We start from the raw sequence: 243,793 nt of genomic DNA, 5'->3' as shown, positions 1-243,793 counted from the left end.
TGCCGGGAGACGGACGCACCGCGAGCCGGAGGCGGAGCGGGGAGGGGCGGCCCCGCCCCCCACGGGGCGCCACGGCTCCTTTCTTCGCCCCGACCCCGCACCCGCCAATCGCGCCGTCTCTCCGAGACGGGAGGCGGCAGCGGTGGCGCATCTTCCCTCGCTGACTGGTCGCCAGATGCGGCGCGTCACCAGGAGGCGGGGAGCGCCCGGATTGGCTGGCAGGGAGTGGGAAGCCTGACGCTGATTGGCCCGCGCCGGTCACGTGGGTCTGGTGGGGCTGTGACGCCCGCGGCGCTGGAGGGGTCGGCTTGTCAGGTAGGTGGGTGCTGTGTGCGGCGCGGCGGAGCAGCCGCTGGTACCCGCGCCCCGGCAGCGGCGCCCGGGCCAAGGGGCGGCCGCCCCCGCCCCTTGCCGTGAGCTGCCCGCCGGCCCGGCAGGCAGCCGGTGCAGGGGGCGGGTAGGCCCCGCGCGGGGTTTTACCTGCAGGCGGGCGGGGCGGGCACCGACGCCGCTCGCGCTTTCCTCTGAGGGGGCGGTGACGGCGGCGGCATCCGGTCGCTTCCCGCGGCGCTGGCGCCAGGAGACGTCAGGGGCATCTCTCGCCCGGCGGCGGCTCCGCCCCGGCGGGGCAGGCAGCGCGGTGGGTGCGGATCCCCGCCCCCGAGGCTGCTGTCGGGCCGGGGGCGCGTGGCCCTGCGCCGGGTCGGGGCGGGCCCCCGGGCCGGCGGGGTCCGCGCTAGGGGGCGAAGGGAGGAAAAGGGCAGACTTGGGCCGGTTCCTGCCGCGCCTGTCGCCGCCGGTGCCCGGCACGTCTGCTCCCCGCCTGTGTCCCGGCTGCGCCACGGCACGGTGACCGCTGCGGAGTGCGGGACGGCGCGCCGGCTGCCGCGTGGAACTTTGTGATGTGTGCCCCCCCCCCCCCCTCCGCCCAATAATTATAGCGCCCCTGGCTTTGTTTTTTTTTCCTCCTCTCCCCCCACGCCGTGACAATGATGCACAACTTAGCATTAGATTTAGAGCCTGCATAGGTAGGGCCTTATCAGCGCTTTCATGTGCGTTTTTATGCTTTGTGTGTTTGTGGGTTTGGTAACTGCAGGCGTCCTAAGTGCTCACGTTTGGTATTTGAGAACGAAATATATAGAAGGGCATTAAACATCCCTTTTCATGTTGGAGTATGTTTCTATCTTGTTTGAGTTTACATGAGCATACACCCTTGGAAGTGACACTTCCTATGTGAACACCTAGGGCTTTGTTAATGCCAGCTTGTCTTCTGTTTGTGGGAAAGCAGCAGTGCTTTCCAAGTAGCTGACATAACAATCCTGCACAAAGTGGCTTTGATACTCTGCTGTATTTTAACGCAGCTTTTTTTAGCAAGTTGCAACTTAAGAAGAACCTGGGCAACATCTGAAACTTTTTGACTGAAAGAATTTACTGGGTATTTTCAGTTAATTGTACTGACTAAATAATATATAATAAAGAGATGACTGATACAGTTTACTACATGTATGTGCTAGTCTTTGGAAGACCTGAGGAGGTGGGACATTCATACTTCTAATCTGCTCACAGTCAAAGCAAATCTTGGACATGTTATAGGTTGAGTTACAGTAGTGATTATTGTTGGTGAGACAAATGTGTGTTCTCGTCTTTTAAAAATTCCTTTTTATGTGTTGAAGCAAATTGTCAGTACTGTTACAACTTTAAAATACACACGTGTGGAACGTTAGCCTCAGAAGAGTTGAGCTTTGGCGATATTTCTTGGAAGGAGAGTCTTGTATGTGCAACATTACATTTTAACTGAGCAAAACCTCTGTTAATTGTCACCGAGATCTTTTACTGCTTTCCTACAACTGTAACTTTGTGTCACGATTGAAGCTTTCAAAGGAAGGTGGTTCTTCAGTTGGTATTTGAATTACCAGTGTATAAAGTGATCATGTAGAAATAATTCTGAGGAGACACTTGAAAGCAAAGACAGGCTGAAGAAGGGGTGGGAGGATTTTAAAGTCAGGATTTTAAAGTCGAGTGATGCAAAGGAAGATAAGACGGGTCTTCATTAAGAGAGGGAGAGAAGTAACATTTACTTCACCAGAAGAAAGAAATTTAACACGGGGAAGCAAGATTCATCTATGTGGGGTTGCACTGCAGTTAGGTCATGTAGGATGTGTTTCCATACTTTTCGGAGTTCAGTTTAGTTCCTCGTGCAATAGAGAGGAGAAGTGCTTTGCTGATACGAAGTAGGTTTATGCTAGACGCGAGTCTGAGGCAGGTGTCTGTCAGTCCGTTCTTTGTCCATGCGGAGACCCCTCTCGTCCTGCCCGGCTTGCCCCCTCCGCTTCAGCTGGGAAGCAGCAGGGTGAAGGAAGGTATGTTGCCGTGTCAGCCTGAAGGCAGAGAAAGCTGGCAGCAAGCCCGGCGTTGCTCCATACAAGGAGATGGGCTAGCAGCATGAGGTCATCACTTCACAGGGAGGAGTTTTTTTGCAGCGTGTGGGAAGTGGGTCTAGGAAAAGGAAGGGGGATTCTTTTGCCCGGGGGAAGAGGAGCAGCAAGAGAAGAGAACAAAACCTAGGTTCATTCCGGCAGGAAGTAAACTGTGTATATGCTCCTATCTTAAGATAAAACTCTCCACTTGGTACTGTCTTTATTATAATGTTGAGGTATTTGCCTTGTAAAAATGGGTTTTGAAAACTTAGTGGAGAGTTTTATTATACAGGAGAGATAGTCTTGCAGTTGTTGAGTATTCACGATCTTCTTAGGAGTTAAAGGATTTAAAATACTGTGCACGTAAATACAGAGCAAGTTTTTGCTGTGTGACATCTGTGTTAGGTAACTGTAGCATTTCTTTGGAAAGACTTATTTTTGAAACTTTTTTTAATAGTGAATCAGTGGAATTCGTAGCTTTGTTTCCAGGGTTGGAGAGAAGATGTGTGTGGTTGCATACGGTGCACAGGCAGTTTTGGAAACGGCTCTTAAAAAGCAGCAAGGGTGCTTCTAAAATGGCTTTTTTTTGGTGTGTTTTTTTTTCCTTTTTTTTTTTTTATTTATGACAATTTCATGCCGTGGAAGATTTTAATTCCTGTCATCTCGTAGCATGAAAACATACTTGAGAGCATGACTCTAATGTTTTCTAATTGCTCCTGCAAGTCTAAATGCAGAGTTCAGGTTGATTTTGAGTATAATGAGTCTGATAGGGATTTTTTCCGTTCTGTGAGTTTCCCTGATGATGATAAAAATGAATTCCCAATAAATTAAGACTTAATGCTGTTATTAATATAAATGGGTGAATTGTGCTTTGTAACATCGTTCTACTTTGGATCTCAAATTAGCATTTGCTCTAGTCACCAGCTTCTTTTGCATTGCTGTCTTTCTACACTAGAGGGAAAATGCCAAACAGCTTTAACCCCATACAATTTTAAACTTTCTTTGCCACATTTGAGCTTGTTACTAACCAGCTCACGACACACAGATGAGTGTCACAGCAGTGTGTAGGGACAGCTCTCCGTGCTCATAACTGTACTGTGGATCAGTAACTGTTTTCTGGCCAGTTGTACAGGTTTGTCACAGTTCCTGATCTTTGAAATGTATTAGCCGGCTTGTTAGAACACAGCTCTGACTGCTTACTCTTGTCTGTATTGTGAACTTGCACCTTCAGCAGCAGGGATATTTTGTTAGGCTTTCTGATACGGTTGCTTTTATTTTCTGCTGAGTGGAGAGTTACTACGTGGGCCAGATCTTGCCCTTATGTTGTTGATAGGGTGAACACGCAGTACAGCAGTAGTTGCGTACTGTGAGATGTTTCTGTGGTGTTAAGAGGATCACATGAAACTTTAAACTGTTAAGGGAGAAATAAAAACATTGCATGTGTACTCTTAATGTGTCCTTTAGGTATGCTTTACAGTACTGCTTGCACAATACTGTAGTCCATTTGGAATGCTGCCTTATTAACTGCTAGTAATGAAAATACTTAGCTAATAACTACTTAATAGTTTATCACGTATTAGGCATTTTTCTATATGGTATTCAAATCTTGGTCTGAAGACAGACCTTTTGCAAGGTCTCTTGTAATTGTGATCATTTGATCTTAGAGTCTCAGAACCTTTGGTTTTGAAAGCAATTTATTTTAACATGAGGAGCTGAGACATTCAGAAGTTATGCTTAAGCAGCAAAATAAATTACCATAATTAAGACCTAATGAAAAATCAATTACGTTTTAAGCAGGGACAGCCTGTGAAAAGTTTGTGAATTGTTGCATATTATGTAAGTGCTCTTTGCCAGAAGCAGAAATAGAATCCGGAACAGTGTTAAAGTGCATTAATCATGAGCCCTTTGTTCCCTGAAATTGCCTGTTTAGAAACTGGTAGACATGCAATTATAGCAATGAGCGTGATAGAGTCGTGAAGATTAGCCCCTCTGACAGAATGCTGAATCATCCCCAGAGCACTCCGTCCTCTGTAATAAACGAGTCAGGCATTTATGGAGAAAAGCACTGTGGAAGTAATTACAACATCACATAATGCATATTCTGAAGACGGTAGCATTTAGGTTTTTATCCTCAGTGTGTGAATCTCTTAATTTCAGTACTTGATTTGTCAGCTTTGCTGCTTTTCTCCAGCTCTGTTTATGCCTTTTTGCTTTAGAAAAATTGGAAAATCTTATTCCGTACATTGACAGTGTGTTGTAATTTACATGGTTCATCATCACCTATGTAATGTTTGCAGTTTGAACTGAGTTGTTTTTCTCAGTACAAAAGAGACCAGAGTGGGAAAGGGCATAGGTTTAATGGTTATTTAATAAAGGCAAGAATAATTTTATTGAATATTTGGTGCTATAGTGCTCAAACAAATAACATTAATAATGGCTCAGCTGGTGGAGGTTTTTAGCTGCTGGGCTAGTAAATCACAAAATTTAGCCTTGGTGAACCTGTAAACAAGTGAGAGAAGGGTCTTGGGATAAACCTTCTTAATCTTTGAATACCTAAAGCTTCTTGTGTCTGCTGCTAAATTGTGTTAAGTTTGTTAAAATCTGTTCAGTGTCACGTACTGTCACTGTGTCTGTTAAAAATACAGCTTTTGTGAATTATGCAAAAGCTTTCTTTAATGTTTTGGGTTTCTTTCAGATAGCATCTGACTTCCTAGTTGCCGCTTCTGCTTTGAAATGTTCATGAATGTAAATAGTACCCCACAGTATTTGTATCCCAAGTAAGTTAAGGAATTCCAGATAAGGGGTGCAGTCAAGTGAAGTGGCTAAGTTTCAAAAATGTGACAGCTTAAACACGATAAATAATGGTACTTTAAAACAATTGTGCTATCCCTTCAGCAAAATGTTGTAAGAAATGCTTTTGTAGGCAATCTTAAGGAAAATCATACAACTTTGGAGCACCTTTTTACTGCTTAAAAGAGATAAAGCATGGAAAAACACACACTTGCTTATTGCTGGTATGAGTATATTTGTTGTATGTTGATGCTGTGAAGGGTGTGTTTTCTCCCAAGGAGAATATATTTTCTATAATTTCCATAATATGGTTGTTTACCAGTTCAGCAGATGTAGTAACTGAAGTTCACCAGATAAAAGGAAATGCCTGATGTGCCAAATACAGAAATATGTTAGCAGTTGAAGTGCACAGCCAAAAAAGCAAAGAATTGTAAAGAGTTCAAGGTCTGTAACAAAGATAGAGGAAGGCCTTTTAATATCCAGTTCTGCCTTTTGGATTAGGTGAATGTTGAAATTGGAGTGGGAAATCTGTCATTAGTGAATATGTTAAGTAAATCTGAAGCTACTATTTTGACAAATTTAATTTGCATCTAGATCATGTAATTTATCTAAATGATTATTTTTTTATATGAGGAGGTAATTACACACATCCTTATTGAGGTCAAAATCTGAGTTTAATTCAATCCCTTGTCTTCCTTCATGGCCTCTTAGTTTTCCATGCTGCATGCTTGCTAGCCCTGCTTTCTGGAGCCAGCTGGTACCCTCTGAAAGGAAACCTGCCCACAGCTGACGGAATTGTTTTCTTCAGGCTCTGTTCCAGCCACAGTATGGATGCATACTGCAGCAGATTTATGTCCTGTAAAGTACAGTCTTCCAGAGGTATCCTATCCCTGTATGCCTTGTGTCCTCAAACCTAAGGCTTCATGTTTCCACAAAGCGTGCTGTGCCTACCCTGCGTATTACGCTGCTAAAACATCATTGTGATGGGCTGTGACACCGGTGATCTCCCGTGCTGTAGAATGTCATCACCAAAGTCCCCCTAGCCAGACTTGGAGAGCCTAGTGGAGATGTCAGGATTTGCAGTGTGGATATGATTAGTCTGCTTTCAGCAGGTGGGAGCTGCCATTTCCAAAGCAGTGATTAAGCAAATGTTTGTTAACATTTGACTGTTACAATAGGATGACTTGTGTCCCTCTACAGAATTTTTCTCGGATTAATTTGGGATTTCAGGTTTAAAAATGCAGTCAGACAAATTCTCTTCAGCTGTCTCAGAGTACAGGAAGGCAAGAATTCTGAGGGACCTAAATAACCCTTGCCTGTAATACAAACCTTATCATCCCTACGTTTTTTTTTTCCCGAGAATATCCATGAATGGTACTACGTGCTGAAGAACATTGGCCTTGTAAAGGAAAAGTTATCTTCTTAGTATCATTTCTGGAAAGAACACTTTTGATGTGCAGAATGAAAGACTGGGGATAGAAAAAAATCTGTTGTAATAAAAGTCAGTTAGGCTGAATCCTATGTATGCAAATAAATTTCTGTGTGAAAGTTCAAGCATACTTTTTTTGTTCATGTGCAGTTTGGTACCATTTTTCCAGAGACCTGGGAGGTTAAGCATCCAAACTTTTAACTGTTTGTTGTAGCATCCATTACTTAAAGCTTGATCAATTTACACATTTTCAAATGAGAATAATACTCGTCAGAAGGAGTGTTTTTTATAAGTGGAAAGGCTGGTGATACCCAAACAAAACTGACTGGATCTAAAACGATAGATTTCTTCATGTATGTTGAAAAGTTAGCCCTGGTATGTATTTGATACATGTATGTATTAAAAATTGTTATGCACTTTAAGTGTTTAAGAAGGTGGAAACGCATAGTTCAGTAATCTGTCTTTCTGGTGACTCTACCTTTATAGATGAGAGTAACTGTATCCCATTTAACACAGAGTTATCACAGTGAGTATCTTCTAGGATAAGGAGCGCGTGAAGGAAAAGTTATTCAGCTCAGGGACAGCAAACAAAGACTTGAACACCCTTCAATGAACCACATATGTTGTGTTTCCTGCAGTGTGGAATATCAGCTGTTGGGAAGGGACAGGATTCTCTTCCTCATGGACCTGTCTTCCTTGTGTGCTGGTTTTCTGTACAGGATACTGTGTAATCGAAGTACATCAAATGTGATACAATGGTGTCAAGGAGGTAAGTGACCTCAAGAAGACTGAATGAACAGGGAGTTAACTAAGTAGAGGGTTTAATGAACCAGAAGGATGTAATTAGCTTAATGAAGGAGGAAAGAAGAAGCAACACCCTGATTGCTCTTTGTATTTCTTTTCAAAGAGTGATAAATACTTGGAGCTAGATTATGTTTCTCCTGAGGAGACCAGTGTTGTCATATATTACAGAGTAATGGCAGATTTTTAGTCTAATTGTTTTGGCTGCAGCAAGAAATTCTGGCTGATGTTGGGCCATAGGAAGGAATTAAACTGCCTCTAGACTTTTAAAAGTATTTCACGTCTTGTAGATTTCTGTTTCTCTATGGCAGTCCTTAACCCTCAAGAGGTAATACAGTGCTTCTGGAAGAAGCTCCTAGCAGTATTCTGGATTTCTAAGTTAAAACATGCAATGGCAGCAGCTAGAAGAGTTTTGGGACCTGAAATCTTTCCAAGGAGTAGACTTACTGGTGTTTTATGATGATGAGAGACCCTCAGTACTGTGTCAGTGTTCTTCCCTCCTCTGTCTTTCCTGAAGAGATACTTCACTAGGTGGCCTCAGGATTGAGGGTTTGTGCTTGGATTTTTCTTGCGTGTGTTCATTCTGACTTCCCATGGATTTATCTCAAGGCAGATGGTTATCAAGATATGAAACGTAACCTTCAGAGGTTTGGGATTTTTTCCAAATAAGGAAGACTGCTTTCTAGCTTCAAACTGGAGAAGTCAGCATCTAATTGAATGAAAGAAACAGGCAAAGAAATAAGTTAACTGTGCACAGACTATCTCATTAGTCACCAAGGTTACTACAGCTGCTTTTTAATTTCAATGTTGGCTTGCTGCCACTTTTCCTAGCAGTTGTTTCTGTGTTCACTGTTCATCTAAGACAAGAAATCTCTTGAAAATGCAATACTTTAGTTGTCTTTTGTTGCTCTTGTTTGTTCAGAATTTTCTTTAATACACTGTATAATATACACTTTAAAACGTGCCTGAGTTACTGATGTATATATTTAACTTTTTTCAATTTGTGGCCAGCTTTCAGTCATTTTAGTGTTGTATGTTTCTTTGTAATTCTAGAACAGTCCCGTCCTTTAGCCAGTAGAGCTTATAGCAGGGTTGGAGATAACGGAGAGCAGTGCCTGCCACATGAGAATAATTTTTATCAGCCTCATGCTGCTCAGTAGGTTTTTCTGTTAAGATCTAGTGTGGAGATAAATGTTGCAACACTGCAGAACTGAGAGTTCAGTGAAAATTCGTTGGTCAGGTGCTCTGTATTGAGGCCATGCATTTCTTTGGCTTTCCTTGCAGCCTGGAACTTAATTTAAGGACAGTTTAATTCCTGGAAAAATACAGGAAGGAAAGCTTTCTTTACTTGTAAGCACATGGAAGGTAACAAGAAAATAGGTGCATTTACCCTCTGAAAGCAAGATGTGTGTGTGGTGTGGAAAGCAAGATCACAGAATCAACCAGGTTGGAAGAGACCTCAGGGATCATCGAGTCCAACCGTTGCCCTGACACCACCCTGTCAACTAGACCATGGCACTAAGTGCCATGTCCAGTCTTTTCTTAAACACATCCAGAGATGGTGACTCCACCACCTCCCTGGGCAGCCCATTCCAATGTCTAATAACCCTTTCTGAAAAGAAATTCTTCCTAATGTCCAACCTGAACCTCCCCTGGCGAAGCTTGAGGCTGTGTCCTCTTGTCCTATCGCTAGTTGCCCGGGAGAAGAGGCCAACTCCCACTTCACTATAACCTCCCTTCAGGTAGTTGCAGACTGCAATAAGGTCACCTCTGAGCCTCCTCTTCTCCAGGCTAAACAACCCCAGCTCCCTCAGCCGTTCCTCGTAGGTCAGACCCTTCACCAGCTTGGTCACCCTCCTCTGGACTCTCTCCAACACCTCAACATCTTTCTTGAAGTGCGGGGCCCAGAACTGAACACAGTACTCAAGATGCGGCCTCACCAGTGCCGAGTAGAGAGGGACGATCACTTCCCTAGACTGGCTGGCTACACTATTCCTAATAGAGGCCAGGATGCCATTGGCCTTCTTGGCCACCTGGGCACACTGCTGGCTCATGTTTAGCCGGCTGTCGATCAGCACCCCCAGGTCTCTTTCCGCCGGGCCACTTTCTAACTACTCTTCCCCCAGCCTGTAGCGCTGCATGGGGTTGTTGTGGCCAAAGTGTAAGACCCGGCACTTGTTCTTGTTGAACCTCATGCCATTGGTCTCGGCCCATCTATCTAACCTGTCCAGATCCCTCTGTAGGGCCTTCCTACCCTCCAGCAGATCGACACTCCCACCCAGCTTGGTGTCATCTGCAAATTTGCTGAGGGTGCACTGAATCCCTATGTCTAGATCATCTATAAAGATATTGAACAGCACCGGCCCCAGAACTGAGCCCTGGGGAACACCGCTAGTGACCGGCCACCAGTTGGACTTTGCCCCATTCACCACCCGTCTCTGGGCTCGGCCATCCAGCCAGTTTTTAACCCATTGAAGAGTCCACCCATGCAAGCCCCGGGCAGCCAGTTTGTCTAGGAGGATGCTGTGGGAGACAGTGTCGAATGCCTTACTGAAGTCTAGATAGACTATATCCACAGCCCTGCCCTCATCTACTAAGCGGGTCACTTTGTCATAGAAAGAGACCAGGTTGGTCGAGCAGGACCTGCCTTTCATGAATCCATGTTGGCTGGCCCCGATGCCCCGATTGTCCTGCATGTGCCATGTAATGGTACTCAGGATGATCTGTTCCATCACCTTGCCTGGCACCGAGGTCAGGCTGACAGGCCTATAGTTCCCTGGATCATCCTTCCGACCCTTCTTGTAGATGGGCGTTACATCTGCTAATTTCCAGTCAGCTGGAACTTCACCAGTTAACCAGGACTGCCAGTAGATAATAGAGAGTGGTATGGCAAGTTCGTTTGCCAGTTCCTTCATTACTCTGGGGTGAATCCCATCTGGGCCCATAGCCTTGTGGGTGTCCAACTGGCACAGCAGGTCACTAACCATCTCCTCCTGGATCATGGGAGGTTCACACAGCCCCCCATCCCTAACTTCAGGCTCTGGGGGCCGAGTCTCCTGAGGACAACCGATCTTGACATTAAAGACCGAGGCAAAGAAGGCATTGAGCACCTCTGCCTTTTCCTCATCCCCTGACACTACACTACCCTCCTCATTCAGCAAGTGGTGGAGGCTCTCCTTGACCCTCCTTTTGCTGTTGATGTATTTGTAAAAGCTTTTTTTGTTATCTTTGACTGTAGCAGCCAAATCGAGCTCTAATTGAGCTTTGGCCCTTCTAATCTTCTCCCTACACGACCTGGCCACGTCCCTATAGACCTCCCAAGTTACCCGACCCTTCTTCCAGAGCAAGTAGGCTCTCTTTTTTTCCTTAAGTTCTAGCCTAAGTTCTCTGTTTAACCAGGCCGGTCTTTTTCCCCGACGGCTTGCCTTCCTACACACTGGGACAGCCTGCTCCTGAATATTTAACAATTCCCTTTTGAAGCACGTCCAGCCTTCCTGGACTCCTTTGCCCTCCAGGACCGATTCCCAAGGGACTCGGTCCACCAGCCTCTTAAACAGGCTAAAGTCAGCCTGCCAGAAATCTAAGGCAGAAGTTCTGCTCTTGCCCCTCCTTACTTCCCCCACTATCGAAAACTCTAACATTTCATGGTCGCTACTCCCAAGACGGCCACCGACCCTCACATCTCCCACTAGTCCTTCTCTGTTCACAAACAACAGGTCAAGCAGGGCCCCTCCTCTAGTGGGCTCATTTACCACTTGCATGAGGAAGTTGTCCTCCACACATTCGAGGAACCTCCTAGATTGCTTCCTTTCTGCCATGTTGTATTTCCAGCAGACATCCGGCAAGTTGAAGTCGCCCACGAGTACAAGGGCCGGCGACCAGGCGGCTTCTGACAGCCGCTTGTAAAATGCCTCGTCCGCCTGCTCATCCTGGTTGGGTGGTCTATAACAGACTCCCACCGTAATGTCCGCCCTGCCGACCTTCCCCCTGATCTTCACCCATAAACATTCAACCTTGTCATCTTCACCATCTTCCTCAATTTCAACACAGTCCAAGCACTCCCTAACATATAGCGCTGCCCCACCACCTCTCCTGCTTCGCCTGTCCCTCTTAAAGAGCCTGTAGCCATCCATAGTTGCACTCCAGTCATGAGAGTCATCCCACTACGTTTCTGTGATGGCAACCATATCATAACCTTCCTGCTGTACAGTGGCCTCTAGCTCTTCCTGTTTGTTGCCCATACTGCGTGCATTGGTGTAAACACACTTCAGCTGGGCTAGCAGCCTTGCCCCCGATGCAGGCCTGTCACCCCTAGGTTTATTTGTGGCTGCCCTGGTCTTATCCCCCTCCCCCATCAAACCTAGTTTAAAGACCTCTTAACTAGCCCTGCCAGCTTCTGGGCCATAACCCTTTTCCCCTTCTGATTCAGCTGTTCCCCATCCGGCATAAGCAGGCCCAGTGGAATGAAAGCCGCCCCGTGGTCAACAAACCCAAAATCCCACCTACGGCACCAGTCTCTTAGCCACATATTAATCTGTTGTACTTTCATAGTCTTTTCCCTATTTTCACCAAATACCAAAGGAATTGAAGAGAATATCAGCTGCGCACCTACCCCCTTTACCAAACGCCCCAGGGCCCTGAAGTCCCTTTTGATTGCCCTGGGACTTCTCTCTTCAATCTCATCCCTACCCACCTGGAATACTAATAGTGGGTAGTAGTCAGAGGGCCTCACCAGTTGAGGAATCCTCCTGGCAACATCCCTTACCCGAGCCCCAGGGAGGCAGCAGACTTCCCTGTGAGTCGGGTCTGGCCTGCATATGGGGCCCTCCGTTCTCCTTAGCAGGGAGTCGCCTATAACAATTACTTTTCTTTTCTCCTTTTTGGAGCTGGTTGCAACCCTCTTACTTGGTTGCTTCTGTTCACGTAGTCCCGTAGAGGGTCTACCATCCCGTAGATGGTTGGACTCGATCCCAGAGGTCTCTTCCAACCTGATTCTGTGATTCTGTGTGTGTGTGTGTGTCGGTTGTTTTGTATGCAGCACTGCCTTTTTCAGAGTTAGCAAGAGCCCAGCACCAAGTCCTGAGGCACGGTGGCTGTGTGTGACTTGTGGCAGCCAGCCTAGCTCTGCTCTTCCTAACCTGTAGCTGGCTTTACCTTCTTGTACTCTTCTGCCTGGTGACATTCAGTCTCCAGCATCTGCCTTGTTATTTACCTGTGCCTGTGAGGTAGAAACTCCTACAGGATTAAAGCAAAACTGGTTTAGTAACCGCATCTAAAGAGCACTTACCTCATGGTTCACTACCAAATGGCATCTCTTCCTGTTGCACATTTTTCACAGGAGCCTGAGATGGTAATGTAAAGGGCACACTGAGGAAGTTTTCAGGCCATGGGGAGCTGGGAACAACTGCAGGTGTGGTGGAGAATGAGATTACTATTCAGAATAATCTTGGCAAATGGGAGACATGATCTGGAACAAAGCAGGGTGTCAGTGAGCACAAAAGCAACATACTGTCTGTAGGCTGGAGTGCATGGGTACATGGTAGGGGAAGAAACAGGGTAAGGTGAAGTTCTGTGGAAAAGGACCTGGAATTTTTGGAATACAAAATAAGGAGGACACAGTTTCATGCTGTTGGGAAAAGGTTAAAGCAATTGGACAGGAGCTAAAAAGTAATATTGGTTCCCAAGTTATCTTCTCCTCCATTTTACCCGTCAGAGGAAAGGGGGCAACCATAAATAGACGTATAATGGAAATCAACACTTGGCTTCGTGGTTGGTGCTATCGTGAGGGTTTTGGCTTTTATGACAAAGGGACACTCCTTGACAACTATAACCTGTTAGGGAGGGACGGGATCCACCTGTCTAAAAGAGACAAGGGAATCTTTGGCAGCAGGCTGGCCAACTTGGTGAGGCAGGCTTTAAACTGAAGGACTCAGGGGAAGGGGTCCAGAGCGGTAATGCTCATGCCATTGCCTCTATTGGGAGAATAAGCCAGGCCAATCACAGCAGGGAGAAGGGTTCCTTAGCTGCCTCCCAAGATAGGAACAAGAAGGCCAACTGCCTCAAGGGTATGTATGGATATTGCGGATCCTCTTGCGCCTCTCCTGGGAAACCTGCATGCTTGGCTACCTCTCTGAAATGCTTGTATACCAAGGCATGCAGCAGGGGGAATAAGCAGGAAGAACTGGAGATCTATGTGAGGTCGCAGGGCCACGATCTCATTGCAATTACAGAGACATCGTGGGATAACTCTCGTGACTGGAATGCTGTCATGGATAGCTACGTGCCTTTTAGGAAGGACAGGTCAGCAAGGCGAGGAGGTGGAGTTGCCCTTTATGTGAGAGAGCAAAAGGAATGTATTGAGCTGAGCCTAGGGATGGACGAAGAATGAGTAGAGAGCCTATGGGTAAGAATTAAGGGGCAGGCTAACAGGGGTGACACTGTTGTGGGGGTTTACTACAGGCCACCTGATCAGGAAGAGGAAGTAGATGAGGCCTTCTGCAGACAGCTGGAAGTAGCCTCACGATCGCAGGCCCTAGTTCTCATGGGGGACTTCAATCACCCCGATATCTGCTGGAAAGACAACATAGCTAGGCACCCACAGTCCAGGAGGTTCCTACAGAGTGTTGACGATAACTTTTTGACACAGGTGGCGGAGGAGCCAATGCGTAGAGGTGCGCCGTTAGACCTTGTGTTAACAAATAACGAAGGTCTGGTTGAAGATGTGGAAGTTGGGGGTAGCCTGGGTTGTAGCGACCATGAGCTGGTGGAGTTCAGGATCCTGCGTGGAGGAAGCAGGGCAATAAGTAGGACCACAACCCTGGACTTTAGGAGAGCTGACTTTGGCCTCTTCAAGGACCTCCTTGAGGGTATACCATGGGTTAGGGCTCTAGAGGGCAGGGGGGTCCATGAGAGCTGGTCAATATTCAAACATTACTTCCTCCAACCTCAAGATCGGTGCATCCCTATGAGTAAGAAATCAAGCAAAGGAGGCAGGAGACCTGTATGGATGAGCAAGGAGCTTCTGACAAAACTGAAATGGAAGAAGGAAGTCTACGGAATGTGGAAAAAGGGACAGGTCACTTGGGAGGAATACAGGAAGGTTGTCAGAGTATGCAGGGAGGCGACAAGGAAGGCCAAGGCCTGCCTGGAATTAAATCTGTCAAGGGACATCAAAGACAACAAGAGCTTCTTCAAGTACATCAGCAGCAAAAGGAAGACTAGGGAAAACATGGGCCCACTGCTGAACGAGGAGGGTGCCGTGGTGACGGAGGACGCAGAGAAGGTGGAGTTACTGAATGCCTTCTTTGCCACAGTCTTTACCACCAAGGCCAGCCCTCAAGAATCGCAGACCCTGGACGTAACAAGAGAAAGTCTGGAGAAAGGAAGACTTTCCCTTGGTTGAGGAGGATCAAGTTAGAGATCATTTAGACAAACTGGACACCCACAAATCTATGGGTCCCGACGGGATGCACCCACGAGTGTTGAGTGAACTGGCAGATGTTATTGCCCAGCCACTCTCTATCATCTTTGAAAGGTCATGGAGAACAGGAGAGGTGCCTGAGGACTGGAGGAAGGCCAGTGTCACTCCAGTCTTTAAAAAGGGCAAGAAGGAGGACCCAGGCAACTACAGGCCAGTCAGCCTCACCTCCATCCCTGGAAAGGTGATGGAACAGCTCATTCTGGATGCCATCTCTAAGCATGTGGAGAAGGTCATCAGAAGTAGTCAACATGTATTCACCAAGGGGAAATCATGCTTGACCAATCTGATGGGCTTCTATGACGACACGACTGGCTGGGTTGATGAGGGGAGAGCAGTGGATGTTATCTACCTTGACTTCAGCAAGGCTTTTGACACTGTCTCCCATAATATCCTCATAGGAAAGCTCAGGAAGTGTGGGTTAGATGAGTGGACAGTGAGGTGGATCGAGAACTGGCTGAATGACAGAGCCCAGAGGGTTGTGATCAGCGGTGCTCAGTCCAGTTGGAGGCCTGTGGCTAGTGGTGTTCCCCAGGGGTCAGTACTGGGTCCGGTCCTGTTCAACTTATTCATCAGTGACCGGGGTGAAGGAACAGAGTGTACACTCAGCAGATTTGCTGATGACACAAAACTGGGAGGAGTGGCCGATACACCAGAAGGCTGTGCTGCCATTCAGCGAGACCTGGACAGGCTAGAGAGCTGGGCGGAGAGGAACCTGATGAAGTTCAACAAAGGCAAGTGTAGAGTCCTGCACCTTGGGAGGAATAACCCCATGCACCGGTACAGGTTGGGGGCTGATCTGCTGGAGAGCAGCTCTGCAGAGAAGGACCTGAGTGTTCTGGTAGACAACAAATTCACCATGAGCCAGCAGTGTGCCCTTGTGGCCAGGAAGTCCAATGGTATCCTGCGGTGCATTAGGAAGAGTGTGGCCAACAGGTCAAGGGAGGTTATCCTGCCCCTCTACATGGCCCTGGTGAGGCCACATCTGGAGTACTGTGTCCAGTTCTGGCCTCCCCCAGTTCAAGAAAAATCACAGAATCACAGAATCAGCCAGGTTGGAAGAGACCTCAGGGATCATCGAGTCCAACTGTTGCCCTGACACCACCCTGTCAATTAGACCATGGCACTAAGTGCCATGTCCAGTCTTTTCTTAAGCACATCTAGAGATGGTGACTCCACCACCTCCCTGGGCAGCCCATTCCAATGTCTAATAACCCTTTCTGAAAAGAAATTCTTCCTAATGTCCAACCTGAACCTCCCCTGGCGAAGCTTGAGGCTGTGTCCTCTTGTCCTATCGCTAGTTGCCCGGGAGAAGAGGCCAACTCCCACTTCATTACAACCTCCCTTCAGGTAGTTGTAGACTGCACTAAGGTCACCTCTGAGCCTCCTCTTCTCCAGGCTAAACAACCCCAGCTCCCTCAGCCGTTTCTTGTAGGTCAGACCCTCCAGACCGTTCACCAGCTTGGTAAGGAATTACTGGAGAGAGTCCAGCGAAGGGCTACAAAGGTGATCAAAGGACTGGATCATCTCTCTTATGAGAGAGGCTGCGGTAGCTGGGTCTGTTCAGCTTGGAGAAGAAAAGACTGAGAGGCGATCTTATCAACACTTACAGATACCTTAGGGGTGGGTGTCAAGAGGAGGTACCAGACTCTTCTCAGTGGTGCCCAGTGACAGGACAAGGGGCAATGGGCACAAGCTGAAACATGGGAAGTTCCATCTAAATATGAGGAGGAACTTCTTTACTTTGAGGGTGGCAGAGCACTGGAACAGGCTGCCCAGGGAGGTTGTGGAGTCTCCTTCTCTGGAGATATTCAAAGCCCACCTGGACGCAACCCTGTGCAACATGCTCTAGGGGAACCTGCTTTGGCAGGGGGTTGGACTAGATGATCTCCAGAGGTCCCTTCCAACCCTAACCATTCTGTGAAGTAATCTCTCTGCTCTTCTCAGAGTTGGTGGATCCTACAGTACCTCACTGTTGTAGGTTCTGAATTCTAAATGAGATCAGGACCAACTGGAGGGTGTTCAGAGGACAGCAATGGTCTGGAAAAAGATTTGAAATGAAAGATTGAAAGAGTTAGAATTGCTTAGACAAAAAAGGAAGACATTCCAGTTGCGAAGAAGTGGCTAGGCTGTTCTCTCTGTTCCTCAGTCACGATGTGGGGAAGGTGAGATTTGGTCATTGAGAAACTTTCCTCGTGCTGAGGGTGGGGGAATACTAAATCAGGCTGAGAAGACTGGGTCTTGACAAAAATTGTTTTGCCATAGGTAAGTATATGTGGTTCTTTGGTGGCAGGGGAAAGAATAAGATGGTGTCTTTATATTATAAGCTTTACACAGACATGATTGTTAGTGACTTACTTCGTCACTTCTGTCACTACCATTTGCATGTGTGAAAAGAATTCCAACAGGTAAATTAAGACTTTCTATATCCAAAAAAGGAAATAGGTCTTGTAATTCTAGTAATTCTAGGCAGAGGGTCTGAGAGTTGTTTTCTGGGGCTTTTATCTGGTTTATTTTTTGTTTGTGTGTTTTTTTTTTTGTTTTTTTTTTTTGTGCTACTGAGAAGTGTAAATCCTGTTCTTTGATGGAGCTCACTGCTTCTTATTTGCATGTAGTTTTAATAAGATCACAGCTGCAAGAGCTACTAGGGAAAACTGTGGTCTTCAAACAGCTGCAGCTGTAGGAGAGTGAGAGTGCGCTGTGTGAGGATGTTTGTATGCGATCAAGTGAAGTCCGTCTAGCTCAGCACTTGCTGCTGTCAGATAAGAAGGAGCTGTTGGCCCAAATCTAGAATAATAGTTCCTCTCCTGCTTTTGTAGTTTAGAGATGTCTTGAGAGGGAAGTTCCGCTGTTTTAACAGATCTGGGTTTTTTGTGAATTTTTATAATAATTTTTGAACCTCTTTGTTTCTTGGTCCTGAAAATGTCTTTAGGCATTGAATTAACATTTAATTATTTACTAGGCAAAGAAGAACTTAAGAACAACTCTTAAAAATTTCATTTGATGTTCCCATGTTCTTCTGGGAAACACTTCAGGCATCTGACATACCATGTCACTTTGTGCTATTGTGATGATTTTTTTTTGTACTTGGATCTGACACCCTGTCATACTTATTGATTTTCTGAACTAAAATATTCTTTTACTTTCTTTGTGCAGAAGCTGCTCCGTACTCAGATCAATATTAGTCTACTTTTTTGGTGCTCTATGTTCTTCATCAGATAAAATAATTTGAAGGTATAGGAATATTACTGATGGATTAGCAGCATAAGAATATGTTATGTTATCTCTTCCCTTCATTAAAAAAAAATCTGATATTCTGAATGGTTCCTAACCTGACCACTTCAAAGCACTGAACAAATGTTTTTGAACATGTATGTTCAGAGACTACGAGACCTTTTTCTGCTAGTGGCATTGAATAACCTATAGTTCTCTCTTCCAGTGTGTTGCATTGCATTTTCTGACATGTGACTTCATCTGCTGTTTTGTATGCTTGTTGCTCAATATGCTGGGGTTCTTCTGCAAATTTTTTAGTGACATGTCAGTTTTGATTGCTCGTAATAATTCTGTATAATTTGCAAACTTAAGCAAAGGTGATACGTGAAATGACAGATACGCAGGTGACCATTATGAACAGCAGCCCAAGTCCTGGCACAGATTCTGGTGAGGCTTCTGACTCTCTCCCCTGTGAATCTTTGTCTCTTAAATCTCACCCTGCAAGGTCTTAACTTCTGTAACAGCTTGCTATGAGAGACAGAAACTTTTTAGAAGTATTTTTTTCATTACCACTTCCAACACCTTTATCCACAGGATCCTTGATTCCATCAGAGAACTCTTCCAAGTTGCAAACCATTACTTTCCTCTACAAAAGATGTGTTGTTTTTTTTTCTCCATATTATTCCGATCTACAAATTCTTCAGTATGGTTTTAACTACCTTGCCTGGTATGAAGTCAGACTGTCTTTGTCGTGCTTCTCCTGATTGCCTTGTCAAGCTCTGAAAAAATTTGATATATTTTTCACTCTCCATTCTTCTTTACTTAGGTCATCTTAAGCCTAAGTTTTTGCGGAATTAATAGTTTGTCAATTTCATATTTGATGCTTTAACACTCAGCTGAATATTGTCTGGCTCTGGTGAATTCTTACGATTAATTTGATATTTTTAAATGCTTCACTGATGCTTCATTTTGAGAGAATGCCTTATATATCCCCAGTCTAAAGAGGACGTGTTGTGGGATTGGCATTGACTGTCTCAGCAGTAATTTCAGAAAACATCGCATCACCTAGTTTTTCTACTCTATCCTTATCTTCTTTTAATTCTTTCTTGTATATCTTCATTATGTAGTGGTTTATTGCATTGAGGTAGCAAGCTGTCTGTAACTATCAGATTCTACTGTGTTTGAGCTCACAAATAGCAATAGGACTTTTGTAACATTTTATTGCTCTCTTACAGATGGCTGTGTAGTTCAATGGCAGGCTTTTATTGTACTTCCGTGTACTACCTAGTACCCGCCTATCAATTAGACCAGTATTGGACTTGCATTACCAGTTTTGAATTCTACTAACAACCTATATGCAGATGAAGATATGCATGTAGATAAAAAGTTTGGTTTGCATTTTATTTTTATATTGACAAATAAAATTTTCCATTCTAACATACGTGGTAAAGTAGTTCTTTTTTAAAAAAAAAAAGGTATGCTTATTGTCTGTGTGCAGAGAGCAGAAGATAAGCTTGTCTGTGTTCAAGTGGCTTGTGATTTTTTTGCTAGTGAAGACTTTCTCCAGGGCTTTGCAACTCTGCAACATGTATTTTTGTATCTGTTGTTAAAGAAGTGGTGAATTTTGTAATGCTTCTAGCCAGCTGCATTTTTTTCTGTGTTTGTATCTGCTTGCGTAGCTGCTGTTTCTTTGCAGTGACTGAGTATAAGCATTACTTACAGTCTTTTCTATTTTTGGTCTTGGAGAATGGAAGTTTTGTATTTATATTAGGCAGCATTTTGTTTCTAGAATGTCACTAAGTAACCAGAAAGGAATACTAAATAATGTCTGCTTGAATATGTACTGTAACTACCCCTTTGTAAGATTTTATAAATGTGTCCGTGATTAGTGCTTTGTTTTAAATAGCGGAGATCTGCAAAATAGTTCTCTTTTCTTTACACACTGTGTGTGTCTTTCAGTTTTGCTTAATGCGTCTTTCTTACAAGGGCATTGCTAAACCAATATTGGATGTCTCATCTAAAGTTAAATCTTTAGATAAGACATTCTGGTATGAGATTGTCAGTGAACACTTCACACTGGTCCAGATGTAGCTTATGCAGTATACCTTGCACTTGTAAGCTATATGCAAAGCCTGTTTCTTATTTTTTTTTTATACTTTATATACTTTTTCTTAATATAAAACATCAAAGATCCAGCCTTCTGTTGCAGTTTGCTTCACCTACATTGAAGTCCAGAGTTACAGCTTGAAATTTTAGTGCTGCAGTTGTCTTAACTTTCTGACCTCTTACTATTCTAAATGTTGGAGTAATTAGAGCTATATAAGAAATTCCTGTGTCTTGATTGGTCCCTTTCTCATGTTGCCACTATTTTTCTTAACAGTCCAGTGAAAATACCGCTACTAAGTTTGTCTTCCATATAACAAATTCTGGTGCTTTCATTTTCCTTTTTAATGGGCTTCCTTTTTGTTTTGTCAAGGGCAAAGTTCAGAAATAGATGAAATGATCTGATTTTCTGGCTACAATATGCTGTGTCATAAGAAATTCCAGGAATTTAAAATAAAAAGTCTTTGGTTACATGTGTAGAGATGAAATTATTTCTTCCCTCAAAGTTGTGTGTATAAAGTGATAGCATACTACTACTTGCAGTCATTTGAGAAGTCCGCTCTTTTGTTTTTCTTGAACTCTGTCTCTTTTTAAAAAAATATGTCTTCTGGTAATAATCTGAAAATGCAAAGCAATTTACGTAAGTTAAGTTTTGCAATGTATTTTAAAATGCTGAAATAATAGTAAAAAAAGTTTGATCTGTTTTTTTTTTTCCAGAGAGTCCCCAGAAAATAAAATTATATTTCAGAAAGTGAAAAGCAGAAGAAGTAGTTGTGACATAGAGAAGTGTACTAAGGATCATTTCTTGAGGAAGATTTTTTAAGGTATGTGAGCTATGCTTTGCAGAAGAGCCTTCCTGAAAATAAACTGATTGTTTTGCCTTGAATGGACTAATATTTCAGACCAATTTTTAAACAATCAGGCTAGCTTTAGATTACCACTTTGGATGTTTATTGATGGCAAAAGCTCTATGGAAGCATTTATTCAGCTGGTTCCTGTTCCATACATTTTTCGTCAAATGCATATATAGATAATATTCTGAATATCATAGAATGGTTTCGGTTGGAAGGGACCTTAAAGGTCATCTGGTTCCAACCCCGCTGCCATGGGCAGGGACACCTTTCCACTAGACCAGGTTGCTCAAAGCCTCATCCAATCTGGCTTTAAACAGTGCCAGGGAGGGGGCATCCACAGCTTCTCTGGGTAACCTGTTCTAGTGTCTCACTACCCTCACAGTGAAGAATTTCTTCCTAATATCTAATCTAAATCTATCCTCTTTCAGTTTAAAGCCATTCCCTCTCATCCTATCACTACTTGCCCATGTAATATGTGGTTAGTGTAAATAAATGGTAGGTAAAGCATGCATTTTATGTAGCCTGGTCTTCTGCATTCCAGGAGTAGATCCTACAGTAACAGAAATGTCAATTGTTTAACAGTGTAATTTTTTTTCAAGGTGTGAGTGGAGGGCTAAGAATAACTTATTTCACACTTTTAATGGAATGTAACTACTCTAAGCCTCACGTTGAGAAATTGAGATGGACTGTAACAAATTGATCACCTGTTACAAAATTGCTTTTAAATCAGTACAGAAGCTGTGAATTTGAGGATTTGTCTCCTGAATCTAAGTCCTCTTCCTTTTCTGATTTTGCAATATTCTTAATGTTTCTAGAAAGGGTCTGCAAAATATGAGTCATGCTAACTGATTTGGAGCTCATGCAGGTTTAGGAGTTGAAAGTAGATCAAGAGTGAGTGTGATGCTCTCTGCATACCATGCCCGTTCCATATTCCTCCTTCTGGAGGGGCCAGATACATGCTGTGCTGTCCTGTTCTGAATTTAACTGGAGGACAGGTGTGCTTCTGGTTTGTGGTTTGTCGGTTGCCTACCTGGTCATTGATAAACGACAAGTTCCAACTGATGCATGTGGATCCATCATTATGTTAAGATTAGCAGTTACAGTGTTGGATATATGAAGGCACTAGCTGTTATAAGGGTAGGAGAGCAATCTGGGAAAGTATTGCTATACATGTGCTCTGTTCTTCCCTGCTCATTTGATGTCGGTCATTGTCAGACACACGGGACCTTTGATCTGACACACTATGGCCACTCGTGTCAGGGACAGATTGCAATCTTTAAATTAAATGTAGATTGGCTATGAAAACTACATTCTTCTGAGTTATTGGTGGAATCAAGACGGACTACTAATGCTGGAATACTGGCTTTCTTTTCTTAGGGGAGTATTATGGTATTGAAGGATTGTGACTGTCATTGAAGTTTCTCGCTGCCATGCTGACAAAATTTACCATTGCTTCATTTGGAATCTGACTGCACCACTGTGGTGGTGGTGGTTGAGACAAGGCGTAAACTGTCTTCAGTAACTATGCTTAAATTTAGAACTGTTCAAGGTCTGGTTGCTCATTCACAGTATATTATTAAACGTACATTGAGTGTTTACTTCCTGTCAGTGATTAGTTAGTTATTTTGAGAGTGACTGTAAAAAGAAAGTATGTCTTACTTTCTTGGAATTGGCTTAACTGTTAAGGCTTACCAAATACTGATTGGCTAATTTGCATATCCAGTGATTTTTACAGTAACATATCTATATCTCACATTTCAAAATAAACTAGCTGAAACTCTTTGATGCCACTGGGATTTTATTAGTTTTACAAAACATGCTAGAATTCAGCTTGAGACTTCACTGGCATGTCAAATTATGCAAGTGTTGTTTGTGTGTGGAAAAAGAGATGAAACCTCATGGGTATCTGCCAGAAGTAGGAAAAATCTCTTCACAGTAAAACTTAGCAATTACTGAAGATTTTTTTTCTGTATGAATTTAGCATATCATGTGTTCATTGACATCAATTCTCCGTCTAGCTGCTTTAAAACATGATGCCATCTCTCTTTTTTTCCTTTAAGATAAAATATTCTCCCGTGTTCTTTTGAGAAAGATTTCCCCCCCCCCGCTGCCCCCAGACTATCTTTCACACTATATTTTCATCTTTTCAACATTTCAGTAGAAAGTACGTTTGTGTCTCAAACTTTGCATGTCTCCTACTGGTTCCACAGTAAATCTTTTCTAGGTTCAAATTTTGTTGCGCTACTCAATTTTCCCTGTAGTCTGTGATTGCAAAATCTGGGTGGGAATCTTTGTCTTACATGTTCAGTGTGAACATTGTAATGTTGTATGGTAAAGCCAAAAAATGGGGCTATTAGTATTTATTCTGTAATCCAGTAGCTGTGAACGTGGGGAAGCACAAGGAGGATCATGCCACAGATAGCAGCCCAACTTGTTCGCTGTCCTTAAACAGCATCTCCTGGTGCCGTGTTTGGAGACAGAGTGCAGATCTAAATGGATCACTGTGCCCAGAGAGTTGTTGTAGGTCCTTTCCAGCTGAAATATTCTGTTCTATTGGTCTGACCCTGTAGGGCAGCTGTCGACTCACCTGTGCAGAGAGATATCAAACTTGGAAAAATACCTGTCTGTGTTGGTGACAGGTTTTGTCTGTTTGAACATTGGCCTTTGTTCTTTTTAAGGGTATTTGAAATGCGCTTGTTCTTTTTAAGCATATTTGAAATACAGATTGCATAGAACATGTCTATTCATGTGTTTGGTAACTCTTACATTTTTGACTTAAAGTAAGTGACTGTGTCTTCTGTACTGTTTTCAGTTTAAAAGTGTTCAAAATATTAAAAAATTAAAAGTGATTTTAATTAAAAGTGTTAGATTTTAGGTTATCGACAGTCAGGTGGCTTAGATCTTGGATGCTTGTTCACCACTTCTTTGCCTCCACAATATTGGAGCATTTGAGTTTTGCTGAATGTCTTGATTGAGCATTTTCTTAATTTACAAGGAAGGCTTATGGAGTCTGGCTTTACCCAGCTGGGAATCATCAGCTCTGAGACTTCATACTTGTTAGTCTTACAGAATCAGAATTTTATCACTTTTGCAAAATGAATTTTTACTGTCGTGCTTCCATCCCGGTGAATGGAATAATGTAAAACAAAGACCAGGGTCCGGTTATGTTGTACAATTTTTGTCTATGTACCCAGGCATCTAATAGTGTAAATGGAAAAAATCTAACTACTGATTAGTGAAGGGAGGCTTAGCAGGCTGGACTGAGATGTTGTTGGATCTTCTGTCACACAGAATCACAGAATGCTTAAGGGTTAGAAGGGAGCTCTGGAGCCCTGTTGATTTTTGTGATCTTATGGCTCCACAGTGAGTCAGTAGAAGCAGACTGAAATATCGTATACTGAGAATATTTCCTCCCTCCATTGCCCTCCTGCCTCTCGGCAAAAGACAGAGGTTAGAGTAAAAGCAAGCAAGCCAGCATTTTACTCATAACACAAGGCCAGACTTCATCCTGAGATTCAGTTCCTATCTCTTCTGAATCTGGAATGTAAGAAAATAATGATACTAGCTTTTCTCATAGCTAATGTGCTAGGATATTTAGGTAACGTGCTAAAATGTGCTAGGAGAGAAATGAGCTTGGTCACAAAAGTGGTTATAGGTCTAAAGGGTGTTGAAAAATCACAGGTGCAGCTCCAGTGATGTTAATAAGTAGGTGCTTTAAGATTTTTTCTTTCGCTCGTCTTACTAAAATATTTGTGGTTTTGCAAGACTGTTCTTTAACTGTGAAAATATTATGATTAATACAACCAATAGCGACATAGTCCATCTTTTATAAATACAGCCAGCGTGAATTATTTACTGTTGTCTGTATGACTGTGCTACTAAGTGTCAGCCAAGGATTCAGAGTGAAATATACAGCTTCAAATTAAATAGCATATGAAAGCTTGCAATAGATTTCAGGTTACTCATACGACCTTGACTTGTCTCTGTTGTGTAGCTAGATGCATAGTAACATGGCACTATTCTTACTTTCTTTATGGGATCTTTGTTTCTTTGATTACGTAGCATGGTTTGTGTTCTGACAATAAACACACAGTGAATGAGGCTTATTTCCTTAACTTACTGGAAGAGCTGGAGGAGGCAGGGAACTGCAGGAAGAGAGGATTGGTCCTGGGAGTCAGGCTACGCTGGAGATCACTCTAGGTTCTGATTTGCAAAATCTGCTGAAATTTTGTGTGGTAACTGAAGCCAATAATGTTTTTTTTCCTCTGGATACTCATATGTGTGGGTTCAGGTCTTCCATGATGTGTCTGCACGTTTATCAGTATCAGATGGAGGTGTTTTAGAGCTAGCTCAAACACATGTCTTTGACCTGCTGTTGTGTTACAGGATTTCATAAAGCAGCGTTTCCTGCCTATTTATCAAATGATGTCCATTTGGTGCAGTGAGACTGGACTGCCTCCGGGGAAAGTTGTGTGAACTTAAGGACACTGCCCTAATGTGTGTCCCAGGGGAGCAATGGATGGTTGCTGTCCTGGTTTGGCCTAAACCAGGCCAATTTTCCTTTCAGTGATTTTTACTTTCAGCTAAGTCTCTTCTAAGTAACTGCACTTTCTGCAACTAACTGCATGTTTTGCAGACAGCGTCTGCTTCCAGGGCTGATAATGCTCGAAGTTTGTAGTTATCACTGAGGCACCGGTAGGGATGTTATGCAGAAAGGCTCCTACTGTACTTATTCTTAGAGAAACCAAGGTCACTGCTAAATTCTTCACTGCTTACGAGTGAAGAGCCGAAGAGGGGTCGCACCTGCAGGGAGGAGCAGACAGGGCAGGTGACCCAAAACTGACCAACGAAGGTATTCCATCCCATACACTTCATTCTCTCAGTAAAAAGCGGGGGGATCACGAGGGTCTTGGAGCCTTCTTCCCGTTCTTCTTGCCTTCTCACCCTCTTTACGCTATGGCCGGTGTCCGAAGAGGACTCTGTCTGTTTTCCTGCTGCCCCCGATCCGTGCATCCCTGAATCCAGCTCTCAACTGTCACTGGGCCCAGCCTGGGCCTTCCCGGAGCCTGCCCTGCAGTGCTGGTGGTGACGTGGCCGACATCGGGGGAGCTCGATCTTGGTTTTGTATATATTTGTATATATTTTTTGATTCCAATATTATTATTTTTTTCATTATTATAGTTTATTAAAACTGTTTTAACTTTCCAACCCATAAATCTCCCTCCATTTTCCCTTTCCCTTTCCCTTCTGGGGCAGGGGGGAGGGTTAGTAGAGAGCATCTGCCACTGGTTTAATAGCTGGCCCATCTTTAAACCGTGACAGTTGCATGCAGAACCTGGTTTGGGATATTTTAGTATTTTTGGGAGGTTGAATCTGCAAGTTTAATGGCCTGCTAACACAGTGTTTAGGAGCAAACAAGCTTCTAACTAGTTATCCTTTTTCCACAGGTGCAGTGTCTGAGAGCCTGTGTTTTATTTGGATTTTTCTGTGCTCTTACAACAGTAAACATCAGAAACAAATGTTTTGGTTCACCAGGAGTGGAACAGTATAGGTGGCAGTTCTTGTCAGAAGATACTGTCAGCTATACTTACTTGATTAAGTGAATTGGTCTTCAGTATCTGTCTTAGATGCTTTTATGTGTTCCTTCATAACTTAAGTTAGGGAGGTAGATTTTGCAGATGGAAACTGGAGGACAGTTCTGGGCCTGAGATCTCTTCCAGTCATAGATCGGTGTTTGAAACAGTGCTCTGACCCTCCTTTCGTTTTATTTTGAGGGGGTATATGTATGTGGTTAATCTTACAGTTAAGTTATTTCAGGGTTTAGACATTAATAGTTGCTTTTTGTCACACTAGAAGTTTTTCTTTTGATACACGTATAATGAATCTTGTTCTGCTTTCAGATGTGGTGAAGAGCCTGTGTTTTCCCCTGTGCGGTATATAGTGCCTTTAAAAAATGGGGTTTGGAGGTGACCTGAAGTATTCTCACGATGCTTTATTAAAACTGCAAGACTGGGAACTACGACTTCTGGAAATGGTGAAGAAATTTATGGTCATGCGAGTAAAAAGTGATAAAGACTATGCCTCCACTTTACAAAATCTTTGTAATCAAGTAGATAAAGAGAGCACTTGCCAATTGGATTATATCAGCAATGTGTCCAAGGTAAGACTAAAGTATTTTGAATTTGGAATATCCTTGGAAATAACAGTGCTGGATTTATTTTTGTTTGTTTTAGTTTGACTTGGATTCCTGTTCTTTCAGCTTCTTGAGAGTTAATGTTGCTACAGTGTTTAAAATGGGGTCCTCTTAGTTCCTCAGCGGAACATGCAGAAGTTGAGCTGCAGTTTTGCTTTGAAAATAATAACTGAACTAGAATCAATCCTGAATTCTGAAATGCAGTATTTTAGATTCCTGTGTTGAGCCTGCTACTTTGTTCAGTGTTTTGAGTATGCTATAGTAAGCTTTTCTTTTAAGACAGTTAAATGGGAACTATTGTTTATGTTATATAGAATTTGTGACAGAAATAGAAAAATGCCAGGAAACCCAGGCAGAGCCTAGCATTCCAGCTGTTATTCACGCCACAAAGTGTGTTGTAAAAACAAAACATTAATTCAGGATGTTTCTCATAATTGTGAAGTTACTTTGTATCCAATTTAAAATAACTGTGTTGAATTTTTATAAAGGTAGGACTGTCCTTTCCCCAAATGATTAATTTTAAGATTTAGAGCAAGTCCAGTAAAGGGACTGATGAAGCAAACTTCCCTATTTCACCTGTTTGTACGCTTCACTCCTGAATTGGATTCCTTCCTGACTAGAGAAAACTATTCTGTTTTAATGACTTATGCAATTCTTGGTCCTTCTGCTGTAGCAGTGATTACTCAGTCCCTTCAGTCTGAGATGAATCTTGATCTCCTCTCTGCAGGAAAACACCCTTTTAGGGCCAAGTTAAATTTTAGACAAAGCAGCTTTTATGTAGTGGGCTTATGGGGTGGCAGCTTGCATACTAGGTATGGCATAGCATTAGGAATGTGACTGCTCCTTGTGCAGCAGTCTAGGTTTATACTGGATTAAAGTGGTGGTGTGTGTGACTTGAAAGCTGTGCTGCTATAGCTAGCCTGCTTCAGCTGCCCCAAAAGTAGCACTCCGCAGTGTTTATCTGTAAAGAATTCTGTTGTTGCTTCCCTCCCCTGCAATAATTCTTGTCTTGTAAATTGACATACTACCTTTTTTTTTTTCATCTGTGTTTTGGTGGTGTATCTGAAATGCTTTTCACCCAATTACGTTTCTTATACACAGTTTGTTATAGAATTTGCTGTTTAAGTTGTGATGATTTTGGGAAATAAACATTAAAACATTGTCGTTAGCCTAAGACTGGCAGAAGTCAGGTATTCAAGCTTTCTACTGTTTCCCAAAGTTTTGTATAGAATTATTGGTGATATGTCTAATTATTCTTGCTATTGGTGCCCTGCTAGTATTACTCTTACGTGCTAGGTAAACTGTCTTGCAGTTCTTCTAGGTGATGAAACAGTGTGGATTAGGGCTAGAAAAGTAAAGGATCATTGGCATCAGAACATTTAGCATCATAAAGTATAAGCAACCCTTATCCTTCATGTGGCCAGCTATGTCTAGGATGGTTCATGCCCAGCGATGTGGGCACTTCCTGTGAGCAAATACATTTTGAAAAGCTGAAGATCTGACTTAAGCCATTTTCTTTTTGTGTTGAAGAGAGGCACATGTGTCACATTTTGAAGTCTTGTTTTAGACGTAGGCACTCAAGTTCTTTCAGGATTATTTTTGTTCCTTTTGTCTTTTTTTTTTTTTTTTTTCTCTTAAGGAGATGCCATTTTCCTCTCAAGCCCCATCCCTGATCTCTACATCTTTATATAACGGCAAAAATATTCGTGTGCTACTGACAGATCTTTTGTATGGGTTTGCCTTGAAATTTCACTGTCACCTTGGATTTTAAAGTTGTGTAGTGACACATTGTTGTATTGGTTTTGGCAGTTAAACTGCCTGAATTATTGTATGATTACTTTACTCACATCATGCTAATGTACTTTACTATTTCATGATACTTTTTCTCTCTCCCTGACATTTTACAGAATCAAAGTATAACCCAAATATTATGGGGCATAAATCTAGTGTCTTACATCTCCTAAGATTTAAAATACCTGTGTATTAAATTATTGGTATTACGTGGCTTCAAAACCAAATACCAAGCTGTCTAATTTTTTTTTTTTTTTTTTTTTTTTTTAAAATGTACAGCAAGAGTGAGCACTTTGAGAGAAATGGTGTTTGGGAAAATCTGTCCTATTTTTTTTTTTATGCAGAGACAGCAAACTTGCTGGGAGGCATAGTGGCAGCAACCACTAATGCTAGAAAAGCGGTACTTTTAAGTGCTTCCCAACAGCTCTTTTGTGTGTGTGTAAGTCTGAAAAATACTGTTAAACCAAATAATATTATATTTTGTTGCTTTTGATGGATTGTGGTTATTTTCTGTGGAAAGAAATGCTTTGTGTTTTCTGCTGTCCCCACCCAGCTGCTTTTCTGTCCCGTATAAATCTCAGTTTTTGAAGCCTTTCCACAATGTCCAAGTGGACACCACTGATGAGTGGCGTTCCTCAGGGGTTGGTATTGGGACTGATCCTGTTTAACATCTTTGTCAGCGACATGGACAGTGGGATTGAGTGCGCCCTCAGCAAGTTTGCCGATGACACCAAATTGTGTGGTGAGGTCAACACGATGAAGGGAAGGGATGCCATCCGGAGGGACCTTGACAGGCTTGAGAGCTGGGCCTCTGCAAACCGCATGAAGTTCAACAAGGCCAAGTGCAAGGTCCTGCATGTGGGTCGGGGCAATGCCAAACACAAATACAGGCGGGGCGGAGAATGGATTGAGAGCAGCCCTGAGGAGAAGGACTTGGGGGTAATGGTTGATGAGAAGCTCAACATGAGCTGGCAATGTGCGCTTGCAGCCCAGAAGGCCGACCGCATCCTGGGCTGCATCAAAAGAAGCGTGGCCAGCAGTTTGAGGAAGGTGATTCTCCCCCTTTACTCCGCTCTCGTGAGACCCCACCTGGAGTACTGCGTTCAGCTCTGGGGCCCCCAACATAAGAAGGACATGGAGCTGTTGGAGCGAGTCCAGAGGAGGGCCACAAAGATGATCAGAGGACTGGAACGCCTCTCCTATGGCGAGAGGCTGAGCGAGTTGGGTTTGTTCATCCTGGAGAAGAGAAGGCTCTGGGGAGACCTTCTAGCAGCCTTCCAGTACCTGGGGGTGGCCTAGAGGAAAGCTGGAGAGGGGCTTTTTACAAGGGCAAGTAGTGATAGGACGAGGGGGAACGGTTTTAAACTGAAAGAGGGTATGTGGGGTTCCCATGGGACAACGGTCAAGTACTGAACGAACTATGTCCAAGCATGTCCAGGGGGTGGTAATGAGGTGGTGATGAACTAGCCAATCGTAATACAGAACAAGGGCCTTGGCTATGAGACCAACAGGATATGGGGGAAGTTGAAAAATAAGAAAGAATGCTGCACCTGCAAGATATAACTTTTTAGCATAAGCCAATCAGAACTAATATAGAGGAGTGTGAACAAAGCATACTAACCAATCAGAATAGAAATGACACATACACGGAGTGTGCACAAAAATAGAATAGTATAAATGTACCCTCAATACCCTTATTTTGTTGCCCACATTCATAGTCATCAATTTGATCAAGGTTTGAGCATTGGAAATAATAAAGCAGACACACTTGTGTCCTATACGCAAATATCACCAAATTTATTTGAACAAGTGCGCCTATCCCATCAATTCTTTCATCAATCAGCGAAAATGCTAGCGAAACAATTTCACCTCACCGTGGCACAAGCATGTGAATTAGTTAGTGCTTGTCCTAGCTGTCAGAAAATTGGCATGGGAATTGGAATAGGGGTAAATCCTCGAGGACTGAGTGCGTTGCAACTGTGGCAAATGGATGTTACTCACATTGCAGAATTTGGAAGGCTCAAATATGTTCATGTATCTGTTGATACGTTTTCACATGTAATACGGGCTACAGCACAAACTGGGGAGACAGGTCGTCATTTACTTGCTTGCTTTGCAAGTCCTGGGGTTCCACAGCAACTGAAGACTGATAATGGACCAGCATAGTGTTCACAGATTTTTCGTCAATTTTGTCAACTGTGGGGTATTACACATATCACTGGGATTCCTCATTCACCTACGGGTCAGGCGATTGTGGAACGAGCTCATAGTACATTGAAACAGCTTCTGCAAAAACAAAAAGGGGGAGAGGAGACTGAACCTTCTGAGAGACTTGCAAAAGCTGTTTATGTACTTAACCATTTAACTTTAGCAGGAGATAAGGAGCGACCCCCAATTGTAATACATTGGGAGGCAGTTCGACAGGGAGCAAGCTATGTGAAAAACAAAGGCAAAGTGTGGTATAGGGAACCAAGTACTAACGAGTGGTTGGGACCAGGGGAACTATTACTAATGGGTTGAGGTTATGCTTCTGTCTCTACAGACACAGGAGTACGATGGTTTCCGATCAAATGTATTAAACCATATGTGGAGACAGAATCCAGATCCGGAGATCCGACAGAGAGTAGCAGAAGACAGCAGGGCAATCAGGGATGCAGCAGGAAATAGTTGGCTCAACAAAATCCTGCAAGAATTAGGTGGATTGTCTCTAAAAGGATGGTTAGCCACATTGTTAGAGGGAATAGTTTATGTAGTTGTGATTATAGTTATCATAGGGATCTGCGTGGGTTGTGTTAAGACAATCATTGAGAAAAGTATATGGAGGTAGTGAGATAATAAATCTAACTACTTAAAAAGGGGGAAATTGATACCGGATGGTTTAGCAACGGTTTAGCAAGAGTAGGCCTCAGAGTAGGCTCTAAAAGGCCTGCTCTGTGTTACCTTTACACAGAATCAGCTTTCCTGTCAGTAATTTTCCTTTCAGCTAGAATAACAGAGAATAACGGTGTGTTCTGAAGCAAACTGCATGTTTTGTAGATAGAGTTTACTTATGGGAATGTTTATAATAGGCATTATCCTATTTGTGTTACCCTGTTTGTTTACATGTTTGCAGAGAACTGTGCAACGAATGGTCAATACAGCCTTTTTGGCACAACAACAGAGAGCAGGATTTATGGGTAACCAAGGCTGGGATTCTCTGACCCAACTCTGCGAGACACAGGGAACCAGGTTTAAGTAAGAAACAAAGACAAAAAGGACAGGACAGGACATAGCTCGTTCAAAACCAAAAAGGGGGATTTGTGGGGTTCCCACGGGACAACGGTCAAGTACTGAACGAGCTATGTCCAGGCATGTCCAGGGGGTGGTAATGGGGTGGTGATGAACTAGCCAATCATAATACAGAACAAGGGCCTTGGCTATGAGACCAACAAGATATGGGGGAAGTTGAGGACCTTGGCTATGAGACCAACAGGATATGGGGGAAGTTGAAAAATAAGAAAGAATGCTGCACCTGCAAGATATAACTTTTTAGCATAAGCCAATCAGAACTAATATAGAGGCGTGTGAACAAAGCATACTAACCAATCAGAATAGAAATGACACATACACGGAGTGTGCACAAAAATAGAATAGTATAAATGTACCCTCAATAGAATAGTATAAATGTACCCTCAGATACGAAAATAAACGAGATCTGCTTAACAATCATATTGGTCTGCGTGCATTTATTCCGTGCCCTCTCGCGAACACTGACAAGGGTAGATTTAGATTAGATGTTAGGAAGAAATTCTTTCCTGTGAGGGTGGTGAGACACTGGAAGAGGTTGCCCAGAGAAGTTGTGGATGCCCCCTCCCTGGCAGTGTGGAAGGCCAGGTTGGATGAGGCTTTGAGCAACCTTGTCTAGAGGAAAGGTGTCGCCTGTGGCAGGGGGGTTGGAACTAGATTATCTTTAAGGTCCCTTCCAACCCAAACCGTTCTATGATTCTAAGTATAGCTTTTCACTTTAGCTTTTCCTATTTTAAAATAATAAAATATAGTCACACAAAACACAGAAATCCTGTTTAACCAATGTTTTCTCAGTATGGAAAGAGGGTTGTAAAGAACAGGAAAGTGTGCAAATGATTTTTTTTTTAAATGGAAAGGGAAGTTTTCACTATATTTCTGTCTTATTTAGGTTCATTTGGTGAATTGTAAGCTAAGTATTTTTTTTAGAGTACTTGTCCTGTTGAAGAATGCTTTAGCTGTGATTTTCAGGGTTGATTGAAACAGTACTTGTCTCATCAGTAATAAATCAACCTTAAAGAAAATGGAGATCTCTGACTACATTTTCACCTCTGAGGGCACTCTTACGAACTCTTCTATAACCACAAGACCCACTCCTCTCAGGCAAATGTTTAATGATGCTTTTATCCTGTGCGGCTTTGGAACATGGCTTCTCATGTCATTTGGAAAGTGTTCTGTAATGAAGAGGTGAAAGGTTTCAGCCATAGCTGGGAAGCTTTAGACTGACCTTTTACAACAGCATGCTAAGCAGTCTGAGATAGCTCTGTGCCAGTCTGTGGGATGTTTACAAGCTAAAGGAAATGTTAAAGATGGTTTGATATATACAGGAGTTAACTGTCTTTTGTTTCTTTCTGTAGAATCTGGTTTGTGTTGCAGAATTGTCGTGCAGAGATGGAAATATTAAGTGTATATGTTTATATATGAGATGTAAAGAAACCCCAAAGTTACCAAACCAATTAATGTTCTAAGTTTTCATCATCTAATGTGGATTTTAGTCTTTAATAAAAGTAAGATAAATGCTAGTAAAACTAGCATACTGGCTGCCTTCAAAACCTGATAATTGTATGGCATGTAGCCTTTCTGAAATTTTAGGTATAGCATATCACTGAATGTCAGGGAGGGATCCAATATTGTTCCCATCAACAAAGTGTGACAGGGATCTTTAGGGTAAAAAATGCTTTTGTTTGAGCTGAACTTTAATTTTGTGTTTGTACCTGTGGTACAATGGAAGTCTCTGTGTTAACCTTAACAGTTCTTAATTAAAATTCAAAGCCCTAGCACATTAAGTTGCCCTGAAAACTGACAGAATAGCCAAGGAAATTATTAAAGTAAGAATACAGAAAGATGTCAAGTTACTATGACAAATGAGTAACTGCTTGTGTCTCTTAACCTGTTAGCACCTTATGGTTTGGTACTGGTGGCTTCTCTGTGATGCTGTCAGTTATGCGAAGCAGCTGATGAATGGTATCCTCTTGAACAGTAACCACTCAAATGCGTAATACTGTGAGGTACTTAGAGAAGGGCAGTCAGCTTGAACAAAGTAACTGTGGCTGGGACACAAGAGAACAAAGGACATGGGAACGGGCTTGTCAGGGGTGTCAGGGGCAAAAAAGAGGCTGTAAAGCTTTCATCGGTGTCCGGAAGTACTAGGACAGTGCCGAAGGGTGACCATACAACATTGTATTTTTGACTCTGGTGCTTTTTTTATGATTTTATGAATAAGTTTGAGGCATCATTTTGCTGTAGCAGGAAGAACTTTATTTTAGAAGATCTCAAGTGCATTTGGGTAAGTTTAAAATTCTTTTTTAAATGAATTGTTTTAAACAGTGATGCATCTTTTCCCACAGTTCGTGTTTGTTGTTTGGTTATTTGTAAGCCAGAATAAACAAGTGCTTTTCTGTTCTGTTTTTTTTTTATAGTCTTGGTTGCTCGTGGTACAGCAAACAGAACAGCTGAGCAAAATAATGAAGACACATGCAGAGGATCTTAATTCTGGGCCTTTGCATAGACTTACAATGATGATCAAAGATAAGCAGCAAGTTAAGAAGAGTTACATAGGTGTTCATCAACAAATTGAAGCAGACATGTATAAGGTATTTTATTCAACTGTGCTTTATAAATTTATTATAGTTTTGTATGTTTAAAAAGTAATATATTGAGAGTGGATTTTTTTAGTTCCTCTGATATTTTGCTATGGTAAAAGTAGTGATTTGTGATATGTAGAATGCCTAGTTTAAATTTTAGTTATTTCCTCCGCATTTTCTCTCCCCTGCTAGCTGACAAGGCAGAGATGAAAAACTTTCTTCTATATGGATTTGTTTGGACAGATAGCATTGGAAATGCTCTTGTTCTAGTAGAGGATGATTATGCGTGACGCTTCTCTGTGCCATCTCTCTTCCTGTTCTCATTTCACTCTAGACATCCCTGGGACCAGGGCACTGAAAACTTTTGTTAATACATGCTCTTGACAGTCCAGACTGTTTTGGGTGGGGACACTAAAATATAAATCCAGTGTAAACCAAACATTAAGGCTGCAGATGGAGCTCTTCAAGGCCTTTTCCATTACATGTCGGTTGCCCTGCTTATGTTGAAAGCACTGTGTCTAGTCAGAAAAGCTGACAGAAATCTCAGTTTCATTCAGGTGTTCTGGGGGAAGTTTAACTGCAAATGCCAAAGATCAGATTTATAGTCTGAAAGGTCTACTGAGAGAAGGAAAAGCACTGTTTCTTCTTTCTCCCATCAGAGAATTTGAGATTTGGAGTTGTGTAATTAAAATGTAACATCTGAGTAGTACAGTACAAATGTCATGGACTGATGAGTAGAAGATTCTTAGGCTGGTTATGAGAAGCACTTTAAACTAGTACTAAATATATATTAAATATGTTGGCTGTAATAGGACTGCTTCTATAATATGCTGGGATCTTGGCATCTTCTCCAGGTATTGGCTATGGGGAATACATCCTCTTTGATGCATGGTCAGTAGGCTGTCTTATCTGGTAAAATATCCAAGCCAAATAATCACTCACAGCCACTTATGGATTGGTGCATCTGAAAATAGAGGAAGAAGAAGGAAACAGGAAGAAGAGGAAAAGCTGGTAGGATATGTTAGAAATAATAGGTGTTAAATATATAGAGAATTGGAGAAATAAAAAAAGAAAGAAATGTAAGAAAGAAAGGCTAGATGAAACAAGACTGCTGGAAGTTCAGGTATACTTTTAAAAGAGACTATGCAAAACATGTTTTTCCTGTTAATAAGTTAAATCTAATAAAATCTGTAATAAAACTGTCTTTTAATATATGGCTTTTTCAACAAAATATAGTGCACATAGAGCACTCCCCAAATTACTAATTACAAACCATATTGATCTTGATTAATTATGGACTGCATGGCCATACAAATATTTTGCATCCTCATGAATAAACTTGCATTGTTGTTTTGTTTTTCCCACTTCCTGATTTTCCTAAGAAGCAGTTGAATAGCATTCTGGTTAGATATGATATGCTCTTTCGTGGTTAGCTGACATTGTTTGTTCAAAGGTTTTGTGTCACTGGGGCACTTATAGAATGGTTCCCAGAAATTCAAAATACTTCTCATGTTCTGTGGTATTATTTCTGCTTTTGTTACATGCAGAAGCAAAATACTTATTATTTCCCAGGACATTAGCCAAACCTTGTGAAGACCATAGTCTGTGCAGTTCATAATCTTTAGGATACGCTGTCAAAAAAAAGTGTTTTGCTTTAGGTGAGATGCATATGTATCATTCTTTCTTATTCTAGATACCTCTATGATGAGGAATCGTTTTGATAAAATTCTTAAGGACTGTGAAATACCGTGTCTTTCACACAAATATAGTAAAACTTCTATCTTGTGGATTTATTCCAATTCCCATTAAGATATCGGATATTTTTTCTTTCTTCATGAAATTTGAGGAAAAAAAGTAGAGTACTATGGTAGTTAGGTGGGCAAGACTTTTTTAATCTAAAAACTGGGTTTAAGGTAATCCTTGACCATCTTAGTTCCTTAAGTGTTATTTGGGGATGGAGTTTCTCTTGGTTTTGTTTTTTGTCTGTTGGAAGAACGCAGCCTAAGAATCAGTACAATATATTTTGCAATTATTGCAAAGGTTTCTTAATACTTGTGGCCTATCTTTTATTTTCCAGTTTTCTGTAAGAGAAGCAGTTCTGTGTTATGTCTTAATTGTGTTCACTACTTCCTCATTGCATCTTTTTCTCCATTTCTTGAGATGTCTTTATAATGCAAGTGGGTCATAAAGTTATTTTTCCCTGTACCACCTCTGTTAGTCTATAATGAAACAGTTGTGAGTGTAATTTACAGTGTGTAGAAATACAAGATGAGAATATGGGATTGATGTGGAGGAACATTCCTGCCTTTAAATTAAATCTTTGCACAGTTGGCCCAGAAATAGAAACTGTAGATGGCACCTTGTTAGCTCTTTGAGGATTTCCATTAAGTTTCCAGATGTTGTTCTTGAAGGTGAAAGTAGTGATATCTGGGCCTCACCTCATGAAAAAAAGGGAGAACTGTGAACTCCAGCCTTCTTTATGCCAGGTGCAAGTAGAGCAGTTTTTCTGTAGACTGAACTTCCTTTTTTGCACATTCAGTGAGGGGAGCACTTCCATTAGATTAAGTTCCTCTTCCATGATTTCCCATTGTGAGTGTATTCTTCTTTTTGTCAGAGTTTTTACTTCTCTTTACTATATATGCCACCTTTTTGATATTATAGTGGCTGGTTTGTTTGTTTAGCTTTTGTTTGCAAGTTTGTGATTTGTGATTGTTTCTGAACAGTGCACTAATTTTGTCACATAGAGAATGAAAGTCGGGGACAGAAGAGACAACTTATTTTTTTTGACCAAAAATGTCATGTTCAGTGGAGCTGCTTCCACTGCAAAAAGATTCTTCGGTGCTGTCTTCTACTGTAGTTTGTTTTTTTGGTGTGTTTTTCCTTTTTTTTTTGGTTTCGTTTCTTTTCCTTTTTAGGGTTTTAAGTTTTACAACAGATAGAATAATTCTTAGATATCACAGTTCATACAAATGGCTTAGAAACAGCAACCGTGGATTAACCATTCTATCTTGCTTTTTTTTTTTTTTAGATGCTAAAGGAATTCCTTCTTATGCGTGGAAGTTTTTCATCTAGTATGATTTACTAAGCATCTTTTTGGTGCTTTTTTTTTCCCTTGTCATTGAGGTGGAATAGTGTTTATGATGAGCTGGATTTCCTAAACATATTTTTCATTACATTGATGTGGATGGGGATCTCTGTTTCAGGCCTCTTCATTCTATGCATTTATTGATTTTGATTTTGTTACACCATGCAATATCCTACTAAGATTGTCTCAAGCCAATGGGAAGTGGTAACACCCTTATTTTGGAAAATAAATCCTGTTAATTCTCTTTCACTAATGCTATGAATTTTTTTTATATGTTGAGCATAAGTATTTTTAATACTTTTTATATTTCTGTTTTCTTAAAGGTCACAAAGACAGAACTAGAAAAACTAAAATCTAGCTATAGACAGCTAATAAAAGAAGTAAATTCTGCCAAAGAAAAGTATAAAGAAGCTGTGGCTAAAGGTATGACTGACTTGTGTTAATTTCATCTGTTTATTAGTGCCATTTTCAAAAGTGCTAAAACTCTTACAATGAAATGGGGTAATGTTTTTATTTTGAGCAACTTGATTACAATGTAGAAACTCATTTAGTATTTTACGTAAGACAGGCTAATTGTTATGTGTGTTTGGTGGTACTCTTTTTAAAAACCATAGAATAAAGGATAGCCCTTCTTTTAATATAAATGGTAATCCTTTTAAGTTCTTCTGTTATTCCTTCAGTGGATGTATTTGGAATGTAAAATTGCTCAAATGAACTGTTAATAGTGTTAAGTGGGTTACAACTTCATCTCATCTACATTGTAGCTGCAGCCTACTTGCATCCTGTGACCTATTATGGTTGCTGCAGTGGCACCAACATCAGTTCCTGACAGTTAGTATAGCGAATCTGAGCTTTGTCAACCTTAAGCAAAAGGGGAGAAGAATTCATTTGCACACTTGAGGTATTTTAAAGGTTTTTAGGGAATGATGTGTCCAAACTGCATGGATTTTGATTCCTGTTGAATTATGCTAATAATTAGATAAATGAGAACCTTTGTTCTATGATGTATTGAAATATCTTGTTAATAATTATGTGCCTTTCTAAGATTTTTTTTTTTCTTTAGAGAAAATGAATTGGATGGCAGTATATAAATATAATTTCAAGATCCATCTTTAAGTTTTTGTATAACTGTCTACAAAGACAGTTATTGTCCTTGGTTCTGTTGTACAGTAATTCACAGTGCAATATGGTAGCTATCAGTGCTGAGAGAAAGATTGTTTCTTTCCAGATTTGTCTAAAATTTGGAGTGGTAGCTGGTATGTGAATGTAACAACAAAATAGCATGGGATAAGTTATACTTAGCACTGTTTAGCTTTTTTTTTTCTTTTACTGATATTACATTCACTTAAAAAATGTAAGCACGTACTCAGTTGTTCATTTCGTCCAGTTCCCTAGCTGTTTCCTACATATAACTTTTTAATTTGCTTATTTGGTTTATCCTTAAGTAACTACTTAACATGGGAACATATAGTATGTAACACGGAAAATATAATAGGATGCTGTGATGTTAGTATGCTCTTTTTATCCCATCTTCCTGTTATAGCTCTGATCATTCTCTATTCCTGAAGCACCAAACTTTCCCACTGAAATCAAAGAGTGTTTTGGCTGTCAGCAGCACTGATGTTTTCATGTGGTTCTGATTAACTGAATTAATATTTCTTTTGATAGACAGCAAATACAAGCTCTTTCTAAGACACTTATTTCTCCTGTTGTTTTTCTTGACCTTCTCTTTCAGGCTTCCATTTAGTATTTGTCATCTTATAATACATACTTTCACTTTCCTTGACATCTTCGTGTAAATCTGTTTGAGAAACACTAACCTCCAGAAAAATATTGCAGGTTTTTCTCCCAAAAATTGCAGAATTGCTTCTCCCCTGTTGCACCCCAGGCCGTGTTCTTGTTGACAAATATTTGTGTGGATGGTGAACTACTACAGTTGTATATCATATATTTATGTAGTAGTTGTTTTTATGTTTTTGTGCCATCACAAAATATTCTCAGGTAAGCTTGAATTATTGTGTGTCATATTTTCCACCAGCTAACAGGGCAGTCACTTTGAATCAACATGTGGATGCTCTAATGCAGGGTTATGGCTGTTTTCACTTTTTGCTGAAAATGCTAAGAGGACTTGTGTAAAGAGTAATAAGAATAAGGGTTAAGCACTGAATGATACTAGTTAATGACAGGTTTTGTTTGTGTTAGGACAATGGGAAGGCAGCTGGTGGGAGTTTTTGAATAGTTTCATAGGGAGGAAAAGCTAACTGCTTTCTCAAGGATGCAAGACCTTCATTGTGGAAAGCTTTGTGCTCTCCAGATCTGGAGGAAGGTGAAAGTGTCTGAGATGCTGTCTAAGGAGCTGTTCCAGGGAACCCTTCAATAGCACTGCTTCTGCTTGGGCATCAGGGAAGCAGTGGGATAGTTGTGTTGCAGAGGGTGTACCACTGAACCTTGGCTGCCACTTGGTCTTTAGGCTGGATTGCACTGCTGTGTTGTGGCCACCAGTGTCTGCATGCTGTTTCAATCAGAAGTGACTGATTTATTGTTTGTTCTGGCCCTTACCCCATTTAGTCCTGTTTAACTGCTCCTTTCTGGACCAGCGATTACCATGGGAATCACAAATGCAGGCTGGTTGGTTGTTCTTGGGCATGGGATCCGAGGTGTCAGGCAGTCTGGTTGGTTTTACTCACTTGGTTGGTATTTTTTTGCCTTTTTTTCAGTCCTTAATTCCTACTTTTTTTTTTAATGTATGGTGAGAGAAAGCAAGCTGGGAGGGGATAAAATCAGTAAGCTGAACTAATCCAGTACCTCTCTAATGAGGCATGCTTCAGCAACTGGGACTACGGACAGATTGATTCCAAGAGTTTCTTACAGATTGGAAAGTTTTGTGAGGCGAAAGAAAAAAGGATGTACTGGGAATGCACAACATGTTCCTTTGCAGAATTGGGGCATTAGGACATGCTGGGGTCTTAGGTCATGTGCTGGAATCATTGGAGCAAAATATAAGATAAAACCTTATGAGATTGCTTTTTCATAATGAAATGGACAGCGCATTTGGATGTGTGATACTGAGGAAAAAATGGTGTAAACTTCTTACAACAATGGTCCAAAATAACACAGATTGTGTACAACTCTGAGCCTACAATGCTGTGCTGACATCAGTGATGCTGAGTCACAAGGTAAACGGTGTGGCATGTTGATGTTGGTGCTGCAGGAAAACACATCACAACAAAATGTATGCCAAATGATAAAGACATTATTTGGCTAAAGAAGTAGTCACAAATCTCTCTAAAAAAGTTTCATAAATAATGGGTAAAGAACACAAAATGGAAACTGTGGAACAGTTGTAGATGTCAAGTGTGATATCTCATTACAGTTTGAATCTTATTTGATTGGATCAGTAACTACTTCTGCTTAAGTTTGCTATTTACACAATTATTTTTGTTTCTGCAGAATTGTGCAGCTTTATTAAGTGTAGTTCAGAGTGTGCCTGTGAGGGTTTCTAATGTCTTTATCATTGAATTTTTTGATTAAACACTGCTTAGTGGTATATAGAAGAACAAGCTTAAATAAGGAAATGTTGAGTACATGAAATCATAAACAATGATTTGATCTTTTCCTTACATTTTGAAAAAATGAAAAGCATTAATTCTTAACACTTTAGCATCTATTTTTGTAGCTGATTTTGGTGTTAGATATTTAAATGTGAAATAGTTGCTCTTATATCAGTTAATATTGCAAGTTGGAACAGAGCCAGTGTAGCTTTGGGACGTTCATTCTGGATTTTTATACAATATAAACTTGAGCAGAATTTACAGTTTTCATGTGAATACATCCATTATAGGTGTTTATTGTATTCTTGTTACTAGTTAATTACTGGTTGAATGTAGAAGCTATGTTGCAACATTCTTATGTGACAGAATGGATCTGAAGTAAATAATAAAGGAAAAATATATTGATTTTAAGTATTAATTTCTTCATTTGATTTTATGCTGCTACAGCAGCATAAAATAATATTGTACCAGATTTCCCTAGTTTGGCTTGTGTCTCTGACAACATTCTGGTTTAGAGAAGAAATATTGACAGTACACCTAGAACATTATACAGCATTGCATCTGCTGGAAGAATGTTTTCCAACGCCTCCAACTCTTGTGATTTAATATTTCAAATTGATGTGACTTCTGTGGTACATACCGAAGTCGCACGACAGCATAAGCTGTGTGTATGATCAATAAGGAAGCTGTTGAAAAAGCTTTCATTAAATCAAATTATTGTCCTACTATTCTTTGTGATAGCTGAGTGGCCAGAAAATACTTCTATTAGGTCGCTGGTGCATTAAATCTGAGATGCCTGTTAAAATTGTGATTATACTAGTACATTTCCTGGTGGCATGTGTTGCCTTTAGTTGTTGCTGAGATCAGGGAAACTCAAGGTAGGGTATTTTTTGAGTTTGTTTTTGACTGAAACTCACATTGTTAAGACAGAACAAGTAACACTGGCTGAACTGGTCTGTCTTATTCACAGACATCAGCAGGCTGGATGGATTTCAAATTAATACCCTATTGTATGCGTTTCAACTCATAGACGCCAGCAGTGCTTGCAAGGGCTGGGGTTGTTTCTTGTGTGTAAAATAAAGCCTCTAGAGCGGGAAACCCTGGGGAGTGCAGAGCCAAGAGATCTTGGTGACTTCTTGTTCAGTGTGGGACCAACTTGAGCATATTGTTTCCGCTCAACATGGGTGTGCAGCCCCAGGATGTGCTCTCCTCAGTCCTCACAGACCAGCAGAATTTACTGGTGGTGCTTGTTAGCTCAGACATCTGACAGCAGTTCAAAAGATTGCAGTTTAATATATGCTATTTTTATACTGTGTTATTTGTTTATCTTAACATAAGCAGTAACTTTTTTGAACTAACTCTTAACTCAGAAGTTTTGATCTTTAGCGTTCTGTAAATTTGAAATCTGTAAGTATATACAAATAGTTTTTTCCCTTCAGAAAACTATTTGTTATTTGCAGTCATTAATTTGTTATATAAGGTTGGGGAAAAACTTTTTATCCTCTTCTCAGAAATAAGTTGAGTGGAGGAGGGAGGGAGTGAGTTTATTTGTTGAAGAAACACATTCATGTAAGCCTCTTGCAAGACATAAAGGGAAAAAAGACCTTAGGGATTAAAAGCCAAGATCCTGTCTTCTTCCTGTCTATCTTTGTGATTTTGGTCTTCTGAAACCCATTAATTAAGAGCACTGTATTTGCATCTCTTTATTTGGAGAGTGATGATAAGGCTGGTCACTCATTAAAGAGTTTTCTTCCTGAGACAGAACTAACAGTCAAAGACGCCCTAGTTTAGTTGCAGCAGTTTGCATAAAAAGTACTTTGTAGGTCAGTATAAATTATTTTTTAAGTCTCCTGACTTCTGGGCACAAGTATAAATTGGGAGAGGGGTGGCTGGAGAGCAGCCCTGCAGAAAGGGATCTGGGGGTGCTGGTTGACAGCAGGCTCAGTATGAGCCGGCACTGTGCCCTGGCAGCCAAGGGGGCAAACAGCATCCTGGGCTGAATCAAACACAGCATAGCCAGCCGGTCAAGAGAGGTGACTATCCTGCTGTGATCAGCGTTGGTGAAGCCTGACCTTGAGTGCTGTGTGCAGTTCTGGGCCCCACAGTTTAAGCAGGATGTGAAGGCACTTGAATGCATCCAGAGGAGGGCAACAGAGCTGGTGGCAGGGCTGGAAGGCATGTCCCGTAAGGAGCAGCTGAGGACTCTGGGTTTGTCTCATTTGGAGAAAAGGAGGCTGAGGGGTGACCTCACTGCTCTCTGCAGCTTCCTGAGGAGGGGAAGTGGAGAAGGGAGGTGCTGATCTCTTCTCCCTGGGATCCAGTGACAGGATGCCTGGGAATGGTTCAAAGCTGAGTCAGGGAAGGTTCAGACTTGACATTATGAGCCATTTCTTTACCAAGAGGGTGGTCAAACACTGGACCTGGCTTCCTAGAGAGGTGGTTGATGCCCCATGCATGTCAGTGTTTAAGAGGCATTTGGACAATGCCCTTCATAACATGCTTTAACTTTTGGTCAGCCCTGAAGTGGTCAGGCAGTTGGACTAGATGATCTTTGTAGGTCCTTGTCTATAGGTCCCTTCCAAATGAAATATTCTAGTCTAGTCTGGTCTGGTCTTAGGGAAGTGAAGCCAGGTTCAGCACAGGAAACAGAATGCTTCAAAAGTTGTGTCAGTGGTGGTTTTCGTGGGATCAATAAGAACTATCATATGAGGAAATAATTTTCATAATCACCTATGTTGTTTAGATGTGCCTAGCATGATATGAAATACTGAGTTTAATAGATAGCTTGGCTCAGGGAGATCCCAAAATCAGTTAAATGGGTAATATAGAGTAATCAATTATAAAGAAGTTCTATAAGCTATGTCTCTCCTATTTAGTGATGAAAACTTGGGAAATTGAGCAAACTATGAGGAAATGCTTAACAGAAGAAATGAAGAGATTAGAGGGTTGCCTCCAAAAGCAGGGGGCAACAATTTTTTCTCAAGAATTCACTGTAAATAGTGTAACATATCCTTCAGTATCGGGAATCAATTGCCCTGAATATACCTAGTTAAATTGGCTTGATATATGACTGTAAGGCTAGTCTTTTTTTTTTCTGTCGTATCTAGGTTTTAAAATTATTTGCTTTAAGAAGTGCTTAGTCCTTACCAAAATTCACGTAAGAGAAAGGTCATGCTGGGGTTCCATTAATGTTCCTGCCACTTATTAGTCTGTGGAAGCAGATTTAAGTCAAGCTTTAGGTCTCCTTCTCTGGAGACATTCAAAACCCTCCTGGACGCGTTCCTGTGTGATACGGTCTAGGTAATCCTGCTCCGGCAGGGGGATTGGACTAGATGATCTTTCGAGGTCCCTTCCAATCCCTAACATTCTCTGATTCTGTGATTCTGTAATGTAAAAATCATAGAATCATAGAATAGTTTCGGTTGGAAGGGACCTTAAAGATAATCTAGTTCCAATCCCCCTGCCATAGGCAGAGACACCTTTCCAGTAGACCAGGTTGTTCAATGCCCCATCCAACCTGGCCTTCCACACTGCCAGGGAGGGGGCATCCACAACTTCTCTGGGCAACCTGTTCCAGTGTCTCACCACCCTCACAGGAAACAATTTCTTCCTAATATCTAATCTAAATCTACTCTCTTTCAGTTTAAAACCGTTACCCCTCGTCCTGTCACTACTTGTCCTAGTAAAAAGCCCCTCTTCCACTTTCCTGCAGGCCCCCTCCAGGTACTGGAAGGCTGCTCTAAGGTCTCCCTGGAGCCTTCTCTTCTCCAGGCTGAACAGCCCCAACTCTCTCAGCCTCTCTTCATAGGAGAGGTGTTCCAGCCCTCTGATCATCTTTGTGGCCCTCCTCTGGACTCACTCCAACAGCTCCATGTCCTTCTTATGTTGGGGGTCCCAGAGCTGAACGCAGTACTCCAGGTGAGGTCTCACGAGAGCAGAGTAAAGGGGCAGAATCACCTTCCTCGACCTGCTGGCCACGCTGCTTTTGATGCAGCCCAGGATGTGGTTGGCCTTCTGGTCTGCAAGCGCACAGTTTTAAAAAAAATGTTGTTAGAAGAAGACTTATGAGTATAAACGAAGTCTTCAGTATAATAATGCAAAATAATAATATGAAGGAATATTCTAGGCACAATGAAATAATGCTCTGTGAAAATGTATGTCTCCGGAATCAAATAAGGAAGTGACTATATGGGAGGTTTGTTATTGATAAACAAATGTGGAGACAGAAAAATATTCAGAAATTATCTCTGTTATTGTAAATGCTGAAAAATATGTAGATGGAAAGATAAATGCAGTTCTGCTAAGTTATTTGAAAAATAGTATAAACATTGGGAAATGTGTAACAGATCACTATATGCATTGACAGCTTTAGACTTTAGTGCTGATATTTAAAAAAATAAAAGGTTCTAACGCAAACCAAGGAAGAAATGTTTTTTCTGTCTGAAGCATGACTATAGGCTGAAGTTTTACATATTTTCTCAGAGGAGGATTGTTGCTTCATTCAAGAAAAAGAAAAGGAAAAAAAAAAAAGTAAAAGCCCCGATACTCCCCTCTTTTTTTTTTTTCCATTTAAAAATTTTCTGAAATCAAATGCTGTGATACCCTAGTGAGGTTATAATACAGTAAATTACAACAACTATGAAGCCAAGCTTCTTGGCTTTTCCTGGGACCTTGCCTGTCCTCTGCTTAATCCTAACCTGTAAGCTCTCTGTCGGCTCCCCTTCCATCCCCAGGCAGAGCTCCATGAGCTCCAACTATTCTCTCACATAAAGGGAAGCTCCCTCTCCTTTCTTTCCTGGCCTGTCTGTCCCCAAGAGCCTGTATCTCTCTGTTGCAACACTCCAGTCGTTGAAGCCATCCCACCATGCCTCCATGATCCCAACAAGATCATAGCCCTATGACTGCACACAGATCTCTAACTCATTGTGTTTATTCCCTGTGCTGCATGCAGTAGTATACAGGCACTTAAGTATGGCACCCCAGCATGTTGAGTTCCTGGAGAGGATTTGGGGGGATTTTTCCACAGTGGTGCCTTGTAGGAACCTTCTTGCCCACATGCAGGTGCTGGAGGTGACCCCACCCAAGCACCCTTTTGTTGACTTTGTGATCCCTTCCCATCACACACCTCCCATGCCCTTTGCTCAGCAGTCTTATCCATTGCTCCCTCAGGACTGCAGGTCACCCTCTTCCTCCCCTGTCTTTCCTAGTTTAAAGCCCTCCTAATGAGGTCAGCCATCATATTGGCAAAAATAGTTTTACCCTGCTTGGCAAGGTGCTTCCCATCTCCTAAGCAGATAGTGGTCTGCAAACAGGGTTCCATGGTTGTAGAATGCAGAACCCTGTCAGCAACACCAGCTCTGCAGCTACTTACCAACCTGTATTGTCAGTGCCTGCCTCGCACCCTTTTCCGGCATTGGTATGATTGAGGAGGATACCACCTGGGCACCCGTGCCCTTGACAGCTGCCCCCAGAGCTCTGTAGTCACTTTTGATACTGTCCACATTTCACCTTGCAGTATCATTGGTGCCAACATGTATTATAACATTGCCTCTGCTGTTTTTCCCTATATTTACCAATACCCAGAAATTTAGGTGGATTTGCTTTTTCCACTTCTGAACTTCAGAGGTGGTTATGTGAATTCCTGACATATATTCTTGTCCTCCAAGTTTCTCTGGGATTGTTAGTCATAGTTTTCTTTATGTATAAAGGTTTTCTTCTCATGTGTTACTCATGTGTAGATCTTCAGATTGCCCTTCTAATTTTCATTTTGTTTATCCTGTAATTCTGGTGCTTTTCTGTGTCCATTTTTCTAGCATATTTAAGGCTTCTCACTGTGTTTCTGTTGGGCATATATATCCCTCTATTGTTGTGTCAGGTCTGTCTCTGCCTGCTTTTGAGACGAAATTAAATTCATTTTCAAAAACTGGACTTGTCTAATAAAATTATATTCTCCTTTGTCATATGGACGTTATCTTCATTAGTGTTTCTTCATGGCACAATATTCGCTGTTTGCTGAAGCCAAAGGTCATGTTTTGATGCAGGAGCTATAAATCCAGAATGTTAATTCATGTGTTTTGAGCTAAGCCTTTACAATGATCTCCATTGCCTCTTTTATGAACACTTTGTCACCACTTCTGAATGGCTTAAGGTCATACCTATTGGTATCACTAAAGTTCCCAAGAGCGAGAGGTAAGGGGTAGTCCTTCTTGAAATGCCATAACAATGGACTGCAGACAGACTTCTTCTGAGATTTATGAAAACTGGACAAGAAACTCTTTCTAATTGTAGACATTCCAAAATGTGCCTAACTGTGACAGATTTATGTTGTTTTCACAAACTATTTAGTATTTCACTTATGCCTCCTCAAAAAGCAATTATGATATTTATTGTCTTTTAAGAGCAAACACGTAAAGATACATGTGAGTGTCTCAAGCATGAATATGAATACATGCTTAGACAGTGACAAGTTTTTAGCTTTCTGTGTCTTTTCAACTTTTTATTCTTTCAAATTTTTTTTCTCCTTTCCTGTCCTCAAAAGTCCCAAAGAAACAAATCAAATAAAAACGAAGCAAACATAAGAACAAAGAGCTTCATAACTGACACTTCCAGGAGGCCTTCTAGACAGTTTTTCTAACCATTATTGCAAAACAACACTGAGAGGAAAAAATAAAATCTTTCTGTAGAGTGGGATGTCATTGGCAGAGGGTTTTGTCTGAGCTGAAAGACTGTTTTGTTACATTTGCAATGAAACAGAAGTTCAGGGGTTATGGTAACGTGTATCCATTGCAGTATAGAGCTGAGCTTTTTTGCTAGCAGCTGATCTACAATGTACACATAAAGAAATAGTTTTGTACAGCATTGGATTTTGGAATTCTTCATGACATCTTTTCTAGAGTAAACAATCGAAAATGTTTCTGTTTGAGCTTTTGATTTTGAGGGGAAAGCTTTCTATTTCATGTTACTCAAACCTGAGATTTTCACTGTATGCTGTTTCTCTTTGAAAAGAATAGATATTTAAGAAAATAATTTTGTCTTTTGAGCATTTACTTGCCCATAAGATTTAGCTGAAGGGCTGTAACTAAAGCAGCTTAACTGGAATTCTCTATTGCAGAAACAACAGTAGGTGTAAGCCTCAGTCATTAGTTTAACCTGTGCTATCATGAAGCTGGATTTGAAATCTGAACAGCTAAGGTTGTACCAAGCCTTGACGTGAGTCTTAAATGTTGCACTACAGGTAATCTTCAGGAGGTGGATCCTTGTCCTACATGATTTAGTGGGTGCTTTACGCTGTGTTCCCCAGAGTCAGAATTTTGCTCTTTGAATAAAACACCAAAATCTACAATGCAGATTTGAGGACCTCACGAGTATTAAATTTTATTGAAATCAGTAACAACTAAATGTAGTGAACATATAAGGGAATACGAGCCTTTACTTACAATTTTTGACCAACCAGAAAAAGATGTAAGAGGGTGAAAACCTGAGCTCTTCAGTGTAATTATTTCTTTTTAATCCAAAGTATGTATGGAAATTTTCTGTATTTGCACTGACTGAAAGTCAGTTTCTTTGAGGCATTTGCACTGTACATGGTACTTATTTAGAAAAAGATGAAGTGAACATTATGAGCTGAAATTTTTCTCAGTTGGTTGTTCTATCCAGTTTCTGTTCTTCCATTCAAGGTGAGTATTAGGCTACAAAAGATTAATACTTACCATTATAAGAACTTCGAAATAGCAAATCTGCCTTCTTAATAGAAAATACTCTAAACCATTTTTTTTCTGGATGGCTCTGTTGTACTGTATGTAGCAAAATTTTAAAAGAGTTTTAATAGAAATTTAAATACTCGACTGTCTAGAATGTTTTAAAAAGAATGCCAGCTTTTTTCTTTTCAAATGTCAAGCCTTCATAATTGAATTTTGCAAGCTTCATAATACTGTTTATGGCATGACATACTGTACACATAGTTGCTATAAACACTAAACAGTTTTGTCAGCAACTGATGGCAGTAGAATTATAATTAGATCTATTTATGAAGTTTGTTATGCAGATAAAGAAAATTGGATGTTTTCCTCTGTGCTAACTGACATATAGAAGAACTGTGTACTCTGCCTCACTGCATTTTGCTGCTTTAAAAAACAAACTACAATATGGAAATAATACTGTAGCTGTGTTTCTTGTAGGTCCAAAGGCTGTATTTAAAAGTTGAGTGTATATGATAATTTGATTTATTTTGCAATTAGTTGAGATGTTGTGCTGAGGAATAATGTATAGCAAAGGAATTTAGTCCTTCAGGAGATGGGAAAATGGGATAGTTTAGCCATTAGCAAGGTTTCTGAAAGAGAGATAGTATTACTAAGTCTCTAGTTATGTGGTTGTGATCATTTTTAGTGTAAATTTTCAGTTTAGTTTAACTGTTGAAGAGTGTTTGTTGTGGTTCATAGGTCAGAAACCTGTAGTGATGGTTGTCATGGTTTGGACTAGAACAGAACCAATCTTCCTTCCAGTGGTTTTTCCTTTCAGTTAAGTGTCATCTGAATAATTGCACTTTCTGAAGCTGGCTACATGTTTTTCAGACATTGTGTGCTTCTAGGATTGATAACGCAGAAGTTTATAGTTATTACTAAGGTAAAGGTAAGAATGGTATGTAGAAAGGCTGTTGCTTGTACTTATTCCTGTAGAAACCAAGGTCACTGCTAAATTCCTCATGGTCCACAAGTGAAGGGTCATAAAAGAATTGCACTTGCAGGGAGGAGAGGACAGGGCAGGTGACCCAAAACTGACCAACAACGTATTCTATCCCATACACGTCATTCTCAGTTTAAAGCTAAGGCATCATGAGGGTCTTGCTCTCTTCGTCTATGGCCGGTGTCCAAAGAGGACTCTGTTCATTTTTCTCCTGCCTTCAATCCCAGTCTTCAGGTTCCTGAATCCAGTTCCCATCTGCCACTGAGTCCAGTCTGGGACTTCCCAGAGCCTGCCCTGCAATGCCAGTGGTGACCAGGGGAGTTTGATCTTGGTTTTGTATATGTTTGTATATATTTAATTATTTCAATTTCTATTATTATACTCTTTTTCATTGTTATTGTTTATTAAAACGGTTTTAACTTTCCAACCTGTAAGTCTCTCTCCCTTTTCTCTTTTCCTTCCCCTTCTGGGGGGAAGGAAAGGGTTAATAGAAAGCATCTGCCATCTGTTTAACAGCCAGCCCAGCTTTAAACCTTTACAATGTACACAGTATAATTTGTCATACGCTGATTTTTGGTAAGCTGAAAGCTGGTAGGGGATGTATTTTAAAGATATGCATTAACAAGTTGTAGGTTTTAAGCTCTTAAACAATGACATATGGAAATAATTTCAGATTATGTAATCTAGGGCATGCTTGAGTAGGAGTGGCTGAACATACAATAAACTCAAGAGAGAATCCATCATTTCTCCCTCTGCTACCACCTTGTCCCCCTCGTCCTGTTTCCCTGGCCAGTGCATCTCCCAAGGGAATGGGGCAGGGCAAGCAAAATATGGTGCCTTAGGCTTTGACTTCCAGCTGTCTCGTCCTCCTCATTAATCCAGTCCCTATATTGTAGCTGCTACTTCACCTCTTCCCCTCCAAACCCTCTTCAGTAACCTTCCATTATTCCCTCGTGTTCACATGCGTCTCATTCTCACGAAAGACCTTATAGTGCTTATTTCTTGGTCTGCAGACAACCAGCTTGACACTGTAGTCTACTGTATTTAGAAATTGTGTATGATACTTCAGTTTATTCTGAAATTAGTTGAGGTGTTCTGCTGAGGAATAATGTATATAGAGAAGGAATTTAGTCCTCAAGGCAGATGCGAAAATGGGATTGTATACCGTTCATTATATTGGTACACTGGTGTCAGACTTGCGTGTATTTGGTGGTATCTAACTTCTGGGATGTCATTTTGTGATGTGCTGGTTTGTTTTTTTTTTCCTCCAAATGATCTATATTTAATTTCGAGATAAATAGTGCAATGTTTTTATGTTTTGGGGAAATAAAAATATTACAGTCTTCCCATGAAACATGAGTTTTGATTGTTTGCCAAAGACAAAGCCTGTTATCTCTGGCAAAAGTTTTAGGGAAGGCTGAGATTGTTGTCTGTCCAAAACAGTTTTATAGAAATTTTTAAAGTGTATTGTTTCATTCATACAGCAGTTAGATTGTTTTCGGTTAAACAACAGACATGATATCCCTTTAAAGTAATTTGTATTACTCTGTGTTTAAAATGTAGCTGACAGTGGCAAGGTAGCAAATGTCTAGAGAGCCATATGAGGGGACAAACAGATAGACAGCTATCCTGACTTCATGGCAATGTGTTACCTAGGGAGTTCCTGGGTCAGAAGTGTTGTCTCTCTTAGTAGCTCTTCAAGACTTTTTTTTTTGCGTACACATGTCCATTCACTATTACACTGCCTAAGGTTTTCATGCTCACAATAACTTTGACCAAAAGATTGCATAGATTAGCTCCATGCTAGGTGAAGAAGAATGTACTTTGTATTTAACAAAGTACATGCTATTTCCATAAAATGCCTTCCAGTGGTTAGTTGAAAGAGGCTGGGAAGGTCTGTTAACTGTGTCCCCCCTCTCACATGTTGTCTCCTGGTGCTTCAAGGAGTCCTCATTTTAGTCATTACTTCTGGATTCCTTGTGTTTCCTGCCTTTCTGATGCTTAATGCCCTTCTCTAAACCTTTTTCATTTCAAATACGTCCTCCCTCAGGTGAAAGAACTGCATAGTGTGTTGTGTGGATTTAATCAGTGGCGTAATAACGTTGTCTAGTCCTTTGCTAAATAACATCTTGTCCGACGGCTGCCGAACACTGAGTTAACATCTCCATCGATCTTTCTGTGCTAACCCCAAGATCTCATTCCTGAGTGCTTTCAATAAGCTTACAACAGGTTACTAAGCTTGAATAGTTTTTTCCCCATATGCATCTCTACAAATATTCACACTAACTTTAGTTTACCATTTTGTAATTTAATCAGTACATCTTAAGGTTTATTCCCAGTTCTTCATTTGGTTCCCCTGTTTGCTTCCTTCAGACAGCATCTTCATGATCATCTTTATCACCTTATGTATCAGGACCCAACTGATAGTCCTAGGGCACTCCATTGAGTGCCTAGTTCCTCCTATAAAAACTAATCATAATATTTCAGCTAAAACTTTCTCAAGTTCCTCGAAAGTTCTAAAGCTAAACACCATCCAGTCCTCATAATTTCTTCTTATTTCATTTATTCTCTAACCTCTTCTTCTGACACCTCAGAAGAGAGAAATTCATTGACTCTTTCATAAAGAGAGATTTCAGCCTGGAAGTCTCTGAAGGTCTTTCATAGTGGACACAGATGCAAAAAAAATATTTTTTTTTCCTACCAGCTCGTTTCATATAGTGACTGTCCTTTACATTTTCTGACAAGCTTGCTGACTCCAGTGTGTATGAAAGAGGATTTGTTACTGTTCTACAAGTTTTTCCGTCAACTTTTTTTGACGTACCTTAATATGTTCCTGTATTTTAATTTACTGGAGTTCACAGTCCTTTGTGTATTCCTCATATGACACAATTTCAGTTTTTCAAGGTCTGCCCTCAAGCTTGTGTTCTACCACTTAGCTATGAAAGCTTCCTTTTTATTTTTTTCTCAGCTACTTTATGATAAGTGGTAGAAATGTTAAAATACAATCTTTTCTATTACTTAAATTATTTTAAGATTAGAAGAAATGTAGCAGTCTGAATGAGATTGATTTAGTTAGTGTATGTTTATCTGTGCAGATAATTATGAATCTGCACTTGGTAATTGCAGATACAGGATTCCTTTAAAATGCCTTTAGTTTCTGAAAAATTAATGAGGCAATTCATAAATATCAAGAAAATAACAAGGATATGTGTAAGAGCCTAGCTATCTCAGTAAGGAATCATGTCAAAGTAATCTCATATCCTTTTATGACAAGCACAATGCATAATCAAGTTGAAAATATTCTAGTAGAGGTGCAAAACTGTTTGCATAAAGCTGCTTGGAGAATGGTTATTAATGAAGTCCTGTCAGAATAACGTACCTTATGGGACATTGCAGGATATATGTTGAGACTAGGTTTGGGTGGTCTTTCAGTGTTTTGTTACTTTGATTCAGAGTTTGTTTATTAAATTCCCAGGCATCATTGTGCCTTGAAGGGATTGAAAGTGCCCTGGAGGGCAGCTGTAGAGTTAACAATAATTTGATAAACTGAGAGATGAGTCTCAAAAAATAGCATTACTTGGCAGGATCAGATGCCAAAGCAAAAGTAATCAGTGATGCCATGTTTGTATGGTATTAAAAAAAGACACACTTTCTTCTTTTTTTCTTAATTTTAATTTTTTTTTTTATATGAGCTAAAAGTATCTAGAATGTAATGTTATTCTTTGGCTGTGAGCCTTGACTGAAGTTTCAGTTGTGTAAGGTTTTGAACCAGTCACCGGCAAAAAGAAAACAGGATTTAGAGGGGAAGACCTGTAGGTCAGTTAGCATGAAGTTTAGAAGATTGGGCAGAAGAGGAGAGTAAGTAATCTAGAATATAAAAGATGGTTTGCAGAGGATGGTAGAATCTATTTTTCATACCTATGGCACATATGAAGTAAGGGTTTAAATTAAAGCAAGAAAGATTTACATTGGAGAGTGAAGGGGCAGGGAGCTGGGGGAATGCTTTCAGCAAGCACAGCGGTAGACCTGAGTGGTACTAGGAAGTTGCAGTTATCTGTCATTGGAGATCTCAGGAAAATCATAAAAACATATGCCACATAGTTGTGCAATTACTGTGGCAAAGAATAGAATAGGTGACGTCTTGAAGTACCTTGTAGCTCTAGGTTCAGCACTGAACTGGACTTGTCAGCACAAACTTCTGTTCTCTAATAGTGTAGAGCTGAGATTGTAGAGCCAGCCTCCTGATCAGGATACTGACAGCGATAAGGAAATGTTAAGCTGTGGTAGAGAAGCTGTGCATTTTGGACAGGAGTAGTAGTGTGCGTTCAGCTGCTCATATGTAGACTGCACCATTACTTTATTGAGATGATATGTAGCAATAGAATTTTTGCTCACAAAAAAAGACAGATTTTTAGTTAATCATGGATCTGACCTAGTAGGACATCTGTTATTTTCTTCATTTAAAAAAATGTTTATTTGCTTTGAGGCAAGTAAAAGATTAGCTTTGTGATAGTCACGTGTATGAGTTTTGTTCTTTATTCTTCTTAGTATTATTATTTTAATACCTGTGTAGATAGTGGTTTTCATATACTTTTAGATAAAGCATTCTCACATTTCTGCTCAAAGGAAATACAGCAATTTTTTCTTACTTAGGGTTTTAATTAGAAAGCCAAGACATTTGGTCTTACAAATGACCTGAAAACAGATTTTACCTTTTTCAGACAAGTACCTTGAAAAGACTACTGTAGAAAAAGGTGCAAACTGTATCATAAATGTACTAGATTTATGTCATCTACAAGTTTGTATACTTTTTAATCACCACGTGCATTTTTCTTTTTTTTTCCTTTCTCAGGAAAGGAGACTGAGAAAGCCAAAGATCGGTGTGATAAAGCCACTATGAAGCTTCATATATTGCATAATCAGTATGTGTTGGCACTGAAAGGCGCACAGTTACATCAGCACCAGTATTATGATACTACCCTTCCTCTGTTACTTGATTCACTACAGAAGATGCAAGAAGAAATGATCAAAGCCCTGTAAGATGTATTCTTATTTGTTTTTAATTTGTGGAATTCTATATGTGTAGTATTCTAATTAATTTGTAGGATTATTTGAAAATAATAAACTGTGATTAATTAATTATATTTCAAGGGATAATGAAAAAATGTATTTTCATCTTTAAACTGACAGTAATTCTGTATAGAAAAGTCTATCCAAATAATGCAGACTAGTTTTGAGTGGTTACTTAAACATTCTAGCGAGACACTGTCTTCTCATAAAAGTTTAAAATCTTACAGATTAACTGCAGTGTTTATAGCTGAGCTCATGCATTGTCCTTTGGTGGTATACTACAGCAAGTTTGTTGCCTCTCTTGTGTTCTTATTTTTATGAAATTCCAGCAGCAACAAATTTGGTTTAAACTGGCCAACTGTTTTGAAAGTCATTGGCCTGTGGAGGAGGGCCACGCAGATGCATGGTTAATCATATATGTGGGAGAAGTAACAGGATCATACAAACCTGATCACACTGTAAGGAATCCAACCTTAAAAAACAATTACCTTTCTCCTGAAAGATCATTTTTTACATCATTACAGAGGATGTGCAAACTGATTATCTCTGAGAACAGACAGCGAGGACTTTAAGCCCTCTTTTGTGGTTTGTAACCACCATGCTGCCTCTTTGTCTTTCCTGAAGCAGCGAGTTGGTTAGGGAGTCTGTTCTGTAGGTCTTTTGTTGGGGTGTAATTTAAATCACTTAGTCTAAAAGAAAGGGCGGTTACTTTTGTTTGTAGGTAGTGTTCATTTAGATGTGAGGCACTCTTCTTTAACTTGTTTTCTTACCTTCTCTGAAGTCTATGTTCATCACACAGCACACAGGAAGTGAGGGAGAGTTGGGGATTTCATGCTTTTCATGATTATGTAGTGCAGACATCATTAACTGCCCTATGCAGTATCGTATTAATTCATTTGATTCTGGTGCAGGTATCAAAATGAAATAGACCTTTGTAGTAGTCTTTGTCCAGTCCTTTTAATCTTAATTTTGTATGTAAAACCACAGCAAAAGGCTACAGTTAAATTTGAGTGAAGTAATTAAAGCGATTTTTTCAGAATTGTGAGATAGGATAATTCATTGAAGAGTTTTTATGATGGAACAAGAACCTATCGAACTCCAGACAAGCTTTTGCTATGTCTGGAGTAAAAACCTGTAAGAAAATCTTTTTGTCACTACACAGACATTTTTTGAGATGTGAATGTACTGGAAAATTACTCCTTTCTAGTATCTTTGGTGTACACAAAGAGGTGATGATTTCAGGTGTAGAGCTTGGTGTGGCCATCTGTGTGAAACATACTTCCTTAATAATCCTGATTTTGCAGATGAATTAGTTTGGTAGGCTTGAAGTTTGGTAAACTTGAATTGCTAATGATTTTTTTTTTTTTCTTTGTAATTGACATAGATTCCCTTTCTCTTCGACGTGGCATTGCTGTAGTTGACATTCATCTATCTTTTTGTCACACTTTTTGAACTATTTTCTGGAACCTTTTCACACATGTTGTTCACAGGCAAGGCAAGATTAAATGCCTTCTCTGGTCTGTTTTCACCTCAGAAAAAGTTTTGAAAAAATCCAATCACATAACTTTTTTTACAGAGTAAACGTAACTTGAGATCTTATCCAGGAAGAAAGTATTGATACTTTTTTATCTGGGCTGGCCAGAATTCATCAGTATTTTAAGAAAGCTCACTGTGCTTCAGCACCTGGCAAGCCAGCAAGTTTGTCAAAGATAAAAATGAAATAGGAAATGATTATGAGGGTTTATTTATGGAAAACTAAAAGAGAACAGAAGGGTGTTCTGAGGATGTGTCACTGGATGCTATTAAGAGTAGTGGCACAATATCACCTATTCTTTTACCGTTCCCTATTCACTTGGTTTTGCCTGCTCTTGGAAGAAGATAAAAACAAGGCTGTGTGGCTTGTACTTTCTCATAGGAACGTCTTGCTTGATTTTGTTTCTTCTTGTAAATATATGCTGACTTCTGATTTATGCTTATTTTTGTCCGAATGACCAAATCATAAAATAAATGTATGAAAGAAGACAGTTAAAATGATAAAGACAACCAGTTTTTAAAGGAAATGCACCCTATTTTGTGACTTGTTTTGCCTTATGCCAGAATATATTTATCAGTCAGAACATGAAAAACTTTTGTGTAGGTTATAATAAGCATAACAAGTCCTTTGTGAAGAAAAGTGTTATCAGTGAGCCGTATACATTCCTTTTCCTTGTAATCACTGATTTTTTGATTTAGCTACCCTGTATGTAGATGCACTGAAATCAATACAAGGAACATGGTCTTAGAGAATTTTTACTCATAGCCAGTCTGTAAAGAAAAGGCCACAGTTGATCTGTTATTTCTTTGAGTAATATATTGTCTTATTTTTTCCCTTTTTAGCCAGTTGCAACAAGAGTTTGTAGAAACAGCAAATTGAAAGTTTGAAGCATCTTCAATGCCATCTATGCCTTCAGGGCCATGTTATACACTAGAATTTTTTTTCCTCTCTAGAAAAGGAATCTTGGATGAATATAGCCAGATCACCAGTCTTGTAACAGAAGAGATTGTGAATGTCCATAAAGAGATCCAGACCTCAGTCGAACAGATAGACCCTAAATCTGAGTATAATGACTTCATAGATACTCACAGGTATACATTTTAATCTTGGTGTACATGTTCATGTTTCTTCTTGAGAAAACCATGCATTAAACTGCAACACTGCTTAAATGATCAGAGTTGAATTTCTTCATGTTTGGTTCCTTTTACATTGTTAACTTGTAAAACTTTACTCTAGTTTGAAATTTGTTCTACTTGCACGTGCAGAAAGCAAACTATACAGAATCACAGGATCACAGAATCAGCCAGGTTGGAAGAGACCTCAGGATCATTGAGTCCAACCATTGCCCTGACACCACCATGTCAACTAGACCATGGCACTAAGTGCCATGTCCAGTCTTTTCTTAAACACATCCAGAGATGGTGACTCCACCACCTCCCTGGGCAGCCCATTCCAATGTCTAATAACCCTTTCTGAAAAGAAATTCTTCCTAATGTCCAACCTGAACCTCCCCCTGGCGAAGCTTGAGGCTGTGTCCTCTTGTCCTATCGCTAGTTGCCTGGGAGAAGAGGCCGACTCCCACTGTGCTACAACCTCCCTTCAGGTAGTTGTAGACTGCACTAACGTCACCTCTGAGCCTCCTCTTCTCCAGGCTAAACAACCCCAGCTCCCTCAGCCGTTCCTCGTAGGTCACACCCTCCAGACCCTTCACCAGCTTGGTCGCCCTCCTCTGGACTCTCTCCAACACCTCAACATCTTTCTTGAAGTGCGGGGCCCAGAACTGAACACAGTACTCAAGGTGGGGCCTCACCAGTGCCGAGTAGAGAGGGACGATCACTTCCCTAGACCGGCTGGCTACACTATTCCTAAGAGAGGCCAGGATGCCATTGGCCTTCTTGGCCACCTGGGCACACTGCTGGCTCATGTTTAGCCGGCTGCCGATCAGCACCCCCAGGTCTCTTTCCGCCGGGCCACTTTCTAACCACTCTTCCCCCAGCCTGTAGCGCTGCATGGGGTTGTTGTGGCCGAAGTGTAAGACCCGGCACTTGTTCTTGTTGAACCTCATGCCGTTGGTCTCGGCCCATCTATCTAACCTGTCCAAATCCCTCTGTAGGGCCTTCCTACCCTCCAGCAGATCGACACTGCCACCCAGCTTGGTGTCATCTGCAAATTTGCTGAGGGTGCACTCAATCCCTACGTCTAGATCATCTATAAAGATATTGAACAGCACCAGCCCCAGAACTGAGCCCTGGGGAACACCGCTAGTGACTGGCCGCCAGTTGGACTTTGCCCCATTCACCAGCACTCTCTGGGCTCGGCCATCCAGCCAGTTTTTAACCCATCGAAGAGTCCACCCATCGAAGCCCCGGGCAGCTAGTTTGTCTAGGAGGATGCTGTATACATGGAGGATACAGGACAGTCCAGATTCAGTGTAAGCTAATTTACTCTGTATTTGGATGCAGTTTGCGTTCTGAGCTGAACTAAATTTCTCTGCTTTATTTCTCTTATTGTCCAAATTCTATTTTAAAGTGAACTCTAGGTACCTGTGTGTACTCTGCAGTTATTGCAGGTTCAGCAGTGCCTGAGGCTACAGAGTATGCAGGTAGTGCAATTAAGATTTTCATTTTAAAAATAAACTCTATTTGCCATTTATTGAACTGTTACTCAGTATTAATATATGCAGAAGTTGTACTAAGAATTCTTGCATTATCTTTTTTGTTGTTATATGTGAGTTGGTAATTGTCACATGCAGGTTTATAGCAGGATTGGCTAAGAGTGCACCCATTCACACTGATACCCCTTGAGAACCTTGGTTATGCTGTGATCTTGATTCAAAGAATTGTATGCCATTTTGTTATCTGTTATAAAAATGTTACATAATGTTATAAAAAACATTATTTTAAGACAATGTTCTTCATTCAAAGGAAAAAGAATATGTATTCAATGGCTACCTTTTATTTCATATGTAATTTTAACTATATTCTAGTTATTAAAATAATTCAAAAGATGATGATTTTCTTTATGATCTACTCAAAGATACGTGTTAATTTTGAAAATATTTATTTACTGAATTAGGTCATCAGAAGTTGTTGAACAAGAAATAGAGTTTGATATGTCTTTGTTAGAAGAAAATGAAAACCTTCAAGCTAATGAGATCATGTGGAATAATCTAACAGCAGAAAGTTTACAAGTCACGTAAGTCTTTCTTTACAAACGTTTCATCCTTTGGAAATGCTGTTATACATTATATCTAGTCTCATTCATGTCGTCGCATAAGTGTGTCTTCATTTTTAAGGTAGAGTTTCTAAAAATATTATTTTCACACTATAGACTCTTTCCCATGCTGGTTTTAGTGTCCCTTTGCACAAAATACTCCTCCCCAGTCCCCCCAAAAACTTGCCAGCATTTTCAATATGTATTCCTCTCCTTGCCAGTTAATTTGTACAATGCTCCAAATCTGTCATGAGTCCTTCTTGGGAACATACTGGTTCATCTTCCCAAAAGTGGTACCACATTCAGTACTCTAGGAAAAATACTGAAATCTTTTGGTGAAACCACTGAGTACAGTGATGTCATCAGTGATTTAAATAGCCATGCAGAAAATTTTCATAATATATTAATTTCACTTGTTTTGTAAGTATTTGCTTTTGTTTTGCAAAGGAAAATCTTATTCATTATTATAACCTTTAAAGTACATTAACTTACTAACACAGATGTAGCTGTTGTATTGCATTTCATGGAGCTTTTAGCTATTCAGGGTGATCAACTACCTCTTTATGTATTTTGTTAATATATTGCCTATTTAAATCTTTTCATTACTTTCACCAGCTTCACCTTTAATAATTTGTTACTGGGGAACAAATCTTCTGCTGAGGTTATTGTGTTTCTATTATATTGTCAGCCTCAACTTTTCACATAAAATGATCTGATGCAGTCACTTATAAGATTGCAACTATTAATTGTACATTTAATTTTTTTATATTGATCATAGCAATTTAAAATGGAAAATTCAGAATTTCATTGGTGGATGATGTTTTTATTGTCTCTACTGTATTTCAGTCCATGTTTGACTTATTTGAAGTTTTCTTCCTTTAGAAAGCTAACTGATCCAAGTAAGATGTCAGTGGGGTGTTGTGGTTTTTTTTTTTATTTTTTAAAAAATTTTCATCTGCTGAATCAAACGATGAGCCTTATTTCTTGTAGGTTTTTATGAAAACCAAAATCATAGCGAGTCCTAATAGTAGTGAGGTATTTCAGACATAAACACATTGCAGTGTCGTCTGCAGATTATTCTAGTCCCTGTGTTTTCTCAACATCACAGAATCTCTGGATTTTATTAATTCCTTTTCAAGGTCATTAATCATCCTCTCTTTTTTTCCCATGCAATTTGATTACATTCCATAAATTTGTTCCTTAATAGGTATTGAAATAGCCTTTTTCATATGAAGTTTCAGCCTCCTTTGTCAGACTCCTCCTTAGCTCCAAAGCAGCTTCATCTTTCTTATGAAAGGATCCCTTGATAATTAAAGCCCCTCCCTTTCCTTTAAACATGTTGTTTATAATATGTTCTGCGTTATTACTAAATAGAGATTATGTGTGTTTAAACTATGTAAATGTTGTACATCTAGAGGTACTTCAGCTCAGTAACAGGAAAAATATATATACCAACCGTATCCTGGGTTGCATCAAAAGAAGCGTGGCCAGCAGGTTGAGGGAGGTAGTTCTCCCTCTCTACTCTGCTTTTGTGAGACCCCACCTGGAGTATTGCATCCAGCTCTGGAGTCCTCAGTACAGGAAAGATGTGGACCTGTTGGAGCGGGTCCAGAGGAGGGCTATGAAAATGATCAGAGGGCTGGAGCACCGCTCCTATGGAGACAGGCTGAGAGAGCTGGGGCTCTTCAGCCTGGAGAAGGCTCCAGGTAGACCTTATTGCAGCCTTCTAGTATCTGAAGGGGGCCTACAAGAAAGCTGGAGAGGGACTTTTTATAAGGGCATGTAGTGATAGGACGAGGAGGAATGGTTTTAAACTGAGAGAGGGTACATTTAGATGAGATATTAGGAAGCAATTCTTTCGTGTGAGGTTAGTGAGACACTGGACCAGGTTGCCCAGAGAAGTTGTGGCTGCTCCCTCCCTGGTAGTGTTTAAGGCCAGGTTGGATGGGACTTTCAGCAACCTGGTCTAGTGGAAAGGTGTCCCTGACTGTGGCAGGGGGATTGGAACTAGATGATCTTTAAGGTCCCTTTCAACCAAAACCATTCTGTGATTCTATGAAGTCTCCCTTTTCAATAAAGTATTACAGGTTTTCAAAGATCCTGCCTTCCATAGCTCAAGAAGAGAAGTAACTTCTTGTTTGGCTTGTCTTCTGTATCCCATTTTTTAGAAATAAGACATCAGTATGTCTAAGTGAAAGAGATGAAATGCTCCTTTTCTAGTAAATTATTCTGATTAAATGCATATTTGTGTTTATAGATGTGTGTCTGCATATTTGCCTACATATATACATTTTCAATACAATTTCCAGTGCTTCCTGCTACAAATCTTATATTCATCCACTTTAAATTATTTTGTGAATTTGACAGGAATTTTATGGTGTGATACTATTTTTTGGAAAAGGAATCAAATAGCTCTTTCAGGTGTTGCTGTCTCTAAGGTGTTCACTTTCTGGTATAGATGATACTAGGACTCTGAGCAAAATGTTTAACTGTATTAGGTGAGACCAAGAGTTGACCTAACCAACTTTCTTCTCTCTTACATTAGCCAACAGGGAAAAGACTAGGGAGGAGAACAAGAACAAGATGATGGTGCAATGCTATTTCCTCAGAATGATGTGTCAGCCTCCCATAATTTTCAGCTCAGAAATGTTTCAAGACAGAAGGAGTGTTTGTTTGTAGTAACCGTAGGGGTAGCTTTATAATAGCCTTAGCTGTATTTTTCTTTCATGGCTTTGTCCAGACAGTTTCAGTATGTAGAAGTATCTGTTGTCCACAGAATTTTTGGTCAAGGAATTTCAGAGATTAATTTTGTAGTATGTGAACCTGCTACTTCTTAGTTTTGTTTTATGACTCTTAAGCTCTTGTTTTGGAAGAGAATAGGAACAATCTATTCCTTTCTGTTCATGATATTTTAAACTTCTGTCATACTCATACTCGGTGATATCTTTTTCAGAGCCATCTTTAGTTTGTCCTTTCACAAAACTTACATATCCCTTATCAAGCTTGTCATCTTTATTTGAATGTTTTCAAGGTTACTGTATTGTTTTTGAGATGAATGACCAGAACTGTGCAAGTAATTCAGATGCATAGTTTAGAGAGAGGCATAATGAGGTTTCCTGTGTTCTTGTTCTGCTTTGTTTTTAACAAATCCCAGAGAATCATTCTTTTTGATTTTCTGACCACTGCAGTGTATCAAGCCAGTGTTTTCATGGAATAATCTGCTGTAATTCCAAGATCTCATTTCTGAGTGGTAACAGCTTAGAACCATTCACTGCATAAATAAAGCTTTGGGTTGTTTTTCTCCCTGTATATTTGCATATTTCAATATGCCTTGAAATTAAGCTTCTAAATAGCAGTCCAGTTATTGAGTATCATAAGATCCAGAATAATCCTTCTGTATTCTTCATGTTCAGCCTCTTCCTTCTACCTCAAATGACACTGTACGGTCAGCATTCTTTGCCAATTTTTAAACTGTCCTTTTATTTGGATTATTATGAACATGTTAAGCAGCGCAGATTTTTGTGACGCCCCACTAGCTCCTGACACTATAAAAGCTGTTTATTCTTACTGTCTTCATCCTGTTTTTTAATTGCTTTTTAGTGCAGGTGGGAATCCTTTCTTTTATAACTGCTTAGTTCTCTCTAATTGCCTTTGCTTATATACTTTAACTGTGTTTTAGATATGTTTTGTTACAGTCTTGCTTTAAAACCACTACAGCCAAAAAAAACCCACGTGTATTTGCATCATCTTACTGTGTTTACTAGAAATTCACTGGTAAGATAAGTATATTACATCCTTCATCCATAGATTATGACTTATAAAAAAATCTTACTGTATGTGCTGAAACAATAGAAATTTGTTGATCTTTAGTATTGAGGTCATAGCCTTGGATCTTCAAAATACTACATCGTTATGTTTCTGCAGAGGAACTACCTTTAGTATCTACCAAATATAATATATCCGGTACACATAGTGGATTTATTTCACAGACTTGTGATAGATTCAAAGATGTATGTTCATTTCTGGTTGAATCAGGTTTTTTATTGAGTATGTAAAGGAAAAATGACAGCTTTACATACATTACCCTTTAAAGGTTTTCATAAAATGTATTTTAAGGAAAAACGATGAGAAAACTGGCTCACTTTTACATTTTTATGTAGGTTTTGTATTTATGAATAAAGTTTTGACAAAGGGAGGTAGTTAAAAGTCAGTGTTGACTAGCCAACCTTTCTAAGTAATGAGAGAGGTATGGTGTCTCCTAATAAATGTTGATGACTGTCACTGATATTGAGATATTCTGAAAAGTGTAACAGAATAAAAGTTTATGCTTTGAAGATGCTTGCATTAAAAACTGAGAGGAGGCAACCGTAATGGAATAAGTGCTGATCAGTGGGCATATGAACTAATACCCAAATTAATTTAAAAACATCTTCTGAAGTATTAGTTCTGTAAGCACAAGCATTTATTTGTATTGATGTTTGAGGCAGAACGGTGCTAATGACTAAAGAAATCTGAAAGGCGGCTTTCCAGGTAGCCAGAACCCAGTTCGAAGACGTATGCTTTCTATATTTTTTTTAGTCTCATTTTATGTGTTCTCATGACATTGAAACCTGCCAATTTGGGATTGTGTGGTTGTTAAAGCTAATAAGGATTATAATGACTAACTGGTTAGTAATAAAAACTCTTTTGTAAACTGGTTTGATCCAGGAGGCAAATACAAGACCACAAGAAACTTCCTTTGACAAACCACAAGCAAGCCAATACACAAGCAAGGCAGATGCAGAGATGTCAGTTCTGTCCAGTTTGAGTAAAAATTACTGTTTAAAACAAAAAATAGAGGTTGAATACAAGGAGACAAGTTAGTTTAGTGTGTATATGGTTCCTTTCTTTTGTTTTCTCTAAGATAAAATCAAACATCCTAAAGTACCTCAGAAGTTTTAGAGAGAACTACATCAATTTTCTATTTGAATCTGATGCTGCAATATAAAGTCTGATATTTTTGAAATGGTAAAATATTTTAATGTGTTGTTTCTGTATGTATATGCTCATACCTTCCAGTGATGAGTAATCTTATTAATTTGATTTTAGTTTCTTGAATATTGGTGCTTGATCATTAGATTAAACATCTTCTTCCTGTAAATCTATTGTTAAGCCATTACAATGTTGATTAAAATTTTGCTTAGAAAGCTGATCAAAAAGCAGTATCTGCAGTTACCAAATCGGTAATTACCTTTTTAGCAAGGTATTAAAAGAAAAAAGTTAGCTGATATTAAATTGGAGACCCAGTGTAAGAAAGTTGTCGTTTCTGAGAAGTTCAGCATGTGGATTGTGACAGCCTAAAAACAATAAAAATGTTTATTAAAACGGGAGCTGTGGGGATATTACTTTGAGAGAATGTTTTAGGTGTTTCCCGTATCTCAAAATAAACACATGCAGATGCTTGTTCATTTGGGAAATAAAATTCTATTGTTCAGTTTATTCCTTTTTTATATTAATTTAAGTCTTCCAAGATAAGATCCAGGACTGTCTAAATAAAGAATATGTTTAATCAACATTGTGTAAAATATACTGGGAGGAGAGAGAACTAATTCCATGTTTAGAATCTAATCATTCAGTTTGGTATATAAGGACGTGGAACGTGGCTCCTAGATATCTAGAGTCCATGTAAGTTACTCTCACTTGTCGTTCTGTGCCACTCCCCAAACTGGAATGGTATCGGGCAATAGATCTGTACAGCAGTAAGTACTCCATGTATTTTGCCTTTGTTCCACTCTTTACATCGATAACTTTTTTATTGAAATTAGGCTTGACAATACAGGGGAAGCAGAGTAGAATAGTTAAAGATAGATAGATTGAATGCCAAGAAGGAAATGAGCTGTACATGTTTATTTATTTATTTATTAAAAAAAAAAAATGTTCTCCTGGCTTAACAGTTGCTTGAAGTCAATGTATATATTTTGATATGCATTTTAGAAGTCATCATTATGTAAGCCATTTATCTGCGTTGTTCACAGTGCAAATGTTATTGTACGTTTGTTGTCTTTTTGGTTATTGGAGTGTTTGCCAGCATAATTGCAAAGTGTCAGTAATGGTTTTAATGTGCAATAACCCCTTCTCTCTTCGTATTGAGTGTTCTTGTAAAAGTTTTATCTTTCCTTTGGGTTAACCATTGCCAAAGATTGTGTGGCTTTAAAAAAGTTAATTGTAGAGAAAAAGATATAGATCACTCTGGTAAGAGAAAGTGTCCATTTGTATTTTTGTTATTTCTAGGGGTGAATATAGCCCAACTACTGATTATGTGTGTTTATTTAACATGTGCCTCAAGATTTGGAACGCTTTCATCTTTCATAAAGCATCTCATAAATTAGTAATATATTAGGAAGGTATTAATATATTAGGAAGGTATTAATTCACAGAACTCATCACACATTCTGGAAAAAAATTTCTTGATAGGAGAGACTGCAAGCAGCAGATCATTCTGTAACCTTGTATGTATACAGAGGCTAGTATGGAATCTGTAATAATATGGGTTAATAGCATAACATAACGGTATATCCACAAAAAAAGAAGACAAAGCACTGAGTAAGATAATTTAGAGAGTAGTGCTCCTTTTCATTTTCAGGAAAAAAAATTACAACGTTCCCAAATATATACAGTTTGTGTGTTCACAATGTGGGTTTCTGAAATCTATGTCTTACAGGTTAAAAACAGTAATAGAAGAACTCATTCAGACACAACAAACCCTTTTGAGCAAAGAGGAACTTGTCTTGGAACTAGAGAAAAAAATAGAAGAGTCCTCCAAGACTTGTGAAAAGAAGTCTGAGTAAGTTGAAATGAAATTTTAAAATACAATAATTTGAGGGAAAAGCATCTATAATGCAATTCCTGTGACTTAAATAAGAAATAACCTCCACTAATCTTGTTTTGCTTTTGTGAGAGGTGATTATGGTGAAAAATAGCAATAAGTTAGTTTTCCATCTTTAAAATAACCCTTACTCTTTGCAGATCCTAATTCAGTATCCTCCTGGGCAAAATGTCCAGCATACAGCTGGATAAACACATAATGCAATGGGTGAACAATTGGCTGACGGGTAGGGCTCAAAGAGTTATAGTAAATGGAGTTACGTCGGGCTGGTGACCAGTGGGTTTCCTCAGGGATCCATCTTGGGGCCAGTGCTCTTCGATATCTTCATTAATGATTTGGGTGCAGGATTTGAAGGACTACTATCCAAGTTTGCTGATGACACAAAATTGGGAGGAGCTGTTACAGAATCACAGAATCACAGAATCAACCAGGTTGGAAGAGACCTCAGGGATCATCGAGTCCAACTGTTGCCCTGACACCACCCTGTCAATTAGACCATGGCACTAAGTGCCATGTCCAGTCTTTTCTTAAACACATCTAGAGATGGTGACTCCACCACCTCCCTGGGCAGCCCATTCCAATGTCTAATAACCCTTTCTGAAAAGAAATTCTTCCTAATGTCCAACCTGAACCTCCACTGGTGAAGCTTGAGGCTGTGTCCTCTTGTCCTATCACTAGTTGCCCGGGAGAAGAGGCCAACTCCCACTTCACTACAACCTCCCTTCAGGTAGTTGTAGACTGCACTAAGGTCACCTCTGAGCCTCCTCTTCTCCAGGCTAAACAACCCCAGCTCCCTCAGCTGTTCCTCGTAGGTCAGACCCTCCAGACCCTTCACCAGCTTGGTCGCCCTCCTCTGGACTCGCTCCAACACCTCAACATCTTTCTTGAAGTGCGGGGCCCAGAACTGGACACAGTACTCAAGGTGGGGCCTCACCAGTGCCGAGTAGAGAGGGACGATCACTTCCCTAGACCGGCTGGCTACACTATTCCTAAGAGAGGCCAGGATGCCATTGGCCTTCTTGGCCACCTGGGCACACTGCTGGCTCATGTTTAGCCGGCTGCCGATCAGCACCCCCAGGTCTCTTTCCGCCGGGCCACTTTCTAACCACTCTTCCCCCAGCCTGTAGCGCTGCATGGGGTTGTTGTGGCCGAAGTGTAAGACCCGGCACTTGTTCTTGTTGAACCTCATGCCGTTGGTCTTGGTCCATCTATCTAACCTGTCCAAATCCCTCTGTAGGGCGTTCCTACCCTCCAGCAGATCGACGCTGCCACCCAGCTTGGTGTCATCTGCAAATTTGCTGAGGGTGCACTCAATCCCTACGTCTAGATCATCTATAAAGATACTGAACAGCACCAGCCCCAGAACTGAGCCCTGGGGAACACCGCTAGTGACTGGCCGCCGGTTGGACTTTGCCCCATTCACCAGCACTCTCTGGGCTCGGCCATCCAGCCAGTTTTTAACCCATCGAAGAGTCCACCCATCGAAGCCCCGGGCAGCCAGTTTGTCTAGGAGGATGCTGTGGGAGACAGTGTCGAATGCCTTACTGAAGTCTAGATAGACTACATCCACAGCCCTGCCCTCATCTACTAAGCGGGTCACTTGGTCATAGAAGGAGACCAGGTTGGTCAAGCAGGACCTGCCTTTCATGAATCCATGTTGGCTGGCCCCGATGCCCCGATTGTCCTGCATGTGCCGTGTAATGGCACTCAGGATGATCTGTTCCATCACCTTGCCTGGCACCGAGGTCAGGCTGACAAGCCTATAGTTCCCTGGATCATCCTTCCGGCCCTTCTTGTAGATGGGCATTACATTTGGTAATTTCCAGTCAGCTGGAACTTCTCCAGTTAACCAGGACTGTACATCCCAGATGTACATACAGACTGGGAAACGAGAGGCTAGAGGGCAGCCCTGCTGAAAGGGATCTGGGGGTTCTGGTTGATGGCAAGTTGAACATGAGCCAACAGTGTGCCCTGGCAGCCAAGAGGCACAACTGTGTCCTGGGGTGCATCAAGCATAGCTGGTCAAGGGAGGTGATTGTCCCGCTCTACTCTGCACTGGTGCAGCCTCACCTTGAGTACTGTGTGCAGTTTTGGGCACCACAGTATAAAAAGGATATGAAGATACTAGAGAGTGTCCAGAAGAGAGCCACAAAGATGGTGAATGGTTTAGAGGGGAAGCCGCATGAGGAGTGGCTGAAGTCACTACGTCTGTTCAGCTTGGAGAAGAGAAAACTGAGGGGAGACCTCATTGCGGTCTATAACTTCCTCACAAGGGGAAGTGGAGGGGAGTAGGCATTGACCTGTTCACTCTGGTGACCAGTGACAGAACTCGAGGGAATAGCAGGAAGATATGCCAGGGGAGGTTTAGGTTGGGTATTAGGAAAAGGTTGTTCACCCTGACGGTGGTGGAACACTGGAACAGGCTCCCCAGGGAAGCAGTCATGGCGCCAAGCCTGACAGCATTGAAGAAGCATTTGGACAATGCCCTCAGACACATTGTGTGAATTCTGGGGTTGTCCTATGCTGGGACAGGAGTTGGACTCGGTGATCCTTGTGGGTCCCTTCCAAGTGAGGACATTCTATGATTCTATGATTCGAGAACTGAGCAGCTCCATTAGTTTAATATAATTGTCATAGTGTTGGGATGGTTCAAGAACTGGACCTTTGATTAGCATTATAACTTCATCTTGATGGAAGAAGAGGAGTCAGTTCAGATTGCCTCTCTGATGAAGTACATTGTGTAGATATAATTTTGTGAAAGTCTTTGTCGGAGTCATGCACAACACGTACTCTTTCTTATGCAATAGCATGTTTGGAACTCATCAGGTTAAGTTCATTCTTTGTTGCATTTACTTTATAAAACTGAATGTAGATCTGATACCCGGTAGTACTGTGTAGTAAATAATGAAGGCTAGGGATTAATGAGTATTGTAGTTTCATTAATAAAACATTATTATAAAGAATCATTCTTGGGCAAGATCGTTAGGTTTGTTCTACCACTGGTTAGAAAAAATACTCATATCCCAGTCTGAACTGAAGTTAATACAACAGATAAAGAAACCTTCTGTCTGTAGTGATGTTTTTCTGATTCTTGTTGCAATCAGTCATAACCTTACGAACTTGGTCATAAATATTAGTTTACAATACCAGTGAATTGGAATGCAAGCCCTTGGGTAATCCTGTCTTCATTCACTGAAGAAGTCTTGAAGCTCTTCGTTGAAGGCATCTTGTCACTTGGTACATTGGATAGTATTTCATTCATATCCAAAACTTTATGTATGTATATGATATCAATGTTTTGATTAGATACTTTCCTGTTCTTTCTTTGGTGAAGTTCACATGTACTTACAGCATATTTTCCAGTTTTTTGGATCTTGACCTACTTTCCTTGCTGTATGCTACTTAAAGGATAAACTCTATTTGAACTAGATGAATTTTGTGGTGGTTTGTGGCGATTTCTTTGTTTTTCCACTGTATTGTTTTGTTATCAGTTATCTCTCTCTGAAAATAGTTCAGGCCATGCCTGTGTTTCTTGCTGTGGGTAGGCTCCTTTGACTGATCCTGTGGCAGATGTTTGTGGTGTTGAGGAGATTATTTCAGTTCAGACTCTACCAGTACCTGTAGATCTTATTAAAAGGCATGAAATCTGGCTTAGATTTCTAGTTGTAAGATAAACATTTCCATGAAATCACTTCAGTTCTGGTTTGTCCTTGGTCATGCCTTCCTCCGACAGACTCCATTTTCACCTTTTAACTGCAGTGCAGAGTGATTAGGATGTTTTTGCATGTACTCATGGTCCCTAGAAGATCTCATCCAACTGTTGCATGTTCTTAACTGCTGTCATAGCATGTTGCACTGGCCTCAGTGCTGCAAGACAAGGTGAAAGGTAAAGGTAGTTGAGCAATAAATGAAAGCTTGCCTCTTTGAGCCAGAGGTCATTCTGTTGGTGCAATGCAAGTCTATCATCAGGAAAGGAAGTGAGAAGGTCCCCTCCAAATGCAAGAGCTCTAGAATCTATGTTATTGTTGAGCCTCACCCAAGGTGCTGAGCTTCACCCTTCAGTGCTGAGGAAATCTCCTTGTCTGCTTTATGTGGGCAAAATGATGGTAAAAGTCTGCAAAATCATGTTTTCTGTCTCTTCACTTGAAACAGTTTGGACTTCTTTCTGACACAGCTTCAGTACCGCAAGTTCTGAGTTGTTCACAGACTTTGCAACGGCAGTCTGAGTTGGGGCTTGATAGTATTTCTTGGTGTCTAATTCTGGCAAGACCTCAAATTGATCTTTGCACGTACTGCACTTTTCATTAAGGCATGTACAGAAGTGTATCTTGAGGCCTCTGATTTTGTGTTCTTCCTCAATATTTAGCTGTATTGGTAATATTATCCTGGCACCAATATCCCTTTCCGCCTTCAAATGACAATATCACCTGCAACACAGAGTGTTTTAATTAAATTTTATTTATATATGTGTATGTCAAGCATTCCATCTGCCCTCCCAACATGATAGCATGTTGAATATTTGGGTTTTGGTTCGTTTCACCTTTTTACCACTTCCCAACTTACTGCTCTCTTCTGTTCTTGCAAGAATTCTTCACACCAGATCTCATTCTGTGAGGCTGCTAGTAGCTCTGGCTGGCCACAAAGACTATAAAATTTGCACTCATGCAAGCAATAGGCAAGTAATTTTATAGATTCTAATTCCTCATGCATAGATGGAATGGAGAGTATTCTATGTCGGATTTGAGTAAACCAAGTAGACAATAATCCATCTTGCCACAGTTCAGGAAAGAGAATAGCGTGTGACTTTTAACTTGCAGGGTATGTCTTGTTGTCTCAGGATCATGATGACTTGAAACCATTCAGTGTTTGGGATGTTGTAATTCTAGCCAATGTGTATTCACCAAAGCCCCACTGATGGTGTAAGGCCATCCTTTTCACAGGGTGGTCTCTTTTTTTCTTTCATAATGAGGACCAAATGAAAGAATATTATCTTGTGTATAATGGCAGGATAATTGTTCAGTTCTCTGTATGATGGTGTTAAATGTGTGCAGTCTCATGCCAAACTGCAGTTTCAGGTCCTTTACTTGTGTCTACATACATCATACTTATCCTTTTTACATGAATGATAATTCTGCTGGTTGTAAAGAGTTCTGTTCTTTGGTGACTTCGTACAATGCTCATCTATAGGGATATGGTTTTTATCTTTTTCTGCCAATGAGGATTTTATGACAGATGGTTCCTTTATCACTTTGGAACCTGTTTGAATAGTCATTTAGCTCAGTATCAGTTTGTGAAGGAACAATCTCAATATTAATGACTTTTAAATTTCTTTTTTTTCTCCGAGGGTAGGGCTTGCAGGAAGGTCTGTCTTCCAGGGATTATCCTGAAGATATAGAGTGACAGAATACTGTGATTTTTCTTTACACTGTTTTCATTCTTCATAGTTCTTGTCCTTCTACCTCCTTCATCTGTTCTTGCCGACTCTGAGAACTCTGCATCTCTTTATAGGCCACATGTTGCTGGGCTCCAGCTGAGTGCTTTTAAGGGCATCTGTGTTGTACTGTGGATCATTCTGTCTGTTAGGCAGCTTCTGTCCATCTTTGCTTTTGACAGTTCTTAGGGATAATAGTCATCTAGGTACCTGTAGATGTTCTAAGTGGTCTGCTTGTCATAATCTAAAAATGTATTTCATCTCTAAAGGATGAGGAACCCTAGTGTTTATAAATTCAATCAAAAGTGTACAAAACCAGTCGTTTCATCTATTTTTATTACAACATTATTTTTGTGATAGATTGAGAGAAGAGAATGGCAAATTAGGTATTTGCTTGCATTGTCCTGTAGCTTTGAAAATTTTCTAGACTCACTTCATGTGTTTATGCCTTTGAACAAATAATTCCATAGAGGAATTTTCATGCTGTCGCTTATAAAAGTTTAGTAAAATTCATTGAATTAATGGATAAAGTGAAAAAAAGAAAATAGGTTCCAATATTGAAAATGTTGGGTTTGTTTTTTATCTTTCATAGACAAAGTATGTATTTTAAATCCTGTATAGTTTTAAATTGTTTGTTATTTTTCTCTGCAGTATTGTACTCTTGCTGAGCCAAAAGCAAGCACTGGAAGAACTTAAGCAAACAGTTCAGCAATTAAGATGCTCTGAGGCAAAATTTGCAGCCCAGAAAGAGCTACTGGAACAAAAGGTTCAAGACAATGATGGGAAAGAGCCACCACCTGTTGTGAATTATGAAGAAGATGCCAGATCAGTCACTTCTATCGTAAGTTTTACATCTGTTTTACTCCATTGTGCAGCCTTCTTATTGTACTTTAGTCATGCGATCCGAGTCTCAAGATATTCACAGGGATGACTGAAGTGTATAAACTTCACTTTGTACTTGTGGAGACTTGTTTAGGAAAACAGTTCTGTTGTGTGATTTTTTTTTTTTTTTAAGTTACAATAACTTGTAACACCCTCTGTATGTCTGTGGACTTGGTTTGGTCTTCTGCACGCTTGATGCTTAGATTCTTATTAGATTGTTTTATAATCACAAGTGTAAATCCTTAAATAGATTAAGTAAACATGATTGAGTAGCTATAGGTAATTTCATTGGCTGTTTTGAAGAAATATGTTCACAGCTGTAGATAGAAAACTAACAGTAAAAGCTATTGGAATCACTGCACACATTGTGTAATTGAGAAATGATTTTTTTTGTACTGTAATTACTCTTTAAACAGAAACAAACACTGGTTTCTTTGCAACTTATTTTTAAATGTTTACATGCTCTTAATAATCAAAAGAAACTTTTTGTGGTATTGATGAGACCCCATGTAATTTAAATAAGTACTTTGCTAATATTTTATGTGACTTCCTTTTCTCAATTGTATGCAGCTATGTGTAGAGATAGGCCAGATAAAAAAAGTGAACAAACAGTCCCTGTTTACTAGAGGGACAAGCAGTAGTGTTTTCTTTTATGGATTAGGTTTGACACATAGGAGATGCTTGTGGCTTGTTTTCTTTAGAGGTTTAGCTTGCCATTTCTTGTGGCCCACGGAGCAGTAGCTCAGTGAAATGATGATGAAATGGTTGTATCTGACAGGAATGCTTTTGTTTTGTCTCTCTATTTGTGGAACCAAGTTTGTTTTTTTCTTCCATTTCCATTCTACAATTGTACTTAATAGTCAGTATTCTCTTGCTTCCACTACTACTGTTTAATATTTACAAGGCACTAGCAGGTGGTTGCCCTTTTCACTGGTACAAAACATTATTTTACAAAGCTTGTATGCTTGTCATGATCTAGGAGGAGTTGATAAAGCACAAAAAAAATGGAGAAGGAGAAAGGAAGGATCAGGGTAATGATTGTGAAAGTTTAGGAAGCTTGGAATCTCTTTGGTGTAGGCTATCTTATTAGTTCATGTAATATCCTGTAGTAGTGCTAGTGAATATTGTCTGTAAGGGTTAGTTGAGATGATGAATCTAATCAAGAGAATAGTATTCTTTTACCTCAGTTCAAGATTACTAAAGTCTCTCTTCTGGTGTCCAAATCTCTTTTTCAATGGGTGGCAGAAAATAATCCTTGCATATATGTACAACACACAGTGAAGAATTCTGATCTCTTAATTTTTTTGGAATAAAAGTTATCTATGATAATTTATCTTTTTTTTTTTTTTTTTCTGGAGGAGGTACATACTGAGGTTTCTAGAATGATGCAAGAAATACATTTTTGCATATATTAAGTGTACCAAGAGTAAGAAAAATATCGCTATTTTGTCTTCATAGGATTTAGTCTTATAGTTTGTATGCACCATGAACAATAATGGAATATGTCTTAAGTGCTGGGTGGTTTCCCTTGAGTAAGTTATTTAAGACAGGCAAATACCACTTAAGTTTTGTTTAACTATTAAATTGATAACCTGTGCTAGTAAAATTGACTAAAAAGTGGTAGATACAGCTGCAGTCTAGATTAAACTTTTCAAATAGCAGTACCTTGAGAGAGCAGTCTTGACTGTATTGCAAGATGAAAAAATAGTACATTGAAGGGCTCTTTCTATAAATAAGCAACCTGATGATTTTTATGATGGGATTTTTTTTTAGTGAAACTCCTTAAAATTATACAGATGCTAAATGATCAGAAATGAAATGGTCCTGCTGGTGATGCTCATCCTGCTGTCATTCAGGAGGATCGTTGTTTCTTCAGCTATAAATCCACTTAGGTTTCTCCTCTTTATCTAAAAGCAGTTCACCTAAATGTTTTCTGATACTACATTTGAATGTGGTTATTTATTCCTTTTCAGAAATTCATCATAAACACTTGTTTTACAAATTTTTTTCCTAGGAATGACAAAATAATAATTGGCTTGTGTTGTCTGTATGCATATGAAGTAGATTTTTGTGTATTTGGTCACAAGTGGATTTTTTTTTGGTAATTGAAAATTAAAAATATGATATACAAAACAACTTTATAAAGTTTCATGCCTCTTAAGTATTTATGTGGCATCATATAAATACAGCCAATATATGGTATCATATAAATACAGCCAATTTCACAGTGGAATGGTGTGCAGATTGTTTTGTTTTCCATCTCTTACATTAGGTAACAGTACAATATAATACTAACAAGGAATGAAATTCTGAAATGCTGTTTCATGTGGTTTTATAGACAGTGTTATGTTATATATGTGTTATAACTTCCGTTATTTCCTTGTTCTTTTTTTGCTTCTGTTCAACTGTAGGAAGTTTCATATTTTGTTAGTATCTTCAAGATAGTTTGGTTTGGTCAATATATTTTATTGTTTGTAGAATGTTACCTGTGTATTGGTGTTCATGTACACATTTTAACAAAAAAAGGAAATTGCTGGATGATTCTGTTTTGTTCAAGCATAATAGCATAGTAAGGAGTTAAAACAATTCTATTTTTGGCCATTCCTGAACATTGCATTTAACAATTTTGGAATCATAAGTGGAAAAGCAAAACATATTTTCTTGTTTCTAGCATTTATACCTTTCTACTGAGATAACCATGCAAGTCAGAGGTAATTTTAATGCTGAAGGTGCTACAAGTTTAAAATAATATCTTTGAGCCCCTTAGAGTTAGGCAGTTATGTAACTATGCACTATGTAATTGGGAGAATCATAGTTAACTTTTTCTTCTATACTTATATTGACGTAAGGAGATAGATACTAAGAAAAAACTGTTTATTCCTTGACAGATGGTTTTTTGCTAAAATGTTGTAGTATCCAAATTGTTATATAGTAGGTTGCTTTACAAAAATTAACTAGTAACTGGAAACTTGAACTAACTTTTCAGTGTTTAGATGTTCAGTCAATGGATGTGTGGCCTGTCATTTGTCTTAAGATGCATATGCTATTCTTGCTATTAATATGATCAGCAGAGCATGGCAGTAGTCCACCATAATTAAAACAAAGAAAACAACAACAACAAAACTTTTATATGTCTAATATAAAAACAAAAACATCAGGAATATTTGGAATATTGCAGTGCCAGTTAAACATTTACTCAGATAATTAAGTACAGTGATGGTAGTTTGCATTTCGTAGTCAGACTTTAAAATTACAGCATCAGTATTGACTTGGAAATTGTTACAGAATAGGAAACCTTAAGCCTGGCAATAGATTTAGTAAATATAAAATAGTAATTCCTTTTGTTTAGCAATAATACAATGAAATCTGTATGCAACAATAATATGTCATCTCCTTTTTCCTTACATGGTAAAACCAAGCATTATAAAAATGCAAACCCATTATTTGAAAGAATATTTATTTAAAACTATATGGTTTTCTCACTATAGAAATGTTTCATATAGATTTATTTTGCTTACTGCAGCATTATACTGTAACCACTGCTAAAACTGAGATGTGGTGTGCAGGCTCTGCAATACTTGAAAGACTTGTCAGCAGGTGGAGCTCAGTACCAGAAGACTAGTTACGACTGAATAATCAAAATTTTTCATCATTACATATGTTTAAAAAATGCATGAGACATAGAAATGTGGAGCAAAAAATTTGTGTTCTCTTCTGTCTAACATCTAAATAATCTGAAGTGATGATTTGGTTTTGTTTTGTTCTGATTTTTTTGAGGTTTTTTACAAATAATAAAATACAACAGTAATGTAGAAAGACCCTAATGCATGGTCTTCAACAGCAGGTAAGCCAACAAGAAGAGCTGCGCAGCTATACCGCCCATGGAGCAACAGCACAAAGTCACTGTTCTTTCCCCATATGTTCCTTAAAGGACTTCCAGTCCAGCTTGGTAGTCAGGATGGAAGGCTCTGGAATACAGATGAGTCAGGAATGAGACAGTAATGTCTCTGGTAACATGAACTCATGAAAGGTACACAGGGCAAAAGGAAGGTGAAGCATCATATTATGGTACAGCCACTGGGATGGATCTAGCTATTAATGCATCATTCCAGGAGAGTGCCATGCTTAAAACTGTACACAGTGGGGTAACAGAAAATAGGTATTAGTAAGAGATTTTACATTTCTGAATTCTGGTTTTATCTATTGTAGCAGGATTATCCAAAAGGAAAAAAATAGAAAAGTTCACTGCATATCTAATTGGTTTTACTATTTGTCATTCTTTTTTAAAGGGCTTCAGAGATGCTATTCTCAGTGATTGCTGTAAAAGTAAGATAAGCCAGTTTTTGGTGAAGATTGTGGTAAATAAAAAGTTCTCAGTGGTTATGGAAGAAAAAATACTAGATGCATGAAACAGTGCTAAAGTGGTAGTTTCATTATTTGTGAATTATTCTAAAAGTACTTTTTTATTTTCCTAATGTGAATACTTTATATTTCCATCCCTGCTTTTGACTCAGTGCTCCTTCTAATAGTGTAATCAACAAACCAGTAGTCCTAGAGCCTTCCCCTGCAGGTTTGGGTTTAAAGCAAATGTTTTCAGGATTCTCACTAAAATAATAATTGACAAATTTAATAAATTTGTACATTTTTAATTTTTTAAAGTCAGTTACTGTGCTGGTTTTGGCTGGGATAGAGTTAATTTTCTTCATAGTAGCTAGTATGGACTTTGATTTGGATTTTTACTGGAAACTGTTGATAATGCGGGGATGTTTTCGTTACTGTTGAGCAGTGCTGACACAGAGCCAAGGCGTTTTCTGCCCCTCACACCACCCCACCAGCGAGCAGGCTGGGGATGCACAAGAAGCTGGGAGAGGACACAGCCAGGACAGCTGACCCCAACTGACCAAAGGGATATTCCACACCATATGGCATCATGCTCAGCATATAAAGCTGGGGGAAGAAGAAGGAAGGGGAACATTCAGAGTGATGGCGTTTGTCTTCCTAAGTAACTGTTAATGTGTGGTGGAGCCCTGCCTTCCTGGAGATGGCTGGACACCTGCTTGCTGATGGGAAGGAGTGAATGAATTCCTTGTTTCGCTTTGCTTGTGCACACTTTTGCTTTACCTATTAAACTGTCTTTATCTTAACCTATGAGTTCTCTCACTGTTACCCTTCCGATTCTCTCCCACATTCCACCGGGGGAGAGTGAGCAAGTGGCTGTGTGAGGCTTGGTAGCAGACTTGGGTTAAACCATAGCAGTTACATGTATATGAAACAGCATTTCCAGGAGTTGGTTATGTCATTAAAGATGCTTCATTAAATGCATTTAGGTAAGGTATCAGAAGGCCCTGAAACATAACCCACTGAGAGATGTACCCACACTCTAGGGGGTCTGCCTTTCCCATACTGTCTCAGGCTATATAGGATCTTTATTTTCAGACAGATGCATGGAAATGGTTAGCTTCTGTGACAGCCCATTGCAGCAGTGGCAGAGAGCTTGATGGTAGAGATAAAAGGTTTGGGTTTTTTTTACTGGCTCAGAGGAAATGAGGCATTCCTATGCTTTGTAATGCATCACCAAACAGCTCCCTTGTTTATCTGTCTATGTAAGTAATTCTCTACTAGTTTGTGGCTCATGACACATACGTAAAACTAAGATTATATGAGGGCATGTATTAGGAAGTGGTAGGGGAGCCCTTCACAGTTACTTGATTTATATGGTTATAAACCTTGTAGACTTCCACTGTGCTATTCCAAGATTTTAAGTTTCTCATCAGTAGAAACAGGGCAGGGTAAGTCTGTGCAGCATTGGTACCCTTATCCTTTCCCTCATTTTTGTCTCAGCAGAGGAAACACTGCCAGTGCAGTCATGTTGTAGAAATTGTGCCTATTAATTCATAAAAGACTTGGAAATAAACAGTTGTATTTAATGGATTCCTGGACAGCTGAAGTTCAACTAAGGGATCTTTGCTTTGGGCCACTTTCCAAGCTTGCTGGCTGGGACCTGTGTTTCTGGCTTACAGCCAGAACTTAACATGGAGCAAAAATGCTCCAAATGTCAGATGCTTCTAGAAGTGTGGAGGATGAACTCTGTTCCTCTTGCTCTCAGAGTGAGTATGTTCCAGCTTCTGTTTCTCCTCTTTGTAAATACTGCTTGCCTGACAGACGTACATCAGAGGAAGAACAATCCAAAAGGAGATACTAAGGTAACAGACAGATAAACTCAGTCGTATTTTGTCTCACATAGGTATTACTGACTGGTCCAGAATTTACAAGATGGAAAGTCAATGGAGCTGTCAAGTCTCTTTCCAGTGAAAGTGCCTGGAAACTTTTGAAGTAGATTAACCTGACAGTAATCTTTTCATAGACTATGGCTCGAATTATATATTTCTTAAGGTTAGCATATTATGTAACAAAAAGTGTTGAGCAATAACCTAGTCTTGGGCAAAGGCAAAATTAGAAGTGTTAGCAAACTTTGTGAGGAATGGAGGGAGGTAGCTTGTTCAGAGTAAACAAAACTCTCAGAATATTTTAAGTGCACAATTAGTTTACCCTCTCTGTATGAAGGAGAGTATATGTACTTGAGATAAGTACATATACTTGTCTTGAACTGCTAAAAATATTTCAAGAGCTTTCAATTTTCCTTGAGAAGAAGCTTCATCATAATAGTGTTGCAGCATTGCATACCCACTGGGGATTTGTTATTTCGGTCAAAATCTTCTCTGTGAAAGCTTCACTCAGAAGTTTCCTTTTGAACAGAGATCACATACTGGTGTCCAGTGTTTGTTTCAGTGTGTGGTGGAATGTTTCTCTGTGTTCTGGGAGGAAAGTAGTAATTCTCTGCCAGAATTTTCAGCACTGGCCTCTTGCATCTTTTTCATAGTGATGGGACTCAATTAGTGTGATTATTAACTTCTCATAGCCTCTAGGCAACACACAGGAAATAATGTGATAGAATTTGGCTGCTTTAAATCATCTCTCTCCTTTTCTTTTTTTCTAAGTAGCTGGTTAAAAATAGCCGTGTTCTTAAAGGCAATTATTATGCTTCTAAAAGTCTTAAAATCTACTATAAAATATTTATTGGAATTAGAATTTATGGTTTTAGTCTAGTGCCACTGGTAGTTTATTGCCAGATTTGAAGCCTGTGATTTTATGGTTTGTTTTGTGGCTTCTGCTCTTTTCTGCCATGTAGGGAAGCTCTTACCTGCTACAGACTGAGAAACCAGAATGGCAATCTAATCTATTTTTCAGAGCACTACCCTTAAGATATATACCAGATCAGTTTTTGTTCTCATTTTTTACTGTTGGTGATCTTTAACAGTGGGATAAATAAAATAGCATGTTTGAGATATCACTGACTTTTTTTTCTTTGTGTCATCCTACAGTAAGACAGCTGCAAAACATTTCTGGTCAGCTTGGAATCCAGGTGCCTGAACATAAATATTAATGCCATTTTTAGATTGCTTAAGGTATCCTGCCTGACATCAAGCTGTGACTCATGTCTGCCAGTCCCATGTAGATGTCTTGAATGACCTAAGCCATAAAGAATACTAGATACTAATATCCAAAGAGGTGAAGCCGATTTTCAACAGACACTTTGAAGTTCTTGGCTCAAAAAAAGTCTTTAATGGTAGGAAAAGTGAAAATCTCCTGTGAGATGTGATAGTCACTGTAATCCAGTAAAAAAATTCCCGGATTACGTATCTCAGCTTCTTTTTAGGGAGGTACAGAAACAGGCCACAAGGAACTTACATTTATTTGACTGTTGTGTAAGAGTAGTGTGAGAAAGGCAATGACATTTGCATGAAGGTAATAATAGATATCCAGGAGTTTCTGAAGCTAATGTCCTCATCCTAAGAAGAAAGCAAGCTTTGGAGTATCAGAGCCAAGATGCATGGAAATGTGTCATTCTTGAAAACGATTTAAGTCCTTTACTTTTGGAGCACTATTGGAACTCTGATAAATTACTTCTGTTTTTAGTCAAACAACGTTCCTGATTTGTAAGCAGGTTTGTTTTCTGGAAGTTACTGCAGAATTTTTCTGCAAGCAAATCTTTTTTTTTCCCCCCAGGCTGCTTAATTGCAGAAAGCAAGAGTTTGTTGTCTGGAAACTAGGCTATAGATCTGTACAACTTAAAAAAAGAAAGAAAAAAAAACAAATTAAGGATAGAGTACCTGAGAATGGTTTGCCTGCCTCAAAGTTTTCCTTAGTCTTACTCAGTGCCTTTAATAAAAGACATTTGCTTAAAAAAAAATATATATCCTCTTCCAGAATGTATGATGATTCTCTCAGCTGGGGAGAAAGCAGAGGAGGTTGTTCTGGGGAAAAAAAGTTCAAATCTAACATCTGTGAGATGCTGAATTTAGATCACCTCTTTACCAGGTGCTCCTAACTGGTCCTCTCATTCCTAATCAGCGCTTACTTGAGCAAATAAAGTTTTTAGTCAAATAATTTCTATTAACCCTTTCAGGGAGTTATTAAAACTGGTTGGAACAGGTATTTCATTTGACTTCTTATTAACCTTTGGCAGCTTTATTAATTTTCATAAACATGACATTTTGAGAGAAAAGAGATTTTAGATATTTCCTGCCTCAGTATATCACAGGAACTTGGGATATATGTGTGTGGTGGGTTCACCCTACCTGCTGGATGTCAGCTGCCCACCAAAGCTACTCTATCACTCCCCTCCTCAGCTGGGCAGATGAGAGAAAATGTAACGAAAGGCTTATGGGTTGAGGTAAGGGCAGGGAGAGATCACTCACTAGTTACTGCCAGGGGCAAAACAGACTCAACTTGGGGAAATTAGTTTAATTTATTACCAGTCAAATCAGAGTAGGATAATGAGAACTAAAAACCAAATCTTAAAACACCTTCCTCCCACCCCTCCTTTCTACCCAGGCTCAACTTCACTCCCGAATTCTCTACCTCCTCACCCCAAGAGGCACAGGGGGACAGGGAATGGGTGTTGTGGTCAGTTCATTGCACGTTGTCTCTGCTGGTCGTTCCTCCTCAGGGTGAGGACTCCTCACACTCTTCTCCTGCTCCAGCGTGGGGTCCCTTCCACAGGAGACAGTCCTCCATGAACTTCTCTGATGTGCATCCTTCCCACAGGCTGCATCTCTTCACAAACTGCTCCAGCAGGTCCCTTCCATGGGGTGCGGTCCTTCAGGAACAGACTGCTCCAGCAGTCCATATAAACACTGTTTATATGGATCATTGTATCTACAATTTGGTCATGACATTGAAGTGTCTCAGGAACAGTGCAATAATGTAGCTTTTTAATATGTGATGAAAATTAGTGAGGAAATAAGGATTTTCAACCAAGATGACTGAAACGTCATCTCAGTTACTTTCTTCAACATAGTTATTAAGAAGTTGATGCATTGAGTCATGTGTAACTATACCCGTAATCTGTAGAAATTATTGATTCTTTTTTGGAGGGAAGGGAAAGACGTTTCTTCTGTAACAGAAGACTGGATTTTGATTTGACAAGCAGCTCGAGGACGCTTAATAGGTACTACTGATGAACTTTGAGGAGAGACCCCTTGGTTGAACAGTCCCCTTTTAATGGCTAATAACTGAAACATGTGACAGACTCTGTCTGTTGACCACTGAGCAAAACAACCCAAAGTCTTTTTTGTAATTCTGCAGGAGAAATGTTGCCTAATTCATTTTGGCTCATTGTGCTAGATACAATTTATGAACTTCACCTTCATTAGGATCGAAATGTGTTGCTCTCTGATACTATTACTGAGACTTGCACACTGAGTCTTTCCTCCTTGGTGTCTGTATTTTCAGAATAATCTTGTTCGTGTTTATGATTTATAGAGCTGTGATGTATAACGTGAGTTCAGTGGACCATAGGCTTTACTCAGAGTGGAATTTGAATGCTGTCCGTTTATTGGGTTTGCATTTTTGTTTTTCTGTTGTTTAAATTGGCAGATATTTGTGGTGGTGTTTACTTAATGTGTAAAAACGTCTAATACTATGTTGCTTTGCTGTTTCTCTTATTTGAAAAAGTAGTAGGCATTTGTGTGTTATACATGTCTGTTCTGAACAACAATACTATTATATTTCCAGTAGTTATGCCAGTATATATTATTTCTAGAAATAAAAGCTTAATTTTAAACTGACACCCTGCAAAGGTTACTCATTAAGCCTACCTCAGATATTCTGCTAAAGTTGTGTGTTGCAGCTGTCACAAAGTTGCTCTATCACTTTATTAATATGCAAGCTGATTTTGTTAATAAACTGATGCAGGGATCTGTGAAAACCAAAAGCAAAAATCACATTCTGACTGTGCTAGCTGTCAAACAGAAATGCCTGATCAAATTTGAATCTAGTCATACTACAAAATCTTTCTGGTTGTACAAGGATCACTTTTATTCTTTAATACAGCTAACATTAAATGTAGATTGGCTAAGAACCTGTTGTGTCCCATCTGACTGAAGCTGTTCTGGGTTAACTCCGTGATAAAACAAAGGCATCCTCTCACAATACAATTTTCATCACAGGATACAATTGCCAGTCTATATTTAATAATGGTATTTATTGGGGGAAGAAAAAGTCTTTACATCCTGCCAGATCACATAACACATGTAATGCTGTTTCGTGTCGCTTGATGTAGCATTTGCCAGGGTGGATTCATTAGAGCCAGTCAACGAGTCACAAGAGGGATCTTCATTGGTATGTGCCAGTTTTTGGGTGGCAGTGTGGAGAGGGCAGAATCCAACAAATATTACCTTAAACTGGTCAGAACAGTACGGTAATAAACTTATAGAAAATGAACCTCTGGTGAGTTCACGTAGTGGGTGGCTGGGGAGATCAGATTCTGCACAGGCCTCTAGGAACTTCCTTGGAGGTTAGGGGAAAACTTGGGGGTCCCCCCTCCGGTGGAGTACTGTCTTCTGTGAATTGGCATTGAGCTCTGCTGAAGCTGGGTTGCAAGTCCCTGCCTATGGCCCGGGAGTCTGCAGCTATCGGGTGTTTAGTTCTTGGTGTCTTGTGAACCCAGGAAGAACTTATGGTTACTTGTGGATTTCAAGGTCATTCAATATAGAGAGGATGTTCTTGTTCTCTATTCCTTCCTTACATGTTGACTTCTGGCCACTGTTCCCCTAGCAGCTGTTGGCACTTCAGGGTATAGCTGCTTCAATGCCTCTAATTGTTTTCCAGGGACCAGACTTTCTTGGGCTTAAATGCCTAAAATCTGGACTCCACCACTAGATTTGTCAGACACATTTCTTTAGCAGGCATTACTGTGTGTATCTGTGACTAAAATGCAGCCAAATCCAAACTACAGCTTTTTGAATATATATTTAATGAGATCTGGAAAGATTATGTCATTCCTTCTGTTACTGAGTAATGTATTCTCATTAAAGTAATTGACCTGTATACTAAGCGCAGTCACTAACAGCATGCTGTATTCAATTCATGCTGTGTATCAATACTGTATTTGGATGTCTTTTGGGCTGCATAACCCCCAGTTGGCACAGTGCTCTGCTTTGTTGCTGAAGCACAGACTGCTTGCTCCCATAGCTTCAGTTTTCACTTTAGCTGGTACAGCATCCAGTTAGTTGCTTCCGTTGTCTGTTGATGTCTTCCCCTTTGGATTCAAAATGCTGAACTCTAAAGAGATGCAGTCCTCCTTAGAAAGTCTCCTTTTAGAGGGAACCTTTGCTTGAGTTGAGGACAGGTGAAACTGTTTTCAGGTTCTCTAGGAAGAAACCCCTAAACTGTCCTCATTGACCCCTCACCTTTGCTCCATATTCCCTGTATTTTTCGGGAACATCTTTTGACTCACCTGCATAGCAACAATAATTTACCTGCTTGTAGCTCATAGCTGTAATTTTTCTCTTTGGTGCCTTGTGAACCCCTTCATAAAAACTGCCAGACAGATTTGCTGTATGAGATCGTGTTTCATCAGGATACTGATGCCATTGTAGTCAGTGGGACTGGAGGAGCTTTGCCTGTGCAGACCAGGAATAAAAGATTGAAAACAGTTAATGCTTTGTGCCTTGCTGAAATGTGGTTTGGCTTCCTATCTGCAGTTTTGGAGGTTTAAAATAACCAGAACACAGGTTTTTGCTAGTAGTGAGAAAAGGAGAATGGTTTGTGTTTCTCAGTCTGCAGGGTATGTGGGTATACACAGACTGCTGGCAAACCTGTTACTGTTATGTTAAGTTTGTGGTTAGTAAAAATAACTTCCAGTTCCAGGTGGCATTCTTTGGCATGTACACTGCTCTCCAGGGATTCACCAACATGTTTGTTGTAGCTGTGACTGATCTTCATCATTTCCTTACTCCAGTAACTGACCGTTGCAGAGACCATTAGGAATTCAGGGGTTTTGGCCATTTTGTGCAACACTTCTCATGGTCAGCAATGTGGATCCTCACATAAAAATGCCTGGAAGTTGTATTTAAATATCTGCTTATCTGCTGAGTTCATTGTGTCGCGCACTGTGTGAGTAGTTTGGTCCTTCAGCCACCTGCACTGTAAAATTGTTCATGCATCATGCAAAATGTAGCCTAGAGGTTCTTTACCTGTGGCTTTGTATTATTAGCCCATATAGCTGTCTTTCACCAATTTTTTTCTTGTATTAAAATTGTCCTGTTTTGATGGCTCTCTTGAACATAGGTCAGCAGGGATGACTCTACCTCTTTTTATTAGGTCAGTGATTGTAATGAAGTTCTATTAGTCCTTAAGAAATATTTATCAGTTTGAAGAGTTAGATGTTAACTTTTTTAAAAGTTAAGCTATCTACTCTCCACTTAAAACTTCACCATTCAGTTGAGGAAGTGCTATTACGGAATATTGTCATTTGTTAACAAGTGCCAAAACCACTGTCTGCCTTTATACTTTTTGTGGAAAATTGAGTATACGAAAACTTCAGGACATAGAATTTATTTTCTACGCTAGTGTCCATCTTTGGTGGAGGAAAACTGATCAGTTGATGTTTTATCACAATTTAGTCGAATAGAGGTGAAGTTTTCCAAATACTAGTAATGCAGCATAACACGTGTGTGTTTAAAAGAAATCCGTTTCTTCCATTACCTTATCAAGAACTTTCTTTCCAGCTCAGGTTTTGGTTTTTGTTTTTTAACTTGAAACAGGGATGGCAAGATCAGTCTGTGTGTGTGTGTATGCATGTATATAACCAGTTTTAAGACATATTTCACATTGCTTCAAATGGCAGCTACAGTGTTGATCTTGATTACAACTCTGGGACAGTAGTTCTAGCATTACTGTATTTCTCTGTTCTTCTGTAGAATTTGAGTCATACATGCCTGAAACTATTTCAGCTGGATGTATGCAGTAGTAAAGTACAGAATAAAACTAGCCTTTTTGCATCAAAAATGGTTCTAAGAATTGTTAGCTTTAAATGATTACTGGATGCACATGTATTTCGAGGTAATAAAACGTGCTTTTCATAGCCATCTGACAAACTGTAATGTTTACATGATGGAAATATAAAATTGCCTCACAGTTGATTTGCTTTGCATGTTATATGATCTCTTAACATTTTTTCTCTAACATATTTTGAGCTTTACGTTGATTTTAAATATATGGTTATATTCTTGAAAATTCAAGTCAAGTTCATGAAATCTCGCTGATTCACTGATTGCTTATTCTGATGGTGTTAGTATATGTAACTGCCAAGCCAGAAACTGTGGTTTCTAGGCTAAAAATTATATCTGGCTTAGGAAGATGAAAATGATTGGAAACAGGGAGAGTATTTTAAGAAAAGTAATACATTCCCAGTCCATTTTTATACTCTTACATCACATCCATTCTTGACTGTGGTTCAGGTTGTTTTGGTCACTTCTTGCATGGAACAGTGGCAGTAGTTGATTCACTGCTCTTTGGTTTCTTGTGATTTGTGCTGGTTTTGGCTGGGATAGAGTTAATTTTCTTTGTAGTAGCTAGTGTGAGGCTATTTTTTGGATTCATGCTGAAAACAGTGTTGGTAATACAGAGATGTTTTAGTTACTGCTGAGCAATGCTTACAGAGAGCCAAAGACTTTTCTCCTTCGCACATCACCCCACCAGCGAGCAGGCTGGGGATGCATGAGAAGCTGGGAGAGGACACAGCCAGGACAGCTGACCCCAACTGATCAAAGGGATATTCCACACCATATGGCATCACGCTCAGCATATAAAGCTGGGGGAAGAAGAAGGAAGGGGGGAGGACGTTCGGAGTGATGGCGTTTGTCTCCCCAAGTAACCATTACGTGTGGTGGAGCCCTGCTTTCCTGGAGATGGCTGAACATCTGCCTGCCGATGGGAAGCAGTGAATGAATTCCTTGTTTTGCCTTCCTTGCATCCATGCGGCTTTTGCTTTACCTATTAAACTGTCTTTATCTCAACCCACAAGTTTTCTCACTTTGACTCTTCTGATTCTCTCCCCCACCTCCCTGCAGGGGCGAGTGAGCGAGCAGCTGGGTGGTGTTTAGATGCCGGCTGGGGTTAAACCGCGACATGGTTCTTGGTTTTCTTGGGTGGCAGCACAGCTTGAATGTTGAGCAAGATGTTGTACTGGTAGATGGTGACTTTGACCAGCAGCTAGTTCATTGTCTTGGTTTTTTGGATGGTGAGCTGCCAGAGGATGTGAGAAGCTCTAGGTTTTCTTGCTTTTGTGAACATCGGGTACTGCAGTACAAGAAGGAGCACTCAGTGTAGTCTGTTTTATGTTATCCCGTTGCAACTTCATGAGCTTACACAGAATTATAGCAAGAGAGGCCTTGTGTGTATATTCAGGATCTCTTACTGTGATATGGCAATGTCAACCAAGGAGGAAAAGGATCATGTTATGACCAGGTACTTCTCTTTCAGCTATAGCAAGTTCTGTAGAGACTGAAATTTGATAATTTTTGATTACTTGAAACTAGTAAAGTGATAGTGTAAGAATTAGTAAAATATTTGTGCATTCAGTTAATGATAGCATTATTGATTAATAACAGTGCTTTTGAAATCAGTGAGACAATTCATATCTATACATTTACATACCATCCTGAGATTTTTGTAGGACGGAAGCCTACAATTTCCCTGTTACATGTTTCCCCAGTTACATAAGGTAATGGCATTTAAACTTAATTTTTCAAAAATATGTGTTAATTCTAAATTTGGCTCTAAGCTTTCAGAAGTCTGAATTGGTTTGTTAAATTGCTTTATTGAAATAAAGTCTCCTTTATTTGGCATCATTATGCAGTCAGTGGATGGAGGTGTATTAGGATTTAGCGGTGTACAGATATATTAATTAAGCAAAGCAGGAATTCCTTACTGAATTTCAGGGGCCTCTCTATCTGCCTTGCAAAAGCTTTTGTCTATCTGCTTTTTCCTTCCATAAAAATAGCTACTGGACAGGATCTCATTGCCTCAGCTTAGGTGCAGAATCACAGAATGTTAGGGATTGGAAGGGACCTCGAAAGATCATCTAGTCCAATCCCCCTGCCGGAGCAGGACTACCTAGACCATATCACACAGGAACGCATCCAGGCGGGTTTTGAATGTCTCCAGAGAAGGAGACTCCACAACCTCTCTGGGCAGCCTGTTCCAGTGTTCAGTCACCCTCACCGTAAAGAAGTTTTTCCTCATATTTATGCGGAACCTCCTGTGTTCCAGCTTGCACCCATTGCCCCTTGTCCTGTCAAGGGATGTCACTGAGAAGAGCCTGGCTCCATCCTCGTGACACTTGCCCTTTACATATTTATAAACATTAATGAGGTCACCCCTCAGTCTCCTCTTCTCTAAGCTAAAGAGACCAGCTCCCTCAGCCTCTCCTCATAAGGGAGATGTTCCACCCCCTTAATCATCTTCGTGGCTCTGCGCTGGACTCTCTCTAGCAGTTCCCTGTCCTTCTTGAACTGAGGGGCCCAGAACTGGACACAATATTCCAGATGCGGCCTCAGCAGGGCAGAGTAGAGGGGGAGGAGAACCTCTCCTGACCTGCTAACCACACCCCTTCTAATACACCCCAGGATGCCATTGGCCTTCTTGGCCACAAGGGCACACTGCTGGCTGATGGTCATCCTGCTGTCCACTAGGACCCCCAGGTCCCTTTCCCCTACGCTGCTCTCCAACAGGTCTGTCCCCAACTTGTACTGGTACGTGGGGTTGTTCCTACCCAGATGCAGGACTCTACACTTGCCCTTGTTATATTTCATTAAGTTTCTCCCCACCCAACTCTCCAGCCTGTCTAGGTCTCTCTGAATGGCTGCTCAGCCTTCCGGTGCGTCAGCCACTCCTCCCAGTTTTGTGTCATCAGCGAACTTGCTGACAGTGCACTCTATTCCCTCATCCAAGTCATTAATAAATATATTGAATAGTACTGGTCCCAGTACCAACCCTTGAGGGACTCCGCTAGACACAGGCCTCCAACTGGACTCTGTCCCATTGACCACCACTCTCTGGTTTCTTTCCTTCAGCCAGTTCACAATCCACCTCACTACCCGATCATCCAGACCACACTTCCTCAGTTTAGCTGCGAGGATGCTGTGGGAGACCGTGTCAAACGCTTTAGTGAAATCGCGATAGACCACATCCACAGCTTTACCATCATCTATCCACCGGGTTATGTCCTCATAAAAGGCTATCAAGTTGGTTAAGCATGACTTCCCGTTGGTGAAGCCATGCTGAGTGCCCCTAATGATCCCCCTGTCCTTGATGTGCCTAGAGACAGCACCAAGAAGAAGCTGCTCCATCACCTTTCCGGGGATGGAGGTGAGGCTGACTGGTCTATAGTTACCCGGGTCCTCCTTCTTGCCCTTTTTGAAGACTGGAGTGACATTCGCTTTCCTCCAGTCCTCAGGCACCTCTCCCATTGCCCACAACTTAGCAAAGATGATGGAGAGTGGCCTAGCAATGACTTCTGCCAGCTCCCTCAGCACCCATGGATGCGTCTCATCAGGGCCCATGGATTTATGGACGTCCAGGTTGCTTAATTGGTCCCTGACCCAGCCCTCATCAACCAAGACAGATTCCTCCTCTACCCTGACTTCTTCTGGGGCCTCAGGGGTGCGGGGCTCCTCAGGACAGCCTCCAACAGTATAGACAGAGGCAAAGAAGGCATTCAGTAACTCCGCCTTCTTTTAATCCTCTGTCTCCAGGGCCCCCCACCTCATTCATCAGTGGGCCTACATTGCCTCTAGTGTTGGCTTTACCTGCAATGTATTTGAAGAAGCCCTTTGTGTTGTCCTTGACCTCTCTTGCAAGGTTTAATTCCAAGGAGGCCTTAGTTTTCCTAGTTGCCTCCCTACATCCTCTGACAACAGACTTATATTCCTCCCAAGTGGCCAGCCCCTCCTTCCATGATCTGTACACCCTCTTCTTCCACTTGAGTTTGCCCAGCAGTTCCCTGTTTAAGCATGCAGGTCTCCTGGTACCCTTTCTTGACTTTCTACCTGCTGGGATGCTCTGATCTTGAGCTCGGAAGAAGCAGTCCTTGAATGCTAACCAACTATCTTGAGCCCCCTTACCTTCTAATACCCTGTCCCATGGGATTTCCCCTAGCAATTGCTTGAAAAGGCCAAAGTTGGCCCTCCTGAAGTTCAGGGTTGTGATTCTGCTAGCTATTCTGTTCCTGCCACATGACATCCTGAACTCTACCATCTCATGGTCACTACAACCAAGGCTGCCCTCAACCTTCACTGCTCCAACCAGACCCTCCCTGTTAGTGAGGATAAGATCCAGCAGCGCTCCTCTCCTAGTTGGCTCATCCACCATTTGCATCAGAAAGTTATCATCAATGCACTGGAGGAACCTCCTGGACTGAGGATGGCTGGCTGAGTAGGCCTCCCAGCAAATACCAGGGTAGTTGAAATCCCCCACAACAACCAGACCCTGTAATTGAGAGACTGCTCTCAGCTGCCTGTAGAAGGCCTCATCACCCTCCTCATCCTGATCCGGTGGCCTGTAATAGACACCCACAACAGTATCACCCCTGCCAGCCTGCCCCTTAATTCGCACCCACAAACTCTCAACTCGCTCCTGATCCGCCCCTGGACAGAACTCAGTACATTCTAGCTGCTCACTCACATAAAGAGCAACTCCACCACCTCTCCTTAGTGGCCTGTCTTTCCTGAACAGGACATAGCCATCCATGACCACATTCCAGTCATGCGAGGCATCCCACCAAGTCTCTGTAATTGCCACTAGATCATAGCCCCCCGACCGAACACCGATTTCCAGCTCCTCCTGCTTATTCCCCATGCTGCGCGCATTGGTGTACAGGCATTTCAGGGAGCGAGCTGAGCACACCGATTTCACCCCAGGGGGATGAGAGGCCTCCTGGTCTGCCTCAACACTAGAGCGTTGCCCCAGTGGTGCAAGCCCAGCTACTACCCCATTCCCCTTCGAATCTAGTTTAAAGCTCTCCCAATGAGCCCTGCAGAACATTTAGTCATCTTCTTCCCTAGAGCACAGTTGACATTCTTGATGATAATTAAGTGCAATCAAAATCCTATCCTACATTTTTTAAAAATAAATAGGCTCTTTAGTATATAATAATTAAAATGTTCCTTGTCTCTGGAAGCATTATTGCTAGCCCCCATTAAGAGGTATCGTACTTCCCTAAAGACTTGTAAAACATATTTGTGTGTTTGGAAGATTTACTATTCATTTCAACAATGAAGGTGACATTTCCCTGACATTTCATATGTAGCTTGAAAAACTGTTCCTCTGAAACTCTAATTAAAATAGAAAACATAGTGCAGACAACTTAACTCTGCGTTCTGTTAGTCACTCAAAAAGAAAGCAAACAGTTGATCATAGTATTCCTGCTCCTTTTTTAAGAATTCGTTTATTTACACAGTGTTAGCTGAAATCTAAGCTTTCCTAAGTAAAATCTGCCAAAGGCTTTCAGGTTTTTATCTCTAAATGGTTCACCAATCTCTTGTTTAATGCTCTTTCTTATTACTGTTTCCCTGAACAACAAAAAAATTATTTTCTAACCTCTGTTGCGCAATCAAGGTTCTGGTATATAAGTAATTATATGCATATAAGTAATTACAAGAGCAGAAAACTGTATTTGGAATAAAGCAAATATTTTTTGATAGTAAGTTGAGTGAATTCCTTGACTTGCTATAAATTATATATATTATTTCTAACAGTCTTTTTTTTTTTTTTTTTAATATTACCATCATATTGTGTATTTACATTCCTACAGACCAGATTGTAGTAACAGTGTTTGATTTCACATATACCAGTAAGGAACTCTGAGTTAACACTCAAAATAAGGTCCAAATGTTCCTGAAGATATAAGGTCTCTGTTTACTTACTGATCAAAACCAAAAAGTATGCTAGAAATTTTCAGAAAAGAAACACAGACTAGGGAAGAAAACATTACATCACTGTATAAATTGGTTTGCACCTGCTTCCCAAATGCTGTAGAACTGCAGAATAATTTAAACTGGAAGAGGTCACAGGGAGGCCATCTGGTCCAGCCTTTTGCTCAGAGCTCAGGTCATCTTTGATGTTATCTCAGGCTGTACAATGCCTTGTTGCAGTTGAGGTTCTAGCAGCTCCCGTGATGGAAGTCTCTCTGGGCAACCTGTCCTCATCATGAATTTTTTTTTCAGTATCTCACTGGAATTTTTCTCAAAGTAAATTTTCTGTTGCTGTTTGTCCTTTTGCTGTGTACCACCTAGAAGAGTCTGGTTCCATGTATCCACTTTTATTTTCAGCTCCCTAAATTGCAAAATTGATGTAGGAGAATTCAGAAAGGCAAAATAATGCTCAGATGCGTGGAGGAGCTTCTGTAGAATTAGTGAATAAGTAGATTGGGCTTTTCAGACTTGAAAAAGCAGACTGAAGGGAAATCTGCCACAGGTTTAATAGCCAGCCCAGCTTTAAACCGTGACAGTGATAAAGATGTATACAATGTGTTGGGTGACATGGAGAAAGTGCATAGGGAATAGTGGTTGTTCACTGTTTCTTCAGAAGCAAGAAGGAGGGACCATCAAATAACCACAGCAGGCAGATGATTCAAAGCAGGCAGACAAACGTGTTCTTCAAAAACATACTAATTAAGTTATGCAACTGATTGCTACCGCAATGGGTTGTAATAGTTTATATAGATTCAGAAAGCAGCTGAAAAAATTTATGGAAGGAAAATTCTTCCATGACTGTTACATGTAGAAACATCACGTCTTACTCTATTAAGGCAAATCTTATACCACAGATCTTCAGAGGACCAGAATATGCTCTGAGGAATTACCATTCTTCTTTTCTTACAGGCCGTTAGGCCGCTGGCATGACCTGGGATGTATCTTTGGTCTGAGAAAATGTAGTGCTGTTCTTAAATTTCACACCAGTAAGTCTTGTTTTTCAGGCTACCCCTTGCAATTCAGAAGGTGGAACGCTAATTTACATCCAGTGCAGTGTTTTACAATATGTGCACGTCAATTATGCACCACTTCTGCTGCTTTCAAGGCGTTACTTGTGTTTAAAACAAAAAATGTTACCTTATCAAAAACTGATTTTTAAATAGCTGTGTTGTTTAATTGGTTTCCCTGTATTCTTGAGATATTTTTAATTAGCTTTGAATGTTTTAATTTTTAATAACTCTTGTGTTACATCTTCATGGCTCTGCACAGTACTGCTCCCAGTTACACAGAATGTTAGGGATTGGAAGGGACCTCGAAAGATCATCTAGTCCAGTCCCCCTGCCGGAGGAGGACTACCTAGACTATATCACAAAGGAACGCGTCCAGGCGGGTTTTGAATGTCTCCAGAGAAGGAGACTCCACAACCTCTCTGGGCAGCCTGTTCCAGTGTTCAGTCACCCTCACCGTAAAGAAGTTTTTCCTCATATTTATGTGGGACATTGCCTCTGTCTATACTGTTGGAGGCTGTCCTGAGGAGCCCCGGACCCCTGTGGCCCCAGAAGAAGTCAGGATAGAGGAGGAATCTGTCTTGGTTGATGAGGGCTGGGTCAGAGACCAATTAAGCAACCTGGACGTCCATAAATCCATGGGCCCTGATGGGATGCACCCGCGGGTGCTGAGGGAGCTGGCGGAAGTCATTGCTAGGCCACTCTCCATCATCTTTGCTAAGTCGTGGGCAACGGGAGAGGTGCCTGAGGACTGGAGGAAAGCGAATGTCACTCCAGTCTTCAAAAAGGGCAAGAAGGAGGACCCGGGTAACTATAGACCGGTCAGCCTCACCTCCATCCCCGGAAAGGTGATGGAGCAACTTCTTCTTGGTGCTGTCTCTAGGCACATCAAGGACAGGGGGATCATTAGGGGCACTCAGCATGGCTTCACCAAGGGGAAGTCATGCTTAACCAACTTGATAGCCTTTTATGAGGATGTTACCCGGTGGATAGATGATGGTAAAGCTGTGGATGTGGTCTATCTCGATTTCAGTAAAGCGTTTGACACGGTCTCCCACAGCATCCTCGCAGCTAAACTGAAGAAGTGTGGTCTGGATGATCGGGTAGTGAGGTGGATTGTGAACTGGCTGAAGGAAAGAAACCAGAAAGTGGTGGTCAGTGGGACAGAGTCCAGTTGGAGGTCTGTGTCTAGCGGAGTCCCTCAAGGATCGGTTCTGGGACCAGTACTATTCAATATATTCATTAATGACTTGGATGAGGGATTAGAGTGCACTGTCAGCAAGTTCGCTGATGACACAAAACTGGGAGGAGTGGCTGATGCGCCGGAAGGCTGTGCAGCCATTCAGAGGGACCTAGACAGGCTGGAGAGTTGGGCGGGGAGAAATTTAATGAAATATAACAAGGGCAAGAGTAGAGTCCTGCATCTGGGCAAGAACAACCCCATGTACCAGTACAAGTTGGGGACAGACCTGTTGGAGAGCAGCGTAGGGGAAAGGAAGCTGGGGGTCCTAGTGGACAACAGGATGACCATGAGCCAGCAGTGTGCCCTTGTGGCCAAGAAGGCCAATGGCATCCTGGGGTGTATTAGAAGGGGTGTGGTTAGCAGGTCGAGAGAGGTTCTCCTCCCCCTCTACTATGCCCTGGTGAGGCCGCATCTGGAATATTGTGTCCAGTTGTGGGCCCCTCAGTTCAAGAAGGCCAGGGAACTGCTAGAGAGAGTCCAGCGCAGAGCCACGAAGATGATTAAGGGAGTGGAACATCTCCCTTATGAGGAGAGGCTGAGGGAGCTGGGTCTCTTTAGCTTAGAGAAGAGGAGACTGAGGGGTGACCTCATGAATGTTTATAAATATGTAAAGGGCAAGTGTCACGAGGATGGAGCCAGGCTCTTCTCAGTGACATCCCTTGACAGGACAAGGGGCAATGGGTGCAAGCTGGAACACAGGAGGTTCCACTTAAATTTGAGGAAAAACTTCTTTACGGTGAGGGTGACTGAACACTGGAACAGGCTGCCCAGAGAGGTTGTGGAGTCTCCTTCTCTGGAGACATTCAAAACCCGCCTGGACGCGTTCCTGTGTGATATGGTCTAGGCAATCCTGCCCCGGCAGGGGGGTTGGACTAGATGATCTTTCGAGGTCCCTTCCAATCCCTAACATTTTGTGATTCTCTGATTCTGTGGGACCTCCTGTGTTCCAGCTTGCACCTGTTTCCCCTTGTCATGTCAATGGATGTCACTGAGAAGAGCCTGGCTCCATCCTCGTGACACTTGCCCTTTACATATTTATAAACATTAATGAGGTCACCCCTCAGTCTCCTCTTCCCTGAGCTAAAGAGACCCAGCTCCCTCAGCCTCTCCTCATAAGGGAGATGTTCCACTCCCTTAATCATCTTCGTGGCTCTGCGCTGGACTCTCTCTAGCAGTTCCCTGTCCTTCTTGAACTGAGGGGCCCAGAACTGGACACAATATTCCAGATGCGGCCTCAGCAGGGCAGAGTAGAGGGGGAGGAGAACCTCTCTTGACCTGCTAACCACACCCCTTCTAATACAGCCCAGGATGCCATTGGCCTTCTTGGCTACAAGGGCACACTGCTGGCTCATGGTCATCCTGCTGTCCACTAGGACCCTCAGGTCCCTTTCCCCTACGCTGCTCTCCAACAGGTCTGTCCCCAACTTGTACTCATACATGGGGTTGTTCCTGCCCAGATGCAGGACTCTACACTTGCCCTTGTTATATTTCATTAAGTTTCTCCCCACCCAACTCTCCAGCCTGTCTAGGTCCCTCTGAATGGCTGCTCAGCCTTCCGGTGTGTCAGCCACTCCTCCCAGTTTTGTGTCATCAGCGAACTTGCTGACAGTGCACTCTATTCCCTCATCCAAGTTATTAAAGAATATATTGAATAGTACTGGTCCCAGTACCGACCCTTGAGGGACTCCGCTAGACACAGGCCTCCAACTGGACTCTGTCCCATTGACCACCACTTTCTGGTTTCTTTCCTTCAGCCAGTTCACAATCCACCTCACTACCCGATCATCCAGACCACACTTCCTCAGTTTAGCTGCGAGGATGCTGTGGGAGACCGTGTCAAACGCTTTACTGAAATCAAGATAGACCACATCCATAGCTTTACCATCATCTATCCACCGGCTTATGTCCTCATAAAAGGCTATCAAGTTGGTTAAGCATGACTTCCCCTTGGTGAAGCCGTGTTGACTGCCCCTAATGATCCTCTTATCCTTGATGTGCCTAGAGACAGCACCAAGGACAGGTTGTTCCGTTACCTTTCCAGGGATGGAGGTGATAATTGTAGATATCTACAATAGCAAGCTAAGAAATGCGTATTATAATTCCTGGGAAGGTGCTTTGAAGATAGATGATCTGCTCAACGCAAATAATTATCTTATATTCAGCCAGCAACTCATTCCCTGTGTGAGTGTCATGTTAGTAGTTTAAAACATCCTGCTTTGTTTGGTAAAGATAGCTTGAGTCTTTATCTGGTTTTCTACATGTGGTCTTTCTGAGATACCCAGTTCTGTCATGGATGAGAAAAAGAGACTTATGAGGTGTCAGGTTAGTCTTATTTCTGAAGTCAAATCATAGACTTAAGGGACATCAGGCATGTTCTAATGAATGTTCGGGTTTTAATATGTGTCAGCATTTACATCTCCTTTAGTATGTGCTAATACCTATGAAACAGATACACAAAGATTTTGTGGTTAGTATATCTGCTCATCAGTAGACCAGAGTTATTGTCATAGTCCAAATTTATTGCATATTTTTGAGGTCTCTCCTCAATAACTTTTAATCTCCACTGCTGAAATGACTAATACAGAGGATGATTTTCAGAAAACTATTTTCTCTAAAGCTTCTTTGAAGAACTCTTGCTTATAAATCACAAAACTCCATTCTCATGCCAGACATCTATAGCCTTCTAAGAGCAAAAATTTTGCTTGTTTTCCCCATTATCTGAATATGAAGCCTTAAGAAGAATGCTGTTCTGGTACATTTTTCATGAGGGAAATCATGTCTTCAAACCAGAAATTAAGCTAGCATTCATTTCACGAAAAAGAGAGCATCTTAATTGCTGTGGCAGATACTGTCTGGTATGTCTTTTTTATCTAAGTTCATTGAACATACCATTTGCAGTAACTACCAGGAATTCCTCCCTTCTGGTTTATCTTAAAGCTCTTGTACTTTACTGAAATAGTTTTCATCAAAATTGCTGAGGACCAGTTCCCTAGCCAAATCTCAGAAACAGTACTATCATGCTCATCTTTTCGATACCACTCATTATGTTCTTCTAATTGAAATCTCCTTGTCTTATGAGAGTGTCTTCTCTTTCAGTTGGAGAGTCCTCCTCATATTTCCTATAAATTTCCTGTGAAGGTTCTCTAATTTCATTTGCAAGCCCACATTCAACTTCTGTATCCATGCTGATGGTTCATATCTGACTCATTAGGCAGTCTTTCTTTGAATGGAATAATATTAAAGTATTGGCATATTTATATCACCTATATGTATATGTCTGGCTATTTTTTTTTTAGCAATATTCAATATATGCTGCATTGTCCCTTGTCCCTCTTAATTGCTAATCTTCCACCTTTTGATCAGTAGAGATAGTGTTACTATTTGCCTGTCCCTCAGAAGCATTAGTTCTGTTTTATCTTTGTCTTAGGTCTATCTCCAGTTTCTTACTGCCTTACTTTTTTAAAAAGAGCCTAGGTTATTTTTCTTTTATAATAACATTTAAGATAGAGCCATTTTTCTGGATTTATATAGCTAAAAGGCTCTTTTGGGCTTTTGCGTTATGCAGTTCAATTTAAACTTTTGCCCTATCTTGTTCCCTGTTGCTTTGTCTTGCTTACATTCATTCAAAATACCATTGCGAATATGATTCTTATGGCCTGTCATTTTGATTGTGTCACACTTCTGGATGTATTGTATAATTTTTCATGCACTCTAAGATCTGTGGTGATTTTGCGCAGTGACAGAGCTGTATGTCTGACAAAAAGGAGATTTTTGTCCACAGGACCCTAACAGTTGTAGTGCATGACCACAGAAGCTAAATTTTAGTGGAGATTCCGTTAAAATGGACAGGACCTCATGTTGCACAAAATTCCCCAAAGTGAACATACAAAACACAGAAGCTCAGCTTTCTGTATTTCACATATAACGATGCAGCTGAGGAAATCCTCAAGCAAAATAGGGAGTGCTTCACTTACATTTTTCAACTGGCCTGAATCCTGTGCTTCTTTTTGAGTTCTTACGCTTTACTTTTCCTCTCTGCATCTTGCCAGAAGAGAAAAATGGAAAGTAAAATCTAGAGTACCAGAGTGGTTGTTGTCTTCTGTGACATCTCTTTAAAAAAGAGCTGAGGTAATTGTTTTGACTGTTGAGAAGGAAAAAGAGAACAGGAATGAAAAGGCTGGCTGAGGTGTAAACAATTGGGAAGAGGGCTTTCAACATTCCTTGTTTAGTGGCAGAAGAATTATAACACTGCTGCATCCACAACTGGTTGCTTGTAAAATATGACAGAGCACTCTTAATCTGATGGTTACAAGTAATCGCTGTCAATCAGTTTCTCAATAAATGTTTTTTGTCTTGGTAAATCCTTTCTATTTTATTTGGAAATAAAAGCAGTAGTCCTTTGCATTATTTATCGAAGGGGATAATGACAAGAAGTCCCATCTGTAAAACAGCTGTTTGTATTCCATATAGAAGTTCATCAGTCTTGCATCGTTCCAGGGTAAGTAGTTGGATTTTCAGCAGTTTTCCTAGGTTACCTGTCTAATGGATAGAAAATTCATGACCTGTTCTAAATGCCAGTCTGAAGTCTCATGGAAATTCATTTTAATTCATTCTGGAGAGTGATTAGAAATATGGCTAGTCCTAAAAGGGAAATATCAGTCAATGCATTTTTCATAATTCCTGGTATGATATGCTCATGTGCCGCAGGTACATTTAAACACAATCAAAGAAATAGATTAAAAATGTTCTCTAATGACGTTACATATTTTCATACATATCTAGCTTCTTAATGGTAAACTACAATTTCTTCTGCAGTAATTCAGTCCTTGCATAAAATATTATGGCCCACAGATTAGTTTTCATTTTAATGAAATTGGTGTAGTATAAAATAAAGGAAGTGACAAATTGTGCTACCATTTTGCTAATATCTCTGAAAGGAATTCATTTAAACTAAAATGAAACTGAATCAGCTAATATGTTTTAGTAGCTGCATAGTGTATGCTAGCAAGCATGCTATTCCATAATGCTCTCTACAGCATCTCTGATGCAGAACTCAGAATTCTTTTCCAGTGTCCTTCTCAAGTTTGTTAGTCAAATAGTAACGTGGCTTACGAGTTTGTCTGAAGTGTATGTGGTGACTACATAGCCAGCATGGTTGTGCTGGTTAGTCAGATGTCTGATGTTTCTTGGAACGAGTATTATGTGGAATTACAATGAACTTTTCTTCCTGAGGACACAGAGAGTCTCTGCGCTCTGTTGGCTTCTTTCAGAAATTTTAAATAACCTAATATCCTGAGATTATCCTTTCATCTTCTAAATCCCTTGTTAAATTGTGAGGGCCTTGGCTGAGAGATTCAAAATTTAATGTGGCTAGGGTGGAGATCACTGAAAGACAGCTCTGATGTGTATTTCCTTTTATTTTGGAAAGCAGACTTAAAATAACACCCTGACTTAACTGATAAGACTGTACACATATATATTAAAAAAAAGTAGATAGGCTGTTCTGGCTTGTATTCTTACAGTAGTTTAGAAAAAAATTTATACCTAATATGCATTAAAAAAATCTATTCACACTGGTAAATATACTATTCTCAGTGAAAACTGGTTTCCTCCAAGATCTAATGGTTCCTTCTAAGGTGGTCTGCAGCTGGGCAATGGCAAAAAAAAATCAGTAAAAGACCACTGTTGCTGCTCTTCAGTTTTATTCAGGTTCCTCTAAAAATACTTAAATGGTATAAATAAACTCAGTAAAGGCTGCAGTTTTGTTTGTCATGTGTTTGATAATACTTGCTGTGCCGGCGAATTATGAGTCTTCATTGCTGTGAGATACAGAGTAGTTTCACTATGTCAGACAGAAAGTGCTATGAAAATACTAAACAGTATTGCAGTTGAACAAAGCATGCATTACATTTTGAGCTAAATTTATCCCTTAAATCTGCATTTTAATGCTCATTCTATTTAATGTGACTATTGGCCTCTATATATCATTTGGTGGTGCTTATCGAAGTCCTCTGGTGGGGCCTACTCCATGAGTCTTTCTGGTACTTTGAATCAAAAAACCCTCTTGTTAAAAACATTTTTCGGTAGGGAGAAACTGGTGAATGCAGAACCTTATTTGTAGTTTGATGTCATTAGGTAAGCACACTATTAGCGTAAAATAGAAAGAAAACTCCTGGGTCTGTTTAGGGGAAGTGTAATGGAATTCATGCATCTTTTTGGTAACTTATTTTTTCCTGTCACGTAAGAACTAAACGTTTAATTGCAGTTAAATCTTATGGCTCACTTCTGAAGAGATGTGTAAAATGAGTGGATCATTCCACACCCAGCAAGCGTGCAAGCAAAATTAGACTCTGTGTCCCTCTGTTGTTAATGAGTTTTGTTTTGTTTTGTTTTTTTTGGTGCAGCCAGTTGAATTCATCAATATTATAAATATAAAAATCAGGACTCAGCACAGAGTGTTTTATTATAAGAAAATTAGTTGGTGTACATATTACTTGAGTGATAAAAGGAAGAAAAATGTTATTGATGGGTAAGTGGGCACGTAGTTAATGAGTATTTTAGTGACTAAGAAACTCCGTGCTATTTTTTTGACTATTTGACTGTTTTTTGCACTCTTTTTTCACAGTGTACAAATTAAGGCACATTGCAGAATTTTGCTACCAAATAGATTTATTTTACTAAGACAACGTTTAACCTGTATCCTATATTCTATATACAGAATGAATAGATTTTGTTGTTTATTCAGAAGTCCTGGAATAAACTGAAGCTGATATTACATTATCAGATTTCCAGTTTCTTCAGTCAAGGGTGTATGTCCTAAATTTGGAAGTAATTTTTCTTTGTAACACTACCAAACAGTTGTAGTCTGTCTCCATTATCAGTTTCTTATAGTTCAGATAACCTGTAACTCATTAGAATGAGGTTGTTAATGTGTGATCTCTCTGCTTCAGGTTTAATTACTTTGCAAACACTCATTAAAATGCCTTGGCTGTTTCTGAGAGTGATTTACAAGAAATAAGCTCAGTTTGTCAGTGTTAAAAACACATTTTTGTATTTTTTTAAAGATTCTTTGGTATTAATTTTGAGAACTGATGGTAAATCAGAGATTAGGAAATATACAGTCTTCGGACTAAGTCAAGTTATGCGCACCTTGGAATTTACATTGACTTGTGCTGAACTAGAGGTGCATAAAGGCTGTTTCAGTGTTCCAGTTAAATTCTTGCAGAATTTAAAATCGAGACAGTGGCTGCTTCTGTGGTTTACGTTAGTGCCAGAAAACAAATGGATGCTATAACTTGCACTGATTGGTATTAATATTTACAAGTGGTGTATTGTTAGGGAAGAACATGTTGATAAAAGGGAAAAAAACCCCATATATTAAGTACGGATAATGTAAATAAGTATTTTTGAGTTTTACGCTGTGGGTTTTTTTAATATATGGTTTCAAATCAATGTCCTTTTAAAAAATTAGGTATATCAGAACCGAGAATTATGTCCTTTGTTTTGGGGGTATGAAAGAATTCCAGTTCTCTTAACAATAGTGTTACTTAATTGCACAAAATATTTAAGCAATTATAGAATTTGTCAGCGGATAAATTGATATCAGTTAGCTTAATCCCACTGATGTTGATGCTTACTGATTTGTATCAGTAGAGACTCACCCCCTATCTTTTATTTAAATAAAATCCAGGAGTCTACAGTCCATGTTCTCCAATAATTCTATCATCATACCAATTTACTTGTTTTCACTGGAGATACTGCTTTTTCTCCTAGGACAAGAAGGACAAAGTCTCAAGATTTGACACTATACGTCATTCCATAGCTGGAATCATAAGGTCTCCAAAAGCCATGTTGGGCTCATCATCGGTAAGTAGTATTGATAATGTAGTGCTGCACTACATTCAGCTTAAGTAGGATTTTTTTTTTGTGAAACATCATGCATTTCCATCTACATAGACAAAATTTACATTAAAATAATGTTATAAAAACACTGTTCTGATTGATCAACAGACATGATAATATAGTGGCATAATAGTATGTCAGAACAACTTGTTGCACTTTAGGGAAAAAAAGAGAATTTGTATGTTCTCTGCAGCTCCCAGACTGGTGCTATACTTTTAAGAGTACTCTTCCCAGTGAGTCTGATTTACTGGAAATGCAGTGTATTATGACATTCTGTAGTAGGTCAGCTAGTCATGCATGTTTTACCCATTGTTGCAAGAATTATATTCCCCGTATTTGCTATAAAGATGCCAGGATATAAGCATATTATTATTATTATTCTTGCTATTACTACTTACTCAATAACTGGTACTATTTAAGGAATTAGGTATTATACATCTGCCTTCAATCCTCACTAAAAATGGTTGTTGAGTATCTCTTACTTCTGGTTGGCTTTTCTTCAGGTTCCCTAATGGCTTGCAGAAACTTTTTTGTTTCTTTTGCTTTTTTACTACCTGTGTTTGTTTTCATGTAGAAGCTTGTAAGACTAGTTAGAATACTTGAGCACCTACTTAGGGAGGTGTCAGATTTTACTTGAAAACCTTCCTCCTTTGTTTTCCTGAAGTGGAACAGGTGATCATCCCAACACTTGCGACAAAAAAAAAAAACCATAAAGATCAAAACCAAAAAGAACCCAAACAAAAACCAAACAAAAAAAAACCACAAAAAAAGTTGAGCAGAATTTTAAAAACTTTTTAAAACTGCCTTGTAATTATGATCTTGTCACCCAAAACATTAGCTCAAAATAGAGTTTTTGAGAAAACTTAAGAATGAATGGGCCATCTATTTTATGCTGCAGGATTGCATCCAAGGACCCATTAAAGGACCCGGTAAACTTTATTTAAGCTAAACAATATTCAGAATGTATAGAAGAGATTACAATTGCATATATACGTATACATATATGTGTATGTACATGTATATAGTGATAAAGGAATGGAATAATAAATATGATAACGAGGTAAAATTAGGACAGGAATGCTTTTACTATGAAAAATGTTAAAGTTGCATGACATATTTGAAAAGTAGTAGGAAAAACCATGCTAAAATATTAAAATATCCCTGGAGATGAAGGAAATCTCTGCATTATCATGATCTTTGGTTTATAAACTTCTAATTGATGTAAAAATGCAACATTTCATATTAAAATCATATTAAAATATATATTGCTGTGACCTCCCTTCTTTGTGTACGTGAGACATAGCCTTCAACTTTGTCTATTTGTGTGTGTTTTACTACTTGTTACAATTTTTTTTAAAGAAATAAAAATACTACCTAAAACTACTTCAGAGAAAAGTTTGAAGAGAAAAAATTTCCAGGAGAGGATCAACATTTAAGTTGAAATCAGAGGAAGTCAGTGTCAAAATTTTCATTGGCTTTAATTCAAGTGTCATTTTAAATAACCTGTATGTGCCATTTTGATTTTCATTCTAGTCTTTATCGCTAATAATTCCATGGAAGTTCGTGTAAACCTGGGTGTAGATATATGGCAGATAGGGTTGCTGAAGCCTTGGAATATGTTTGGGAAAAGTAATATCGGAACTGGGTCATTTCAGGCAGAAAGTAAAATCTGAGTAACAGGTTTACTCTTAATAAACTATCACTTAAATGAGCTTCAAAGTCAATATGTAATCCAAACAATTATCAGTTCTACTTTATGTTTTGATTTAGCGATTTTTTGTGTGTTAGAAAAGCTAACTGTGCATACACAGCTAAAATTTCCTTCATGAATTAGTACTTAGCTCTTAATGTGGTCAGCTACTCAGCTTTTTCCTGCTGACAATTACATAACTGCACTTATTGCTAAATGTATGAACTGGTACTTAAAACTTATTACCCATCAACAAAGTAGACAAAGCGATTATTGAAAGTGTATTATAAAATAATAATAACATACATACAAAACAGATTTTTTTGTGTCATCTGAAGAAAGTCGTAGAGAAACCCTCTTCCACAAGCAGCCAGGTGTTTAACTGTTACTTTACATGTCAGCGCTTAAATAATTTACATGTTCTCAGAATGAGAAGGCAAAGGGTAATATAGGGGAAAAAGTATAGTTTGAACAGAAAACAGCAAGGTTAGGGGTTAGGAATTCAGGTGGCTTCTCTTGGACCAAATGCAAGCCAGTTTCCTATAATAGCAAGAAACATAAGTTTAATCAAGTGAGGAGAGAAAACACAAGAAAAGGGGCAACTTTCATGTATCTGTAATGCAGTGCTATGAATGAACTGAATGAAGAGTCTAAATGATTTGCATTGTGAATGCCAGCTTCTGGCCTTCTGTCTGGTTTTTTTGCTGCTGAGGCATTTGAGCTTGGCACAGATACCTGTTATTGTTTATAGGATAAATTTTTATTGTTTGTAGGATAATAGGTAGAATTAATGTTGGTTTCATGTGGTATGTTAGCATGTGGGAATGAGCCAGGTACATTGAACCTAAAGGCAGGATATTCCATAGGGAATTGTCTCGAATTATCAACCTAGATGTATTGCTTTACTTTCTCATTTGTGTCTGTGCCTCTCTTTTACACTGGGAGAGAAAAAATGTCTTGGCGAAATGTTTTGTTTGCTTAAAGATGGAAAACAAGGAAGTATGCAAAGTTTTAGCTCAGAATATATGTGAAAATAGAATACTGAGTAAGCTATTAGTTTAATAAAATATTAATTCCATTATTATTTTCTTTTCATTGACCATGTAAGTACAGGAATAATATCTCATTTTTTTGGACTTAGAAATAACACACTACTGTTTGCTCAGTTTTTCTCTTTATTAAGGGCAGCAGCTGGGGACTGCTTCATTTTACTGTTGGAGAAAAATTGCTGCTTCAATGTATTGTTAAATAGAGAGAGAGGAGGGGGCTCAGAATAAGTAAAGAGGACAGTAATAGGTCCATAAGGAGCATGATGGAGTATAGGAGGGTATTTCCCTCCTCTCAGAAGGAAAAGTGTGGTGAAGTATATAAGGGCACACACCCCTCAATACCGCTCCTGGCAAATAACCCATGAGCTAAATGTGGCAGTAAATGGCAATCTAGAAGAAAAAAGAAAAGGCAAAAAAAAGAGAGGGATGGGAGGGAGAGTAGAAATTCAACAGTGTGAGTTCCTTTCCTTCTGTATTATTTTGTTAATTCTTTATTTTTAGCTTCCAGTCAAATTAACAACAAAAATCTTGGAAAAATATTTCTTCATTTAAGCTGTTGAATCACTAAGTAATTATATAAGTGTGTACATACAAATGAGCAAGAGATCTCATCCCCCAAGTGAAACTGTAAAAAGTTGAGGGCTAGAATACAAATTTGTTCTTTCAGGTATCTGATTAGTCATATTAAGTTGCTTACTGATATTTAAACTCAGAGTTTAAAGAAAAGAGATGGGAATTTAATTTTGTGCAGGTAGCTTTTTTTCCTCTACCTTCTTTAAAGACTAACCTCTCTTGTATTTAAACCATTTAATTGTAACTACAAAATGCAGTAGAAACATTAGCACTAAGTGGTGTAAACTGAATTGAAATAATATTAAAATGATTACATGTCTTGCATTTGTACTGCTCTTTCTGGGCTTTCAGTTATGTTTTCTTTCGTAGCCAGTCAGGATGAATATTGTAACATACGGAAAATATGTTGGAGTCGGAAGACTTGTTCATAAAAATAGTGTAATTTTAATAACATTCAAAACATGAGTATTACTACTTGTTTCATCAAAGAAATCACCTTGATTATGATTGCTTCATAGTATATGACGAAAAGTAAAGGTAATGTAAGGTAGGAGACAATCAGCAGAGGATACCTTGTGGAATTTTCACTGTTTCCTTCTAAAATAGTAAATACTAGTTTAACCAAATTTAAAAGAAGGGGGAAGATTGACGTTAGTGTCATAAACAATGCCATAGTTAGCAGTGTCTGAAATGCTCTTTTGTTCTTCCGTGAGCTTTTTCTCTGTCATAAAGGCTTTTAAGATGTTTTATTCTGGGATGTCATCATGATTGTCTGAACAGTGACTCAAACTCGACCCAGTTCGGACATAAGCAGGTGTTATTATCTGGTGTCTTCCTCTTTAGTAAGCTATAAAATGAGTTGCATGTCAGATTTTTTTTTTTTTTTTATATCTTCCTTTGTGAAGACCATGAACTAGTTTATTGACCTTGAACTGTCCTTTTATCCTTAGAAACATTTCCTCTCAAGTAGAAATGTGTTTCTGCGGCAAAGGCTTTGCTACTCTGAACCCCTTAACATTTCTTGATAGCATAGCAGAGGTCTGGGTTTCTGACAAGTCAAACTCGGCACCTTTGAACAATAAATGTTCAAGTAAATAACATTCTCTAACATTTTGAAAGCTTATTTTTTCTTTTAGGAATTTCTGAAAGAGAATGACTTAGTGTCATTTAACAGTGGTAGACAGCTCTGATCTGAGTAGTATTTAGGTGTTGATGGAATTGAAATGTATGACTGCTGTTCTGGCCAAACAGTATCTTGGGCTTTTAGTAGTTCACTATGCTGATAAACACAGTACCTTGGAGTACATCTTTTGCTCCTAAAAACTCTGACTGTGCACTTTCTGTTCAAGCTTTTGTTATTTCTTACATAGTCCTTCCTAGCTCTGAATCTGTATTAGAGCGAAATCTGTAATAGGGCATACTCACTCTTTCTAGCGGTGAGTCTATTGGTTACAGCGCTGACCTCAAATCTCATGTCTAAAATTATTCCTGATACGAACCCAGGGCTGTAGATCCTAGTGTCAATGTCTGAGAATGTGAGGCTCTGTCAGGCTCTTAAACATGTTCTCCAGTTTTCTACCGGGATCCTGGACTAAACTAGACCTATTGAGGTATAACTTAGAATGGCAGCCAGGAACTGACAGACACAGAATCACAGAATCACAGAATGTTAGGGATTGGAAGGGACCTCGAAAGATCATCTAGTCCAATCCCCCTGCCAGGGCAGGATTGCCTAGACCATATCACACAGGAACGCGTCCAGGCGGGTTTTGAATGTCTCCAGAGAAGGAGACTCCACAACCTCTCTGGGCAGCCTGTTCCAGTGTTCAGTCACCCTTACAGTAAAGAAGTTTTTCCTCAAATTTAAGTGGAACCTCCTGTGCTCCAGCTTGCACCCATTGCCCCTTGTCCTGTCAAGGGATGTCACTGAGAAGAGCCTGGCTCCATCCTCTTGACACTTGCCCTTTACATATTTATAAACATTAATGAGGTCACCCCTCAGTCTCCTCTTCTCTAAGCTAAAGAGACCCAGCTCCCTCAGCCTCTCCTCATAAGGGAGATGTTCCACTCCCTTAATCATCTTCGTGGCTCTGCGCTGGACTCTCTCTAGCAGTTCCCTGTCCTTCTTGAACTGAGGGGCCCAGAACTGGACACAATACTCCAGATGCGGCCTCACCAGGGCAGAGTAGAGGGGGAGGAGAACCTCTCTCGACCTGCTGACCACACCCCTTCTAATACACCCCAGGATGCCATTGGCCTTCTTGGCCACAAGGGCACACTGCTGGCTCATGGTCATCCTGTTGTCCACTAGGACCCCCAGGTCCCTTTCCCCTACGCTGCTCTCCAACAGCTCTGCCCCCAACTTGTACTGGTACATGGGGTTGTTCTTGCCCAGATGCAGGACTCTACACTTGCCCTTGTTATATTTCATTAAATTTCTCCCCGCCCAACTCTCCAGCCTGTCCAGGTCTCTCTGAATGGCTGCGCAGCCTTCCGGCATCTCAGCCACTCCTCCCAGTTTTGTGTCATCAGCGAACTTGCTGACAGCGCACTCTAATCCCTCATCCAAGTCATTAATGAATATATTGAATAGAACTGGTCCCAGAACCGACCCTTGCGGAACTCCGCTAGACACAGACCTCCAACTGGACTCTGTCCCGCTGACCACTACTCTCTGGCTTCTTTCCTTCAGCCAGTTCACAATCCACCTCACTACCCGATCATCCAGACCACACTTCCCCAGTTTAGCTGCGAGGATGCTGTGGGAGACCGTGTCAAACGCTTTAGTGAAATCGCGATAGACCACATCCACAGCTTTACCATCATCTATCCACCGGGTAACATCCTCATGAAAGGCTATCAAGTTGGTTGAGCAAGACTTCCCGTTGGTGAAGCCATGTTGACTGCCCCTAATGATCCCCCTATCCTTGATGTGCCTAGAGACAGCACCAAGAACAAGTTGCTCCATCACCTTTCCAGGGATGGAGGTGAGGCTGACTGGTCTATAGTTACCCGGGTCCTCCTTCCTGCCCTTTTTGAAGACTGGAGTGACATTCGCTTTCCTCCAGTCCTCAGGCACCTCTCCTGTTGCCCACGACTTAGCAAAGATGATGGAGAGTGGCCTAGCAATAACTTCCGCCAGCTCCCTCAGCACCTGCGGGTGCATCCCATCAGGGCCCATGGATTTATGGACGTCCAGGTTGCTTAATTGGTCCCTGACCCAGCCCTCATCAACCAAGACAGATTCCTCCTCTATCCTGACTTCTTCTGAGGCCGCAGGGGTCCAGGGCTCCTCAGGACAGCCTCCAACAGTATAGACAGAGGCAAAGAAGGCATTCAGTAACTGCGCCTTCTTTTTATCCTCTGTCTCCAGGACCCCCACTCATTCATCAGTGGGCCTACATTGCCTCTAGTGTTGGCTTTACCTGCAATGTATTTGAAGAAGCCCTTTGTGTTGTCCTTGACCTCTCTTGCAAGGTTTAATTCCAAGGAGGCCTTAGCTTTCCTAGTTGCCTCCCTACATCCTCTGACAACAGACTTATATTCCTCCCAAGTGGCCAGCCGCTCCTTCCACGATCCGTACACCTTCTTCTTCCACTTGAGTTTGCCCAGCAGTTCCCTGTTCAACCATGCAGGTCTCCTGCTACCCTTCCTTGACTTCCTACCTGTTGGGATGCTCTGATCTTGAGCTCGGAAGAAGCAGTCCTTGAACGCTAACCAACTATGTTGGGCCCCCTTACCTTCTAGTACCCTGTCCCATGGGATTTCCCCTAGCAATTGCTTGAAAAGGCCAAAGTTGGCCCTCCTGAAGTTCAGGGTTGTGATTCTGCTAACTATTCTGTTCCTGCCACATGAGATCCTGAACTCTAGCATCTCATGGTCGCTACAGCCAAGGCTGCCCTCAACCTTCACCTCTTCAACCAGACCCTCCTTGTTAGTGAGGATCAGATCCAGCAGCGCTCCTCTCCTAGTTGGCTCATCCACCATTTGCATCAGACAAAGGCATTTTTTATACCAGAAACTTTACTATGAAAGTGCTAAAGAATTACAGGTACTGGGAAACAAGAAGTTATGAGTAGATTCCCTTTCCTGGGTCTACTCATTCCCACTCTGAGAGTCTGAGATTATTCCTAGTGTTTTTTGGCTAGGTGAGTCATCTTAACCTAAACATCTCCTCAGGAAGATGTTAAAGGTGCAGGTGGCCTTAGCTGCCCGTAGCTGCATCATGTCAAATTTTTCCCTTCCATGCACCAATGGAGTGTTTCCATTCTCTTTCCCCATAGGGGAAATATTGTATCATCTTTGATGATACAAAAAATCTCACCTTTTTTTATTTTATCAGGGCAAAGCAGTAGGAGAGTTTAATTCAGAATCATGTGCTTTGTTTGTATCTGTTTGATAGTGCTTAATTGAGGTGTGAGTCTTCGTGCTGTTATCTAAATAGCAATTCATCAGGCTTGCCTGGGACACATTCACATATCTGTTCAACTCACAATACAGTACACGCTGTGTTATTTTGTTCAAAGCTTTACCACTCTGGTAGTGAGAATTTCTATGAGCTCTGTCACTAACGATTTTGAATGACGTACAGCTTAAGTAAGTGCTTGTCTGTCTAGCCATAACAAATAAATCTGAAGTGGCCATTGAACAAAATATAAAGTTCTCCTCAGTGTTTTCTTAAACAGTGTAAGCTTGTTAAAATTAATATGTGAAATTGTAGGTTAAAACTCATTACCTTCCGTTTATAGCCAATGAAAGTAATTTCTTACGATCTTTGTGCCTTCAGAAACTCTGTTCTAAAGTTCATACACAGTACATCAAGGTGTATATTTTGTGCTACAGTGTAAATGCTAAGAGCAATGTCTCATAGAGCTATTAATTGATTTGGGATGCAATTGGTGAATTCTATGAAAACAATTTATCCAATTCAAATGCTTCGTAAAAATCAATTTCTTATATTTTTATGTCTGAGAAATTTCTGTGGATAAAGAAATGGTTCATTTTGAATTGTTGTTAATAGCACATCAGAATGTGTGAGGAAGAGCTGGTCGGTACAGCTTAGGAAAAAATAGCAGGCCAAGTGAAAAATATTACATGGTTTTATGGACATTTCCATAAACTTCTGCTTTTTATATATTAATTTCTTAGGTAATAGAAAAGAAGGTGATCAGTATGCCTTTTGTATAAAGCCTTGATTTTGTTTGTTAATAGAAATACATAATTTAGATACAGAAACGGAAGTTATTGTTGATCGTGCTTTTCTTGTAAAAGTAAACTCATAATAACATAATAACATTTTTCTTCAATATTTTTCCCAAGTTCTTTGATGTAATATCAACCACTGAGAAACCACTGGCTGAGCAAGACTGGTATCATGGTGCAATTCCAAGAATAGAAGCCCAGGAGCTGTTAAAACAGCAAGGAGACTTCTTGGTGCGAGAGAGCCACGGGAAACCTGGTGAATATGTCCTTTCTGTGTTTTCAGATGGACAACGGAGACACTTTATCATACAATATGCTGATGTACGTCTCTGATATAGTACTGAATATTAAATGTTAGGAAGCTTATAATTTCAGCTAAACAATGTAGGATCTACATAATATTATAGCAAATGGCTTTAGCCTTTATATAAAAGTACGAAAGCTGTTGGAAGTATTGCCATCAGTGTTGAAATCAGGAGAAAAGGTAATTTTGGGAAACAAAAGAAAAATATGAAGTATGAGGTTATTCAACCTCTTTTAGCTTATATTGAAAAGCCAAGATATTTCTGTAAATGTTTTGAAATCCAGAACTTGTTATTACTAATTTATGCATGTACATTTTAAACCCATTTTCATAGTTGGTGCTAATTAGGCTACTTTTAATCCAGATTCTAAAGATTCCATTGCCGCTTCCTGAAAAATTGAAACATTTCATGGAGAAGACAGTAATCTGTGCTGGTTTCTATATAGTTGGGAATTGAAGTCCCTGTTGCACTGGAGATGCTTATGTTCTTTTTAGCCCTATGGGTATTATTTTGTTCAGTGTAACGCAAATGCTTGTGGATCTTGCCCAGTATATATGCTTCTAAAGACCAGAATTGATGCCCTTGTTACTCTAACTTAGGAAAAATTGATCATTTTAAACAGTATGTTAATTTTTGTATGCTTTTACACAATGTATTTCTTTGTATTCTTCTTAACGTGTTGCTTGTTTTTTTAAATGTATGTATTTTTGTTTTTACTTTTCAGAATTTCAAAATATGACAGTTCTCATAACATTACTAGAAATTCTTCTTGAACTATGACATAGCAGCAAATCATTCTCAGTTTTGATTCAGTAATGATACCAAAACATATTTCAGTCTCTTGTAATAGAATCACCCATACATAGAAAAATACACAAATTTAGTCACATAATGATGTTTACACTGAGGGAATTTGCTTGTCTAAATCCCCAGCTGATGCAGCATGCCTGGGAGAAGTCAATATTGTGTACCTGGTTTATTTCTTTTTGATGAGGGGCAGTGATATTTTTCAAACTTCATAGAAGTTGGAAGGCTTCTGTAGGATCAATGATTATGGGCACTTGTCCACCTGGGGTTTTCATTAATTTTCACCTAGATTTTTCCTTGTAGTAGTGAACCTTTACACAAAGCCAGTGTTTATTTTATTTTGATTTTATGACCTTAAAGTATTTTGATGTATTGAAGTACTGAATAAGAAAATAAGAGCAATAAAATGATCTGTATCTGGACACACACAGTCTTGCAAGATGCTCGAAGCTCTCTGATGCTGACCCAGCAGAAATGAATGCACATTGTATACTTGGTGTGACCAAAATAATTTTGTGTAAATCATTGTATGTGGAAAGTAGATCTTCAAAAAATGTAGACTGGACTTTCAAGTCAGTTAAAATAGAAGGGTTTTTTAGTAAGTATTACTTTGAGGCCACACCTACCTGTAAGCTGACATTTTTATATTGTTTTTTTTCGAGAAAAAAATATTTAAAAATCTATGTTTATTTCTGTAATTTCACTGCTTTGTTTTAGGATCACATTTGAAATATAAGATTGATATTGTTTAATATTGCATAGCTTGGACAGTCCAAACATCTTTGGGTCACTAGATCAGTTTGCTTGTACATGTGGTAATAGGGCATTATGTTCATCTGCTCTTGGGATTAATTTGTGGCAGATTTTCGTGACAATCATGGAAGTTAAAAATTTTTTTCTTAAAGAAATGCAGGACTCCTTATGCACTTCTATGGGGGGAATTTTCTTCATTTATTGTGAAAAAAACATTAATAGTAAAAAGAAAAAGCTTATTAAGTCCCACCCCCATGGCAGGACTGTTATGGTCATATAACAAGAAGGAATGTATTAATGAACATTTTGATAGGGAAGTTTGAGGAGAGTTTAGTGCAAGAGATTTGTTTGTTTGTTTACATTAGTACGAACAATGTGGAATCAGGTCTCTCTGACTAGTCAACTCACACTCTTGGATCACTGACAGGTCCCCATATAGAGACCAAACATGGTCTCCATACAAATTTTCTTCTGAATCAAATACTGAAGGGCAGAGTGGGACATACACCTGTTTTAACAGTGGTCCTTTAATTGCATAAGTGTTCTCTCTCTGGTTTTATCATTAGTTTAAAGGCTAATCTTAATAAAACTATGTGTGTGATAAATGAGTTCATCATTCAGCTTTAAGCATCAAAATTCACTGCTGTCATTCAAGGCTACTGTTTTTCCCTGCTGCTGTTTGAGGCTGTGCTATTTTCAAATTGTTGTTTGTTAGTGATCTTAATAATGGTCAGGATCCTGCGTAAATACACAGAATCAAAGAACACTGTCTGCCTTTAAGGCCTTACATAGATGTCAGCAGATGGGCCTACGACTGGGTCTGAGATGAGGAAATAATAGGCAGTACTGGTTATTGTGCTAGGGAAACTCTTAGGACATCAGTTTTTTTGTATCATCAGCACAGAAATATGAAGGAGCTTATTTGAAAGGAATGGGAGCTACTGTTACTGGTTAGTCAAAGCTGAGTCACTATATAAAAAGTTAGTGAAGTTGAACAACAAAATAAACAACGAAAGTATTCGAACTGTGAAAACATTTTTATGATAGATAACCAGGAATGTTCAAAATAAGTGACATGACAAAGCTGACTTTACTAACATTAGTAACACGTTTCAGGAAGTTAATGCTTTAACTCCTAAGGAAGAGAAATTTATAATGCATTGTGCAAGGAATTTAACCCTGGGGGCTAGAAAGAAAAAAGTCTGCATGGTGGTGGCAGAGGTTTCCATTGCCCAGTTGTGTAAATGAACTTGAATCACAGTCTGTGCTTCGAGTTTTTTTAATTGCAGTGCTTGTTTATTGTTGCCATTGTCAAGCTGGTTTATGGCAGTTCCTCTCTTGGGGGAAGAGTTCTCTAACTGTAGAAGCTGAGTCTTCTATAGGAACAAAACTTTATTCTCTTTCCCCAGTCAGTTGCACTGTATAATTTAAGACATTCAGGAAGATGAAATAAACAGTTATTTGCTCTTGTTTTACCCTGTCAAGTGTATGGGCAAAGATAAGCAATAAAAAGACATTTTTCTCCTTAACACCTGAAATGGTATGCCATAGCAGTCTTTGCTAAAAAAATGTTACATGCTTCTAAAAATATTAAGAGATTTAATTGTTTCCATTGTGTTCAATTATGTATATAAAAAGAAATAAATTCATGAAGCGGGGTGACAGGAAGGCGGATTTTGTCTTGCCCAACTTCTCTACGAATTCGATGCATGACCTGCCTTTGTTTTTAGCTGCTGTAGATTCTTCTGGTATATACTCCTTATTAAAGACCGATCTTGCATCTTACACACTGTGCCAGGGATTTATTAATTTTATCAAACATTGTAAATACCATGAGAACTGAGTAAGATAGTGTTGCTTATCTCTTGTTTATTTTATTGTCAGATGTTTATTTTTTAGTTTGTTTTCTGTAATTCTTAGAACTTTAAGTAATTAGGAAGTTAGTGTAGTTTTTTCTGGTTTATGGTATTTTTATTTCACTCTGTCAGAGTTTTAAGTTTAACTGTCCTGTCTCTTTAAAAAGAGTTTAAATAAATACTTATTTTATCATCTTGCCCTAAATGAATGATGCAGTAATTTTGCATTTATTAATTTATCATCTTCCTAACTATCATTCCATTTAATTTGGTAGAAATGCTATAAATAGATCAGGAAAGAAATTTAATTCTGCAAAAGTGAACATTTGGTTGTTTTCTTACTCGTGAGGAGATGCGCTTTTGTAGTTTCTTGTTCGAAATATTTCTTGTAGAGAAACAATTATTTCCTTTTACCTCCATACAGAATCAGTATCGTTTTGAAGGAACTGGGTTTCCAACTATCCCTCAGCTCATAGAACATCATTACACAACAAAGCAAGTTATTACAAAGAAATCAGCTGTTGTTCTGCTGAATCCTGTTGTTAAGGTAATGCATATATTCCAAGAACTCTTACTTAATGGAAAACAATTTGGGGGGGTTGTATTGTTATTTAAAATATGTTCCTATACAACTTGTCAGAGTTTTTTTCATTCTTGCTTATTTTGTGACTCTCTTTCTGAGCTCTTTCAACCTTCTCTGCTCTGTGCAATACATTCCTTTAAAATAACGCTCCATCCTGATTCTTATAATAAATCTTCACTATCTTGAAAGAATGGCATTCAACATCTCACAAAATATTCTCCTACTTTTATGTTTGGCTTCGCATTTGGATTTCACTACTAAGTAGTTGAAAGTAGTAGTTCATTGCCCATAAAGTTGTGAAGAAGACATTTTTTGGATAAAATGGCGTTCTTTAAGTGGTAAGGTTCTCATGAAATTTGGAAGAGTTATGACAACTCCATTTTGTCTCTATTTTTTATCTCAAATGTAAGATATACAGACATGGAAAAAGGTACTGTCATTCCAGTGTCACTGCAAATTTGAAATAAAAATTCCGGTTTTAGTCAGCTATTGCAGAAAGTGTTTCGGGCGAAAAACGAAAAGGGATGGAAATATTAAACTGTATCGCTGTTTAGAAAGCTTAAGAGTCTCCTTGGCTTCTTCCAGTAGTTTTGCAGTTAGTATCTACTTACTTGATATTTCATTCATAAATAAATTTCCATTTAAAATCTTTGCATTTTAACTATGAGTAAGCCATTTGTTCTTGATTTTTTTTAAAACAGTTTCAAGCATGTCTAAAGCACCTTCTGTGTTCTACAAAATTTTAGGAAGCACAACAATTTATATTTCAGAGTTAGTTTCCTACTCCAAGGTTCTAGTTTTTTTCTGCTAATAATCCTAAGAAATTAAAGCATATTCCCTTTCTAAAAAGTAACATAATTTTTTACACTTATCTGTGCTTACCTATTATATATAATATTAAAATTTAAAGAATGGGGCTTTGTTAATACACATTTTACATTAATGTCTTGCTAATTATCAAATTGGCACTTACTGAATGTAAAATAGTGCTTAAATTCATTGTAGAACTTATGAGAAAGTGTAGGACATTATTTTTGATGAGTGAATAATTGTATTCTGATATAAACTGTTTAAGCTAAAAATAAATGGCTGTCAAACTCAAAATGAAATCTTTTTATATCTGTTTGCAAATGTTTGTCTTTTATAATACTGTATTTGTATTAAAAGTTTAATGCTCTTTCTGTTTCCTGGCTTTTTTTCTGCCTTTGTATAATGGACATACTGTGAGAGCAGCCCTGTTTTAGCAAATGTAAAACTATAGTTCGGTATGTTACTACGTACTAAATGGTAACAGAACTTATTTTTAGTTATTCTCTGTTAAGGTTAAACAGGAAAACGTCATCTCTTCATTCTCTGTTGTTTACTTTGAAGACAAGGAGTTTCCATCTTCCTGACGTTTTTGTTTCATTTTGCTATCATTTTTTTATAAAGTTAAGTTCTAATTTATTTTTGTGTAGTAGTTCTAATTTAGTTTTGTGTAACCATGTATAATCAAAGAATTTTTCTAGTAGCTATACTATGGAAGAAATATGGTCCCAAATGACTTTCCTGATCATTTCTCTGTTAACTGTACTTGATCTCATGGCCTTTGAGGTGTAAATGCACATAGGGGTAGTCTAAAATCCCTTGATGATAACCACTCAGACATGTATGACTCTACAGTGGATCTTTCCAGGACTTGAATCCATACCACTACCACTATATTCAGGTGTACCGTAACCTCCTTAAAAAGCGATGGAGGACAATTTTTAAGACAGACTTTTTTGCACCTAGTGACGGTAGAAAAGCTAAGTTAGTTTTTTGTTTTTCTTATTTTCAGGGGCAAAATGAAGTGGGCCCACTCCTTTCTGGTCTTGTTGATTTAAGTTAGTCTCAATACTAACTAAAATTAGTGGAAATACTAGTACTTTCTCTAGGATCATGCTAGTTTTATGACCAGTTGGTAGTTGATTTGAGCTGCAGTGTGAAAGTACTTTGACTACTCAAGTTTCCCAAAGTGCTGCAAGTAATTGGCATCTATCCATAAAATCGAATCACACAGGCTTAATTTATTTTGTCATGTGACTGACTTGGTGCTGGTGTGCACCAGTCTTAATATTCAAGAGTATATCCTTTAGGGTTGATGAACCTTTCAACTTTCATTCTGATAGCTCACGTGAAGTAATGGAAAGGATGTCCATGGTAATGCTGACTGTTAGTGCTTAGAAGAGTATTGGGTGACAGGAAACTTTATTGTGTAGTCTTTTTTAAATATATGTATTACTTATATTGTATGTAGGCTTTCAAGAATTTATGGAATATGATCTGAGTGTCTGATAGCTACTTACACTTTGTGTAAACTAAAACCAATGTATAGTGTACTTAGTGCTTCATGACCTGCTATTTGAACCAAGTAAGACAGTATTGAAAAGAGTGTTAGCTAGATGATTTAAGTTGGTTTAGAGCAGCTGTTTTAAAAAATATTTAAATAGTTTTGTTTTGTAATACCTTTCAGTCTGAGCTATGATTTTTATGATGATTTTAGTTCTCCCATCTGATAAAAACTAGTTGTTGGAAAAAGAACTAAGAATGAGCTTTCCTTTGTAATTTGCATGGAGCTCTGGCTTTCATATGGGAAAGTGGAGACATTTTAAATTATTTTCGGAAATAGCTTATGCACTCTGACACCTAGTGTTGGGGGTGTTTTATGCATCATGTGCTATTATTAGAATATCTTTGATCATTTCCTTAAAAATCCTTTGACATCTGCAAAGACTGTTTTTTCTTTGTTCGTATTGTAGCTGCAAAGCAGCCTTTGACGTTTTGTGCAATCTTTAATCTTTTTATGCAAATTGCTGTCTCTGTAATAACCTGTTTAGAAAGTGAAAGTTAAATATGACAGAGAACTTCACAGAAAAAAAAATGTCCTGTGTAGTTTGGTTTTTTTTGCTTTCCTTCCTTCCCCTAGTCATTCATCCTCCTTTACCATATTAGTAAAATTAGCATTCACCTTCTGTGACGTTGCCCTTGAAAGGAACACTCTTAATTGTGCCACAAAAGGCCTGTCCCATGTCCCATTTCATGTAGACCAAAATCTGCCTGCTTGGAGTTTTGATGATACTGTAATAATAGAATTTAAATTAGAGAAACTGAGAGCATTAAAAAGATATCTGCAAGTGATTTCTTTAATGGAAAAGTCTCTCATATTTATTTATAATATTTTAGAAAAACGCACGTTATGTTCTTCAATTTATTATTGATGGAATGACTGGTATGTAAAGCCCCTGAGTAGCCTCAATGCATACCCAAGGACTTTATTAGTAGAAATGCTACTTTAACCATATTAAAATATTTTAACTTTCTAATGTCTTTGACCTCATGTTGTGGAGGTTTTTAACTTTTCTGAAATACATTTTTTACATTTAAGAAATCTGTATTAAGTCGAGCATATGCTTCAGTTTGACTACTAGAAAAGAGAATCATCAAGGAAATAAGGAATACCATATTTACTTCGGTATATCTACGTTAATGTTTTTGCTTGGATCAGAAATACACCTTTGAACCAAATCTGCCCAGTGCCACTTAGGATGCTATGCTTCCATCATTGAACAGTCTCCGAGGATTCAAACTTTACTTCTTTCAGCTGAAACAAAATAGGAAGATGCACAATTGCTGATGGGAGGGAGTTCAGTCTTCAGAACTAGGAGAGATCTAGTCTGAAATAATGCTTTTCTCCACAAATGTGTGTTTCAGGTCCTCGGCACCAACTGTTTCACTATGGAGATCTGCTACTATTTTACTAGTGCTAATTTAGTCCTAGTCTTTGGATCCTCTGTAGTAAATTCAGACTCTGAGCTCATGAAAAAAAATTAACTGCTACTTTGTCAGATGAGTTAGGCTATGTATTTGTTACCAGTAACTTTCATTTAAAAATTCTGGATCTATTTTGACGTGACAAAGAAGCCTGTGAGATGACCTTGAACATTTTCTGTACATGGGAAAATAATGAGCTGTAAATCATGTTGAGTGAGATGAATGAAAGTGTTAAAAGAAAAAAGATGTATTTCATAGTAGTGGTTCTAATGTTGATGAATAACTTTGCAAATGACATGAGAGTTCCATGCAGATCTGATGCTGTCTTGCAAGATATGAGTATGTTAATGAGTTAGACATGGAAAGAAATGATGAAGAAATAAATTTGAAGTGAGAAGATAAAGGTAGAAAGGTTCTTTTCGTCAAAATGCACTCATAAAAATCTAACATGACTCTGAATTTTTCAGTCACTGAACCAATTTGAGCTATAGTTGGTACATAGAAGTCTTTGAGCTCAACATATACAGTCTCCTTTAGCAATTAGTTAACATACACTTATCCATGCAAAGCTAACCTAAAGTTGTTTTCCTGGTTTTTGGCTCCCCTTAGTGTTCCTTGGTTTTGCAGGTGTTTTGTTTGGTTTTACTTTATTTTGCAAAAACAAGCTGAAGTTCACTGTTGTAGACAGCTCGTGCAAGCAGCACGTGTTTCTCAGGCCAGCAAGGCTGACGTGGAGGAATTGAAGGAGGTTGCTGAATAGCCTTGCTTTCAGGTAAGCCTTCTCTCAGGCCTGCTTGAGAGAAGTTGGAGAAGCAAAGAGACTTAGCAAGGACACTTTCAGGTTTATCACAAGGTAATCCTGTTGCTCAATTAGAGATTCTCATCTTGTGACAGGAAAGAATTAAGGTACTGAAAAGGGAAACAACTACAGTAATTGGTGATGCCTTTTGGGAAGATCATCTTGCATTTGTTGGACCTGAGGACAGCTCTTTAGGAGCAGAAATCTCAGCTGAAAGGAAGAAGAAGGCTGTAGCAGTAAGCGATTCAGTTATCACAGTTTTACCTAGGCTAGTTTTGTAGCTCCAGAGGATCCCACTGTGAATTACCTACCTGGTACCCACGCATCTGGTCAGGCTTGTAGGAATGCTGAGAAGCACGTAGTGGTCATGGTCTCTGTGTGTTGATTATTGGCCCAAAGCTGTAATTCTCATGAGCATGATTAAAATCTGATACATGCATTTTTAAATGTTAAAATATATCTTTTCTTTAAGGAAATTAAATCCACAATGAGAAGGGAGGATTTGTAATATGTAAGAGATGTACCTATGGAAAATGACTGTATTTGTTGCATGAGCATGAAATGAATCTTTTGCCACTAATTTGCCATTCAGTATTACTATGATCATGCAGAAGGCCTGTGATTCTTATGTTGGGGAAATTGGCAGTATTTTTTTAATATAATAGGAGAATTTAGGCAGGTTTTCAGTAGGTTCTTTAGTTTAATTCTGGGATCTGAAAAAAAGCTTGCAGCTATGGATATTTGATAACACAATTTCATTTCTTAACACTAGAGATGCTTTCAGTTATGTTCATATTTCTTCAGAATTTAGAGGCATTACAGGAGTTGCTTTTAAGTTGTTTTTTTTTTTAGCAGAGAGGGTTTCAATATTTCTGTCAGGTAACAAAAGGATATGTCTTCTGTAATGGTAGCCTGTACTTTTCAAGGCGTTGCATCCTAATGAGAAAAAGGGAAAAGGGAGAGTAATTTTCTCTTTGTGCTAACAAAGTACTAAGCCAAATTTCTGTATAATTTCACATAACTTGACTACTTTTAAAATTTAGAGGATTTTTTTTCTCAAAAAATCTCTTAAAAATGTGTTATAATAACAGAGGCACATGAGGCTAGCTGAACAAAGAGTAACAAAGATTGTTTTACATCCAGGGATCAAAGCTTTCTGTAGCTTTTTTCTAAAGGCCATGGCATTAAAAATCTGCTCTAATGAATGTTCTAGTTCAGTCTTGTCTTTATGGTATTTCTTTCCATGATCAGTTTTAGAATAAAACTGGAAGATAACACAAAGTGTGTAAGCATTAGCTTATGCTCAAACCTAGAAAAAAGTATATTTTATCAAGTATATAAATTCCATTTTAGCAAACAAAGTGTCATTTTTGAGCAATCTTTTAAAGAAAAATCTCTGTCCTAGAAATATTAAATGGGTATCTGGGCTGCATGTGCATTCCTAGTTTTTGTACATTCATATAAAAAATTAGCGCCATATTGCTATGTAGTGTGCAAATTGAGGAAAAGGAATTATCTGAAACGTAACTGAAACAGTAGGAAGTAGGAAAAAGAACCAAAATATATGAAGCAGAAGATGAAAGCCATTCTTACTGAAAAATAAAGAAAGTATGTTGTTAGGAAGGAGGGGGGGAAGTATTAAATTGAAGATATCAGAGGAAGGGGTTTTTGACAAAAAAATGATAACTAGGTGAATAAACTACTTCAATTAAAGCATCCTTTAGCAAAGATTATTTGGATTTACTAGGTTTTATTCCTGACCTTTTGCATACACATGTGAAAATCAAAGGATTGACTGTGCTCTGTAGTATTCTGGGTAATGTCACACCTTTATAGAACACTTGTAAAAACTGGGGCTTTGCACTGTTGCTTTTCAGTGTGTTTATCAGAAGCTATATAATCAGACGTTAATATAGCACAATAGTAACATTTTATTAGAATTGGGTAGGACTGCAGAGTAAATTGCTTTTCTGCTGAAGTAACATGCTGATTTTTTTATGGATTCTGACTGCTTCCCCAGATTTGGAATTCCAATATTATGTAATAATTATTTTTTATAAAATTGTGAGTTAAAAACTTCATGTAGGCTTCTAATTATATTCTTCCTGTTTTTACTAGTGCAGTCAGTGTGACTTTAATACAAATAATGTTTTGAGTTTACAGTATTTTCATAGGATGTGGCTGGCAAGTATGAAACCGTACTTGAATGTAGACTCTCATAGGTCAAAAAACACAGCACAGATTAAGAATCAGAGTCTGTGCTCTTAAATACCTTTGTAGAATTATACTTATGCACAGTGAAGTACTGTGAAGTACCTTCTGATTGCCTCCAACTATTTTACCCTCCACTGGTTTAAATGGAACAAAATGTTAAAAAGGAGTGAAATGTTGTAATGAGAAACCACGGAGAGTGGACTGTATTGGCTATCAGTGACTGACAAGTCAAAGCTACTGTAAATTTTAAAATAGTCATGAGACTGACTGTCACTTTTTCTACAATGACACCACAGCAGAAATTCATAGAGCACTTTTCCTCTCTCTAACGGAAGTAAGATAATTGGTGTGTGGTCTTTATATGTGTTTTACTACAGGTGGATAATAGCATATGGTTTACATACACATAGTCCAGATTGTGCAGATTATTCTAGGAGATAGAAGAGATGTTATTCCTTAGAGTTTCGAGACAGCTTTTTATTTAGAGGCTCAAAAGAATGGCCAAGAAATGTTTCACATTCTGATGGTGAAGAGATGATTAATATGGACAGGTTCTTACTACAGATCAGCTGAAGACGTACATAGTATGCCAGCTAGGCTTTTTGCATTTGTTTTCCTTTTATAATGTGAGCAGAAGATACTAGGAAAACATAGGATTGTTGGCAAAGGTGGTAGTAAGGAATGTAATATGGGGTTTGATTCAATTTTATTGTTTCAGGCTGTTTTGTCATTAATTATTTGCTTTTCTATCTGGTTTGGGTTTTTTTTGGGTACCAGATGCCTTCATCTTTGTATATGACATTGTGTAGGTACTTAAACTTACTAAAAGAAAAGAAGTCTTAATTTAGCTACAAATTTTAAATGCAGATTTATGGAGGGGTTTTTTGTTGTTGTTGTTAATCAGGAATGTAATTTTATATAGGTTTTGTCAAGAAATAGATATTTATGTTGAAATAGCTTACCATGTGTGTAACACCAAAATCTGACAGATGCTTAAGCACTGTGTCATTGTCATGTTTCTACTTGGGCAGAGTGCTGAACAGTTGTTTTTCCTGCCATTAGAGCTGTTAAAATTGTTTCTTACAGTAAATTAGTATTTAGGTTGGCATTGTTAAAACTGAACTATTTTGGTATTAAATGCTTACTGCCTCCCTACATGAGTGTAGATTAGTTTGTGTGGAGCTTCATGTGATTGCAGCAAATCATGTGTCTTCTATAGTAGACGGCTCCTTTAGAATCTGTAGTGGTTTCCGTACGTGTATCTTCACGGATTCTCTCAGAAGCACCTGAGGTTTCCACCAGTATATACTGGAAGTATAGGGTGATAATAGTTACATGGCTTGCAACCTAAAAATGCTAGATTTAAATTGGGCCAGCAATTCCAGTATCCTTATCACCAACAGAATGCGTTATTCAGAGCAAGTGTGTTTCCTCTCAGCAAGGTCACCCTAACATAAGAAGATCCTGCAGTGCTTTGGAGCCAGCTCATGTGTTCATATGGAATGCTAGGATGGTGCATGTGGTTCATGGAGTCCCATCAAAGTCACTTCCAAGAAACTTGCATGGAAAGTGATGGCATCACAGCAAACTTTTTTTTTTCCTGTGGATTTCCTGAGTAAGGGAGAATAAGAGAATAGATACCTGTCCTTTGTGTAGCTGCAAACTTTAGTGTACACCTTCCACGGAGCTGCTGGCAAGTATGTACCACTGCCCTTTAGCATGTCATTGTCTTCTTTAGATGGATATTGTCTTCTCTATTCCCATACATGGAAAGAAACCTCATGAATATGTAGTTTTCATTTTTGCATGTGTAGGCGTGTATGTATGTGTGGCTGTGGGTAGAAGGGCAGTAGACTTAAGGCTTGTCTATTTTAAGCATCGTGAAAAATCTTACCATTGAGTTAGATTTCATATACAAACCACTGAGAATAAACACCTCTAAAACTTACTAATAAAATAAACATTATGGTGATCAACATATATTTAGCACTGTATGTGAGGATTGGAAGGTGTTTTTTCTATGTGTACCACATGTATGTCTATTTGCTTCCATAATGGGCAGCCTAATGTTAAGCTTTAAATGTAGGTATTGAGTGAAAGTAGGTCAAGTTGAAGCTGAGTGTTAAAGTGAAGGAGTGTGTCCTGTTATTAACCACTCCAGCTGTGGAATGATCTTTTGTAAATGTGGAAAACATCATAAAGAGAATTTATTGTGTATCAACAGCAGTAATTTTGTATTCATTTTTAACGTTCCGTTTAGTTTTGGGCTTCGTTTTCCAACAGAACTTAAAAGAACAGATTGATTTTATGTTTGTGTGCATGTATGTTTGATTTATTTTATTAAGAAAAGATAGTTGGATAATACAAACTGGCGAACAAACCTTGTAGTTAAATAATAGGAGTTTAAGGGTGTGAGTTACATGTGAACCTGTAGTGCATGTGTTTTATTGGCACAGGGCAGGTCATTTTTGGTAGAAGATTCCCTTGAGTTGGATTCCTACCTACATGTATTTCAGTAAGTGGAGCAAGTCATGGATATACATAAAATACTTTAGGAGTCCTCCAACAAAAACCTCTAGAAGCACAATTTATTTTTATCACAGCTATTCCGAGTATGGTGTGTATATGCTAGAAGGTGCATATGTTACCATAGATTTTAAGTCTTTTAAAGAAACAGTCTTAACGAGTTTTGGAAGTTAAAGGCTATTGTACCTGATCCTGAGAAAAATTATTTGCTAGTAATTGGGGCTTTTGTCAGTGTACTGTCCATTGGTGTGCATAGCATTCCTCAAATGGTTGAGCTGTGGGGCTTTTTTGTCCTAGCCTTCTGTACATAGTGTGTGTGCATCTCACCATCCCCATGTTCTTTGCTCAGGGGATAGTGGGTGCATATACTTAACGTTTCTTCAGTGTTCTGTGCCAACTTTTGGTCACTGGAATCTCCAATAGAGCAAAAGGTAAGCTACAAGTAATATGCATATAAGGGTGGGAGAGCCCCCAGAAAATGTACCAGTAAACATTGTTGTTTGTATAGTGCTTATTTTTATACCTGTTGCACTGTGAGTGATTTCAAAGTGAGCAGTTCAGTTGGAAATAGCTCTTGAATTTCTGAATAAATAGCTACTGTTTATCAAACAAAAGAAGCTCTTCCATAAGTATCTACAGTGGCATAGGACTTGTTAGAGATGCGTGTGGATATCTAGGAGTTATCTTGTAGTTGCTGCCAAAAATACAATTACTCTTTAAGGATTGGTTGCACTTAAGTTTCTTGGCAGTTCATCACTGCCAAGAAAAGAGATACTATATTATTCTACTATATTGTACTATAGAGATACTATATTATTCTACAAGATCAAGCCACAAAAGAATTAAACATTTGTTGAAGTCTATTGTCTTCTGACATTTCAGCTGTACAGAAGCAAAGGATACACACAGAAGAAGCTACACACTAAGAAGGGTAGGGCTTTTCATGTATCAGTTGTGTGCATCAGATGTATGTAATAGTGTCTTAATTCTCAGGAAGATCGATCTGTTTGAGAGTGGTATTTAAATGTTGATTAAGGAAGAATTTAGGGACCAGATTAGGTAGGACTTCAGAATGCTTTATTTACATGGTAAATACTGTATTTAGTGTACTATTTGGGGTAGTGCATGGATCTCATCATCAGTTCCTAATTAAGTAACTGCTATTACGAGTTCTGTACTTTCAGTCAGTTGGAATCCTAAAACAGTTGCCACAGATTTACATAGTGTGTCCACTGTGAGTACTAAGCTCAAGATCACCCCGAGAGGGAGGTGATTAGAGGCATAAAGTCTAGTAGGAGTCCAGTAACTACTGGTGTACCCCAGGGGTTTGGTACTGGGTGTGATTCTGTTGACCATCTTCATTAATAATCTGGATGATGGGGCAGAGTGCACCCTCAGCACGTTTTCTGGTGAGAACAAACTGGGAGGAGGGGCTGACACACCAGAGGGTCATGCTGTCATCCAGAGGGACCTGGGCAGGCTGGAGAAATGGGCTGATAGGAACCTCATGCAGTTCAACAAGAGGAAGTGCAAAGTCGTGCACCTGGGGAGGAACAACTCCTGGCAGCAGTACAGGCTTGGGTCTGCCCATCTGGAAAGCAGATTGGCAGGAAATGCTCTGGGGGTCCTGCTAGACACGAAGTTGAACATGCGCCAGCAACATGTCCTTGTGGCAAAGAAGGCAGAATCCTGGGCTGCGTTAAACAAAGTACTGACAGCAGATCGAGGGAGGTGATATTTACTCTCTCTTCAGCACTGGTGAGGCCACACTTGGAGCACTGTGTCTGGTGTTGGGCTCCCCAGTACAAGAGAGACTTGGACACACTGGAGAGAATCCCATGAAGTTCACCAAGATGATAAAGGGACTGGAGCAGCTCTCCTAAAAGGAAAGGCTAAGAGAGCTGTGAATGTTCAGCCTGGAGAAGAGAAGGCTCAGGGGGGATCTCGTCAAGGTGTATAAATACCTGAAGGGAAGGTGCAAAGAGGACGGAGTCAGGCTCTTTTCAGTGGTGCCCAGTGACAGGACCAGAGGCCATGGGCACAGACTATGAGGGTGACCGAGCACTGGCACAGGTTGCCCAGAGAGGTGGTGGAGTCTTCATCCTTGGAGATACGCAGAAGCCATCTGGACACGGTCCTGGGCAACTGGCTCCAGATGGCCCTGCTTGAGCAAGGGGTTGGTCGAGATGACCTCCAGAGGTCCTTGCAGACCTCAGCCATTCTGTGATTCTATGAAGTTACATTGAAGGACTAGATAGATCTTTGTGAGGGAGAGCTTGTGAATGTTAAAACACTGCTTTCAATGGATTTCTTTTCTACAAATGAACAAATTGTAAAGGGATGATTCTTTCTAAGTTAGAGTGTTTTGTAGAGTGACCAGCAGAAAAGCATGTAGGCTCACAGTACTTTCCAAGTAACAAAAGCAAGGTAAGGAAGTTAAATGGTAGACATAGATGTTTTGCCCTTATCTCATTGTGTTCAGATTTCAGTTTTTAAATTATAAGGTATGAATAGTAAGTTTGTTTGCTTAATTGTAGACCTGTTGTTCAAAAGGAGTTCTGACACATTGAGGAGGACACTGCATAATTAATTTTCAGACTTCTGAGTTTTCGAAAAAGATACAGACAATACAGTGAGATGCAAAAAAGAGTAGATTGCCAAAGACCACATAGGAAAATTTTGTCAAGCTAAAGTAATTAATACAGGAAAAAGAAATATTTGCTGAATACAGCATTCAGAAGAGTGTATGAGTGATAATAGAAGCTGCTAATATTTAGTGAAGCCACCTGGTGTGTCTGTGCCACTTCCCTTTGTGTGTCCTTCATTGACTGGCTTTCTGGTGGAAGCTCTAACGTGGAACTATACCTCTTTGAAAGATATTGCGTACTAACCACTGTAATTTAGAAATTATTTTGGAAGGACTGTTGGATATATAAGGGAACTGTCTTGCAGAGAGTATACCTTAGCATGTGGATGTTGCCAAATAAAGGGTTAAATGTTTTATCTGCAACAAAAATGGGAGCACCTGCCGGAGAGCTCCCAGGATCGAGGGACAACTGTACTCTGCCCCTCTCAGGTGGAAAACAATAACCTAGAGGAGAAGAGTGAGTGGAGACAAGTCTATGGCCATGGCAAAAGGCGAGTGCCCTCCTTGCCTCCACAGGTGCCTCTGAGCAATAGATATGAAGCCCTAGTGGAATACAGCCGGTCCAATGGGGATGTGGTGGAGAGGCAACCTATATCAGAGGTCCCACCACAGTCAGAAAAACCTGACAGGCGTATAGCTACCTCCTCCACAAGGAAGAAGAGAAGAGTTTTAGTGGTTGGAGACTCCTTCCTAAAGGGATCTGAGGGCCCAATATGCAGAGCTGACCCCCATCACAGGGAGGTCTGCAGCCTGCCTGGAGCCAGAATGAGGGATATCACCAGGCAACTCCCCAACCTGGTGAAGGCCACAGACTACTACCCCCTGCTGATCTTCCAGACAGGTGGGGAAGAAGCTGCATCCCGTAGTCTGAGGGGGATGAAGAAAGACTACAAGGCCCTAGGACGGCTGGTGAAAGAGTCTGGGGCACAAGTTGTTTTCTCCTCCCTCCTTCCATTTTCAGGTGATGACGTGGGATGGAATAGTAGGATTCTCTCTATTAACACCTGGCTACGAGACTGGTGCTACAGGCAGGGCTTTGGGTTCTTTGATAATGGCTGGTTTTATAAGACAACAGGCGTGACAGTGATACATGGGAAAGGTTTATGTCGTAGGGGCAAAAGGGTTCTGGGACAGGAATTAGCAGGGCTCATTCGGAGAGCTTTAAACTAGATTCGAAGGGGGATGGGGTGGTAGCTGGGCTTGCACCACTGGGGCAATGCTCTAGTGTTGAGGTAGACCAGGAGGCCCCCCATTCCCCTGGGGTGAAATCAGGGGGTGAATCTGGGATGAAATCGGTGTGCCCAGCTCGCTCCCTGAAATGCCTGTACACCAATGCACGCAGCATGGGGAATAAGCAGGAGGAGTTAGAAATCCGTGTTCGGTCGGGGGGCTATGATCTAGCGGCAATTACAGAGACTTGGTGGGACGCCTCGCATGACTGGAATGTGGTCATGGATGGCTATGTCCTGTTCAGGAAAGACAGGCCGCTAAGGAGAGGTGGTGGAGTTGCTCTTTATGTGAGTGAGCAGCTAGAATGTATTGAGTTCTGTCCAGGGGTGGATCAGGAGCGAGTTGAGAGTTTGTGTGTGCGAATTAAGGGGCAGGCTGGCAGGGGTGATACTGTTGTGGGTGTCTATTACAGGCCACCTGATCAGGATGAGGAGGGTGATGAGGCCTTCTACAGGCAGCTGAGAGCAGTCTCTCAATTACAGGGCCTGGTTGTTGTGGGGGATTTCAACTACCCTGATATTTGCTGGGAGGCCTACTCAGCCAGCCATCCCCAGTCCAGGAGGTTCCTCCAGTGCATTGATGATAACTTTCTGATGCAAATGGTGGATGAGCCAACTAGGAGAGGAGCGCTGCTGGATCTTAACCTCACTAACAAGGAGGGTCTGGTTGAAGAGGTGAAGGTTGAGGGCAGCCTTGGTTGTAGCGACCATGAGATGATAGAGTTCAGGATCTCATGTGGCAGGAACAGAATAGCTAGCAGAATCACAACCCTGAACTTCAGGAGGGCCAACTTTGGCCTTTCCAAGCAATTGCTAGGGGAAATCCCATGGGACAGGGTACTAGAAGGTAAGGGGGCCCAAGATAGTTGGTTAGCGTTCAAGGACTGCTTCTTCCGAGCTCAAGATCAGAGCATCCCAACAGGTAGGAAGTCAAGGAAGGGTAGCAGGAGACCTGCATGGTTAAACAGGGAACTGCTGGGCAAACTCAAGTGGAAGAAGAAGGTGTACAGATCGTGGAAGGAGGGGCTGGCCACTTGGGAGGAATATAAGTCTGTTGTCAGAGGATGTAGGGAGGCAACTAGGAAAGCTAAGGCCTCCTTGGAATTAAACCTTGCAAGAGAGGTCAAGGACAACAGAAAGGGCTTCTTCAAATACATTGCAGGTAAAACCAACACTAGAGGCAATGTAGGCCCACTGATGAATGAGGTGGGGGTCCTGGAGACAGAGGATAAAAAGAAGGCGGAGTTACTGAATGCCTTCTTTGCCTCTGTCTATACTGTTGGAGGCTGTCCTGAGGAGCCCTGGACCCCTGAGGCCTCAGAAGAAGTCAGGGTAGAGGAGGAATCTGTCTTGGTTGATGAGGGCTGGGTCAGGGACCAATTAAGCAACCTGGACATCCATAAATGCATGGGCCCTGATGGGATGCACCCGCGGGTGCTGAGGGAGCTGGCGGAAGTCATTGCTAGGCCACTCTCCATCATCTTTGCTAAGTCGTGGGCAACGGGAGAGGTGCCTGAGGACTGGAGGAAAGCGAATGTCACTCCAGTCTTCAAAAAGGGCAGGAAGGAGGACCCGGGTAACTATAGACCAGTCAGCCTCACCTCCATCCCTGGAAAGGTGATGGAGCAACTTGTTCTTGGTGCTGTCTCTAGGCACATCAAGGATAGGGGGATCATTAGGGGCACTCAGCATGGCTTCACCAACGGGAAGTCTTGCTCAACCAACTTGATAGCCTTTTATGAGGACATAACCTGGTGGATAGATGATGGTAAAGCTGTGGATGTGGTCTATCGCGATTTCAGTAAAGTGTTTGACACAATCTCCCACAGCATCCTCGCAGCTAAACTGGGGAAGTGTGGTCTGGATGATTGGGTAGTGAGGTGGATTGTGAACTGGCTGAAGGAAAGAAGCCAGAGAGTAGTGGTCAGTGGGACAGAGTCCATTTGGAGGTCTGTGTCTAGCGGAGTTCTGCAAGGGTCGGTTCTGGGACCAGTTCTATTCAATATATTCATTAATGACTTGGATGAGGGATTAGAGTGCGCTGTCAGCAAGTTCGCTGATGACACAAAACTGGGAGGAGTGGCTGAGATGCCGGAAGGCTGCGCAGCCATTCAGAGAGACCTGGACAGGCTGGAGAGTTGGGCGGGGAGAAATTTAATGAAATATAACAAGGGCAAGTGTAGAGTCCTGCATCTGGGCAAGAACAACCCCATGTACCAGTACAAGTTGGGGACAGAGCTGTTGGAGAGCAGCGTAGGGGAAAGTGACCTGGGGGTCCTAGTGGACAACAGGATGACCATGAGCCAGCAGTGTGCCCTTGTGGCCAAGAAGGCCAATGGCATCCTGGGGTGTATTAGAAGGGGTGTGGTCAGCAGGTCAAGAGAGGTTCTCCTCCCCCTCTACTCTGCCCTGGTGAGGCCGCATCTGGAGTATTGTGTCCAGTTCTGGGCCCCTCAGTTCAAGAAGGACAGGGAACTGCTAGAGAGAGTCCAACGCAGAGCCACGAAGATGATTAAGGGAGTGGAACATCTCCCTTATGAGGAGAGGCTGAGGGAGCTGGGTCTCTTTAGCTTGGAGAAGAGGAGACTGAGGGGTGACCTCATTAATGTTTATAAATATGTAAAGGGCAAGTGTCAAGAGGATGGAGCCAGGCTCTTCTCAGTGACATCCCTTGACAGGACAAGGGGCAATGGGCGCAAGCTGGAGCACAGGAGGTTCCACATAAATTTGAGGAAAAACTTCTTTACTGTAAGGGTGACTGAACACTGGAACAGGCTGCCCAGAGGGGTTGTGGAGTCTCCTTCTCTGGAGACATTCAAAACCCGCCTGGACACGTTCCTGTGTGATATGGTCTAGGCAATCCTGCCCTGGCAGGGGGATTGGAGTAGATGATCTTTCGAGGTCCCTTCCAATCCCTAACATTCTGTGTCTGTGTGAGATCTCCTGGGGAAAAGAAACCATCTAACTGGAAACAGCTGTATGTTTTGAAGTTAAGTCAGGGTAGATCTCAGTATGTGGCGAAGTATCTCACATAGTTCAAGGAGACTGTCTTGGACATTTCTATATACATCTGTAGTCCCCCAGCCCCAGCTGTACATACCTCTTCATGCACGTGAGTGGAAGTAAAAATGTGTTTGTGCATATGTGAAAATATTGTAGCCTATTTTAATAATTTGAGTGTATATGCATGCATGCATGATATGACTGTACAGTATGACTGTACATTCCTCTCTCTTTAAATCATACAGAATGTTTAAATGAAAAACTATCTTATCACATAGTTTTGTTTGCCTTTAAGCATACAGAAGACTGTCACTGTTTTGGAGGGCATATCTGATAAAGGGCAGATAATTTCTCTGCGTATATTTGGTTAACAGGTGATTCAGAGCACTTCGGTTTGGGAGATGAATTTGTCATATTAAGTAGAGAGGAGTGCTCTAAGTTTCCTTAAAGTTTTTGAAATATAATGGTTTTAACATAAACTTGACTTTCCTTTTCCTGTGCTTAAGGATTTCTCATTCTATGTATATCTTGTTCCTTCTCATTTTTTTTTTCCTTTATTTTTCTTTATTTCCTGTATTCTTCCTGAAAAATCTTCAGCATCTTTCTAGTCCTGCTCCTAGGATAGCAGAACAAGAGAATATAAACTTAAGGAAATACTGCACATCCTTCAAAAAAACAGTGAAAAAAACCTGGTTTTGTATGTTGACTTCTACAGTCATTTTGTCTATTGATATTCAAGAAAGAATGCTCAAGAAAAGCTGTGTCGTTAATCTGAGGTCACTACTGCAGTTTATATGCTTTTGCAAATCTCAGTTCTATCCTCTTGGTTTATTGCCATTTAGAGTTTGGTTTAGAAGAAAGGTTGAACTTCATAGTGGTTTTTATGGAACAATAAGTCAGATGAAATAGTACTTTTGCCAAGGAGGTAAACCTATCTGCACTATTACTCTGTTTTACAGCTCACATGGAGTTTCATCAGTGTGGCTTAATACAGTGCTGATAGTAATGCAAAACAGCTTCTGTAACAATTTTTACAGCTCATGAATCTTTATTCTGAAACAGTTTCAAAGAAGTTGTCAGTGTGGTTTTTCAAAACCCCTATTGTAAAACTCACTTGTTCTTATGAAAAATCTTTTCCACTGGCTACTTTTATTTCTGTACTTAATCTGAAGGACTTGAAACACATAGTTTATGATTCATGAAATTGATATGCACATTAGATCTACTGGAATAGGTGGTGTCAAAAATAGTACTTGTCTAAGAAGATCATTTCTCATTTCCACATCGATAGGCCCTATCCACATGTACACAACTGTTACTTGCTTTCTTTTTTTTCTCTGGTTCATCAAGTTCCAATAAGTAATATTTGAATACCCATGTAGTGAAAAATTATCTGCGATTATGATTTTCTCAGCCATTAAAAAGAATCTTGCTCTAAATATCCTTAATACCGAAAATGAGAGATTGATTTTCCACTTTTGTTGTTGTGGAGAAATTGCTCTTAGCTGCAGTAATTCATACTATTGATATTCTCTGTTTCAACTGGAAGAAGGAGAGCAAATACTGCTTTCCAAAATATTTTTCTGAATGCATGTTTTCTGCTTACAATATGAAGAAACAGGCATAATGCATGTTTATGTACCGTGCTCATGAGATGCTGACAATCTTCCTCTATTTTATGGGGTTTTTTAGAGGAATGTTAATGAAGAATTTACTGAGGTGGGGGAAAAGGGAGGGATATTTAGGCTTTTGGTAAATTCCTCCTGCTGTGTTCAGATGGATTCTTTGGTTGAGAAGTCTCGTGTTTTCAGTTCTCTTAAATCAATATATATTGCTTTTGGTTGAGTCACTTTTGTGTTTCCTAAATCAACTAAAGTGTCCAATTTCTAGAGGTTCTTAGCCTTTTTTGCGTTCGTTACATCTCCTATTAAGATGAGAAGCAGTGGCAGAATTTGCTATTGGTCCTGCCTTCATTAGTATGATGATGTCTAGCTTTATGATTTTGATGCGGTCTGAACTAGCTACAGTAAACAATGTGACAGAGAACATGAGATAAGTAAATAACAGTGATGATAACATAGAAGTCTTATTTACTCATACTGTGATGCAACCTGATTAGGATTTGCTCACTCTTCCTCTTCTACAAATCTTGCTTTGGAGTCTGGGTAAGAATCTTGGTTTTGTTTGATGGTACTGTGAAACTGAATACAAGCACAGGTGGCATTTTCTCTCCATAAATGCCTGGCTACAGGCAGGGCTTTGCGTTCTTTGATAATGGCTGGTTTTATAAGACACCAGACCTGACAGTAATACATGGGAAAGGCTTATGTCGTAGGGGCAAAAGGGTTCTGGGACAGTAATTAGCAGGGCTCATTCGGAGAGCTTTAAACTAGATTCGAAGGGGGATGGGGGTAGTAGCTGGGCTTGCACCACTGGGGCAATGCTCTAGTGTTGACGTAGACCAGGAGGCCTCCCATCCCCCTGGGGTGAAATCGGTGTGCTCAGCTCGCTCCCTGAAATGCCTGTACACCAATGCACGCAGCATGGGGAATAAACAGGAGGAGCTGGAAATCGGTGTTCGGTCGGGGGGCTATGATCTAGTGGCAATTACAGAGACTTGGTGGGACACCTCGCATGACTGGAATGTGGTCATGGATGGCTATGTCCTGTTCAGGAAAGACAGGCCACTAAGGAGAGGTGGTGGAGTTGCTCTTTATGTGAGTGAGCAGCTAGAATGTATTGAGTTCTGTCCCGGGGCAAATCAGGAGCGAGTTGAGAGTTTGTGTGTGCGAATTAAGGGGCAGGCTGGCAGGGGTGATACTGTTGTGGGTGTCTATTACAGGCCACCAGATCAGGATGAGGAGGGTGATGAGGCCTTCTACAGGCAGCTGAGAGCAGTCTCTCAGTTACAGGGCCTGGTTGTTGTGGGGGATTTCAACTACCCTGGTATTTGCTGGGAGGCCTACTCAGCCAGCCATCCTCAGTCCAGGAGGTTCCTCCAGTGCATTGATGATAACTTTCTGATGCAAATGGTGGATGAGCCAACTAGGAGAGGAGCGCTGCTGGATCTTATCCTCACTAACAAGGAGGGTCTGGTTGAAGAGGTGAAGGTTGAGGGCAGCCTTGGTTGTAGTGACCATGAGATGGTAGAGTTCAGGATCTCATGTGGCAGGACCAGAATAGATAGCAAAATCACAACCCTGGACTTCAGGAGGGCCAACTTTGGCCTTTTCAAGCAGTTGCTAGGGGAAATTCCATGGGACAGGGTACTAGAAGGTAAGGGGGCCCAACATAGTTGGTTAGCATTCAAGGACTGCTTCTTCCGAGCTCAAGATCAGAGCATCCCAGCAGGTAGAAAGTCAAGAAAGGGTACCAGGAGACCTGTGGTTAAACAGGGAACTGCTGGGCAAACTCAAGTGGAAGAAGAGAGTGTACAGATCATGGAAGGAGGGGCTGGCCACTTGGGAGGAATATAAGTCTGTTGTCAGAGGATGTAGGGAGGCAACTAGGAAAGCTAAGGCCTCCTTGGAATTAAACCTTGCAAGAGAGGTCAAGGACAACAGAAAGGGCTTCTTCAAATACATTGCAGGTAAAACCAACACTAGAGGCAATGTAGGCCCACTGATGAATGAGGTGGGGGCCCTGGAGACAGAGGATAAAAAGAAGGCGGAGTTACTGAATGCCTTCTTTGCCTCTGTCTATACTGTTGGAGGCTGTCCTGAGGAGCCCCGCACCCCTGAGGCCCCAGAAGAAGTCAGGGTAGAGGAGGAATCTGTCTTGGTTGATGAGGGCTGGGTCAGGGACCAATTAAGCAACCTGGACATCCATAAATGCATGGGCCCTGATGGGATGCACCCGCGGGTGCTGAGGGAGCTGGCGGAAGTCATTGCTAGGCCACTCTCCATCATCTTTGCTAAGTCGTGGACAACGGGAGAGGTGCCTGAGGACTGGAGGAAAGCGAATGTCACTCCAGTCTTCAAAAAGGGCAAGAAGGAGGACCCAGGTAACTATAGACCGGTCAGCCTCACCTCCATCCCCGGAAAGGTGATGGAACAAGTTGTCCTTGGTGCTGTCTCTAGGCACATCAAGGATAGGGGGATCATTAGGGGCACTCAGCATGGCTTCACCAAGGGGAAGTCATGCTTAACCAACTTGATAGCCTTTTATGAGGACGTAACCCGGTGGATAGATGATGGTAAAGCTGTGGATGTGGTCTATCTCGATTTCAGTAAAGTGTTTGACACAATCTCCCACAGCATCCTCGCAGCTAAACTGGGGAAGTGTGGTCTGGATGATCGGGTAGTGAGGTGGATTGTGAACTGGCTGAAGGAAAGAAGCCAGAGAGTGGTGGTCAATGGGACAGAGTCCAGTTGGAGGCCTGTGTCTAGCGGAGTCCCTCAAGGGTCGGTACTGGGACCAGTACTATTCAATATATTCTTTAATGACTTGGATGAGGGAATAGAGTGCACTGTCAGCAAGTTTACTGATGACACAAAATTGGGAGGAGTGGCTGACACACCGGAAGGCTGCGCAGCCATTCAGAGAGACCTAGACAGGCTGGCGAGTTGGGTGGGGAGAAATTTAATGAAATATAACAAGGGCAAGTGTAGAGTCCTGCATCTGGGCAAGACAACCCCATGTATGAGTACAAGTTGGGGACAGACCTGTTCGAGACCAGCGTAGGGGAAAGTGACCTGGGGGTCCTAGTGGACAGCAGGATGACCATGAGCCAGCAGTGTGCCCTTGTGGCCAAGAAGGCCAATGGCATCCTGGGGTGTATTAGAAGGGGAGTGGTTAGCAGGTTGAGAGAGGTTCTCCTCCCCCTCTACTCTGCCCTGGTGAGGCCGCATCTGGAGTATTGTGTCCAGTTCTGGGCCCCTCAGTTCAAGAAGGACAGGGAACTGCTAGAGAGAGTCCAGCGCAGAGCCACGAGATGATTAAGGGGGTGGAACATCTCCCTTATGAGGAGAGGCTGAGGGAGCTGGGTCTCTTTAGCTTAGAGAAGAGGAGACTGAGGGGTGACCTCATTAATGTTTATAAATATGTAAAGGGCAAGTGTCATGAGGATGGAGGCAGGCTCTTCTCAGTGACATCCCTTGACAGGACAAGGGGCAATGGGTGCAAGCTGGAACACAGGAGGTTCCACATAAATATGAGGAAAAGCTTCTTTACGGTGAGGGTAACCGAACACTGGAACAGGCTGCCCAGAGAGGTTGTGGAGTCTCCTTCTCTGGAGACATTCAAAACCCGCCTGGATGCATTCCTGTGTGATATGGTCTAGGCAATCCTGCTCCGGCAGGGGGATTGGACTAGATGATCTTTCGAGGTCCCTTCCAATCCCTAACATCCTGTGATTCTGTGATTCTTTTTATCTCTTTTTTCTCTCTCCTGTTAGAAATCGTAAGATTGTTAAAACCAAGTGTTTAAAATAAGGCTCATAAATTCATATCTAATTCCCAAAATGTCTGTTTTTAAAATGCTTAGTATCTAATTGCCTTACTGCTGGCTGTTAATTTGAAAAAGCACCATTTTAGACTTTTTCGTGATTGAAATTATTACAAAAAGTATAGAAAAATAATGCTAGGGTAATTTGAACACTAAGTATCTATTCTGGATTATGTTTGCCATTTTATTGAAAGCTTTTATAGTTTACTGCAAACTAATTTGTAAGTCTTCTTCGTGGCATAATAATTTTTGATTTATTTGATGTGGTTTCTTCTAATGAAGGGAGATGGGCAGGAGAAAATCTGCACCTCAGACTTGAGCTTACGTGTTTGGAAGAAATTTAGGGTAATAGTGACAACATTTCACTCTCATAGCTCACAGAAAGAAAAATGAGATTGCATCTTGTGCAGTGACCATGCAGTGAACAGCAGTTCATAGTGTGGCCTCAGTGACCTGGCACACAACTCCAGTACTTGCATGTCCACTGGAGAAAGGACCCATATACAGTTGATTTCTGCTGATTACTCAAGGCTTGAAACTTACCATGATCCAGGGACCCTTGAAACCTATTAACATCTTCTCATATCCAGAATACTTTATTATACAAAAAAGGAGACACTTCTGATTATTTTTGAAGTATTGTCTTTCACAGTTTAAGGTTTTATTTCTTTAATTACTGGTTTGTTTGGTTTTTGGTTTTTTGGGGTTTTTTTCTGAGTTACAGTTAACTCTTGAAATAACTCTCCTCTTTTAAAATGCTTAGCTTTTTTGAAAACAAACAATACCATGAGTAGGCTCAGAAAGTCTGGAAAGTTACTGTTGTTTATATAAACCTTCAGTATGATGACTGTTAGCTAGTACCTGCGCATTGGGGAAGGGTAGCAATGTCAAGGCTGACTAAGTTCTACGCTGTGTGAATTCCCTAGTTGACAACTTGTTTCTCAGTATTTGGCCCACAGTTGATCAAGCACTGTCTCCAAAGGTTAGATGTAGTGATAGGACTCCAAACATGTTATTAGTAAACAGTAAGCTCAGTAAGGGCCCTGAGAGCATCCCCACTCCTGTCTGGAGCTCAGGACCAACATACGATAATGCAGCTGAGGGGTGCTCCTTCCAGCCCTCAGCTGGAGGCTTCAGCCCCTTGGGGTGAAGGTCCCAGGCAGGGCCAAACCTTGTCCCTGGGAGCCACTTTTGCCTGAGGCTCTACTGCTCAGCCCCACCTGAGCCCCAGCTCCTGCTGCCTTGCAGCCTTGCGTGTGCCTGGCCACGTGCCCTGTTCATGTGGTCCTAAACCCTCACCCCCGGCTGGCTTCTGGACTGACACTGGCACTGCAACAAGGAACCTTTTGCCTGCTGTGGAAACAAAGGTGTACTCAATGGAGCAGTCTCAGTAGGGTTCTTGCTCGTGTTTCCCTTTCCTCCCAAGAAGTGTCCACCTTGAGGCAGTTCCTTCCTATCCTTTAGTTATCTTGTAGTTTCCTTTAGTTATCTTGTCATGGTATTCTTCCATAGAGAATCTCAAAATCATGCTTTTGCCAAGTAGCTCCTCATGTCTGATAAAGGGTTATATCCCAAGAGGCATTGAAGCTCTATCTGAGCTGAGCCAAGTCAGTTACTGTGCTTGGCTAAGAAGTATGGCATTCATGTAATTCAATTTCCCCTCCTGGGGGAAACCAGAGGACATAAATAAAGTAGAATATGGTAAAGTTCCTGAGTTTCTTAAGTAATACCATTTGGAAATAAGGTATATCATTAAGATAACAAACAAGTGTGCTCAAGCGCCTATTTCTGTAACTGGATTTGTCTAAAGTGCTTTTATATTGTGTGGTCCAAGGTTAACAATGCAAAAATCTGAACAAGCATGAGGCAAAGAGAGGTGTCTAGTGTAGTGGTGTTACAAGAAGAGGGCTATGTCATAAGCAGGTTCCTTCTAGGGGTAGTAGTAATGGCATTAATAGTCTCAGAAGTTCTGTTTTCTCTCATTCAGACTAGCTTATGATTAGGTACAGAAATGTCATGGATTTCTCTATTTTATTTAGAAGCAACTCTCTTGAAATGAGAATTTCTGTGACTCAGACTGATGGGCGTTACAGTGTCTGTTTATCCATAGCTACAGTAAGGGTTTTTTTTATTTCCCATTTTGCTGTCACATTTCTCTGTAACTTTCAGTATCTTTCACATGCATGATTAATCTGTAGACTAGTAAGCATATAACAACTGGAGAAACACGTTCTATTCACAATCAGAATTAAGCCTTGTAGAAGATCATGAAGTTTATGATCAAACAGAAGAAAGAGATTATTTCTAATTTTTGTTTATGATATGCTAATATGCATCCATTCCTTTGTGTGCTTAACTGATTTATTTAATTATTGGCAGCTATCAAAAAATATTAAATGATGACATATTCAGCTCAGTGCAACTTGAACAGAATTAGTGAGACAACATACTTGCAGTAGAAAGTCTTGTCCTTGTTACTGTTCACCTTGCAGTGCTGTTCATATTATAGTTTATTAATTAAAGGTAATTACCTGAACCAGTGACACTTTGTTTTGAAACAGTATTTAAATGCATATCTAACACATTGCAAATTAGAAAATTCAGTTTGTTTCTTTTTTAATGCCAGAATTGTACACTGGTATGATGTAGATGACAGCATCTCTTCTCTTAGATTCTTTCTTCCTGTCTGCTGAAAAAACTGCTTTGGTGCAGTTTAAGAGGGGTTGTATCACTCCACAAGTGCCTCAAGATACTAGATAAGACTGTAATGCATGTGAAGCTCCAGCCTTTTTTAACTTAATGTTTTTACTTGAAATGGTTTTTTCAACTTGACTAGTGCTATGGGACAGAGGGACCATCTGCAGCTTCAGAGTTGAATTCATAGATGGACTTAGGGGCCATAGTTGGAAGTGCTTCACTACCATCACAGAATACGAAGCACTGAGTTAGGTTTCCAGCCTCTCTTCTCAGTGCATGAGGAATCATGTACCTTAGGAGGAAATTACAGTCTTAGCAGAAAATAACAGGCTAAACTAGTGCTAGGGCTTAGGCACTTCTCTCTGCATAGGGTTTACAGTGTTAAATGTGTCCTGCAGCACCTGAACTGTTTCTCCGCTTTCTAAAAGTAATCTCAAACGAATTGGTTTACTTTTCAAATAGGGGAATAAGACGTAGTATGAAGGCTGCCATCTTTTTATCCAGAAGCTCAACGATAACAGTCATACAAAGTGAAGGCTATATAAGGGGCAGGGGAACAAGGGAAGGAGAGTTGTATTTTGATACTTCCTAGTGGGAAAAAAATTACTGTTTTCATAGTTCTTAAGGCTTTCACTAAACCTGAGAGAAACCAGGAAGGAGGAGCATAAGAGAAAAACTTATGGGTGAGAGGAGAGAAATTAGATAGATAGAAGTTCTGGGTTACAGTTTCTATTCTGTTAATTATGTTGCTGTACGTATCTTCTGCTTATCTCACGTGGATCGTCTGGCAAATGCTCCTTGTGTCAGAATACTTTATAATACACAAGTTAAAAGACTAAATGAATGATGAGAAGTGCGATCAAAAAGAGTGCAGTATGCCAAGGGTTGCATCATTTTCTTCAGCTGTCCCCTTTTGAGGTCTGTGCAGCTGGTGCCTGATGAGTAGTGAAAGAACAGTTCTGAAGAGATTCCAGTTAGAAGCAGAAAGAATTGGTGGAGCAGCACCTGCCTCCTTTTCAGTCTACTGGCTCAGCCACGTAGCCACAGGGTTGACACATATGATGAGTCTCCTAAATTTAAGAGGTAGTTTGTATACCTATAAAAGTAATTAAAGATTTCCATTCATAGAAAGCTCTCATAAGCAGCAAACTCTCAATTTATGTACCATTGAGATGAATATTCACTTATTGATACCTTGTGAAACTGATACTAGCAGGGCAGCACAATTTGCATATGCTCATCAATAAAGATTTCTTTTCTAAACCAACAGCAAGAACTTCAGTAAGAAAGCAAATCAAACTTCGAATAATCCTTTGATTATGAAAAATCTGGCAGAACCATGATAATGTAATGAATGCGTTACACTGGTATAGTAAATGACTGAAAGTTTTCATAAAAAGAAAAATACAGGTAGTGATTAATGTACTGATACAGTGATAATAAATCCTTCAACAGATCATTTGATTCCAGTTTTTGCTGCCATTTTCTTTAATTAGTCCTCTGAAGGATTATGGATCAGTTTTTTTCTTCATAAAGAAGCCTTTGAAATGCCATGTTGTCAATATTTTCAAAAAGTCATTCAATGAAGTACTGAATCCTTGGAATTAAGCGGTAAAAAATCCATTAAATTTTAGTTCTATAACTTTTTGACTTTTATAGTGCTTACTTAAATGTTAAAAACCACTATGTTAATACCTCCAAGTAGTCATTTTTTCTTTGCAGCTTTCTTTGCAAATTGTTTTCTTAAACCTGAGTTTTACTGGTAAAGGAAAGTGTGCAGTTTGATGGCACTTCCTATCTGGTTATGGTGTAACAGCTTCTGAATGAGGCATCCAATCAGCAAAAAATATCTAGAAAATCTTCAGTGAACAGAACATTTAAGATATTTAGCAAAATCAAAAGGAGGAGATGAAGGAAATGTGTTGCTTATGATGTCTGATCACCAAGGCAGTAGTTTTAATCAAGAATGTTGTCTATAGGAGAAAAATCAGTTGATAGTTACTGAGAATTTCCTCACAAGTCTCCCAGTGCCCCACACAGGGAAGAGGAATGGCAAAGCGTGGATCCCATCACACAGCATGGTGTTGTGGTACAGGAATTTATGTGGTGGGGCTGACAGGAGTTGTGTGCTGGAAGTTTGAGAGAATAGAAGCATTCAGAGAGTCTCTAGAATGTGCATTGAGCACAGCTTACAGGAGCAATGGTCTGTATGATTTTGTGATGTTGTACATAAGAAAAAAAGCATAGAAATCACAATAGCAATGAAACACCCCCCCCCCCCTCATTTTTTTCTTTGCTAAATTCGTGTCAGTCAAAAAATGTGGAGGATAGTAATGAATAGCCACCTTCCCAGGAAGGTGCACTGTGTGGCATAGTTCTTCTGTACTCCTCTCATTCTTTCAGTTACCCAGAACATCTCTGGATTACCTGCTGAATGGTTTTCTCCTTGCAAAAAGACGGAGACATAAGTCAGTACAAGCCTCCACCTTCCTTAGGAGTTGACAACAGATTTTACTGGTTGTGTATGTCAAAGGAAGTAGTGCTGATTCACAGTTCTTCCTGTGGGGAATGTTTTGTTAAAGATTTAGCCCCCATCTGAAGGGGAAGAAGAATTTTCACAGTTTGAAAAAAAAAAATATATTTCACCTTGTTTTAAAATGATCTCAAGCTTTATGTTACAAAAACGTTCTTCTTGAAGCTCTATACTCAGGTTGTACCCAGTCTTCTGTACTGGCGACCTAGAATTCAGCCGTGCCAGGAGAGATATATATACATATATATGTATGTATGATTTTTACAAAGGCTTTCTTGCCTAGGGAGTCAAAATTTCCCTTTTTGGTTATCTGTTTCACTAATAACTAAAAAAATAAAATAATAATTATACTTTCTACATTTTCTTTTAAATTTGAAGATGTGTTAAAGGCAGTGATGACTGTTGCAATGCCTTCTGTTAGGATTCAGTCATTGGCAGAAAACTTTTTTATGTAATACCTGGTTCCTGGCAGATAACATGTCTTGACCTAGCATATTGCAGGCAAGTTGCTCCTGTAACAGAAGGGCAAATTCCTCAGACAACATCCTTGTTGCTAAACTGGAAAGAGGAGGGTTTGATGGGTGGTCTATTTGATGAATAAGGAATAGGCTGGATGGCTGCATCCAAAGAGTTATAATCAAGGGCTCAATGTCCAAATGGAGATCAGTAATAAGTGGTGTCCCTCAGGGGTCAGTTTGGGGACTGGTAGTGTTCAATATTGTTATTAATAACATAGACAGTGGGATTGAGTGCACCCTCAGCAAGTTTGCAGATGACACCAAGCTGAGTAGTGCAGCTGATGATACACTAGAGGGAAGGTATGCCATCTAGAGGGACCTTGTCGGGTTTGAGGAGTGCACCCATGTGAACCTTATGAAGGTAAACAAGGCCAAATTCAAGGTCCTGCACTTTTCTTTCTGGTGGATGAAAAATTGGACATGAGCCAGCAATGTGTGCTTGCAGCCCAGAAAGCCAACCGTATCCTGGGCTCCATGTCAAAAGAACCGTGGCCAGCAGGGTGAGGGAAGTGATTCTCCCTCTCTACTGCACTCTTGTGAGACCCCACCTGGAGTACTGTGTCCAGCTCTGGGATCACTAGTACAAGAAAGACGTGGACCTGTTGGAGCAGGTCCAGAGGAGGGCCACAAAAGTGGCCAGAGGGTTGGAACACCTCTTCTATGAAGAAATGCTGAGAGAGTTGAGGTTGTTCAGCCTCGAGAAGTGAAGGCTCTGGGGACACCTTATTGCAGCCTTTCAATATTTAAATGGGACTCACAAGAAAGATGGAGAGAGACTTTTTGCCAGGGCACATAGTGACAGGACAAGGGGAAATGGTTGTAAACTGAATTATGGTAGGTTTGGATTGGATATAAGGAAGAAATTTTTTGTGATGAGGGTGGTGAGACCCTGAAACGGGTTGCCTAGACAAGGTTGTGGAAGCCCCATCATTGGAAGTATTCAAGGTCAAGTTAGATGGGGCTTTCAGCCACCTGATCTAGTGAAAGATGTCTCTGCCCATGGCAGGGGGGTTGGACTAGAAGATCTTTAAAGGTCCCTTCCAGCCCAAACCATTCTGTGAGTCTATGGTCTGTTTACATACAGAAGGTTTTTCTTTGTCTTTGAATCACTGGCTTATTTAGGTTGGAAGGGTATTCTTGAGATTCTCTAGTCTAACCCCTGTACTCAGGCAGGTTTAACTTCTGCGGGTTTCCCAGGACTGTGTCCAGTTGGGTTTTGAATGTCTCTGCAGATTAAGACTCCAGCATCAGTCTGGGTAACCTGTTCTGGTGTTTGACCATCCTCACACTACAAATGTGTTTCCTCATGTTCAGAATGAATTTCCTGTTTTCTAATTTGTGCCCGTTGCCTCTTGTCCTGTCACTGAACACCACTGAGAAGAGTCTGCCTCCCTTTTCTTCTTTACCTGCCATCATACACATTGGAAAGATCCCGTTTTGCACCAGGAGGTGCTGTTATGATCCCAGTAAGAAAGGCACTCAAAGTCTGTAAGGGATCATTTAAAATATTATCTATTAGAGCCAACACTGTAAGGAGAGAATAGTATAGACATTCTTGCATCCCTGTAGAAGTGGGAGCCCGGGTGGTGTAGAATTGAGTGGGCCACTGATCCATGTGCAGCATGCTGGGCAGTCCCTGCCTCTAGCAGAGATTCTCACATTTTGGTCATTTGAGCTATAACAGGACTTTCTTATAAGGCAACAACTCCATTCATTATTTCTACTGGCAAACAGAAAGGACATCCACATGAGAACTTCTTGGAGCACTTCTAGATAAACACAAGGTTGTGCAGGTGGCGTGATTGCTGGTGCCCGGTGGGAGCTGCCTGCAGGTTCTGTTGCAGTAAGCTGGCTGAGTTCATCCTGCAGCCAAAGGTATTGTGCCACACAGCACAGCCCTGGGCTCAGTCTGGTTAGCTGTTGTGTGGATCACTGACACTTTGATGTACGACAGTCTTCCAGTCAGGGGCACTACAGGACCTCCATGGTCCAGAAAACTTGGTAGTCTGATATATTAGGTGTACTTCAAAGATAGCACTTCTGGCTTCGTTTTCTGTGAGCTTTAATGAGAAATGATTTAATGAACTGGCATACTCTTGTTTAGATATTTGCCTTTTTCATTAGTAATAAAGACTACTTAGGACATGAGGAGCAGTATTAGTGTTTATGAGGTGATAAGTAGATGAGGTGCTAACAGAGAAATAAAATGGAAAAATATTAAATATGGGTTAGACTTAGAATACCCTAATCTAACATTTTAACTAAGTATTTGTTACATATGTCTATGTAGCAAGAAGTTTATAATTGGTTTTGATGTCTTTAGCTTGTTGCAGAGTGTTTGCAGTGTTGGTCATCAACACTGAACAGATACTTTAACTGGCATTTGTTATGTTGTCTTTTCAAGTAGTTGCCCATAATATTTCAAACCAACACAGAAGATGTAACAGATTCAAATATGTGTCTTGCTAATAAGTAGAAAAATTAGTTCTTTTTCATGTACACTGAGGAAAAAAATGTTTGTTGATCTAGCAATAAGTTATCTTGTGTACTAAAATGAAGTTTTCTTATCTGATTTTGACTCGGGTAATTGTTAAAAACAGGGCACTAGATATCGTTTCCAGAGCTTGTGTGAAAATTTGCATAGTGCTCTATCTACGTACCTACTGGCTTAATCTTCTGATAGAAATTTGCTATACAGTATATTTCAATATTTTATTGCATAGCAAGTTTTCTAAACTCTGGTTTGTAAACACTTAGATTTATAACTTCCTGGCATGCCTTTGATTGAGCGGTCTGAATATAATGCTTCTTTAGCTCCATTTCTACTGAAATGTACCTTGTAGAAACTGTATCTTACATATTTGCACAGACTGAAAATTATTCTTTCCTTTTCTTTCCATAGGATAAGAAATGGGTTCTCAATCATGAAGATGTCACACTGGGAGAATTACTGGGCAAAGTAAGTAATCAAGTGAGCTAAATAACATTTAAATAAGTATATATTAATCATTAAGCCTATACATTTCCTATTTGCCTTGTCTTTTAAATTACTGTGGTATGCAATTTTTATATCAATTCTTTTACTTCAGTACACAAGACAGCATTGTGCTTTAAACAAATGTAAATCATACTGGTAAATGATACGACGTGTGTGCTGAAAGTGTTTAACTAGCGTACATATTTTTCTCTTTTGGAAGGCTTTTAAGCTAACTGGATTTCTGTAAAACATGATGTGGCTGTTTTACTTTGTGTAGTCTTACAAAATATGTTGTTGCAAAATGTAAGTAAAAACGTAAACAGATTTAAGTTTATGTATAAAATGTATGTGTGTATAAAATTTGATATAATAAGATGATTAAATAGGTATTTGTTAAATGTTCGTTGCTTTTGTATGATTTTTTGAATGTTAGGTAACTTCATAATGGCATGTGTATTAAATTAATTCTCGTATAGTGTAGTTTATATCACAAATTCTGCTTAGAAGCTATGTCTTTAAAATCAGGTAAGCCCCATACCTTGCTTACATTTTTAGCACCTTTACACCTGCAAAGACAGTTGTAAGTGCCGCTATGAACACAGTGTTCCAAAATATTTCCCAAAAACTGGAAAATAGGCTTAAATGAGGAGGAGACAAATGAAAGCAATAAGTGCCTTCTTACTATGATACACACTAAAAGAACTGATAAACTGTTCAAGAAATGGGGGAATTAAATACTGTCAGAAAATTCTGTTACCCAGGATAAGATCTCTTTGGCAGTGTAAGATGACAAAAAGTATTATCTGCCAGTAGACAGATCTGTGTCTGCATAAAATGTAGGTACTATGACAGCTTCACATTCTTAAATGAGACTAGTATCAAGGGAGAAAAATAAAGACGTTTCAAACATTAAAAAAGCTTTGTCTTGCTAAAAAAAAAAATGAATTAATCTTCATGAGTAAAGACACTTAAAGCAGTCTGAAAATTGATTAATTTTGTAGACAGAATTTACATGTCTACATTGCATTTTTTGGCACAAAGCGTTTTTAACATTCAATAAAGACAAGTCAGTGCTTAAAAGTGATTATAGAAGGATATGTTCTTTAAAAACTACAAAACAGAATAAAAACTTTGCTGGAACACAGTATAAATCTGTTATGCACCCGTCTCTAAAAAGATGTAGTAAAACTAGAAAAGATAAGAATGACAGGACCATCAGCATCCGTATGAGACTATGTTAAATACTACAGCCTTTCACTATGGAAGTGAGAAATCTGAGGGTCTATGAAATCTTTCCAGTGGCCTGGAAAAGATGAGGAGAAAAATCATAAAAGCTGAATGCATAAGAGGATGCAAACTTTAGAAAAGACAAAGATTTTCCTTCACCTCAGGAGTGAATGGTCTGTTTATTTACTCAGTATTAATTCTGTAATACCCCACAAAATGAAAGCTATGTGAAAGGAACATGTTATATTAAAAATCATATATACAAAGGTAATTAAATATTTTAAATAAAGAAAAAAAATCATTTTTGATACTTGAGTAGTCCTTAAGGTGGGTTCAGCTTTCACTGTTAAATGCTTTTGACCAGAAGGCTAGAGGAAAAGTGTGTTGGGAGTGACTCAGCTTCTTACCTTTGGCCACCTTCTGCCATTTTAGATATCAGAGGTAGCGTCCTGGTCTCTAGAAGTGCTATTTTAGCAGGGCAGATTGCTGTCATAGATCCTATTTCTTGCTTACCAGCAATATCTTACTTGTCCTAGGATATATAAAATAATACTCGAAACTTGTGTTTAGGACTAAATTTCTTCCCTTGTTACTAGCAGTGCATTACTGTTTTCCATCTGTGAGTTTCTTTTTTTCCTTTTCTGTCATCTTTCTTTGGCAGTACAGTGTGCAAATGCATCATGTAAAGAAATCTTCATCACTCAGAAAGCAAAATGTTTTCAAAAGAGTTTTACTGTTTGTTGAAGTCATGTGCAGCCCCAGATACCAGCACACAGAAGTGGAATTGTGGAAATTTATCAGAAGTAGATTTAAAATTGAGTTGTTTTTATTCTTTGGGGAATACAAAACTTAACTAGAAATATCACAATCACAGAATCACAGAATGTTAGGGATTGGAAGGGACCTCGAAAGATCATCTAGTCCAATCCCCCTGCCGGAGCAGGATTGCCTAGACCATATCACACAGGCATGCGTCCAGGCGGGTTTTGAATGTCTCCAGAGAAGGAGACTCCACGGCCTCTCTGGGCAGCCTGTTCCAGTGTTCGGTCACCCTCACTGTAAAGAAGTTTTTCCTCATATTTATGTGGAACCTCCTGTGTTCCAGCTTGCACCCATTGCCCCTTGTCCTGTCAAGGGATGTCACTGAGAAGAGCCTGCCTCCATCCTCATGACACTTGCTCTTTACATATTTATAAACATTGATGAGGTCACCCCTCAGTCTCCTCTTCTCCAAGCTAAAGAGACCCAGCTCCCTCAGCCTCTCCTCATAAGGGAGATGTTCCACCCCCTTAATCATCTTCGTGGCTCTGCGCTGGACTCTCTCTAGCAGTTCCCTGTCCTTCTTGAACTGAGGGGCCCAGAACTGGACACAATATTCCAGATGCGGCCTCAGCAGGGCAGAGTAGAGGGGGAGGAGAACCTCTCTTGACCTGCTAACCGCACCCCTTCTAATACACCCCAGGATGCCATTGGCCTTCTTGGCCACAAGGGCACATTGCTGGCTCATGGTCATCCTGTTGTCCACTAGGACCCCCAGGTCCCTTTCCCCTACGCTGCTCTCCAACAGGTCTGCCCCCAACTTGTACTGGTACATGGGGTTGTTCTTGCCCAGATGCAGGACTCTACACTTGCCCTTGTTATATTTCATTAAATTTCTCCCCGCCCAACTCTCCAGCCTGTCTAGGTCTCTCTGAATGGCTGCGCAGCCTTCCGGTGCGTCAGCCACTCCTCCCAGTTTTGTGTCATCAGCGAACTTGCTGACAGTGCACTCTATTCCCTCATCCAAGTCATTAAAGAATATATTGAATAGAACTGGTCCCAGTACCGACCCTTGCGGGACTCTGCTAGACACAGGCCTCCAACTGGACTCTGTCCCATTGACCACCACTTTCTGGTTTCTTTCCTTCAGCCAGTTCACAATCCACCTCACTACCCGATCATCCAGACCACACTTCCTCAGTTTAGCTGCGAGGATGCTGTGGGAGACCGTGTCAAACGCTTTAGTGAAATCGCGATAGACCACATCCACAGCTTTACCACCATCTATCCACCGGGTTATGTCCTCATAAAAGGCTATCAAGTTGGTTAAGCATGACTTCCCCTTGGTGAAGCCATGTTGAGTGCCTCTAATGATCCCCCTATCCTTGATGTGCCTAGAGACAGCACCAAGGACAAGTTGTTCCATCACCTTTCCAGGGATGGAGGTGAGGCTGACCGGTCTATAGTTACCCGGGTCCTCCTTCCTGCCCTTTTTGAAGACTGGAGTGACATTCGCTTTCCTCCAGTCCTCAGGCACCTCTCCCGTTGCCCACGACTTAGCAAAGATGATGGAGAGTGGCCTAGCAATGACTTCTGCCAGCTCCCTCAGCACCCGCGGGTGCATCCCATCAGGGCCCATGGATTTATGGACGTCCAGATTGCTTAATTGGTCCCTGACCCAGCCCTCATCTACCAAGACAGATTCCTCCTCTATCCTGACTTCTTCTGGGGCCTCAGGGGTCTGAGGCTCCTCAGGACATCCTCCAGCAGTATAGACAGAGGCAAAGAAGGCATTCAGTAACTCCACCTTCTTTTTATCCTCTGTCTCCAGGGCCCCCATCTCATTCATCAGAGGGCCTACATTGCCTCTAGTGTTGGCTTTACCTGCAATGTATTTGAAGAAGCCCTTTCTGTTGTCCTTGACCTCTCTTGCAAGGTTTAATTCCAAGGAGGCCTTAGCTTTCCTAGTTGCCTCCCTACATCCTCTGACAACAGACTTATATTCCTCCCAAGTGGCCAGCCCCTCCTTCCATGATCTGTACACCCTCTTCTTCCACTTGAGTTTGCCCAGCAGTTCCCTGTTTAACCATGCAGGTCTCCTGGTACCCTTCCTTGACTTCCTACTTGCTGGGATGCTCTGATCTTGAGCTCGGAAGAAGCAGTCCTTGAATGCTAACCAACTATCTTGAGCCCCCTTACCTTCTAGTACCCTGTCCCATGGGATTTCCCCTAGCAATTGCTTGAAAAGGCCAAAGTTGGCCCTCCTGAAGTCCAGGGTTGTGATTCTGCTAGCTATTCTGTTCCTGCCACATGAGATCCTGAACTGTACCATCTCATGGTCACTACAACAAAGGTTGCCCTCAACCTTCACCTCTTCAACCAGACCCTCCTTGTTAGTGAGGATAAGATCCAGCAGCGCTCCTCTCCTAGTTGGCTCATCCACCATTTGCATCAGAAAGTTATCATCAATGCACTGGAGGAACCTCCTGGACTGAGGATGGCTGGCTGAGTAGGCCTCCCAGGAAATACCAGGGTAGTTGAAATCCCCCACGACAACCAGGTCTGTAATTGAGAGACTGCTCTCAGCTGCCTGTAGAAGGCCTCATCACCCTCCTCATCCTGATCTGGTGGCCTGTAATAGACACCCACAACAGTATCACCCCTGCCAGCCTGCCCCTTAATTCGCACCCACAAACTCTCAACTCGCTCCTGATCCGCCCCTGGACAGAACTCAATACATTCTAGCTGCTCACTCACGTAAAGAGCAACTCCACCACCTCTCCTTAGTGGCCTGTCTTTCCTGAACAGGACAGACAGGCCATATGAGATCTTCAGTTTTGGGTTTTTTCTTCTCTTGGTTTTTTTCATTGATATCAGTGTTTTTTTATATACCCCACAATTTCCTTCTTCCTTCAATTTATATCCTAATTAATTTTCCTTTTTTTTTTTTTAAGTAGAGAAGACATCTGATGGAGATTATTCTATGGTCTTTATTATTTCAGTTTTCTTCTATGAAGGCTAAAAAAATAAACAACTTACCCTGAGGGTATGTTGTTGAAGTCCTAAAAAATCTGATTATAAGAGGAGCTACTTTCTGAAGTCTTACTCAAATGTGAGGCCTCACATAATTGCCTTTATAGAGCAGTGCTGAGCTTAGCTTTTAAAAACATTGTGGACCACGTAACTTTTTCAGGGCAGACACAGCAATACATTTTTTTTGCAGTTGTTTTAATTTATGATCAAAATTAATATACAGTATTTTAGTTTTTCTTACTTTGCATTTTTTCTTTTTTGTATATGTGAGAATGTTTATGTTAGTTTGATGTGTTTTGTTTCACAGGTAATCCTTTGGTCTTTTACAGTCTGCAAGTTAAAAACTATTCATAAAATATAATAGTGTGAAAATGAAAGAGGGCAGGACTAAGATTAAGAAAGAGAAGTACTACTATCAGTGTTGACTTTAGAAGTTACTAATAGGTTTTATGAGAAAATTAGACAGTTAATGTATTTTTTTCTCTTTCTGGCAAGGTCAAAGTGGAACTCATACACTATGCCCATCTAATAGTTATACTATGTCTATGTGAACTGCATTATGTTAGGGGCAGATACTGGAAGAAAACCTAATTTGGCTTCATAAACACATTTCAAAGTTTGGTACCAGTTACATTAGCTGTCTGCATTATTTTTCTGGAGATTTGTTAAGATTTTGTTTACTTAGAATGATTTTTTTTTTTCCCCTGATTTCAGGGTAATTTTGGTGAGGTGTATAAGGGAACATTAAAGGATAAAACTCCTGTTGCTGTAAAAACTTGTAAAGAAGATCTTCCTCAGGAACTGAAAATAAAATTTCTATCAGAAGCCAGGTAGGTTCTCTAAATTTATTTGAAATATATACTTGTTGTGTTTTTTTTTTTTTTTCCAAGTTGTATTACTAGATGGTTTTACAAAATCTGACCTTCACAAAAATTCAAAGAAGCAGTCGTCAAACTTCTTCCTTTTTTCTCCCCTTCAGTACGTTCCACAACTGTTGCCCTGATAATTAAACATAGGCATTTTTAACATGTGAATACTGTAGCATCTGCACTTGCTGAAACTACCTCTTTGGCAAAGCAAGCTATGCCCATAAAACACATTTTTGTTATTGTAGGGTACTTTCATTTATAACTTCTTCTGAGATGAGCTATGAGGACTGGGATAAGAAGACTGGAAGATGCTGTTAACTTAAATGTGATTATACCAGTCATAAATCCTGCCTTACATGCATGACTAATGGAGCTGATCAAATGGGTCTAGGTTACCATATAGTCCCCATTTAGTAATTTTCTCTTTGTAAGAAGAGTTCACTCCAGTAGAGATATTTTATGCTGTGTCAGGCAGCATGTGGTTCCATACTTATCTTTCAAATGACAATCATGCCAGAACATGCTGTATTCTGAATATAGGCTGATGTAGATAGGTAAGTTCTGAGACCTCAGGATAGCAGGATGTATTGAGATAATTTCACAATTGTTTAAATTAACTTGCTCCCTCTTGCTATGAAGCTTCATATTTTTTCATTTCTACTCCCGAACTAGTATGATCAATATGGAAAAGTAAAAGATACTATCTACATTTAGAGAATGAAGATCAGCCACCGTATCTGTTGAATAATATTAAACAGCTCGTAACTTGGCAACTGCAGAGATATTTCATTTGTTAAGCAGCCTTCCACTAATAGAGTAGTGTTAGTCTGAAAAAAAATGAAATGTGTTATTTATTACTAAATATGTATGTACCAGGTAGGTTTGTATTTTATTCTTGATCCTCGGAAAAAAAAAAAAAGGGAAAAAGAAGAGGTGCTTTTAAGTCAGTGAATAGTAGAAGAAACATTTAAGTTACAAGGTTTCTGTAGAATTACACATTGCCCTTCATTTAACTTCTAAATCATAGCATGCTGTTTTAGGCTGCAAAGGTTCTTATTAAAATATTGTGAAAGAAGATGTAACTGTTTTTGTTTAATTCCCAAAATTAAAATTGCCGTCCTTACATTCTTTTAAAACTTACTGTGTTAATTAATTTCTTAAAGTAAAATTGGAGTGAGTGTGCATTTGAAAAGTGAAGCAGGAAAGCCTAGAGGCATGCTGTGCATGCTTTTTTGACGTAGCTCTGCTTCTGGTCTGCCACTGAAATGCTACTTAATTACAAGGGTTCTTGAGAAACTGCAAACCTGTTAGGCCATTTTTCAGTTATATAGTCAAATGTTGTGTAGACAAATGGTAAAATTACAATAAGAATAATATAGTAATATATTTTCCTATGTAATTATTATATAAAATTACAGTAAGAATAATTATAGTAATATATAAATAAAAAATCAACAATAAATCTTGATTTATTAGTGAACCAGTATGCCCTCTGTTTCAAACAGAATTATGATTGATCTGTAACATTGAATTTTTTTTCTTTATGGTAACAGTAATGACATGTTCCATTAAAATAACAGTAAGGATTTAAGAAATTTTCCTATAATATTTAATCAGTTTTTACAATAAATTTTATTAATATAATAAACTTACTGTGTGTTTTGCAGAATACTCAAACAGTATGATCATCCTAATATTGTAAAACTTATAGGAGTTTGCACACAACGACAACCTATTTATATTGTTATGGAACTTGTTCCAGGTAATTTTTTTTATTTTTTTAGCAGCGTGTTTCCATAATGTAAAACGTATTGTTTTCTATTTGTCTTTATCTGCATTCTTATGACTTATCTCAAAAGTCAGCTGTGTTGCAAAACATCTGAAATACTAGGTTCTACTAGTTTCAGAGTGGAGTGAGCTCCACAAATCTGTTGTGAGGTTTTCTGTAGCCATTCGACAACAGAATTTGCTGAACAGTATTTCAGCTCTATCTTCATTTTCCTTCTGACAAGATGCTACATGGTACTTCCTTTAACAATAGCGTTATATAGTGAAACTCAAAATGCTTCTATTTAAAGAAACTTCATGGCTGGGTAATGTTGCAACTTTAATAACTCAGATTTGGATCATCTATGGTAATATAAGAGTTTTTTCTTTACCAAACTATATTATTCAATTTATGGGTTGCTCTTGATTTATTTTTGGAATCTTGGGTTCATGTTATTCAGCAGTGGCTGGAGAGGATTTCAAATTGTTGGGATGATAACAGCTTTTGGGCAGTTTTACCTCTTCATTGATTTTCTCAGCAGCTGGAAAATATGTGGATTTGGTAGCCTCTAGTAGTGCTTAATATGCAACACTGTATTTATTTTATATATCACTGTATTTGTCTTCAAAATTATACAGCAAGCTGTTTTAAGAACCATGTCATTCAGGAAGACTTAGATCACAGAATCACAGAATCACAGAATGTTAGGGATTGGAAGGGACCTCGAAAGATCATCTAGTCCAATGCCCCTGCCGGAGCAGGATTACCTAGACCATATCACACAGGAACGCGTCCAGGCGGGTTTTGAATGTCTCCAGAGAAGGAGACTCCACAAGCTCTCTGGGCAGCCTGTTCCAGTGTTCGGTCACCCTCACCGTAAAGAAGTTTTTCCTCATATTTATGCGGAAGCTCCTGTGTTCCAGCTTGCACCCATTGCCCCTTGTCCTGTCAAGGGATGTCACTGAGAAGAGCCTGCCTCCATCCTCATGACACTTGCCCTTTACATATTTATAAACATTAATGAGGTCATCCCTCAGTCTCTTCTTCTCTAAGCTAAAGAGACCCAGCTCCCTCAGCCTCTCCTCATAAGGGAGATGTTCCACTCCCTTAATCATCTTCATGGCTCTGCGCTGGACTCTCTCTAGCAGTTCCCTGTCCTTCTTGAACTGAGGGGCCCAGAACTGGACACAATATTCCAGATGCGGCCTCAGCAGGGCAGAGTAGAGGGGGAGGAGAACCTCTCTTGACCTGCTAACCGCACCCCTTCTAATACACCCCAGGATGCCATTGGCCTTCTTGGCCACAAGGGCACACTGCTGGCTCATGGTCATCCTGCTGTCCACTAGGACCCCCAGGTCACTTTCCCCTACGCTGGTCTCGAACAGGTCTGTCCCCAACTTGTACTGGTACATGGGGTTGTTCTTGCCCAGATGCAGGACTCTACACTTGCCCTTGTTATATTTCATTAAATTTCTCCCCGCCCAACTCTCCAGCCTGTCTAGGTCTCTCTGAATGGCTGCGCAGCCTTCCGGCATCTCAGCCACTCCTCCCAGTTTTGTGTCATCAGCGAACTTGCTGACAGTGCACTCTATTCCCTCATCCAAGTCATTAAAGAATATATTGAATAGAACTGGTCCCAGTACCGACCCTTGAGGGACTCCGCTAGACACAGGCCTCCAACTGGACTCTGTCCCATTGACCACCACTCTCTGGCTTCTTTCCTTCAGCCAGTTCACAATCCACCTCACTACCCGATCATCCAGACCACACTTCCTCAGTTTAGCTGCGAGGATGCTGTGGGAGACCGTGTCAAACGCTTTAGTGAAATCGCGATAGACCACATCCACAGCTTTACCATCATCTATCCACCGGGTTATGTCCTCATAAAAGGCTATCAAGTTGGTTAAGCATGACTTCCCCTTGGTGAAGCCATGCTGAGTGCCCCTAATGATCCCCCTATCCTTGATGTGCCTAGAGACAGCACCAAGGACAAGTTGTTCCATCACCTTTCCAGGGATGGAGGTGAGGCTGACCGGTCTATAGTAACCTCGGTCCTCCTTCTTGCCCTTTTTGAAGACTGGAGTGACATTCGCTTTCCTCCAGTCCTCAGGCACCTCTCCCGTTGCCCACGACTTAGCAAAGATGATGGAGAGTGGCCTAGCAATGACTTCTGCCAGCTCCCTCAGCACCCGCGGGTGCATCCCATCAGGGCCCATGGATTTATGGACGTCCAGATTGCTTAATTGGTCCCTGACCCAGCCCTCATCTACCAAGACAGATTCCTCCTCTATCCTGACTTCTTCTGGGGCCTCAGGGGTCTGAGGCTCCTCAGGACATCCTCCAGCAGTATAGACAGAGGCAAAGAAGGCATTCAGTAACTCCACCTTCTTTTTATCCTCTGTCTCCAGGGCCCCCACCTCATTCATCAGAGGGCCTACATTGCCTCTAGTGTTGGCTTTACCTGCAATGTATTTGAAGAAGCCCTTTCTGTTGTCCTTGACCTCTCTTACAAGGTTTAATTCCAAGGAGGCCTTAGCTTTCCTAGTTGCCTCCCTACATCCTCTGACAACAGACTTATATTCCTCCCAAGTGGCCAGCCCCTCCTTCCATGATCTGTACACCCTTGTGTGTATACACAAGATTGTTTATAATTCTTGAGTACTGGCTTTAGTACAAGAGCAATGATGAAATCTTTGACCTATTGGAATTTTCTGCCTTCATTCAAATAGATTGTATTAGATTATTATATTTGTACTTGCGCTAAACTTTTTATTAAAAAGGAGACTAAAAGCAAAGTCCTGGGTTTTAAGGCATACTTTGGTATTCTGCTTCTCCAGACATCTTTGAAGATAAAAATAAATCCTGATCTTTTAACACCTTTATCGTTCTGGTTCAGGATTTTCAGAGCCTAGGACAAGTTGTTGAAACATACTAATACAATTCAAGGAGGAATTAGTGAGAATCTTTTTCTGGTTCCCATGCCTATTTTGCAGTCCAAGTCTATCCAAAAATTCTTCTGTCTCCTGGCTTTGAATTTGCAAGAAGCGTCTTAATTCTTATCCTGTTTTGCTGGTCTCTAAGTCCTCTGGCTAGCTTCCATGCTTGCCTGCCCTCATAAACACTGTACTGTGTTCATGCCATCACGCTTTTCCATATTCTTTTAAACCTTGTCTAGCACCCCATGAGACTGACCAAATCAGCTAGAAACAATAAGGATGCCAGCTCCGAAGAAGCTGGCAGGGGGAAGACAAAACATTTGCTTAGAGAGAAGCAGTGATTCTGATGTTACTGGTTTTCTATTTTCTAATGGCAAGTTTGGAAGAGATTGCCTAGAATAATAATTGTTAGTGCTCTGACTTGGTATTCAATGCTGCCCTTTGAAGAACAGAATATAGCGGCAGGCTTGTTCACTTGCACTCAGCTTTCTCAGTGTCTGCTTTGTCTGTGTTTTGTCTTAAATGTGTTTATGCTTGAAGATGTTTAAGCAGTTTAACTCTGACATTCATTTTAATAACTTAAATTGACATGTTTTAGCTTAGAATTGTATTCTGTAAATATATGGCTGAGAAGGCATGTAATTAATAAGTGTCTGACAGGTTTTTTTCCCTGAGGAAAAAGTTAGAAACAACTCCATAAAATGTGGAATTTCTCCTGTGTTTTCTGAGTTCTATTTAATGTTTGCACTTTTTCTACTGTTTTAATATCCCAAATACATGTAGTCTTTTGAGATTGCTGTGGTGTGGCTCAGTAACGGCTAATTCTGCTTTTCATTCCAAATTCAGATTTCAATTCAGATTCTTAATTTGTTCAAGTGTTAAAAATTTATTTTGAAATGTAACCCTTTTGAAACATAGCAGTAGAGAGGCACTACTCTGTTAGTGAATCTGTCATAAACTCTCTCAACAGAGAAGACTTTTTCCTTTCTTGCAAATGTAAATGGGATTAAAATCTATTAATCTGGATAAAGTCATCAGTGAAAACAATAGAGAAGGTGGCAGATGCATATTTAAGCATCTGTGCATTCATTGTTACATGCAAAAATAACCCAGATGTTGCCAACAGGTAACAGAGAAATAAAGCAAGTTGTCAAAGGGCATTACCCTTGGTAGGTAGATCCCTTTTCTTGGTGAGTGTGTTAACATAACAAGTGACATTGTCATAAAGTAAGAATCACATTGATAAAGACATTTATCAATGTCGCATTGCCAGGATGCGACAAGGAAGGCTAAGGCCCACCTGGAATTAAATCTAGCAAAGGACGTCAAGGACAACAAAAAGGGCTTCTTCAAGTACATCAGCAGCAAAAGGAAGACTAGGGAAAATGTGGGCCCGCTGCTGAATGAGGAGGGTGCCCTGCTGACAGAGGATACACAGGTGGCAGAGTTTCTGAATGCCTTCTTTGCTGCCTTCTTTGCCTCAGTCTTTACTGCTAAGGCTGGCCCTCAGGAATCACAGACCCTGGCTGGAGGTACGAGAGAAAGTCTGGAGAAAGGAAGGCTTTCCCTTGGTCGAGGAAAATCAGGTTAGAGATCATTTAGACAAACTGGACACCTACAAATCCATGGGCCCCAATGGGATGCACCCATGAGTATTGAGGGAGCTGGCAGGTGTTATTGCTAAGTCACTCTCTATCATCTTTGAAAGGTCATGGAGAACAGGAGAGGTGCCTGAGGACTGGAGGAAAGCCAATGTCACTCCAGTTTTCAAAAAGGGCAAGAAGGAGGACCCAGGCAACTACAGGCCAGTCAGCCTCACCTCCATCCCTGGAAAGGTGATGGAACAGCTCATTCTGGATGTCATCTCTAAGCATGTGGAGGAAAAAAAGGTTATCAGGAGTAGTCAACATGTATTCACCAAGGGAAAATCATGCTTGACCAATCTGATGGCCTTCTGTGATGACATGGCTGGCTGGGTGGATGAGGGGAGAGCAGTGGATGTTGTCTACCTTGACTTCAGCAAGGCTTTTGACACTGTCTCGCATAACATCCTCATAGGAAAGCTCAGAAAGTGTGGCTTAGATGAGTGGACAGTGAGGTGGATAGAGAACTGGCTGAATGGCAGAGCTCAGAAGGTTGTGATCAGTGGCGCAGATCTAGTTGAAGGCCTGTAGCTAGTGGTGTTCCCCAGGCGTCAGTAATGGGTCCAGTCTTGTTTAACTTTTTCATCAGTGACCTGTATGAAGGGACAGAGTGTACACTCAGCAAGTTTGCTGATGATACAGAACTGGAAGGAGTGGACGATACACCAGAAGGCTGTGCTGCCACTCAGCGAGACCTGGACAGGCTAGAGAGTTGGGTGGAGAGGAACATAATCAAGTTCAACAAAGGTAAGTGTAGGGTCCTGCACCTGGAGAGGAATAACCCCATGCACGAGTACAGGTTGAGGGTTGACCTGCTGGAAAGCAGCTCTGCAGAGAAGGACCTGGGAGTTCTGGTGGACAAGAAGATAGCCATGAGCCAGCAGTGTGCCCTTGTGGCCAGGAAGGCCAATGGTATCCTGCGGTTCATTAGGAAGAGTGTGGCCAGCAGGTCGAGGGAGGTTATCCTCCCCCTCTACACTGCCCTGGTGAGGCCACACCTGGAGTACTGTGTCCGGTTCTGAACTGGGGTTCAAGAAAGACAAGGAACTACAGGAGAGAGTCCATCAGAGGGCTACAAAGATGATCAGAGGACTGGAGCTCTCTCTTATGAGGAAAGGCTGAGGGAGCTGGGTCTGTTTAGCCTAGAGAAGACTGAGAGGGGATCTTATCAATACTTACAAATACCTAAAGGGTATTTGTCAAGAGGATGGAGCCAGTCCCTTCTCAGTGGTGCCCAGCGACAGGACAAGGGGCAATGGGCACAAACTGAAATATGGGAAGTTCTATCTAAATATGAGGAAAAGCTTCGTTACTTTGAGGGTGACAGAGCACTGGAACAGGCTGCCCAGGGAGGTTGTGGAGTCTCCTTCTCTGGAGATATTCAAAACCCTCCTGGACGTGACACTGTGCGACATGCTGTAGGTGAACCTGCTTTGGCAGGTTGTTCGACTTGATGATCTTCAGAGGTCCCTTCTAACCCTTACCCTTCTGTGATTCTGTGATTTCAAGATGGGTGATGTAGCCAGGATTAACTGAAGTAATAAATAAGGTAGCAGAGCGTGTTGCAGATACATAGCCAAAGTGAAAAGGTAGACGAGAAATTACGTATGTTAATCAAAAAGAACCATCATTTACTTACTACTCACTTACTTGCTGTTGGTCATACTGATCTCACTGTATATGTCCACACAGTGTCAATCCATCATAGATTACTCCAGTACAAAAAGACTTGGTTATCTTTTTCACAATCCACCACCTGTCAAGAAATGAAGAAGTAACTTAATGTAATGCGTATGTGTATCACGTAAATTCTGTTTAAGGGATGCTTATGTGGAAAAACATATCCTATCTCCCTGCTGTTGGCTGAGTTGTTAGGAGCCAGGTGTCTTCTCTTCTCAGTCTTTCCTGCAGGGCCATCATTCTGCAGGTGGGAAGGGGAGGAACATCCTGTAAGCAGAATGTGGTATCTTTTTCTAGAGTTTGTTGGGATGAGGTTGCTCTAGTCCTTCTAGCTTCTCGGACAACATCTAGTGAAAAAACAGTCCTTTAGAGAAAGGAGAAGGCCTGAAAAAACAGAACTTGGGTTTTTTTTGTTACTGTAACCATATTTTTATGACGGTACCATTGATGATGACATGGTCTTAGGATGCTTTATCCACTAAATTGAAAACATAGGAGTAGGAGTCTTAATGATTTTTAAAAATTAAGCTGTGCGTGATTCTTATATCAAGTTAAGGGAGTCCAGTAAACTGGTGAAAGACAATTTCTTCTCAGGACTCAGAGATCATAAAAAATATTTTAACAAAGATGTGTTTTACAGTTGTCTAATAAAATATACCCAGTGACCATCACAAGATAAGCTGCTTTCTTACATTTTAAAGAACGTATATTGTGCAACATGCATTTTATTATAGGAAAAAAGCTACTGGAATGTTTTTTGAAAGAGATGAGTTCTCCTGTTTTCCAGGTTAGTAACTGGTACTATTGCCCGAGTAAAGAGGTATAATAAATAGTTTCTCTGAATAGAGAAGAGCATATTCTGCCAACTGTTTTCTATTCTTTGTGACACACATACCACAGATAAAAATCTCAGTAAGTTGTGATGGCTACCTACTAATAAGAAACCCCCAATCAGTATTCTAAAGAGCGTTATTTAGGAGGTACCTGCTTCTAGTTTGTTTAAGACAGTATTTATTTATTATTGCTTTCTAAAAGCTATTCTTCTAATTGATAAAAAAATAATTAATTAAAATATTACCGTCATATATAAACAGAAGCTAAAATGCATGTAGCAGCAACAATGTCCTTCATATATACATGGAAAGTTACATGTATAGAAGAGACATGACGTAAAACTGCTGTTCAGGAATTTATGATGAGAGTTAACAAAAAATAAAATGAATGATTTTTGAAATCCTAAGCAAATTGTTCTCTCTCTTCAAGTTAGAGTTGTTCTCTCTCTTCAATTGCCAAGTTAGCCATTGAAATTGAGTCAAAGAGTCCTTAATACTTTTTCTTGTAAGCATTATATATATTTGTAAATTAACAGAGATCTCTAGAAAAGTCTTGTTTGCAGGCTTGTTATGCTTGCTAGCTGCTCTGAAAAAGCAATTTAGCAAAGCAGATGGTTTTAAAATGTTGATTTGTGATTGCATAATAAATAAATTTGTAATAACCTTTAAAGCAGTCTTGCAAAGAATTAATTTTATTCTTTCTTACCTAAATGACATTGAAATATTAACTAAAAAGAACTTCTGCCCAGACCCTTACAAGGGCCCAACGCTGAATTACAATTGCTGTGTAATAAACATTAACCTGAATTTTACAGTGGCATAGTTTTTTTCTGTGAATTTTTTGGTAGACTAAGAACTGAGAAAACAACTCGCTTTGTAAATGATCTTTGTATTACAACATTTTGTTAAGGGAGAACTTCTCATAGAGATTTCCTCTTCTCGTTTGGTAGTTATGACTCTTTCTCTGTGACACCTATAGTTACCAGTGTGAAAATATTAAGGCTGTTAAAAAGAAAGAAAATTTGAGGAGTGCAACACCCATGCATTTTTATGCTGATTTTTTGCATGCATTTTGTGTTCCTAATAGAAGTTAGACTTCTGTTTCTCTTTTGCTGTGTGCTTACCTTTGCTCATATTTTCTGATTTCATATTGCTAGCTTCTACTCTTCACATTCTCTCAGGACTCTTAATTTAGGATGGGCCTGAACAATGTATATGTGCATGCCCTGTGCACTCATGTGGTAAGTCAGATGTGCTGGTTTCTAGATGCAGAGCCTCAGGTGAACTCAGCTCCCTGGGCACGTGGTGTGATGTCTTGAGCCAGAGACCAAACAACATGAGATCCAGAATCAGTGTACTTTCTTGTAGAGTTCTTTGCACAGTGAGCCACACCATCTAATTTGGTGAGCATTTGCTAATCATCTGCATAGCATATGCACAGTAAGTGGGATGCATCCAGTGGAAGACTGTTTTAATAGCAAGCTGTTATTTGGATAAGGAGCCTGTAAACTTCATTTATGATCCAGAGCTTTACCTTGCAGCAATACCTGGAGAGAATACAGTGGGTAAAGTCTCCTTACTGATTCTGACTCCAGTGAGGCTACTGAATGGAGAAAAACAGTATTTGAATGCCAGTTTCTTCTTCTGCCTCCGCTGCCCAAGAGCAGATTTCAGATGCTGCCTTAGCACATAGCTAATGAGAACTCTGTGCCAGAAAGGCATGTTTTATTTTACAATACAGTGAAATAAATCTTACAGTAATTGCAATATTAAGTAGTGAATTTTCAATCCTGTATTGAAGGAGTAGAAATTATTTACTTCAGCTCCAGCAAAAGCAGAGTGCAACTCTCAAGTGGATGTATGCTGCCCAGGATTTTCATAGCTTTCAAAAATTCTGCTTAGAAAAAATAAGACTATTTGAACCTGTTAGTATTATGAAGAACTCTGATAATCGTATAGGTTGCTGGAAGTTATTTTCTTTGTAATATTCTTCCTTTTTTCCTTACTACTTTATAATGAATTGTCAGCTAAGATGGTTTGATAAGGTTTGTTGCAAAGGTGGTATTTGATAGAGGTTTTTTTCTGATATCTTCTGATCTAAAAATATGAATACTGCCTTATGTCATAATTTAATACAGTAACTTTTTAGTATTCTGTTGTGATACATTTTAAGTACTCAGTTTATCCTGAGAGAAGTTAAAAGTGAGACCTGCTAATGAATTTAGGGAAAAGAAACCCCTTATGTTGAGATTTGACAAACGCTTGATGTTAATACAGAGCCTTGAGTTTGTAACATACGGACGTGACTAACCTGACTGAAAAGTAATGTAGTAAAGATGGGATTCTAGTCTTAAAATTGTTCAGTGAGGGTTGCTGCATATTTGAGACTGTGAATGCAGTCTGTAGCCTTCACCACAGGAATTTTCTGATGTAGTTAAGCCTTTGTCAGGGATGGTTTCCAGTATGAAGAATGGCAGAACTTTGTGTAAAAGTATGGTTTATAGGACTGTGTAAGAAAGCATGTAACTTTTCTGTGATGCCACATCAATCTTAAAAAATCGAGCATTTTACTCATATTTTCTGGGTTAATTTTTTCATTTTTCTTTGCTCTGTGCCTGTTTTCACAGAGGTTTTTTTGTGCTTTATTCTGCATTGTTGACCTTAAAACTGAAGAAAGAGAAGTAACTATGAGAAGCTGCTTTGATATTCAAAACAGGAAAAGAACAATTTGCCAGTGTCTCTTAAGGCCGCACATGTCACAAGGAGTTTTCATAACAGCTAATTTTTAGCGAATTTAGATGATGATCAGAGAGACTGCCTGTAATATTGCTAGCATTATGTGTAAGCTGGCCGGGGTCCAGCCTGATAACCTGAGACAAATGGACGGAGTGTAGAGAAGATTATCAGGAAAATGGTGAAGGGGTTGACAAAACCTGCTTCCTGTTCTTTTCTCCTTTCAGAGTGAACTCAGCATCTTTTCATGGAAAAAGGAAAAGAAGAAACTAGAATACCCTTCCTCACTACTATCTTCCTGGTCCCAGCTTCTCTCTTAGTGATCATAGATCTTATTATGGTATTTCTACTTTGAGAATAAGGGATTTTAATTCACTGAAACACTCAGGATCACCTAACTCTGTTTCATCTGCTCTTAATTTATCATGCAATCTCCCATGTAATCAAAAACAAATTGCAGGAGTCCCTTCCTAGGTTTAGGGGAAAAAACAAATCAAAATCAAATGTAATCTGCAAGATGCAAAAAGCAATCCCAAGCCACAAAATTCTTTCTTCTCCGTCTTTCTGTTCACTTCAATTTACTTGAATTTAGCTTGCCCTGAAAGGATAATTTAATTTAGAGGTAGGAGCTTTGCATGTTCATGAACTGTGTCTTCTAGAGTGGGGCATTTTGAAGACAGATGTGTAATCTTGTGGTGCAGTTATCATTTCATGCAACTATTTCAACCGTTTATCTTGTAGAACCTTCAAAGGTGCTTCTGTCCCTCCAGCAAAAAGCATCTGCATAGGTTGTCAAGATAAGCACCATCTTATCTTGACACACCTGCATCAGCTCTCTCTGGAAGGGTTTGTCTAATTGACAGTAGATGCAAACATCTTTATAAGTTCCAACGGTTGATTCAAGGTAGTAGAAGGAAGCTTGTAGTCACATTTTTTGTGTCTTACCCCTTTTAGCTGTTGGACTGTTTAATCACAAGCTGATAGCCTACTTTCTGTTTCAGGTTTCTATATACTTAAACACTTTTATAATCAACATAGGTAAAATTACATCTGCAGAAATATTTTGAAAGAATTTCTTTTTGCTAAGTCAGACATTCAGAAATAGACTATTTAAGAATCTGGATTGTCTATTCAGTCTTAATTTAGCTTTAGCTCTAGCATATACGTTATGATAATATAATATGAATATATTATATGTTACTTTACATTACAATATTATGAAAATTAGGTCTCCTTTCTGTACCAGATCATTACCTCATACAGATCTGAACAGTTTTCCAGGAGTTGTTTCTCATCTTCAAATCCATTCTGTAGCCATAGGCCTTATTTAGTCTATTCTGTCAGTGATCTGACACACACCCCTTCCTCGTTGTGCATTTCTGGACATTTTTCACCCTAATGCTATATGCATTGTTGACATTTCTCTGCAATGCTAGTGTGCATTCCTGATACCATCATAGAATTCCTATTTGATAATGGATATATGGTTGCCAAAAAAGCAACCCCCTACTGAACTGGGCACTGAGTTTGTGTTCCTTGTTTTATCCAGGCTCATGCTGACATACATTAGAGTAGGTTTGCTGAACACTTGCAGCTGGAAACAGGTTAAGCTATGCTTTTACATATAAACAGCTATGAAAACATACAGTAATCTAATAGTATGGGAAGGTTGTCTGAATTAGCTTTCAACTATGTATGTTCAGCTTATATCTAGACATGGGTAGCTAGCTTTCAAGGTGGAGTTCAGCAAGGTCGTAACATCCATCTTTGAAATTGGATAAGATAACCTGTTTAGATATGTACTGAATCATTTGGGATGCAAGTTGCCTGTGCCACTGATGCAGAAACAATTCAGAGGTGACAGGTTTTATTAGATCAGGTGCAGCACTGCTTGATTGCAGCTACACTGGCTCCCAGGCACGTTCAGAAAGAGCATAGCTATTTCTGTAGTGCCTGTAACAGGAACTGATAAGCCATCTTAATCCAAGATCTGGGATTACTTCTGCACCCTGTTCGTGCTATCCTACCTGCAGTTAGCTTTGGTCCAGCTTGGCTTACTCACTCTCTTCTGAAATTAAGGTGACTCTGTTGGTGCTTTCTGTATGTTACAGCACTTTTTACTTCCACAGGGCGTGTTAGGTCACAGAAGCATTTGCAAATAAAGCCCAATATTCTTCCTGACCTAGCAGGCCCTCTTTTTGGCCTTTGTTGGAAAAGAGGACTACACGGCATAAAGTGGAGAAATACCTACAGATCCAGTACAGCTGGTGCTGAGGTAGAGCTCATACAACCTACTAAATCTTAACTGACTTTTGTGGAATTACTCATATTTTCTGTATGTAGTGATACTTTAGGCTATAGCACCAAATCACAGCCAACTCCCTGTATTTCTTCTGTTAGTTGCACTGAAGCCAACAAGCCCATTTATAACCAAAGTCTCAGAGATGAGACTGAGGTATGTATAAGTTATTTGTTGATATGATGTACAATATTCATATTATCTGAGCTTTTCTGCTAAATTAATTATCACCTTGTATAAAGGAGAGCTCACGCTGAGAGCAGCGGAAGTGCAAGTACTCTATGGCTTACCTCAGCCTAAGGTTAGCCCTGCTCTCTCAGGTGCAGCTGATTTCATACACAGGCCTGGAATGCTGATTGATACAGAAAAAAATGTTAACTTTTAGTTTCATGTTATGTGATTCATCTGCTGTGTTTTCTACTTTGTATGGTGGTTTTTTTTCTGTTTCCTGGTTCTGGAGGCAGTGACATGTCTATAGACATCATTCAGGTTTTTTTCCAATTCAGAGATCCCTTAAAACTTGTAAGAAAGTTTTGCATGATCTACCCCATTGGCTGTATTGTGCATCCTCAGTAGCTGACTTTTGGCAGCAAATTTCGGAATTGTGTCCTATCTTGCAGTCATATCCTGAATCTTTACTCTACACTGTCAAAAATCAATGCAACAAAAAAAATGGTCAGTCAAATTCTAGACATTCAAATTAGAGATAAGGTGCAGATTTTTAACAGTGATAGTGACAAGACTGGCTTTATTTTCCATTCAGCAGTTCTTTTTTTTTCTCTGGAAGATAGGCTTTAGTCAAATAAGTTACCTGTCTCAATACCCAGCTGTTGCTAAAGCCACCTTCTGTCTACCCTACAGCTTCTCTTCACACAAATATGACCTCTGCCTGTTTCTGTAGTTTTTGTCTCTCTCTTACTTTATCCTTTCCTCTTGCACTCAGCTAAGCTTACAGCTTCCCTTTTTCTTTCTCTACTTCTCTGCAACCTGCCGTGCTTCTGCCTCTGCCAGCTTCTCTCTTTCTGGGCACATCAGACACTCCCTCATGGATTCCTTCTCTCCATGTACGTCCAACTTCACCCTCTTCTCCCCAGCGCTCTTGTAGTACACACGCACATGCACACATACAGACCCCATTTCTTCTTCCTCGCTTCCCTTCTTAGTCTTTTAGATTCACATGTGCCACTGCCTTCCTATTTGCTGCATGGTTTCCAGCTGTGAGGGTACTAAGAGAAGAGGGGGAACAGTCATATTCCTTTGTTGGGGCATAGATGGTGGTGATGAAAAATTCCTTTTGGCTCACAGCTTCTCTGTTTGATGAAACAAGACCAAAGCCCCGCTATACAGTCATCTTTTATTGTAACATTTGAGACTGGAGTTTGATTTTTATGTTTTTAAATATTTTAAGCTTTGATGTTACTATATTATTTTGTCAAGATTGCACAAAAATAGATCAGCAAATAGATGAAACTAGAAAATCTGTTTGAAAACTGAATAAAAACAACCAAACATAAAAAATCAGCAAAGCGTTTGATAGCTGCAAGAATTTCTGTATCCATCTTATTTCTTTAGTTTTATTTGTTGGTATTCCTTCACATTGTTATTCTTGCTTTACCTAGAACAACTTTTAAGTAAAAATATTTATTATGTAATGTGTCTGCATTTAAAAAATGTTCATTGTTTTTCTTCAGATTAAAAAAAACCCTATTCTTCATGTATGTTCTGTTTCACATGGACTATCACTACTTTCTAATCTGGAAGCGTTTAGAAGGCTAGTGATTATTGGTTTTGAAGCATAGTCCAATCATAGGAATTAACGAAACAAAACTGAATGGAAGACATCCTGGGGAAGATGATTTTCCTTTTAGTTAATTTCTGAAGTAGGTTGTATCTACCCACTCATAGTCCTATATCCTCATAGCCACAACACCAAAACACAGAGTCCAAGTAGTCTGGGCAGGATTATTTTGTGCAGCACAGAGGACAAGGGATGCTGGCTATTGATGTCTCACTATGATTTCTGGTTTCTTCTTGACAGATGGTGACAGACTTGGTTTTGGACAGGCTTTTATGCCATTTGGACATAAGTAGTTAATGTGGTAGAATCATTGGCTTCACACTCTAGCTTATTGATCCACCTTAAATCTAAGGCGAGCTTGCTGACCATTGTCAATATTTTCCTTTTTTTTTTTTATTATCATATGTCTATAGTCTATCATCCCGTTTAAAGGAAGTGAAATAGCACATATAATGTGTTGTAACCTTCTTCTCATCTTCATTTTATTGTAGTGTAGTTATTTTGTGCTAATGAGTCATCTCCATCGTGGTCTCATTACAGATCTGCTAAAAAGTTATCTGCATCGCAGTCCTGGTGCAAGCAACGTCTTCTATGTGTTTACCTATTTGTTGCTGCTAATCATGTCCCTGGCTCTCAATGCACACCATTCTTTTAACCCTTGTTTTTTTCTTTAATCTTCATTTTCACATATATGCGTTTCCAATCATACTTCATCACTACCATTGTTAATATTACTATGGCAAAACTTTGCATGTTGATAGCAACCTTTATTTGCTTTGCTTAACAGGAAAAATGGTTTTAACTGGATTTTGCTATAGTACTCTGTAGGCAGTTGAAAAACCTTGGGTTTATTTACGGTTACTATTTAGTAAAATAAAAAAAAAAGTGAAGGCACTGCATTACACACAAATGATTCATTAGTTGAAAAGTGAAGGCACACTATTTTAAGGAAAATGAGTGCTTCAGCATTTCTAAGCCCTTACATTTTCAATAGTTTGTCAAATAGCAGCTTACTTTCTTACAAAAACTTCTAGAATTGCTACAGATGCATGTTTACTATTTTAAATTCATGGTTTTAAGTAGCTGTGTTTGGGTTTGTTTTTGTTGATAATGTATGTGGGATTAAGATACTGGGCAATAAAGAAATTCTAAATTTCTTATGTTAGTCAAAAGACTGACCATATAAATCCTCAAATTTATAAATGATTACAGGTGCAGATAAAGATCATTTCTTTAATATTATAACTTATAAAACAATTACAAATATTGAATCATGGAGCTCCTCTGTGTTAGGTGACCGTTAAGTGCTATGGCCAGAAGCACGCTGCATCTGCATGATTAATGTGTGTATCAATGTGAGAAGAATTAAGTGGAGTCTTTAAACAAACTGCTACTTAACAAGGTAGTTTAATGAAGGAAATTATTCCACTTTATTAAAGCTTATATGTAAATAATAATTATATAATTCCATACCATTCTTAATAATTGCTATTCTTAACAGGTTTATTAATATTTGTATAATTATTATTTATAACATTATTAAAATGTATGATACTATATAGAGTTATATAAATAATGTATATTTATATATCTATATATCAATAAGTGCGAGACTTCCCACCATAATTTCAAAACTATATTTTAATTATGTTCAGTATCGATACTGGCTGTCAGAATAATGCCAAGAGTGCCTAGAACAAGTAGGTAGGTACCATTTTGGGCACCAGCTCAGGAGAACACTGTACTATGTACTCATAGTTGATTCTAAGTGCCATTAAAGTCAGAGATTGCCATAATAAAATATTTTGTAAACTGATTTAACATATTTCGTTGCTGTTTCTTGTTTCTTCTTATAGACCACAGATAGGTTTTTTTTCTCTTTCAAAACATTAGCTTACTTTTGTGTGCACCATTAAGTGAACTGTTTTGTTGCCATAAAATACTACTTAACGTACAGCATAAAGTTTATGCTATAAAGTATGGCCAACACTAGGAGATGCTGATATGTGATATTTTCACTCTCTTAAAATTTCTGCATATGGTGAGAAATAGTTCACATTCACAGTGAAATACATAAAGGGCTGTTTTCAGGAATCCAATTATAGCAGGCTGCTCTCACGTAGCTTCTGCTTATGCACTACATTTTGTCATCTACTTAGCAAAATAATTCTATCGTATTAAGGAAGACACTCCAGTGCTGTTATTTATCCTCCTGTAAACCCAGAACAGACAGTCGATTTCTGCTTGGTGATAATACTATAATGGCCTAATTATTTCTGTAGTACTTGCAGTGTTTGGAGCAGACCTCATTTCCTGGTAGTCTTGTGTGCCATTAACTGGAATAACAGGTAGCCATGTAGAATGCAATGGAAATTCCACATATAAAAGAAAGCATTACTTACTACTCTGTAGTCATTTAGTTTTGTTTCAGTAGTTTCATAGTCTAATTGGTCTATTTATTTCATTTTTATCAACAGCTATTATATTGGAGATAATGCTCTGACACTATGTGCTGCAAATAGTGAATTAGGGCTTTTATATTTAAACTTGTTTTAAGAAGCACACAAAGATATTACGTAGCTACAGTTCTATGCTGAAGGGTTTGTAGTGAAGTCTCTTAACACAGCTTTGAAGGTATTCATGTGGCTGCTTTCCTGTGAAGATGAATAGCTGGAACATTGGCCACAGTAGACAGCAGAAGTCAGAATTTACTAGTAATTCTCTTAGTTAAAGGACAGACACTTAAGCCTATGTTGGTATCACAATGGTGAGAATAATCAGATTTAACCTAAAATGGTATCTTGTACAGAATGAGATGTGTATCACTTTGCTCTTTTACTTTGTCTGCAACTAGCAGTACTTTCAAACCAATATTGAACAGAGTATTTTTGTCATCTCTATGCAAGGACAGATAGAAGAAAACAGAACTGCTAGCGAAAACATACCTTTGCTGATTTTTTTTACTATTGAGACTCTGAGACAGATTAAGATAATTTTATTAAAACTGTGTTTTGATGATAGGCATAAAATACACTGTATACAGCTTCAGGTATACGGTGCTGGTTTTGCTCAAAACTCTAGAAGATCATACAGTACGTGCCAAACACTGAAAATTAGCAAGTCTAAATCACTTCATGATGGCATGACTGGGAGGTTACAAGCTTGTGCTCTGTGAGTTTGACATATTCTGATTTAAGGAACTGAGCATCTTTAAATTCTGTTCAGAAATGAACTGATGAAAATTAGGATCTTAATCTGATTGCCTGAACATCTTAGAAACAAATTTATAACATGTATTATTCCTAATTTTTTAATGGATATGATTAGCTTTTCTTTTGATACCTTGTTATCTTTCGTAGCTTGTTATTTGAGGACAGATTTTTTACTGTTGATTGTGGAGAGCAATAACTCATTTGCACAAAGAATTTATAAGAATTGTGAGGAACATGAATTTAGACTCACAGTGTTATAACACTGTTTCTAAATAGACCTTTCTTACTTAGGACTTATTCCTTCATTTTTAGTATGGCTGTGTGAGAAGGCCTTTTTTTTTTTTTTTTTTTTTTTTTTTTTAGGATGGTCTTATATGTTTTTCTGCAAGCTTCCTTGATTTCCTGTTCTCATTCAAGTAATGCCACAATTTGTCAAGACTGGAAGACTTTCACATTCATAAAGGCATATAATCATACTTACTAATTAAAAGATGATTCCTGCGTACAGAGCAGTGACTTCTTAGTACATAAGCAAAACAATTTTCATCAGCTTGTTTGCATGTCTTGGAGGGGGGAATTGCTTAAAAATTATTGTTAACTGTCTACTGTAACCAGAATAATTCTGTTTACATGTGTAAGAAATGACACATATTTCAACAGAGTGTTTATCTTCCTTCTCTCTGGCAATACCTACTTTTTGCCAGTTACCAGACTACATCAGTAACCTCTCAGATTAAAGGAAAGGTGACCCTTGTGCAGTCCAGTTCGCAATAGGATTCTATTCTTTTGAGATTTCATTAGAATTTAAAATTCAGTGTCCCAAGATTCACCCTGTCAGACTTTGGAGATGTAATGTATGTAACTATCTTTTGTAAAACAGAGGGTATTTCTCGGCTTTAGAGTCAAGGGCATCCAGTCAGCTCTTGATTTTCCATCTGTGTGTTACCCAGCCTGGGAGTAAAGGGCATCGTGGGCTCTGTACGTGCCAGAAGTACTGTTGGTGTACTCAGGATGCAATATTTTCTTGCTCATCTAAGGGATGCTGCTTGGCCCAGCATGAAAGCATTCACTGCGTTCTGAGTAAAAAAGATCACTCGCCTTTTCTTTCATCCTTGCACTTTAAGAATGTGTTCCGGCAGTCTAATTTTAAATACCTAGATGATCCACAGTTTTGGATTGTGTGGTTTATATAAACCCTTTGTTACACTTACAAATTTAAAATAGACCATATATGCTTTAAACAGACTGTGTTTTGCTGTTATATGCACTGCTTTTTAAAAATTGCCAGAAATTCGTCACTGAGGAAAGGATGTATCAGATAATTTTATTCACCTCTTTAATTGGAATCAGACTATTAAGAAAATCAGAGTTCAGTAACTACCAGTGTACTCCATGGGTCAATACTGGGTTCAGTCCTGTTGAACATCTTCATTAATGATCTGGATGATGGGGCAGAGTGCACCCTCAGCAAGTTTGCAGATGCCAAACTGGGAGGAGGGGCCGATATACCTAAGGGTTGTGCTGCCATTCAGAGGGACCTGGACAGGCTGGAGAAATGGGCTGACAGGAACCTTGTGCAGTTTAACAAGGGGAAGTGTGAAGTCCTGCACCTGGGGAAGAACAACCCCAGGCACCAGTACATGCTGGTGGCTGCCCAGCTGGAAAGCAGCTTGTCAGAAAGGGACCTGAGGATTCTGGTGGACACCAAGGGTTGAACATGCACCAGCAATATGTTCTTGTGGCAAAGAAGGCTAATGGTATCCTGGGCTGCATTAGAAGCGTTGCCAGCAAGTCCAGGGGGATGATCTGTCCCCTCTGCTCAGCACTGGTGAGGCCACACCTGGAGTGCTGGGTCCAGTGGTGGGCTCCTCAGTACAAGAAAGACTTGGACATACTGGAGAGAATCTCATAAAGGGCCACCAAGATGATGAAGGGACTGGAGCAGTTCTCCTAAAAGGAAAGGCTAAGAGAGCCAGGACTGTTCAGTCTAGAGAAGAGAAGGCTCAGGGGGATCTCATCAATGTATATAAATACCTGAAGCGGGGGTGCAAAGAGGACAGAACCAGGCTCTTTTCAGTGGTGCCCAGCAACAGGGCCAGAAGCAATGGGCACACACTGAAATGTAGGAGGCTCCTCCTGAACCTCAGGAAACCCTTTTTCACTGTGAGGATGTCCCAGCACTGGCACAAGTTGCCCAGAGAGGTGATGGAGTCTCCGTCCTTGGAGATATGCAAAAGCCATGTGGACATGGTCCTGGAGACCCGGCTGTGGGTGGCCCTGCTTGAGCCAGAGGGATTGGACCAGATGACCTCCAGAGGTCCCTGCCAACCTCCACTATTATATGATTCTGTGAAAACAGAGTGTTTTCTGGCTTTCCTGTAGAGTTACTATGTTTACAAAAAGAGGATTCAAGCAAAATGGAAGCTGTTTTTTATCTATAGTTTACCAGCTGTTTTTCTGAGAGTTTTCACTGAAGGACAGCCCAGTCATATCCTGATCATTTACACTAAAAGAAACCTGATCCCAGGCAAAATGAATAAGCAAAGCAGCTGGCAGTGAAGGTGCTAATTTATTTTACGATTACTCCAGTGTAACATTTGAAGGGCATCACAGTTACACTTTATAACAGCAGGCTTTTTTCTTTAATATTCTCTTATTTTGTTTCTCATAGTATGAAATACAAATAAAATGGCCTTCTAAGAAAATTCTATATGAAACTTTTAATATATTGTGTCTTTTCACATTCCTAAGAAAGGCAGGATATAAAATTGTCTAACAGTGCATTATTTGCAAGAGGGAATTGCTATAGTCAGTTCAGCGCAAAGTGAAGAGAAACAAAGACCAGAGCAGTGGCTGGCTACACACTAGCAAATAAATGTGTGGTGTGGAAAGCTCTACTCTGATCTTTTGTCTTTGCCTGAAACAATAAAATATGTTTTAGAAAAAATCTTTAGTACAGTCATATCAATCAGAACATGGCATTGCAGTGTTTATATAATGTCTCTAATGTCTCCTCTGCTTATCTTTGTCCTAAATCAGTTTTTCAGAAACTTTTTTTGCAAACACAGATTCCTTTTTCGAAAACCTCCATGCTGACCCCTTTGCCTCCTCCTCCAAGGCAGAAGATTGTGAAGTCACAGTAATAGTTGTTTGTCTTCAGTTGCCCGTGTCAAATATGCAGTTAGCATTGCCCAAGAAGTCAAACACTTTGTTACCCCTCCTAACCCATCAGTGTAGAATTGGAGAATCACCAGTTAAAAATCGGTTACTCTCATGTAACTAATAGGAAATAACCTCTTTATTCACAGTTTGTATAAACCCTTACAGCAATCATTCTGTGATTAGAGAAGTATATTTATCACAAATTGTCAATTGTTTTTGTCAACAATTTTCATATGTCTGTATTTAATGTTCACTGGTGGCGATTTTGGGTATGTTAAGCACATGCTGTGCAGTTTTCACTTTTAAGTACCTAGTATTTAAGGAAAGTTAGGGAAATTGCATTTTGAAAGGTGAGTTCCTTCCTTTTTCTTAGGCTAACCTCAAACTGATGGGTTGAGGAGAACGGCTTATAGCTGCACTTTCTTTGGTCTCCGTACCCTTAGTGAGAGATAAATGTGAGTATCCTATCTGTCATGTCTCACTGTCCATCTGTCTATTTTTCTAGGAGGTGATTTCCTGTCCTTTTTAAGAAAAAAGAAGGATGAGCTAAAAACCAAACAGCTGGTGAAATTTTCATTAGATGCTGCTTCTGGTATGGCATATCTTGAATCTAAAAATTGTATACATAGGTAAGGAAGCTATTTTTTCCTCACTATTGTAATTTGATCATTGGAAATGCTAGCTGTTTAAGTGTATATGGTGCTTATTATAAAGAGGAGTGACCCCTATAATTTTAAAAAAAAAAAAGACTACCTTTTTCTGAAAGGAGGTCATTATTGCTTGTCTAATTCAAAACTGGTCTGTTCATTTGGGTAAAAGTAAGGACTACATTATTTGGTCTGTATAGTTTATTGCTATTAATGTAAGTTAATAATGATTTTTCACCATAATAATTTGCATTATAAGGAGCATAATTCATACAGCGACAATGAATCATGGCAAAAAGCAATCTGTGAGGCTTTTGTCCTGTCTGAAATTTACCAGTACTTGCATGGCCAACAAAGAAGTTAAGTTACGTTTGAAGTGTGTTTCAGAAAAATCCACAGGTTTCTCAGATAATAGGGGAGAAAAAAATAGAGTTCTGTATATAAAAATATTAATTGCCTGGACTGCTTTCTCTAAAATATGGAAGATTATCAGGCAGTATGCTTTTAGGGTACCTTATTTCTGTTCTTACCATTCCTTTTTGTTGTTTCTTCTTCAGTTTAACTCTGCCATGGAGCTGCTTCTACTCAGTGTGTATCAAAGGGAATGTACTTATTTTTCACCTATTTTTCTCTCAGAATATCACAGTATATACCTCCTACAATGATATGGCTGAAATGTGAGACATAAACATGATGATAATTCACTTCACAGAAAAATTATGAAGAGCAAGTTTTTATTTGTAATATTGATGACTTCCGCTTTGTGTTGTAGAATATTTGTAGGTGAACTGTGTGCCACTTCACTTACATAATCAACCCATGTCATATATAGCACCATTCTGATGAATGCTATTATTGGAGACCTGAGTGGCGTTTCTCTTAGATTTTTATCAACAGTGAATTGTTCAGTTGCAATCATGCAAGTCAAGAAGTAGATTTATCTTTAAAAACATTGTTCCAACAAGACTAAGCTCAAAGCCTATTTATAAAATCTTACGGTATTATTGTAAGTGTCATTTATGGTTTTTTTGCTCTTTTTTGTGTTCGACTTGATTTAAAGAAGCTTACATAGGATAGTAATCCTATGCTGTTTCTAAAACTTGGAAAATTGTCAATTAACTTGTGTCTCAGAATAGACTTCTGCAAGGTCATGATTCATAAGAAACACTGAAAGAAAAAAACCTAACTGACTATATAAAACTATGGAATATTCCTTTTGGGAAATCCCAGAAAAGTATTGTAAACACCATGGGAAAAAACAGGAATAAGGTCCCAGCATTTTGTCGTGCTAGAATGTGTTTCAGCCTGGCTTTGTTTGCCAAGAAAATAATGACATAAAAATCAGAGCAAGTAATAGCATTAGTGATTTACACTAGCCTCATAAATGCTCTAGTGCTTAATAATTTCTGTAGCTGTCAGATCAATATTAAATCAGAAGTGCCTGTTTAGAACTCCTGTGTTCTTAGAAAATAAAACCAAGGGGAAAAGTAATAGCTGAATAACTAATATTTATTAGAACTATATTGTGTACTGTCTTAGTTGGTAATTGCAGTTGCTGAAAAAGAGTACAGTATTTATTTATTAAATGATAGTGTGATGCCTGCAAAATATAAATAATTTTAGAAACAATTATTTTTGGAGAAGTGCTATCCCTACCTCCCCCTCCCCTTTTTTTTTTTTCAACTCTGGAAAAAGGCTATCCCTGCTCATGTATGTGGATTAGTACTGTTCTACCTACTGTAGATGGCAATGTGGCTTCAGTGTATCTCCGAAAGATGCACTGGCAGTTAGCAGTGAACAGGAAGAGCTTTTGTCAAGGTGCGTTTACAAAGCTAATAGTGATTCAGAAAATATATTTCAGAGAAAGCATATATGTAGCAATGTCTTGCCATATGAAGATTTCATTCTTTCATTTTTTTCCATTGGAAAGCTGAATTCAAATGGGTCATATAGATCTCAAGTCAGGAAAAAGAGCTGTAATCTAATCTGTTTTCTTAGTGCCATAGACTTGCCAATGCACACAGCCTGGGTTACACATACTATGGTACAAGTAGGGAAAAAGTTCTTTCCCTCTGTTTACTTTTAACTTTCAAAATCTTCACAAAATGTGTTAATTATTATCACAGATTGTCACAGGAGGTTATCAGAGAGGGCTACCACTTTCCTTAAAGGCAGAAACAAATTTTTTAGTAAACCTATCCTGAAGAAAACTACAGTTTTAAAGTGCAACCAAGCAAGCAAACAGTATCTTCAGGAAAACTGCTGACTTCTGTGAAACACACATGTTAATATATCAAAATACGCATTTTCAGTATTATTTTACCAATCTGATTTTCTGGGATATTCAAGATTATTTTGGGATTTATGTGGTTGGCATAATATGCATTTATTATATTTATGAGATAGTTCTTCTGAAATTGACAGGTAAACATAATGAAAATTTCTAAATCAGGAGAACCACCAACCAAGTTTAGTGACTTTAGCAGTAATGATAAAGGCACTTCTGGGTCGGGGTTTTTTGAATTACTAATAAAGGTTAATTGGCAAGTGCTTACTCTAGGAAAGCAGCTCATGAAGTTTTAAAATGTGTTTTACCAAAGGCTAAACTACATTTTAGTAGGATTAGCATACGTAAAATTTTTCTAGGTCTGTTCCCTGTTTGAGGAATTTGAGCATTTATCTGGGTTTTCTGGGTGCCCTGGAAGATGGATGGAGATACGTCTGTCTAGAAAGCCTGTCTGCCACAGAAGCACAGAGCATCTGTTGCTTGCTGGGTACTTCCAACCTGTTGCTCACTGGTGGGTGCAACAGGCTTGGTGCTGTGCTGCAAATACACTAAAAAAGGGAATGACAGGCTAGCAGGGAAAAGTCAAACTGTCTAGTGCTTTGTAAGCAACCTCGTAGGTGTTCAGGACTCAGAACCCCACTGGAGTTTCAGCCTCTCCTTACCCAAGCACTGAATGTGCATCTGTGTGACTGCATGATCCGTACAAGGAATTTGGGAGCCTTTGTTCCCTCCTTTTTAGGTCAGGTAAGACAAATTAGTCACAGGTAAATTTAATGTTGAGAGCATGTAGATTAGAATGGAACAATTTAATTCATAGTAGGAAGAAGATTTAGCACTATGTTAAAAGAATAGTAATTTTTTTGAAAGAACAATAAACTTGTTCTTTTTTGTCGGAAACTTCATCAACTGGAAGTGATTCGCAGGTAAAAAGGAGGTAAGAAAATTAACTAGAGAGAAAATGGACTAAGCAGCGGAATGTTTTTTTTATTTTGTTTAAAAGTCCATAGGCTTTGATTACTATTACTTAAGAAGGATCAGTAATATGTAATTAGAAATAGTTATGTAGGTTACAGCAAAATAAAATTGTTTTGCTTCAAGCTGTTGTTTTACTGCAGTATTCTATTTGTTGTTTTAAAGATTTGTTCAGAATCCTCACATGTTTTCTTAGTAGTTTAGGTGACCATAACTTAGTACCATGTGCATTTCAGTTGCTGTTAATGTGAAACTAAAGGCTACTTAGCAGTTTATTAAAATTATTTTTAATGCCAATTTTTCTTTGTAGCTGCACTAGCTATACTTAGCCTTTATATTTTAAAATTCTACCTAAATCTGTATTGGCTTTCTGAAATTGCTGTTTGAGTTATACTTTGACTTAGACTTTCAGTAGTGGGGCCAGTGCAACAACTAATCTGCTCTTTGTTTTCTCTTTTTATGTGTGCTATGTTGTTTCAGTAGGTGCCAATATAAAGTTAAAATGAGTCAGACTTAGAATGCTTAATGCATGTGAATGATTATTTGATCTGCATTTTCATCTCCTCTAGCATCCAGATATCACTTGTTATTTGCTCTCCCTTTGTTCTGTTTAAAGAGCAGAAATGAGTGGGCTTAAAGGGAAAAAAAATCTGCATGAAAAGATATTATTAAAAGAAATAAAAAGAGTGGTTGAACATATACAAAGAATGTAGTCATTTCATCTCCGTTTAATTAACATGAGGTTGAAGAATTTTCTTGCTTTTTTACCATATGCTATTGTTTAGATAGTTCCATTTTTTCTGTTAATTAGAAACACAAGATAAGGATGGAGATGTGATAATTTTGGTTGGTTCAATAAGCATTTATGAGTAGTCTTCTTTTCCAGTATTTGATTTGCATGTGATGAATACATTTGTCTGTGATTTATTTTTAGTTTCCAAACCAGTCCTGTGGGAGTATAGGAGAGAAGCTGCAACTACCCAATTCAGAGAATTTGGACATACCTATTGTTTGCTTTATTTTCCTCTCTTTTTACTACCATCATTTTATAATGAAAATAATTCAAATTATGGTACAACTGAAATGGAAAAATATTTTAATATTGAGAGAAGCAATTATGTGTAGAATTTCCTCTGTTTTTATCATTTGATATTCAGTACAACCTTTCAAAATCAAAGAGACAGTTAGGTCTTGAAAATATTTCTGTGTGGAAAATTGTGTTGTAGCTTTATCTGAAAGTAATGCATATATAATTCTAACTGAAACTAGCAGAAATATTTTTCTTTTTTTCAGTTAGCTACTATACTCCTTGATAGTGTTCTGCACACAGTTTCACTGCTTTACTTGAGAAATAGATTAATTTTTACCTTGTTTAAGAGCTTTTATAAATACATTAAGAACCAGTTTACTTTTAAAAATAATTTAACGTGAACCTTATGAGGTTCAACAAGACCTAGAGACAGCACCAAGGACAAGTTGTTCCATCACCTTTCCAGGGATGGAGGTGAGGCTGACCGGTCTATAGTTACCTGGGTCCTCCTTCTTGCCCTTTTTGAAGACTGGAGTGACATTCGCTTTCCTCCAGTCCTCAGGCACCTCTCCCGTTGCCCACGACTTAGCAAAGATGATGGAGAGTGGCCTAGCAATGACTTCCGCCAGCTCCCTCAGCACCCGCGGGTGCATCCCATCAGGGCCCATGGATTTATGGACGTCCAGATTGCTTAATTGGTCCCTGACCCAGCCCTCATCAACCAAGACAGATTCCTCCTCTATCCTGACTTCTTCTGGGGCCTCAGGGGTCCGGGGCTCCTCAGGACAGCCTCCAACAGTATAGACAGAGGCAAAGAAGGCATTCAGTAACTCCGCCTTCTTTTTATCCTCTGTCTCCAGGGCCCCCACCTCATTCATCAGTGGACCTACATTGCCTCTAGTGTTGGTTTTACCTGCAATGTATTTGAAGAAGCCCTTTCTGTTGTCCTTGACCTCTCTTGCAAGGTTTAATTCCAAGGAGGCCTTAGCTTTCCTAGTTGCCTCCCTACATCCTCTGACAACAGACTTATATTCCTCCCAAGTGGCCAGCCCCTCCTTCCGTGATCTGTACACCCTCCTCTTCCACTTGAGTTTGCCCAGCAGTTCCCTGTTTAACCATGCAGGTCTCCTGGTACCCTTCCTTGACTTCCTACTTGTTGGGATGCTCTGGTCTTGAGCTCAGAAGAAGCAGTCCTTGAATGCTAACCAACTATGTTGGGCCCCCTTACCTTCTAGTACCCTGTCCCATGGGATTTCCCCTAGCAATTGTTTGAAAAGGCCAAAGTTGGCCCTCCTGAAGTCCAGGGTTGTGATTCTGCTAGCTATTCTTGTCCTGCCACATGAGATCCTGAACTCTACCATCTCATGGTCACTACAACCAAGGCTGCCCTCAACCTTCACCTCTTCAACCAGACCCTCCTTGTTAGTGAGGATAAGATCCAGCAGCGCTCCTCTCCTAGTTGGCTCATCCACCATTTGCATCAGAAAGTTATCATCAATGCACTGGAGGAACCTCCTGGACTGAGGATGGCTGGCTGAGTAGGCCTCCCAGCAAATATCAGTGTAGTTGAAATCCCCCATGACAACCAGGCCCTGTAACTGAGAGACTGCTCTCAGCTGCCTGTAGAAGGCCTCATCACCGTCCTCATCCTGATCCGGTGGCCTGTAATAGACACCCACAACAGTATCACCCCTGCCAGCCTGCCCCTTAATTCGCACCCACAAACTCTCAACTCGCTCCTGATCCGCCCCTGGACAGAACTCAATACATTCTAGCTGCTCACTCACATAAAGAGCAACTCCACCACCTCTCCTTAGCGGCCTGTCTTTCCTGAACAAGACATAGCCATCCATGACCACATTCCAGTCATGTGAGGCGTCCCACCAAGTCTCTGTAATTGCCACTAGATCATAGCCCCCCGACCGAACACGGATTTCCAACTCCTCCTGCTTATTCCCCATGCTGCGTGCATTGGTGTACAGGCATTTCAGGGAGCGAGCTGAGCACACCGATTTCACCCCAGGGGGATGGGAGGCCTCCTGGTCTACCTCAACACTAGAGCGTTGCCCCAGTGGTGCAAGCCCAGCTACTACCCCATCCCCCTTCGAATCTAGTTTAAAGCTCTCCGAATGAGCCCTGCTAATTCCTGTCCCAGAACCCTTTTGTCCCTACGACATAAGCCTTTCCCATGTATTACTGTCAGGTCTGTTGTCTTATAAAACCAGCCATTATCAAAGAACCCAAAGCCCTGCCTGTAGCACCAGTCTCGTAGCCAGGCATTTATAGAGAGAATCTTACTATTCCATCCCGCGTCATCACCTGAAAATGGAAGGAGGGAGGAGAAAACAACTTGTGCCCCAGACTCTTTCACCAGCCGTCCTAGGGCCTTGTAGTCTTTCTTCATCCCCCTCAGACTACGGGATGCAGCTTCTTCCAGACCTGTCTGGAAGATCAGCAGGGGGTAGTAGTCTGTGGCCTTCACCAGGTTGGGGAGTTTCCTGGTGATATCCCTGATTTGGGCTCCAGGCAGACTGCAGACCTCCCTGTGATGGGGGTCAGCTCTGCATATTGGGCCCTCAGTTCCCTTTAGGAAGGAGTCTCCAACCACTAAAACTCTTCTCTTCTTCCTTGTGGAGGAGGTAGCTATACGCCTGTCAGGTTTTTCTGACTGTGGTGGGACCTCTGATATAGGTTGCCTCTCCACCACATCCCCATTGGACTGGCTGTATTCCACTAGGGCTTCATATCTATTGCTCAGAGGCACCTGTGGAGGCGAGGTAGGCAAGGAGGGCACTCGCCTTTTGCCACGGTCATAGACTTGCCTCCACTCACTCCTCTCCTCTAGGTTATTGTTTTCCACCTGAGAGGGGCAGAGTACAGTTGTCCCTCGATCCTGGGAGCTCTCCGGCAGGTGCTCCCATTTTTTTTGTTGCAGGGAAGGCAGAGCCTGGCTCCACCAGTCTATCTCCATTTCAGCCTCCCGAATGCCCCTAAGCCTTTCTACTTCGGCTTGAAGCCTTTCAGCCTGGCTTTGCAGCTGTGCCGCTCGGCCGAGCAGATCATTTACTTGCTCACAGTGCACACAGCCCCCTGACACCACAGAGATGCTGTAGCATTCCCTGCAGCCTGCAACCTGCACCATCGCCTCCTTCCGTGGGAGCTCTGTCTGGGTTCCCACATCCATTTTGGTCTTCTTCCACCGGGTAGATACCATTGTTCTTTCACTGAGCTGGGAAATACCTGTTGGTGACACCCCTGGTTCACAGCTCCTTGGCGCCTTCCTCGCCTTGTGCACTGGGAGGGAGTCAGAGCCCTCCCCAACGAGCTGGAAACTGCTGCGGCCTCTCCTGCCCTGGGACACACCCAGTCACAGCTGAGTCTCCCTCTCCCCTCTGGGCAGGGACCGGTCCCTGTCCTCCAGGAGACTTTTTATCACCCGATCACAGGGGGGTGGTGCGTTTAAGTCGCTTAAATCGCCCGCGGTGCCTCTGGCTACGCCCCCTCCTCTCCTGATTCGTTGCTGGGAACCTCCGGGTCCGGGTCCGGGTCCGGGTCCGGGTCCGGGTCCGGGTCCGGGTCCGGGTCCGGGTCCGGGTCCGGGTCCGGGTCCGGGGTGGGGGAGAAGCAGCTCGGGACTGATGCTCGCGGGGCGGGGGGGGCCCAGAGTACGAAAACCGCCCGGTTAAGCCCGATGTCGCTCTCGCCCCCGCACTAACCTCAAGTCGCTGCCGCCGCTTTCGCTGCTGCCGCCGCTGTCAGCTGTTTGTTCTGGTTTCACCGCGTTTAAATCGCCCGCGGTGCCTCCGGCTAAATACTTGTCTGTGCCTGCTTTTGACTGGCTCCAAGCAATTCATTGCTCAGCAGAATGTTCACTTTGGTTCTGTTCAGAAGTAGCTTGTTCTCCTTGAGCATAACGTGTTTCTCTGAATACTGCTTTTCCTCCTGAGCAACTGCAATACCTAAGACCCTTATTGCAGTTTCTGTAGCTTTCTGTGCTGGTGATGACTTATGAAGAAAGACTACATTTTGGTGGAATGAGTTTGTCTTTCTATAATAGATGGACTCTTCAAGGTTTATTGTGCAAGCATTAATTTGCCATTATTAATTAGCTTTTTATGATTCATTCAGAACTGCATGTATAAAATTATGTGAGGTGCAAGATTCAATTTCTATAGCTTTGTTTCATAGAAAATATTTTAATCATTTATTACTGAATTAAGAAATTTTGTACTGTTGTGTTAATAGTTGATCATGCTTCAACGAATAAGTCTTTCAGAGAATTACTGTCACTAGTACAGTTGAAACACCACATAAATGTAATGAATAATTGTAATTTCAAACATTATTTATAAGCTGATGTCTCTGCTTTATATAAAAGGATGTTCAAAGCATGGTTTTTACAATATAAATATCAGAATTTTTTCCATTCTATTTAAAGTTAAAACCACAAATGGGAACTTTGATGAAAAACTGTTACTTTATGTAGGCCACTTTATATAGGTATGTTGTTAGTGTTAAAAAAAGATACTATGCAATCATAGCATTGCGAGTTTTGCACAGGTTATTGGTTAATTTTTATTTGGTCTATTGATCATAAGAGGTACTAATGGAAGAACGACTACAAATGTATAGTGTTTATTTGGACAAATGATCCAGATTGCAAGTATACAGGATGATTGCAGAAGCCCTCCTTTTCCCCGCTCTATTGTAAGTGGCTGAGGATCTGTCTGCTAACTCTTTTGAAAAAAACATAAGTTCAAAGAGCAGCCCTTGGGAGTCCTGGTTTTTGCTAAGCAAATTAAGGAAGCGTTGACTGTTGCCAAAACAATGGTGCTGCTCCCCTTGCCACAATGCTTGGCACTCTGCTTCTAATGCAAGAAGGGAGTGGTGCACCTGTCTAAAGGCTGTGGTGTTTGCTGACACTCTGCTAATGCTGTAGCAAGGCGCTTAGACTCTTCAGCCTGTCCCTGCGCTCCAAGGGTGCGATGCTGTTGACGTAGTCTGTCTGCACAAGTTTCTTTTTTCATCAGTGGCTATTAAAACTGCATTCTGGACCATAACATTTATCAATACAAATGTGTCAGTGCTTTGAAACGCTCCAGGAAATTATTTTTCATAGTTTTCACACTACTGTGTTTCTTCAAAATGTGGCATTACCAAGCCTGAAGTAACTAATACAGTGTTCGATGGCTGTCATCTAGGAGGAGAGATGGGTGAACACCACTACATTTCCCTCTGCTTGCCATATAGAAACAGGTTAGACTATTACATACAAAGTTTCAGCTTTTAAAAATAGATTTCCAAGGGTTTTTGAGGGGTTTCTTTCTTCAATTTACAGTCGTCTCCACTGTCATATTGGTAAACGTGGTTTGATCCTAGAGAAATACAATTAAAATTGGATCAGCTCTGAATTGGTACTTCTGGTTGTCTGAAATCTTATTTGAGCAACATGATTTTTTTTTCTTTAATGAGCTTGTAGGATTCTGATCTGAAAGTATTAACAAAAAAAACGGGAGCCATAAGTATCAAAACCCATTAAATTAAATATTATGAATATTGTATACTTTAAACTCATTATAATAAATTAGAGAGATTATTGAATTCTAAGCATACTGTAATGTTAGTGGATGTGAACTGTGATGAAGAGATGCTTCTGAATAAAAATTGAGCTTCCTTCTAATCTATTATCTGTTTCCCTAAGCTATTGAATTCTGGCATGGCTGAATAACAGAAGATTTTAAAAGGGAAAGGAATACAGTTTTTCCTTCTGGACTCTGTGTGTTTGTTGTAGAGGTTGATACTGCTTCCCCTTGTGTGCTTTATTTGAAATTCACTCCAACCGCTATTAAAAGCAAATTAGCTAGCTCAGATTTAGCTTTGCCACAGCTGCAGAAGGCTTGTAATTAGAGTCTGCAGTAACAGTAACCAATGGGTTTGGATGGTCAGAGTACAAGAAATGTCTGAATACATTTTTGTTTACTGTAAATCTCAACATATCATCCTATTTCAATAAGGGCATGCTATCTTTCATATATTCCTGAATTATGCTCGATGAAGTCCTATTGCCAGAGGAGTCAGTGATCACAGTGTATAGGAAATATGTATTTGAATTGTGGCTTTTTGGTGTTATTGTGTTATGTAAATAAGCAGTAGGCTACACATGTGATTATATTAACTTAATGATTGTCACATTAATGACAGAACTGGAAGTTCTGGTATCTTTTGGGGCTTTTTTAAGAATAACACATTACTTTATTCAGCTGCTATTAGGGCAGATTTTGTTTGCCATTGGGAATTTTCAGCATCAATTATGTCTACCATTTGCTACTCTTTTAAATATCAAATTATCGAGGCATCTATTAATAAAAGTGCAAAACAAAGTTGTTGTTTACCTGTGGTCGTTCTGAGGCTAATGATAATAATTAATAGTTCCCAGAGGCCAGTTCAGTGTAGAATATTAGATTCTGCTATTTCTCAGTTTGGAATGGCAAATTTAAGTTTCTTCATATGCAATAAAGAGAAATTAACTTTTTGTTTCCATGATTGAAGTTTCTTTTGATAAGGCAGTTATAACATTTCATCTTATTTAATTGCAATTTCCTTTTCGTTCATCTTACATCTAGCCAAGGCACAGTCTATGTATCAGCTGAATGGCATCAGCTGAGTTCCTGGGCAGACAGAATGGGAAGATGATTTGGCGTCATGAAGGAAAGACATGAGAAACCCTTGCTAAAGAGCATACATTGTATACAAATATAGCAGGAAGGAAATGTGCCATTTTTAGGATAATATTGTGTAAGAAAATGAACCTAAACACACTTTTTAAAGTTCCTTTACTTTCTGATGGTCCAGAGACCATTCTGAGGGTCCAAAATTCTCGTTCTGAGATTTCGTGTCTTTTCTTTCCATTGTCCCTACCCTTCCAGGTTTTACTGCATAATTGGCTAAGACATGAATGAGAAAAAAAATTTGTTAGGAAGGAAATATTGTTTATTCTTGTTACAGCATAGGTAAAACACAACTGTTTTACTAGCTAGCTGGTATTTCTGCTCTCATGTGTTTGAGTGAGTAACAATGAATCCGCTCCCGGAAATCTCAGATAGTGGTCTGGTCTTTCTGCCATGCTGAACTCATGTTTGGGTTCCAAGGCTCATCAGAGGGTCCAAAAGGACAGCACAAAGAATATGTTCAGAATACTGTGAGATACTGTAGTAAAATATTGTATATGACGCATATAGTTACGTGATCTGTTGTTTTAGAAGTGTATCTATTTTATTCTTGTGAGACGGCTGTTCTTGTGTGTAAAACCAAAACAAAGTTCTTGCATTAGAAAATTTAAGTGTTTTATAGACAGTGGGGAGAAAAGTTAAGTGTCAAAAGCTAATTATAGAAAGGATGATATTTATTGTAAGAAATCAGAAGAAATTCTTAGGTTATAAACAATTCATAAGATATTTCAGAGGGGGTTTAGTTTCTTTTCTTGTTACAGGAAAAGCATATTATGAAAAATATTTATTTTTTTGCCTTTGTGCAGTTGAGTCAATGTGTCTTTTTCTCATGAGATATCCCTGATACAGAAAATTCCCTCTTAAAAAATGAGCAAGCTTTGCTAGAAGTAAAGCAAATGGGATTGAAAGAAATGTAAGCAAATTTTCTTTGACTCCTTCATTCTATTTAACAAGCTGTAGCATTTTGAGTGTTATGGTGTTGCATTAGGGTTGTTTTTAATTAACTGCAATACCACTTTCATGTTGATAAATATTAGGAATTTACAAGTATTATTCAGACAAAATAGTTTGAATAACATCTTTTTTGGAATAATAAATCTACTCACTGCATGAGAGTGACAGGCTTTCTCTAATTAAGAAGTGAAAAGTAAAAAATGAGAGTACAGGATATTGAAACTAAGATAAAAGTAACATACAACTAGTGTTTTTGAAAGCTATTCTGGTGATCATAAAGCCGTATAGCTTTCCTGCATAGTATAAATAATATTCTCTCTACACTCATAGTCCTGTTGCAAAGGAGAATAGTGGATGAAATGTAATTATGATAAATGTAAAAAGTTTAGTGACTTCTACTGTTCAGAGAAATAACAAGCCTTAAGTTCACAGTCTGTGAATTTCTGTCTTGTGTTATACAAGGTCAATAAAAGCATGTACTCTGGAACTATTGTCAAAGGACATACATACATACTTTATGCAGGAGCTGCAAATCATGTTTGTGGCTGACTGTACCACCAGTGGTGTTTCCACAGAATTATTAAACTATATTCTTGATAATCTGTACCAAAAGGAAAGGTGGACTGCAGGATTTCATTTTTGCAACGGGTAAAGGAAGCATTATTGACAGATGATGAACAATGAAATAGATGATAGGATGAGACAAAAGCAGAAGATGATGGACTGGGGAGGAGAGGAAGAATGCATTCAACTAAATACCGGTCACCTCAGAAATGAGGTACAGGGTTCTTCTTTGAGCATAGATCATTGACCAGAGGGTAAGCATGTGTGTCAATGTTTGTTTAGTAAAGCCAAAGCATGCTTTTGTGTACACTGTTTTCTTTTCTTTAGGGTGTAGAACTTTTCTTGTTTCATTTCTTATAGCAGAAAATTCTAATTAGTGTTTGTAGAAAAGGAAATATATGTTGCACTAAGATATAATGTATTGGTTCAATATTTTATTGGCTTCCTGATACTGATTCTTGACATTCCAAAGAGGAATATACCCCAGTTGTTTCAGACAGGAAACCACTTTCATTTTAATAGAAAATTCTAAAGCTGTATGTCAATGGTAGTGAATAATAATTTCCCAAATTGATTTCCTGAGCAAAATAAACATATTTCGCTTTTCTAATTTTTATACACAAATATATATATGTATTTATATATGCATACTAGGTTACACCTGTTTTGTGGATTTAACAAAATGTTTATCCACTATTTTTTTCAGATAGTACTAGTGATGAGATACCTTACTCTAATGTAGTTCTGCCCAGTGCCTCAGGAGGTTTTTCAGAAGTGCCTCCGAGCTTTACATTGCTGTAGCTTTGTCACTGAAGTATTACATTCAGCGTAGGTGTGTGGCTGTCTGCATAGTGAAAAACAGATGAAGAAAGAATGTAAAATGGGCTTTAGTGTGCCTTCATGAAAGAAGCTAATGTTAAAGTTTATGCAACTGAAAAACATTATGTTTTAGAGAGTGTATTACTTCTGCATGATCATAGATGACATATAGTTGTACATATCAAATAACAAACAAAATGCTGTTTTTCAGCTTATTGTTGATCTATCTTTGATCTATCATTTTTCTCATACAGCTGAGAGAAACTTAGGCGAGGTTATGCATGTTCATCTCAGTTCAAAGCTAAATTCAGTTCCAATAAGTACTGCTCACAAAAAGATTATGAACTTATTTAATGCATCTTAAAGGAATCACAGTTGCTAAGAATAAGTAAAATAAAACATACAGTAAGCTAAGTGCATGTTACGTTCTCTCACTTTTTGTCATTGTAGTTCTCAGCCTCTTTCTCTCTTGTTTGGCAGAATTATAGTGCAGGGATATGCTTTTATTAAACATTGTTATATCACTGTGAGTATGGATTGAAATAGGGACTTAGTCTTTGTCAAAGGCTATTTCAAAATCCCTTATGCAAGGCAATAGGCAATGAAGTAAGCCTTATTGGCATGTTAACTGATTTGGAAGATTGAGGGAGATCATCGAGGTACACGGGGCTGTAAGAATTGTTGAATCAATGTTTCAGTATTTTGGTGTTCACAAATTTAAGCTGAGTTACTCAAGCCTGACAGAAAAAACTCCTGGCAAAGCTGGATGTCAGATACTTCATCAAGTCTCATGGGTTCTGGGAAGTAAAAATAGATCAGTGAAATAAGGGCCAAGTCCCAGTTTTGGAAAACTATATATAGGAGTTAGGATGGCAGAATAAGTAAAAACTTGATTCAAAAGGCTTCCTGCTTTTGGAATAATTTCTGGGCAGGATTTTGGAGATCGGTATGATGAATAAGCTTACAAATGCTTAAACAAGGAGTTTTTAAACTTTCCTGCTATGAATATTGCTTCTTGATAGTTGATTATAAAAATCTCCATTCCCGTTCACTAACAAATGAATTGACTGTCCTTCCTGTTTGATATCAGAGACCTTCCTGACTTCTCATTCACTTCCAGGAAGCCACCCTTTCTTCCCATTATTGCTTATGCAGACTGTCCTCTCTTGCACATGATTATCTGGACTAGTTTCTTATCCTCCTTACAGGGTCATGGATGGAATAAAGAAGTCCCACTCAATCCTCATTTTCTTTTACTGAGACCACCCCTTGCCTCTCTTTTGTGTTGCAAATAATCCTTACAGGAGCTAGCGTAACTGCTTAGATAAAAAACTAGTCACAGATGTGAGTTTAATATCTCTCTAGCTTGAAATGATCAGGGATTATCATGTTCCTGAATGGAAATTCTGAGTATCATAAACAGAAGCAAAAATTGAGATGACAGGATCTCCCATGCTGCTATTGTCTTATTTTAGCTGAAGTCAAGTGTGAAATAATATTACTGTGGTTACAGATATATTTATTTATACTGGTTATTTATTAATGTATTTTAATTTCAAAGATTTTGTTTAACTTCTGTATATTCTTATATATATATATATATTCTTCTATAACACAGCTGGACTTCAGTTGCAAATTGAAACTAGTTGTTTATAAGTTTGTAAGTAAATAACAATCTTTCCTACCACAAGAGAGCATTGTAACCTTCAGAGAGAGTCAGGCAGAACTCTTAGAAGAATGTAAATGCTATGGAAGATTTTTCTATGTCAAATATAAAGATATATTTTTTTCCTTAAATAGGCAGTTGTTGCTTTTTTAACTATTAAGTAGCTATTAAATTGAACTGCTTCATCTTCCTTTTGGGGAGTATTTTATAGCAACGGATACGGTGCTTGGTAATCTTTTACATTTGACAGTGAGCCAGTATTTTTCTATGATAGTTTTAACCTATTCTTCAAAACTACACAGTTCACCTCTACTGGTTTAAGCAATCTGACTTACAGTTGACTTGCATAGCCAAATGACATAGAATCTTAGTCCTGTGGAAAATGTGTATCGTAAAGACTATTTCACACACTTTACAGTGCAGCAGCCACAGCTGCTGTTCACCCTTCTTTCCCCTAAATATTCCATATACTGTAGCTGAACATTTTTCAAAGAAACAGAGGTCCAGGAGAACCAGGCAAATCTTTTCACCAGTAATGTGATTGTAAAGTCCAAAAAAGGCTAGAAAGGTAAAATTAAAAAGTAGAAGTGTAAGAAAATTGTCTCCAGATCTTTTGAGTTGCAGTGTGATAGCTGCAGTCAGGGAAGGCTTCCTTTAATGTCAGTAGATAGTGGAAGTAATCTCAAGCTTTCCAACTGGACACCCAACCACCACCATGGGATTACAAGTTTTAAAATCCATGGAAGAAAAGATAATTGAAAGATTGCAAGGTGTGCCATGGAAACGAAGTCTCAGTACTCCAGTAATCATCTGGGTCACTTTGACAAATGCCCAGTTTCTGTAGTGAGAACCATCTATGAGAAAACGAAAGTGCTTCATGTGGGCATATAGGACTGTCGGATCAACTGAACTCTCAGAATCTGTCAATTATCAATTCATTGCAAATCAAAAGCCGAAATTTTTACAGAGGAAACAGTACATAAAAAGGATTTGAAGTGAATGCACTACCATATTCTACCTTGTAAGGTATAATAGTCTAAAATTTGATCTCTCGTCCCTATTAAAATTGCTGTTGTCCCTCTAAGTGTCACAGTCATTTTACTGTAGATAAATAGACTACAGTATTTATAGAGTAGATAATTGTTAGAAGTGTTAACTTATTAGATAATTGTTGTGGAAGTGTTCATACTTTTGTATATAAAAGATGATGCTGGGATGAATGAAAAGAAGAATTCCTATGACTTTCTCAGTTTATGATTCAGTTCTATTTCATTTCAATAGGTCGGGTTTAGAGGTTTTGTACATATGTACACCTTTCATATTATGTTGAATTGCAATGCTAGCTGATATATTGCCTTAATAACACAAAGGAGATACATATTTTAAAATCATTCCTGACAAGATTACCTAATATCCCTTCTAAATTACCTAACCTATCTTTCATTTTAGTTTATATGCATACCTCTGTGAACTTGGTTTTAATCTTCTTACCTGTAAGAAACAATAGTGAATGTTATTTATTTATCTGTGATAACAGTGCCACTGATGTACTCTTAAAGCCTATGGACAAATACTGAAAACATATATTGTCATTTCCGATTCATAGCTGTACTTTTCTTACTGTTCTGAATTTTTTTTTTTTTTTTTTTTCTTGACTTATAAATAGCTTAATAATAACAATAATACTCTGGACTTCCTGCTTTTAAGTAGTACTTACTTACTTGGTTTCTACCATTGGCGCTGCCCTTCCTTTTATCTTTTATATTTTTTTTCCATTTTTGTTTGTTTTGCTTTCACTTGCTGTGGAAGGCCTGAGACCTCTGCTGTTCATACAGAGAACAATTGTAGGAAATGGTGTTAATGAGCAGGAGAAAGTCATGTTCCCATGACTGTTGAAGCTATAAATAATTATGTTGAAGCTATAAATAATTATGATTACCTTTGATGATACTGTATTACTACAATTACTTTGTCATGGTTAAGATTGCAGACATGCTTAATTACAACAGTAGGGCAAAATATTTCTTACTTCCTTCTCTAAGTCCTCTGTTCAGGAGTATGTAAACTTTTACATTGGAAAAGAAGTCATCAGAGTTATGCTATGTAGAGGAAAGGAACATTTGCTACCGGGGAGAACTGATAAGGAGTTACTGCTGTGCTTGGTGAAAGGAGCCATAGCAAACTTGCTGAGGGTGCACTCTGCCCACTTGCCAAGATCATTAATGAAGATGTTCAACAGGATTGAACACAGTATTGACCCCTGGGGTAGACTGGGAGCTACTGGCCTCCAACTAGACTTTGTGCCACTGATAAGCTCCCTCTGGGACTCACAGTTTTCAATACACTTCACTCTCTGCTCATCCAGCCCGTATTTCAACAGCTGCTTCTTGAGGATCTTACAGGAGGCAGCGTCAAAAGCCTTACATAGGCTGCTGAGATAGATAGACAATATCCACTACTCTCCTCTCATCTACCAGGCCAGTCATTTCACTGCAGAAGTTTCTCAAGTTGATCAAGCATGACTTGCTCTTAGTGAATCCATGCTGACTAATTCTGATTACTATCTTGTCCTTCATGTGCTTGGAAATCATTTCCAGGATTAGCTGCTCCATCACCTTCCCAGGGATCAAGGTGAGGCTGACCAGCCTGTAGTTTCCTGTGTCCTCTTTCTTGAAGGTAGAAGTGACATTTACTTTAGTCTTCAGGCGCTTCTCCCAGTCACCATGATGGATGAAAGACTATTGAGAGTGGCCTTGCAGTGACATCAGCCAGCTCCCTCAGCACTCGTGGGTGCATCCCACCAGGGCCCATGGGCTCATGTATGTCTGTTTTGCTTAAGTATTACCTGACCAGATCGTATTCCACCAAGCGTATGTCTTGCTCGCTTCAGACTTTCTTCCTGTTCTCTGGGGCCTGGGATTCCTGAAGGCCGGTCTTGCTAGTAAAGACTGAGGCAAAAAAGGCATTCATCCTGTCCCATCACCTCAGGCCTGTTGCTCATCCATCCTGTTCATCGCTCCCTCACAGCATTGCTGGTGACTCTCTCCCTCTTTCTTTATTCCTAGCTGAAAGCTCTTTTTACCAGGTCAGCCATCCTATTCTCAAACATAGCTTTGCCAACTTAGTGAGGTGGATCCCACCTCTCCTGAGCAGACACTGATCTGTAAACATGGTCCCATGGTCATAGAACCCAAAACTCTGTTGCCAATACCAGCTCCACAGCCAATTATTGGCCTATACATCGGTGCCGTCCTCCTCGTACTCTTTTCCCTCACCAGCAGGATTGAGGACACCACCTGGGCCCCCATGCCCTTGACTACTGGCTCCAGAGCTCTATAATCACTTCTGATACTCTCCAGGTAGCCTGTGGCAGTATCACCACATGGAAAAACAACAAGGAGTAGCAGTCGGAGGGAAACACAAGCTTCGACAGTCCCTCCATGACATCCTGGAGGCAGGAAACCTCTCAATTATAGGTCAGGTCAGCTGATAGGTGCCTCTGTACCCCACAGCAGGGAGCTGCCCATTACGATCACTCATCACTTCTTCCTGATGGTCTTGCATGGTCTGGTGGCCCAAATCCTTTATTTGATGGCACATCTGGCTCCTCATCCACTTTGAGGATGGTGACTGTATTTTGTTGTAAGCCCTTAGGCAGGGCAGGAGCGTTACTGTTGGAGGCAGAAGTCATGAGCTTCATCTTCTCCAGAGGCTGCTTTTACCTTAATATTAGGGGTGGACACTGCCTACATCTCAACTGCAACTGGAATGTGGGGCTCTTCAAGCTGTTACATCTCAGAGAAGATCCTGTCACGTCCCTTTCATCTTCTCTGATGCTGTGTAGCCTGCTCACTTCCTTCTGTAACTCCTCCACTTGGCAGCACAGCTCCTTCAAGACAGCACTGAAGGACAGGGGGCCATCATCGCTCCTGGCATCAGAGAGAGGCCCCAGGTGTTCCCTGCAGCCTGGGTCTTGGAGGGCTGCATCCACCATCTGAAGCTCTGTCTGTGTGGAAGGTTTTACTTTAAGCGTTAAGATGTCTCCTGTCCTATAATATCAATGACCTTTTGAACGTGACCTATTCTTAAATATCTTAGATTAAGATCCAACATAATTAAAATTAAAACCTCCATCTTTCAAGTTCCTGTTTCACCACCTCCTTGGAAATAACGCTGTGGGCAACTCATGATGAGGTCTTGGCAGTCTCTGATGTGCTACAAGGACTGTGTATAGGAGGCACACTTTGAAGCACTAATTGTCGGTACACACTTGCTGAACTTTCTGTAGGTTATGGTCAGTATTGTATTCAAGTTGACAGTGGAAATTCGCAAAATTACAACCATGTAGCTCAGCAGCTTTCTTAGAATTGTCTAGAGTTTTTAATATTTATGGTGAGATTCCATAAATGGCATGCTTTTGTTAGCAGCAAATTCACATCAGCTCAATATTTTGAATGAAGGGACTGCATTGCATTAAAGATGCAGTGGATACAGGCTTTGATGTAAATAATATAGGTAATGTAGCAGTGATTTAAAATTCTGACATCTATCTTTGCAGGAACCTACCTGTACCCAGCTGGCAACATCTGTAGTGCTTTTCTGTACAGACATTAGCAGTTTGTGTCACAAATTGCACTTAAAGTTTGTTGGTTTGCCCATTATTAAACTTACTTTAAAAGCTCTTTTCAAAAAATGTTGCTCTCCAGTTATCAATTAATTAGCAGTTAGCAAGCAGTTAACTGATTTATTTTATTGTATGGTACCAAAATGCCATCTTAAATTTGACTATACCAGTTTTTGTGCATGCTACTTTAAACTGAAATGAAGGTACAGTAAAAATAAATCGGTAGAGCTGTTTTGCTGTGAGCTGCTAGGAATTCATATTGTAAGTGGGAAAAAAATACACTTCAAACCTTTTTGATGAGATACAGAGTTTGCATGTATATGGTTGAAAAAGTCATCTTTTCCTATATGATAAAATTAACAAATGTACTCATTCAGAAAATGAATGCTTCTTGGGGTCATTTCTACTTTGACTACTACCTTTTTGCTGTGTACTGTTTATGTGATAGTATAACAATAGATTCCAGGGCATCTGACAATTCAAATGTTTATTTTAAATCAATAAGAAGTTACATTAGCTTGCTTAGTCCACCTCTTTGAAACTGACATTGGTCTGTACACCTGTTAAACTGGTTTTGTTTTTTTAAGTACCTGCATTAATAAAATAGAATTTCTTAATTTTAGTAGGCAGCTTTCTCACAATCTAGTACATAATGAGCTTTTATTTTCCTGTGCTCAGTTTAATTCCGTTACTTGTATTTAATCAGAGTCCACATGAGTTTTCTCTTTTATTTCTACATGGTTGCTCAGTAGTATTTGTATTTTACTGAATGTCTGTATTTAGGCTTAATTTTTCAAAATATATTAATTTCTGTTTTACAGATTACATCTAATTTTGTTGTTTCCAACAGACATTTCTCCATCCTTTCTTTCTTCCTTTTATCTTTTTATTTCTTTGCCTTTACTGTTGTTTGCAGCAGCTCCTAATTTGATATCATCTGGAAATTTAATTAAATTGCTATTTGACTTTTCCTTCAGATCATTAACAAAGCTGTTAAATGAAAACAGGCAACTTCAGTCCGTTGCCACTTTTAAGAAATTTTGTACCCATAATCTCTTTATGCAGGAAGATTTTAGGAGTTCAGCAAATAATTAGCTAAACTTTGGTTATTTTATAACCTTTGCCCACAGCAAATGCTAAAATAAATGTAACAAGTTAAATAGCAAAGAGGATCCTATGTGTCTACAGTGTAGTGCTAGAATGGTTTTATGTGTGGAAATATTTCAGAATAATAGCCAGGTATAGTAAAGCCATAGCTTTGCAATAGTTCACTAATAGTTCATTCTATTCATATCTTTAGATCTACCACAGAAAAGTGTTTCCTGCACCTCCAACAAACTTCTGAGTCCCCAGAGGACACGGGAGCACTCCAGATCCATAGGCAATTAACACTATACATGAGTGAGCATGCTTCAACAGAGACAGATAACAGCCAGAGGCAGGGTGGCTTCTTCTAAATATAGAAGTCTGGATTTTCCAAGGGGAGGACAGTCTTGTAACAGATGACTTCATGAGATAGCATGAAGTTTTAACAGGAGAAAAAGAAAGGAGTTCAGTAGGTGACGAACTCAGAGCCCCTGGCCTTATTAACTTTTATTCTTTAACTCTTCCCAGCTATAAAATCGTACCATGATGAACATGCATGTACATGTGAGTTCTCGTTTCCAAAAGCTATGGCAGTCCTGTCACATCTGCTGCTATCCATATGAGATGTAATCATGATCCTTAATCAGCACACTGTCGTCTCATGTTTCATCCACGTTTCCTACTTCAGGTACCCCACTCAAACTGTCAAAATCCCATCACTTTCTTCTTCCTCTTGAGACCAAAAAAGTGCAAAGTTTTTTCTTCCACCTTTATGTTTAATTTTTGGGTGGAAAAACTGTTGTAGATTTTAAGTAATAGCAACAAAAAGGGGGAGAGAGGTTCAGTTTATTTCCTGACTTGTTAATTTACAGAAAATGAGTAAGTCATTTTATTCCTTTCAGTTTCTATATATAATTCTCTACAATGTATTAGCTACATAACATTTAGTTTGTATTTCTCTAAGCTAACTGCAAATCTTACTTAGCTGTCTAGGACAATTAGTAAATTATTACTCGTCTTCATTTTCATTCATCTTTCCTTTAGATTCTTTTATGACAGTTACAAAACAGACTATTTTTAGAATACTAAAATATCTTAACATGCAGTAATCATTTGTTGATAATCTTTGGTTAAAAGGAGAGAGATATTGTGAAGTACAAATTACAAAATGTTTTTTACTCTGATTAGAAAAATGTGATTTAATGAGCTGTTATTATGTATCTTTGTCAAACTGGTTTCCATTGCAAAAAATGCTTAGCTAGCATGTGCTACCTGTGCCATCCATTTAAATTTTTCCCTTCCTAAGTAAGAAACACTCATAGTGTAATAATTGCTTTAAATTGTGGTTGATTACTCTCTCTCTCTTTGTTATTGGTTTACTTTATGACTTTGTCTTAAAAATTCAAGAGGTTTTGAGTTCTTTTTCTTTCATACTCTAGCCACAAAGTTGAGGACTACAACAGAACTGTCTTGTCTAGCACTATTTGATTTTACTACTCTGCTCTGTCTTTTCCTCCTGAGTTGTAATCAGACCTGATTTCTTTGGTTTCTTGCTTATTCCTTGTGTATTATTTTCATGATTATGTAGTCTCTTGTACCTTAATTATGCTGGATGCTTCATTTCTTTGTGCACTGATTATTAGCTTTTCATTTTTTAATTTCATTAAATAAAGTGTATTGGGTGTCTACTAAAAAACCATGAACTTTAGTCCATACTTATCTTTTGAAATCTTTTGAAATCTTAATGCATACCTGTCTGCTGGTAGGAGCAGAAGTAGATTTAAGTGATAGGAATGCATTTTGAGCTGACTTGATTCAAGAACACAATATTGTTGGTGTTAGCTGTTGAAAAAGCAGTAGTGGCTAAACTTGTTGCCTCCCCCAGCTGAACTTTGATATACACCAGCTGTAAGTACTTAATTCTAACCTGAGAAGAGAGATAAAGATTTAAAAATATTTCCTTTTTCACTGACACCTGAAAAGCCCTGCAAATACTATACTATTGTGCTGGTTCATTTTATTCTAATGAAAAAGGTGGAAAAGACTAACGTGTATTATAATTATGCTTAAAAATTTATTCGTTCCTTGGGTACTTGCAGTACTTTTTGTCTACTTCTCATGCTCTGCTTTTCATTATTAGTCTTCAACTGTTTTTTAAACTTAATACAATACATAATCATATTAACACTAGAAAATTACTTAGTTTAATAAAATGAGAAATTCATTTTCTAAAAAAATTAATCATCAGAAAGTCAGTGCTGGAAGGAAGCTACTCTGCTTTAGACATTTTCTTTAAATTCAGCATGCAAGCTTTTCTATCACTGATATATAATGGACAAGTGAATATGATCTTTGACCATATCTGATCTGCCTCTTCAGATGTTTCCAAGTTTGTAAACAAGTTAAACCAATATTTAATGCCTCTGTACAGAGAAATCAATGATATTTTGATATTATGCTATAGAATAGAATAAGGAAGAGATTAATTCAGAAATAAATTCAGAAGTAAGAACTAAATTGAGTCATCCATCTTGTATAAAAGGGCAAAAACAATTACTGTAGCAAGTTTTGTATCATCCCACAGGTTGAATAATGCCATAGTTTTATCACAAAAATACACTTGTTAGTACAATCATATGCTCTATTGTGTTTCATTTTAGTTACTTCTGTGAATGACATAGTACTTGTGGAAATTTCTGCTTGAAAATGATATTTGCCTTACTATCTACTTGTATGGCTGGTCTTGGAAATAGAAGACATCTGTGATTGTGAATTGTGTCCATTGCAACTTTCTCGAGCACAAAATGTACACTTAAGTTCTGGTTCATCTTGGATAATTACCCATCTTGGATAATGACTTTCTGGACACTTAATTTCCCCTGTAATTCAGTTAGCATAAATAGATTTTTAAGGAATATTAAAAATCTTATGCGTATCATAAATGTATCCGTATTTGTGCTTCTTCTGTTCTGTGATATTTCTGTCAAAAACTTCAATACCATAGGACTGGTTGCATGGAATTCAGCAGTTGTTTTTTTCCTGTATGTGTCAAGTTGTTGGGGATTTCTGGAAGGTGTTTTCCACTTTTCAGTTGCCCTAATACTGTAAGATTTCCATAAAGTTACTTATCATCCAGTCCTAGGACTATCCAGACCCTTAGTTTTCATTGAGACTATCACTAGGATTGCTTTTTGTAATTTTTTTTTTCTAGAGTTCACTCTCATGTTGTAAACCATTACTTTATGAGAAGTGAGGAGGCTGGATAGGTTACTGTGCAGTTGTACAAACTTCACTTGTAAAGGGCTTTCTCAATGCTATAAAATCTATGCTATGTAAATCTTTGATTCCCATAACTTCAGAAAGGAAAGAGCAGCTACCTATAGAAGGTTGAATATTACTATAAAATTGCAGGGAGTAATAATGTACTCTTAAGTTATTCACAGAGGACAAAGATAAGGTAAGCTCTCCTGCCAAACAAATGAAATAAATCAGTACACAAAAGAAACTGAATTGCAAACTTTTGTTTCAAGATATAAATGAAGTACACGGGAAAAAAAAAAACATTCGTAAGTCTCGCATTTTGCTCAGTACATTACATGTAATCAGCAGTGCACAGAAAGAATGGGTTATAAAAATCTACAGGCATATCAATGCAAAGACGACTATTATAGACTAAAATGACTATGATGCAGTTTTCATCAAAATAATTGTTCAGAAAAAACAGACAATAACTATTAAGCTCTAAAAAAGTTGAGAAACAATGCAGATGAAAAACATTTAGATGCTGCTGATAGGAATGTTTCTGTCCCAGAAGCCGGTATTGTGAAGAAAACCTCAGAAATAGGAAAAAGGTGGGAGCAGTAGATGATATATCAATTTATTGCTTGATTTCCATCGTCATAGTTGACTGCTTTGATTATCCTCAGGAACTGCTCATTGTCTACTGTGCCCATCTTTCTGTCTTTTAAAATAGCTGGTACAGAAACCATGTCCTACTAGGAAAATGGAGAACACATAGTAACTTACCTGAATACAACTCCAAGAACATAAAAGTTTTATAATGTGTCAGTAGATCTGTATACTCCCTTGAGCCATCTCTGGGCTGCAAACAATAAGTTTACAATTGCTTAATTTTCCTGTGTTATTACCTCTGTAGGAGACAAGTGCCATATAATGTGTGACAGCAACTTGTGTTTCTTCCTAGTAAAAATCTACCCAAAGCAGGCAAGTGAGAAGGCTCCAAGATGCAGGAGTGACTTTGTTGCTCTTCAGAGCAGGAGTCTGGATTAGCTCAACTCTCTTGCATGTAGAATTACCAATCTTGTTTTTTAAAAAAGTACTGCACGACTTAAAAATGCAAAATATTCAGAAAATAGGAAGCTTGGGTTTCTTTTTATTCCTCTTTTCTCTCCAGACTGATTTTCAGTCTCTTCTTCACAGTCATCCATCTTAAAAGGTTTCTTTTTTAATTAAAATTGAGATTCATACTTAATGCAGTTATTCAACTCTAAAAACTAGACTTCTTTTCATATCAAACACTAAGTATTAGGAGACTAGAACTACAACTGTGAGAAGTGATAACATTATATAGCATTTGTGCTTCATTTTTGTGCCTCCAAAGGGACACTTTATGCCCTTTGAGGTATGAGTGAGCTCTGTCATGGCCAAGAGGTAAAACAGAAAGTTTGACTCTGAAACATAAACGTTTTGGGGAAAGCATTCTATCTGAAGTCCTAAAGTCAGTACTTCTACTCCTCTACAAAAATAAATAATGTATCTAACTTAGTATGCCCAATATTTGTACATACCTCAAGGTATACCTTACTGTAATCGCGTGTTTATTCATTAATAACTGACCTTTTTGCAGACTGTAAAAATGAATATAATCCACTGATTCTCATACTATACTTGCTCATCAGAAATGACTGTGTACAATAAGTACAATAAGTAAACTTTTAATCTGACTTTATATCTTAATTTTATTTTCAAGTACACGTATATGAAGGCATTTGCAGCAACAGACTGTGGCACAGAAAATATGAATATATTTTTCTGTAGAGCAGTTCATTTAGCAGTTTCTTCTTGCTGTGTTTGTACAGTCCAGGACAGCTGTCACTTGTTCAAAAAATGTAAATAGCATGAAGGTTAGTGGGGTGGGACTGAGGCTCAAGTTCACTGCAAGAGGTTGTTTCCTTACTGAGCTGTGCAGTCCTTAGCAGATGAAGCAATACGCTTTGTCCTCATGAATGAAGTGCATCACACTCTCCAGTTCTGAATGGAATGCTGTAGCTTTCTGTCATCTACTGCTGTGACCCATGCCACAATCTACTGAGCAAAACACTTAGAGCATATCAGGAACATAACAGTTACCAAGTACATTTTTTGAGGGTAGGGGTGACAATGCATAGATGTTTGGAATTTTGAGTTAGGAACACTGTGATCCTCAACAGTGTGTTTATCCTTACAGCATTTTTAAAAACACTTAACAACTCCTACCAGTGTCTAAGGAGCATACTTTGTATTTGAATATAGTTTTGTGTTTTGGAGAAATCTGGCATGTATGAATAGATTCTTTGTTTAGCAACTTCCCAACCAGTTTTTAGTTAGACTGTGTTATAGTGTATTAAAGTAATTTAGATGCTTAAGCTTTATTGGGCTTTTATATTTTCTTCTGTTTTCTTTGGCCTTTATTATTTGAAGTTTGCCTTTTGATCAATGTGATCTTACTAAACTTAGGTCACAGGAATATGTTCACCAAGTTGCTATAAATCATTTTATATGATAGCTCTTACTATCATGACAATGAGAGTGAATAATGCCCTGCAGACTATTTCTGGAATGTAGGATACATTTTACTCTTACAGGTGGAGGAATAAAGGTTCTGTGGAAAAAATGCATTTTTAGATAAAAGCTTGTTTTTGTGCTTGCATTCAGCTACTGAATTATTTGGGATTTGTTTTGTTACTTTTTTTTTAATTCTTTTTGCAAAATTTTTAAGTCCTTCATCTGAAAATTCCAGAGTGCTTTAGAGGGAGTAATTGAATGTCACTAATGCTGTGAGGTGGGAAAATGTACTCATTTGATAGTTGAGAACAACTAAGCAATATCCAAAACTACGGATAGCAAGCAGAACACCTGACATTATTGAGAAATCACTACTGCATTTAACTTGGACTTTCTCTGGTTTCCTAGCACTGTTCATCTGTGAAGATGAAGATGGACTTGCATTACATGAGGAACTCAGAAATTATTAGCATTGTAGTTAACATTGCTCCATTAGTATTCATAATGTGATAGCTAAAATAATACGAAGAAATAAGTAAAACAAAGTGTAAAGGGGGAAGACAACATAGAATGCATGGAAGGATGTGCTTCTGACCCACTAGTATTTTTCCAGTCTGTTCTTATGTACATACTATTTGCTGTGTTCTCCACCTATAGCAAAAGTAGCAGTGTACACGTATCAAGAAAGTTCTGAAATAGGTGTGTTTTGATTTACACACCAGTGGAAATTACCTCAAGTGTTTGAAGGAAAGGATGTGTCTTATAGTCCACAAGAAAACAACATTTTCACTTGTAGACCTGCCACCCCTTCTTTTTTGATCTAGTAATAGACTGTTTTCACTGAATTACATGTGCAGAGGAGATAAACTGATCCTGTTCACTTAATTAATTACTTACTTTTATCACATAAGAGTGTTTTAACTGCATGATCGAGGGAGGGGATATAAAATGGCTCATTAGTTCAGTGAGGCAGTCTGTCCTGCTGGTTTAATAATGAGTTTACTCTCTTGTTTTGATTTCCTTTAATTGATGGAATTCCGTTGAAATACTAGGTATTACTTGCTGTGTAGTTCTTTTGGGGTTGTGGAAGGAAGGGGGAAAGGGGTATAAGAGTGTCCTTAGAGGAACGTTTTTGAGGTTTATGTCTTTACTGACAGACATGAATCCAGGTGGTAACAACTCCCAGCCGAGAGAAAATGCCTCTACGTCCTCTTTAACTGCCTATTGGATTTTTAACAAAAGTCTTATGAGCTATTTCTTGCAGTTTCAGCGTATTCAACCCATATTAGTGATTCACAGAATCACAGAATCACAGAATCAACCAAGTTGGAAGAGACCTCTGGGATCATCAAGTCCAACCGTTGCCCCTACACCACCCTGTCAACTAGACCATGACACTAAGTGCCATGTCCAGTCTTTTCTTTAACACATCCAGAGATGGTGACTCCACCACCTCCCTGGGCAGCCCATTCCAATGTCTAATAACCCTTTCTGAAAAGAAATTCTTCCTGATGTCCAACCTGAACCTCCCCTGGCAAAGCTTGAGGCTGTGTCCTCTTGTCCTATCGCTAGTTGCCCGGGAGAAGAGGCCGACTCCCACTTCACTACAACCTCCCTTCAGGTAGTTGTAGACTGCAATAAGGTCACCTTGGAGCCTCCTCTTCTCCAGGCTAAACAACCCCAGCTCCCTCAGCCGTTCCTTGTAGGTCAGACCCTCCAGACCCTTCACCAGCTTGGTCGCCCTCCTCTGGACTCGCTCCAACACCTCAACATCTTTCTTGAAGTGCGGGGCCCAGAACTGAACACAGTACTCAAGATGCGGCCTCACCCACTGCCGAGTAGAGAGGGACGATCACTTCCCTAGACCGGCTGGCTACACTATTCCTAAGAGAGGCCAGGATGCCATTGGCCTTCTTGGCCACCTGGGCACACTGCTGGCTCATGTTTAGCCGGCTGCCGATCAGCACCCCCAGGTCTCTTTCCGCTGGGCCGCTTTCTAACCACTCTTCCCCCAGCCTGTAGCACTGCATGGGGTTGTTGTGGCCGAAGTGTAAGACCCGGCACTTGTTCTTGTTGAACCTCATGCCGTTGGTCTCGGCCCATCTATCTAACCTGTCCAAAACCCTCTGAAGGGCCTTCCTACCCTCCAGCAGATCGACACTCCCACCCAGCTTGGTGTCATCTGCAAATTTACTGAGGGTGCACTCAATCCCTACGTCTAGATCATCTATAAAGATATTGAACAGCACCGGCCCCAGAACTGAGCCCTGGGGAACACCGCTAGTGACCGGACGCCAGTTGGACTTTGCCCCATTCACCACCACTCTCTGGGCTCGGCCATCCACCCAGTTTTTAACGCATTGAAGAGTCCACCCATCCAAGCCCCGGGCAGCCAGTTTGTCCAGGAGGATGCTGTGGGAGACAGTGTCGAATGCCTTACTGAAGTCTAGATAGACTACATCCACAGCCCTGCCCTCATCTACTAAGCGGGTCACTTGTCATAGAAGGAGACCAGGTTGGTCGAGCAGGACCTGCCTTTCATGAATCCATGTTGGCTGGCCCCGATGCCCCGATTGTCCTGCATGTGCCGTGTAATGGCACTCAGGATGATCTGTTCCATCACCTTGCCTGGCACCGAGGTCAGGCTGACAGGCCTATAGTTCCCTGGATCGTCCTTCCGACCCTTCTTGTAGATGGACGTTACGTTTGCTAATTTCCAGTCAGCTGCAACTTCGCCAGTTAACCAGGACTGCCGGCAGATAATAGAGAGTGGTTTGGCAAGTTCATTTGCCAGTTCCTTCATTACTCTGGGGTGAATCCCATCCGGGCCCATAGCCTTATGGGTGTCCAACTGGCACAGCAGGTCACTAACCGTCTCCTCCTGGATCATGGGAGGTTCACACAGCCCCCCGTCCCTAACTTCAGGCTCTGGGGGCTGAGTCTCCTGAGGACAACCGGTCTTGACATTAAAGACCGAGGCAAAGAAGGCATTGAGCACCTCTGCCTTTTCCTCATCCCCTGACACTACACTACCCTCCTCATTCAGCAAGTGGTGGAGGCTCTCCTTGACCCTCCTTTTGCTGTTGATGTATTTGTAAAAGCTTTTTTTGTTATCTTTGACTGTAGCAGCCAAATCGAGCTCTAATTGAGCTTTGGCCCTTCTAATCTTCTCCCTACACGACCTGGCCATGTCCCTATAGACCTCCCAAGTTACCCGACCCTTCTTCCAGAGCAAGTAGGCTCTCTTTTTTTCCTTAAGTTCTAGTCTAAGTTCCCTGTTTAACCAGGCCGGTCTTTTTCCCCGACGGCTTGCCTTCCTACACACTGGGACAGCCTGCTCCTGAATATTTAACAATTCCCTTTTGAAGCATGTCCAGCCTTCCTGGACTCCTTTGTCCTCCAGGACCGATTCCCAAGGGACTCAGTCCACCAGCCTCTTAAACAGGCTAAAGTCAGCCTGCCAGAAATCTAAGGCAGAAGTTCTACTCTTGCCCCTCCTTACTTCCCCCTGCTATCGAAAACTCTAACATTTCATGGTCGCTACTCCCAAGACGGCCACCAGCCCTCACATCTCCCACTAGTCCTTCTCTGTTCACAAACAACAGGTCAAGCAGGGCCCCTCCTCTAGTGGGCTCATTTACCACCTGCATGAGGAAGTTGTCCTCCACACATTCGAGGAACCTCCTAGATTGCTTCCTTTCTGCCATGTTGTATTTCCAGCAGACATCCGGCAAGTTGAAGTCGCCCACGAGTACAAGGGCCGGCGACCAGGCGGCTTCTGACAGCCGCTTGTAAAATGCCTCGTCCGCCTGCTCATCCTGGTTGGGTGGTCTATAACAGACTCCCACCGTAATGTCTGCCCTGCCGACCTTCCCCCTGATCTTCACCCATAAACATTCAACCTTGTCATCCTCACCATCTTCCTCAATTTCAACACAGTCCAAGCACTCCCTAACATACAACGCTACCCCACCGCCTCTCCTGCTTCGCCTGTCCCTCTTAAAGAGCTTATAGCCATCCATAGTTGCACTCGAGTCATGAGAGTCATCCCACCACGTTTCTGTGATGGCAACCACATCATAACCTTCCTGCTGTACAGTGGCTTCTAGCTCTTCCTGTTTGTTGCCCATACTGCGTGCATTGGTGTAAACGCACTTCAGCTGGGCTAGCGGCCTTGCCCCCGATGCAGGCCTGTCACCCCTAGGTTTATTTGTGGCTGCCCTGGTCTTATCCCCCTCCCCCATAAAACCTAGTTTAAAGACCTCTTGATCAGCCCTGCCAACTTCTGGGCCATAACCCTTTTCCCCTTCTGATTCAGCTGTTCCCCATCCAGCATAAGCAGGCCCAGTGCCATGAAAGCCGCCCCGTGGTCAACAAACCCAAAATCCCACCTACGGCACCAGTCTCTTAGCCACATATTAATCTGTTGTACTTTCATAGTCTTTTCCCTATTTTCAGCAAATACCAAAGGAATTGAAGAGTATATCACCTGTGCACCTACCCCCTTTACCAAACGCCCCAGGGCCCTGAAGTCCCTTTTGATAGCCCTGGGACTTCTCTCTTCAATCTCATCCCTACCCACCTGGAATACTAATAGTGGGTAGTAGTCAGAGGGCCTCACCAGTTGAGGAATCCTCCTGGCAATATCCCTTACCCGAGCCCCAGGGAGGCAGCAGACTTCCCTGTGAGTCGGGTCTGGCCTGCATATGGGGCCCTCCGTTCCCCTTAGCAGGGAGTCGCCTATAACAATTACTTTTCTTTTCTCCTTTTTGGAGCTGGTTGCAACCCTCTTACTTGGTTGCTTCTGTTTACGTAGCCCCGTAGAGGATCTTTCACCTAGATTTGTATCTTCCTGACACTCAGGAAGATGCTCAGGCTCCAGCACCTCATACCTATTCTGCAGGGGGATGTGGGGAGGGGAGGAAGGTTGGGATGGGATTCTCCTGCCACCCCGAGCAGGGACCTGCCTCCATTCCCCCCCATCCCCTAGGTCTCCTCCTGCTCCTTGTGGAGGAGGAAGAGGATCCTCCACTACGCGGGGGAGCATTAGGCCCGTCCGTTTTCCCCAGGACAGGCAGGGAACAGCACTGCCCGCCGTCCTCTTCCTGGGATGCTCTTGTACTCCTTAACCTTTCCACCTCCTCCTTGAGTAGGGCCACCAAGGAGATCAGGTCGTCGACCTGTTCGCACCTCACACAGGTGAGGTCTCCGTTACCCTCGAGTGCCAGGGCCAGGCTCTGGCACTCCCTGCAGCCTGCCACCTGCACCTCCGCATGCTTCCATGGCAGGTCCGTTTGGGTTGCCATGTCTTTTCTGGCACCCGCAAGGGACTTAGGGCCCCGCCGAGTGGAAACCATACCTGCCTGCCCGCCTACCCTGCTCGCCGCCCTGCCTGCGAGAACTGCTGCGCAAACTGCCACGCCCCTGGCAATTCCTAGTCAATGTCCTGTTTGTGTTTATAGGAAATGAACAGCAGTGCTTAAAAATGAAATTTCCAATTTACATATTAATTTTTATTCCTTAGTAGTTGGGGGGAAGGCACTTTGTTTGTAATAGGACTAGGAACTTACATAATCTTGGTATCAAATAGTGAGAGTAAGCTTTTCTTGTACTAATGAACTTGTTCTGTAGCAGCATAGTGTAATTTGTGCCCAATTTGTACAGCTTTCTCAATATGAAATAAAGAATATTTTCTTGTTTTCTGTGGTAAAGACAAATACTGATTTTATGGAATTACTGCAGCAAGTAGCAAATGCTGTAGCAGAAAAAAAAAAACAATTCCTGAAGCAGAGCGAGATACCTAATTCCATGCAATTATATCTGTCCTTCTTCAGGATGTTGGCTTTAGGGAACATTAAGGAGCAGGAAGAGAAAACAAATAGAACATACTTGTTCTTTTAGGGAAAAGAAGACAAGTAGAGCATAGTTGTTTTGTGAGCTTTTTTTTTTTAAAAAGGCCATCTAGAAACACTGAAATTATCTCTAATACTGACTCCTGATAGTTGGTTTTGGTCATCAGCCCTATACGTTTACATTTGCTTGTTTTCCCTCACTCACGTCATCTGTCATACACACTTGAATGAAACCCTGTTGTCTGTACGTCATATGCAAGGTTAAGATGTAAAGGTTTTTTTATAAGCGCCTTAACTCTATTGTACTAGAGCTCTTTCTTTTTATCTGTAGCAAATTGAAATGAATTAGAATTTTGGAAACTGGAAGAAAATGAAAACTGCTAGGTACTAATTTAAAGCAATGGAAGTAATACTTTTTGATGCCCTTTTTTTCAGATTCCGGCTGTCAATTATATAATAATCATAATGACCAAAATACATTTTGCTAATTTTTTCTCTTGCATCTAGACTGAAAAATATGAACATCCTTTTAAAGGAGGCTATCAGATACGAGGAGAAACAGTGAGAAATTGTTTGAAAAATATTGAAAAATCTTAAACAAACCTCAGAATAATAATAATAAAAAAAAAAGTTTGATGTAGCTATAGCCTCCAGTGTAAGAATGTTTTCAAAAAGGCTTTGAAGCATGCAAATACATGCTAGGAAATCTGGAAAATTCAGCAACAAATCACTGAGGATATGAAACACATGTAAAATTACAGCAGAAATGCTAACAGGATACTTTCAGGACATTTATAAGCCTGAGGAATGAAACAATAAATGTTAGTCCAATAGACATTGTGAAGAAATTACAAGCAAGAGAACAGGGATAAAAGAACCTGAAAAATACATCTACAGCGGATGCAGCTGCAGAATCTGAAGTGGCTGGTGGTGGAGCACTGAGAATGAAATTGTACTCATGCAGTTTCACCCCACTGAATGACAACTTATTACAAGTGCAAAGTAACAGAACTTTTTGTGGGATTTAGCATGATTTTAAATATCACTGGATCTGCTAAACGTTGTTTATTTCTATGTGCTCCAAGAACCAACTCCTCACACGGATTGTGAAAAGAAAGCTAAGTGCCTGAGAAAGAGATTACAAAAGTCTTTTAAAAAGACTATGACTAAAGTGAACGAAAAGGGGAAAGAGGAGTTCACAACTGAAGTATTTTCTAAGTGAGAGAAAGAGCCTACTTTACATGTGAGAAAGGAAAAAAGCAAATTTGCTTAATTCAGAAGTAAACATATTAAGTGTTCAAAAGGCTTTATTAACACAGATGATGTATTAAAAGTAATACATAGTATTATTGCTTCAAAAATGTGAGAGTTTTAGCTAAAAACAGAAAAAGGTGTTAGTCCTGTGAGACTCATAACCAGCACAACTACATTTACTTCGCTATTTGTAGCTTTATTAGTAAGTTAAGTTTTATCATAACACATCCTTTTCTATCTTATTGTTAATAGCTTGGCACTCACTGTTTCATAAAATTTTATTGATATTCTGTGGAAGACGGCAATGAAAATGCTTCTCTATTCAAAACAAACTGAGACAAAAAGAAAGAAGCAATTTGCCTGGAAAGATTGATGGTGGACATGACAGTTGTGCTCATCCGCACAAGCTGTGGGCCATTAGCTAACCAGTGGCCTGTGATTCCTCCCTTGGCACTTGTGTGCATCATGGCAGCTTGAATGGTATCATTCCGTGGCCCACTGCCAGCTAATAGACAGCTTGAAAATGACTGTTTCATGAAGCAAAGTCTTTGTGTGTCTGTGGTCTTTCAGAAGACCTAGTGTTAATTTATGTATATCCTGAACATACTATCACAATCTTTACCAACTTTCTCAAATACCAGTTTGATTTTCATGGAAGTGTTTTTGTAAATTTTCAGTAATGATGAAAATCTACTTCCTGTAGATGACTCTGAAAGAAAAAGAAAACTGTCACATAAAAACCAGACAAAAATAATGTGAACTCAGTGGAATCTTTGTGTGCAAGCATCATACTGTGTACTATTTACAATATATTTTCCCTAATAATCACACTTATGTATGAGGAATAAATCTAAGACAGCTCAGTATGTAGCTTTTTCTTAGTCTGACTCAGAACATGCTTAACTGATAGGTCAGACTCAGGTAGGAAGATGTCCATGATTTTAATTTAACTCTGTAAATTTTCTTTGAGATAACAACCTCATTTGTTTTTCCACTCCTTATGTGCATCTGTCACAAAATCTAGACCATATGGAGTAAAACAATAAAAAAACTAATGTCTGAAGTATGATTGAAACTAAACCATAAATTCTTGAAGTTTCATGGTGATACTTTTTACAGACTTGAGTATAAGCAATAACAATTTTATTTTGTTTTGCACCTCTCTTACTTTCACCAAACAATACCACATGCTAATCAAACTATGTAGCATAGTGCATATTAAGCCATTTTATACATTTGTGCATATCTGCAGCTGGAGACTGTGACTTCAGGCCCATTTTCTCTAACTGCAAGAATTACTGCATTTATATCACTGTAGCATCAAACTCAAGAGCCATAAATGTTCTTAGTGGTAGGAAAGTTGCGTGAGTCAAATATGTTAAAATTCTTAAATCAAGTTATAGTATTTGCACTCAAACGCAGGCTCTGTCTACATATCAAATAATGTAGTACAATATCAATATGGATCGGTGATCAAAGTAGTTGTAGATATGCGAGCTTGAACATTCTTATATATATTGCTCAAGACTTTTACTTTAGCCTAAATATAGTTCAGTCCCTTGTCATTAATGTCCCCACCATGCATAGCATTTGAAGCTGTTTGTCATTGGTTCAGACCTTTCTTTCTGCGTTAGCTGTAGAAACCAGTTTGGTGCACGCCATGGGCAGAGTTCTAGGTTAGTTTCTTCCAAGAGTACTCCAGTTTGCATGCACCAAAATCATTCTTCTTCAAAACCAATGAATGTGCATTAAGTGCTCAGGAGATTCACTTCAAAACTATGCTACATCTCCAATACAAAACATTAAAGCTAATGTACTTATTCTGGAATATTCACAGAAGACAAGCCATTTGTGAGCATATTAGCTATTCAAGCTGAAAACAAACATTGTAAATTTAGTTTTAAAATACTTTGTCCATGATGTTCCTAATATTATACATTTAGTTCTGTTGCTTAACATTTTTTTCCCTTCAAAAATTTCATGTATTTTATTGCATTAAGATGGGAATAATAATATGGCTTATTATGTAGTATTTTAATACATTATGAAACAATGAAATGTAATATACATATAGTATGTTATAATATATTATTAGTATGTATTATTATTCCAAATGTATACTGTAGAGAAGCCACAGCAGGTATTACTTTTATCAGGTACTACTACAGGCTGTCTCCTAATCTAAAAAGACATGTTTGAGGTGGAGGGAGGGAAAGGAAAGCTGTTGATCTTCTGAGCTTCTCATCCATCACTGAAGCAAAATTCCTTTTCCTGTAATACTGAGTAGCTTTTCTTTTTTGATGGAAACTGTAATGCTAAGATAAGATGGGCAGAGAGAAGATGGAGTCAGTTCTCTGGTTTCTCACTATCTTTCATAATTATGGGAACATGTTTTAGGGTGCTGCTTCAAATTCTGTTTCTTTTTGTATAAAATGTGATTTGTTAATCTGTGGGTTTATTTTTGTGATCTCAGAGGGCAGTTGTGGTGGGTTGACTTTGGCTGGCTGCCAGATGCCCACCCAGCTGCTCTCTCACTCCCCCTCCTCAACAGGACACGGGAGAATATGAGACAGAAAAGCTTGTAGGTCAAGATAAAGACAGGGAAATCACTCACCAATTACTTGAAAACAGACTTGACTTGGGGAACATTAATTTAATTTATTGACAATTAGAATAGAGTTGGATGGTGAGAAATAAAGACAAAAACTGAAACACCTTTCCCCAACCTCTCCCTTCTTCTGAGGCTCACCTTCAGACCTTCATTCCCAACTCCTCCACCTCCTCACCACTGAGAAGCATAGAAGGATGGGGAAAGGGAATTGAGTTCAGTCCATAATAGCTCCTCTCTGCTGCTCCTTCCTCCTCACACTGATCCACTGCTCCAGCATGGGCCCTTTCAAGGGCTGCAGAGGAATCTCTGCCTGAAGCACTTCCAGCATCTCCAGCACCTCCTCCCCTACTTCTTCACCGACCTTGGTGTTCACAGGATTATTTCTCACACTTTTTTTTTTTTTCCTTCCTCACTCTTCTTTTCCAAAACTGCTGTGCAGTGTTCAACATTTCTTAAAATGTTTTCTGAGAGGCGCCACCATGTTGGCTGAGGGGCTCAGTCATTTTAAATGGCTTCAAGTACTTTCAAATGTGTAAAAATGTGGGGGTTTATTTCGTGTTCTAATTTAGAGACCTGGCTGCAAGGAACTGCTTGGTAGGTGAAAGCAACATTTTGAAAATAAGCGATTTTGGAATGTCCCGGCAAGAGGATGATGGCGTGTACTCATCGTCAGGCCTAAAGCAGATTCCTATCAAGTGGACTGCTCCAGAAGCTCTCAACTATGGTAAGGACATACCTGTATCTTCTTCCATAAATAAAAAGAAAAAAAAAGTAGCGTAAGGAGCACCAGGACTACACCATGGGCAATATTTGAGTATATATGCGTATTTCTAGTGCCCAGTTCAAATCAATAATGTTTAAAATAATTTTAATATTTCAGTCTTATTTATGTATAAAGTACTGTTTTGCATTCAAAAAGAATAAGACAGCAACATCAAAATTGCTATTATGCAGCAATAAAGTAATACTTTGGTTATGTCGCTGACTCATTCTAGTAGACTACCTAGTCAGTCATCTAAATAGTAATGGTTAGCAAACTGAATGTCAAGTTCTGCATATTTATGGCAGTAATTATTCTAGCACTTCTTTGAAAATGGTAAGAAGTGTTAATATACTAGAACTAGATTTAGATAAATCATTGCGTTGGAGAAGAGTACAGTCACTGATTTAAATTTTTTTTTTAACTGCAGCATTTTTATATATTGTTAGGCTGTTACCTTGGGGAAAAAAATCCATTATTTCTGACCAAGGGAAGTGGTCCATACTATGTCAATAATAGTTCCAGAATAGAAACAGCTGCTGCTGTAATTAGTTTTTTAGCTTGTATGAAACTAGAAAATTAAGTTGTTCTAAGTAAAGTGGGCTGTGAAGAAGCAGTATATTAAATGAAGGATGACATGTTTTGGATGGTGCTGTTCAATATCTTTATAGATGATCTAGACATAGGGATTGAGTGTACCCTGAGCAAATTTGCAGATGACACCAAGCTGGGGGGGAGTGTCGATCTGCTGGAGGGTAGGAAGGCCCTACAGAGGGATCTGGACAGGTTAGATAGATGGACCAAGACCAATGGCATGAGGTTCAACAAGAACAAGTGCCGGGTCTTACACTTCAGCCACAACAACCCCATGCAGCGCTACAGGCTGGGGGAAGAGTGGTTAGAGAGCGGCCCGGCGGAAAGAGACCTGGGGGTGCTGATCGACAGCTGGCTAAACATGAGCCAGCAGTGTGCCCAGGTGGCCAAGAAGGCCAATGGCATCCTGGCCTCTCTTAGGAATAGTGTAGCCAGCCGGTCTAGGGAAGTGATCGTCCCTCTCTACTTGGCACTGGTGAGGCTGCACCTTGAGTACTGTGTCCAGTTCTGGGCCCCGCACTTCAAGAAAGATGTTGAGGTGTTGGAGCGAGTCCAGAGCAGGACGACCAAGCTGGTGAAGGGTCTGGAGGGTGTGACCTACGAGGAACGGCTGAGGGAGCTGGTGTTGTTTAGCCTGGAGAAGAGGAGGCTCCAAGGTGACCTTATTGCAGTCTACAACTACCTGAAGGGAGGTTGTAGTGAAGTGGGAGTCGGCCTCTTCTCCTGGGCAACTAGCGATAGGACAAGAGGACACAGCCTCAAGCTTTGCCAGGGGAGGTTCAGGTTGGACATTAGGAAGAATTTCTTATCAGAAAGGGTTATTAGACATTGGAATGGGCTGCCCAGGGAGGTGGTGGAGTCACCATCTCTGGATGTGTTTAAGAAAAGACTGGACATGGCACTTAGTGTCATGGTCTAGTTGACAGGGTGGTGTCAGGGCAACGGTTGGACTTGATGATCCCAGAGGTCTCTTCCAACTTGGTTGATTCTGTGATTCTGTGATTCTGTGGATATAGTTCTCTCAACCAGTTCTTTAGTTGAGTACTTAGAAAATAATTGTTTAAAATCTTCATTTGAAGTGTCTATAAATATTTCTGCCATCTCTTAAAGCTTTTTTTAAAAATCATATATTGGATGTCATAAGTTTATGTCTTATGATTGATAGCAAAATGCTTCATCTCATTAGCACTTTTGCAGGAGTTAATACCATATCACAATAAAGCAGCTCTTCCCTTTGGAAGGCTAATAATAAATTTACTTACAATAATTGATCCTGTGGGATCAATTATTCTAAGAGGTGTTAGTGTTGTTAGCATTCACTGGGGAACACGATTTTCTATTTTGGGTGTTTGTTCCACTCTAAAAGATGTTTTGAATTTTTATTTTTAACATTTCAGAGATGTGTACGGTTTATTTGATATAAAATGGAAACCTGTCCTTCATAGCCATATACAGTCCAGTGGACTGCATTAACCAGGAGACAGGCTCTTGTGACAACACCTTCACTTTGTGCTTTCGAGACTTTTTTGTGCATAGTACAGGAGAGGAGAGGAGAGTTAATTAACATCTACTTATTTTGTGTTTTCTAAAATGCATACATACTTAAGCAGCTTTAAGTTAATGTATTCAGCAGTCTAATATTCAACTTTCAAAATGAAGGATCATTTTTTCCACTCCCTTGAAAGATGTGAGTAAAAATATTTGGTTTATGTTTTACCATTTACCATCCTAATAATATGGTCATAAGTATTGCATTAATTTGTGTAGGTAAGGCTGAAGGTATTTAAGCATATCAGAGTGAAATAGAACTAAATCTGCAATATTTCAAAAGTAGTTGGCAACCAGTGTCCATGTCAGTTCTTAATGGCAAGACTTAATGGTTGGAAGAAAATGAGGGATAGGATCGTTTGGCCATTACATGAATGAATGTAATGAATTCTACATAGTAGAAACTATGTAAAAGTTCATTTTTTTAGTCACTTCTGGATTTGCTGTATATGACAAATTAATAGCAGTCACAAAAAGATTTTAAATTAAAAAAACACAAGTTGTGAAGTCTAGAAACCAGATTAGGGCAAATGGAGTGGTTCAGGCGTCGTTTGTGAAGTCATAAGCGAAATCCTGATGCTACTGGAGCTTGTGGGAGAGTGAATCTTTGGTTCAGTGGGTGCTGTTCAGTGCCATTCCATACCATTATTTTTGCTTGGAGCTATATGATTTCCATCACTTCCAGCAAGAGCAAAAAAATGTTTTAGAAGCTCCTAATAAAATTGCATATTTAGGCCAAGTGTAGGGTATTTTTGCTTCCTGCTCTCTCAAAATTAAAATACACATTTAATATATATGTTTTTCCAGTGCAACATTTTGAGTTTTTTGTCATTTTAATAAATTACTGTGTGGAAGGGCTTTTTAGTGAATGAACATGCCTTTTTTTTCACCCAGATAGTGTCATAGCGGAAAAGATAATTAACTGTGCAGAACTTGTACTTTCTTTAAAAAAAACCTAATCACCTATCTTGTATCTACTGAATGATTTGAATGAAAAGTGTTAAATTACTGGATACCAAGCTCTGTAAAGAGTCAATACATTGACAAGAAAACTTATCTTATTACAAAGAGCGTAGTAAATGTCCATAATTGCCATCTACGAGTCACACAACCTAATGTAGCACAGCTGGAAGTGATACTTAGTTTAACAGTAAACTGAACTTTCTGACATCAGAACAGTTGTCATATCACTAACTGTCACTATCATTTACATGTATTTTCCTTTTTTTCTAGTCAGAATTGGCTTAGTTTGGTTTGTTTAATGATTAGAGATGAACAAACAATGCATTCACAAGCATGTGTATATTTTAAAGAATAAAGACACATATATAAAATGTAATAGCATGGGACAAATTAAAGGAATCATGAAAAATAATTAAAGTAATGTTGAAAATAGATTTTTAGGGTAACGTTTTCACAGATCCTGCTGCAAAGGGCTAGGAGCCTTAACTTTGTGATGTGAATCCATCCTTCTTAATGTGAATCTGTCAGGGACAAGAGAAATATCTGCTACAAGATCTCTCCTTCTCCCATAATATAAAGCTTTCATTACGCAAAGAGGTTTGGAATTCAGTTATCTGTTTTGCTATCTCTGAAGCATAGTTGAAGATAATGGAACCAGCAGGCCAGATTTTTATTTTTTTTTTAACTGATGGGGTGCATCAGTTCTTCAAGGTCCAAATTAAACAAGTTGAAGCAACTAGACTTTCATTTTCAGATAACAATTTCCTAAAGCATGAAAACCAGGCCCTCTTCGCAGTTACAAACTATGTTGATGGTAGCTCCTCTCAGAATACTTATTGCCATGGTATATTAGGGAACACGGAAAGGTAATTTTTTTAAAACTATCTTTGAATTGAAAGTGATTCTAAACAAGGGGGGAAAACTGCTGACCTTTTTCTGTCCTTTTATATTAAAAGAAAAAAAGTATTTTTGTACATTAATAAGGAAAGAAATTCTTAATTTGTATGAAAAATAACTGACATGGTGAGGTCTGTCAAATTGTGGAACTCTAAGTTAGCTTACATTATTGCTAGGTATTGACATTAAGATAATTTCTTTCTCATTTGAAATACAGGAGACTGATATCTGCAGAATGTATTATTAGTAGCTACAACTTTGCTCTGCTTAAAGCTTGCCAATGTAACACTTTGCAGAGTGTATCTTTCACTTTGCAATTTTCGTAAAGTGTTTTCACTGTACAGAAAATTTGGGGCCATAATTATCACAGAATCACAGAATCACAGAATGTTAGGGATTGGAAGGGACCTCGAAAGTTCATCTAGTCCAATGCCCCTGCCGGAGCAGGATTACCTAGACCATATCACACAGGAACGCGTCCAGGCGGGTTTTGAATGTCTCCAGAGAAGGAGACTCCACAACCTCTCTGGGCAGCCTGTTCCAGTGTTCGGTTACCCTCACCGTAAAGAAGTTTTTCCTCATATTTATGCGGAAGCTCCTGTGTTCCAGCTTGCACCCATTGCCCCTTGTCCTGTCAAGGGATGTCACTGAGAAGAGCCTGGCTCCGTCCTCATGACACTTGCCCTTTACATATTTATAAACATTACTGAGGTCACCCCTCAGTCTCCTCTTCTCTGAGCTAAAGAGACCCAGCTCCCTCAGCCGTATTATCTGAAACATTAATTTCTTTGTACATTAAGCTGCGGGTTTTCTCTCCTTTTCTTAGGAAGATACACATCTGAGAGTGATGTATGGAGCTTTGGAATCCTTTTGTGGGAGACCTTCAGTTTGGGAGTATGTCCGTACCCTGGAATGACCAACCAACAAGCACGAGAACAAGTCGAGAAAGGTAGTTATTCATAGGGAATGAAAAAAATGCTGCATAGATCCAGAAGGATGTAGTACATACAGTATAAAATAGCAAAGAAATAACATATGGGTCATCCAGCAGCTTTAGCAAAAATATTGTGAGATTTTCTAATTGCTGAATCTAGCTTTCTGTGAGGAGTAGTGTGATATATAGGCTGCTTGAAAAAAGGAGTATACTGACTAGTGACTTAAAGGACAGAAGGCATAGCATACTGACTTTCATTGTTGCAGAAATAAAAGGTGAGGTGGAGAGAAGGGATTTACTGCAGTGCAAAGCAGAGGCTTGACCAGAATGAATTATTTAGGATTATGCTAATGCAGGTGTAAATATTCTAAACTGCCAGAAGAAAAAATCTGTGTCATTCCATCTTCTCTATTAAAGCATTTCAGACAAAAATTTAGCAATTATGGTGGAGAATAGTAAGCTAGCTGAAAGCCACATTTCTCTTTTACAAAATAATCAAAAGGCTTTTATTTAAAGTAGCAAATAACTGTGAGCAGGATTTCAGGACTTTGCTTTATTTTCATCATCTTTAGTGGCATTTCAGAACTTTTCCTGTTCTGCATAGTACTACTGTGTAATTCATAAACAGGTTCAGCTAGTAAAACTGCTAAATGATTAAGAAAAAACCCCAGCTAGTCTGCTGACTTACACAGATTGCCAGTGTTCGTTATAAGCACTGTAGAGGATCATCAAAGTTTCTGCTTAATAGGCCAAATCAAAAAATCCAATGTTTTCCAGAGCAGAGGAGTGTTTGTGAAAACAAGTCCTAATGCCTAAGTATTGAGGTTATGTTTTAATCCACTGAGAGTAATAACCTCTTGAAACTGATAAAACTCAAAGATTTAGAAGTATGTTTATGCTTTTTTAGCACTTTGTACTGTGGGGAAAATAGTCCTGTTGGCCCATCAGCAATTCTTTTTCATTTTTTTTAATGGAATTGTCGTTTCTTTTATCAACCCGTTTTCTTGGTTTTCAGTATATAATAGCTCTTCTGTTAGGATAGTCAGCTAAGACACTCCAAATTCTCTTCCTGATCTTACCTATATCAATTACTCAATCAGTCGGAGCCTTCAGTGAATTTAGTAATTTGAATGCTTGCTTTAAACCAGGATAATTTCAGTTCTAAATAACTATATAGTATCACCTCACTTTAAGGACAAAAAGTAGTTGCTGCTGTCACTGTTTTGAAGAACCAGTTTCTAGGGGAAGCTTTGTGAAGGAAAGGATTTTTAGATAGTTTCATATTATCTTGCCTGAAAGTGTCCTAGAGCCTAGCCATTCTCCTTTGAAGTTACATGCATTAATCCAGCACCTAGAGCAGATGCATGCAATATAACAGAGGAAAAATATTTCTCAGATTTACCTGTTTTATGAGGCCAGTGTCATTTACTGTGTTTTAGAAAGAGAGATGCAGAGACCTGTGCAGTAAGTCTGGAGTCACAGAGCTGCATTTAGCTGTAGAGTCCTATGTGCCAGTTCACTTTTCTGTCTACTGCCTGTCGTTTGCTCAGAGTGCTACATGTGGTAAGTAGTTCATAGAATCACAGAGTCACAGAATGGCTAAGGTCTGCGGGGACCTCTGGATATCATCTGGTACTGCCCACCTGCTCAAGCAGAACCATCTAGAGCTGGGTGCCCAGGACCATGTCCAGGTGGCTTTTGCATATCTCCAAGGATGGAGACTCCACCACCTCTCTGGGCAACCTGTGTCCAGTGCTCGGCCACCCTCAAAGAGAAGAAGTGTTTCCTGAGGTTCAGGAGGAACCTCCTGTGTTTCAGTGTGTGCCCCTGGCCTCTGGTCCTGTCGCTGGGCACCACTGAAAAGAGCCTGGTTCTGTCCTCTTTGCACCCTCCTTCCAAGTATTTGTACATATTGATGAGATCCCCCTGAGCCTTCTCTTCTCCAGGCTGAACAGTCCCATCTCTCTTAGCCTTTCCTTTTAGAAGAGCTGCTCCAGTCCCCTCATCATCTTGGTGGCCCTTTATGAGATTCTCTCCAGTATGTCCAAGTCTCTCTTGTACTGAGGAGCCCACCACTGGACCCAGCACTCCAGGTGTGGCCTCACCAGTGCTGAACAGAGGGGACAGATCATCCCCCTGGACTTGCTGGCAACACTTCTAATGCAGCCCAGGATACCATTAGCCTTCTTTCCCACAAGAACATATTGCTGGTGCATGTTCAACCCTTGGTGTCCACCAGAATCCTCAGGTCCCTTTCTGCCAAGCTGCTTTCCAGCTGGGCAGCCACCAGCATGTACTGGTGCCTGGGGTTGTTCTTCCCCAGGTGCAGGACTTCGCACTTCCCCTTGTTAAACTGCACAAGGTTCCTGTCAGCCCATTTCTCCAGCCTGTCCAGGTCCCTCTGAATGGCAGCACAACCCTTAGGTATATCGGCCCCTCCTCCCAGTTTGGCATCTGCAAACTTGCTGAGGGTGCACTCTGCCCCATCATCCAGATCATTAATGAAGATGTTCAACAGGACTGAACCCAGTATTGACCCTTGGAGTACACCGGTAGTTACTGGCCTCCAAATAGACTTTGTGCCACTGATCACCTACCTCTGCGACTCACTGTTCAGCCAGTTTTCAATCCACCTCACTGTCTGCTCATCCAGCCCATAATTCAACACTGTCTTCATAAGGATCTTGAAGGAGACAGTGTTGAAAGCCTTACTGAAGTTCCCTCATCTGCCAAGCCAGTCATTTCATTATAGAAGGTGATCAGATTGGTCAAGTATGACTTGCCCTTAGTGAATCCAGGCTGACTGCTCCTGATGACTTTCTTGTCCTTCATGTGGCTGGAAATCGTTTCCAGGATTAGCTGCTCCATCACCTTCCCAGGGATCAAGGTGAGGCTGACCAGCCTATAGTTTCCTGTGTCCTCCTTGAAGATGGGAGTGACATTTGCTTTACTCCAGTCCTTGAGCACTTCTTCCAGTCACCGTGATGGATGAAAGATTATTGAGAGTGGCTTTGCAGTGACATCAGCCAGCTCCCTCAGCATTTGTGGGTGCATCCCATCAGGGCCCATGGACTCATGTATGTCCATTTTGCTTAAGTATTCCCTGACCAGATCCTGTTCTACCAAGTGTATATCTGTCTTGTTCCAGACTTTCTTCCTGGTCTCTGGGGCCTGGGATTCCTGAAAGCCAGTCTTGCTAGTAAAGACTGAGGCAAAGAAGGCATTCAGTACCTCAGCCTTTTCCATGTCCTGTGTCACTAGGTGCCCTACCTCATTAAGCATCTTCCTTTTGTCCCTTATGTACTTAAAGAAGCCCTTCTTGTTGTCTTTGACATCTCTGGCCAGATTCAATCGCATTTGGGCTTTAGTTTTCCTAACTTCATTCATGGATGCTCAGACAATGTTTCTGTATTCCTCCCACATTACCTGTTTTTGTGTTTGAATTTTCCAGGAGCTACTTGTTCATCCATGCAGTACTCCTGGCATTTTTGCCCAGCTTCCTACTCATTGGGAAGTTGCCTTCATTGCTTTGAGTAAGTCTGTTTGGTCCAGGGTATGGGTGATATGCTGGAAAGGCCACTGATCTGTGGCTTCTGAATGTTTAGCTGCTAATTTACTTAACTGATTGTTCATTCTCTTGCTCATCGCCAAGTCAGAGTTGGCATCAGTTCAGTTGATGGCAGCAGAGAGGTATGAAAGGCCACTGCCTATCTAAGCAAACCAGAAGAGTAAGAGAGTTAAGATGATGGGAAAGTATAACAGTAAGTTAAGAAAATAGGAGAGAGGAAAAATAAATGGATAAAGTACAAGTGGTAAGGGAACTTCTTAAGGAGACAAAAAAGGGAAGCGACAGAATAAAAATCGATCCATTTTGAAAAAGAGCAAAGAAATTTACTCCCATATTAATGTTTATTATTGATTTCCTCAGTGGGGGGAAAAAAAGGGAACACAATTAAAACCTAGAGGATAGCTGCTTCCTAAGATACAGGAAACAAATCTATGCGGGTTGCTGCTCTTAGGGATGAGAAGCGTACTGACAATTTACCATGCCCAACTTAAACATCATTGATACCTGAGCTTTTATTAGTTTAATAATTATCTATCTTTTATAGGTTATATATTGAAGATTTTCCTCATATTACCCTGAAGATCTTTTTTAATGCAATGATCTTGAACTTCACTCTTTTCTTTTTAGATTTGTCAATATGCATCAGTTTTCAATGCTAAACATTTTCCCCTTTTTTTTTTGTGTACCAGGCTACCGAATGTCAGCACCACAAAAGTGTCCAGAAGAAATATATAAAATAATGCAGAGATGCTGGGACTACAAACCAGAAAACCGGCCAAAATTCAACGAGATTCAGAAAGAGCTGTCTTCAATCAAAAAGAAAGTGACATAGTGATAAACAAGTGCCAAGCTCAATGTGTAGGACTTTATTTTCCAGTGAAGTAATTTTTTCCCCTCAAACATTATGCATTTATACAACATTATTTGCAATATTCATCTAGGATTACCTTGAAATTAACTGTTTTTTTATATACGTATGTACCATCTTGAATGCTGTCTGCACCTGCATTAAAGACATATACTGCAAAATGCTATATATCCAGTCACAGTAATATTGTCATTTAGGTTACATGTAAATAGAAGAGCACATACTATAGATTCAAGGGACTGTGGCTTCTATCTGTTTTACAGCAAGTAACTGCTAGTGACATTTTTCAGAGGTTTTCTACTTTAAGCTATGTTCTCACTCTGCTGTCCCTGTCCTGTATGTCAACACCAGCAGCACTCTAATGTGGTGACTGTCATACATGTTGGCCTTAAAACTGAAGGCAGTTTTGCCAAGTATTTCAACGAGAAACTTTTGTATTTTTAAAATTCTTTCTGCAACTGATATTTTTAAGTGATTCTTTGTTTTAAGGATGAAGGTCAGTTAGCTTCTGGATGCAAATGTGCTTACTGAACAGTGAAATCCAGAATTTTCTTTTGTAGAAAATTGAGTTACTTGTGCATTTCTTACCATACTGTAGTAAATACTTGTGATTTTTGATGTGATTTACTTAAGCCATGCATTTTCTTCCTACAAAGCCATCAGAATCCAGTAATATGTCTCCTTTCCAATGACCTATGTTTATTTAAGAAACAAAAAACCCAATATCAAGTCTTGATTACACATGTTAAGAAATACTGCAAATCATCTGCCTTCCAAAGAATATGTAAAAGCAGTAGGCCAACAGAAAGAGGTATACTCATGATAGCAGCAGATGACAGTTATCATTGATATTAGAGGAGTTAAAAAATGTGAATTGCTACATTTGCTTTTGACCCTGATTTTTTTCCTTAAATTGGTAAAAATTCTCAGAATGCAGATGGAGCCTACAAAAGTTTATGCTAAGCAAAAGTACATTCCATGCATAGTGTCCAAACGAAAATACTACTTCTGTATGGCATAAGGAAATTGTTCAAGAAACTAAAATAAAGAAGTGTGTTTAAAGTCTCTGACAGGCTGAGGAAGGCAGAGTAGAAATACTAACCTTCTAACTTTTTAAAATCGTTGCAATCAGATTTTATAAGACTGGGGATAGGCAAGCTTTAAATGCCAACGGAATAAAAGCCTTGTATATATTAAAAAAAAAATTACGCCAGAAAGAATAGAAACTTGCTAGATAGGGGAGGGAGAAAAGGCACAGTTTGTTACTCAGGCTCTGGGTCATCTTTGCAGCTGGAATTATTCTCTAGGGCCATATGTAGAAATAGGAACAAGTTACAGTATCCTGGTCTGACTTCCAGTGTTAAGGTGCTTAAAATTTTTCTAAGAATTAACTAAAAAGTTTCTGATCAAAGGAGGTCAGTTGCTGCTAATGCAAGTAAGAAACAGGGACTGTCAGTAACACAGTGTCTGGACTGTTAGCCCTATATTTTATTATTACAGTGGGATTGAGATGTAGTGAAGTCAGTGGCTACATTACATTTTTATTTCTGTTAAGGTAACTTTTCTATTGTGCACATTTTTGCTAGCTAAAGTGTATTTATAGTAGTACTGAGTGGTAATGTTAAAGGGCTATGTGTGACCAAAATAAGTGTAGTCTAGAAGAGGTTGTCTGTTACATTGGACTTAGTGTCCAAATAAAACAAAGAATGATCATGCTGGAGCACATCAGCTGCATTTGAGGTGGAACTGTCAGTATCCAAGTATAAGGAATGGTGAACGCTTCTGGCATTTCTTAAGTGATTTTTTTTTTCTTGAAGCTAAGGAAGCATATACATAACCATGAAGGTACAGTGCTTGGAAAATTTGGTGGCATAAATTTAAACTTCCTTGTGAGCATACTGGATATATTTACTTACTTCTGTACTTCCAAGTAGCCCAAAGATATTTTTCAAGAGCAATGGGAACATTCTTGTTAGTTCGTATGCTTTTAAGTAGTACACAAAGTTTGTGCCTTACTTTGCCAGTATGCTAATGCAAATGCAAGTGTACTAAGATTTAAGGAATGTTCCATAATCATTTGGAATAATCCAAGATTCATCCAATGGCAGGTCCTCATGTATGCATCACTAAAGTCTGCAAGTGAGGATAATGGTGTCTCCTCTGTCAGCATTCATAGGTTCACTGGAGAGTTAATATTCTTCTTCTGTGAAAGAGATGAACTGTTTCTTTGCTATATGCCCTCTTGACAGGAAAGAAATGCTGTTTTATTTTTATGAAATAAAATACTGTTTTATTTGTCTTAAGTTAACCAGTCACCATCCTGTCTCTCACGTAAGAGATAAAAATTGTACTCATACTTTATTCTGAAGTAGTTAACATTCGTAATTCTTATCACACTTCCATTTAAATTGAAAGGCTTTTTAAAACATAGGATTTCTACAGCAGCAAGGAAATATATTGTTATTCCTGAAGTAGGCATCAGTTCAGTTCAAAAATGTAACTCTTTGGGAGAATACCAGAAAGAGTTTATTGGTATAGAATAAATTTAAACACAGGTACATGTCTCTTCACTATTTAAACTGTTTTCTTATGATTAATTTGGCAGTTCGTGGCAGAATTTGTTCATTGTGTCTCACTCGTAACTATTGGAATTACACAATTTAGGAAGTGGAATCCATAGTAATAGATACTGTTTTTAAGTTTTTGTAAACTTCTCACACAAGAGTTCACAAAAAAAACGGCCATACAATAAAATTTAAAAGAAAGACATGGTATTTGACCATCAAAGCCACCATATCTGCTTTCTGTGGACTTTTGATGACTTAGTCTTGCATTCATAGGTTAGCCAGATAAAGGTCATTTGGCTCATGTACTGTGTTTATCCTAGAGAACTTACAAAAAGTTAAGACTCAGTCCCTTTTGCAAGTGTAGTGTTTCAGGTAGGTTCTTACACTGGCACTGTCCCAACCAGTGGGAGCCTGAGGGAATCCTGAATTTTTTACACTGTTAAATGGGAGAAACTCTGGATACTGTTAAGGGTCAGGTAGAAATACCTCAGTCAGGCTGCCCAGGGAGCTTGTGGAGTCTCCTTCTCTGGAGATATTCAAAACCCGCCTGGACACGACCCTGGGCAACGTGCTCTAGGGGAACCTGCTCTGGCAGGGGGTTGGACTAGATGATCTCCAGAGGTCCCTTCCAACCCTAACCATTCTGTGATTCTGTGAGATGGAATTCAACAGGTTATCTGTTATTTTCATCTTTTTTTCCAAGGAATTGCATTCATCATTTGAAGAAAAATTGTTTTGAGGGCAAAAAAATCATCCTTAGTTTGTTTTCAGTAGACATAGAGAACACATGTTACCTTCAGAGTTCAGTCATCAGTGCAATCATAAGGATTCCTAAGCATTTCAATTTTATGGAAAGTGAAATAGTGAAAAGTGTCTTGTCTGGAAACAAACTTTGCTTCAGCAAAGTGTGACCTTGTACAGTCAGCATCCCACCAAGATATTATCTTTGAAATGTACATTTTCATTAGTTTCTAATAAAAACAATGAACTAGTTTTTCATTTAACAACTACAGTTATATTGCATTTCTTCTTAACAAAAATCTGCCTTATAGTAGAGTTGCCTAATGTTTTTATTGGAAGTTGTTATTGGAACATGCATCACCAGAAGGCTATAAGTAAGAACTGCAGTTTGTAAAGTAAGCTTGATCTTATTGATGAGAAACAGAAGACTGGTTAAGGAAATATTAGGTTATTCATACTTAAGTATTTTTTCATCTGTGTCTTTGACCACCTGTTACACTTACTCAATTCCTACAAGCACATCACTAAAACTTACTACACATCGCTAAAACTGACTATGAAGTTATCCATTTGTTATCTCTTAGAACGATTTTGTTATCCCTTTTGCACCCATTGTAAAGATACTAAAGAAAAAAACACTTTCCTGAGGTTACAGAGTAACCAACTCTCAGAAGCATTTAAAAATATCTCCCCCCTCCCCAAATTTTCCCAGATGTGCTGCTGCATAGATATTAACAATAGTGATTAACAACTAGACCTGTTTCCATTATTCTTGCTGTCACGTCATGCCAGTGCCACTGATGCACTTGAAACAGTGAAATATTTGCACAGATGAATTAGTGTGTAAATAGTGTCATCAAACATGATATTCAAGAGCAATAGTTCTGAAAATGGCTGGTCATCACAAGTAATGATAACATTGTAAAGACGGAATAAAAAGAAAGAGGCTAATTGAGAGAATCCACTTTCTGTAACAGCTGTCCTGTTTGTAGGCAGTAAATATGTTGTGACAGTGCACTTGGATTTGTAACATCTTTATATGACTGAGCATAAAATAGTTTGCTATTAAAAGAAGAGCTCACCAATTTTTTTTTTTCCTCAAGCACAAAAGGACACGCGATATTGTTGGAAGCATTCTTACTAGGCAAGTCAGGTTATGTGGAGGGAAGAATATGGAGGGAAGAATACCCCTACTACCAACCAAGGTACATACTTTTTTCTTTTAGAATCATATTAATGCAGTCCTTCACTTTCAGGAATACAGGACTTTAGTAGTTAGAAAGTGTAGAGCAAGTCCAGTATTGCTGAAGTTCCAAACAACCATGAGTTTTTAAGAGTGATCTGGTAAATATGGAACATCAGCTCTATTACAAATGTTTTCTTCTAGTTTCCTTCTGGAGATTTACTGTAAAAAAAAAAGGAGTCCTTAAACTATCATCAGTAACAACTTACAAAAAAAATGCATCAGCCTCAGAAACCTATCAAGCTTCAGGCTAGCTTTCCTTTCTAAAAAACTTAAAAAAAAAAAAAAAAAAAAACAGCTTCAAAAGCTGAAAGCTCCAAGTTGAAACAGAAGAATCCTTTCACTTGTCACATTTTGAACAGTCTTTCAAGTATTGCCACAGTTTCTTTCCTGAAACTGGTAATGCATCTGTGATTTCCAGCTCTTACATACTTTTCAGCATTGCGTATTAGTGCATTATTAACACCCAACTTTACTTTCAGACCAAGGTGGGGAAGACTCATTGAAAAGTACGGCAAGTTCTGCCTGGTAGTTCCCACATTTTCCTTAACTTCCACATTCAGTTATCAGAGTCATTGTGTTCATTATAATAAACATCCCATAGAAATCAGCAGCTAATCCACAAAAATTTCACAGCTTTGACTTTAGAAGCCAACTTGGTTTTGGTTCTCTGTCAAATAAGCAAAAGCAATTTCTGTATTTCAGCCTTACTACTAATCTATAAAACAGGAAGGTTCAGAGATACCTTTACTGTTCTCTCCAAGGGAATGCTACCTCCACCAATAACCATAAGTTACCCTCATGTCCCTGTTATGTCCCTCTGTCTCTTTGACATAAAATTCTAACTGGAATGTATGCCCAGGTGTAGATCTTGTGTGTTAACTCTTGAGTTGTTTCATTTTCAGGAAGTTGTATATTATTAGCTGGTTTAGAACACCATTTTCTCCGATATCATCTAGGCAGGACTTAAATTAGAATTTTCAGGGGGTTTGGGTTTTTTTTTTGTGAGATGAAGGAGTAATTAGATTGCTCGCTACATGCGTTGTTATTTTGCAGCTGTTTCAGAATGTAGCTCTAGTTCATTTATAGATCTCAGATTATGTATGCCTTCTCTAAATCAAAAACTGCTAGCCGTACTTAGAAAAAATGGATAAATAAAGTCCTCAGATACAGTTGACTGAGTGAACTATAAAGTGAAAACATAGAAGAGCCATGAACTACACTCTTCCTCTATCCTCACAGAATTGAATGCTTTGTAAATAAAAGTTGCAATAACTGGCTTTATGTTTATAGAAAAATATGACCTGTGAACCAGTATGCTCGCCTAGGACTCACATTGCTACTAGCAAAGAAGGCTTGGAAAAAAGTGTTCCTAATTTGCTACTATTTGGAAGTATCATCTAGTTTTAGAACTACAAATGTTTATAGATAAGTACATAACTTTGTGAGTACAGTAAGAGAGAGCACATGCTTCTCCATTGAAACCCTTAATCAATTTAAGGCAATTATGCTTTTTAAAAGAAAAATCAGATTGATCAGCAATTCCTTCTAGATTACACATGTTGAAAGTATGAGCTAGAAGTTTCAACCACTAAAAAAAGAAAGATCCACACCACTGCCTTTATATACAGTCAGCTCAGTCTTTCTCAACATATAAAGAATTACATAATTGTTAAATGTAGTAATAATACAAAATCCTTTGATTACTGATATGTAAACTTCTTCACTCTGATCTTTTGCTTCAATTATTGAAGAATCTTTCTGCTCTTTAAAAAGGGCTGCAGTAAACTTACAGTTCTAGCTGAGCTCTGCTGTAATAATCTGGCCTGTTGCATCTACCAAATATTTCCTAATTCTGGTGGCTCCATGTACCACTGATGGTGCCCTTTCACTTACTTCAAAAAAGTTACTCTTGTGACAGATTCAAATATATCCCTGGTTTTGTTTGACTGAAAAATATTGTAGTGACGTTATACTTTGATACCTGTGGCAATGTGTTTGCATGAAAATTAAAGTAACTGTGAATCAAGTTGAAGCACATTCTTCAAATCCCATTTTTCATCAAGTTGTTACAAACCCTAAATATATCCTTAATTGTCTACATTGTAAAAGACATCAGAGCACTCGTGACTGCCTAGTTTACAATACAGAGCATCCTGCTCCTACTAGGGAACAATATAATGCTAAATATGCTCCTTGAAAAATGAATGATTTTGCTGTCAGACCAGATTCAAACAATATCTTTAAAATTAACAGCAGCAACTTAATTCCAGCTAAGCCTTGCTGTAAACTTCCTTCCTCTTAACAGACCTTTCCAAATAGTGTTAATTTTGATTATTGTAATCCATTTTGCTTCTAGAAATTTGACTTCAGTTCATCATATACCATTACTTATGCTGGTAATTATACCCCCGCTCCCCACCGTGAAGTGCTGAGACTTGCAACTAAAGAAGATCAGCATTGCTAAGTCAGTAAAAGTCTACATGGAACTGATCTTTCACTAGGTGTCTAAGTTGATATGGCTTAATGCATTTTAAATATCACTAAAGTAATTGTTTCAATTAAAACCTGTATACAGGTTGAACAGCAGTATTCCTTGCTCAAGATATCTCTGCTATAGTAATATGCGTATTTGACTTGAAGTCAAGAGGAAGGTAGAACTGTACCTTCCTTCCTCTCTAGTTTATCAGGGAAGGGGATTGCTGAGTTCAAGTAGCCAGTTCAGGTGCTGTCAGTGATTCTGATACATAGTGTGGATGCAGCCAGGATGCCATAGAGAAGGTCTGGCCGTCTGCACGGCCCCTCTTTATAATACGCCTGTGCGTGCTATGGGTCACAAATCCACTGGAGACTGGAATTTTGCTGTATCTCTTGAGTGTGGCTTATCACCTGAATCTGTGGTGCTGAAGGAGAAATAGTGACCTTTTTTTCTTCATCACGAAATGCAGAAATGCCATATACATTGGGGAGTCTCTGCGTTATTTTCCTTCCTTCCACCTCCTGCTTGGTCATGTCACAGATTGAAAGTCCTCGGTAGACGGAACAACTAGAAGAAACATACCTGTTTCTGCTGTTAATTGTATCATTACCAGGAACTGACAAGTTAACTTGTTTTTTCCATGAAGCTTTCCACCTAATTTTCACTAAAATACTAAAAACATGTAATAGGAAAAAAATCGATACAGGCTCGTCACACAGGACACAAAAGGCAGGTAGACTTCTACAAAGAAATTTTGAGGACTGAAAGCCGACAATAATTACCTGTGTGTCACTTCTGTTAAAGGAGTGTGTAGTTACCTGCATGTTCAAATGACTTCCAGAGATGAAACTTGGACTAAGATTGTTAGGACTGCTGTTTTATCTGTTGCATGTGTTACTTTTCCTTTGTATAATTGCAGGCATCTGGAAACGGAGGAGGGGTGTTGGGGAAGGAGGGAAGGTTTGCTCACTGACCTGCTAGCACACGCAAGACTTTTCACACCAGTAACCTTGAGTGGGGCACAGATACTGTTTGCAAATTCATGTAGATTTCTATTCAATTTTGTGCCAAAGTATGCACCAGCAAGTTTAATATCTGGTAAAGCACCTTTTGTACTCTTTGTTGTTTAAAAATAATATATTTGTGAAACAGATCGATAATACGTAACACTGGAAATGCGTGCTTCTTCCCAAAAGTACACATGTAAAAAAACAAGGAAACAACATTTGTGAGTTTATCCGGCTTTTAAGCAAGTCTGAAAATGATAACTATGTAATACAGTTGCCAGTTGTCTGACCTTTATAATTTTAAATAGATCTGCATTTTAACTTTATTTATTTGCCATTTTTTTATATACTTTAAAGTTACACTTTTGAACTCAAGCTAACTTTTTATTTTCCTAGGCTGTTACAAAACAGAATTTCAGTATTTTTGTAAACTGCAGACCATTTTTGAATAGTCCTTTGTCTTTTCTTGTGGACCAGTTACCACTAATGAGTCTGCAGTCCCTTCTTTACTGTACTCTTCCAATAAATGTAAAATATTTGTATCGAGCTGTCTATCTTTTTTGTTGTTTACAGGTTGTGTTTATTTGCTTGCTTCTGTAATCAAGTGGAAGATCAGCCCTAGTAACATTGCTCTTGGGAATAGCTACAATTCAAAATACTCTATTTCATAAACTCAAAAAATCGATTTTATTTGATTTTTTTTGGCGATTTCTGGAGTTAATACCTGTGTGATCCTCACAGTTTGTCACTTTTGTTTACCTTTTGCATATCAGAAGGTCTTGAAAGGAGTAACCTAGTGGGCAGAAGGGAGAGGACATGTTGAAACAGGCTGAGAATCGGGGCTGGAGCTCTGCAGTTGTGAGGTGTTACATCACGTTTCTCTTCAAGCCAGAATTGTGTTAAGAAGCTAGCCACTGAAAAGCAAATGTGTATTCTGCATCCCAACAGCAAAGCAAAATCTACAGGTGTTTCCAGTTAAGAGCAATGCAGCAATCTAAAAGCATATCCAAGCTTTATACTGTTTCTTTTACATGATCTAGTGCTCTGTTCCCTGTATATTAAAAAAAAAAGACATTACTCACATGCTAAATACAAGTCACATTCTTTAAAGATACTTTATGCTTTACTTTGAATGAAACCAGTCTCCATAATATTTGGCATTTTCACCACACTTTGATACATTTATTTCTATAGTCCCTTCTTAATATAAAGACTGTGATACCAAAATTATGACCTAGGTAAAAAAATCAGAATTATTATGCCTTAAAAAATTTTAGACTAATCTTTTGAGATCTTGTGGCTAATGTAACATATGAATACCCTATTGAAAGAACTTCTTCCACTGCCTTATGCTCCCTGCAGACACACTTTGTTTAAACACCCAATAACGAGTAGAAAGACAGGTTTTTGTGTACCTGTGCCCTTACAGTGTTATTAAGCACACTGCGTGCTGGCACAGCACTTCAATTTGCAAGACTTGGTGCCTGACTGAAGAAGGAGCTAGCACAGAAGTAAATTTATGTCACTGGTTCATAAGTGGGACTGAGGTAGTTTTCCCCACCATCTCCCAGTAATCATGAATGGGAGAGATGTAAGTCCAAAGCTCATCCCCTGAATTTACCAGTATGTGTTGAAACAGAAGACAACACAGCATGGGATTGCACATAGCTCTAGTACAGTTCTGCTGAGAGACTAATTCATTAGCAGGATAATTTTAGAAAAGGTTACTGCAAGTAAATCTGTTCTGCTCAGCGATGCCTGGCCTCCAAATAATAAAAACATGTTGTTTGAAAACCTGCTACTGCCAAACATTGACCAGTACAGGGTCATCAAATTTCCTCATTTGAAGTGTCACAGCAGTTAATTAGGAATGAAGCTAAAGAAAGGAGACTTCAAGGTGATCAGGGCCTTTGTACAGTGCTGTATTTTTAGATGTAGATTCAAAGGACTTGGAGTTTAAAAGATTAAGTTGATAAGACTTCTCAGAAGATCCTAAAGGACATTAGGCACCTAAGGATGACTTTAAATGGCAGATCACACCATTTCCATATTCTTGAGATGCCTGATTTAGCCACTCAGGCACGTCTTTCCCTAACAAACCTATCAATCAGTCTGCAGTGGCAAAACGGTCCCATGCAGGAGAACATATGCCCCAATTCCAACAAGACATTACATCTCATTTCATATTTCAATTCAAGTTTTCCACTTGGGACTTTTCCTGCCTAGCTGACTTGTGAGTCCTAACCTTGCAGGTACTGTACAACTGGCAAAACTCCACACAGAAGACATTTGGGCATAGAAGTGTTTGGTACTGGATAGAGTACTTGCGTCCATCCATTTTTTTCTAATCACCCAACATTTGCCTGTCAAAGCTAGATCAGTTATTTTTCTCTGCAAGTGAAAAATACCTCCCTCTCTGCAAGTGCACATACCTCCCTCCCTTTTAGAGCCAAATACTGCGCATGCAAAGATGTTTTGATACTCGGATACAAAACCTCCCTTGAAGTTTGACAGAAATACTGTTTTTGTTAAACGAGGGAGAGATGTTAATCTTGCTCAGAGATACAGAAGAGGCTTACAGGTCAGGACTTCAAGCAGGAGTTTGTGCCTGCCTTCAGCCTGATGTAAGGTATTTGGGGAGTTAGTGGAAGAGCAGGGAGTGGGAGAGTTGTTTTGGGGAGTGGATTTTTTCCTTTCCAGCATATTCAATTTAGTGTCCCCCTGGGTCTGCTGACTTCCATGAATGTTGCTCCTGGGTCCCTGAGTCTCCACTACCTCCACGCTCTGGGTGCTTAAATTGGGCCAAGGAGCATAGAGGGCTTCAAAGCCAAGCATTCCCATATTTAAGATGTTTGATGGATCAACCCCCCCAACAAAACCAAATAGCTCTTGGGAAACCTGCAATAAGTCACACTTGCTCAGCGTGAAGCCCGAGGACTATCACAGGTCAGCCAAGCACTCCCATATTTAAGATGTTTGATGGATCAACCCCCCAACAAAACCAAATAGCTCTTGGGAAACCTGCAATAAGTCACACTTGCTCAGCGTGAAGCCCGAGGACTATCACAGGTCACTGACTATGAATCACAGAATCAACCAGCCAGGTTGGAAGAGACCTCAGGGATCATCGAGTCCAACTGTTGCCCTGACACCACCCTGTCGACTAGACCATGGCACTAAGTGCCATGTCCAGTCTTTTCTTAAACACATCCAGAGATGGTGACTCCACCACCTCCCTGGGCAGCCCATTCCAATGTCTAATAACCCTTTCTGATAAGAAATTCTTCCTAATGTCCAACCTGAACCTCCCCTGGTGAAGCTTGAGGCTGTGTCCTCTTGTCCTATCGCTAGTTGCCCGGGAGAAGAGGCCAACTCCCACTTCACTACAACCTCCCTTCAGGTAGTTGTAGACTGCACTAAGGTCACCTCGGAGCCTCCTCTTCTCCAGGCTAAACAACCCCAGCTCCCTCAGCCGTTCCTCGTAGGTCACACCCTCCAGACCCTTCACCAGCTTGGTCGTCCTGCTCTGGACTCGCTCCAACACCTCAACATCTTTCTTGAAGTGCAGGGCCCAGAACTGAAGACAGTACTCAAGATGCGGCCTCACCAGTGCCGAGTACAGAGGGACGATCACTTCCCTAGACCGGCTGGCTACACTATTCCTAAGAGAGGCCAGGATGCCATTGGCCTTCTTGGCCACCTGGGCACACTGCTGGCTCATGTTTAGCTGGCTGTCGATCAGCACCCCCAGGTCTCTTTCCACCGGGCCGCTCTCTAACCACTCTTCCCCCAGTGCCTGTAGCACTGCATGGGGTTGTTGTGGCCGAAGTGTAAGACCCGGCACTTGTTCTTGTTGAACCTCATGCCGTTGGTCTCAGCCCATCTATCTAACCTGTCCAGATCCCTCTGTAGGGCCTTCCTACGCTCCAGCAGATCGACACTCCCACCCAGCTTGGTGTCATCTGCAAATTTGCTGAGGGTGCACTCAATCCCTACGTCTAGATCATCTATAAAGATATTGAATAGCACCGGCCCCAGAACTGAGCCCTGGGGAACACCGCTAGTGACCGGCCGCCAGCTGGACTTTGCCCCATTCACCACCACTCTCTGGGCTCGGCCATCCAGCCAGTTTTTAACCCATCGAAGAGTTTACCCATCGAAGCCCCGGGCAGCCAGTTTGTCTAGGAGGATGCTGTGGGAGACAGTGTCGAATGCCTTACTGAAGTCTAGATAGACTACATCCACAGCCCTGCCCTCATCTACTAAGCGGGTCACTTTGTCATAGAAGGAGACCAGGTTGGTCAAGCAGGACCTGTCTTTCATGAATCCATGTTGGCTGGCCCCGATGCCCCGATTGTCCTGCATGTGCCGTGTAATGGCACTCAGGATGATCTGCTCCATCACCTTGCCTGGCACCGAGGTCAGGCTGACAGGCCTATAGTTCCCTGGATCATCCTTCCGACCCTTCTTGTAGATGGGCGTTACATTTGCTAATTTCCAGTCAGCTGGAACTTCTCCAGTTAACCAGGACTGCCGGTAGGTAATTGAGAGTGGTTTGGCAATAATAGAGAGTGGTTTGGCAAGTTCCAGCAGTGCCAGAATTATAAGCTTCTGATATGAAAATGGTTTAAAGGACTGTGTGGTCTCTGTCATACACATTCACTGAGGCTACTCTGCAGCTAGATTTCAGTCCTTCAAGTCATGTTCTAGTCATAAGAAATGCAAAAATAATGTAACATCACTAATAGGGTCTGAATTGCAGCTGTACACTTCATCTCAAAGGACATAATACAGATAACCACAGAGAAAACGCAAGTCAATAACACATGCAGACACCACTAACGCTGCAATGCACAGAGTTCTTATTTAATGCAGTTTCATCAGTGTTCACCTCCTCCTCCATCCCCCTCAGTTCCTTGCAAGTCTGCCACGCTAAAAGCACTGCTGCTAAGCAGTCTTCAGAAATGCATCTGGACTAAAGAAACAGCTCTGTGTTGAGAACACAAAATAATGAGACACTGTGCTCTCATTTTCTAATAAGTAAGCTCAGACAGCTTTCAGTGACCTAATATTCTTCAAACAGAAGTCAGGGAAGAGTAAAATCAAACTACTACGTAGCTTTGAATCCTCAAAAGAACAGACTGGCATTTAACCATGCTGTAATGGAAAGAAGCATGCATCTTCAACACACATTTTCGACTCATGATGTATTAGTTGTCTGACAGCTGAAGGAAAAATGAGACTGCATTAGCAACAGCTGGAGTATATTGAAATATTTTTCTACTTCCTTTCTCAAAAGCTTGCATTGCTAACTGTAATTCACTAAAGAGCAGGCACAGAGAAGGGTAAGGAGGATAATCCAATTGCTAAAATTTAGTCTCTGCAGTCGGCAGCTGTGAAAGCCCATCCTGTTAATACTAACACGTAGAAGTCTAACACTGTAAAGTTAGACCAACACATGCTAAGCCCTTACATAAAAATTTTGACTCGTAAAGACCCTTGCTCATTTAAATCTTACAGCCCTGTGTGTTCAAAAAAATCCTTTCCAATACTCTATAAACCTGAGTTTGAAATGAAAAAAATGCAGTGTACTAGATCAAGCCAGATAATTAGACCACCTTCTAATATGATGGAGCTAGACAGGTAGTTTCCATTTCACTCATAGTTATCAACCCAGAGGGTCAGGTCACTAACATCTGGGCCTGACTGGGGATCATTTTTGTGCTATGCAGCTGATTTATTGAGAGACACCTTGGCCTTCTCTCTTTCCCTAGACTTCAGGTGGACCTGACCTGGAAGGTGGGACCTGGTGGACCAGGGGTGGTCAAGAACACCTGAAGTCTGGGGAAGGACAGAAAGTCAGTGTCTCAATCAGCTGCATAGCACAAAAATAGGGCTATTCACAGAAAAGCAGGTACAAAAAAATCAATAAGTGATACAAATGGGGCAATTCCAAGTTTATACCCATACACGGCTTGGTTATAGTCTAAACTATATGCACAGACTAAATTTTACTTGACATGGGGACTGAAACCAAACTGCTCCCTCACTTAGAAGCCTCAGTGGCTGATTTCGCATTTGAAGCAGAAGTAAGCTGGTTTTTATATAAATCCAAATTTGCAGATTTAGTCATTGGATCTGACCTTACCCAGCCTACTGCAAGCAGATTTTCCTCTGGTGGAGGTACAGCAAGCCATCTAGGTTTTCATTTTCAGGCCCTCCCAGGCCCTCTCAGTGCTTCTGAGATAGACATGCTCCTGTATCTCTCTCCTTCAGGGCTAACCCCAGAGTGATCTTCAGAGAATACCTCCTGAGTGAGCCCCATCCAAAACATAGCCAGGGACATGACTCCTCTCTCTTGCTGTCACATGCATGGCCCAGTGTCATCTGCTAGCCAGCTCCTGGCCTTTCCCTTATGAAACCTGCCCTGAGGGCTGAGGGCTGGGTCTCCCACACCATGGGGCTGCCGGCATCTCTCCCCAGCTGTGGACATTCGGGAACAAAGTTGCCAAGACTCAAAAATCACATCCCGTTTCAGACAGGAGTGTTCACTGGGCTTAAAATCAAGCCAGCATGAAGCCCAGGGTAAGAGGCAAGGAATATTTTCAGTGTGCTCATTTTGGAAGTCGGTGTGTTTTTAGAGCGGCTCTTTCATTGCAAGTCACAGCAAACGCACCATCCAAACACCCTCTTCTGGCCTGGGCAATGCCTTCCTCCTCTCTGGAGTACGAAGCCCTCACTTGGCATTGACAGTAAATGGGGAGAACAGCGAGCACTTCCATTACATCAAGGTAGATGGCATTTGAAGTACTTCCTCACAAACAGGAGACCCACACACTTCAGGCATACTTGGATCGGCAGCAACAGGCCCAACCCCAAAACCTCTTTTTTGTTTTTAAAAATAGGAGAACTTCTCAGCCGGTTCCGCGTCCCGGCAGGGTTTCTTACAGCACCGTAAGAGACAATTTTGCTTTCTTGCTGTGACGTATATAGCAGGATTCCTGTTTGATATCTACTTCTGCCAGCTCTTCCTCAGACTTGGCAGCTCTGTCAGGCTTAGGATGCTTTTATTTTTTAAACAGCAATAATATTTAAGGAGGTAAACTGTGAAAAAACCCTGCTATTAGAAGCAGTTGGGCAGCTTTGAAGAGGCTGTCAGCCATGGCTGCCTTTTCCTATGGTAGCTGAAATTTCAGATACAAGTGATGCTTTTAATAAGTCTCAGACAAAGAGTTTCAGTTGTTATTTGTACAAGCTAGCATGTTTCATCTCCACTTTTCCTTTACGGGAAAATAGGTTTGCCTTGCATTCCAGGACAGAAAATAATTCCCATTGATCTTGTGTCTAAGCACCTGTCTTTTGATCCCGTCAGATTCACTCTTCATACAGGCATTTATGTGAGACTCCTGGGACAACAAATGCGTTTTTCTGACAAGTGTTCAACACATTATAGTAACCAATTATGAGGTTTCCTGAACAAGCTGAGCCGTGGAGAGTTATCCACAGACACCCCAAAACTCACCAGCTCCCATCCCCGCCAATTACACTTGTAGATAAAGAGCCTGCAGCGCAGGGGCTGGGTACGCCACAACAACCTCCTCCTTGTAACCACTCGACAGACTTAATTAAAAAAAAAATATCCAGGAACCTTTGAAACTGTTTGATCATCTAAAACATGCTGAGCTAATCCAGGCAGGAACAGAGCTGTTGACATCCGCCTTCCCCTTTTTTAATTTTTTGGAAAGTCAGTGCCTTCAAAGGGGTATGCGAGCCTCCGGTTGCCAGGCTTTCAACAGAGGGCACACAGAGAATTTTTAGATATGAGGCAGTGCACATGAAGTGCCTTAGGGTGGAGCTCGCAACGGCATCACACTTTCACACTCCGGCCCCATGAATCTGAAATTTTTCTGTGATGTGAAAAAGTTGCAGACAGACTGGTTGAAAGAAGCAGACGGGCAGGGTCATTCCTCAGATAGGGGTGGGGGGATAAGGGCAGCACCAGCTCCTCTTCCAGTGTAAGCATCCCCTAGGTGTTTACATTGAACAGTCATTGGAGTAGAACACACGAATGCTAAACATTCCTGGGACACTCACTGGGCTGCAAGGTTAACTGGTCCTCCCACAAGCACCAACATTCCTCTCTGAAGGCCCAGCCAGAAGCACTTCCCTCCTCTGGCCCCATGCAGCTTTTATTTTCACAACAGGGAGAGGCAGGTGGGGAGAATCATCCTTGCCCAGCAGCCGTGACCTTGGCTTTCTCAGCCTCCACAGCTGCAAGGGAAGCTTTACCAAGGCCTTGTGAACAAAGTAAATTGCCATGCTCTGCAGACCTGAGTCCAGCTGTGGCTACTGAACTGGTGAAAGCATCAAGCCCCATTTTGGGGCTCCCAGATGGGCTTCATCCAGAAACATGTGTGAGACACTCAGCTAGCACGGAGGCAGCACCAGACCTTCCCCCAGCAGGGCTCAACCTGCCCCTTTCAACAACCGATGCCTATAGCCACCAGCAGCTTGCACAGTGCTGCTTTGGAACTCGGTGGCTCCTGCCCAGCATCCCACATCCTTCCACGTGTTTGTCCTGCTCTCCTCTGAGCCGAAAGACACCACCTGAAAGCAGTTCCTGAAAGCCAGAGACTATAGATGACTTTGGAAAGCATAAACAACATATGCCACAGCCTCTCACTCGGGGATTATTAGGTTTACGGCTAGAACTCCTCTAATTACAAGATCACTGTGAAATACAAGATTTAAGTAAATTTAAAACTAGAAAATGGGAAAATCCATGCAGCCTTTTAATTTTTCTGAAGTTTCTTCATGGGCCACTTGTAACCAGTATCTGCTTTGCAGTCTCATGTTCATCTGCATTGGTTACAGGAGCTTTTATTGAGGGAGTGGAGAACAGTTCATTAAGGATATGTTTCAGAAAAATATTGTGCCATACAATTGCAGAAAAGCCACAGTTCAGGCAGTTTTACACCCAGCTACTCAATATTGTAGAGAGAACACTAGACTGCTGGATCTTGCCTTTCATACAGTGTTACCACCATCAATTCATAAGGCATTTTAAGACCTGATGGTTATCTGCAAATCCACCATCCATCTCTTAAAGCCCGATTTCAACTAACTGGAAGAGGAGCTGGGAGCCCAGTCTATGTCAAGGTGCTTGCAGCACTGCCAGGTGGGCAGGAGCCCTTCTCCTCCCATCTTCCTTCCAGCCTCTTTTCGTCAGAAGGCGACGATGTGCTCACCCAGCTCAAAAGCCGCAGTCACAGCCGGGTAGGGGAGGATGTCCCTGCGCCCAGTATGAGCCCCTGGCACCGGAAGATGGGCAGCTCAGAATCACAGAATCACAGAATGGTTAAGGGTTGGAAGGGACCTCTGGAGATCATCTAGTCCAACCCCCTGCCAAAGCAGGTTCCCCTAGAGCATGTTGCACAGGGTCGCATCTGGGCGGGTTTTGAATATCTCCAGAGAAGGAGACTCCACAACCTCCCTGGGCAGCCTGTTCCAGTGCTCTGCCACCCGCAAAGTAAAGAAGTTTCTCCTCATATTCAGACGGAACTTCCCATATTTCAGCTTGTGCCCATTGCCCCTTGTCCTGTCAGTAAGGGCACCACTGAGTAGAGTCTGGCCCCCTCCTCTTGACACCCACCCCTAAGGCATTTGTAAGTGTTGATAAGATCGCCTCTCAGTCTTTTCTTCTCCAAGCTGAACAGACCCAGCTCTCTCAGCCTCTCTCATAAGAGAGATGATCCAGTCCTCTGATCATCTTTGTAGCCCTTTGCTGTAATCTCTTCAGTAATTCCTTATCTTTCTTGAACTGGGGGGCCCAGAACTGCACACAGTACTCCAGGTGTGGCCTCACCAGGGCCATGTAGAGGGGCAGGATAACCTCCCTTGACCTGTTGGCCACACTCTTCCTAATGCACCACAGGATACCATTGGACTTCCTGGCCACGAGGGCACATTGCTGGCTCATGGTGAACTTGTTGTCTACCAGAATACTCAGGTCCTTCTCTGCAGAGCTGCTCTCCAGTAGATCAGCCCCCAACCTGTACCGGTGCATGAGGTTATTCCTCCCAAGGTGCAGTACTCTACACTTGCCTTTGTTGAACTTCATCACGTTCCTCTCTGCCCAGCTCTCCAGCCTGTCCAGGTCTCACTGAATGGCAGCACAGCCTTCTGGTGTATTGGCCACTCCTCCCAGTTTTGTGTCATCAGCAAATTTGCTGAGCTCAGTGACTTCCGACGCAGCAGCTCGTGGTCAGGTGCTTCCTGCCATCCTCAGCCCTGCCTGCAACATCTTCCCTCCCCTGGGACTTCACACCTAAAAGGTGCCTTACACAGAGCAAGATGTATTTTCCTTCCCCTCCATCTCTGTTTTACACTTCATGGAGCTGATGGTGAAGTCAGACTGAAGCAACAGAATCAGAGAACCAGAATTTTACTACTTGAACCAAGCATTTGATTGGGGAAAAAATTAAGCAGCATAGTTATTACCTTCTTTCACAGTAAAAGTAGCCTTGACTCTCTAAGACATCTTGGGGTGCTCCTGCTGTGAAGCTAACGACAGCTTAGGCGCTAGAAATGCATTTCCCTAAAACTTTCTGAGGCAAGCAAAATTTGACAAACATCAAAAATCAGAACATAGCCTGTCTTTCTTTTATTCTTGGTTATTATTAATATTCTTCAGCCACAGGGATATCAAAGTCTTTGGCAGCGATGGATGCAATTTAGCTGCTCCCTAGAGATGGCTTTAGAGAATGCATAATCAGTTTTATAAATGAGCAGCTGGCCTGCACAGCAAGGTGCACTCTGCATTTCACCAAAATGAATAATGAATTGCATATACTCTGCATTAAGAAGAAGATTGGCATCCCTCTTAGAAATTGTTTAGAGTTTCTTTTTTCATTATGTTCTCATTTCTTTCACATGTTAAAAGCCAGACTAATGCCTGGTTGTTGCTTAATATACCCAACTTTTACATGCAGTACCCACGCTCGAGCACCAACAGCGACAGCGTATCTGGGAGCTGGCTCGCAGACATGGGCAGTCAGGTGCGCAAGTCAGAACCAGCTCGTGAATATCAGTCTGCCCAGACCCTGTGGAGCCTTCAGTGGTGATAGCCATGAGCCACTTTGTCCTTTACTGGCCCAACAAATTTATAATCTCAGCAAAATGGCAAGTATTTATTTTTATATTGAACAAAAGTATTTCACTGCAGGAACAGAAAAACAAATTCCAATGCCCCATCTATTTATCTCAAACTTAGTGATCTCTCTGATCCAGGACAGAAGTTTTCTCAGGCCCAAGGGCATCTTGTTGACTTTCCACTGGCCTTTTAGTCTATAATGTGATTTTTCAGGTGTCTCTGTGGAAATGGTTTGTGACTCTCATATTCCCATGGAGAATAACCCATCCATTATATAGCCTCCCGCAAAAGCTGCACCGTGACAGGTCTTTTGAGGTCAGATAGGCTACTGTAATGCTTCAAATGGACAGGCATGTCATACCTACATTTCTTGTGGTTCCTCACAAAGCAGAGAAAGCAAGCAGAAAGGAGAGGAAGAGGATGTGGACACTACAAGCACCCACCTGCTTTACAGGGACACATTCATACTCAGATGTATATTTTCATCTGACAACACAGTCTCTGAATAAATCTCACTTCACCTGCACTCCTCCTTCCCCTAGGAAATGTTCTCCTTCCCCCACCAAATGCCAGGAAGCCTTTTCTGAGGTTCCTAGGTCTGCCTGATCAGATTTCACTGGCATTTACATTTCAGTTGACTTGGAAGTCAGCAGGAAGGGAATGAGAGTGGCATCATTGCTCAGATCTGGCTCAAAGATGTCTGTGGGTTTTGTTTTTTCTGATAGTGTTGGTTTCAGTTAGCAGAAAGTTGTGGCAAGAGTGATGGAGGCTGTGTAGACAATATTCACCAACAAAGCAAGCTAGGAGAAAAAGTGCACCTGTGGGAGCATATAGAAACACTGCTAGGCTTCATGCACCATGTGTGCTGCAGGAATTCAGCATCCAGCCACAAGACTCATGACATTGCTGTAGGCTTGCTGTGTCCCTGCACTGTTTAATGAGTTCAGCAAAACACCAATAGTCGTCTCTGCGCAGGTTTTAACACACAACCACTTTTTTGGGCACTTCAAGCTTCTGATGATAGAGAGATGCAAAATTAAATGCAGCAACACAGCAGTCCTATTATATCACTGTTCATATTGTGACTTCCCTCTTTTCACTATGTGGGATGTTACAAAGTCACTGAAGACCTGGAGCATCACATCTGTATAGAAGCCGAAGAAGACCATACAGAGATTTTGGCACCTTGTTCTGTTTCCAGCACTGAGGCCATGAATGGCAACAGCATGTGGAATAACACTACCTTTTTCAGGTCTCTCCAACACTTGAGCAGCAATCTAGTGATGTAGTTAAGGATCCTGGCTGTGGCCAAAAGCTGGCAAGACCCTGCTGGGAAACAGAGCTTTATGCTACTGACATAGCTACAGCTGTAACCGCAAGGAAGCACGGCAGCTGTTGTAGTGGCAGTTCCTAAACTGGTGACGACCAATGCTGCAGCACTGCCCTCCAGCTGGCAGCCATCCCAGATGGCATGGCCAAACAGGCGTAAAAGTGCCTGCTTTTAAGCTCTGAGCATCATTCTCTTTCTTTTGTTGCCCTAGGTATGAAGACAAGGAATATGGGATCCGAACATGGGGTTTAGCATTTGCTCCTCTTAGAAGGCACCAGAGCTCAGTTCTGTACATTCAAGGCAATTCTTGGATGTCATTTGTCTCATTGTCCTGAGGGCAACAGAGGATAGCTCTTTCACTTCTTCATTCTGCTTCTTGATTATTCAGCTGTGCTTGTCTCTGTTCTCAGATCACCTACCATTTTTTTAACATCTAGGCTTCACAAAAATGTCACGAAGTACTTTGTTTCTAAATTTCTAAACAAGCTTATTGCATGCCTACTAAGTAATTGGTCTTAAAATATATTTTTAAAGGATACTGTAGACAAAAAACAATCTGTTGCTAAAGCATAAATATTTTTCTTCTACAGGAAGCTTGCTTTCCCTCAAAAATAATACCACAGCCTCATTAGGAATGAGCCTGTTTTCTGCTGAGCCTCTGGAGAAATGCACCATAATCTAGGATTGAGGAGGGCATTATGGTACTTACATGGCACTGACACTCCATAGGCAGTGAGCAGACAGTTATTTGCATCCTGCCTTTTGAAAGCAAGGTTGTTTTCCCAAGGGAGACCAATTTGTATTTCAGAAAATGCATTTCCAAGTCTTATTCTTTTGCTGTTGTTTCCAAGAATAGACAGTTCACTGCAGCATGTCAAATGGAAAAATTACAGGAGGCTGACGTGCTGTGCCGTTCAGATCAGGTCATGTCATAGCAACTCAGCTGTGGCAGCACTGCCAAAGGGAATGGCTCGCTAGCAAAGCCAAGACCTTGCCAAGCTGGAGAGAGTAGATCGAGTCCTCAGAAGAAAGGATAGAAGTATCCAATAGCTAGGCATACCTGGGGACAGGTGCCTGGCTAGTCCTCCTGATCAAAAGGGTTTCTTCCATGGTTTTTATTCCTCTCTTTAACAAGGAGGCTGAATACCCAGCCCTAGTCCTTAATACTTATTTAGGGAGCAAACTAGTGCAAGCTAGTAAGAGGCATGATGCAGGACCTGGAAAGTAACACCAGCCTCACCTTCCCAGTAAAATCTGAAAATAGCTGTTGTTCTCTCTGACAGTGGTTGGCATCATGAACAGAAGAGTTTGTAGCCCTGCCATATTCTTCTCCAACTGTGTAAATGCAACTACTCACAAAAAAAAACCCTAAAAAGATGTTAAATTTTGAGACATTTGAGATGTTTATTTCTTTTACTTGTTTTGAAGGACCCATTACATGCCCATGGTTGTTTATGGGCCCATCTGTGCAAAATCTGAGGAGCAAAAAGCAGCCACCAGCTTTCAAAGGTTTGGATGGTTTTAAAATACAGCTTTATTTTATAAGTAAATGAAATAACCTATAGACAGGCAGCTCAGGCACAAATACAGTTTTAAAGAAAAAGGGCTGATAGTGTAAGTAATCTACAGTGCAGCTGAGTACTGCACAGAACTGTGAGCCACGGGATGCCTTCTAAGAGAATCAAACCCAATTTCCACCTGCACAGCTGGTCCGTGTTGTAGGGATAGCAAGGCAGAGGGGAGTAAAACACACACGTGTCCCCTTGCCCTCCAAGGCATCAGACTCATTTTACACCAAGTGCATCAAGAAGCTCATAATTAAGCACCCAAGAAAAACTCCTGACTACCCTGCCTGTGCATGCAGGAGGTCAGCTGTACTTTGTTACCTTTGATGGGTGGCATGCATTACTATGTGTGTCAAAGGATTTAGGTGGCTCTGTAGCAAATGTTTGTGATAAAAGCTAGGGGAAAGTATTCCAGCAACATGAGAAAACAGAGCATTGCAATAAAGACCCACACCCACCTCTTCAAGATGGCATCTTGATGCTTTTGTTAATATTTTGGTCTTCTCTTCAGTAGTCTGTCTGTGTCTACCACCACCAAATCTTTTCTTGCCTAATCAGCAAGAGGTCTAACCAGTTGCAAGTAGCAATTAATCTTTTGTATTACTGAATGCTTTCTGGTGGAATACCATGCACACACTTTTTTTTTTTTTCTTTTAAGAAGGCAGTCACCAACTTACATGGTTGTGAAAGGAAATAAAGCAGCAAAATAAAAGTGAAACCCTGTATTGAGTTGTAGTCTTTCCTAATAATTTCTTTATTTTTCCTAATAAAAATGTGAATGTTTTTTGGTAAGATATAGAACCAACTGTCAAGTTAAGTCAGCACGTATT

General features: G+C 40.0%; 1 protein-coding gene across 4 annotated transcripts; it reads left to right on the top strand.

The window, feature by feature from the left end:
* Window positions 1–270: 270 nt before the first annotated feature.
* Window positions 271–221,297, top strand: FER (FER tyrosine kinase). Of its 4 annotated transcripts, XM_068422476.1 has the most exons (20): window positions 271–315; window positions 20,948–21,054; window positions 26,985–27,244; window positions 34,771–34,944; window positions 38,344–38,443; window positions 55,106–55,289; window positions 57,811–57,948; window positions 59,933–60,052; window positions 66,771–66,893; window positions 73,018–73,207; window positions 102,591–102,683; window positions 111,351–111,554; window positions 115,379–115,501; window positions 145,843–145,899; window positions 151,651–151,766; window positions 153,473–153,567; window positions 174,375–174,498; window positions 211,317–211,471; window positions 216,336–216,458; window positions 220,701–221,297. In XM_068422476.1, the coding sequence occupies exons 3-20, from the start codon at window positions 27,038–27,040 to the stop codon at window positions 220,841–220,843; spliced, it is 2,469 nt and encodes an 822-aa protein (XP_068278577.1). In that variant the 5' UTR covers window positions 271–315; window positions 20,948–21,054; window positions 26,985–27,037; the 3' UTR covers window positions 220,844–221,297. The 4 variants fall into 4 exon arrangements, with proteins under 4 accessions (XP_068278577.1, XP_068278579.1, XP_068278580.1 ...); XM_068422477.1 differs by lacking the exons at window positions 271–315; window positions 20,948–21,054 and adding an exon at window positions 26,160–26,203; XM_068422478.1 differs by lacking the exons at window positions 211,317–211,471; window positions 216,336–216,458; window positions 220,701–221,297 and adding an exon at window positions 175,074–175,507.
* The last annotated feature ends 22,496 nt before the right edge of the window (window positions 221,298–243,793 follow it).

The sequence above is a fragment of the Nyctibius grandis genome, chromosome Z, assembly GCF_013368605.1.
Source record: "Nyctibius grandis isolate bNycGra1 chromosome Z, bNycGra1.pri, whole genome shotgun sequence".
Lineage (NCBI taxonomy): Eukaryota > Metazoa > Chordata > Aves > Nyctibiiformes > Nyctibiidae > Nyctibius > Nyctibius grandis.
The sequence above is the reverse complement of the archived record's forward strand: the minus strand, read 5'-3'. Positions and strand labels throughout refer to the sequence as shown.

Excerpts from the sequence above, each read along its gene's own strand:
- FER (XM_068422476.1), top strand. The coding sequence starts at position 27,038 with ATGGGGTTTGGAGGTGACCTGAAGTATTCTCACGATGCTTTATTAAAA. Across the intron at positions 38,444-55,105 it reads TAAAGAAGCTGTGGCTAAAG|GAAAGGAGACTGAGAAAGCC; the intron begins GTATGACTGACT and ends TTCCTTTCTCAG. Across the intron at positions 111,555-115,378 it reads TTATCATACAATATGCTGAT|AATCAGTATCGTTTTGAAGG; the intron begins GTACGTCTCTGA and ends ACCTCCATACAG.